Source organism: Panulirus ornatus, chromosome 2 (assembly GCF_036320965.1).
Source record: "Panulirus ornatus isolate Po-2019 chromosome 2, ASM3632096v1, whole genome shotgun sequence".
NCBI classification, from domain to species: domain Eukaryota; kingdom Metazoa; phylum Arthropoda; class Malacostraca; order Decapoda; family Palinuridae; genus Panulirus; species Panulirus ornatus.
Genome location: NC_092225.1, coordinates 22,921,500 through 23,135,186, shown reverse-complemented (window position 1 = coordinate 23,135,186; position 213,687 = coordinate 22,921,500). Strand labels below are relative to the sequence as shown.

General features: G+C 39.0%; 6 protein-coding genes and 2 non-coding genes across 14 annotated transcripts in view; 3 read left to right on the top strand and 5 right to left on the bottom strand.

Annotated features, from left to right (window-relative positions):
* Positions 1-12,717: 12,717 nt before the first annotated feature.
* Positions 12,718-30,850, bottom strand: Mer (ezrin/radixin/moesin family protein merlin). 2 transcript variants are annotated; one of them, XM_071671508.1, is made up of 11 exons: positions 30,767-30,850; positions 27,849-28,078; positions 27,022-27,144; positions 26,360-26,520; positions 24,687-24,865; positions 24,066-24,361; positions 23,727-23,854; positions 21,835-21,994; positions 19,615-19,880; positions 18,450-18,696; positions 12,718-15,778 (listed from the first exon to the last, which is right to left on the bottom strand). In XM_071671508.1, exons 2-11 carry the CDS (start codon positions 28,068-28,070, stop codon positions 15,635-15,637), a joined length of 1,926 nt encoding a protein of 641 aa, XP_071527609.1. In that variant the 5' UTR covers positions 28,071-28,078; positions 30,767-30,850; the 3' UTR covers positions 12,718-15,634. The 2 variants fall into 2 exon arrangements, with proteins under 2 accessions (XP_071527609.1, XP_071527619.1); XM_071671518.1 differs by having other exon boundaries at positions 30,681-30,803.
* Positions 30,851-32,073: 1,223 nt separating this feature from the next.
* On the top strand, positions 32,074-110,766 carry spel1 (DNA mismatch repair protein spel1). Of its 4 annotated transcripts, none has more exons than XM_071671494.1 (24): positions 32,074-32,223; positions 39,541-39,641; positions 72,039-72,201; positions 72,289-72,338; positions 72,990-73,113; positions 78,477-78,619; positions 78,948-79,061; positions 82,764-82,931; positions 83,149-83,337; positions 83,514-83,763; positions 84,425-84,572; positions 85,033-85,138; positions 85,762-85,876; positions 87,379-87,524; positions 90,709-90,880; positions 91,185-91,406; positions 94,038-94,187; positions 96,223-96,305; positions 97,446-97,537; positions 97,779-97,923; positions 100,205-100,282; positions 103,432-103,524; positions 103,680-103,868; positions 110,448-110,466. In XM_071671494.1, the coding sequence occupies exons 3-23, from the start codon at positions 72,165-72,167 to the stop codon at positions 103,839-103,841; spliced, it is 2,787 nt and encodes a 928-aa protein (XP_071527595.1). In that variant the 5' UTR covers positions 32,074-32,223; positions 39,541-39,641; positions 72,039-72,164; the 3' UTR covers positions 103,842-103,868; positions 110,448-110,466. The 4 variants fall into 4 exon arrangements, with proteins under 4 accessions (XP_071527595.1, XP_071527585.1, XP_071527574.1 ...); XM_071671484.1 differs by having other exon boundaries at positions 32,075-32,223; positions 110,462-110,766; XM_071671473.1 differs by lacking the exon at positions 110,448-110,466 and having other exon boundaries at positions 32,075-32,223; positions 72,043-72,201; positions 103,680-106,052.
* Positions 38,836-38,908, top strand: TRNAK-UUU (transfer RNA lysine (anticodon UUU)). The gene has a single exon. It is a non-coding gene; the product is annotated as a tRNA-Lys (tRNA).
* Positions 41,101-41,172, top strand: TRNAW-CCA (transfer RNA tryptophan (anticodon CCA)). The gene has a single exon. It is a non-coding gene; the product is annotated as a tRNA-Trp (tRNA).
* Positions 44,270-70,077, bottom strand: LOC139754199 (uncharacterized). 3 transcript variants are annotated; one of them, XM_071671415.1, is made up of 12 exons: positions 69,727-70,077; positions 53,733-53,923; positions 52,913-53,070; positions 52,065-52,166; positions 50,958-51,052; positions 50,612-50,750; positions 50,076-50,446; positions 49,648-49,762; positions 48,776-48,884; positions 47,535-47,652; positions 44,969-46,531; positions 44,270-44,425 (listed from the first exon to the last, which is right to left on the bottom strand). In XM_071671415.1, the coding sequence occupies exons 2-12, from the start codon at positions 53,887-53,889 to the stop codon at positions 44,413-44,415; spliced, it is 2,940 nt and encodes a 979-aa protein (XP_071527516.1). In that variant the 5' UTR covers positions 53,890-53,923; positions 69,727-70,077; the 3' UTR covers positions 44,270-44,412. The 3 variants fall into 3 exon arrangements, with proteins under 3 accessions (XP_071527516.1, XP_071527526.1, XP_071527536.1); XM_071671425.1 differs by having other exon boundaries at positions 53,733-53,920; XM_071671435.1 differs by having other exon boundaries at positions 44,283-44,425; positions 45,219-46,531.
* On the bottom strand, positions 107,436-144,366 carry LOC139754207 (uncharacterized). The gene is given in 15 exon segments (XM_071671449.1): positions 107,436-107,900; positions 110,484-110,667; positions 112,449-112,600; positions 113,381-113,465; positions 114,994-115,186; positions 116,711-116,847; positions 121,479-121,640; positions 127,526-127,695; positions 133,357-134,921; positions 136,535-136,748; positions 139,409-139,657; positions 139,660-140,199; positions 140,401-140,726; positions 141,238-141,450; positions 144,236-144,366. Coding segments are annotated over 13 exon segments (4,071 nt in total). The 5' UTR covers positions 140,654-140,726; positions 141,238-141,450; positions 144,236-144,366; the 3' UTR covers positions 107,436-107,733.
* Positions 144,367-149,668: 5,302 nt separating this feature from the next.
* LOC139754192 (arylsulfatase H-like) lies at positions 149,669-197,081 on the bottom strand. The gene is made up of 12 exons (XM_071671405.1): positions 197,059-197,081; positions 186,120-186,317; positions 185,104-185,207; positions 183,530-183,655; positions 181,818-181,981; positions 174,726-174,884; positions 163,426-163,658; positions 158,344-158,519; positions 157,005-157,189; positions 155,455-155,563; positions 151,880-152,057; positions 149,669-150,829 (listed from the first exon to the last, which is right to left on the bottom strand). The coding sequence occupies exons 2-12, from the start codon at positions 186,308-186,310 to the stop codon at positions 150,691-150,693; spliced, it is 1,764 nt and encodes a 587-aa protein (XP_071527506.1). The 5' UTR covers positions 186,311-186,317; positions 197,059-197,081; the 3' UTR covers positions 149,669-150,690.
* Positions 197,082-200,060: 2,979 nt separating this feature from the next.
* Positions 200,061-213,687, bottom strand: part of LOC139754184 (uncharacterized) — a 128,838-nt gene continuing 115,211 nt past the window's right edge. Inside the window, exons 3-4 of the mRNA XM_071671395.1 lie at positions 211,420-211,596; positions 200,061-210,012 (exon numbers count right to left, since the gene is read on the bottom strand). Of these exons, the coding sequence (XP_071527496.1) occupies positions 208,579-210,012; positions 211,420-211,587 (1,602 nt within the window). The 5' untranslated portion in view covers positions 211,588-211,596 and the 3' untranslated portion in view covers positions 200,061-208,578. The remainder of the gene's footprint in view (positions 210,013-211,419; positions 211,597-213,687) is intronic.

The following is a 213,687-nucleotide window of genomic DNA, read 5'->3' as shown; positions in this document are numbered from 1 at the left end:
CTTCTCTGTCCTTTCTTTTGGAAAAGTAAAGACTGGAGGGGAGGATTTCCAACCCCTTTTAGTCGCCTTTTACAACACGCAAGGAATACATGGAAAGTATTCTTTTTCTTGTAACCCCTGAGATAAATACACACACACACATATATATATATATTCATACTGTTTGCCATTTACCACGTTAGTTAAGAACAGAGGACTGAACCTTTGAGGGAAATCCTCACTTTGCCCCCTTCTCTGTTCCTTTTTTTTGGAAAATTAAAATTGAGAGGGGAGGATTTCCTGCCCCCCACTCCCACCCCTTTTCCCTTTTAGTAGCCTTCTACGATACGCAGGGAATACTTGGGAAGTATTCTTTCTCCCCTATACGGCAAATACAAAAATTTAAAACTTTTGTTTCTTAGTGTCCACTATCATCAGAATAACAGGCATAACCTGACTGTTTTTGGATAACATGAAAGCCAGTGAACATACTGAACAAGAAGATATATTCTGAAAATTTTGCATAAAAAGATAAATGTAAAATCAATAATGAAGCATATTTTGCGTGAACACTTTAGGAAAACACTGCCAAGAAAAATAATACATCTTTTTATACATTTTATTTACAAATGCCTGATAAAAATTCTATGCAATTAAACTTTACTTCACCTTATTTCTAAACATAACAAAATCACACATTCTTATAATCATATGTGATACAAATCTTTGGCAGCTAAAGCAGAATAAAAAGTAAAGGCACAGACTGATTCCTTAGCACTTTGAATTACTTTCATTTTCTCCTGTAAAAAACATCTTCCATATACATGTATGTGACAATAAATATTCACAGTAGTCTCACTATTCTGCACTGACTGGGACCCAGACTTCAATGATATTGTAAACTCAGCAAAATAGCAATCATTTTCCCCGTCTTCTCCAAACCTGCCTGCCACTGCAAACATATATATCATCGTTATTATCCTCTCAATAGCCACCATTGAGATTGTGATAGTGTTCTAAATTTGCTATAACTAATGCACATAAAGAGACAGCATATTACTGTAACATTTGAGACATTTCTTAGATTCATCAGTAACCTTGTCTTTGAAGCATCATATTCCATTGATAGAGCCTTCTCCTTTTTTTTTTCTGAGTAACCCTTTTTTTTCAGGCTATTGATGAAATGCTTCACCATATTATATATACATTTTATTATTTGTTATTCTTAATTGCCGTCTCCCGCATTAGCAAGGTAGCACAAGGAAACAGACAAGGAATGGCCCAACCCACGCACATATACATTTATATACATAAACGCCCACACTTACACATACATATACATTTCAACTTATACATACACAGACATATACATATATACACGTACATATTCATACTTGCTGTCTTCTTCCATTCCCGTCGCCACCCAACCACACATGAAATAGCATCCCCCCCTCCAGCGAGGTAGCACCAGGAACAGACAAAAAAGGCCACATCCGTTCACACTCAGTCTCTAGCTGTTATGTGTAATGCACTGAAACCACAACCCCCTTTCCACATCCAGGCCCAACAGACCTTTCCATGATTTACCCAGACACTTCATGTGCCCTGGTTCAATCCACTGACAGCACGTCGACCCTGGCATCGTTCCAATTCACTCCATTCCTTGCACGCCTTTCACCCTGCTGCATGTTCAGGCCCCAATCACTCAAAATCTTTTTCACTCCATCTTTTCACCTCCAATTTGGTCTCCCACTTCTCCTCGTTCCCTCCACCTCTGATACATATATCCTCTTGGCCAATCTTTCCTCACTCATTCTCTCCATGTGACCAAACCATTTCAAAACACCCTCTTTTGCTCTCTCAACCACATTCTTTTTATTACAACACATCTCTCTTACCCTATTATTACTTACTCGGTCAAACCACCTCACACCACATATTGTCCTCAAACATCTCATTTCCAGCACATCCACCCTCCTCCGCACAACTCTATCTGTAGCCCATGCCTCACAACCATATAACATTGTTGGAACCACTATTCCTATATATATATATATATATATATATATATATATATAGGAATACAGTCCTTTTCCTAGCACTACCTCGCACACATGAGGGGGGAGGGGGTTGTTATTCCATGTGTGGCGAAGTGGCGATGGGAACAAATAAAGGCAGACAGTATGAATTATGTACATGTGTATATATGTAAATGTCTGTGTGTGTATATATATATATGTGTACATTGAGATGTATAGGTATGTATATGTGCGTGTGTGGACGTGTATGTATATACATGTGTATGTGGGTGGGTTGGGCCATTCTTTCGTCTGTTTCCTTGCGCTACCTCGCTAACGCGGGAGACAGCGACAAAGCAAAATAAAAAAAAATAAAATAATATATATATTTATTTTATTTATTTATTTTGCTTTGTCGCTGTCTCCCGCGTTAGCGAGGTAGCACAGGGAAACAGATGAAAGAATGGCCCAACCCGCCCACATACACATGTATATACATACACGTCCACACACGCAAATATACATACCTATACATCTCAATGTACACACATATATATATATATATACACATACAGACATATACAGATATACACATGTACACAATTCATACTGTCTGCCTTTATTTGTTCCCTTCTATATATATATATATATATATATATATATATATATATATATATATATATATATATATATATAATGGAGAAAAACTGGAGGAAGTGAAGTGTTTTAGATATCTGGGAGTGGATCTGGCAGTGGATGGAACCATGGAAGCGGAAGTGGATCATAGGGTGGGGGAGGGGGCGAAAATTCTGGGAGCCTTGAAGAATGTGTGGAAGTCGAGAACATTATCTCGGAAAGCAAAAATGGGTATGTTTGAAGGAATTGTGGTTCCAACAATGTTGTATGGTTGCGAGACGTGGGCTATGGATAGAGTTGTGCGCAGGAGGATGGATGTGCTGGAAATGAGAAGTTTGAGGACAATATGTGGTGTGAGGTGGTTTGATCGAGTAAGTAACGTAAGGGTAAGAGAGATGTGTGGAAATAAAAAGAGCGTGGTTGAGAGAGCAGAAGAGGGTGTTTTGAAATGGTTCGGGCACATAGAGAGAATGAGTGAGGAAAGATTGACCAAGAGAATATATGTGTCGGAGGTGGAGGGAACGAGGAGAAGAGGGAGACCAAATTGGAGGTGGAAAGATGGAGTGAAAAAGATTTTGTGTGATCGGGGCCTGAACATGCAGGAGGGTGAAAGGAGGCAAGGAATAGAGTGAATTGGAGCGATGTGGTATACTGGGGTTGACGTGCTGTCAGTGGATTGAATCAAGGCATGTGAGGCATCTGGGGTAAACCATGGAAAGCTGTGTAGGTATGTATATTTGCGTGTGTGGACGTATGTATATACATGTGTATGGGGGTGGGTTGGGCCATTTCTTTCGTCTGTTTCCTTGCGCTACCTCGCAAACGCGGGAGACAGCGGCAAAAAAAAAAAAAAAAATATATATATATATATATATATATATATATATATATATATATATATATATATATATATATACTTAGAAAAGCAAATGGATTTGTATGTAGCATTTATGGATCTGGAGAAGGCATATGACAGAGTTGATAGAGATGCTCTGTGGAAGGTATTAAGAATATATGGTGTGGGAGGCAAGTTGTTAGAAGCAGTGAAAAGTTTTTATCGAGGATGTAAGGCATGTGTACGTGTAGGAAGAGAGGAAAGTGATTGGTTCTCAGTGAATGTAGGTTTGCGGCAGGGGTGTGTGATGTCTCCATGGTTGTTTAATTTATTTATGGATGGGGTTGTTAGGGAGGTGAATGCAAGAGTTTTGGAAAGAGGGGCAAGTATGAAGTCTGTTGGGGATGAGAGAGCTTGGGAAGTGAGTCAGTTGTTGTTCGCTGATGATACAGCGCTGGTGGCTGATTCATGTGAGAAACTGCAGAAGCTGGTGACTGAGTTTGGTAAAGTGTGTGAAAGAAGAAAGTTAAGAGTAAATGTGAATAAGAGCAAGGTAATTAGGTACAGTAGGGTTGAGGGTCACGTCAATTGGGAGGTAGGTTTGAATGGAGAAAAACTGGAGGAAGTAAAGTGTTTTAGATATCTGGGAGTGGATCTGGCAGCGGATGGAACCATGGAAGCGGAAGTGGATCATAGGGTGGGGGAGGGGGCGAAAATCCTGGGAGCCTTGAAGAATGTGTGGAAATCGAGAACATTATCTCGAAAAGCAAAAATGGGTATGTTTGAAGGAATAGTGGTTCCAACAATGTTGTATGGTTGCGAGGCGTGGGCTATGGATAGAGTTGTGCGCAGGAGGATGGATGTGCTGGAAATGAGATGTTTGAGGACAATGTGTGGTGTGAGGTGGTTTGATCGAGTAAGTAACGTAAGGGTAAGAGAGATGTGTGGAAATAAAAAGAGCGTGGTTGAGAGAGCAGAAGAGGGTGTTTTGAAATGGTTTGGGCACATGGAGAGAATGAGTGAGGAAAGATTGACCAAGAGGATATATGTGTCGGAGGTGGAGGGAACGAGGAGAAGTGGGAGACCAAATTGGAGGTGGAAAGATGGAGTGAAAAAGATTTTGTGTGATCGGGGCCTGAACATGCAGGAGGGTGAATGAAAGGAGGGCAAGGAATAGAGTGAATTGGATCGATGTGGTATACCGGGGTTGACGTGCTGTCAGTGGATTGAATCAGGGCATGTGAAGCGTCTGGGGTAAACCATGGAAAGCTGTGTAGGTATGTATATTTGCGTGTGTGGACGTATGTATATACATGTGTATGGGGGTGGGTTGGGCCATTTCTTTCGTTTGTTTCCTTGCGCTACCTCGCAAACACGGGAGACAGCGACAAAGCAAAAAAAAAATATATATATATATATATATATATATATATATAGAAGACCCAGCAGAGGTTAAGACTATATGCTTACATGGCATCTTGAAATTCACAAGAGCAATGCAAGTGTCGACCTTACTTTTTGCCCAATCTTAAAGGTGATGCGATGAGGCTGAGTTTAATTGATGGTAATTTTTGTAGATTTTCTATTACATTTTCTGTCTCCATCATTAAAAAAATATCCCAAGTTACTTTTACAATGAAGTGCAAAAGAGTGAGACCTCTGCGGTTTCTCTCCATCCATTCTATAATTTCACAGCCCACAAAAGCAAAAACAATCTTTTCAGTCAGAACAATATTTGTGACATCTTTCATAAAATATTTAGTTTCTTAATCCATATTCACTATGCTTTCACAATCTACATCCTGAAGCTACAACAGAAAAATGCATCTATTTGCATAATTTAAGCAATAATTACATTTTGTATGTCAGTTGATAACCATTACTTAATACATAACAACTTATATTGAGACTGTTTGTGTCTAACATATGATAGGAAAAATTCCATACATACAGTCCTAACAAACATATATATATTTTCAGTCTCAAATGGGACAAATGCAAGAGAAGCTTTTGAGTATAACATGCTTACTAATAGTAGAAAGCAAAAAGTTTCTACAATGCATTTAAATGAATTTCAGCCATTTACATAACTTGAAATTAAAATGCCTAAGATTCATAGCAAGTATAGTCAAATACATGCTAAGGACTCTTTCTATTGGATTTTCCAATGAAGCACACAAAATTAATAAGAGGAAACACTTTACGGGAACTAGGCTTGTAATATTTGAGGGGCATGTTTAGGGTAACTTACGTGCTGTAAGACACTGTGTGAAATGCGCAATGAAAAATATATTCAGGCATTATTTGTCAGTTTTCTGGAATTCTTATGTTTTCTTAAGAAAATATTAAATAATAATTCATTATTCTGAAAGCCATACAGCCTTTTCAGTAAACAGTAAATTTATAAACAAAGTAATTACATAACTTTTAGTACTTCATTAATCCCTTAATGCTTCCCAAAATTTTCCATTTCAATTTTCAAAATTCAAATTTTTAAAGTTGTTTACAAAATGTATTTAACTGATTCAAACCATTTTAAGAGTATATTTCATCTACTTCCAGAGTAATTATTTGTCTGAATTTGGTAAATGAGTCACCACATTGCACTAAAATGTGTTGGAGTAAGGCGTGAGTGTCAAGGGAGATGCCACTGCTCATGTTTTATCCTTTATTTTGCCTACACCAGAAAACTGATGACTGATTATCACTGTTTACTCTTGTATGATTGTTTTCGTACTATAAGAAATGCAATTCACTGATAGTTTTCTATAACAGCAAAACTATAAAAGTTTGATACATTACTTGCTGCACCAGTCAGATGCAGTATTTTCAAAGTAAGGCATTCACTGGCACCATTGCATCCACTTTTGTTGCTAGAAAACCCTCTCCTACCTCATCTTGGTAAACTTTCAAAGCTGACAGAATCAGATGTCTATAAAATCTCTCTACACAAGATCAAAAGACAGATCATCATTGTCAAGTATTTAGAATCTGCCTAGTCCTCTAAACCTAGCTTAAGGCTATTTATTTTCTTACTGGAAAATTTACAAAAATGCACTGTCATTTGCATGGCTGGAGGATGACTGACTGAGAAAATATACAGTCACCTCAGTCACCACTCAAAGTATGTGTGCAGCCTATAAAAAGAGGCGTGAAAGTTGATGCATAAACACCCATATAGAGGCATTGCTCAGCTTTATTAAATATCCCTCTAGAGATGTTAAGGGATTAACAAGCTGATATTTGGCAACTCAATTCACTATAGAAAATTAAGAATGAGAACTCAAAAACCAAAAATCAAGAGTGAAATTACAAATTTTAGGAAAAAATTATCACATTTCACAATATCATCATGCTAACAAAACATGTAAAATTAATACTTTTAAGAACAAAATACATATAATTAGGTTGTGGGCCATATTTAAATAATGAGGTGTACTGAGAAAAACTAATGCATGATATATGTTCATACTTTTTACTGTTATATATGCCCAAGCTTCAACTTGCTGAAGCAAGGAAAGACACAAAACAGTATCAGTTTCTGTAAAAATAACACCTTTGGGATATACAGGACTCTGCAAATAATAATCGATTTATTCAAGGTATGATCAACATAAGAATATTTTTAAGCATACCTTCTAGTAAAGCCTCTTCTTCCAATATCATTTAACGCATGAATGTAATACAGATGAATATATCAATGGAAAGGAAAGAATCTACATTAAGCCCTTTCATACTGTGAAAGTATATATGGATCCTACCCTGTAAATGCTGAAAGTGTATGTACAGAAAACCTCTCAATTCAGCATTCCAAAAGCCATTTTCACCAACAAACCACAACTAATGGTTGTAGCTCACAGCATGGCCACTACAAATAAGTGGCAAAATCAATCCTCAGTGCTTTCTGCCTCAGTTTACAACAGCTGATTTTGGGCCTTCTTGGTACAATTGGTGTGTTCATAACCCTGAATATAAAAACATTCTCTTATAATATCAGGAAAAAATTGACGAAATATGAAATTAGATAAACTGTATTATTTTAGAGTACGGGTACCTCTTGATTTACACCATTTTTAACATACTATGCATGATTCATATACAGCCTTTTTAATATATGCACGCTGAAGTTAAGAATAATGCAACCATCATTGGATTGGCAGAGCAGTAGTGTGGCAATGCCTGTACCATGCAAGAAGTGCAAGTATGCATGTCATGTATACACTCTGTAGTCACAGAGCACTACAGTATACTGTATTTTGCCCCTCACAACATGCACCAAAGTGTCTTTTAAGTTCTTCTGGTACCAGTGATGCTAAGAAGCATAAGGCCATCACCACTGAGGTTAAGATGGGCATGTTCAAAAATTATGAGAAAGGTGAATGAACAGCTCATATTAAGCTTGCCCTTGGACTTCATGAATCTACTTTACTGACTTCATGAGAGTGCAGAGAAGATCAAGGATAGTGCTAAGAGTGCAACATTAATCAGTGTATCTAAGACCTCATATCCGTGAAGTTCAATTATGGAGAGAATAGAACGAATGTTAAGCATGTGGATTGAATACCAACAGACAAAGGCCCAGAGTATATATGATGACTTGACAGTGGAAGCAGGGGAGCAGGGAAGACATTTCAAGCAAGTCTAGGTTGTTTCATGTGTTTTAGGAAAAACACTACAATTACCACAACATCAGGGGGTGGGGGTGGGGGGGCTGCTGATGTTGCGGCTCAAAATTTCCTGGAAACCCTCAAGACCATTATTGAGGAATGCAGTTACTCTCCAAAGCAGATTTATAATGCGGATGAGGCCGGATTGTTTTGGAAAAGAATACCTTTTGAGAACATACATTTCCTGTGTAGACAAGACTACACCAAGGTTCAAAGTTTGCTATTTTCTGCTTTGTACAGTATGTACATTATAGTATTTTATATTTTCTGGTACATGTATACCATAATTCTTCAGTGGTATAATATCTGGGACAGTCTTATTTATGAACACCCCTAAAGTCTGTTATTTCCATAAGTTGATTTATGCATTTTTGTTTTACAGGACCATTTTCAAGAACATAACTTGCATAAATTGAGAGGTAACTGTAGTCTTACTTGATGAATCAATGTAGTGTGTAATATGGAAAATGAGAAGCACATAAACAAAGTGCTTCTTAATTATTCACTTTATGCACAACTGGGTTCTAGTGAAAATGCTCGAAAATACAGCTGAGTTATTTCATATTTTTGTAAATTGTCTTCTCCCAAAATTTCTAATAAATGATTTTAGCTCAGGGCTATTAACACACCAAATGGTACTATCAACACCAAAATAATGTTTTCACAGCCATGTCTGACATGAGTAATCTTGAGCACAAAGAAAACAAACTTGGTAACATTTAGCTTATGTACAAAACCAAGTACCAAGTAGTCATCATGGTGGCCTCTCTGAAACATATAACGTTATGTATAAATATATACATAACATACACATAACAGCTAGAGACTGAGTGTGAACAAATGTGGCCTTTGTTGTCTTTTCCTAGCACTACCTCACATGAATGCAGGGGGAGAAGGGGTGCCATTTCATGTGTGGCAGGGTGGTGGCGGGAATGGATGAAGGCAGCATGTATGAATATGTACATGTATATATGTATATGTCTATGTATGTATATGTATGTATACCTTGAAATGTATAGGTATGTATATGTGCGTGTGTGGGTGTTAATGTGTAAGTACATGTGTATATGGGTGGGTTGGGCCATTCTTTTGTCCGTTTCCTTGTGCTACCATGCTAACGCAGGAGACAGTAACAAAGTGGAGACAGTAACAAAGTATAATAAAAATAAATAATAAATATATGTAGAGAGACTTTGTAGAAATACAGAGACCTTGACATAAAAAAATCTCTTCATATTATACCCATTAATCACTTTGTAGGCATCAGAAATCCTACTTTCACATTATTATACAACTTTCGGTTACTATTTGTAACTTTTGGTTCCGATGTGTCAGGCAAGTATAAAGATCCTCAAAGAATTCATGTATTCATTTTTCTGGCTTTGATTAAATTCTGTTGTTTTATCCATTTTCTTTCATTTCATTATTTCCATTCATCATTCCTGTAGAGTACAAAGGACACACTTCCATCTCCTTATCTTTCAAATTTGATAACTCTTTGAGGTATACATTATATCATTCCCTATGATTATCTCTTCTGTAAATGTTTCTCATTCATTATTTACAATTTTATTCACAACAATCTTTCTTCACTCAGCTTCTACAAGGGTTAAGTCCATAAATACTGTACATGCCTTTTCTTACATTTACATCAGGGTGGCATACTAACGGCCATCCAACAATACTTAAAAAGAGTTCCTGCAAACCTCTTCTTATTCTAGCAGTCAGAAAAACTAATAGAAACTCTAGAAAATCCTTTGAATTCTACAGACAGGTAAGGCTACCTCTGCTGAAATAGTCTCCTGGTATTATAAGAAATGGGGTCACATGTAAAAAGAAACAGAGCTATCCTGGCTTGAGATGCCCGAAAGAGGTAAGAAAAATGTGAATATATTACTGGGTAAGCCTGTAGAAGAGAACCATGGGATATAAGAGTAATTATGAGATAAACTGGCATATGAGAATATTTTCTGTACATTTGAGACAATGGTATGGTTGAGGAAAAAGGTAGGTCATTAAGAAAGGATGCTAGAAATAAAACTAACTCTTTAAGTATTCTATGATTTCCCCTCACAGTTTTGGTTCCAGTGGATGAAAAGACAAATGATTCACTTACTTTCTATGCCTGTCTATACCTTATATTCTTCGGGAAAACTTCCATCACATGCCATGGCCTCAGCAATCTGTGCACTGCAGCATGTTCCTCCAGTTACATCAGTCAAAGATTATTTGCCAAGGTCTGTAACTTTAAGTTTTCTTCCATTATTTTCTGATTTTAAGTGTCCATTATGATTCCACATGTGGCTCCTGTATGGTGTCAAGCTGAGCAATCATTGAATAATGATAACAAAGGAAGTAAACATAAACAAGTAATAAATTTCAGACACAACACATATATAGGTACATACATGTAAACACTACTTTGGCACCTGAGAAAAGACAATTTCCACACAACTAAAACCTTGTGCAACACTTCACCGTTGCATACATACAATAATCAATAAACATCATACAAAAGATAAATTTTTTTTTATGTAAGAGATTTATTTGTGCCTGAACAACTTATAAACCAGAGAGATTCCTAGGCATTCTGAACTATTTATTATCAGAATAGACTTTACATATTGCAAAGTTGGTCTAATCATCATAATTGCCTCCTCAACCACCATGAAATCATCAAACTTAAGCCAAGTTAAATAAGTTGAATTTGCTAACGTTACTACCACTAGCCTTCTGTTTTAGTTAGCAAGCCTTCTTTGGTAACAGCTCATCCAGCTGAAGGTAGGCAGTCAGACTTGTTCATCCGAGAGTAAATGAGCATGATGATAGGCACAATGTTCACCATGTCTTGTATGTTTCTGAAGCACAAAGAGGTCTTTTCATGAACAATTTTTTGTGCTTAGCAACAAGATAAACAGCCCAGGGTTAAAATGAAAAAAAAAAAAAAGATTTTTCCAAGGATGGGATTCAAAGGTGCTGTCAATGGATTTTACCAGGGCATGTGAAACATCTGAGGTAAACCATGGAAAAGTCTGTGAAGCCTGGATGTAGGTAGGGACCTGTGGTTTAAGTGCATTACACATGACAGCTAAAGACTGAGTGGGGAACGAATGTGACCTTTTTGTCTGTCTTCCTGGTGCTACCTCACTGAAGCAAGGGGTAGTGATGCTGTTTCCTGTGGGGCAGGATAGCGCCAGGAATGGATGAAAGCTAGCAAGTATGGGTATGTTCACGTGTATATATGTATATGTCTGTTTATGTGTATGTTGATTTGTTTATGTATGTATATGTGCGTACATGGGCATTTATACACATACGAGTGGATGGGCCATTCTTTGTCTGTTTCCTGGTGCTACCTTGCTGATGCTGGAAACAGTGATCAAGTATAATGAAATAGAGTCAATACTTATTATTTATTAAACTTGATTGCCGTGTGTATTCATGGGCCCTTCCCTTAGCAGCAGGAACTGGCTTAACATCACTTACTGCTACTAAGGTTACACCATAGACTAATGCTATGTGTGGGACAACAGAGTATTTGCATATTTGGGTATGGAAATTTTTGTTTTAAAATAATCAAAAAAATGTATGGGAAAGAGCCTCAAAATCAGTTCATATGAAAAATGATTGTATGAACTTTGGTTTACCACACAAGGGAAGAATCAGGAAGGGACCTGATCCAAGTCTATAAGCTATTGAATGGATTTAGAACTGTGGGTTACTCATAGTTCCTCCTCCTCTTATCATATGAAAATCAACTTGGAAAAATGAGAAGGGACTAGTTTCAACTCATGAAACTAAGGCAAAGACCGTGGAGAAGTTATAAATTCTATGATATTGTTAAATTGTTAAAAATGCTCTTCCTTCTCTTTTAAAGTTTGTTTGTCAGATCTGCAACAACAGGTTAAGGTATTTTCTGGTAATAAAGAGGATGAAGTCAAAATAATGGAGCATATTTTAGTGACTGAAAGAGAGCCCTCAACAGTCAGAGAAAGGCAAAATGATTCAGTCTTGTTCTTTAGGTTGGCTCCCGGCTTACCTTTATGAATGACTAAACGGTATAGGGATCTATGGACATGTATAGGTGTCTTCCTTTTGTTTTCATTATCAAGCACCTACCAAACTTGTTCATCAAGACAAGTAATGCTTGAACTGTTTACTATCCAATCCAAGTACTTACTTTTGAGTACTTACGACAGGATTTTACCAAAAGGCAGGGGTACAGCATAGTACTCACCACAGGCAAATCTAGAGTTGTGATTAACAAGTCATGTGAGTTATACTTTGTCAGTGATATGAGTGAGCTGGAGAGTGTCCGTTTGAAGACTGAATGCCAGTAAAAGAGATACCGGCCAAATGAAACTTAACAGCTGCAAGTGGTGGCTCATATGTCTAATGTGCTAGTTTTATAAATCTCAAAAGACAGCTGAAATTAAGAGCTGGCTTGTTTTGTATGGCTGAGAAAGCTATAAGCAGATAGGGTGGGAGTAATTAGCAATCAACCAATTCAATGAGTGACATGGTTGGTTTATGGAAGTCAACACATCATAAGACACTGGCTAGAAGTTGCAAAGATGATCACTGTTTAAAGTCTAAATTCCTGCTCCAAGGAATCTACACTGCCCTTTATTTAAATGTTTAAAATCATAATTTTCAGCACTTAATTGTAAGGCACTGATTTACACTAGTATGACTTTCAGTCTACATATTAGGATGGCATTACCAACAATACAACAAAAAAATTCTTAAATAGCTAACTAATCAACCTACCTGACAATAATATGCTTTTACTAGTGTTCATAAGTAAATTAACTTTCATTAATAAAAGTTCTTTGGCACAAATGTTTCCAAATTTTGCATGTAAAAATTGAATGACTGCATTAGATACATGTTAGTCACAAAATTGTGTTTCGCTTCACAATCCTTCAGCAACGTTAATAAACTGACAGACTGCTAATTCATGACAATTGCACTACAATAAGATATTATGCCGACAGTACATGCACCATGCACATTATTATTCCTTCTCAAGATTGAAGACATAAAACATCTTTATAAACACAGTCAATACCTGTTGTTGTTACAGACATGATAATTTTTACAATTAAATCACCCGCAAGAAACAATACCAATGCCATTCTTACTAAACATGGTTATCATCTGTCATGTCACTGTCATGAAACTTTCAGATCCTAAAATGCACAGAAACACATGGAAAAAATCATTAATCCGTAATATCATGGGACATTCTATGGCTCTAAGTACCTAGTCTCTAACCAACAAAATAACTGTTATAGTTTTGATGATCTCCATTAAAAATGGATCTTTTGTACAATTATAATGTATCAGGGTATTCTTTTATCTTGAAAAGAGCTTTCATCTTTACTGACCAAGGTTGTATCTGCTGGTTAATGCAATTTCTAAAACAAAGTCTTTTAGCTGCATTTTGAATAAGCACTCATCTATTTTTGAACAATTATACAAAATTCATTTACTTTTAGCAATTCTTGTACCAATAAAATCACAAGTTCTGATCTTCTTTAAATATACATAAATATCTACAAACCCCAGTACACTGTTCCAGCTAGCAAAGAGGACCTTACTCAACAATAACATACAAAACAAATTTCTGTTATTTTCCAGTACCTTACAGAGCCTATAATCAGATGATTCGCTAAAATATATGTCCCAACTATATATTTCAGAGATAATATTAAGTTTATAACTTCATCATCGCAAAGCCAAAATACATCTGAATAGATAAACAGGCACATTAGGCTCTAAACATGAATTTTTACCTACATTATCATCATATCATTACATCAAAGCATCAACAAAATAAGCTAATGCTTTTTTAAACCTGTTCTCTAGATAATTTTCATCCCTAAATACAAACATTTGTGAAAAACAACTTACCATCCAGCAAAAAAAAGAAAATGTGCAGTATTGACCTGAGGAAAAACTATAGATGCCTTATTTGCCTAAAGTTGCCAAGTGAGTACAGTGAGACCTTCCACAACAGAGCAAAGATAATCAGCCATTTCAATTTGATGTTCCCAGTCCAAAATTTTTCAAAGTTTCATACCATTTCACATTTCATCATTACTACATCAGTTCTTAACGATAAAAAAGGGACATTACCTCATTTCTGAGTAAGGATACCTATATATAACTTGCTTCTGTACAAGTATGAAATACTTTACAAAGACCTCGTCAAACATTGTCTGTGGGCAAGATATGCCAGTTGAGAATGTGCACCAACTCAAAATTGCTGTTAAAAATATGCACCAACTCGATATGGCAGTTACAAATAGGCACCAACACTAAAAAGTGTACTGAGAATACATCTTACACTATTATAAGTGGATCCAAGAGAACAGCTGAGGGCTGCAATGACATCCACAGCATATGGCATGAGTTGTACAAGGTATATTAAAAAAAACTGTTCACCAAACTTTCAAGCAGTGAATGTCGATAGAAATGAAATAAAGTAATCAAGTCTTGCACACGATGCAGTGTTCATAAATACAAAAAAGAAAACATGACACTGGAGGATCAGATTCTAAACTTTTACCATGACACAGCTAAATTCTTAACTTCAAGCACACTAGAGTTGTTAATACACTGCTGAATTGTGCAGCAATATTATTTCAAGTTCAGTGAATATCTTAATCACCACTGGCTCACTTTGGGAAGTTCTACAAGATTATTTGTGCTGCTTATCACACTTAAACAATCAAGTGCATTTAGTGAGCACAATATCCCAAAGAAAATTCTGCAACACTTCAAAAAACTGTTAAGGGACTGACTGACTGGCTGGCTGACATAATAAGCCAGCACTTCAGTAGTCATTACGCTGCACTCCAATGACCAAGGTAGTTGTGTTTTCTTTCTGCCTCACCCACATATGTCCTGCTGGCAGTCTGTCCATAAACATACAATCTCTTCTTGTCACACATAACACATGACAACATTTAACACATTTAACTCATTCTACATAACTAGATTTTCCAGTAGTGAGTGCTATTAGTAGGTAGGAACATTATATACGAGCATAGGTAGAAACATTAGGTACAAGTAGTAGGTAGGAGCATTAGACAGGAACATTAAGTAGTAAGTTGGAATTTCAGGCAGAAACATTAGGTAGTAGTCGGTAGGAACATTAGGTTGGAACCTCAGGAAACACTGCACTAGAGTTGCCCTTTGACATTGGCCTATTAAGGGTGAGGCACTAAAGATTAGGAAGCAGTTATGGAGACTTAAGCTGAGGCCACCCCCTTGAGGGAGTTCCTGAAGGGAACGGGCATCAGAGATATAGATGGATAGATATTACAAGAATCAATCACATATTTGCCATACTGACTACTGTACACATCATTTCATCATAAAAAAACATGAAATGTAGACTCTACAATTTTGTTCTAATTTTCTCCACAGTTTCCAGCACTGTGCCTTCATTAAAAACAGTAATATTCTATAATCCATATACAAACCAGATCTCACAATTCCTCAAAGAATGCAACTCTGGTCCTTGTGGTACCAGAGCGAGTGCGGCGAAGGGTGGAGTATTTTGTCTCTCCTGACCGTAGCTGCTCGTGATATACAGCATCCAGAACAGTCTGATTTTCTTCCACTTTCAACACCTGAAACAAAGAAAAAATCTATAAACATGCAAGTAAAAGAAAAACACTATATAAATCTCTGAGCAGCTGTGCTTGCATCTATTACCCTAATACCATTTTGTAACATAAATTACTGTAGACTGGTCATCATAACCAACACACACAATCAACCATTATTAGTTCATGATGAGCTATTAATACAAAGATCAGTCATGTTGTATAAGTGTATCACTAGATCACAGCACCTAACTTGAGGTCACTCCATATAACTGGTACTAGTTTGAACATTGGCAGATCATAGGAACTATGGTATTGGCAGAACAGTAGTAGATGCAGTTAACTTCCTCTTTCTAGGCTTAAGAGTAAACAGATTAAATTCAAATTTAATCCAACAGTCTCAAACTCTTGTAGTACATCCCTGTGCTGAATCTTGTCTCCTACAGTAGGGTTGAGGGTCAAGTCAATTGGGAGGTAAGTCTGAATGGAGAAAAACTGGAGGAAGTGAAGTGTTTTAGATATCTGGGAGTGGATTTGGCAGCAGATGGAACCATGGAAGCGGAAGTGAATCATAGGGTGGGGGAGGGGGCGAAAATTCTGGGAGCCTTGAAGAATGTGTGGAAGTCGAGAACATTATCTCGGAAAGCAAAAATGGGTATGTTTGAAGGAATCATGGTTCCAACAATGTTATATGGTTGAGGCATGGGCTATGGATAGAGTTGTGCGGAGGAGGGTGGATGTGCTGGAAATGAGATGTTTGAGGACAACATGTGGTGTGAGGTGGTTTGATCAAGTAAGTAATAATAGGGTAAGAGAGATGTGAGGTAATAAAAAGAGTGTGGTTGAGAGAGCAGAAGAGGGTGTTCTGAAATGGTTTGGTCACATGGAGAGAATGAGTGAGGAAAGATTGACCAAGAGGATATATGTGTCAGAGGTGGAGGGAACGAGGAGAAGTGGGAGACCAAATTGGAGGTGGAAAGATGGAGTGAAAAAGATTTTGAGTGATCGGGGCCTGAACATGCAGGAGGGTGAAAGGCGTGCATGGAATAGTGAACTGGAACGATGTGGTATACTGGGGTTGACGTGCTGTCAATGGATTGAACCAGGGTATGTGAAGCATCTGGGGTAAACCATGGAAAGTTGTGTGGGGCCTGGATGTGGAAAGGGAGCTGTGGTTTCAGTGCATTATTACACAACAGCTAGAGACTGAGTGTGAACGAATGTGGCCTTTGTTGTCTTTTCCTAGTGCTACCTTGCACACATGAGGGGGGAGGGGGTTGTTATTTCATGTGTGGCAAGGTGGTGATGGGAATGAATAAAGGCAGACAGTATGAATTATGTACACGTGTATATATGTATATGTCTGTGCGTGTATATATATGTATACGTTGAGATGTATAGGTATGTATATTTGCGTGTGTGGACGTGTATGTATATACATGTGTATGTGGGTGGGTTGGGCCATTCTTTCGTCTGTTTCCTTGCGCTACCTCGCTAATGCGGGAGACAGCGACAAAGCAAAATACTAATAAATAAATAACATAAAAGAGGGGGAGAGATGTGGTGAGAAATCATGCATGTATGCATATTTATGTAATTACATATTCGCAAGTGCGGGAGACAGCGAAAAGAAGAAAAAAAAAAAATGTATATTTTGAAATGTTTAGGTATGTATAAGTGCGTGTGTGGATGTTTACGTACATACATGTGTATGTGGATGGGTTTGGCCTTTCTTCGTCTGTTTCCTTGTGCTACCTCGCTAATGCGGGAGACTGCGACAAAGTATGATATAATATAATATATATATTTGTGCAGTATGGGCAGGGAGTACACATGTTGCTTGTCATCTCTAGAACATTCTTTACTCCCAAACAACCATGTCCTCAGTCGTCTTTCTTCATTCGTTCAGTACTTTTATAAAATAAAAGTACTTCTTTATATCTATCATAAAAGGTTAAAGTTCTACATTCATTGGGTTTAGTTAAATGTTTTAACATGTTTATCTGTCTCCATTTCTTTGATTTATATATTTATTAACCATTCTGTCGCTTCAAAGGAATTTCCTCATATCTTTCCCGCCTACTCATTGCTTAGTTTCTTATGGAGCCATTTGTAGTTAAATTTCCTTTATCTTTCTAGTTTTATACTTGCACACTTTTTCCTGCCTTAGAAAGGTAGTGTCAGGAATAGGTAACTAAATCTTAAGAGGAAATTTCCTCCTGCTTTTATGACAAGATGATACAGGAGGGAAGAACTTCCAACTCCGTACTCCCACCCATCTTAGTTGACTTCTATAAAGTGCATGAGATATGTAGACAACCTTCTTTCCCCCCTATCCCTAGAAATAAATATTAACATTTTACATTAAAAAGCTGATCAATATCCATCTTCTTAAATCAACTCAAAATCTTTAGAGTTGTAATTCTGTCAACCCCCTTTTCCAATGTTAGCATACGTGCACATGCATGTCAGTACAGGGTAACTTAGGAAGGGAAAAGTGAGGCAAAAAGTAATGGTAATGTAACACTATATACACCAAAACAGTTTACTCTTAAGTTTCCTTTCAAGAGTTATAAATCTAAGTGGTTATCATCCAGTGGGCCTCGATGATCACAGATATAATTAGCCACCATAAAAGTAAAATACTTTAATTCAAGCACAGTATTATAACTCCCTCAAATTACACAATTCTTACTTCAATTTCTGATTTCAGATGCCGTAGTTGTTGCTGCAAATGTCTTGATCTCTCCAGATATTCCCCTCTTTCTTTTTCAATTTCCAGGCTCAACTGCTCCACATCTGTGTCATTTAACAAATCCAAAGATGTCAACTCTGGTCCAACGTAGGCTGAGCTCAGTGCATCCGTGCTGCCACCTAATGTCAAGTCAGGCAAATCTCCAGTTGATCCTATGGCTACATCATTGCTACTGCCTACAGTCAAACTGTGAAAAAAGAATTACAATATCTATCAGAACAAACAGTCATCTGTGAAAAAATTTTCATCAAAGTTTCTGTTCTTTTAGGTACTTGAAAATTATGGGGAAAATTTTAACCCTTCATCGGGTAAGACCATTCACCATTTAAAACATTAAAACAATGTGAATTGAGTATCCCTTTTGGGATACCTGCCAGGTAAAGGCTTAAGTCTGCAAGTGTGGGATGACATGCAGGGAGAGATGGTCCTACCTATCTTCTCAGGTTCACTGATATGAATTATGTCATGTGAAATTTGCTGAGAGCAAGCAATGATGCCTCTGGAGGCTTTTAAGAAGCCTCTAGTCTTATTACATGAGAAACAGTGAAGTTATATGACCAGTCCTTTTAAGCATGCCTCATACAAACTTCTATACTGGTCACTCTGACATGAGAGTGCAGCTTTGTGTTTAGGAAGCACTAGGTACATTGATGATCCTAACACTACAATGTGTGAATTATAATGCGTTTATTCTCCCATCTCTCCAAGATAGGGTATATGATGTTATGTACCTAGGACTGCAATGAATCTGATGGAATGTGGCTACATAAACAAAGTGGATATAATAATGTCCTTCATTTGTTTGTAAATTTCTAATCTTTTTTATGTTAGCTCAGATGGCATGGGCAGCTAAGCCCTATAAACAACCTAGCCTGAGCCAAGTACCCATTTTATCAACCAACCCCTAGGGGTGGACGAACAGCAAGGTTGACTGTGGACCGACTGATGTAACCAGGATTCGAACCTGTGTGCTTGACCTTGGGTGGCCTGTGAATGCATCATGGTTAGGAATGCTAATTGCTACAACATGGTGAAGAATAATTATCTTCAAGGTCTTCCAATACTTTAGTGTAGAAAGATCTCATCTAATTATTTTATATACTACCTGTGGGAGAGTGATGAAGCTGGCAGGTGAGGAGTTGAAGAGTTTAAGAGAGATGTACTAAGAAGTGGTGCATTTAAGATTGTTGAGTTGGCAGCTGAGTGACTTATGGAAGAATTATAATTCTGTACAAAGCTGGTCAGCTTTTCCTTGGCTTGCTTCTCTGCAATTCGAGCTCGAATGAGTTCTTGCTGAAGTCGGTCAGCCTCTGTAGCTCGTCTTTCTCCCTCCTCAACCAATTTTGACACAAGTAATTCTGCTTCCCGTACCTGAGTTTTGTTAAAGTAAACAAAAATATGTATATGGACATGAATGATAGATATAACAAAGTGTAATCCAGTTAAAAATGATGCAAAACAGACTAGTAACATTGGATACAGTTAAAAAATCTCATCCAAATAACATGCACACAGGCATACAAAGACCAATGTATATATGTGTATATAAGTGCATTTGTGCAAAAATGCACATACAATTGCACTTAGCCTTGTTTCAGCTCCCAATTAAGGATTTCACACAATGAGAACCGTGGATGATATCCTTTCCAACATTACTAATGTCTAGCCATCCTCAGAGATTTTGAGGAATCCCATGTTGTTGCCTTTGATACTACAAATGTTTTTGAATAGGATCTGGCATAAGGATTCAATTACCAGGCTTGACTCTTTCAGCTTTCCTCCCTGATGATACTAGCTAGAGTAAGCAGAGGTTTGGGATCGGAGGATAAAAAAGATGTGAAAATACTAAGACAATCTACAAATGGGGTGAGTGAATCTGGCAGATTTTAAGACAAAATGATTTGAGCAAATAAATATTAGAACAGCACATTAATGACTGCATAAAGGCCAACTGGAAAAGTGTGAGAAAATGAAACAAAAATAAAAGTTCTAAGGGTCATAATCAGATACTAGAATTCAAACAGCAAATAATATGATAAGATAGCACTACTGAGCTAAGTATCAAAATAAGTGGCATGTAAATGAAAACTTTTATTAAAGAGACAAAAAACTTACTGTAAATTATTTGTGCATAGGTAAGAAGCAAAACTAAACACTACCTTGTCATATCAAAATTTTAAAGAAACAAGTTGCAGAGAATTCAGAAGCACTTCCCAAGCAAAATCAAGGAAATGGAACATCCGAACTACCATGAGAGGTTAAAACAATTGAAACCACCAAATATATATAGTTGAGAAACACATAAAGAAGAGAAATATACATGATAACCTGTGAAGGCGTCAAGCTAAAAAATAAAAGATAATATTTTCAACTTAAAAGGCTCTCACCAAGAAATAAGCAGTGGTAATAAGTCTGCAACAGAACCATGCAGTATAACAAAAACTATCACACAAAAATTTATGAAGCCCCTGAGAGAAGGCTTAAAAGACAATTCAATATACTGATAATAGAAATAAGAATTATACCTAGCATAACTACAGAAATTTTTAAAACAATATATGGATGAAGTAAATCCCAGACGAACCCAGATTCGTTGAGTAAAAAGTGAGTGCAGCAACAGAGAGAAATAGTGTTATTCATAAAGCAAGACATGAGTGCTATGCACTAGCCCTATCATTTGCAAAAATCTTGTCATAGATATTAATGGGTAAGTACGAACACTATGCTTTCTTTATCAAAGCTATCCTTCTGGCAAGTACATTTTCATAATTGCTGATGGATCAACCTCTCTTTTGCCAATATTTTCACATGATAAATGTGATATAGAAGGGGTGAATCAAATAATTCCTGAGGGTGTCGTTTATAGTCCTTCATTTCCAGCAAAGATGAATAAAGCTTGTAAAAGTGTTTCATGCTTCAATATGCACTTTTCATAAAAAAACAATATATAAATTAAGCTTAAATTAGTACCTTTTTTCTTAAGCATTTAATATCACAATTATCATCAAATTATTCTCCATACATACAAAATTTACTCTGTCAGAGTACTATTATTCTTTTCACATATCCTTATTTCTTAGTAAAGGCCAGCCATGATCATTTTTGTTAAAATCAATAATGCACAAATTTTTGATGAATATATTGTACATTAGTTTTGAATTACTAACAGCTAGAAGTGTCTTACTATCAGATTAAAATTTTCCACCTAGCTCTGATCCCTGTAAAAGATGAAATCATAAAAAACTTTCATCCAGTAATCTTTTAATCGCATTACAAATCCAATTAATAGCAAAGAGTATTATGAAAGAGAAAACACATTATCAACCTTGTGTTCCATGATCATTTTTTCCTCTTGAGTCTTGGCAGAAATGAGGTGTGCACGCTGGCACTCCTGCTCAGCCTCTGAAGCTTTCTGTGTCAACAACATCGTCTCCTCTTCAGCAATGCGGGATTTCTCTACAAGCAATTCTGCTGTTTCCTCAGATCTAGAACATAGTTATTTTGAAAATATGCAAAATGTGTAAGAAGTAAGTTCAACTGCAAACAAATAGATATTAGGTTATAGACTGGCTGCAATCTACTCTCTCTTTATTCAAGTAGGGTACCTAAACTGAACACATTACTCAAGGAGGGGATGCATCAATGAACTGTACACTGAAGATTAGTTTCTTACTCTTGATTCAACCATCTTGCCTATGAAACCCATAATTTTGTTCACCTTTTTCACTAAGTAAACACACTACTTACATGGCATTAGGTCGCCAAAGATTAATAATATACCTAGGTCCTTTTTCTCATTTACATTTCGTAATGTCAAAACTCATACTGTAGTTTGTCTCTCTTGCTTTTACTGCCAGAGTGAAACTTTGCACTGACAGATATCAAAATTCATTTGCCAACTAGTAGCCCAGTCTATCAGTCTATCTATGTCAGATTAAAGCTGTAGAGGTTCAATTTCTGTCAAAGTATATATTCACCCTGTGAATCCATTGGCATGGGATTGGCTCTGGAACATGAGATGTCTTAAATGGTAAATATGGATGAAGAAAATAATATCAGACCTTTCCCATGATTTTACTGATTTTACTTTTTAAAACTTAAGCTGCCATATTCTGCAAGTATAGGAACAACTGACTGGTAATGACTAAAATTTCTTTATGTTTCTTTTGCTGTTTTATGTACACTTAGGCGTTTTTTTTAATCAAAAGTACTTTTCATGTCTTAGCAAGGTACCATCACATCAGAACAACAGCCTCACTCACACACTTCAGTCTTCTAGATGTCATGTATAATGTACCAAAAACTGAACACTACCATCCACAGTTAAGCCCCACAAACTATTCCACAGCTTACAACCACCTCATGTGCCTTGGTTTACTTGATATTGATGTCTAATTTGATTTATAAGTTTTTCTCGTTTTTCCACACAAATTTAAGCTATTCACTTTCTCATGGTGGTTACTGATCTTTACGAGTTTCTTTTGTGTTACTTTCTTAGACAACGAATAGTTCCTTATTTAACTGTTTCACCAGTTCTTGAAAATGATCCGTTAAGACTCTGGCACATATGTCCTCCCTACCATTCTGAATGTCTTATCAAACCTTTTCCAAGCTATAGTCATGATGTTTTCATGTCATCTCAGATTATACTGTCAAAAGCACAAGAAAGTTCATTAGAATTTAAATTTCTAAAATCCATTCTTTTTCATGACTTGTGTGGACCAACATTACAAGCAATACTGAAAGCAGGGAGGACATTTTTGCATATGCATCATGCTGTTTTCCATCTTGGATTTTTTAACAGGTTGTCAGTGTTACTCCATTGCTCAACTCTATCTATCTGTCTATATCTCTGATGCCTGTTCCCTCTGGGTAATCACTTAAAAGGGTGGTCAGGGCAAAAGTCTCCATAACTGGTGAACTCTTCTGTTTCTCCACCTCCAGTGCCTCACTCTTAACAGGCTACTGGCAGAGGGCAACTATGCCATAAATCCCTATAGTCTAAAACCCTATCCAGAATAACAGAACCCTGTTCTGAGGAAGGAAGCATAGTTATCTACCAACCCACTAAGCTTAAACAATACAAATTCAAATTCTCCCTTAAACCTTTGAAAATATACATCTGACTCTCTATATACTTCTTTTGCTATCAAAGTACATAAGGCATTGCAAAACATAAACTTCATATTTCTAAATCAAAATACTTAAAATCCTCACCTTCGTAGAGCATCGTTGGCTGCTCTCATTTCCTCTTGATACTGAAGTAAACGTTGTTCTAGCTCTGCCTTCTGTCTTTCTACTTCTTCTCTCAACTGTTTCTCTCGAGCTAATTTGTCTTTTTCAACCTGAAAGGTAAAATCATGGCTGCAACACAAAAATTATGACTACATTTTTTCATTAGGTATGCCAGGCCTTACTGTTGAATTGCAGTTGTATATGATGGTACAGTATTATCTATATTACTACGATTACACAATCAAACTGAATATCGTATATCAGTCTTCTGTCTTAGAGTTCATTTAAAAAGAATTTTTTTTAAACTTTAAAAATATCAACCTGTCTACGGAGTTTCTCTTCCCTGGCAGCAGCTTTCATTTGTTGGACCTCTATCGTATCTGGCTTTCTTCTCCTTTTGAACAGATCATGGTTTCCTATACTAAGATCAAGAATGAGCTTGTTCATACGGCTATTTTTGGAGTAAAATACAAAATTGGGAGCAGTCTTGTCAGTAGGACGGATGGTGAATTTCTTGTCATCAACACTAATATTACGTATTTCAGACCATGGAAAGCTAATCTTTGGTTCCAACTTGTTTTCACTTTCATAAACATTGAGCCCAAGTGCAGTTACACCTGCAAATGCAAGTGCTGTTCTATGAATAATATCCTAAGAATTAGTGTCAGAAACAATGTGTCATATTTTCAGTATGAGCAAGATTCTTAATCCATCCTTATATTTGTACACTGCCTAGTATAGGAGTTTTCAGAAAATCAGACCAAACAGGAAAATTCAGTCATTATAGCATTTAGCAGCATAATGAATAACTTTGTAGATAGCTTTTTCATGAACACATATGTTCATTCAACTTCTAATACATTCATTTGCATTTGACAGAAAATAAACAATAACTTCAGTTCTGATGTTATGAACACTGAACAGTATTGCATGCTTACTTACCTAGCCACAGCTCCGTTTGCTTCTTATTAGTAATATTAAAATAGTTGACCCCATACATGCCCAAATCTTGTGCAATCTTCAGGTACTCCATTTCAGCTTCATCTCTCGTCATCCCTTGATGGTCAGCATACCAGATTCTGATGCGCTCCTCCCACATCTCAGGTGTCATCTGATATTGACTGAAATATTCTTAGTAAGTAATTTGCCCGGGAAAAAATCCTACTACATGCACTTAATCCATACAATGACAATAGGAGAAAGGACAAAAATGTGTGAGCAGGTATGCTTACCTGATGCAACAAAAGGGTTAAAATATTGCCAAATTCACCCCCCCCCCTCTCCTTCAATATACATGCATTACTATTGAACTACTGATTCAATTTGAGATCTGGCAAATATCTACTTCCTGAGTGATGTAAACTTCTGTTTACTCCAGAACCATGCAAACATTCAGTTTATGTTTACCATCCACCCACCCTGAGGAACACCTAACCTTCTCAATCTAGTCTGAACTAAATGTTGAACACAAACAAAAGACTTTGAATTAAAAATTTTTATCCACACAATCTTTAGTAGCGTGAATGATTTGTTTCATAAAGAATTATTCATAACTCTTAATTTTCCTTTTGTAAAATATGAGAACAACAAGCAAGATTGTCACACACTGTACAATATTGTAATGTTCACAAATCTTAAAGATGACCATTATATTATTTACAAATTGCTATCTTATCAACTTGTTTCTAAATTTTCTATTTCCATTGAGGAATACGAATCAACACTAGTCCCTCATGATCTGACCTGTGTCTAACACTAAGGGAGCCATCTGAATCATACAAATTTCAGCTTTCAATTATCAGTAACATCATCATTCACATCCTTACTGTGGTAACAAGAACGTCCATCACTTTATCTCACCCAAATAACTTGATATTGTTGATCACTGATGTCGGTATGGAATATCAATGAGAAGCCTAGAAAATTAACCATAACTATTCAAGCCCTTTAACCTCAGGATCATTTAGCATATTCTTCCATTTTGCATAAACATTCAACTTTAAGAAAAAAGATCAAAAACTCTTCATAACTGTGATTTTTCAGTGTTCCATACCATGTATAAACATGCCAAAATTTGCCAACCTTAGGTTTACTTTTATGAGATGGAAACTAGCACACTCTATAATCAGTGAAATTACATGCATTCACGTTAGGAACAGGCTGATGAAAACATTATGTATAAATATAAATAAAACCATAAGAGCTCTTTTTATTCAGCATAAAAGACAAAGCTACTCATGGAAAATAATGTCACAAGAATTCTGGCATTACTAAATATTTATGACAGGAATAAAACTTTCCTACTTGAGTCTCTCAGAAATTTTCAAAAATTTAAACATTTCCTCAGCTCCTCAAAATACTGTAAGTAATTATTACTATGAAACATGATGCTGCCTGGCTATGTGGCTTGAAAGAGTAAAAATCATGCTAAACTAACCAAATCACAAGAATAACAGTTTTGTTCACTTACCCATGTCCCCTGAATGATACAATGCAAGAAGAACAGCAAGCAGAAAATACACATGAATAATTACATGCAATAATCTACCATGGTGCACACACAAAAGGAAAATGGCCATCAGAATAAACTGCTAATAGGAAAGTCGTACGCTTACCTAATAACACGCTGAGGTAGAAGCTCCTCCATGGACAGTGTACCAGTTTGGTATGTGGCAGGATCGTAATCACCAAATTTCGCTTGGACTGCATATGATGCTAGTAATACTGACATCTCAGGTGGACAGTAAATATCCATATTCAAAATTGACTGTTTAACCTTTGGAAAACCATAAAAACAACTACCTTAGACATTGAATCCAGCAAAAAATTGTACAATTACATTCACAAATAAGACTTAACATATCTCCTGTAATTTACAATTATCTACACATTCTGTGACAATGTACCTTTAAGTAGTAAATTTACTGGCCTTGACTGCCAATGAAAGCTATGGAAGGAATGTTTGTTTTTCAAAAATAGTTCCTTCCTTCATCCATTGCAGTCCACTTTATGATTTAGAAAGGATTCATTAATCTCACATCCATTATTTGAACACTGGAATTTAGACTGGAGATCTTTTGAGTGTTCTAAGGTATACAGCTGATGAATATTATATGATCCAACTATTCAGATTAAAGATGTACTGGACTACTTAAGACATGACCTGAAAGCAAGCCAGACATACAAATACCCCATAAAAAATCTGTAATGATATTGTCAAAGCTTAAATGAAACTCTGTGAGCAGTTTAGAGTATCCAACAAAACTATAATTTTCACCTGTAAAAAGAAAAGGTGTTGTGTGACCTCTTGAACAAGTTCCTCACTAACATCCTCAGGATAAAACTTGGCCAAGAGTACAAATGGAACTGGAGAGCGACGAGGTATGTCTTGGTCTTGTACCTAATTACAAAATATATCTATTATAAAGGAAATACATTCAAGCAAATATAGCACAAAAGTATGAAATGTAACATTACAAAAAATATATAACTGTCTAACTAACCATGGTGTTTAACAACAATACCAATGCAAAGACTATCTGCAGAAAACTCATTTTCCATATTTCTGAACCTGATAATATTTTTTCATAAACTGATTTGCCTTAAGTGTGAGGGCAAGTACCCAGAAATACAATTCTTTTATAATAACAGGTTTCATTACAGGGGGTGCATAACCTTTTCCTACTGGACACCTCTCAATAACGAAAGTCAGCTTGGCAAACATTTTTCTAAGATTTTTTTTTTTCCTTGGAAGTGATCCTTTAGGAAAAAATCCCACTTCAGAAAATATATTGGTTTACATTCATCTTTTTCATGTAAATACATGTCAATGAGTTACATTCATGGAAAGAGGAAACATAAACTCTTTATGAACTATAAATATTTATTCTTTTAAAGAGAAAACCTCTCAAACCATAAAACCCAATTTTTCAAATGGCCCAGACAAAAAACATTTTGGGGGGGGGGGGATGATATTACTGGCAGTCCAAAAATAATACTTTTGACTTTCCAGGGTGCTACCTTAAAAAATACAAGAACATAAATGTGCTATGATATCTTTTACATGACAAAGTTTTTTTTTCATATTAGTGTCCTTTCACCAACCTTCTTTTCCATCTTGAGCCATGCAAAGTCACCTCTTGAGTCTTCATACTGAAGGCCAAAATACCATGTTTCTCTAAGGCCAATGGTGCGTCCAACCAAATCAAACAGATCCCGACCTGTTGCTCGCCATGGTAAATTAAACTCAAGTTCAGCATCAAGAGTAACTATCTTAACAGGGAAGGATTTGGCACTTTTCCCCCGGAATAGATTCCTCAGGGGCATTGTGAAACCTGCAGAGACAGAGCAAGAATGATCAGTGCATCAGCATTTCAGGTCTCTTATGCTTCAGAAATAAAGAGAAATTCTACAGTGTTTCTCTGCAATTTTAAGAACTGTAAAGAGAGTGAACATCAATGTGGCAGAGTAGTTCTCTAGTTCTCATATCTGTTTTGAAAACAATGAGTAATGAAGTCATCATGGGGCCACATAGGTTGTAAAAAATCTTATCATCAGGGATTCTTATTACTGTAAACTAAATGAGGATTAGTATGGTAGGATGGGCAAAAAGAGAACAATTAAGTGGAAAAGACCCTGGGGTTATCAGAGAAACTTTTCTTTGGTGTAGAAGATGTACAATGTAAATAGAAATGAAAGAAATAAGTGAAACTGAGTATGCATGACAAAAGAGTGGACAGAAGCTGTAACAATATCATGTAAAAAGCAAAATAAATGTATATGGCATTTGGCTATATGGCTGCAAAACAGTTTCTTCTCTGCCTTCCATAAATGTCAGTTTGCTATATAATGATCTAAGACTCTATGACCAAAACATATAATATGATCTAAATATGAGAACAGCCCTTTAAATACTTTCACATCATTCATGCATATGGTTCTACGGGTTTCATGAAGTGGTGTATTTTTACCAAGGTTCATTCTGTTTAAGACTGGACTGTGATGAAAATGAATACAGTGTTTTGGGGAGAAGGGCAGATCTGCTGTATGACACTGGTGGGAGTTTGGAAGGTGAGTCAGTTATTGTTTGCTGTTGGCATGGCACTGTTGGCAGATTCAGTTGAGAAACTTCAGAAGCTGCTGTGTGAGTTTGGGAGTGTGTGTGTGAAAAGAGGAACTTGAGTATAATTATATGTGAAAAAAGCAAGGTCATTAGGATTATCACTGGGGAGAGACAAGTGAGTTAGGGTGCAAATTTGAATGAAAAAACTTGCAGGAATCACAGTGATTGAGATACTTTGGAGTGGACATGGCAGCAAATGGAACCATTAATGCTAAAGCAAGAGATATGATAGGTGAGGTTGCAAAGGTCCAGGGAGAACTGAAGAATGTGTGGAAAGAATGGTCATAATTTGAGCATCTTTGATGGTATATTAATTCTGACTATGTTTTGGGTTAAAACAGTGAAATCAATCAACTTAGTAAAGTTCCAAATTAGGACACCCACATATTACTTATGAACTTGGAAGAACTGCATAGCATTGGACCCCTTACACTTAATAACAGAGGTGATTTAGATATGGGAAGCATGACTATGAACAGCATTTCCTTACCTTACAGTACAAAATGCTTTGGAGAAGAGGTTTTCAAACTTTTTAAAATTCACAGAACTCTGTCTCTCATGAAATACACAACTGCTAGAATCCACAGAAACCACTTTGAAAACCTGATTTTAAGCATTATCTGTTAATCCTATAATCATAAATGTGAAAGTGAGGATGGTTATGATGATCAGGAAAAATGTGAGTAAAACTGAGACATTTCTAAATGTCAAAGGAACTCATGAAAACCTTACCAAACTTCTAGCAATCAAAATATGCCCTCTTTTAATGTTATTTGAGAAACATGATGATGTTCTAGTGCCTGTCTTCACTCACTAGGATGTTTGTTCTATGCTGTGTCCAATGAGTGAGTTTATTTCCTCCCATTGCATGCAAATGAGGTAGTTGATGGAAGATAACCAGAGAGTTTCAGGAGTACACAATGAAAGTCGCAACTGGTCCCTAGGTCAGGTTTCTCGTTGGCTTTCACTTACTTTTACCCCACACTTTCATTAATCATCATTGCTGTTCCTATCTGTCCTTTGCTAGATAAAAACAATGCTCAAATTCACTTCTAATAAGTATACACTGTCCATCAACATGCATTTTTTCCAAATCCATAAGGTATTTTAGCGGTGTTCCTGAACTGGAGCTTTTCTTCAACCTTGGCTAACCTCCAACTAATGGGCTTTAGCTCCAGTCCCCTAACCCTAGCCTACCAAGATTGATTCTCTGTTAATGAGGCTCCTATCTCTTTAAAAAAAAAAATAGTCAAAGGGCCAACACTGAACAGTTGCTTGGAAAATAAATGTTTACAAATATGATACTATCAAACACACACAAAAACAAAGGTATATGAAAATAGGAATAATATATATATATATATATATATATATATATATATATATATATATATATATATATATATATATATATGCCTTTTTCATGTAAATGGCTTAATATGAGGCTGGAGAAAACATTAACTGGCTGCTGTTCCTTTTACACTAAAACATCATCACTATATACTGAGACATGAACAAATCGAATAAATGACTTTTGAAACTTTCCAACAATCAAACTTTACTCAACCGAACTTAGGAGACATAAAATATACTTTCAGAATCCAAAATAAGTTCCATTTATCCTATAGCCATATCTCTTAGAATTCTATATTACTTATATCGAACCACTGTCCGAATGACGTTCTCTCCCTTACTAAAGAGTGTTAATCTATTATTCCATCAACCTGAAAACGGTTTCAGTCTCTGCCTTGTCTGGTTGCCGCGGTCAAACACCCACACACCCCCAAAAAAACAAAACAAAAAAAGTATCTCACCCTTCAACAAATTATGTCTGGTAAACTTCAAACTAACGAATATATGTAATATATGTATTCTAACACGATATATAGTACATGCTGACCTGTAAATGACAGCTCAGCTCATTACGGACACCACCCGCTCGCCTTTAGTTTGTTTACTAAAAGTTCTGTAACAGGGCGCCGACATTCCCTGGAAATTGAGGTTGCTTTTTTACTAATAAGCAACAGGTTGAAAACTACTCAATTGAAGTTACTTACTTTCCACTGTTGGATGAATTAGAATTATGGTGTAATATCAATATATAGCGTTTATGTTGTTTCATCTTGTGATTCAAAATGATGATATAGTTATTCTTAACTGTGGTAAATTGAAATCCATTCAAATGTGATAATAAGGCATCCATTTTAGTTTGTCATATTGTAAATAATTCTGAATATAATATCGGGAATAGCATCATTTATGTTTACCGCCAGTATATCAAATTCTGACCCTTGGATAAAAAGTCTATATTGTACTACGAAAAATTTCAGATTGAAGTAACTAAAATTGTTTATCTATATACCATTGAGCTCAATTTTACTATTACTAATACATAAATTGTGAAGGGTTACATGAAATAAAGTCTACAAGAAGGAGTTCATGTAAATGTATTTTCACAGAAGTATTCCCCAAAAGTTTTCAACACATGTAGTACCATATCCATGAGAAAGAGGATGGCGGGAGGAGTTAAGTATTTCCCCTCTTATTGTCTTTCTGAACTTTTTCTCCCCTCCACTTGGTCACAGTCCGATTCTTCCACCGTTTCTTGTCAAGTTGGCATCATCGTGTCTACTGTTTGGGATGAGATAAACCATTGCGCCATCAATAATTTCAATACCTTGAAGATTTGTTACAGGATTCAACCTGTCTCGGCCAACATTCTATAAAATGGCCATAAATTGTCGGTTTCAGGAAGTAGAGTGAGAGCGAGCTGTGATGCCAAGTTTTAAACTTATGCTGGTAAATATCTCGGGGGCCTGGTAAATATACAAATAGATAAACTGAATAAGAGAAATTGAGAAATTGGTAATAAAAATTGACCAGAATTCTCGGTTGGAAAGGCTTTCCTAGGATTGTGTGTTTGTATGTTCTAATTATTTACGTGTTACGGTGGAGGTTTGTATTCGTGTTGTTCCGTCGCTTCACTTCTTTTCCCTCCTATGTGTATCATGGACACACACCCTAAACCATACAGGATTATTTTACTCTATTTTCATAGTGTGGGCGGCGACATGAGTCAAACTGCTGCTGTGTTTATCACCTCAAGGATCTGACCTGACACTTGACCTTCCGTGCCAGCTTGCCTGACCCCACACACACACAGTCCCGTAAACACAGGTTAAGAACGTGAACTCTCATTAAACGAACTGAGTGATATTCTGAAACTTTATTTCGTACCGGTCTCTATGCCGTTGGCCTGGGAGTCATATCTGGAACGCATCTGTTCACCTTGGTACGCCTTCCATTACGCTACTCTGGCGTAACACGGCCCAAGAAAAATGCCTCCCGGACGATAAGGTAAGAAGTAATGGCATTCCCAAACAATAGAGTTCACCAGGATGCGAGACCAAACAACGAGAGAATTGCTGTAGGGTGGGTGAAAGACACTTGTAAATACTGTAGAAAACCCAGTTAGGTTGGGTAGGTTTAGGATGTGATGCTTGTACACAGGAAGCCTGGCGTCGCATCATGTGACGGCGATCGCGGAACAAAATCATGAATATATACCGAGAGGCAGACATAATTGCATATTTCATTTGTCGATTGAATTTGCTACAGTGTTCTTTGGTGTATTGCATCAAGAAAACATGAATCTTAGATTTTGGTGAGTTTTGTTATTAAAGCAGGCTCGGTAATCAGTGAACTTACAATTGTATTGTAAACTGTTATATTAGTAATGTACTTGTTCATCAGTTTGTTGAAAATGTAAAAATATAGAATATCAATACTAGAACCTGATAATTGATAACAGCAAAGTTAGGTGTTCAATACTTTTCATATCCTTGGTTATCAAATAATCGTAATCAAACACTGTAACTGCCCCTGAATTACGGTGTTGTTCTTGGTTATCATATGTTCTGAGAGAAGGAAAATAATTACTATCTTTGAACAAGGCTTATAGTTTCGGTTATCAATTACAATTCTGAGAGGAAGAAATACGATGATTATCTTTTGGACTACGATGTTTATTTAGGTTATCAGGCACTCTTCCGAGACAAGGAAAAATGATAGTCATCTCTGAATTAGGATGTTAGGTTATCAGGTATTCTTACAAGGAGTCATACCTGAATGAGGCTGTTAGGTCTGGTTATCAGGTACTCCTCTTTAACGAGGAAACAGTATAACTATCTGTGAAGTAGGTCATTATGTTAGATCGTCATGTTGTACCCTGGGCTCCTGTTAGGTTATCAAGAACATTTCTAAAGGAACTTGATAAAATCTAGACTGTTATGTTAGGTTAAGTACTACTTTGACGTCAGGACTCATGGTTGTGAGTAGGACTTATTCCTTATGCAGTAAACATTATAAATGCAATTACCCTCTTTCAAGGCTAAGGAAGATTTATTGGATATTGTTAGGGTGCCAGTAAACCTGCTAGTGTAACTGTAAATTTCTTAGACCTAAGTCAGTTACTAGGCCAATGGAAATTGGCATGATGGGAATTTTCTTCCGTACATGTTTAGGTGTAAGCTAGGTTTATGGTTTTGGTTAAGTGAATAAAGGAAAGTTAAGTTAACCTCATGAATATGACGAATTTAACTCCTTGAGATCAACAGAAAGTTGGTTTTTTTATTAGCTGTTCGATAAGGAATTTATATAAGTGATGCAGTATTCTGTTCAGTGCACCCCATGAAAACTATGGAGTGCATGGGAAAGGCAGGCATATATATTTTCCAAGTTGAATCAGACATAATTGGTTAGACCTTGGAGTATAACGGTATGGCATGATCTTTAAGATTCACTTCAAAGGCTAGGCCATTATACCTGAGTTATATCACTGTACTTTGCTAGTTATTGAAATCAAATCGATAAACTGGAATCAATACAAATTCTTGCCCAGTAATCTGATAATGCATGAAAAATGTGTTCATTACGTTACAAATTCTTTCAAAATACTGACACATATAGTTGTCTGTTGGTAGGTTCGAAAAAACTTATTTTACTGTGTGTTATGATATTTTGTATTATGTGATTTTGTGTGGAAATTGTTGTAATCTTTGTCTGGCAACGTTTTGTGGAAGCTTGCAGGAGTCAGTTTATGTTGACTTTTTTGTGAAAGTTCTGTACATTAGACTTTGATTTGGCAACGAAATCCCAAGAGCTGGATGGTTTAATTTTCCCTTATTAACCAGTGTTGACATACATGAACGCGAAGTGTCCTCTACACGCTCAGGTTAATGTATCCTTGATTCAGTAAGAGAAAGTTTCACGATGCAAACCATGAGCACGTCATCAGTTAAAGTCACCTCATAATGTGATGAATGAAGCGACGAGAGAGGGATAGCTATATGAGCGGTACATTGAGCGAACACGAGTGTCTGATTTGTTATCTCCAAGCCGTAATCTTGGTTCTCAAATGGTATGACGAGTTCAAGCCACAGACCTTCCAATATCATCGTGGTCTCCATATTCCCCACTTCCCCCCCCCTTTCCAAAAGAAAAAAAAATATTGGTGTATAGATTTCAATTGCCTTCCTGTCTTTTAGTTAACCCTTGTTTGGTATTTGCTTTTTCTGTACATACCAGTAGTGTTGCACTATAATGGCATCACTAGTTAAAAGACAAAGTATGAAAATTAATCGAAATCACCAAAATAATTTTTTTCGTGCGCAACCCGCAGCTCAGGTGACCTTGGCACGCATGCGCGAAATTTCCATAACATTACCCAGCTTTTGTAGGCTTGTGTGTTTGTGTGTTTACGGATTCTCGTGTCATTCCGGAACTTCAGTGCGTTTTCAGCATCACCACCAAGTTAGTTTATTCACTCTTACGTAGGGGAAACAATACTAACAGTAAATAGTCTTCCTGGTTGTCGTGTTATGTGTTAAAATCATTGTCAGCCATGTTGATGGTAGGTGCTTGAGTGACCGAATTCGGGTTGGTTGGCCCAAGAATTATATGAGTAATTAGAAAGATATTTGTACTGGGTTTAGCCTTAAAATCCCACAACGACACAACGACACTTGCTTGGCATTGAGATCTGAGGAAGTATACGTGGATAAGCCCCCGTAAGCAGTACTGCCGGAGTCAATGATAAACTTTTTTGATTTAACGTTACCATGCTTACATGCGTCGGAGACTTGTTGCTGTTGCTGTTCTTCTTACGACATCGGAATTGAGGGTGGAAACGATTTACTCCTATGGCATTTCCTGTGGGTCATACGTGTAATGGGAAATGCCATAACGCGTCGTGGTACTGGTGTATGTCGTAACTTGAAATGTGGAATGCGACGTCGCATTTTTTTTTTTTTTTTTATTCATCTAATGTAGGTGACGGTAGGGTTATCTTTGGACACTTTTTCTCTGATGCGTGTTTCTTCATAATGCTTGGCTCCGACTGCATCCGCACATGGCGATTGATGTTACGTTATCCTTTTGTTATGCTCTGATTCTAAGAACTGACTCAAGACGATAGCTGTTTGGAAATGCCCGACAGGTTAGTTTCCTTAAAATGAAGTTAGTGCGTTATTAATTACGGATGTGTGAAAGTGACTCTATTTTCATGGAAGTTTACTGAGAGGAATTACGTATTATTACCAGCGTTGAGACGATTTGTTGAAGATTAATCTCGTGAACTAATAAAATATGCATACAATTTACTTGCTAGGATGCGTCATTTCCAAGTTGCAGGGAAGTGATGGGTCGTCTTTCGCCAGATGCTTCTGGTAGTGTTGTACAAGGATACCTAGTAGCAGTACTAGGATGCCGGTTCTCTATCAAGGAATAAAGTTTTGAAATTGAGTGCTCTTGTTGGAAGGAGGGGTTAACCTGGTTGGGTATGGTTAACAGCTGTCAAATTATATGGGTCGCCGGTTCGAGAGGCGCGGTACTTGAAATATACCTGAAATCACAATACATATATGCATAATACACATATATATATATGCATTGTAGATTTCTTGTCATTCAGGAAATGGAAATGAGTTTTCAGAGAAGATTAGTGTAAACTAAAATGTAAAGGTAACAACGTATGCGCTATGTCTGAAGTAGATTTTTTTTCTTTTACATTCCTGAAAGATTTACATGGCTTTCACGATTTATGCGAAGCATCCAGTACTGATTACATGAAACAAGATGTCACATTCGACATTTAACGTAATAGGCATTCGAAATACACATTTGTCTACGTTTTTCAAACTCATCTGGTATTCTTTACAGTACCTTAAGACCAAGAATTTCCTTATTCGTAAAAATCTCCCGGCAGAGTGTAACAGTTTATGTAACTGGTACCAATAAGGTTATACATGATTGTGAAGCAGTGGGTTATTGTTATTAAACCAAGGATGACTTGACAAGTTGCCACTGCCACAGTTTTTATTTACTTATGACACGCCTGTGTCCATGGGGATGCCACATGTCTTTTGCCATACCCAAAATGCTCTTGAACATTCCACAAGTTACAGGGCTTCCAGCTTTTCCCCAGTGACCTGATCATGGACAATTTTTCGAAGCTACGGTCAGCGGAACCCGAAGCTAAGCATCACGGAACTCCAAGGCAACCGCGGTATCGTGTATTGAGCCCATGACCTTTCTCGTGTGTCGATGCTTTTAGAAATGATTGTATGCTTGCTACTGCACGAGCCGAACAGAAACAGAAGTTTATAAACTGTAGTTGTGTTCCAAGATGTCAAGGTTGTGTTATGAGTTGCAGGTCTGGCTGATTTGAAAAAAAAAAAAATGTAGTAGCTGACTATATTCTTGTTATTTTGATTGTCATTATTCTCAGCCAAGAAATATGAACGATACTTTTCATTATATCAGGGTCTTCAAATAATAGCCAGGTACCGCCAGACACTTCATAGGAGAGGTTTGTGATGCCCACATTCATGGACATTACCATAAGCAGATTACTTTCCTAAACTTGCACATATAGATGATTCGGTCGGTCGATAATTGTATAGCAGACGTTGGTTGGTATCATTAAAGATGGCATAGGCAAACAGCAGTTTCTAAATGGTGTGTCATAGGATGATTGGTCAGCGCGAGCTTGAATTCTAGCGACATTTAGCATCACCACATCTCTTAGTGTAAGAGTTGTTTACATTTTCATATTATTAATTTAAGCCTTCCTTCAGGGTTTGTTAGTTGTGTGAATTAGTTTCTCATCGGTTGTAGACCAGTCACCGTTTTGATGGAGTTTAAAGTCCTCTTATTCCAGGACACCTTATTCCGTGCCCTTCCATATCAGGAGACTGTGTGCAGTTTCTGCAACATATTAGTTTCCTTATAGTTTACACTTATTACAAGGTGTTGTAGTTTTATGTCGATTTAAGAAAGCGCTTTGGTTGCAACGAATTTCTAAGCTATACTCTTTAATCTTGATTTTCGTATAATTAATCATTTTAACATCAAGTAGGACAGATTTTTCGTATTATAATGTACAATTGTAAGCTTAGGAGGATATCAGAGTTATTTCAATGAGGTATGTTGACATATGTACCAGTTACCTCTGGTATTACTTTCATTTATGTAGAGATGCTCAAAGAACAGAGCATGCATTGTTCTGTAACTACGTAACAGACAAAGTTATAAGAAAAAAACTCCCTGTAATCAATTAGACATGTAATGACCCAAGTTTCCTGTTGTAGTTTTAAGCTGTCGTTATCATGCGTTACTTATGTGATTTTTGGCCGCATGTTTTGATAGGGTTTAGATTACTAGAACGAGACATTTATTACCTCAAACCCCTTCGAGGGTTGATACCCGTTTATTTGTGTATAACTATCTATCTGTCAGTCTAGCTTCACTTTCTCCGTACATGACTTCCCATTATCTCTGGCAAGCCTCAACATGAAAGTATTGTAACAAAGATGGCCGGCTGCGACTGCGCTGGAGTTGCACTGTTTCACCTTAGTTGCCTCATTTTAATGTAGACACGACTTCCCGTATCTCTTGTAGTTACCCTTCCACAACTGTTTTGACTGACAGAACTACCGTGGGTATTTTTTCATCTCGTGGGGATTACTTCATCCTGGGGCGATGCTTTTTTCTTTTCCACCTGAGATGAGTTTAAATACCCCTGATTCACCGAGGTTAAGATGGGGGCCTGTGCTGTCTCTTGGCATTTCGAGGGGCATTCGCTTTTATCGAGCCCACGACCATCACGTAAATCAGTCCTGTGTGTCTACTGTTGTTTTCACCTTTCCCAGCCACACCACGGTGTAAATCTGATATTCAGTTGATGTGGCGCCGAAAACTCATAGTTTTCTTTTATTCTTTTTGGGCAGACTGAAGAGAACATCTTCGTAATCTATGGCGGAGATTTGTCCCTTAAATGAACGAAATAGGATACGAAATTGGGATTTTTTTGTTTCTCTAGATTTTCATGAGGCAGCCACTAAAGGGGTGCATGTCAGTTGAATTCATCAGTTCGCAGTGTTCAGTGTTCGAATCCGAGGTTTTGTGACGTTTGGAGTTAGTATAGGGTAACCGTCCCAATTTCTGGTAATATACCTCCATCTGTCAGCGTACATCGTATAAATTTTCCGCCTTAACAGAAATTCGGATAGATTCGCCTTCGCGATCCTTGTGCCACACGTGTGTACAACCTACCTGGGTATTATGGTCAGGGCCTTCGACTGAACCTTTAAAGGCTCTCAAGTAAGGCCATTAAAAGGCTATAGAGCTCGGTCATCATACCCATGGGCCGTACCGTCGTGCTCAAGGATTGTACCGTCGCAGCCAGAGAATTTGAACCGCGCGAGCGAGCTACATCGCTGACGCAGCCGCATAAGAGAGAACCGAGTATAATCAATAAGGCTAAATATACCTGTATATTAGCTGTGTAAAAATCTTCAATACATTTATTTCTTTTATGATTATAGCCTTGGCACGATGCGTTGTGCACTTCCACAACGGCAGGTTGTGTGTGGTTAGAATTAATACCTGGAATAAAGGTGCCTTAATGTAGCCCGGATAGCTCAGTCGGTAGAGCGTTAGGCTTTTAACCTAACGGTCCAGGGTTCGAGTCCCTGTTCGGGCGTTACGTTTTTTCCCCGTTGATTTTACCCTGCGTTGTTTACATTTACTTATTTCTGACTGCAGATTTGTACATTTGGAAGATTGGAAGATGCTAATTACATTGAATGCTTTTTTTTATTATTCCATTTCCAATTCAGGAGACGGCTCAGGATATATATATATATATATATATATATATATATATATATATATATATATATATATATAGAGAGAGAGAGAGAGAGAGAGAGAGAGAGAGAGAGATAGATAGATAGATAGATAGATAGATAGATAGACAGAGTGCAGGTAATTCTGGTCTGAAAAGGGAGTAAGAGATGATTAAAATGTTTCGAGTTTGCAAAGACGTAGACCAATTAGGCGTTTATATATTCCAGTACTACATAATGGTATCATATTTATCCCCATTATTGCTTTTATTTATTTCAGAACCATAGAACCCTGATTCGTGATATCACCTGAATCAAGATTAGATTTGATTAATAGTTCAGACATTGTCATGACCCACAATGTTATTTTGAAACAGATTTCCCCACCTTGTTCTAATAAGTGTTCCACATTTCGTACCTAAGTTATTTTGTTGGCTGTTAAAGATAGGCAGATTTGTCATGAACGAAAGAATCTTTCCATTTACAGTTGCCTCAAACGGCTTCCACTTCAGTCGGAAGAATCCTCTGCAGGGGGAGACGAGAAGGGCTTCTGAGCTTGTACGCTGCAACTCCACAGGGAACTGAATCGTACGTATTCATAGATGTAGAGTGACAGGGTAGACGTGATGTAGAGGATAGACTAACCTAGCTGGGTTATATTTCAATATTCAGTGGTAAATAGCTGGCTCTTTGCTGAACTTTGAGGAAAGTGATAACTGAAGAATTCTAGGCACACGCTAATGCTATGTGCTCCTCAGAAATCAGATGAACCCGATCAAATTCTTCAACAGAAATGATGACATTGGTGCGGGAAGTATCTGAGTTAGTCAAGCAGAGTAATTGCTAATTGTGCTCAAAGACTTTAGGGAAATTGATAGATTGGACAAAGGTAAGTTTGCATAGGAGTGAAAAATAAAAAATTCTATGCATTGGGCTTTTAGGTCGAAATTGGGCTTTTGAGTCGAATACCTTGTGAGAGAAGTGCATAAGAATAAATCCGAGGCATTGATAAAGCTTGAATTCCAGGATTTGAAGATTAAGCTTTAAAAGGTTTGGTTAATCAAGTTCGTTACCTGACAAAGCTGTGGGAAGACGGGAAGATAATAAAAGACTAGCTAAGGTGTGGGTTCAGCAGAAAGAAAAGGACACAAGAAGATGAGAGCAAAACTTTTGAGATAAAAGATGGCCAGAAATTACATTATGATGATGAGAGAAGGCAGGAAGAATAGAAAGTACGAAAATATGTTGATATCACCCCAGAATTGTTTTATTCATTCGTAAGGAGCAGACTAGTAGCAAAGGACCAAATTATGAAAGAAATCGGTGGTTAAATTTACCTAGAGGGGGACTAGGCTTCTATGAACATTGGATACAACGTATTAAGAGTAATATTTACTTGCAAGACTTGTATCTATAAAGTGCTACTCGAAGTTGGACGCTACTGTAATACGTCATTTTGCTTGCAAAAGAAGAGGCTGAACCCAGACAAAGTATTTTGTTGTGTGTGTTTATCTAGGTAGACTGATTTGGTTGTTAATATGTTGTGTATTGTTTATTTATGTAGGAACCAATCGCACCTATTAACTGCAGTTTGCATTTTGTACGTATATCGTGTCTTTAGATATAGAAATTGTAACTTAATCATATTTTGGATTTTGTTCATATCCATAAGAATAGTGATCAAGTAAGTTATTTATTTTCATGTAATCCACGGATATGTTGTGAAGTATCGGAAATGTCGTAGCTTATCAGTGATCCTTATCCTTGTGAGTACTATTGCAGTTGCATCTGCAATAGTTTATCATTTCTCTGCTTACCTTCAAGGTAAATGCTGTTTGAATGATACTGTAGTCTACTTGCGATTTCTATCGCAAACTATGTACATGCTGCTGTGAATCATGTATAATAAATTCAGTGTGTGCCATTTAGGTGAAATACTGTTTTAGATAGAGCAGCCTTAACGAATAGTTGCTTATGTCTTTTGGTAAAGCGGCTGACTTTGGTTTAAAGATTGAACCGCCAGGGGGCCGCACGACTCTCATCGCGGGGCCCTGTGGCGCAATGGTAGCGCGTCTGACTCCAGATCAGAAGGCTGGGTGTTCGAGTCACTCCGGGGTCATGTGTTTTTTCTTGTAGAGTGTTTTCATATGTTTGTTTGTTGATTCGTGTGTTCTCTTGTATACACTAGGTCTTGTGGTGGCAGTTGACCTGGTGCGAAACGATGTTTGTAATGTCAATTCATTTCTTTTTCGCGATTTTCTTTTTCCCTTCACAAATAGTTTCCTTTTAACATTTGAAATGTTTATGTTTCGTTTTGGCCTTTGCATGTGAACTAGTTTTCCTACCCTACCCAGTTGTCCTGATATTTAGATCAGAGTACTTAACCAGTGCAGATTATTCTGGGGATGTGGTTTAGAAATGTATCCCCTGATTATATCACAAGTGACTGGACCATTGGTTTAGATTATCGATTTTTCTTATTTTTTTAAGTTTTGTGATTGAATCATCGCAATATCTCTAGATATTCATTTGCTCCAGTATTATAATGTATTATACTGTTATGTTAGTTTAGATAAATACAGAGAAATGGAGAGAGAGAGAGAGAGAGAGAGAGAGAGAGAGAGAGAGAGAGAGAGAGAGAGAGAGAGAGAGAGAGAGAGAGAGAGAGAGAGAATGTTTATTTTGGGGACGTGTCTGCATGTGTTTATGTGAGCACACTTGCAGCTCATAATGGTGTACGTGTGTGTTTCTGTGTACACGCTCTTGGTACTTCACTTTTGTGTATATGTACACGTTCACGCTTGTGCATTTGTGTATATGTATACACGCTTATGACTGTACATTTGTGTATATGTATACACGCTTATGATTTATGTACATTTATATGTGTTGTATACATTTATTGATGTGTGTACACGATCATGATGGCGTATGTGTCTACACGCTCAAAATTATGTACATTTGTGTATATTTTACCCATGTTTTGAGGTGCATAAAAGATTTTCTTCTTTTCTGTGCTGTCTTATATGTACGTAGATGTATTTAATGATGCTTGTCCCCGTCTCCCCCCCCCTCCCTCCCCACCGTGTGATTACCTGTTGCCTCTTTATACGTTATGGGAAGTTATACTTCCTACCTGTTGACATGTGTCACTATATATTATATGTGTGTGTGTGTGTGTGTGTGTGTGTGTGTGTGTGTGTGTGTGTGTGTGTGTGTACTAATTTACATATGTAAAGCCGCTTTTCATTTAGGTGTATGTTGATGTAGGTATATAGTCTAAAGCCACTTATATGTGAATATGTTTGATATAAGTTTATAATTAAAAAGAGTGTGGATAGTCTGTTGAAGGAAGTAAATGGACAGGAGACAGAAGAACGGATAGGAGAACAAGGAGGAATGTTGAATGATGTTGAGTGGAAGGAGACAGAAGAACGGATAGGAGAACAAGGAGGAATGTTGAATGATGTTGAGTGGAAGAATGGAAAGGCTTGGAGGGGATTAATTGTTGGAGCACGACAGTACGACCTTTTGGGTATGACGGCCCGGTCGTCATATCTAAAGGTCATACTGTCGTTCTCAAGGGTCGTACTGTCGTGGTTAAGGGTCGTAGTGTCGTGGTTAAGGGTCGTACTGTCGTGGTTGAGGGTCGTACTGTCGTGGTTAAGGGTCGTTCTGTCGTGGTTAAGGGTCGTAGTGTGGTTTAGGGTCGTACTGTCGTGGTTAAGGGTCGTACTGTCGTGGTTAAGGGTCGTACTGTCATGGTTTAGGGTCGTACTGTCGTGGTTAAGGGTCGTACCTTCCATACAGTATTCTTGAGTGAGGTGTCAGAAATGATATGTGGGGTTTATATTCTCAGTGAAAACTGTTGAGAATTTAAAGTTTCATTTCTTGCATGACTTTACGAGAAATATTCATAGGAGTTGAAATAACCAGGCATTTGTGAAACACATTTATTAACTAGATGATAATATGGAAGTTTGAACTGTATCAAAAAGTTAAGACGTTCTTTTGTACAAGTGAAGGAGAAAAAAAAAAAAGGAATTAAGTTGAAGCTCTTGACAGCCTCTTTAGTACGATGACTTGTTCCTCTCTCTCTCCCCCCGATGGGGTTGATGACTTATTTCCCCCTCCCCTCCCCCCCTAAGATCGATGACTTAAACCCCCCCGCAAACACACACACACACACACACACACACACACACACACACACACAGACACACACACACACACCTCTCTAAGCACAACGACTTGGCGCCCCTGAGTACGATGACTTATCCTCTCGATCCCGGTCATTTTAGTGGAGGGGGTCGATATCGTACTGGAGGGCGCCCCTGAGTACGATGACTTATCCTCTCGATCCCGGTCATTTTAGTGGAGGGGGTCGATATCGTACTGGAGGGGTTGTCATCGCACTCGAGGGGTTGTCGTCATCGCATTGAAGGGGGCTAAATTCATCGTACTCATGGAGTTGTCATCGCATTGAAGGGGGCTAATCCATCGTACTCATGGGGTTGTCATTGCATTGAAGGGGGCTAATTCATCGTACTCATAGGGTTGTTAAGCGCGCTTAAGGGGGGGTTATATCGTTATAAGGGTCAGACCATCATACATAAGGAGTTGAAGTCTTCCTCATGAGGGGTAAAGACATCGTACTCAAGAGGTTTAAGTAATCGTACACTAAAGGTTAGTTGTCGGACTTAAGGCATAAAGCTGTATCCATTGGGATTAAGTCGTCCTGCTTGGGGGAACTCAACTGGAGTAAACGATAAAGCTTTTTATTCTTTTTTTTATATATATTTTTTAACAAAGGATGAACAGCTCCGCGCTGACACAGCGTACTGAGTGCTGTAGCCACGTTGGGCTGATGGTTCGATTACTGGCATCGTTTCGAGAGTCGTTGAAGAACTATTCGTATACTTATATGAATCCTTAACACTAAGATGTATGATCATTGAGAACAGCTACTGGTCGAAGTGGAAGAACACATTTAAAGTGAAGAAAACCGGTCAAGTCTCTTGGTACAAGTGTTGGAGTGTGATCCCTGGGGCGACCGTCACATTCTTGAAGACTTCGTCCGTGGCCAAGAGAGCCGCCGGGGTGGTGAGGCTTCGAACTGGGCCTTCGGAGTGCTTTGGTCCCTGCTCCGAATCTCCTCCAGGTACAGGAACGTTGTTGGAGGAGGAGGAGCGAGGTGGTGCTGCTGGTGGTGGTGGTGGTGGAGAGGACTTGTAATCTTCAGCGGGAATGGCAAGGTCGAGGGCAGACGTCGAAGTCGCTGCTGCTGCCACCTTCCGAAGGTAAGTGACTTCGCGACGAATGGTGTCGCGTTCTTGTGTCGCCGATCGAACTAGCTCTGCTAGCTCAGAACTCTGCCAACAGGAAGGAACAGAAGCTGTTATATTGGTAGTGGCATCTTTTCCTGGTGTTGCACTTTATGGTACATAGATATAAAGATAAGAAAGAGTTCATCTGTTGCAGTGAAACGTAAGAAATAATTGATATATTGCAGTGAAACGTAAGAAATAGTTGATATACTGCAGTGAAACGTAAGAAATAGTTGATATACTGCAGTGAAACGTAAGAAATAGTTGATATATTGCAGTGAAACGTAAGAAACAGTTGATATATTGCAGTGAAACGTTGTGAAGATAATTTCATATTCTACATTCAAGACTTTTGATGGTTTAAACGGGACACAGATTGAAGAACACAATACGCAAGAACAAACCTTCATGCTGGGACTGAACAGTATGCACGAGAACAAAGCACGGGGGGGGGGAGGAACTGAGCTACAAGCTAAGATACTGATGATCCACCAGAGAACATAAACAAGGACTAATGTGCATGCTAAAAAAGGGGGGGTTAAGCTATAGCCTAAGACCTTCTACTGGTAGTGGCCTCTAACAGCCCACCTGCGAGACAGTGCATCAATCCTGTGCCCCAGCAAGTGAGAATACTTGTCAACATTATCAAGTCGGCTGTAGGTGGCCCACAGCACAAACTGGTACTTGAGGCAGTTGTCACACTGGGTGCCGCAGCGACCCCCGAGCCTCTCCAGGCGCGTCCCCTGCTTGTCCACGTCCACTTGCAGCTCCTCCAGGGCGCCTCCCACAACCTCTAATATCATCATCAACGTCACACATTTCTCGCACTCCGCCTTACCCTCTTCCTTGGTCGAACTGTTGGCGTCTTTCTCTCCGTCTGTCCCGCGCACTTCGTCCACACCTTCGCCAGCGCCTCCTTGCTCTCCCCGGCTGGTGCCAGTCTCGTCCTGTTGGCTTCCTGAGTCTTCTTCTTTGGCTTCTGTCTCGCCTTCTTTGGCTTTGACGTCTTCCCCCTGTGGCTTGCTGTCTTCCCCATTTTCTTTCGTTTCTCCATTGGCTTTGACGTCTTTTCCTTGTGGCTCACTGTCTTCCCCATTTTCTCTCGTATCTCCATTGACTTTTGTTTCTCCTCTTCTGTCCTTCTCTTCACCATCTTTGTCTTCGATCTCGCCTTTCATGTTCGTATGTTCTGGGTCGCCGTCTTTACTGTCGCTGTGGCTCTCTTCTGGCATGTCCTTGGCAACAGTGTCGTCTGTACTGCCGTCCATTTGGCCCTCCACCTCCCCCTGTCTATCATCCGTAATTCCCTTATTTTTCTTCGTGTCCTCTTGGCCCTCCTTATTCCCTTGGTTGTCTGACGTATCTCCTTGTTTTTCTTTCGTGTCCCTTTCTTTCACATCTTGTTTTTCTTTCGTGTCCTTTTCTTTCACATCTTGTTTTTCTTTCGTGTCCTTTTCTTTCATGTCTCCTTGTTTTTCTTTCGTGTCCTTTTCTTTCACATCTTGTTTTTCTTTCGTGTCCTTTTCTTTCATATCTCCTTGTTTTTCTTTCGTGTCCTTTTCTTTCATATCTCCTTGTTTTTCTTTCGTGTCCTTTTCTTTCTCTTCTACGTCTTGTTTTTCTTTCGTGTCTTCTTTGTCTTCCATATCTACTTGCTTTTCTTTCGTGTCCTCTTCTTTCTTCTCTACCATATCCCCTTCTCTTTCTTTTGTGTCTTCTTCTTTCTCTTCTTTATCTCCTTGCTTTTCTTTAATGTCTTTTTTCTTTTCCTTATCCCCTGGTTTTTCTTTCGTGTCTTCTTGGCCACTTGTGTCTCTTAGTGTGTCCATTGTCTCATTCCGGTTTTCCTCTGTCTCTTCTGATGTCTCCCCTTGTCCTTCTTCGTCTTCCGTCTCGCCGGGAGTGTTGATCGTCCCTCCTCGTCCCCCTTGCGTCTCCTCGTCCCCTTGCTGGTCGTCTGGGTGGGTGTGTGGGAGTCTTCGGGTCGTGGCTGGTGTGGTCGTGCTGACGGAGGGCGTACTTGGCACCCCGCTGTCTGGAGGCCCAGACCTCGTCGTCTCCTCTTCCTCCTCCTCTTCCCCTGGAGTCTGGCCCGGGTCGTGACTGGAAGCCAGAGCGGCCAGACCCCGGCCCACCTCTTCCAGCCGAGTCCTGGAACATCCCCCAGGGGAAAGCGTTAGTCTGGTAAGGGTGTCGGGACAGTACATTACCTGCTCCTCTGCCTTCGACGCTTTGCCCTCAGCCCGCCTGAGCTTGTCCAGGGCCTGCTGGTAGAGGGCGCCTTGGAGTCGCGCTTGCTCCTGTCCGTGGAGGACCTCCTGCTGCGTCTCCTGCAGTTCCTCCCGCACTCTCGTGGTCTCTGCCTCCTGCTGCGCCACCGTCTTCCTGTCGCGGCCGCCGTTTGAAAAAGCTAACTTACCACTCGCCTCCTGTATTGTGTCTTTAACTACTAACACACACACACACACAACACACACATACACACACATACACACACATACACACACACATACACACACACACATATACACAAGTTATATGCAAATGAAGAAGACGCCCACTCAGAGGTTATACAGGGATTGAATTTTTGAATGCTATACTTGCAAAAAAATATTCGAATGTTCCCACAGCAGAAATGTATGTTTGAAGTGGACTGGGAGAAAAGTAAATTGCCGTAAATATGATGATAATGATGTGTCTTTAAAGTACAAGAGTTCATTACACTAGGAGTTGTTACTCGTGGAAATTTTTAAATACATGCCCTTAATACGCCTCTTTGATTTACATGTTTTTATTATATTTATCGAGTGGAACAAGAAGGAAGGAAGGATAAACATGGCTTTAAGAGGGAATGTTTGTGTTCTCATCTTAACCATGAGAGAGTTAAGGCAAGATAACAATAACATGAAGATTTTTCGTTTGTATAATGCGATTTTTACCATTACTGGTCTTGGGTACTTTCAGATGTGTGTGTGTGTGTGTGTGTGTGTGTGTGTGTGTGAGAGAGAGAGAGAGAGAGAGAGAGAGAGAGAGAGAGAGAGAGAGAGAGAGAGAGAGAGAGAGAGAGAGGTGATACAGAAAATGGCCTCCTAGTTAACGTTAGCAGGTGATCAACAAGGCGTCGTGGCCAGGGTAGGTGTGTGGTTGGCCTCACCTGTAGTTTTCGTTGTCGTGAGCCAGCTGCTGGCGCATCCTGGCCACCTCCTCCCTCAGGGCGTCCATGGCCTCGCTCTGCTGCCGCGTCGCCTCCCGGAGAGACGACACCTCTTCCTCTGTCAACAGAAAACGTACCGTCAGTTTCCCCTTTGTCACGAATGTAGATCATCGTCATTTGTCAGGAAAAAAGAGAAAAGAAAACGTACCGTCAGTTTCCCTCTTGTCACGAAATAAATCATCATTTGTCATAAAAAAAATAAGAAAAAGAAAACGTACCGTCAGTTCCCCCTTGTCACGAAATAAATCATCATTTGTCAGAAAAAATAAGAAAAAGAAAACGTACCGTCAGTTCCTACCTTGCCACGAAATGTAAATCATCGTCATTTGTCAGAACCCAAAAAAGAAAACGTACCGTCAGTTCCTTTGTCTCGGAAAACGCCTAATCAGGTAACGCGTGAGGACCTACAGAACGCTCCTTTTGGCATAAAGAAAATTAAAACCAACAACTAGAAAACGTATTGTCTGTTCTCCTCTCCGACAGAAAACTTCCCGCAACTTCATATCCAGGAACGTATAATTTGTCATAGAAAATGCACCGACCCTTCCTGTCACACACACTGTCACACACACACACACACACACACACACACACACACACACACACACGACAATATACACACACACACACACACACACCACATAAACACACACACACACACACACACACACACACACACACACGACAATATGTTCCTAAAATAGTGGCTGTATCTTGTGGTTGAAGGACAGCCAACCGGTCAATGATATCGGGAGCAGGTGTGGCCCGGGGGATGAGGCAGGGGAAACCATGAATATTACATGGAGTCTGGCTAGCTGGCTGGCTGACTCACTCACTCATCATGCTGGCGAGGGAGTGCTAGTGTTTATATATGAGTAAGAGAGAAAGGGAATATTGTAGTGACTCTTTTACCCATGGAATTGTGATCCGTGTGTGAGATGATGATGAGGAAAGAATGCGTAATACACAAAATAACATTATGGGTCATGAGTCATGGGTCATGAAGTGGAGTGGGTACTAACCATTGTGGGTCATGAGTCATGAAGTGGCGTGGGTACTGCATGAGTAAGTGTGTGTGTGTGTGTGGGGTTAGGGGGAGACTGGCGGTCGTGAGTCACCTACAAGGCTTCCTTAATATTACATGAAGTAAGTGATCCCGTGCGTGTGTGTAAGGTACTCACCATGGCGGGACTGTAGAGCGGTGAGCGCTAAGCTTAGCTGCTGTTCAGCCGCTAACCTCTCGCTCTTGACGTCGTCTGTCGTCACAGTTTCAGCCGATCTTCCCGAACCCTTAAAGAAGAAGAAGAAAAAAGATATCTCCTCTGCTAATTTCGCATCATTGTTTATCCCTTCCTTAAAAAGGACATAGGATACTTTTCCATATTTTAAGGAAAAGAAGACTGGAAGACATCTTTTAGTAGGAAGATTTTTACATTTTCTTTCTCTCCCTAAGACGTATATTGATTGAGCTACATTCTGATATTACTTTCCAACTGTCGAGATCACATGATTTATTTTTCGGGCTTCCGATCGACTTTGAGCTTGATGTACCGTGCTTCAGGACTCCCATATACCTTGTTTCCATTTTGGTCTTTCATTAGATGCACATTGTATAGACTTGTACAATAGCACTAGATAGATGGCTGCCGTACCTGCTTGACGTTGCGTCAAGCGGTGGATGAAAGTACAAGGAAATGCCTCGATAACAGAAGACCCTGTGTGGTCTGTGACGAGGTCTTCTTGTGGACGGTAATGCTATCCTTCACTCAGTGTATGGAAGCAAGATGGTAAAGCAGAAGGCTTCACTCTCCCCATCCTTTATATATGAAGACAGGACAGTAAAGCAGAAGGCTTCACTCTCCTCACCCACTGTATATGAAGACAGGACAGTAAAGCAGAATGCTTCACTCTCCCCATCCACTGTATATGAAGACAGGACAGTAAAGCAGAAGGCTTCATTCTCCCCACCCACTGTATATGAAGACAGGACAGTAAAGCAGAATGCTTCACTCTCCCTCCCTCCCTATCCACCACTTTAGAAGATGAGCATCACCTGGGCGAGGGTGGTGATGGCCTGAAGGAGGCGTGAGGTGTCTTGCCGCGCCGCCGTCAGCCGCTCCTCCAGCTCCCGGGCCCTGGCCGTGCCCGCTGCAGCCTCGCCACTCCGCCTGCCACACACAACACACATCCTCATTTGTTGACAGATTAGAGAAGACGGACGTGCAAGTCAAGCCTATGAAAAGTAATTCTCACCACCCCCTATTAGATAAGGCAGTTATGTCTACCACACCCATTATTATATGGCAGTTAAACCACCTTAGATAAGGCAGTTAGTTCTGCCACCTCATTAGATACGGCAGTTAATCATGACGTAGTGATCCTGTGCATGGCAGGTGCGACAGAGTTTTGACACCAGGTGATGACATTTGTCATGGTAAGTGTTTTTAAAGAGTTCGAGGGTCGTGTGACCTCAGTACTCACGCCATGATGATCTGATCCAGCCTGGCGTGGGCCTCTTTGGAATGTTGTCTCTGCTCCTCCAGCTGAGCCTCCAGTCGGTTCCTGGCCGCCCTCGCCGCCCGGAGGTCGTCCTCGAGGGCGGCCACCTTCCTGCTGCCGTCTCGCAGGTCCTGCCGCAGGCGACCCACCACCTCCTCCTGTTCCTCGCGCTCGTCCTGCAGCTTCTTGATCCTCTGCTGCTGATGGGCCACCTGCTCGTCCCTCTGCTCCTGCTGCCGCTTCATCTCGTTGTCCGCTTCGTCTAGCAGCCTCTTCAGCTCCTGTCTCTCCTGCTTGGTAGCCGTCAGGAGGGCTGACAACTCCTCCAGTGCGGATTCGCTGCTGGCGCGGACCTGAGGGTGTGGGTATTTTGTGATTATGTCCAGTTCGGTGAGATACTACACTCCTCGTAGCACTCTGTATACATACATGGTTATATGTTTGTTAGAACTTGTTTATTTATCAGTTCATATATTGGATATACGCTACATACAGCTGCTGGATGTATATCTCCACACCTGTGCCGTGTGTGAGTGCGTGTCCTCGGCGAGTGTGAGCGCTTGTTTGAGCTTGGTCAACGCATCGTGTTCTCTTTGTCGCATGGCGGCCAGAGCGTCCTCCAAGTGCTTCACTTGCTCTTGCAGCGCCGTCTTTTCCCTGGCGATGGTACACGGAACTAAAATGAGGCGCTTGTGACAGAGTCTACACCTTTCCAGGAGACCTTATGTTAAAACCTTTAAGTAATTGCAGCTCTACTTCGTTTAGTTCTCTGTTTCAAGACATGAAATTATTTAATTTCTTGGTGCGAGCGAGGGGCACAGTATCAACAACAAGGCAACACGAAAGATGGCGTCAAAGACCGACCTGGTAAGGCTGGCGACCCTGTGTCTGGAGGCAGATGCGTCTCCCCCACTTGGCCCGACGCTGCTTCCGCTGCTGCTGATCTCGGAACTCTCACCCTGCAGTATGTAACCCCTAGTGACAATAGTAATGCTTCGGGAAATACAGGTAGATGCGTGTACAGTCAGACCATAAAATCCTTTAACCTCCCCGAGCGGTGGATTTCAAAATGAAAACTCTACCCCCTCTCCCCTTTCCTCCTGTCCTTGTGGATAGGGTTGGTGAGAGTGGTTGCAACATCGTTTGCATCATGGCAAGTGACAGGAGCAGGGTCAACGAAGGCTCCACATATAACCAAATAAGGAATCCAGTGTTCCTTGTGTGAAGCTAAGTGCGAGGGGTTTGTTCGGAATGTTTCGCCGGTTTGTCATATTGTTCTACACCGAAGGGGTAAAAGTAACTTATGGTTTAACTCTACAGTGTATTGATAAATAGTAAAGATTAATTATGCGTAAGTTTACAAAGTCTACATTACAAATATGGTTGTCTTAATTCCATAATACTGATGTAGATTTTTTATTCCTCAGAAATAAAGTATAAATAATTTATGTAATGAAAATGGGTTAGAGCTGGGTTACACCCTTAACCCCTGAGGAAAGTGTTGAAAATGATACGGTTGGTGGATGTAGCTTGACGTTGATGGCCTTAATGACCCTGGTAATTGGTAGGCCTAAAGCTTAAAACAACCAACCAATCAAGATGGTTGACTCATGTTGAGTATGATGGAGACAAGGACGACTCACCCGGATGGTGGCAACAAACTCACCTGGACGATAGCTTGACTCAGGAGGACTCACCTGGGTGATGGCTTGACTGAGGAGGACTCACCTGGGTGATGGCTTGACTGAGGAGGACTCACCTGGGTGATGGCTTGACTGAGGAGGACTCACCTGGGTGATGGCTTGACTGAGGAGGACTCACCTGGGTGATGGCTTGACTGAGGAGGACTCACCTGGGTGATGGCTTGACTGAGGAGGGCACACCTGGGTGATGGCTTGACTGAGGAGGACTCACCTGGGTGATGGCTTGACTGAAGAGGACTCAACTGGGTGATGACTGAGGAGGACTCACCTGGGTGATGGCTTGACTGAGGGCGTCAGCCAGGCGACGATGCAGATCATGGTTTTCCTTGCCCATCCGTCGGACCCCTTCCCCTACAGTCACCACCTCCCGCTGTAACCATCACAAGAAGTAAGACTCCAGAACCCACAGTATTCCTCTGTAAAATGACTGGCCTTATGTTAAATCAAAGCTTTTCATCTACTACACATGCCATCCTCTCAAGTCTGTTTAAGCGTCGTAACAAATGTGTGAAATAAGCAATTCGTTCGCCAGCTCCTCGAAAATCTCAAAAAAGATTGATAGGGTTAGCGGTTGTGAATGTAGTTCATTTAACGCCTGCGTGGCTGTGGATACCCCTTCATGAGACTGGTTTTAAGAATAAATCTGCTAAGTATTATTGGAGACCGTTGAAGGCGAGGGAAAAATTTATGTATGCTTCAGTACCATCACAGAAGTACCGAGATGAAATTGCAATTTATGATAACTTAGAATCTGTACATGGAACGGTGATATATTAATTATTACTGTGTCAGTAAGGTCTAGACGCTGTAGCGTTAGGCTGGCCGAAAGTAATCATGGTACATAATTATAGTTCACTAATTTCAGCTGTCATTCAGAAATAAGGGAATAATTATTCAATGATTTTTAAAGATAGAAATAAAAGTTAGGGTGTTAGTGAACCATGCGTTAGTTTGGACAAGAAAAGACAATGAAGTACCCACCAATTACTTCAGTACTGCATTGTTCCAATTGTATTAATTTCATGATAAAAATCAGCGAAGGAGGAAGGAATGTCACGCTATAGAGCAAAAAACTTAAGGAAAGATAAGGAATGAGAGGCGGGACCAGGCACTCACCTTGAGGAAGTCGTTCTCCTTCTCGAGTTGGGCTATCAGTTCCTCTTGGTGACGCAGGAGTTCCATCAGCGAGCGCGACGCTCCCTCAACTCCTCCGCCGCCACCACCGCCACCTCCGCTGACAATGTTCCGCAGGCACACCACATCCTCGGAACTCACTGAGGGACCAGGGAGGGTTACTCTGCTGATTCTCGAGTAGTAGAGTTACAATGATGGATGTAAGGGTAAAGTGAGGTGGACTGGTTTGGGGGGAATGGATTTAGGAAGAGTTACAGCCCTAATGTTCGTAAATATGGTGCCTATATGAGTATCACTATAATCACTTACAAAATACTTCTTGCTTATTCTCACCGAAATATCATTTTTCAAATTGTCAGAGGTTAACGAAGGTTCTTAAATTGTTCAGGATAATTATAGGGAAGCACACACTGTAAATACGTTATCATACACAAATTCAACTGAAGTTATTAAGTTAAATATTTCACAGGAGTTATAGATATTTGTGTACACGTACGAAAAAAAAAATCAAGTTTACCGTTAAGGTTAGTGTTTTTTCTTCCAAAATGCTATTAGAATCAGAATTTTATTTATTTCATAGTATATAGTAATGAGGCTGTGAAACTAACATTATGTTTAATTCCTAAATCGGCAGTAATCATGTGGGTTAGTGCGTATGTTTAGCTCGTTGTGTTCGCTCTAAATACTTCACTATTATGTAATCAATCATTCCTGGAGAATGTATTTCGACCCCTTTTGTTAAGGTGGATTACAAATGTACAGACACCGACTGCAGGACATCAGAATCTCGTGATCCCTTTACCTGTTTTATGGGAAGATAAGTGATGGAAGGAGTTATTGATGTAGGGGTCTTGTTGTGGAGGCGTTGAGGGAGACTCCCAGCCGGGCGGCTCATACAGTAGCCTCTTGAGCCTAGCGACCGCCTCCCGATACCTGTCGCTGTCCGCTACCTGCATCATTTTGCCCCCTCACTGCCACCACCTCCTCCTCCTCCTGCAAACAGGTACACACTATGGCATAACTATGATCGTCCGAAGCGCCAGTCACCTAAAACATCACAAATCCTAACCTAGCTTAACTATGATAGTCCGAAGCATCACAAATCGTAACCTAGCATAACTATGATAGTCCGAAGCATCACAATCGTAACCTAGCATAACTATGATAGTCCGAAGCATCACAAATCCTAACCTAGCATAACTATGATAGTCCGAAGCATCACAAACCCTAACCTAGCGTAGCTGTGATATTCCGAATTATGAGTAATATGATGCATCACAAACCCTAACCTAACGTAACTATGATATTCCATGGGAAACTGCAGATCTTAACCAAGAACCCCTTCCAAATACCTCAGCCGTCAGTAAAAGAGTGTAGATTAACAAACCAAATATGTAGAACATCATGAGCCGTACTTTTTTTTTTCTTTAGTCGCTAGTGACACAGAATTAACATACTCTGGCAATGCATGGGGTGAATATGTTACAAGCGTCCCCTGGAATATTATATTTAGAAGGGCGTTGGAAAAATTCTGCGAGAAAAGGGATAAAATGCATGCATACTAACCTGTATGTTCTTTAGTATGATTATATACCCAGGCTATATAACATTTTAGATTTTAAACTCGAAATTTTCGTAAAGCAGACACTAAATGACTACAGTGGGTGTAAAATATATAGATGATGATATTCCCCAGTCCTTTACCTCCATTTTTGTTTTGGTGTACAAAATATAATACAAAAAATTTGAGGGTAGAAACAGAATTATGAAGGTGAGCACCCCCTAAAGTCTCTCTCTCTCTCTCTCTCTCTCTCTCTCTCTCTCTCTCTCTCTCTCTCTCTCTCTCTCTCTCTCTCCATCGTTATTTAAAACGTGTGCATTTATGTATGAATAAAATAAATCCATAAGAAAAAAAAAGGGGGGAAAAACATCAACGCCTGACACTGTAGATGGGATTGTATACGATGTGCCTCAGAGCATTTTAAACTGTGGGGGAGAATATTAGATTGCCGATACCCCTAACTTTAATAACTGGGGCTCGTCACACCTAGGTCAGTCCCGCTGATGAACCTAACCTGAAGCAGTGGTTCCTGATCTGGAGAGGTCGTTACCCTTTGTGGAATCGTTAGGGAATTTCAGGGGGTCATAAAAGGTTGGTCTTGTTGATCCTATGCTGTTTTCTGTGAACCCTTGTGGACGTAGACTTAAAAAGGTTTTCGTTATTGTCTACATTTTTTTTTTCAGGCGCAGGAAATTGTAGATGTTTACGTGTATGAACTATACACATTCATTACACGAGACGTGTGTGTGTGTGTGTGTGTGATCTAAAAGTTGTATTTCGGGTACTAACCATGCTATTAAACCCATTTATTACTAGTCAACAGATTTCTTAATTTCCTCATCCGCGTAACATTCGGACTTTATTATAGGTAATTGACAAAAACCTTGCTCTGCAGTCTCTACTTTCAGAATTAAGATTTTAGTCTCATGGAGGCATCCGCTATTAATTAGTATTATTATCCCTAGTGTAATTACACCATTGAATTTTCATTATTAGTCACCACCTGTCTTGTTTAGGTAGTTTATATATATATATATATATATATATATATATATATATATATATATATATATATATATTTTTTTTTTTTTTTTTTTTTTTTTATACTTTGTCGCTGTCTCCCGCGTTTGCGAGGTAGCGCGAGGAAACAGACGAAAGAAATGGCCCAACCCCCATACACACGTACATACACACGTCCACACACGCAAATATACATACCTACACAGCTTTCCATGGTTTACCCCAGACGCTTCACATGCCTTGATTCAATCCACTGACAGCACGTCAACCCCTGTATACCACATCGCTCCAATTCACTCTATTCCTTGCCCTCCTTTCACCCTCCTGCATGTTCAGGCCCCGATCACACAAAATCTTTTTCACTCCATCTTTCCACCTCCAATTTGGTCTCCCTCTTCTCCTCGTTCCCTCCACCTCCGACACATATATCCTCTTGGTCAATCTTTCCTCACTCATTCTCTCCATGTGCCCAAACCATTTCAAAACACCCTCTTCTGCTCTCTCAACCACGCTCTTTTTATTTCCACACATCTCTCTTACCCTTACGTTACTTACTCGATCAAACCACCTCACACCACACATTGTCCTCAAACATCTCATTTCCAGCACATCCATCCTCCTGCGCACAACTCTATCCATAGCCCACGCCTCGCAACCATACAACATTGTTGGAACCACTATTCCTTCAAACATACCCATTTTTGCTTTCCGAGATAATGTTCTCGACTTCCACACATTTTTCAAGGCTCCCAAAATTTTCGCCCCCTCCCCCACCCTATGATCCACTTCCGCTTCCATGGTTCCATCCGCTGACAGATCCACTCCCAGATATCTAAAACACTTCACTTCCTCCAGTTTTTCTCCATTCAAACTCACCTCCCAATTGACTTGACCCTCAACCCTACTGTACCTAATAACCTTGCTCTTATTCACATTTACTCTTAACTTTCTTCTTCCACACACTTTACCAAACTCAGTCACCAGCTTCTGCAGTTTCTCACATGAATCAGCCACCAGCGCTGTATCATCAGCGAACAACAACTGACTCACTTCCCAAGCTCTCTCATCCCCAACAGACTTCATACTTGCCCCTCTTTCCAGGACTCTTGCATTTACCTCCCTAACAACCCCATCCATAAACAAATTAAACAACCATGGAGACATCACACACCCCTGCCGCAAACCTACATTCACTGAGAACCAATCACTTTCCTCTCTTCCTACACGTACACATGCCTTACATCCTCGATAAAAACTTTTCACTGCTTCTAACAACTTGCCTCCCACACCATTTAATGTATGTATGACTCATGGTGAGGTGCCTGAGGATTGGCGGAATGCGTGCATAGTGCCATTGTACAAAGGCAAAGGGGATAAGAGTGAGTGCTCAAATTACAGAGGTATAAGTTTGTTGAGTATTCCTGGTAAACTATATGGGAGGGTATTGATTGAGAGGGTGAAGGCATGTACAGAGCATCAGATTGGGGAAGAGCAGTGCGGTTTCAGAAGTGGTAGAGGATGTGTGGATCAGGTGTTTGCTTTGAAGAATGTATGTGAGAAATACTTAGAAAAGCAAATGGATTTGTATGTAGCATTTATGGATCTGGAGAAGGCATATGATAGAGTTGATAGAGATGCTCTGTGGAAGGTATTAAGATATATATATATATATATATATATTAAAGCGATAGAAATTGTGCCTTAACTAATCAAGTACAAATTTTCCCATTGTGAAATTTTCTTTTTATGGTAAGTATGCTGCTCTTTTATAGTTGTTTTAGTGCCTCAGATTTTTTTTATACAAATGATAGCCCATTTTAAAGCAATAATGTTCTTCATATGTTTCACTTCAGGCTTAATTATATTTAGCTGTTGATAGCCATTTAGTCCAGCATAAAAACATACGTAGCTTCAGTCATTCATTCACCTACTGCAAATGTTTACGAAGTATCAAAGACAAAATAAAAACACACCTAGCACAATTGATATACACCAGTTTTGAAAGACTTCCTCATTTGTACATGAGACTGATTGCGGAAGAGCGATTCTCCAGCCGAAGGACGGCTGTGCTAGTGAAGTCCACGAAGAGACAACTCGAACTTTAGCAACTCTTCGGTAGGGAAGACGACTCGAGCGACGACGACTCCTGTCGCTCTTGTCCGCGTCAGACACAACGACGAACATGGCAGCGGTCGACATTACCAAGACTAGGCCTGGGAGTTCCAAGAGTAAAAATACCCACATCCAGGTCCTCCTTGCCGGTAAATTAGCCGGCAGGAAGATAATTAAAGATAATTTGCGTGTAGCTCGGCCTTGGCTAGCAAGCTACCGTGATTCTGCTTCAGTTAAATATAGTTCTGGTTTGGCGGCAAAATTATTCTCCGCAAACCCTAGAGCAAGAAATTGTTTTAACGGTCGTTTGCATGATGGTTTTGTCCGGATGTTCATGCCTTCTAATTTGCTGCTGTTTTTTTAGGAATGCTCATGACCACAAAATCCAGGACTGTCAAGCCACGTACTCAGATAAACTATAATTATCCAATGCCCGCTGAAATATGATGAATCCGATATGAGAGTACGAAGAGGCGTATCGCATTTTCACTTATAACATCTACTCTGGTCATTGAGAGATATATTATTGTGGATATGAATTCATAATTTCTTGTGAGGGTACCGTGATTTATGATGCAGATTGAGACATACAACCCGCACTGCATGTTTGAAATAGGTTTCATTGTCCCTGTCGAGCTAAACTGTACAACATAGCTCGTTTGGCGGAAGCTCGCACAATTCAGGACATATGATAATCTTTTGGGGGTCAAGTTGTATAACGGAGGATCCATAGTTTTGATGGGGCTAGTTTATTTAGTAGGTTGTGCAACGCGAGAATCATACACAACAAAGGACCCATAGTCTATTGGTGGTAGGTCATACAGCACAACCTATGATCAATGTTGGGAATATATTGTACAGCACAGCTTCCATGGTGTTTGTGGGGAGGCTAGGTTGCAGCAAACAACGCTGCCTCCATAATCTCGTTGAGGCTAGGTTGTACAACACAGCCCCCATGGTCTCTATTGGGGTTAGGTAATCGCAACACAGCCTACATGCTCACTTTTTAAGCTATATTTGAATGTGTTGCGTATTGCTGTTTGTCTTAGCTTTCCTTACGAAGATTTAACAGAGTGCCAGTACTGATGAAAATAGTGTTGCTCGTTATGTTGTAGTATATTGCATACATATTGTTGATGTTAAATCATCGGAGGTAGACCCAAAGCAGTTAGACGACATCCGCTCTTTGCATGATTTTTGTGTCTATCTTAAAAGTCACTTCCAGTCAGATAGTCTTGGATGTTTAATAAGGTCAACTAAGTTCATTATCAGATAGTCTTGAAGATTTGATAAGGTCAACTAGGCTCATTTATCCTCTGGTTAGGTAAGGTATGGTTTGGATTGATTTTATGGCATCTTCGGGAGGTGAGATTGGATTTGGGAAGGATATCGTGGGTAATGGTATAATAACTGTTTACTAGACTTCATGAAATTGATTTTCTACATTAACAAAACCCAGTCAAAAACACACACTCACAAAACACCTAACCTTACTAAGGACATGACTTAAGTGTTGAGATGATGTTTTTAGTTTTCCCAAGGTATGTATTACATCAAGAACCTCCTAAGGAAAAAGTGAAGACTACTTTTGTCATTTTTAGAGAAAAAGCGAAAGACAGGGTTTTGATTTTACTAAGAGTTTGTGAGCTCAGAGCTCTGAAATTGTAACGTTTGCCTTCACCTTGAATGTGAACCCCAGTGAAAAGCTGTGGGGAAAACTCTGCCGTGTGTATTGATTTTCGTCTATTTATACGCAGGACAATTTGCTGGATCGCGGGAAGGTCGCCACCAGATAAATCATCCATTTTCAAGAGGCTGCTGGCATTTTTGTGTCCGCAAAGACTTCGCCACCTTAGCAGTATCAAAAATACCTTTAACAGTACTCCAGAAATCTTTTCGTATATTATTATTATTATTATTATTATTATTATTATTATTATTATTATTATTATTATAAGAACATTTCCATTTGCCTTTCTGAGCATGTATTTTTTTTTTTTTTTTTTACAGTCTTCGACAGGTCTCGTGTGAAGTGCTTAATGAAAGAAAATAGAGTAATAAGTTTTGATTTTTTTTTTTTCATGATCTAGAGAGGGAGGTAAGGCCTAGATCCAGCATTGCTGGTGTGGAGGGCAAATGTGAAAAGTTATGATAAATGGAAAATTCACCCATCTTTTCGTTAACCAAGTAATTTTCTCTTTTCACGGAAGCAGTGAGCCGGCACTAATGGTGGCTGTTATTTCTTAAGTTTCCTTGCCCGCACATGGGTTGTTACTACTATTCAGTCTACGAACTCAAAATCTCTTACGTCTCACACATAACACCTGACAACATTTCACCTCACGTGACTCGTTCTACGTCACTAGATACTCCTGCGGTGTGTGTTAAGCCTTGCGGTAAGATCGCTTCGTAGTTACTCTTCCTGGAAACGTTTAAAAAAAAAAAAGATGACCATGAAGCCTAGCTGAATAGTATAAGGCTTCTGTTAATGAGTGTCTTTAAATACGTAAAAATTATTTATGAAAGATTACGTTTGTGATGTAATCTCTCTCCAAGATAAGGCATTTAGCAGAAGAGTCAGCCCGATGTACAGGGAGAGAGAGCGTGTAATGACCCGAGAATTATCCTTACCCCCAGGAGGTGTTCCAAGATTTTTCGATTGGTAGTTATCACGTGACGTTGACGGCCTTGGCTGTTGACGTCCTTAATGATCCTGGCAGTTGATGGGCCAATAGTCAAAATACCAACTTGGAAAGTATCATGGTTTTTATTTATGGTATCTGCAAGACCAATTTCTGTAAGAGAGTTCCGATGTTACCCAGGACCTCTTTCTAAAAAGCTACTGTAGCCCAAGACTGCGCTACATCAACAAGTAGCAGGGAAATGTAGGCTCCTTCGGAGCTCACGTTCTTTGACTAGACTGTATTTTCATTTGTACGGTAACGCAAAAGTGACTTTTGCCTCGCGGTGTAATCTTTGACAAGCGATGCCCGGTAACACTATATATATATATATATATATATATATATATATATATATATATATATATATATATATTATATATATATATAGCATTTTAGAGTCTCTGTCACGGGTGTGTTTCTGTAAATCGGCCCCTGTAAAAACAAGCCCATTGTAAATGTTAACCCATATCAAATCATGCCGGATAGCGCCACATGCGATGGCATGAGGAACATGAATACAAGTTGACAACAGAAGACTCAGGTCTCCCCACAGGGTATCGTGAGAGGCCAGAATCAATGGACACTATTTTTAGCGAGGAGTAAAGTCCTCTGTGTCATCTCCAGGTGTAGCGAGCTGACAGTGAAGGGATGGATCCTCTTCACCAGATGGTGGTTGTCATTTAGCGTTGCTGAATCGTAGTGGCCCCTTGAGCTGATTGAATGGCCGTGAAAACAAGTCCTCTTATGTAACAAGCACTTTAAGCGTGTTTTCTGTATGAGTCTTGGGTGCTTGGTTGGTATAAATTGGGCTTTTAGACCTATTAACTACCAGGGGTCTTGGTTAAGCCCATCGGCATTATAACCGCCAGTCGAAAAAAAAAAAAAAAAAGATCTTGGACATCAGGTGTTCCATATGTGTCTGAGATCATATATATTCTTATAATGTGTATGTCTAGTATATACATTACGGGGCAGCAAAAAGATCACGTGAAAAGGATTCGTAGGAACAGTAGCAGTAAGGAAGAGTGGCTTAAGGTGGTGATAAACAAAGGAGTTGGGAGAGAGCAGAGGGGAATATCAGGAAAAAAATAGAGGGAAATAGACAGATAATATGGACGCAGGACAGGCAGGCTTCCTTGTCTTGCTGGCTGTGGATCTAGCTGGCTTTTTTTTTTTTTTCGGTAGCTCCTTAGGTTCTTATTGTTGTCAAGGTAGTTCGATCTTTCTCTTGTTTAATACGTCCATTTATTACACACTCATATGTTTGCAAATACATACATTTACGGGTTCTTGTTGGGGTGGTTATTGGTCCTGGTGTTTCTAGTATATATATATCATCCCTTAGTGTAGGGGAGAAAGAATACTGCCCATGTATTCCCTGCATGTCGTAGAATGCGACTTAAAAAAAAGGGGTGGAAATCCTCTCCTGTTTTACCTTCCCAAAAGAAAGAGCAGAGAAGGGGGGCCTATTGAGGATTTTTCCCTCAAAGGCTTCAGTCGTCTTACGCTACGTCGCTATTGCTGGAAATGGCGAATATGTATGGACACACACACACACACACACACGGACATTTTTCATGTCACATTGATAAACAAAAGGTAATTTTCATTATTTGATAAATTATCAATATATGATTTGTTTTAATGAGAATACTTGTATATCTTTACATACATGATTTAATGTTTTCTCGTTTATTAGGGAAATGCTGTAAATTTACGTTTTCGATTGATAGTCTGGTTTCTGTTTACAAAAACGTTTTGTACAACCGTTGTGTAGATGAACGCTTCAAGTCTTATTAAATAACGCACATTTGATAATAATAACCAACATTAGACCCAAAGGCAGCGTTTAAACAAAGGTGAAGATCTAGTAAATGTACTAGGTGCATGATATCTTTCTAGAAGATTTCTAAATTCTTAGTAGACATTCACACAAACACACTACCTATGCATGCAGGGAATACGATTTTTATTCTTATCTCGCGTGGTGAAGTGCGTGCGAGACATAGGTACGTTATTTTTCGAATGCATGTACGAAAGCTGTATAGCTCGAGCAGAGGCGATAATTTCGAAGCTTTCGCGGCACAAACAACGCGCATATTGCCGGGGACGTTGGCTTGAATTCCCAAGGACCTCATCATTTCACGACAGAAGCCCACCTGAAGTATGAGACATGGAAGCCTTTTCTTCTTTTCTTTTACCTGTATTTTATAATTCTCTGAGACGACACTAGTCTGGTAAAGTGACAGGGGTGTTTGCTGTTGTGGCTACGATGAATACTGGAAATATTTGGTATTATCTCAAATATTTGTTAAAGAAAGTGGGATGATTCGCCGATTTTAGGGATAGCGTGTGAAAATTGTTGGAGGATATTCAAGAGTAGTTATGTGCAGGAGGGTGTGAGGCATGCAAGGCATAGAACGAATTAGAGTGATGTGGTATACAGGGGGCGACGTGCTGTCAATGGACTGAACTAGAGCATATCAAGCTGTCAGGGGTTGATTGTGGGTATAGAGCTCTTTATTTTGGTGGATTTATACATGAGAACTAGGGAGACAAATGTGAGCGAACGAGGCCGTTCTCCGTCTGATCCTGGCGCTACATCTATAACGAGGAAAATGGCGAACAATGATATATATATATATATATATATATATATATATATATATATATATATATATATATATATATATATATATATATATATATGTATGTATCATCCCCCCTCGGTAACATAGACTAATGAAAGCAATTAAGTAGAGAAGTTTGCTTACGTTGCCCCAATTAAACGTTCATTCCCATTAGGCTATTGTCTCGAGAATCTCTTGCCTTTGTCAGCGTGGCGTGCTGACCGCCACTGACACTAGTTGACGGCGTCCTTGCACCAGCTGGCTGACATCCACGCGCACCTGCTAAGACGTACGTCTTTTACCAACTGGCTGACAGCCGCTGACTCTCGTTACAGCTAGCTGACGAGTGACAGCCACTCACGTCAGCTGACGCCTCTTGTAAAACAGCTGACTGGCCCAAACCCCAGACCAGCAGCTGGACCTTCGTGTTGCCAGCGAGTAAATAATGCAAGTAAATGATAGTGTGGGAGAGGCGGGAGCGGGGTGGTGTGTATAGGGAGAGGGACAGCGAACACAGGGAGAGAGGGCAAGGCAACAGGGAGAGCGAGGCATCAGGGAGAGCAAGGTAGAAAGGGCAGGCATCAGGGAGAGCAAGGGAGAAAGGACAGGCAACAGGGAAAGCAAGGGAGAAAGGACAGGCAACAAGGAGAGCAAGGTAGAAAGGACAGGCATCAGGGCGAACAAGGTAGAAAGGGCAGGCAACAGGGAGAGCAAGGTGGAAAGGACAGGCAACAGGGAAAGCAAGGTAGAAAGGACAAGCATCAGGGAGAGCAAGGGAGAAAGGGCAGGCATCAGGGAGAGCAAGGGAGAAAGAGCAGGCATCAGGGAGAGCAAGGTAGAAAGGGCAGGCATCAGGGAGAGCAAGGTAGAAAGGGCAGGCAACAGCGAGAGAGGACAAAGCAACACAGGGAGAGGTGGTGAGAGCAGTATGGTATTTCACTGTTTACTCGTGGTATACGCCCTTTGAGTAGCAGTGCATGTTCCCTCCCTCCCTCCCCCCAGAAGACACACACACATATATATGTGGGGTGGGGTCGTACAGTAGGGTCGTTAGGAGGGGTGTTGGTCGTCGTGGTGGTCGTACGTAGCCAGGCAGCAGGTACGAGAGCAACGCTCACTACGGGGTAATTACAGGCCCGGTGTACATACAGTTGGTGAAGGGGGAGGGGAGGGAGGGGTGGTCTGGGAGGTGGGGAGGCTAACCTACTGCTGCACCACACACACACACACACACACACACACACACACACACACACACACAAGGGTCTCTGTGGTGAGAAAGGCGAGAATATTGCCATGCTTCTTAGAGCCAAACAAATGGCGAATAATTTGAAGTGAATCATTATGAAGGAATGCTTCCCACGTACACCTTGCGTGTCGTAGAAGCCTACTGAAAAAGTGAGTGGAAGCGGAGGGTTGGAAACCTTCTCTTCCATGTATTTTTTTGATTTCCAAATTATAGGAACAGAAGAAGGAGCCAAGCGAGGAGTGCTCATCTTCCTCAAAGGTTCAGGCTCAAGTGTCTGTATGTGTGTCGATTTAGTAAACACGGCAAGTAATGAGAGACAGGTGGTTTGTTTGAGGTATAGAGAATCTGAATCTTTTATCTCTCAACGAAACAAAAGGTAAAGGGGGAGAAGGAAGAATGGTTTGTGAATATCAGGGGTTAGTGTGAGGGCGAGAGCTAGGGATGGGGTAGCATTGCTGCTCACTGAGCTGGGGGGCTGTGGGCATAAGAGACGGGGCAAGACGAGTGTAAAAAAAACTCTCTCCCCGTTAACACACAAATTGTAGTAACACATAAAGTGGAAAATCACGTTCCCTAGTCACACTCTATGGTACATATATCACGTGTAAGAAGGCAATAACATCCCCACCTCCAGCTATTGTACCTTTACAGGACGTCTCTTCCTATGAAGTATGATGGCAACATTGTCGGAAAATCCTTGAATTATAGGCTGAGTCCGGCCCTTGAAGTCCACCATTTGTCAACATACATCATAACGCTGTATCTCCCCCCACACGATACTGCCAGATGCATTCACTACTCGAAATAATTAGTTTTTTTATGAAGTCCTTATTTCTTTACGTTTGCTTTTCCCTATTCCTGAATATTTCCGGGGTCATAATTATGTTATATTCGTGTGAAAGTAAACACATCGTTGTAAAGTGTATTGTTCAATATGAAGAATATTATTTTGTCTTACGTTATTTTTCTCCTGTACGGGCGGCTTTGGCAACGCAAGAGGAATGCGAAGAATTCAGAGCACAGTGATGGCGTGAACAGTGACGTATTGGATTACTGATCCGCCTCCTGCATTGCTTCCCGACTCCTGGCCTTATCCCCTGAACCCACTCACCTTGTGCTTTTAACCGTCGCCAACCCCCGCTCCTTTCCCTCAGGTTTTCACTCGTATCGGGTAGCGTCAGGAACAAACAAAGAATAGGACAGATTTCCTCACATCCAGTTTCTACTTGTCCTGTTGAACGTACCGAAATCACAGGCCCCTATCCACAACCAGGTCCCCTACAGACCTGTCCATGGTTTTCCCCCAGACCGCTTCATATGTCCTGGTTCTGTCCATCGACAGCTCATTACTTCCTTCAGTACCACATTGCTCCTCTCCTCACTCATCCCCTCCATTTCTCCAAACCACTTCAGCACACCCTCTCACCTCCCTCATACATACTTTTTTACTACCACACTTCTGTCCACACAACATATTGTCCTGATCCATTTCATTTCCAACACATCTACCCTCGCCACGCTGAACCCACATAGCACCTTCGGGACTACAAGTACCATCAAACATACCCATCTTTCCCCTCATAGAGAATGACCTCTCCACACACACACACACACACACACACACACCACAGGTTATCGACGGCGGTTGAACACGATGGTACAACCCTTTTCTTTAATGGCCGATCCTTTGACCTTACCCTCAAGGTCCAGGCCACCATATTCAAGATCCCCGAGGTTTTCCTAAGGGTAGTATTGATGAGTTTCTTAAAATAACCAGTCATTACAGGTCAAGATCTACCGCTTTTATGATTTCCATGTTCTTATTTCCTTCCACGCATACTAACCTAACTTACGTTAGCGTTCTATTGTGTTAATTCCTAAAAGTTTATTTTTGATGAATCCGCGAAGGCTTGGATTCGTTTGCATGCGAACACTGCTGCTGGCTGTTGCGTGTACACTGTTGACTTGACTACTCAGTACACGTCCTTCTAAACCAAGTATCTACGTTATAATACCTTAGATTATCTGCCGCACCACACATGTCATCACGGAAGGTTAGGTTAGACTGTTGGGAAGCAATAAGTTTGATTAGAAACATTAGGTTGGGAACCCGCAAGGTCAGGTTAGGAGGCGTTCGGGTGAGTTAGGAAGATCTGGGTTAGGGGTAGAAAGCACTGAGGAGTTACGTTAGGGAACATTGGGTTAGGATGTACCAGCTCAGGTTATATATATATAACTCAAATTTTGACTAGGATGCCCGTGGTTAGATTAGAAAGCACAAAGATTGAATTGGGGTTCGTCTGGCTGGAAAACGCTACTGGGTAAGGTTACATCAAGCTCATAATTTCGTTGAGATGGACAAAGCTAGGTTAGGAAGGGCAAGATTAGATTGAGATGCATTAAGTTAGGAGTCACCCCTGCTTCAGAACCTCAATTCTCATCCCTGTAGCCTCAGACTCCGCCCTTTCATCCCCTTAGCTCCACACCCTTCAGCTCCTCAACTTTCGTTTTAGCGCTGCATTAACCCCATCCCTGTCTGTACCCGTGTAACCCCAACTCTTCACCTCTTGATCCTTACATATCTAACTCTGCCTTCTCTGGGTCCCACCTGCCACCTAACCTAACTCCCCCGCCCTGCCACCTCATCTAACACCCAACCTCAACCCTTTACTCCCTGTAACTCTTCCCCTTCATCCTCTCCTAAACCTCACCTCTCCACCATTCGCCATACCCTCAGACTTACACACGCACACACCCCATCCCTGCAGTTGACCAAGATTACTTACCTCACCAGCAGTCCCGTGCAGCGGAACCAAGATAATAGCAGCATAATGTACTGTATTACTCCGTCAATCTTCGTAATACAGCCCCCGGTTTACCATATAGTTCATAAGGTTACAGTTTTCACCATTTCTACGTGACCTCATGAGGAGGACAGTTCCCCCCCTCCTCCATCGCCTATGGTTCCAGCAAAAGCCAGGCCTGACCTAGCTAGACTTAACCAATCAGTCAGTCAAAGCCAGCTTAGCATAACCTGGTCTAGATTAATCATCCAAGCAAAGCCAGTTTAGCCTAACCTAGCATAGTCTAATAAACTTAGTATAACCTAGTTTAGTCTAGCCTAACCTAGTTAGTGTAAGTAAGCATAGCCTAACCTAGTTAGTCTAAGTAAGCATAGCGTAACCTAGTTTAGTCTAAGTAAGCCTAGCCTAGTTAAGCAAGCCTAACCTAACCTAGGGTAGTCTAATTAAGCGTAGCCTTAACCTAATGTAGTCTAAGTAAACCTAGCTCGACTTTGCCGTTCATTCCGTTCACTTGATCGGGTTACTCGCAGATGACTCACAGAAGGTGGAGAGTGTCCGCTTGGCTATATCGAGGCTTTTTCTCCCAAGGCTTTCCTAACCTTTTGTTTATTGTACATTGTTCATAGGTTTTTTTCTTTTCTTTTTAGTTACGCATTCGTGTAAATCTAGTTACGCATTCGTGTGAATCTACTGGACACAGTGTGATTGAAGATATTTTTTTTCTTAAATACGCATTCGTGTGAACCTACTTGACACAGTGTTATTGATGAAGTTATTGTTCAGTAAGGTTACTTGCTGCTTGTGAAGAGTTAGTTGTCTGTTGGTGTAAATATATAGTTTTACAGATGAACCAGTGTTCAACATTGTCTTAAATAGTGACCGGTCTGTTCAACGGTATGTGTAATACCGGTGAACACATTAGTGATCAACAGCAAGTGGACCACATATGAGCATGGGGGCCAGAGAACTGATGCACAAGAAGGGGAGGAGAGGGATCAGGGAGGGGGGTCAGTAAGGGCTAGAATTAGAGGGCGGAGTCACGTCATGTGGACGTTAGTGGTGGAGAACCTCTCATGCAACCTGTATCCGAGTGGCAACACTGTTGAGGCTGTGTCCCTACCCGGACAGGATTGGCTACGTTGCTTCCTGGATTAGTGTTTTTTTTACTCTGTTCTTTCAGGATTTGCTTTTGTTTTGTTTTTTTGCATAATCGTCTCTACGGGAAAAATACATGGTCGCATCTCTTGAAATATGAAAAGAACTGACGAGAATTTTATCTATTTCTGATTGTCTGTCCACCTGTAGAAGGACTGGTGTTTCGTGTTACCCTAGGACCTATCTAAAAGCTCCAGCAGCTCAAATCTGCGCAACTTCTAGCATCAGGAGAATGCATGCTCCTTTGGAGCAAGAAGTTCTTTGGCGAGAGTTCAGTATTCTCGGGGAAATATCTTGAAAGGAGTCTGTAATGTCTATTCTTTTGAGGTTAACATTGCCTTGAAACTGCAGGAGCCCCTGGATAAGTGATTTGGGGGTTGTATAATGATAATGATAATTGTACTGTATGAGGGGACCTATACACTGGTTTTTCCCGCCTCTTGAACTGTCTCTGTCATCAGGTGGCCTCTTAAACCACTGTAAACGGCCGGCAGATACTTACCGTCGCCTTGGTTGGTTCATCCCCACCATCTACCAGAGCCTGACACTAAACCAGTACTGACTGCCTTGCATCCCTTCTGACTGTCGGTTGGCCCAGGTTCTTCTCATGGCTTCAAGTCACCATCTGGTAGCTGTAACCTCTTGAAGAACTCTTTCCACGTTCAGTATCATCCAGCTAAGTTAGAAATATGATTGCTGTTATCAGTCCTTCACACTCTCTCCCTCTCCTCCATGTTGGAAAGCCCTCAAGCCTCTCGTTGTGGCTCAGGCCAATTAACTCGGGCATCATCTTAGGTTTGCTCCTCTCTTGACCTCACTTTGTGCTTCTTGAGGTGCGGTGACCAGACCTAAGACGCGTAATGGAGTTTTCCCATATCCCCTAAGTAGCTTGGCAAACACATGCGATTCAAATATTTGCCTGGAGACAGTCTGCTGTATGCATGTATGTATATTAATCCGTCTTTTATATGTATTAAAGTACGAATTTGATTGGCGTCATGGAGTCAGTTGCCCTTTAAAAAGCCGGACGGTCTGACCCTGACCTTTAAGGGCTGTGTTACAAGCCAGATGTCATATACCCAAGGGTCGTTACCGTCGTTCACAGGGATTTAGTGAAAGACATCAACGTTAGCTAGGAGCAACACACACACACACTAACACACACACACACACACACACACACACACACACCTTCCCTCGTGGAAGAAAACGTGGAGCCAAATCCTCACAATCCTTTGACTTATGACGGGAGGAATGAGGCAGTGTCGGCCAGCATCAGGTGGGTCTTCCATCACACAAGAGTCCACTCCGTACCGTCCTCACCCCCACCACAACCTCGCCATGCCATAAACACCACCTCAGTAATGGCATTATCGTGGTAGGCTGTCCTCTTAACACTGACCATCTTGTCTGTCAGTTGTTTATAGTCCAATACACGAACACAGGTGTTCAGTAGATCTGTGGACTAATGGCATCAAGTCCTACCTCACCACTAGTTAGACATGTGTCAGTTAGATAGTGATCGAGAAAATTATAAAAAGAAAAAAAACGAAAAGGAAGTTTCGACAACTATGACCTTACCTTAGACGCTGACGAAGAGGTGGGCAGTGGTCCCTCTCCGCCCGGGCTGTGAGTAACGAATGCTGTCACTCTACCTGCTAGAGTGACATCACTTTCGCAGTTAATTCCACTTTGTGTGACATCACAAGCGCACCGGGGACATCACGGTGTCCGAGACACACACAACTCCTGCCTTAAGTCTTCGTCAGCCACACCATTGCGAGCAGCGGGATGACGCTTCTCGACCAACTACATGGAACTGGAATCAATATCTTGGAGATGAATAATCAATGGGTCAGGCGATGAGAGGGAGGGAGTAAGGCGGACGAGTAGTTTGTGCAGTGAGCGCACATGGCGGAGTGTAGTGGAAGGGGGCGGGCGCCCACAACCGAACCAGGAATGTCAGCTGATCGATCCCCCTCCCCAACCCGCTAAGCTCCTCCCCTTTCTGCATGCACCCTCCCCATATCCCATATTTTCTTTCTCGAAATCCTCTTACCCTTTCCTCATTCGCGTCGTGTCAAGCCGCGTGTGGCTAAAGAAAGAACTTGTCCACATCCCAGTTGACGATTTGTTTTGACGATTTGACGTGATTTGTTTTGGTTTTGGTTTCGGAATATGCTCAGTGCGGGGCCCCCAGACACCTGTCGCTGTACGAGATCCTTATCTCTTATCACCCCCGCAATCTCCGTTGGCGCTGGATCCATACCGGTCATGCGAGTGGTCTCTTGGCGCAGAGAGAGAGAGAGAGAGAGAGAGAGAGAGAGAGAGAGAGAGAGAGAGAGAGAGAGAGAGCTGCTGTGCGTGATGTGAACCAGATTACCCTGAAAGGGACTCGTCGCCCTTCTTTCTTATCCCAGAGCGGATGATCAGTTAGTGCCAATGATGGCGTGCGATATTGTCTGGCAGGGCGTCCAGGTGGTCGTTGGGTAATACAGGCACAAGACACGCTGTAATGGTGGTTCCAGTGATGATAATGATGATGTTTTGTGGTGGTCATGGTGATGATAATCGTGGGGGGGGGGTTACAAATGGTGATGAGGTGGTCCTCTTTGGTCGTGATGATGTTTGTGGAAGTGTTTTTCTTTGTAGATTTTGGTGATTTTGGTTGTAACTTTGGTTGTCGTCATAGTTGTGGCTTTAGTAGCATGGTTGGTTGTGGTTGGAAAAGAAAAATATGTTAAGTATAGTTTCTTGTCTTAACGTTTTCTTCTCTGCAGTTTCATCCGGTAACCGTTTTCTTTATGATTGGGTAACCTAAAACATTTTGAAGTATGACTAATTGAGCTCGACAGTACGACTCTTGGGCACGATAGTACTGCCCTTGAACACGAAATGACGACCCTTGAGTACAACCCTTGAGCATCACGGTTCGATCATTGAACACGATATTATTAACCTTGAACACGGAGGTACGACCCTTGAGCACTGTGACGCGACCTTCAGTACGACAATACAATCCATGAGCACGATAGTACGACCCCTGGCACAAAGGTACGATCGTTAAGCTCGTATTAATGTCTTCCAGTAAGATGCACATGATTTTGGCCCAAATGAGGTCCCAACAAAAGTAAGGAATGCTTTCAAACATAAAAGGGATACATCAGTCGAAGCTTATGTCTGTCATAATATAATTAACCCATTTACTGTACGGGTAGGGAGTTTTACTATGGTGGGAGCCCATCTCTTGAAAATTTTGTAATATGATACTCTTAGATTTATGTAGGCTGTTTGCATCAACTATGTTCTCATTCTGTTTCATGCATCCACCACTCTTATATCATGAAAACGTTTTTTTTTTTTTACACTTATCAATAAGTTGTTAAACTTTAAGATATATGTCATTTGGTAGCTCTTTCCCTACATCTCTCGAAGACCTGTTCAGTCTACATAACCGATCTCTTTTATAGACTTGTAGCTTGTGATTGGGTTATCACTCACTTATCTCTCTTTCAATGTTGTTAGACGTAAAGTCTCTAGTTTTCTTGATTGTAGTCCCCTCTTTGTTACCTTCCTCTAGACCTTCTCTGTGAGCTTATGTCCTTTAGATACGGCGACCAAACCTGAGAAGCATAATCAATGTTAACTCTTATGTAGGGTATAAATAGCTTGCTAAGTATTTCCTTATCCATATACTTGAAAGTTATTATGGTATATCCTAGCAGACACTTTGTCTCCCTAATTATTCTCCAAATAATTAGGTTAGGATGTCAATTGTCATTCTTACACACACACAAGCTTATTTTCACCTAGGTATTAATCATTTGTTCATGTCTATGTATGCATACATTTTTTGCGCCTATCTGTTCATCATATGCATTTGTTTTATGCAGACAGAAACAAATGGTTGGAAATTGACAATGATTTCAGTTCATGAAAAAGATATATCAAGAATATAGGGTGATCCACTGCGCATCTCGATCGTCTGACCTTCTTCCCGCGTTTCACAGTTTGTAAACATGGCTCAGCTTCAGCCCAAGGAACAGCTCACGCTCGGTAAGTTTTGTCGTTTTTACTGTACAGTGAGACAATGATACACCTCTACAGTGAACAGAAAGGAAAGATGATTTGTTTCATTTTCAGATGGTGCGAGTGAACAAGGGTTCCTGTCCTTCTATCGCGGGCTACCCGAGGTAAGACTTCCCAGGGTTTCAGCAATTTTAAAGCGGCTTATTCTAGGTCGTCCTGAAGAAGCAAGTTTAATCTGATTAATGTTATTGTACATAGTTAAATGAACGCTATGTGTGTAAACGTTGATAAGTAACCTCTCACGAGAATATCAGAGAGCGTTATTTGGAGAAAGGATTCCAAAATAGATGCTAAATTGTTAAAATACAGTAGTGATTAGCAAGCGTGGTTGATTTTTTTTTTCATTAAAGCATTAATTTTTTTTTTTTTTAGGCACGATTAAGGAGTTTATTTTGCTTGTTCGATTGTACAAGTAAACAGTTTGAGTATTATTGGAGTTGAAATTTTGATTGCACGGTTTCACACGTGGCACTTGATACGTTTCATTTAGGTGAGGGAAGATGTTATGAATCGTCATTCAGTAAGGTATGGCAATACCAAAAGAAGTGAGCGGGACATTAGAACACAGGGGAAATATTAGTTAAAATGAAGGTGAAAGAAAATTAGATCATATTTAGAACGCTAGCATAACTGTATGCAAGATCTTTTTATATTGATACACTTTGATAAGATTTAAAAAAGATTAGTAAACGTGTGTGTTTATGTTGCACCATTTATTTTCTTATTTAATGAATAGTTATTATTCTCTTGACCAGAAACCAAACACCACCGTAAGAGTATTTGACCGTGGAGACTACTATACTGTGCATGGCCAGGATGCCTTGCTCGCAGCAAGAGAACTTTTCCGCACTAATTCTGTTGTGAAATATTTAGGATCAGGTATGTACATTGTCATATTAGCTTAGATATTATGTTGATTGTATTATAGATGCAGATAACCATCGTACTTGTACTTACCTACATGTCTAATTTCATTTAAGAATGATACAAAAGCTTTTTTTGGAGAGAGAGAGAGAGAGAGAGAGAGAGAGAGAGAGAGAGAGAGAGCATTTTTGGTGAGTTCTTACATATAATCATGGATATAGCTTAGGTTTATGTCACAGTACTTAACACTAATGAAACAGTGACATGTTTTGAGCACATCATCTCCTTAATATAGAATATGCATTGTCCTCTGTCTTGCTAAATATTGGGTGCTCACATTGTCATCTGGGAAGTTTCCTTTTAGGTATTTATTTGGTATTCTTCTATGCTGTTTCTGTAATTAACGTTATTAGCCTCAGTGCACTGAAGATGGAGGAAAGTGATGAAACAGGTAAACACTTCTAAAAATATTGAAAGGAACATTCAGTGTTCTCTTTGTAATTTTTTTTATGTATTTTGTATATAACAATCATTTGTAGTCAAAAACATGTTAAGAAACATAACTTTTGACTTAAAGAGATGGAAGGATGGAGTAAACAGGGTTTTGAGAATATCAATGCTTAACAATCTGTTACAGGTTGAAGTAGTAGGTAGGATTATTAGGTAGAAGTATTCAGTAGTTGCATTAGGTAGGAGCCTCTGCAGACACTGCCCTCGAGTTGTGCTTGTGGCCTGTTAAGGGTGAGGCACTAAATGCTAAGAAGCAGCACTGGAGTTCACTAGTTATTGAGACTATATTGCTATGGCCATTCCCTTGAGGGAGTTCCATTTGGGAACAGGCATCAGAGATATAGATGTAGTACATTCTGTGAATAGAATGAATTGGAGTGATGTGGTATGTAGGAGGCATTGTGCTTTCATCAAGCATAATGAGGACTATTGAAGCATTCAAGAAAAATCATGAAACTGTGTGGGGTTAGACTGTCTGGTTTCATTACTACTGGAAAGTAAATGTGTGCTAATGAAACCATATTTCATTTATTCGTTCTGTTACCTTGCTGAGGCAGGAGAGGCAGGGATGTACATTAAAAAAGATATTTTCCACTATGTGGTATGGGGTAAGCTTTTTGAATTTTGTGATAATACCATTATTCTATTGCTTTTGATGGTCTAGTGTTTTGACTTGTGATGTCCACTGAAAATACATCTCTTAACCTCTGAATACATCACTCCTGTTCCATTCCCATTAATTGATGGTGTTCGTATGTGAACCAGTTAAAGTAGCATAAAATGTCTCTCTAGAATAGTTTTTATTATAGCTTGATTTATTCTGTTGATTGCTTTTAATCTTAATATGTTTGCTTTTACTCTTAATATGTTTGCTCCTCCTCGAAGGCTCAGATTGGGGTGTTTAAATGTGTGTGGATGTAACCAAGATGAGAAAAAAGGAGAGATAGGTAGTATGTTTGAGGAAAGGAACCTGGATGTTTTGGCTCTGAGTGAAACGAAGCTCAAGGGTAAGGGGAAGAGTGGTTTGGGAATGTCTTGGGAGTAAAGTCAGGGGTTAGTGAGAGGACAAGAGCAAGGGAAGGAGTAGCACTACTCCTGAAACAGGAGTTGTGGGAGTATGTGATAGAGTGTAAGAAAGTAAATTCTAGATTGATATGGGTAAAACTGAAAGTTGATGGAGAGAGATGGGTGATTATTGGTGCATATGCACCTGGGCATGAGAAGAAAGATCATGAGTGGCAAGTGATTTGGGAGCAGGCTGAATGAGTGTGTTAGTGGTTTTGATGCACAAGACCGGGTTATAATGATGGGTGATTTGAATGCAAAGGTGAGTACTGTGGGAGTTGAGGGAATAATTGGTATACATGGGGTGTGCAGTGTTGTAAATGGAAATGGTGAAGAGCTTGTAGATTTATGTGCTGAAAAAGGACTGGTGATTGGGAATACCTGGTTTAAAAAGTGAGATATACATAAGTATACGTATGTAAGTAGGAGAGATGGCCAGAGAGTGTTATTGGATTACGTGTTAATTGATAGGCGCGCGAAAGAGAGACTTTTGGATATTAATGTGCTGAGAGGTGCTGTCTGATCATTATCTTGTGGAGGCGAAGGTGAAGATTTGTATGGGTTTTCAGAAAAGAAGAGAGAATGTTGGGGTGAAGAGGGTGGTGAGAGTAAGTGAGCTTGGGAAGGAGACTTGTGTGAGGAAGTACCAGGAGAGACTGAGTTCAGAATGGAATAAGGTGAGAGCAAAGGATGTAAGGGGAGTGGGGGAGGAATGGGATGTATTTAGGGAAGCAGTGATGGCTTGCGCAAAAGATGCTTGTGGCATGAGAAGCATGGGAGGTGGGTTGATTAGAAAGGGTTGTGAGTGGTGGGATGAAGAAGTAAGATTATTAGTGAAAGAGAAGAGAGAGGCATTTGGACAATTTTTGCAGGGAAAAAATGCAAATGAGTCGGAGATGTATAAAAGAAAGAGACAGGAGGTCAAGAGAAAGATGCAAGAGGTGAAAAAGAGGGCAAATGAGAGTTGGGGTGAGAGAGTATCATTAAATTTTAGGGAGAATAAAAAGATGTTTTGGAAGGAGGTAAATAAAGTGCGTAAAACAAGGGAGCAAATGGGAACTTCAGTAAAGGGCGCTAATGGGGAGGTGATAACAAGTAGTGGTGATGTGAGGAGGAGATGGAGTGAGTATCTTGAAGGTTTGTTGAATGTGTTTGATGATAGAGTGGCAGATATAGGGTGTTTTGGTCGAGGTGGTGTGCAAAGTGAGAGGGTTAGGGAAAATGATTAGGTAAACAGAGAAGAGGTAGTAAAAGCTTTGCGGAAGATGAAAGCCGGCAAGGCAGCGGGTTTGGATGGCATTGCAGTGGAATTTACTAAAAAAGGGGGTGACTGTATTGTTGACTGGTTGGTAAGGTTATTTAATGTATGTATGATTCATGATGAGGTGCCTGAGGACTGGCGGAATGCTTGCATAGTGCCATTGTACAGAGGCAAAGGGGATAAGAGTGAGTGCTCAAATTACAGAGGTATAAGTTTGTTGAGTATTCCTGGTAAATTATATGGGAGGGTATTGATTGAGAGGGTGAAGGCATGTACAGAGCATCAGATTGGGGAAGAACAGTGTGGTTTCAGAAGTGGTAGAGGATGTGTGGATCAGGTGTTTGCTTTAAAGAATGTATGTGAGAAATACTTAGAAAAGCAAATGGATTTGTATGTAGCATTTATGGATCTGGAGAAGGCATATGATAGAGTTGATAGAGATGCTCTGTGGAAGGTATTAAGAATATATGGTGTGGGAGGCAAGTTGTTAGAAGCAGTGAAAAGTTTTTATCGAGGATGTAAGGCATGTGTACGTGTAGGAAGAGAGGAAAGTGATTGGTTCTCAGTGAATGTAGGTTTGCGGCAGGGGTGTGTGATGTCTCCATGGTTGTTTAATTTGTTTATGGATGGGGTTGTTAGGGAGGTGAATGCAAGAGTTTTGGAAAGGGGGGCAAGAATGCAGTCTTTTGTGGATGAGAGAGCTTGGGAAGTGAGTCAGTTGTTGTTTGCTGATGATACAGCGCTGGTGGCTGATTCATGTGAGAAACTGCAGAAGCTGGTGACTGAGTTTGGTAAAGTGTGTGAAAGAAGAAAGTTAAGAGTAAATGTGAATAAGAGCAAGGTTATTAGGTACAGTAGGGTTGAGGGTCAAGTCAATTGGGAGGTAAGTTTGAATGGAGAAAAACTGGATTAAGCAAAGTGTTTTAGATATTTGGGAGTGGATCTGACAGCGGATGGAACCATGGAAGTGGAAGTGAATCATAGGGTGGGGGAGGGGGCAAAAATTCTGGGAGCCTTGAAGAATGTTTGGAAGTCGAGAACATTATCTCGCAAAGCAAAAATGGGTATGTTTGAAGAAATAGTGGTTCCAACAATGTTGTATGGTTGCGAGGCGTGGGCTATGGATAGAGTTGTGCGGAGGAGGGTGGATGTGCTGGTAATGAGATGTTTGAGGACAATATGCGGTGTGAGGTGGTTTGATCGAGTAAGTAATGTAAGGGTAAGAGAGATGTGTGGAAATAAAAAGAGCGTGGTTGAGAGAGCAGGAAAGGGTGTTTTGAAATGGTTTGGTCACATGGAGAGAATGAGTGAGGAAAGATTGACCAAGAGGATATATGTGTCGGAGGTGGAGGGAATGAGGAGAAGTGAGAGACCAAATTGGAGGTGGAAAGATGGAATGAAAAAGATTTTGTGTGATCGGGGCCTGAACATGCGGGTGGGTGAAAGGCGGGCAAGGAATAGAGTGAATTGGAACGATGTGGTATACCGGGGTCGACGTTCTGTCAATGGATTGAACCAGGGCATGTGAAGCATCTGGGGTAAACCATGGAAAGTTGTGTGGGGCCTGGATGTGGAAAGGGAGCTGTGGTGTCGGTGCATTATATTACATGACAGCTAGAGACTGAGTGTGAACGAATGGGGTCTATGTTGTCTTTTCCTAGCGCTACCTCGCACACATGAGTGGGGAGGGGGTTGTTATTCCATGTGTGGCAAGGTGGCGATGGGAATAAATAAAGGCAGACAGTATGAATTATGTACATGTGTATATATGTATATGTCTGTGTGTGTATATATATGTGTACATTGAGATGTATAGGTATGTATATTTGCGTGTGTGGACGTGTATGTATATACATGTGTATGTGGGTGGGTTAGGCCATTCTTTCGTCTGTTTCCTTGTGCTACCTCGCTAACGCGGGAGACAGCGACAAAGCAAAATAAATAAATATATATGTTTGCTGAATATGGATAGTCCAGATTTTATTTTTAGAATCAAAAAATTTCAAATATATAGGATACGAGCCTTTTTGGTGTAGAAATTAGCATTACTGACCATGTTTCAGACAATCCCAACTGGCTTAGGCTGGTGTGTGTTTGTATGCACACACATTTAAGAGTAAAGACTTGGTACACATATACAGATTAAGAAACGGAGCAGCACGTGTTTAAAATTCACTTCATTGTCTACTTATATAGTTATCACAAATGCATTTGTACATTGCTCATAGTTACGATTTTATGCTTTACATAATCATTATGTAGAAAAAAGATGTCATGTTTTGTTTAGTATGTACACATTTTATTATGAAATTGTGGTATTTTTACTGAAAAGCATATTGAAAGCATTTTCACTACATTATTAATGTTTAGGGCATGTTAGTAACAACCTTCTGTTGCCTTTGGAGTTCTTTAATTGTTCATAAATTTCACTCATGGGTATTATTTCTGATTTTAAGCATGTGAGTGATTAAAGTCTTAGTGCATGCCATTCTGTTTAAAGGTGTTATTTATGAACCTATGAATAATTTAGCAACTTACTCAGGGAATAACAAACTGGAATCAGTGGTACTGAGCCGTCTGAACTTTGAGTCACTTGTGCGGGATCTCTTGCTGGTGAAACACTATAGAGTGGAAGTGTATAAAACAAAATCTTCTGGGAAAAATGACTGGGAGGCTGAGCACAAGGTAAGTTTTAATGCTTTTGATCACTTAAATAAGTTACTAGGCTGTCAGAGACTACCTTTTTTGCATGGAAGAAACATTAATGTGAATGTGATTGATTGTACTGTAGAATAATGTTGCGCCCAGAAGTAAAAAGTAAACATGTTGACAGTTGTAATGTTTCCAATGTGGTTAGATGAGAGTTTCATTCAACAAAGGATTATTGAAGAACTATGTTTATTATCAGGATATTGAACTAAGAGGGAAATTTATTTTAGGAGTGAACGTGAAATGAACCAGTATCTAGCATGATGTTTAACTAGTACTCATTAGAACAAATTCTGCTCTTCAGGCATCTCCAGGCAACTTGTCTCAGTTTGAAGAGGTTCTTTTTGGTGCTAACAACGAGCTTACGGTTACAACAGGTGTTATGGCAGTCAAGTTGGGCACAGAAAATGGGCAAAGGGTAAGAAGTTTGATTAAGTGCTTTTTTATATGTATTTTGAATATTTATTATGTTTTCTTTTAGGGAGGAAAACATGTTTTTCTGTTAAAAAAGATATTACTAATCTTTGTATTTTCTATTATGTATTATTATTATTATCTGTTTATGAAGGAGGGTGGTCTACAGACGCAAAGTCCTGCCCCTTATCTCTCTTTTCTTTTCATATAGATTTCTGAATATTCTACTAATATTACATTTACTTCTTCTAGGATTAGCTTATGTTTCAGGCATACAACTCTTATGCAGAAGTGCTATCCACATACTTCTGTACACTTATGTTGCCTGATTTTCATCCATGCTAACTTGTTCTGTATTTTTCTAGTGTCAGAGTACTCTTATGTTAAGTTGTCATGGCATTTTAGAATTTATGTATTTATTTGCTTTGTCGCTGTCTCCTGCGTTTGCGAGGTAGTGCAAGGAAACAGACGAAAGAAATGGCCCAACCCACCCCCATACACAATGTATGTACATACACGTCCACACACGCAAATATACATACCTATACATCTCAATGTACACATATATATACACACACAGACACATACATATATACCCATGCACACAATTCACACTGTCTGCCTTTATTCATTCCCATCGCCACCTCGCTACACATGGAATACCATCCCCCTCCCCCCTCATGTGTGCGAGGTAGCACTAGGAAAAGACAACAAAGGCCCCTCTCGTTCACACTCAGTCTCTAGCTGTCATGCAATAATGCCCGAAACCACAGCTCCCTTTCCACATCCAGGCCCCACACAACTTTCCATGGTTTACCCCAGACGCTTCACATGCCCTGATTTGATCCACTGACAGCACGTCAACCCCAGTATACCACATCGATCCAATTCACTCTATTCCTTGCCCGCCTTTCACCCTCCTGCATGTTCAGGCCCCGATCACACAAAATCTTTTTCACTCCATCTTTCCACCTCCAATTTGGTCTCCCACTTCTCCTCGTTCCCTCCACCTCCGACACATATATCCTCTTGGTCAATCTTTCCTCACTCATTCTCTCCATGTGCTCAAACCATTTCAAAACACCCTCTTATGCTCTCTCAACCACGCTCTTTTTATTTCCACACATCTATCTTACCCTTACATTACTTACTTGATCAAACCACCTCACACCACACATTGTCCTCAAACATCTCATTTCCAGCACATCCACCCTCCTGCACACAACTCTATCCATAGACCACGCCTCGCAACCATACAACATTTTTGGAACCACTATTCCTTCAAACATACCCATTTTTGCTTTCTGATATAATGATCTCGACTTCCACACATTCTTCAAGGCTCCCAGGATTTTCGCCCCCTCCCCCACCCTATGATTCACTTCCACTTCCATGGTTCCATCCACTGCCAGATCCACTCCCAGATATCTAAAACATTTTACTTCCTCCAGTTTTTCTCCATTCAAACTTACCTCCCAATTGACTTGACCCTCAACCCTACTGTACCTAATAACCTTGCTCTTGTTCACATTAACTCTTAACTTTCTTCTTTCACACACTTTACCAAACTCAGTCACCAGCTTCTGCAGTTTCTCACATGAATCAGCCACCAGCGCTGTGTCATCAGCGAACAACAACTGACTCACTTCCCAAGTTCTCTCATCCACAACAGACTTCATACTTGCCCCTCTTTCCAAAACTCTTGCATTCACCTCCCTAACAACCCCATCCATAAACAAATTAAAGAACCATGGAGACATCACACACCCCTGCCGCAAACCTACATTCACTGAGAACCAATCACTTTCCTCTCTTCCTACACGTACACATGCCTTACATCCTCGATAAAAACTTTTCACTGCTTCTAACAACTTGCCTCCCACACCATATATTCTTAATACCTTCCACAGAGCATCTCTATCAACTCTATCATATGCCTTCTCCAGATCCATAAATGCTACATACAAATCCATTTGCTTTTCTAAGTATTTCTCACATACATTCTTTAAAGCAAACACCTGATCCACACATCCTCTACCACTTCTGAAGCCACACTGCTCTTCCCCAATCTGATGCTCTGTACATGCCTTCACCCTCTCAATCAATACCCTCCCATATAATTTACCAGGAATACTCAACAAACTTATACCTGTGTAATTTGAGCACTCTCTTATCCCCTTTGCCTTTGTACAATGGCACTATGCACGCATTCCGCCAATCCTCAGGCACCTCACCATGAGTCATACATACATTAAGTAACCTTACCAACCAGCCAACAATACAGTCACCCCCTTTTTTAATAAATTCCACTGCAATACCATCCAAACCTGCTGCCTTGCCATCTTTCATCTTCCGCAAAGCTTTTACTACCTCTTCTCTGTTTACCAAATCATTTTCCCTAACCCTCTCACTTTGCACACCACCTCGACCAAAACACCCTATATCTGCCACTCTATCCTCAAACACATTCAACAAACCTTCAAAATACTCACTCCATCTCCTTCTCACATCACCACTACTTGTTATCACCTCCCCATTAGCGCCCTTCACTGAAGTTCCCATTTGCTCCCTTGTCTAACGCACTTTATTTACCTCCTTCCAGAACATCTTTTTATTCTCCCTAAAATTTAATGATACTCTCTCACCCCAACTTTCATTTGCCCTCTTTTTCACCTCTTGCATCTTTCTCTTGACCTCCTGTCTCTTTCTTTTATACATCCACTCAATTGCATTTTTTCCCTGCAAAAATCGTCCAAATGCCTCTCTCTTCTCTTTCACTAATAATCTTACTTCTTCATCCCACCACTCACTACCCTTTCTAATCAACCCACCTCCCACGCTTCTCATGCCGCAAGCATCTTTTGCACAATCCATCACTGATTCCCTAAATACATCCCATTCCTCCCCCACTCCCCTTACTTCCATTGTTCTCACCTTTTTCCACTCTCTACTCAGTCTCTCCTGGTACTTCCTCACACAAGTCTCCTTCCCAAGCTCACTTACTCTCACCACCCTCTTCACCCCAACATTCACTCTTCTTTTCTGAAAACCCATACAAATTTATATGTAGGTATCATTTTTTTTCTTGCTTCATTGCTGATTCCTGTGTTAGTGAGGTTATGCCAGGAACAGGAGAATAGAGGCCACATCCACTGGCATTCATTCTCTAGCTGTTGTGTCATGTGCCGAAATCATACTTTCTATTATTCTTTCCTCCAGTTTTGGCAGTTTGAGAGCTTTTGTCCTGTCTTCATAGCTTGTTTCATTGTGTGTGTGTAAGAAAGAAAGAGAAAAAGATTTTGTGAATATGCATACCCATTTGTGCATGCTAGGAGTAAATGCTATAATTGTAGGGTTCCACCTCTTTTTACCTTTACATTTGTACTGTATAGATGGACTTTTCTAGTCTTAACCACATTCACCTCATCATAACTTAGCCTATTCCACCAATCTGATATTCTGTTGTTAGAGAAAGAGTACATTACATTTTTGTTCATGTTTAACTTGGTGTTTATTTTTGTTGTTTGGTTGTGGCATCTCTCTGAAGTATAAAGAATTAGGTTGATGTTGTGTTCTTGAAATTTGAATATGGTTATGAGTATTAGCAGATTAAGGACATCTACATGTTCCTGCAAGTGTGAAGACCAAGATGACAGCTAGAGTTGATTATGCACCATATTAACATGAATATTATTGTTTTTGTCAGATGGTTGGAGTTGGGTATGTGGATGTGAATGGTCGCCTGATGTCTGTGTCAGAGTTCAGTGACAATGACACATTTAGTAACCTGGAAGCATTGATAGTACAATTGGGACCTCGGGAATGTCTTATCCCCTCTGGTGATATTGGCCCTGATGGTGCCAAGCTCAAGCAGGTGAGGGCAGCTTGACGTATTTTCATGATATTCCCATTAGCCTAAATGCATTGCCTGTGCTTATCATATTCATCAATTAGTGTAAGAGTTAGTAGTCAGTTTATTCATGATTGAAATGATGATGCGCTGTAGTTGAATAATATGTTTTTATGTTTATGTATTATTGGATGTGTTTAGAATAATGAATTTATATATGTAACTGATAATACTTTCAAAGGTGTTGTCTCGAAGTCCACTGCTTGTATCTGAAAGGAAGAGGACTGAATTTAACAATAAGGATGCCGGCCAAGACCTAGGCCGTTTGTTACGTAAAAAGGGTGGAGAAGCGGCCTCTGTTTCTGCACGACCAGAAATGGATCGTACATATGCCATTTCAGCCTTGGCAGCAGTAATAAAGTACTTGGAGGTTAGTACTGGAATTAGAAGTTGTTAAAGTGTCTATGTAGGTCTGACATGTCTTGTAAGAGCATGATAATGTTATAATGTTGTGTCAGCATTTGAATTTTTATTCAAAATACAGATCATTGTGTAAATGAAAACCCCCAAGATCATCATGTACATGAAAAACCTGTACCCTTCTAGCTCCTGGGTGATGAGTCTAACTTTGGACAGTTTTCATTGTCCATGTATGACCTGACCCAGTACATGCGACTTGATAGTGCAGCAATACGAGCATTGCATGTTGAGCCCACTGGAGGAACTGGGGAAACATCTGGTAATATAACCAAAACGCATACCCTTCTTGGTCTTCTAGACAAGTGTCGAACTCCTCCTGGTCATCGTTTACTATTACAGTGGCTCAGACAACCCTTAGTGGATATCAACAAGATTCGTAAGTATTTTGATCATGTTTAAAGTAAGCCTTTTGGTTTCTCTCAGTAAGAAATTAAACAAGTTAACTACCTTTTTTTAAAGTACTTTTACTTTTTACTCACACCTTTCTTCATATTCATTTTATTAAAAAATAAGTTTTCTTAATTTTTGATTGTTTTCCCTTTTAAATTTTGATTCTTTTTCTTTTTGGATACTTGTATGCTTGTTTTTGTTGATACACACCATGCTTTTAACTATTCTTTTTGAGCTCTGTTTATACACACTTTGCCCTCCATTCATATTTAGTTCATTACTAAAAATATTGTGAGGAACATGTTAAACAGTTACACTAAATCAAGTTAGTTACCATCTTACCGAATTGTTTCCTTGATATCTGTACTACTACATTTGCATTGTGGAGGATTATGTTAAGTGGGATTACATGTAAAAATGTATGATTAATGGGAAACAGTATGGTATACAAATGAGAATTGAGCAGTGATTGAAAGATAAAGTGGAATCAATAAAACTAGGCTAAACACTAAGTGGGTTTTATTGTGAATGTAATGTAAGTGGAAAAGAAATTGATAGAGCAACATGTGTTTCTGACAGTAGTGCTTGCATGAGCAGATGTTGCTGAGGATGTACAAAAATCATTCTTTATTTGGTATCTTTTGCAGAAGAACGACAAGACTTAGTAGAAGCTGTTGTATCATCAGTGGAGCTGCGGCATAGTCTTGGAGAAGAGCACCTTCGTCGTATTCCAGACTTGAATCGCTTGGCACGTAAACTGGCACGCAAGGCAGCGACACTTCAAGATTGTTACAGGTACATAGATAAGTTTGGATTGCGATGAGTTAATTGTGTTGTGTACGAATCACTGCTGAGAACATCCATTCTTTGCATTGCAAGCATGTCATTAAATATTATAGTAATTGCTAACTTTACCTTGTGCACCTTTCGTTTTGGGTTAATGATATCCATAGGGATATGGGAGAAAGACTTTTAGGTAGAAACCTCTGAAAATGCTGTGCTAGGGTTGCCTTCTGCCAATGGCCTGTTAAGGGTGAAGCACGAAAGGCCAAGAAATGGCACTGGAGTTCAACATTTATGGAGACTTTTGCTGGCCACTCCCGTGATGGTGGGATTTGGGCTTGAAAAGTAATTAATAATTGCTGGTTTAAACTTTGTTGCTGCACATCAAATGGCATTCATGGTAATTGAATAGCCATTATCATCAGAATATGAATATGGTTTAACATAATAAATTTTTGAAATTTCTTTACAGATTTTATCAGTGTGTTGAGCGTCTGCCAAATTTGTGTGAAGCAATTGCAAAATATGATGGCCCTCATGTAGCATCTCTTGCTGCTGTCTTCACAACTCCTCTCCAGGTAAACTTTATTGTTTCCAGTCATTTAGATGATGTTTATTTAGTGAAATTGAATTGGTCATGAAGATTTTTGAGAGTGTTGGTTAACTGAAGGTTATGGTATTGTATTTTGAAGTAATCTGTCCTTGTCTTCATGAAAACTGCTGCATCTGACTTGACCTTTGCATGTTCCTCTGAATAAAAGTGTGCATTTGTTTTGAGTATAGTTTACACTTTGCTGATGTTCCTGTCAGAGCAGCACATTTGGGGTGAACATTTATGTAGTTGATTTCAGTTAAAGCCGTTGATTCCCAAAACTTTTTTTCATTATCATTTAGATCAGCCTTATGTATATTTTTTTTAACAAGTCATACTTGTATGGTTGAAAATCCCTAGTCAAGCAAAATTGATTCCCTCAAAAGGTACATCTCTGTATGCACTTGATGCACACCATATAAATGGGAACTAAATAAATTCTAAGGGATTGGTGATTAGAAATTAGTCATATCTTGCTACTTCTTAGGAGTATTTTTCTTTATCGATTCTCAGTGTTCCTGTTAGTTTCAGTTCACTTATTTATATTCATTTGACTTACATTTGAGGATAGTGTTTGTATTTACTGAGAGTTTTTTCTGTTTCATAAAGGAGTTGATATCGGATCTGTCAAAGTTTCAAGAAATGATTGAAACCACTGTTGACATGGAACAGGCAAATCAAGGGGAGTATGTCATCAAGCCAGATTTTGATGATACCCTAGGAGGTAAGAAAACCCAACTAGTTATTTTGATTTTGTTTAGGTAGAATACTTTATTTTGGAGATGGAAGATAGTAAAAAGATGAGAAAGGTATTTCTTGTGAAGAAATTGAAGACATATGGATGAGTGCCTTTTAAGTTAGTATGGTCATACAGGAGATGATTGGTCTGTAAAAATCTCTTGTAGTTTAGTTGAAGATGCAAGAAGAGGTAGACCTCTGAAGTAATGTGTGGGTATGTTTAAGGAAAGATCTAGAGTGTAGAGGTTTTTCAGGTTAGGGTTTTGCCAGAATGATATGTTAAGTATAACAGATGCAGTTGATGTCAAAAAAGAGTTTGTCAGTTTAATATATTGTACATGAGGAGATGGGCGCATGAAATATAATCTGTTTACACTTGATCCATATCGTGTAAATTGGAATGAAGTTGAAGGTTGTGAACAGATAGAATGATTGCATGAGAAATCTTGGTGTAGGAGATCTTAGTTAATTAAACCAGCCATGACTAATCAGTTATTGGTGATCTTGGATTAAAATGTTTGACTAATAATGTTTTTCCCATTTAGGATTTGTAGAAAATTTGGTGACTTTCTTTTGAAAGCAATACTATCAGTGTAATTACTTGTAACTGGTAAGATGGCATAACCTGCAATGACTATTTTTTCACACTTAATTTACTTTCCTGCTTTAGCAAGATAGTGTTAGGTTCAAATGATTGATTGCCTCACATGCAAACATCCAGTCTTTAGCTGTAATATTCTGAAACCAAGCCTAGCATCCACATCCCACAGACTGTTGTGGATGAATTTATAACCAGTGGTTAAAAGTTATGATAATCCAAGTAATCTTTCATCATGGTAATTAACTGCAGTTAGCATGTTATACAGGGTACATTAGGTTTACTCCACATAAGTTTGGTTTAACCTTAGGGAATATGGCAGATGATAGGTTGGTGAAGGTCTGCTTTGGTAAGATTGTGGGTGCAGGGAGGAGAGATAGACAGCAAAAAAGATAGGCTTCCACAGTGAGTCCATTGCTTTCGATGAGAAGGTTTTGGATGGAAATACTGGGGAAATGATTTTTTATTGGGTGCAGTAAAGAGAGTAAAGGCTAAGAAGCTGTAGTGGAGCTCACTAGTTGTGGAGAGACTGTTGCCATGGGCACCCTCTTGAGGGAGTACCAGGCGGGATCAGGCATCAGAGATATAGATAGATAGATAGACAGTAAAGTCATTTTCTGTTGGGAACATGTGATTGGAGAATTTAAGTCTTGCTTTAAAGAATCATCATGATGTGCAGAGAGTAAAATATAGAATTCCTTTTATCAGCTCTCTGGACATGAATTTGAGGATGTGTGAGTGACTTAAGAGGTTTTATGAACTTGAAACACCTTATATGATTAGTGTTGGAGTTTGATGTTTTATACTTCTATGAGCTCATTTCTAATGCAGATGGTCAAGCATATTTAAAAACCATATCTAATTAATGAACTTTACATACTTTTTTCTAGAGCTACGAGAAACGATGAATAATTTGGAAGCAGACATTCAAAGTCAGCTGAGGAGGGCTGCAAATGATCTTGGTCTCGATGCTGGAAAGAGCATTAAATTGGAGTCCAATACACAGCTTGGTTACTTCTTTAGAGTCACACTCAAGGTAATGAGTTCAAGTTTACTTCTTGTTCATATTAAATCTGCAGACCAAGGATAAAAGCTTGTCATGCTTGTGCAATTTACACTTGTTTAGTTTCTCTCAGTCTTCCATCAGTCATATGTAGCTTCATTTATTATTATTGAATACAGAACTTTTTTGAAACATTAACCTATTAACTAATGTTCTTTCCCACCATCAAAGTTTCTGCTTTTCATGTTTTAAAGTGTATTTTTAACCTTACAAAGTTATTCATTTAAAAATATCACTTTAGAATTCTAAGTACGATTTGTTCACTTGTTTCACTCTAATGATTGCGTGTGTGTATTATTTCCTCGTCCTTCTCAGCACATACGCTCCTTACTGCCTCTTGTAGCTTTCCTGACACACCATATAATCATAATGCCTTCCACAAAGCACCTCAGACAACTCTGTCATATGTTTACTCCAAATCCATAAATGCCACTTTTTTTCTTTGTATTTATCGCACAAATTCCTCAAAGCAAAGCCATGGCCACACAATCTCTACCTCTCCTAATTGCTCTTCTTAGTTTTGCGAGTTAGCTTCATGAACCTTACTCAAAGTCCTCATTTGATGTATGGAAGTGAGGCTATTATGGTTTGCCCCTGGTGTGTGTGTGTGCGTGCATGTATTACTATGATTTTAATACATTCCCAGGACTCCATGCATATTAGGGCCCTAGGGCTATAAGCCTTGCAGCCCCTGTCCAGGGGTTTTGCAGAATGCTGTGCCACACTAATTAGCAGGGACATATAGACCTCCTTTAAAGTGAGAATTTGATGAAAATATAATCTGTGGTGTTATAGCTTTGCTGAAGGTGAGTCATCACTTGTGGTGAAACTTCAAGGGTCTGGCAATGCTTGTGTGCAAGTATCTCTGTCTCATGCCTGTTCCTTCTTGGAACTCTCTCAAAAGGGTGGCCACAGCAGTAGAGTCTCCATAACTAGTGAACTCCAGCACCACTTCTTAGCCCTTAGTGCCTCACCTTTTACAGGCCACTGGCAGAGGGCAACTTGAGCAGTGTTTGCAGAAGCCCTAGATTACTAAAAATGTGGAAGAGGGAGGATGTGTTGGTTATGAAAGGTTTGACCGTAGTATGTGGTGTGAGGAAGGTTGATCAAATAAGAATGAAAGGGTAAAAGAGAGTTATAGAAGAAAGAAGAGAGTATGAGAAAGCTGAAGAAGGTATGCTTAAATGGTTTGGACATGAGGAGAGGCTGAGGGTATACGTGTTGAAACTGGAGGAATGAAGGACGAGTTGGAAGGATGGATTTGCAATTATTTTAGTGCTTGGGGCCTGAAAATGTAGGAGGGTGTGAAGCATGCATGGTTTAAAGGAAATTGGAGCTGTATGGTATACAGGGGATGAGATTCTGTCTGTAGGCAGAACCAGGGCATATGAATTGTATGGGAAACCATGGAAAGGTCTGTGGGGCTTGCCTATGGATGGATGATGTAGATTTTGTTGCATTGTACATGACAGGTATATAGTGTGTCATTGAATAAGATCACTTTTTTGTTCATGGTGCAGTGTAGCTACATGAGAATTGGTGAACAGTTATGAATAAAAGATTCATATTTTCGTGCAGAAATATGAAAAAATAGATCCCCTATATATCTTTCTTTGGGCATGGTGGAGTGTTGAAGTTTGCACTCTCCATGCAATTTAAAACAGTGCTGTGGAAATCTTGTCCTGGGTGATGTATGTTGCAGTTATCGTGTACCAACCAGTGATGCAGTTGAAATTTAGTATTTGGTTATGAACTTACATGTAGATATCTATAACTTTATTTTTCATTGATTTTATTGGTAAACATATATGCTACCTAGGTAATGCTCTCAACAGGACCAGATTTCCGCTACTTTTCACTCAAGTTTTGCTCTTACGTTTTAGGTTTGTAACTCTTGATATGCCTTTTTATCGAGGATGTAAGACATGTGTACGTGTAGGAAGAGAGGAAAGTGATTGGTTCTCAGTGATTGTAGGTTTGCGGCAGGGGTGTGTGATGTCTCCATGGTTGTTTAATTTGTTTATGGATGGGGTTGTTAGGGAGGTGAATGCAAGAGTTTTGGAAAGAGGGGCAAGTATGAAGTCTGTTGGGATGAGAGAGCTTGGGAAGTGAGTCAGTTGTTGTTCGCTGATGATACAGCGCTGGTGGCTGATTTATGTGAGAAACTGCAGAAGCTGGTGACTGAGTTTGGTAAAGTGTGTGAAAGAAGAAAGTTAAGAGTAAATGTGAATAAGAGCAAGGTTATTAGGTACAGTAGGGTTGAGGGTCAAGTCAATTGGGAGGTAAGTTTGAATGGAGAAAAACTGGATTAAGTAAAGTGTTTTAGATATCTGGGAGTGGATCTGGCAGTGGATGGAACCATGGAAGTGGAAGTGGATCATAGGGTGGGGGAGGGGGCGAAAATTCTGGGAGCCTTGAAGAATGTGTGGAAGTCGAGAACATTATCTCAGAAAGCAAGAATGGGTATGTTTGAAGGAATGGTGGTTCCAACAATGTTGTATGGTTGCGAGGCGTGGGCTATGGATAGAGTTGTGCGCAGGAGGATGGATGTGCTGGAAATGAGATGTTTGAGGACAATGTGTGGTGTGAGGTGGTTTGATCGAGTAAGTAACGTAAGGGTAAGAGAGATGTGTGGAAATAAAAAGAGCGTGTTGAGAGAGCAGAAGAGGGTGTTTTGAAATGGTTTGGTCACATGGAGAGAATGAGTGAGGAAAGATTGACCAAGAGGATGTATGTGTCGGAGGTGGAGGGAACGAGGAGAAGTGGGAGACCAAATTGGAGGTAGAAAGATGGAGTGAAAAAGATTTTGTGTGATCGGGGCCTGAACATGCAGGAGGGTGAAAGGCGGGCAAGGAATAGAGTGAATTGGATCGATGTGGTATACCGGGGTTGACGTGCTGTCAGTGGATTGAATCAGGGCATGTGAAGCGTCTGGGGTAAACCATGGAAAGCTGTGTAGGTATGTATATTTGCGTGTGTGGACGTATGTATGTACATGTGTATGGGGGTGGGTTGGGCCATTTTTTTCGTCTGTTTCCTTGTGCTACCTCGCAAACGCAGGAGACAGCGACAAAGCAAAAAAAAAAAAAAAAAAAAAAAACTTGATATTCATGTAGATGTTTATTAGTCTTTCACATATGTTGTTTAATGCTTACAGGAGGAAAAGGTCCTTCGAAACAACAGGAACTACCGGATGATTGACACTAACAAAGCTGGTGTGCGGTTCAGAAATGGTGCCCTGCAAGACCTCAATGAGCAGCATATGGCATCACGGGAGGAGTATAATACACAGCAAAAAACGGTTGTAGATGAAATAATGAATATTGCAGGTATGTACTACATTAGTTTTAGGTAGTACTGTAATTTTCATAAAGTTCTGTTGAGATTAAGAAGTGAATTTTTATGAGGTTTGATATTAGGTTTTGGTGGTTGATGGTTGGTGAAGGGGAAGACGTCAATCCTTTATCCACTCATGGTAGCTTTCACACTACTGTCTTAATGAGTAGTTGTTATGGTATCAAGATTATAACAATCCTACTTTGTTCTTTTTACCACATCATGACCCAATTTGGGGATATTTATCATAATAGTAATGTTATTACAGTTTATTAATTTTTGGTACCATTTTTACAGCTGGTTATGTTGAAGTAATACAGAATCTAGGTCAAGTACTAGCTTCTTTAGATTGTATCTGTGCCTTGGCCTTTGCTGCTGTTTCTGCCCCTATTCCCTATGTTCGACCCAAGCTTCTGCCAAGGGGATCTGGTGTGTTAAAACTGGAGAATGCTCGTCATCCTTGTTTGGAACTCCAGGATGATGTTTCTTTTATACCAAATGACTGCAATTTTGGTAAAGGTTAGTTACATTATGAATTTGGTGTTTTTGGTTGTTTTTGATGTCACTGTAAAGAATATTGTTTTTGTAGTTGTTTTACTGTGTGCTTTCTAATGTGTCTTAGATCTCTTATATTATGATCATCTTTTTATTTTTTCCCACTAAGAGTATAGTGAAGTAGTTATAGGCAGTTATCAGTCTTACTTTTTTTCATGAGGGCTTTGATCAGGATTTCCTCCTAATTGTTTTTGTATTAAGTCAATTTTATAATAGATTAGTTATATTGAAACTTTTTTTAAATAATGCTTTTAAAGCCAGTCATTTTGTTCTAAAACTGAAGTCAGTGTATTGAAAAATTTTTGTTTCTCAGATAACGAGAATAAAGTTTGTGCAACAGGAATAAAGGTAGAGGTATGAAAAAAGAAATAGGTAAATAGCAGAGGAAAGTAGTACAAAGGAGGAAGTATGAAGTGCAGTAAAGCTCTGAAATGATCTGAAAGCTTGAGTGTAGATGGAGTAAATAAGTGAGACTGTGAAGTGTGGAGTGGATCTGGAAAGTGGGTTTGGAAACTTGGAAAAATGGTCAGGTACTTGATGACTGGACATAGTTAGTAATTGTTACACTTTATGAAGGAAAGGGTAGTGAAATTTATAGAGGAAAAAGTGTCATTCACATATTTGGATGATTGCTATTAAGATTTTTGATGTGGAATTGGTGTAATTGGTGGTATGAGTGAGGGGTTTGACATACATGGAAGTTCATCAAGGTTGTGTGATGTCAGCATAGTTAAGTAATGTTTTAATTTTGATGAGGCATTGTGAGTGAGGTAGGGTTATTGTTGTGATATTTGATCATGGAACAGAATAGAAGTTGCTGCAATTGTTTGCAGATGCTGCTGCATTGTCAGGTATCAGAGAAAGGTGGATAGAATGGTTGGCTGGTCTATTGATGTAGTTATTAGGAATAAAAGTAAGGTAGGTAGTTGGTAGTAGATGATAAGCAGCCAGCAGTCAGGGAGGTATGTTGCCAGTACTACCCGCCTGAGTATTGGGAGGGTTAGTGACAGCTACTTAGTGGTTGTCAAGTTGCACTCCTCTGGCCCGGGTAGTTGTCTTTTCTTTCTGCTTCACTCACACGTAAACTACTGGCATTCTGTCCACAAACATACAATTTCTCCTTGTCATATGTAACACTTGACAACACATAACTTGCACAGTTCATTCTTTGTAACTCTAGATTTTCCTGTGGTGAGCATTATGGGATAGCTCTGCCTTTTAGCAAAATGGTAGGAGCAGTAGATAGAAGTAGTAGGTAGGAACTTTTAGGCAGGAGCATGAGGTGGAAACATTAGAAGTAGTAGGTTGGAGCATGAGGTAGAAGTAGTCAGTAGGTACTTAGGTAGGAGCCTCTTCAAAGACAGCACTAGAGTTGCTCTCTGCCAGTGGCCCTTGAGGGAGTTCCAATTGGAACAGGCATTGGAGATATAAATAGATATAGTAAAAGTAAGGAGCTAATTTTTGAAAAGGATAAGATCTTAATGTAAGATCAGTTTGAACATTGAAGAACTGAAAATTGTGGATGAGTATAAATACTTAGGAGTAAAGTTGAGTTAGGATGGTGGTAGGAAAGCTGAAGGTGAAAGTAGTCCTGCATGAGAAAACTTGGAGGTGCCCTGAAAACTCTGGTGACTAGAAATATTTTAAGCATAGTGTTCAGGGAGCTTTCATGAATGAACACATGCCTTAGTGCTGATATTTGGATGTAAAATCCAAGTGTAGATAGGTTAGGATATGTAAAAACTTTGAGGAGTAGAGATAGATAACTTGTGTAGTATATTTGTATGTGGATTGTAAGGTGTCAAGAAGTCAGTAGAAAGGCACACGAATGAAAATCTTATAGATTGGTATGGTCATTTAGAAGGCATAGTAGATGATTTGGTCAAGGAGATATATAGCTGTAAGGATGAAGGTACAACTAGGAATGAGAGACTGCTGAACAGATGGATGGAAATAGTGAAAATTTATTTGAGTTAGGGATATTTCAAATGAAGTTGCTAGTGTTGGGATCAGGATTGGATGGAATGGAAGCTCTTTTAAGTATTGAGATGGTGTGAAGGGACATGCTGGCCTCAGTTGATAAATCTGCTTAAGTGGAAAATGCAAAAGCACTTTTAAGTGTGGAATTGTTTCGCTTTAGCATACTGATGCACATGTATAATTTTTGGAGGTTTTCCCTTCCTGACATACTCTGTTGAATTAAGAATGGAGTTTATAGTATATTTTTCTGATTTTATGATCCCAGGACTCTTTTTGTGGAGCTTCTGCAGCTCCAAGGTTGCAGAACAGTTTATAGCAGGGAATGATGGACTCCTTCGGAGTGAAAAGTTCTTTAATGCATTATTAGTCCCATTAACCCCTGACAGTGATAAACCTTGCCAGAGATGCCAGGAAAAGTTTGTTGACACCTTTGGAATGGATTAATGATAATAGATAGTTGATAAAAGGAAGGAGGTTAACAAGCTTTTTTGCAGAAGTGATATGATATAGCATTTCATAAAAGTTTTACACACAATGGCGAATAGTATGAAAAAAATTACAAAATGAGACATTATATTGTTTAACTGTAATCATCCTTTATTTTTTTTCCCCCAGATGATGGAATGTTCCATATCATAACTGGACCCAACATGGGAGGAAAAAGCACATATTTGAGATCTGTTGGTGCAGCAGTGTTGATGGCCCAGGTTGGGTCTTTTGTGGCTTGCGAACAGGCTGAAATATCTGTTGTGGACAGCATCTTAGGTAAGTTTTCAATGCTGTGTTTTCCCTTTCATTGTTAACTTGATCTTTACCTTCACCTTTTTGAACCTATTTCAGGCTCAGTTTTGATTATTATATTTGTCTGGAGTGGAATTGAGAATGAGGAGTGTGCAGGTGTAGGTCTTCTCAAATACCTAAACTTACTAAGCAAAGCAAATATATAGATATATTTCTCTAGGAGCTGTTAATTTTATCATAGCACGTAAAAGTTGTAAGCATAAATGAATACTCAATATGACCTCTGACCTGTACATGGACTACTGGCATACTGTTTACAAGCATACAGTCCTTGCCTTGTCATGCATAATACTTGACAACATTTAACTCACACAGTTCATTCCTTGTAACTCTAGATTTTCCTGTGGGGAGCACTATCTGCTAGCCCTGCCTTTTGGCAATATGATGGGAGCAATAGACAGAAGTAGTACGTAGGAGTATTAGGAAGAAACATCAGGTAGAAATAGTTAGTAGGAACATTAGGCATGAGCATTAGGTAGAAGATAATACAGTGAGAAAAATCAAAAAGGATTTCATCAGAACTAGTTTTAGTAGGTCAGTTTGCTCAGATATGTGTCCTGCAGTGGTCATTCTTCCTGCAATCTTGAATACTATCAGGGTTTGTAGTTACGTACATGTGTAGCATTTTATTAGCTTATTAGCCAGCTACTTAAGAACAGCCTGGAATGTATAACAGTTTTGTCCTCTTCATTAGAAGGTTCTGAAGAACTGTAGTAATTTTGCAGTCTTCAAAAAGGAAAAAACTATTGTTTCTACTCCATGTTCACTCATGCACTGTGATGACCTAATATTGAATTCAGTTGGAAGTTCTTCAATTCTGTGTATGGCTTAAGGAGGGTAGGAAGTTTACCCCAGGAAATTGAATGTCCCTGATCTTTGCCATCTTGTGGGGTTTGGGTTCACGACCCCAGTTTTGCAGAATCACTTTTCGTCACATGCATGCCTGTATGCAGTTGATCCATCCTATATAGTCAGGTGTGGAGGAGTTAATGATAACAGATATATAGAAAAATAGTTTTTAAGATATAGAAATTCATCACTGAAATGTTACGTTTGTGAAATAGAAATTCTTACTCATTGGTCTTGGTAATTTTTCCTTTATGTGGGTATTAGAGTATTATGACCAAGAGCAATTGTCTTCTTGACAACCTGAATTGATTGATGAGGGCATGGTAGAATTTTGTTTTGAAGTAAGGAGTATCAAGGATTAGATTGATTTTTCAAAGTCAGAACTACAGAGGTTATTGAAGGCCTCAGTATTCCAGATTTACTTTGGTTTGACCTGGTTATTTCCTCTTTTTCTCTACATGAAATTATTTTTTAATGTTAATTTAGGGTAGAAAGTAACATATATGTAAGTCTTTCAGGATAGTTTTGCCATGTAGAATATTTGGCTGGTTGAAGGTTACTAAAGAAGATTTAGGGTTGGAAATAGTACAGAGAATAGAGGGAGACTGGAAGAGATGGATAAATGCATTAGGATACAGGATTAGGGCAAGGGATATTTCATATGAATATTTTAGAGGAATGATTTGTGATTGGATGCATTGGAAACATTTTGTTTATGGAGGTGGTGTGCCGAGTGAAAAAGTAGCAAGTGCATATGGTTTACTGTAAGTTGCTCGATGTCAGCTAAGGAAGAACGATTAATTTTTAAGGCTGTATATGTTTGATCCACTCAATGAAAGTTAGAAATATACTTAAAATTGATAGATAGATAAATAATCTGTGATTTTGATTAAGGTCATTGCTGCCTCTATCATCATTTTTGCTTTTTTCATATTAGAAGCTGGATAGTATCTAAGAACTTGATATTGTGCAATAGTTGGAAAGTTATTTTGCCAGGTAGAAAATGCCAAATGGATATGTTATTTTTCAGAATTGTGCTTGAATGATACATATGTGAAATCCCTTGCATACCATCTTGTAGGATTGCTGTTCCTTGCCTGTTTTGATGTTTTTGGCCAGGAAGGTGTTATTATTTTCTGTTTATTTGTAGCTCGTGTGGGTGCTGGAGATTGTCAGCTAAAAGGAGTGTCAACTTTTATGGCAGAAATGTTGGAGACTGCTACCATTCTTCAGGTTAGTTTTTTTCCTCTTTTTTGCTGTTATATTTGATCATTACCACTCTTTAACTTGGATTGTCACATGCTCAATTGGTCATCGGTGGGAACAAATTTTAATTGTTTATTAATAAGGAGCAGACAATGAAAGCCAAAAAAGCCATTTGTTTATACCCGTTCTTTTATGAGTAGCTATTCCTTGTCCAAAGGGGCCTCATATGTTCCAGTATAGAGTACTGCTCTCAAACTGCGGTGGTTTTTCTTCCACCTTTTTGCTAGCCAGTGGGTAATTAAAAGCATTTTGTCTAATTAACTCTCCTGCTATCACTCCACTTCAGCCATTCATTTTCATCCAACATGATGTTGCTGCCATCTCTTTGTTCCACACATATCATTTTGGTCACTGCTTTCATGTGATATCTGTAAGTGTGTCAGTCTCGTTCACCTGCACTTGCGGAATGCATGTGGCTGTTGCTTCCCACAGCTTGAGGAGAGACCATCCACATAAAGATTGACTGTTGTGGTACCTCATGTCCTTTTGTAGTGAAGCTCTGGAATTCTTTGCTGTTTTTATCTTTCCCTTCTTTTCTGATTTTTCCACCTTTAAGAGCAAGGTCTACAAGCACCTCAGGAGCTCACATTAATTCTTACTTTCTTGTTTCTCTTGCTCATCATCCAAGTTGGCCAGTACTGGTGTATGTTTTGGCCATTACCATGGTAGATTCTGTCAAAAAGATGAAAGATGACTCTTTGGAGCAGATTAAAAGTTTTCGGGTTACTCATCAGTGAGTATTGTTTATTACATTATGTGCAAAAGTGACTGATGCTGTTTTCATCAATTTATTGCTGGAATTATGTTGAGACCATTAGTTTTCGCATTAATGTGTTAATGTGCATTCAACTTATATAGATTTTACATTTGACACTGAAAACTAATGTTTTCATTTTGTGAAGGAAAATGCATCAAGTTTGATGTCATTTAATGTTTTCTGAGAGATATTTGCAAGGTCATGAGACTAACTTATCATTTTGATAGATTGGTGGGAAGCATCCAGACGTTCTTGATGCTCTCTGATTATTGTCAGATTCCAGTTATCCACTTACACTTACGTACACTAGTTTGCATTAACTTACGTTGTGATTCTGTTTTTCTTCATAGTCTGCAAGCAGTGAATCGCTGATCATAATTGATGAGCTTGGTCGTGGAACTTCGACGTATGATGGTTTTGGATTGGCTTGGGCTATATCAGAGTGAGTATATATTTATAGTTTAAGTGAGTCTGCACTTTTTTGAATTAGCTCAAGTGAGTCTTTCCCATTGTAGCACTGCTTGTGTATGTATTTAATCAAGTACAACATAGAGGTGCCTTAAATTTTTGCCCAAAATTTTTATGTTAACTCTGCTCTTATACACATCATATACTTATGTGTCTGTATGCCTCACTTCTTTGGGAGATCATTGATTGCATTTTTATTTATTATTTGTTGACAGATATATAGCTAAGGAGATTGGATCATTTTGCCTATTTGCCACTCATTTTCATGAGCTGACAGCATTGGCAGATGAGGTAGACAGTGTGAAAAACTTCCATGTGATGGCTACTACTGCTCATGGTGCTCTTACTCTCTTATATCAGGTCAGTTAGCCTTTATTTACATTTGCTATATTCTTATGTGAATGCAGTGAACCTTGCCTAGAAAGATATTTGCAATAAGTCAACTAAGACCCAGAAGAGAAAATGTTAAACAGATACTGAATCATAAACGTTTCCATTTTTGTGAGTGGCAGTCTTTCAAGCAAGAGATGATGGGAGGGGATAGTCTGGAGGTGATTTACTTGAGAGCATTTGATCCTGTGCTTGAGTAATATGAATCACGACCATTTCTGCTTTGCTGCGCCAGAACATTCTTTACCCGCTACATCTGGATAATGTGTGTTGGCAGTTCATTGTGGCATGTTATGTACATGCTCCATTGTGTTAGCTCTTTGCTATTTCAGTGTATATTTTTACAGACCTTTAACCCCGTCTCTCATTATCCTAACTATACACAATCACCTTCATTGGTTCTGGTACATAGTAATTGATAGGCAGCTGATTCCCAGGGAGGTCTGTTATAAGTACCACCTGCCCAGGTATTGGGAGGGTTAGTGATTGCTGCGTATTGAGCCAGCACGTCAGTGGTTGTCATGTTGCACTCCTCTGACCCAGCTAGCTGTCTTTTCTTTCTGCCTCACCCACATGTGGACTACTAGAAATCTGTCCACAAACAAACACTCTCTCCTTGACATATATAACACTTGATGACACTTAACTCACACAGTTCATTCTTCGTAACTCAAGATTTTCCTATGGTGAGCACCTTGCGTTAGCTCCTTCTTAAGCATAATGATAGGAGCAATAGATGGAAGCAGTAGGTAGGAACATTTAGGCAGGAGCATTAGGTAGAAACATTAGGTAGAAGTAGTAGATACGAACATAGGTAGGAGCAATAGGTATAAGTAATCAGTCGGAACATCAGGTACGAGCCTTTGCAAACACTGTGTTAAGGATACCCTCGGCCAGTGGCCTTTTAAGGTTGAGGCACTAAAGGCTAAGAAGTGGCACTAGAGTTCACTAGTTGTGGAGACTGTTACCGTGGCCTCCCCCTTTAGGGAGTTCCATTTTGGAACAGATGTCAGAGATATAGACAGATAGAATAGGTTTATCAGCTCTTAACACTACCTCCTGTAAAGCAGGAAAGATGAGGTAGCATAAAGAAAAAAGTTGCTTGTTTCAGAAGATATCTGTAGGTTCTCTTTTTACCTATTTTCCAATGTTCTCTGGAGGTTGAAGGAGAGCCAGGAAGGAAGAAAAGGTTCAATAGAGTTTACACATACCTTTGGGGAAAAATTAGGAAAAAATGTGTGGATGAGTTGTAGAAAGAACAATAAACAGATGAAGAAAGCAAGTTATGCAGCTTTCCTGAATTTAGAAGTATATATATATTCTGAATAAGAAAAGTCTTTGTGAAGTTTTGTATCTCTGTGGTGCAAACAGAAGACAATTAAGCACTTGCATACAGAAAAAAATTTAATTGCTCCAAATCATAGGAAACGTTATTTGAAGGTGAATTTTGAATTATTAATGTTATTTGTGCAAGCAAATGTATTGATATTTTTTATTCCTGGGGTTATAAAGATAAGGTAGAACTGTCATGTTTCCATAAACTGTTGAATATTTTGTAATTGGAAGTGTTTTGTTTCTCTATACCGATTTTGTAATGAAGGACAGCATTTGACTGGTTATTTGGTTGGGGAGCCAGTAACTCACCCCAAAACCTCTGGCCACTTTGGGTTGGTACCTCCTTACAAGTCTTAGGGACATTGAAAGCCCTGTATAAAGTTAAAAATCATGTGTGACGACATTAGAAAGTAGGTGTATCATTACTATTGTTGGCTCATTGCTTTTGTTAGTGTGGTTGGTAAGGATATACTTTCTATGGTAATAATCCGATAATTGAATATTGTAGCAACATGTAAATGATTCAGAATTTGAAAGATTTTGTGATAAGTATGTCAGTGGCATTATTAACTCTGCTCATATGTACACAGTATTGACATATGTATTAGACATTTCAACATTCATATACCTTGAATTTCACCAAACTTATGCTCAGGCTTTTCATTTATCCCTTTTCAGGGACTGACAGCTGTCAAAGGACAAGAACCCATTTTCATGTTAGATAGTATGATGAGCTTGTTTTTGTTCACAGTCAGAGTTCTGTCTTGTATTATTATGACATTTATTTTCATTTACATATTCATTTTGTTCCCTGTTTGGTGTAATGCAAATTAAGGTTACAGTAATTAGTTTGGTTGTAGGAGGGTTTGTAGCATATTCTTTTTGATACGTGTGAATGACTTTATATTTTTTACAGGTGCGTCCAGGACCCTGTGACCGCAGCTTTGGTATCCATGTAGCAGAGCTGGCTAACTTTCCACCAAGTGTAATAGAGGTAAGACTTGCACTACGGTAAAGGCTGTCATGCACTCCCTTGTACCTGTTGCATTTAGTTCATAGAAGATATTCTCTTAAATTGCTTATTCATTGTAGTATAGTACAATGCTTTTCAAGTTTTTCCATTTTGCAGTACCCTAAAAAGTATGTTTCAGCTTAATGGCTCAGCTCTCATAATGGGAGTGGTTGTGGGCCATTGTAAAGAAGGAATGTGTTAATTTTCTATCATATAAAAAGAAAAAATGAAATGAAAGCAGTTTTGAGTGATAGTTCCTTTTATGAGATAGTAGTAAGATTTCTTGTGTTACTGGACTTTACATGTTCAGTGCAGCAGATAGCATAGTATTGCACGGGTGGTAGAAGGGTTTTATGGGAGTGAGTGGAAGGGGAGATGTTTCAGAATTAAGAGGGTTGAAGAATACAAAGTGGATGAGAATCTATAGTTTCACTAGAATTACAAGAAGACTTACTATCAAATGATTGAAGCAATCTTCCAAAAATATAGACAGTTAAACTACAGTAAAGAAAAAATGTATGGACAAAAGAGTAAAACTCAGATGCAACAATGTAAAATGATGTAAAGGAAGGTGATATGCAGTAAAGTGATATTCTCTGGTTAGACATAATGTATAGTTTTGTAAGGTTAGGTAATATGCTTTAGATAAGAGACAGAATCGATGGAATGGTGTATGCAAGGGAGGCATGTGAAGACAGGGAAAAGTGGAGACTTTTGCCATGGCTACCCCTTGATGGGAGTTCCCGGAGGGAACAGGCGTCAGAGATATAGTAGATAGATACTCATGTTAGACAGTGTAAAATTATGTGAGGTTGGGTAATGTGCTATGGTCCAGTAAGTTGCACTATGTCATGGGAGAACAATCACTTGTAGAAAGGAAATTTTTTTTTTTTCAAAAACCCACATTCTTTCCAAAATATTTTTCTGTAAGGTAACTTAGCGGGTGGACAAATTATTTCTGTATTTCATTATGCATCTTGCACCTAAAGTTTGGACACATTTTTAATGACAAACAAAATAAGGTTGATGGTAAATAGTGCATTGCATCATTCCTCGTTAGGCTGGAAAATTTTTGAGTACATCATGTCTTATGATAGTATATAGATACCATAGAAAGACACTCCTTTTCCTTTTATTTTTTATTATACTCTGTTGCTGTCTCCTGCGTTTGCGAGGTAGCGCAAGGAAACAGGCGAAAGAATGGCCCAGCGCACCCACATGCAAATGTATATACATACATGTCCACACATGTACATATACCGAATACCACATCGTTCCAATTCTCTCTATTCCTTGCACGCCTTTCACCCTCCTGCATTTTCAGGCCCGATTGCTCAAAATCTTTTTCACTCCATCCTTCCACCTCCAATTAGGTCTCCCACTTCTTGTTCCCTCCACCTCTGACACATATATCCTTCAAAATACTCACTCCATCTCCTTCTCACATCACCACAACTTGTTATTACCTCCCCATTAGCCCCGCTTCACTGATGTTCCCTGTTTGTTCTCTTGACTTACGCACTTTATTTACCTCCTTCCAAAACATCTTTTTATTCCTCCTAAAATTTAATGATACTCTCTCACCCCAACTCTCATTTCCCCTCTTTTTCACCTCTTGTACCTTTCTGTTGACCTCCTGCCTCTTTCTTTTATACATCTCCCAGTCATTTGCACTATTTCCCTGCAAAATTTGTCCAAATGCCTCTCCCTTCTCTTTTACTAATAATCTTACTTCTTCATCCCACCACTCTACCCTTTCTAATCTGCCCACCTCCCATGCTTCTCATACCACAAGCATCTTTTGTGCTAGTCATCACTGCTTCCCTAAATACATCCCATTCCTCCCCCACTCCCCTTACGTCCTTTGCTCTCACCTTATTCCATTCTGAACTCAGTCTCTCCTGGTACTTCCTCACACAAGTCTCCTTCCCAAGCTCACTTACTCTCACCACTCTCTTCACCCCAACATTCTCTCTTCTTTTTTGAAAACCTCTACAAATCTTCACCTTCGCCTCCACAAGATCAGACATCCTTCCAGTTGCACCTCTCACCTTTTTCCATTCTGCACTCAGTCTCTCCTGGTACTTCCTCACACAAGTCTCCTTCCCAAGCTCGCTTACTCTCACCACTCTCTTCACCCCAACATTCTCTCTTCTTTTTTGAAAACCTCTACGAATCTTCACCTTTGCCTCCACAAGATAATGATCAGACATCCTTCCAGTTGCCCCTCTCAGCATATTAACATCCAAAAGTCTCTCTTTCACACGCCTATCAATTAACATGTGATCCACGAACACTCTGGCCAACTCTCTTACTTACATACGTATACTTATGTATGCAAGTATACTTAGATTTTCAGCACAAAAATCTACAAGCTCTTCACCATTTCCTTTTACAACACTGAACACCCCATGTACACCAATTATTCCCTCAACTGCCATATTACTCACCTTTGCATTCAAATCACCCATCACTATAACCTGGTCTCGTGCATCAAAACTACTAATACACTCACTCAGCTGCTCCCAAAACTCTTGCCTCTCGTGATCTTTCTTCTCATGCCCAGGTGCATAGGCACCGATAATCACCCATTTCTCTTCATCCACTTTCAGTTTTACCCATATCAATCTAGAGTTTACTTTCTTACACTCTATCACATACTCCCACAATTCCTGTTTCAGGAGTAGTGCTACTCCTTCCCTTGCTCTTGTCTCACCATCCCCTGACTTTACTCCAAAACATTCCCAAACCACTCTTCCTTTTTACCGTTGAGCTTTGTTTTACTCAGCGCCAAAACATCCAGGTTCCTTTCCTCAAACATACTACCTATCTCTACTTTTTTCTCATCTTGGTTACATCCACACACATTTAGACACCCCAATATGAGCCTTCGAGGAGGATGAGCTCTCCCCGTGTAGCTCCTGCTTCTGTTTCCCCTTTTAGAAAGTTAACATTCAAGGAGGGGAGGGTTTATCCCCCCCCCCATCCCCTTTAGTCGCCTTCTCCGACACATGGGTAATGCGTGGGAAGTATTTTTTCTCCCCTATCCCCTATTCCTTTTTATGGTTTATATTCTGTGCATCATGTTATTTGGAAAAATTGTTTACTTCCTTTAACATACTTTTTTTTAGTATGCCAAGAGGAAGGCTGGAGAGCTGGAGGATGAATTTGGAGATGATGATGACTCTGAAGGAGCTGTTAAGAAAAGAAAGCTGGAGAAACAGGTAAGGTGTAAAGAGTTAAGATTCTTAAATGTTTGTAACATTGGAGTAATAATCAAATAATTTGACTCCCATCAGCCTTTTGTGTAAATAATCAGAGGAATATTTTGCATATTCCATTAGTCAAAATTAAAGAAAAAAAAAATCTGTGGTTTCAGGAAGGTGAAAAGTTAGTGGAGGAATTCCTTGCCAAGGCTGCAGCTCTTGATGTGGATAACTTGACAGATGCTGAGCTGCAGGCAGAGATAAAAAAGCTGCGAGATGAAGTGCAAGCTACCAATAATGCATACATTTCACATCTTTTATCCAGAGAGACTTAAAAAGATTGTGGAGACACCTGGATTATTGTGAGTTATTAATGTTCTGTATGTGAAAGAGCTCATGTGAGCATAGGCAAAATGTTTAAAATGTTGTTAATTAAACATTTTGTCCCTCAAGGTAGATTTGGTATTTGCTAAGCTGTTCCTCTGTTATGCATCGATTCCACATAGAAGGTGTGAAGTGTGGTGTGCATGAATAAAAAGTACAATTTGTAATTGAATATGTTAAGCTAAGATTTTTTGTTGTCTGCAGCCAAATTAAATTTTAAGATAAATGCAAGTTTGTTCCAAATGCTGTTAACTTTAATGTGTAGACATGCGAAACTTATATATTCTTAGTGTTGTAAGTTGGGTATTGCAAATTTAAGGCAATATCAAACCATGTTTAGGATAAAGAAAAGATTTCTATTTTTATAGCTAATATGTAAAAGGAAAATATTTGGTGGGTGCTGTCTGAAAACAAAGGGTTTACGGGATGCTGAGGCCTTGTGAATTTTTAACATGTAATATGATTAAGTATGTGACAGTATATATTTAAAAGTTACGAACTCCTTATCTCAAACATATTTTGTAACATTAACCTATTCTGTATAATTGTTCAGGAACACCCTTTCTTTCCAGTTTTCTGGCCTTCCCTAGAAAAATGCTCATGCAGCAAATTTGTGTGAAGCAGACCAAATAGGACAAAGGACAAATGGGGATATATTCCTAACACTTCTCAAATCCCCTGCCCCCCTTTTTCTTTTACCATTTTGGGGAAGGAAAAAGAGTAAATACCAGTTATGCAGATGATTTACCTGTGTAGTCATTGTGGGATTCACATTAAAGGATGAGATTTAGAATCATCTACAATAGAGTGAAAATAAGGCGCTGAAAAGTGGCTTTATCGTTTTGAAAGTTATCTTTAGACTTACTAGGTCAGAAAACAGAGGGAAAGATTGAATTAAAGCTGCTGTTGGAAATGTTTTTGGCTAGGTATATGAAAATACAGGTTTTCCCATGAACACTGCATGAGTTTGCTGAAACTGAATTCAAGATTAAAGAGTGTTATTAAAAATTTGTTGTAATAGGTGTAGTTCAGAGATAAACAGTTTGGTGAGAACAAAGCAGGCACCTTGTTCCAAAATATGTGTTGAACATCTCATATGCATCATTTGTGAGACACTGTAAATGTTACAGAATGTTGGCTTGCTGGACCATTCTCTGAAAGTTAAAAAATTTGGCCAGATTATTGTAAGGGTAGCAGGTATGCAGCCCATTTGTTGGTCTACTCTCCATTTTCCAACTCCAGTTTAATTACAGTTTTAATTCTAAAAAGAAAGGAGCTGAGAAGTAAGACTGACTGGCTGTCAGACTGCTGTTTACCACACGTAAGCACAGTAATACATCCAAGATTGAAGAATTCACTACCTATTTAACTTCACTGTTGGTAAATATAACAACCAAAGTAAGAAATTGGAGGTGACCAGCTGTTGCTTGCTGACCAAATAACCAGCTGCCACACATGCCCTAATGCCTCATTGTATTCAGTATGACAATCATCAGTTATCTAGTGAATGGGAAAACTAGCCTGATAGGGTATTCTTATTTACTGTATTTTTATTGAATTACATCACTTCTTATTGATATATCATTTGTATGTGTCAATTAGTGAGAAAACAGAATCTGGAGCATTTTCCTTTGTACTATGATAAAAGTATTTTGCTTTGACTCTCATTTTCCAGGAATGCAAATCTTACTTAAATTAGGGGAGACCAGTATACTTACTGAAGAAATGAATTGGTGCACTCTATTTTCTAAAAAAAAAATGACAAGACTGACTGAATGGACATGAAGGCTGACATAAGAATTAGAAGGGAAGAGCTCTTGCTCAGTACGCTCTTTGGTAAAATCTTACAAAGGCAATAGTCTGTAAAGAGAGTGATTGTTGATGAAAAGAAAGAAGTGGTCAAGGGATGATTATGATGACCAGAAACTCACATTGGAAGTTTACGAAGTTGCTGCAGGTTGTTACAATTTAAGGGTCAAAGAAGTGGACAAATTTATGAGGATTGTCCCATGTAGAGCTTAGCCAATCTCTTTGGTTTAGATTGAAATCAGATGCATTGAGAATTTCAGCTAGTGGATGTGAAGAGTGCAATGTCTCATGGCAGGAAATCAGTCAAAAGTTATACATTGGTGGGATTTAGGGGATGGTGTATTCCAAACAAATTAAGCTCGATAGGGTAAGGATATTTTGAGCCAGATGGCATCAAAGTTGAGACTTAAGGCCTGTCTACACGAGCGGGCCTGATCGGTGGGTTTGCCCGTTAATGGGCAAATTCTGGCGGGCCTGCCCGTGAATGTTGTCCACACAACCGAAGTGATGAACAGCCGGGCCTGCCCGACGATATTGCCAGTAGCGGGTGGAGTGCGGTACGAGAACCATGGTACCTAGCATTGTCAAGAAAAAGATTTTGTGCTCTTATAGCATTTCAGCTTCACATTCCATAAACATGGATTCTTACGATAAAGGTCAATCAAAGTACTAGTAAATGCTTTAGACCAAAAAATTGTTGGTGGCTCACTAGAGTTATCCTGGGCTGCCATTGTTAAATGTTCACTATGCCGTGGGATGTGGGATGAAGGCCCGCTGTGGGTTCACGATATTATCTTGCGTCTGGCAGGGTAGAAACTCCAGCTACCGGGCACCAGCTCAGTGATTTCGCTCGGTGGGCTTTCAGGCAATTTGATCATTTGCCCGTCAAATATGCCCGTTTCGTGTAGACATGCCTTTAATGGGCATATTTGACGGGCAAACGATCAAATTGCCTGAAAGCCCGCCGAGCGAAATCACTGAGCTGGTGCCCGGTAGCTGGAGTTTCTACCCTGCCAGACGCAAGATAATATCGTGAACCCACAGCGGGCCTTCATTCCACATCCCACGGCATAGTGAACATTTAACGATGGCAGCCCAGGATAACTCTAGTGAGCCACCAACAATTTTTTGGTCTAAAGCACTTACTAGTACTTTGATTGACCTTTATCTTTTTCTTGACAATGCTAGGCACCATGGTTCTCGTACCGCACTCCACCCGCTACTGGCAACATTGTCGGGCAGGCCCGGCTGTTCATCACTTCGGTCGTGTGGACAACATTCATGGGCAGGCCCGCCAGAATTTGCCCGTTAACGGGCAAACCCGCTGATCAGGACCGCTCGTGTAGACAGGCCTTTAAGATCCATAAGATGAACTGTAGTTTATGCACTACATAAGTAACTGTCTAAGAAATGGTAAAGATTATATTTTGAGATTTGTGTATCTTAAGCATTGTGACTGCCATTGTTTCTAAACAACTTGCTCTATAAACCTTTTGAATCCTTGTCAAATTTTAATCTCATTTATCATCTGGTGGTTTTTAAACTGCATTCAAAAAGGTGTAATAACTCTTGGAATAAAACAGTAATTTGCATTTCATTTGTATAGCTGATAGTTGGTAGTTTAATATTTGCACAAGCTGTAAACTTGAAAAATATAAAAAAAATAATACTGGTATGTACATACATGTTGAAAAATGGACATTTGTCGAAGTGCTTGGATTAAATACAATTACAGAAGTAAAGAAATTATACTTTATTTAAATACTGTACATTTTCTTTGGCATTATTTTGTGTATGCTGAAAGCATGTTTAGATATTTTACATAATGTAATTTTTAAATAATCATTTTTTTTTTTTGCAGTCATTTGTCAGTAAAAAATATATGTTATATTAATAAGACAATAAGACTCTGCTGCCATGGCCACTCCTTTGAGGGAGTTCCAGTTGGAACAGGTGTCAGACATGGATAAAAATTTCCAGAGATGACTAGAAAAATCATATAAGACAACTGTGTAACAATATTAAAAGGATATTTCATTGAAAGGTTTTAGATGCATTTGAAACTTCAGACTGGCCAACCAATATGACTCCATCAGTGGAAGAGGTCAGTGCTATTGTAGGTTCTGGTGGAGCAGTGATGGGTAACAAATATCCCAGCTGCAATGTTGGTGTAGTTCCACCAATAGCCACGCATCCAGAACCTGAAGCAAAAAGAAATATGTAAGTACCAAATTTGAAATAGTCATAGCAGTAATCTTTTTCAGTGTCATACTCATGTAATATGATAATTATGGACAATGCACTTATGCTTCAGAAACAATGACTCCACTTGTGCGCCTCTCGACATTCAAGGAGGTACTGTGGGTTTCTGTCAACTTGCATCACACATTGAATCAGCTATTACAGAGGCTGAGGGAGAAACACCCAAGTTCACACTTGCTTTTACTCTATTGTATGAGTAGAATAATATATGTTACAGGACTCTACCTGTGTGAGGTTACACCTATCTATTACCTCTGATGCTCATTCCCATTAGGAACTCCCTCAAGGGGGTGGCCATGACAAAAGAATCTCCATAACTGTTGAGCTCCATTGCCACTTCTTAGCTATGGGCAGACGGCAACTCTAATGCAATGTCTTCAGAGACTCCTCCCTAATTATCTATCTTAATCTCTGACACTTGTTCCCAACTGGAACTCCCTCAAGGGGGTGGCCATGGCAATTAGAATCTCCATAGCTAATAACCGCCAGTGCAGCTATTTGGCCTTACCCTTAACAGGCCACTGGTAGAGGACAACTCTAGTGCAGTGTTTAAAGAAGTTCCTACCTAATGTTCTATCTAATGTTCCTACTGACTACTTAATGTTCCTACCTACTACTTCTACCTGTTACTCCTAACATTTAAAAAAAAAAAAAAAAGCTGGACTAGCACACTGTGTGAGTGAAATGTTAAGTGTTGTGTATGACAAGGAGAGACTGTGTTTGTGGACAGAATGCCAGTAGTCCACATGTGGACTACTGGCTCGCCTAAGTGGATAGTGCTGGTAATATATCTCCCTGGTTTTTGGCTGCCCACCAACTAATATGTCTACCTAATATTCTTGCCCAATATTACAAGCAACTGCTTCTGCTTAATGCTCCTTCCTACTACTACCTAAAACTCCTGTCACATTTCTACTTGCCAAAAGACGGGGCTAGTGCAAAGTGTTCACCACAGGAAAATATTAGGGTTGTGAAGAATGACTTAAATGTTGTCAAGTGTTATTTGTGACAAGGAGAGGTTGTATGTTTGTGGAGAGAATACAACATGACTGAAAGGTTACCTTTTATGATGTGTTGTCATTGAGCAAAAAGAATGCAATCTCATCAAAGAACTTCTCACTCCAAAGATGTACATCATCATGCTACTGAGTGAAGCACATCCTTGGAGTTGCAAGGATCCTGTACAAGGGGTCATGGGGATAGGTAATTTGAGTTAAAAAGAGGGCAAGTGGTATTGCTGGACTCCACCTACATGTAATTAAACCACAAGTGAAAAGTCACTACCTTTAGCAAGGGTGTATCGCCATCAGTGCATGAAAAGGAATACAGCCTCATCGAGGAACTTACTCAAGAGTCCATGATTCCCTTACTCCTAATTGGAGCACAGCCTTGAAACTGCAAAAGTATCATAACAAGGGTCCTGGAGTAGTATCATTAACCAAAGAAAAATGCAGAATGTTTTTTATTAAGTTTGTGCAAAGGACATCAGAGATGGAAAAGAAAATGCTTAATAATGTAAGTTTTAAAGGTGGAAAAACAAACGGACTACTGTTGGTTAGATGAAGTTTTCCTCCTTCTACAGACTGTACATAAACTAATCAGGTAATACGCTCCAGAACTGCTCAATCACACATTTTTGTATGGTTGAAATTGATCCAAAAATCAAATCAAGGAAAGAAAAACATCTGAACGGCAGGCACAACTTGAGAAACAAAGCTAGGTGAAAGTGGGTATTGGTATTGAAGTCATTCTTTGTGTAGCATCAATGCCAGTCACATTGCACATAATAAATAGGGATGCCTTACTGCAGCTGTAATACTCTGCACACAAGTAATGATGTGTGGAGCCCTTTGCTGGGATGAAGGAGTGATATTCATTATGGTGTATGCAGTTTGTTTGTTCAATCAAGGCCTTTTATGTTACACTTTCTTGTTGCATAGATGCCACCCCATGAAAAGTAGATGGTGGAGAATTTTTGCTCCATACAGTAGTGACCGAGAAACTTCCCTGATAACGAGATTAATATGCATAACTTTTCAGCAGTTTGGTCACGGATCCCCATATTATCCAAAACACTAAATGTATGAATATAATGTGACTGAATTGTTTAGGGGTAGATTTTTACATGTACCAGTCTGTTACAGGAAAAGGGTTACGTTACATAGAAACAGTAAAAAACTAGATAGCTGAATTTATAGTGTAAGGTTCAGTACTATGACAGGTCTTGATTAATGAGAGATTTCCTGTGTAATTATCAATTCTTACTGTAAGGGAAGGGAGTTTTCTAATAAGGCCTAGTCTCCTGTACATTCTCTATTGACACACCCTTTTCACATTTATGTATGCTGTCTGCATTAACCATATCTTAATATGTGAGTGCAGGGCAGTTCACTATTATGTCTTAAGATCCCATGCTAAGTTAACCCTTCTCACCTAGGAGGCTACCACCTGACGTAAAGGAGGAAACATCATGCAACTTTTTTCAGTTTTCTACTTGCAGAGATAGACATCATGACACTCACTCTGAAGTGTTGGTGCAGCAAGTGTAGTGGTAAATGGTGTGTGGGATGCCATCAGTTCTCTGCTACTGTTTGTATCGACTTCACCACCACATCCTATAACTGGTGCAGTACTGCCAATCAACAGTGATTCTCCATCATTGCCCTGAGCCATGCTGCGAGTGTCATAGCTGTGTTCAGACCATACCTGAAATTTTCTTCAAAATGTTAGTACATTATTAATCAATCGCCATATAAAATTAATGTTTTCTTTCAATGAAATAGAGTTACATTTTATCAAAATGTGCACCTGATTTAACTGTTCCCCAGGTTTCTGACCAATCACCTGCTCTCTTTTTTATCTAAGTAAATTATCATTTTTCTTCTAATTCTAACCCCTTTTCATTATTTTTTTATCTAAGGTTCTGCAATATGCTTATACAGTAACCTTACATAATCACTGGACTGCCAACATACAAGATAAGGGTGCCTATCAGGAGACTAACTACATAAGCATTATTTGCCACCTGCATTTCATGGGACCAATGTTTACCTTACCCACTAAAGGGATGAAGAAATGCCAAATATCACCCACAACTCTAATTAGCCAATGGAAAAACTCCTAGTGGCTTCACCAGTGAAAAAGTACCTAGCCCCATTTAACAAGATCGCTGAAATACAAAATGATTAAGTGATCAGAAAATTTGAGAGCAGCACCACCAATTTGATTAAGAATAGCTTTTAACCATGAGATTATTATTATTTTTATGTGAACGAATGGGGCCTTTGTTGTCTTTTCCTAGCGCTACCTCGCACACATGAGGGGGGAGGGGGATGTTATTCCATGTGTGGCGAGGTGGTGATGGGAATAAATAAAGGCAGACAGTATGAATTATGTACATGTGTATATATGTATATGTCTGTGTGTGTGTATATATGTGTACATTGAGATGTATAGGTATGTATATTTGCGTGTGTGGACGTGTATGTATATACATGTGTATGGGGGTGGGTTGGGCCATTTCTTTCGTCTGTTTCCTTGCGCTACCTCACAAATGCGGGAGACAGCGACAAAGCAAAATATTATTAGTGATATTATGGCATTCAGTTGGACAATCCTGGAAACAACTATGAATGGGCTGTCTGCATGAGGTCTTAGGTATTACTAATGCACCAGAACAATGGACTCTTGCTTTTGCAATGTGGTTGGTAAGAACTGAAAGCATAATACAAAATTACTGATGTATTTCTCTTATTTTTGTATCATTTTGGATAAATGATAACACAGCATTCTGGACATCTTAGGTAACCTTACATACCGAGAAGCACAAAAAATACAACCAAAATGAATATAATGATTAAGGGGTTTAAAGATCATTGTGAGGTTTTCCATAACACTGAAAGAGACCTCCCACTGTCAAAAAAGATGGCACAATTCAGTTTTCCTCCAATATACAGAGCAATAGCTTTAGTCTTTTATCATTTTACAAGACTGAGGTATGGATTTTTATGTTTGCAGCTATAAGCCAAATATGCATGTATTCTGTCTGCAAATATACAATCTCCTAGTCACAAATAACACCACACTACTTACTGTTCGCAGCTCAAGATTTTCCTGCAGTCAGCACTTTGTGCTACCCCTTCCTTTTGGCAAAATGGTAATAGGTGGGAACATTAGACAGGAGCTTTAGGCAGAAACATTTGGTAGAAGTAATAGGTAGGAGCATAAGGTAAAAGTAGTCGGTTGTAACATTAGGTAGACGTAGTCGGTAGGAACATTAGGAAGGAGCCTCTGAAAACATACCAGAGTTGCCCTCTGCCAGTGGCCTGTCAATGGCAAGGCACTAAAGGCTAAGAAGTACTTCATAGGAGTTCAACAATTATGGAGACTATTTTGCCATGACCATCCCTTAAAGGGAGTTCCAAAGGGAATTGGTGTCAGATATACAGACAAACAGATCCACACAGTTAAAATTTTCCATGCCTTACCTGTAATTTGGATACTTGTGGTCCCATTTTAATTTTGACAGCATCCAAATAGTTAATATGGCGAGAGTCTTGATCATGTGTTACGACAGATTTACTCTTAAGAGAATCAGTGGTATGCTGGATCAATGACCCTTTCACTCTTTTTACCTTTCCTGTAAAAATTTGAAGGTAATCATATTCATGCTTGTAATGAATTGAAACAATGGCATTTCATAAGATGATTTATATCAAGGATAATAATATATTGATATCATTGAAAAAATGCATCACAGATTTACTAAAGTAACCATGTAATGAATAAAACGAGGATTTGAGGCATATCAAGAACGGTGCGCCAAAGGCACTTGTTATGATACTTTTAGCCCATATTAGATTGTATATTCATGAATGTATCATAATGCTGAAATTGAGTATTATTAACTTGTACATAATTTATTACCAACAAGTTGCTATACCACCACCACCACTCAGTGTTCCACTGCAGTTAGTCTTAAAATGTAGTCATCAAAACGACGTTCTTTTTACCAGACAGTGATATCACTCCCTATGTCTTGCAATGTGGAAGCTTAATTTAGGAAAACTGATTGAGTTTAGATATCTCTTTCTTTCCAGACACCTCAAAAATTTGAACTCTACCTCCTGTCTTTCCTAGCTCTTTTTAAAAGGCAGGTTTCCAATACCTTTTTTTTTCTATTATTTCTCTCTCCCTTTATCCCTCTTCACCTTTCAATTTAAGCCTGGCCTTAATCTCAGCTTTTAACTATGACTAGAGCCTAGTCATAAAATGACCATTTGCTAACAGACTGTTTAATCATCATGTAGGTTTGTATATGCAAAAAGGTTTTATCACTTTTAAGACTTCTTGCAGCTACTTCAACAAACTAAAGCACTGAATTAGCACAAACCAAAGTGGACCAAGTACATGAACCAACCTGACAGAGTCAATGAAGTTGGATGTGCTCTTTGTACACTAGCATCCTTCTGGTCCTCAATCTTGTGAATCTTGTGAAGGTGAGTCTGCAAAAACAAATTAATTTGTTCTATTAATTTCATGTGTTTTGAGGCGTGAATGGACTGAGGGAAAAATAAATCAAAGAAAGTGGTTGTTATTTTAAAAATGGAAGGTAGGACAGGACATGGGCTGATGAGCCGAGTTGGAAATGAAAAAAATTAACTGCTGTGAAAATGATGTAAAAGTGGGAGTACTGGTACAGTATGGGCAAGTGATCAGTGGATGTGAAAAAACAAGCCAAAGCTATGTCGGAGAAACAGGAAAACAGTAGTCACTGTTAGGTGATTTAGCTGGGGAATTTACGATAGCATGATGCTGCCTCACCAATGCTGGAAAAGCAAGTACATAAAAGAGATACTGACCTTTTATCACCATAATTTCAGTAATGAACAATTAAATAAAATAAGATATAGGCAGCCAAGAGTTAAGTGGAAAGACTACAAGTGAAAGTTACGAAGTGTATCCAAGAGAAATCAATGGGGATAGGTACAAGCCAAGACTATGTTAAAAGAAAAGGAGTATCTGTCCAAAAAGGATGATTCAATGAAGAAATCTGTAAAATTAGTAGAGATGATGAGATATGGAGGAATTTCTGGAAATTACTCTGCTCTATAAAGAGAAAAGGCATGAAGGACTTGCTTTCACTGATAGATATTTTGTTGTAATAAAGGCAATTATACATTGAGAAGAGGTACTGATGAATGTCAAAAATCAAAAAGAGAAAATGATATTCAGGGAGATGATCTAACTACATCTGAAATTACTTTATGAATCTAGTACACAAAAATCTATATAAAATGTTAATACATTATCAGCTAATGCAATGTTTTTATGACATTATCTCTGCAAATAAAATTTTCTTATACTTATGATCCATACTTCACTAGCTCATCATTATTGCTTTAAATTCAAAACCAATCTATCTATACCTCTCATGCCCATTCTCTCTGGGAACTCCCTCAAGGAGGTGGCCACAGCAAAAGAGTCTCCATAACTAGTGAACTCCAATGCTGCTTCTCAGCCTAAAATAAGTGCCTCGCCCTTAACAGGCAAGGGCAACTCTAACGCAGTGTTTCTAGAGGCTCCTACCTAACGTTCTTACCAACTGCTTCTCCCTTATGTGTCTAACAGTTAAATGTTTCTGCCTAATGTTCCAACCTACTACTTCTACCTTATGCTCCTGCATTAAGCAGATTTTTCACTCACAATGTAACCCCAAGTAGGTAGAATTCACCAACACCTAACATCTATTACAGGATATAGTTTTATTTGCAATTGTGAGTAAGCACTGGAGAATTAGCTGGAGTATGGTAGCAAATGGTAAGCACTATATGAATAATTCAGTCTGAATCTGAGTTTTATTGAGTCTATGCTGTCAATTGTCAACACTGATCAAGAGGCTATGGTCTAAAAGGTTTGTTAATTACAGAAAACACAAGTGAGACTGATTAAAAAATATTATCAGATTACTTCTGTATATTACAAGAAGAGTCAAAGATTTTTACATTAGTAACATCATGGGGAAAAACTAACCTGTAAGTTATCTTTGCGCCTGTATGTGTAACCACACATATGACACATGAATGGCTTTACATTGTTGTGTTTATACATATGGTCTCGTAAACGTTTGCTGTCTGCATACTGCTGACCACACTGTTCACACTCAAATGGCTTCTCACCAGTATGACTTCGACGATGACGCCACAAACTACTCAAGGTTGGTGCACTGAAATTAGGTACAGAAAAAATATACTACTATAAGCTACCAACAAGGTGAGGAGCTTCTAGGAATAGTACACATTACATGTGGATGTAGATGAAATGAGAATGGACACATGATCACAATACTGATAAATTATCACTATTAAAGGGCATGGCTAATAAGCTACATTCTCAGACTGATTCAGGTTGGGTGATAAGTACTAGAGACAACAGAACAACTTGTGTACTGTGGTGATTGACATTAGAAGCTCTCATATTTTTTCCTACCCACACCAATCCACTTTGTATCTCCATTTCAATTTAGTGAGCCAAAGAGTAAGATGAGAGAAAAGTAATAAGAAATTAATGATGGTGCAGCACAGAAATGTGCCTTATTCTTCATGATCAGGTATCTGTATTTTGCAGACATATTTTTTCCATTTTACATGAATTATTTTTTTTTTTTTTTTTTTTATTATACTTTGTCGCTGTCTCCCGCGTTTGCGAGGTAGCGCAAGGAAACAGACGAAAGAAATGGCCCAATTTTACATGAAATTGTTCATAAATAATTTCTCCATTATGCAATATATACATATACCACACAAAATATCATGTAACAGCATCACCTTTACAGTGAGTTTTTGAGATGCTGACTATGGATAATGGGCAAAGGTGTATGTAAATTAATGGCATATATTTGTGATGCTGTTTTTGGTCTAATATCTTCTGGTTTTGAATTAATTTGTTCATATGTAATTGCTCAATAACATATGCATCAAACAGTAAATCCTATAAGAACATTGCCATTACAGCAAATTTATCAAGAAGCATACTACTGCTAGCATGTAAAATGCTAATAATGTATACTTATGTACTGAAGATTGGGGAGGAATCATGAGAAAAATCTATAACCCAACATTGGATTTCTGGTGAATCTTTGAAGCTTTTGGACATACTGCATTTAAAGATCATTAGTTTTATCTTTCAGAAGGATGCATATTAAGGTATCAGTTCATGAGTGCTAATTTTTTTTTTTTTTTTTTTTTGCTTTGTCGCTGTCTCCCGCGTTTGCGAGGTAGCGCTAGGAAACAGACGAAAGAAATGGCCCAACCCACCCCCATACACATGTATATACATACGTCCACACACGCAAATATACATACCTACACAGCTTTCCATGGTTTACCCCAGTCGCTTCACATGCCCTGATTCAATCATTTCAGCTGAAATCCCATATCCAATTGGCCTTTCCTCTTGCAATATCTCTTACAAATTTCAAATCCAATTCAATTAGTTCTTTCCTGGATCTATTTTCTTGCAAATACTTTTTAGTGAAACTTATACAACTACTTAATTAATTCCATATCTATGACTTGAAATCTTAAGCTCATATAATGGCAATCAACCATCTTTGGAAACCAATCATCTTCCATTCAATTTCTCATGCATTTCATTGCATAACCATTTACATTGTTCAGCGTGCCAGATCTCGTACCTTTCATTCTCGTTTACTAAGGAAAACAGCAAAACTATATTTTTTAGTACTTACTGAAACCCACATGTTTCACACACATAGGGACGTTCCTTTGTATGTGTTCTGATGTGTTTTGATAGAGCTGTTTTCTCTGTTGTTGCGTATGTACATTGATTACACTTGAAGGGTTTATCCACAGTATGGCGGCGTACCTGTAAAATGTCACATACTTTTTAAGATAAAATATTGTCAAAATAATGAGGACAACTGCAACAACAGACATAGTAAATCAATTTAGTGAGCATTGGTCCTTTATTTAGATATTGAACTAGAATTTCTCTTTGTTCATATTTAGATATTGAACTAGAATTTCTCTTCTGTTCATATTTTCTCTTCTTTGTATTTTAGCATTTAACCATCACTCATAGCTCTATTTCTCATACACATACCACACATCATCCCCTACAGATCTACTCCTGTCTTAATAAATTGCCAATTGTTGAAAGAGAGGTCAAAAGAGACTTGAGGTAAGAAAGCACCAGTGAACTTCATGGATAAAAATGTTTTGGAGAAGGTAAACATTGTAAAGAAAACAAATGGGAGTGACATCGAGAAGAGTAGACAGAGAAGTGGTAACAGACAATGAAGAGCTGGAGAAGACACGGAGTGAGTATTTTGAATGACTGCTGAATATGGTAGATGATATGAAAGTAAATATGTATTTAAGATGAGGTAGCATCTGGACTGAGAGAGTCCTGACACTTGATTTGGTGAAAAGAGAGGCAGAAATCAGAGCCTTGTATAAGATAAAATGTAGCAATGCAAAAGAGCCAATGGGATTGCATCAGTTTCTAAAAAGAGGGGGTGATTGAGTTGTTGACTGGTTACTTAAGCTATTGAGCATTTGTATGTGCCTGAGAAGTAGCAGAATGCATAAAGCCCCTATATAAAGGCAAGGGGGATAACAGTGAATGTTTGAATTACTGAGGTCAGAGTCAGTTGAGTATAGGTGGTAAGCTGCATGGGGTAGCAGTAATTATATGGGTGGTGACATAAAGAACATCATATTGAGGAGAAGCAGTGTGGCTTTGGAAGAGGTAGAAGGCATGTGGAGCAAGTCTTTGCTTTCAAGTATATTTTTGGAAAATACTTGGAGAAGGACAGTGATTTGTATATGGCATCATGGATCTGAAGAAAGGATGTGAATAGGCCGAGAGAGAGGCCTTGTGGAAACTCGTGTGGATATGTGAGGTAAATGGAAATATAATGAATGCAATAAGGAGTTTTAACATGAAGGGAAGGCATGTATGTGAGTAGGAAGTGTGATTGGTTCAAAGTGAAAGGCAGTGTTTCAAGGACATACGATGTCACTGTTGTTGTTTAATTTGTTTAAGAATGTTGCAGAGTGAGAGGTAACTACAAGGGTCCTAGAGTGTGGGGTAAGTCTGAAGCAGTGGTTCTCAAACTTTATCCAATTTCATCACATTTACCACTTGATATTTTTGTTAACAGCTGCATACTACAAGCCCAGAGAATGTGTCGTACATATACCAGTGAACTGCTTAATGTCAACATTATCACCTGATATTTGCAGACTTTTCAAAAGCTAGGAAGCAAGTCAAATAAAGCTAACAGGTACTCAATTTATGTTTTATTTGTCCTCCTTCCATGATTAAATGTCAAATTAGTGCATGAGGAAAAACTAAGAATGTTAGTACAATAAATTAACCAGAGGGACAGCAGGGTGTTTCAAACATGATTCAAAGCAGAGTTTTCATTGGAAAAAGCCTTTTGCCGGTATCACTGCTCGAGAAGAGGATAACTGGTTTAACTCCGTTTACCAGATAAAAAGCCCAAATGTACACTAAATTAGCCACTTTTGGCAAATTTCAAATAAAAATCAGATAATCACCAATGGTATACATATCACACATTTGGGAACCCCTGGTTTTAGAGTATGCTGGAGGTGGGTTATGATGAGGTTCTGGTGGCAGATTCCAAAGAAAATCCCTACAAGCTGGTGGCAAAGTTTGGGACAATGACAGAAGAAAGGCAAGAGAAAATGTGAACAAAAGTACTGAGGTGCAACAAGAGATTGAAACAGGATGGTTGAGTGGAAGTTTGAATGGGGAGGATATGAAGTGAATTAGGTAACTGGGTGAGGGCACAGTAGATGAAACGATGGGGGTTGAAGCGAGTCATACGGGAGAAGAGAAGGTTAAGGTCCTGGATGCATCAAGGAGTGTGTGAAAGGAGAGGTCAGTATCTGTTACAGCAAAGAAAGGTATGTCTGAGAGTAGTGTAGTCCAACAGTATGACATGGATGTATCTTTGGTCTTCAATGCAAAAGAATAGAATGGACATGCCAGAAATTAAATGACTGAGGACAATATGTGGTATGAGTAGAAATGACAGTGTAAAAGAGTAGTTAATGCAGTTTGATTGAGAGGGGCTGAAATGGTTTTGACATACAAGAGTGGGTGAGTGAAAACGGATTAAGTAAGAGGATCTACATTCCAGAAGTGGAGGGGAGACCAAGAAGGAGATGAAAGGACCGAGAGAAGGAAACTTAGGGTATCAGGGCTTGAAAATTCAGGAGAATGAGAGGCATGCATAGGATAAACACAAATGAATCAATGGGCTGTGCTGGGGAAACTTGGTGTCAATGGGCTGAACTAGGGGGGGAATGAAGTGATCTAGGTAATCCACAGAACAGTTTGTCGGGCTTGGCAGTGAATGGTAAGCTGTGGTTCAATACATTATACATGAAAACTTGAGGGTGTATGCTTTGAATTGTGGCTGTTCTTTTGTTTCTGATGCTACCTTACTAAGGAGGGAGGAGTAATAGTGTTTGTATAAAAAAAAAAAGACTCATGGTGAGGTGCCTGAGGATTGGCGGAATGCGTGCATAGTGCCATTGTACAAAGGCAAAGGGGATAAGAGTGAGTGCTCAAATTACAGAGGTATAAGTTTGTTGAGTATTCCTGGTAAATTATATGGGAGGGTATTGATTGAGAGGGTGAAGGCATGTACAGAGCATCAGATTGGGGAAGAGCAGTGTGGTTTCAGAAGTGGTAGAGGATGTGTGGATCAGGTGTTTGCTTTGAAGAATGTATGTGAGAAATACTTAGAAAAGCAAATGGATTTGTATGTAGCATTTATGGATCTGGAGAAGGCATATGATAGAGTTGATAGAGATGCTCTGTGGAAGGTATTAAGAATATATGGTGTGGGAGGCAAGTTGTTAGAAGCAGTGAAAAGTTTTTATCGAGGATGTAAGGCATGTGTAAGTGTAGGAAGAGAGGAAAGTGATTGGTTCTCAGTGAATGTAGGTTTGCGGCAGGGGTGTGTGATGTCTCCATGGTTGTTTAATTTGTTTATGGATGGGGTTGTTAGGGAGGTAAATGCAAGAGTCTTGGAAAGAGGGGCAAGTATGAAGTCTGTTGGGGATGAGAGAGCTTGGGAAGTGAGTCAGTTGTTGTTCGCTGATGATACAGCGCTGGTGGCGGATTCATGTGAGAAACTGCAGAAGCTGGTGACGGAGTTTGGTAAAGTGTGTGGAAGAAGAAAGTTAAGAGTAAATGTGAATAAGAGCAAGGTTATTAGGTACAGTAGGGTTGAGGGTCAAGTCAATTGGGAGGTGAGTTTGAATGGTGAAAAACTGGAGGAAGTGAAGTGTTTTAGATATCTGGGAGTGGATCTGTCAGCGGATGGAACCATGGAAGCGGAAGTGGATCATAGGGTGGGGGAGGGGGCGAAAATTTTGGGAGCCTTGAAAAATGTGTGGAAGTCGAGAACATTATCCCGGAAAGCAAAAATGGGTATGTTTGAAGGAATAGTAGTTCCAACAATGTTGTATGGTTGCGAGGCGTGGGCTATGGATAGAGTTGTGCGCAGGAGGATGGATGTGCTGGAAATGAGATGTTTGAGGACAATGTGTGGTGTGAGGTGGTTTGATCGAGTAAGTAACGTAAGGGTAAGAGAGGTGTGTGGAAATAAAAAGAGCGTGGTTGAGAGAGCAGAAGAGGGTGTTTTAAAATGGTTTGGGCACATGGAGAGAATGAGTGAGGAAAGATTGACCAAGAGGATATATGTGTCGGAGGTGGAGGGAACGAGGAGAAGAGGGAGACCAAATTGGAGGTGGAAAGATGGAGTGATAAAGATTTTGTGTGATCGGGGCCTGAACATGCAGGAGGGTGAAAGGAGGGCAAGGAATAGAGTGAATTGGAGCGATGTGGTATACAGGGGTTGACGTGCTGTCAGTGGATTGAATCAAGGCATGTGAAGCGTCCGGGGCAAACCATGGAAAGCTGTGTAGGTATGTATATTTGTGTGTGTGGACGTGTGTATGTACATGTGTATAGGGGGGGTTGGGCCATTTCTTTCGTCTGTTTCCTTGCGCTACCTCGCAAACGCGGGAGTCAGCGACAAAGTATAGAAAAAAAAAAAAAAAATAAAAAATAAAAAAAAAAAACCTACAGATGCTATACTGTAATTATTGTGTGGACCAAACAGTTTTTTGAGAAAATGCAATAATGAACAAATAAGGCAATGAAACCACTGGAGTTCTTTAGTTATGGACATTCTGTTGCCATGCCTACCCTTTTGAGGAAGTTCAATTGGAACAGACTTCAGAGATGTAGATAGATAGATGAACTTAACACTACATATGCCATATATTCAGCTGACCTTCAAACTATGTAAACCAGAAAATTAGTGTACTGACAAACGATTTCAAATGTTTCATCTCAAAATCTGAATTTCTAATGACTGCTAGAGCAATGTGGGTTTGTGAGTGCCATCAGCTATAACATCTGATATAATAAAAACAGATTTAACTTACAATGTGGGCCTTAAGTTTGTAATCTGCAAGAGTAGTGAAGGCACAATATGAGCATGTGAGTAACTGTGTGAGAGGTCGACCTTCAGGATCACGCTGATGTTTTGATGCTAGGTGCTTAATCAGGTTAAACTTCTGGCTGTACATCACCGGGCAGGATTCACACTGTAAGGATTCCAAAACATTTTTAACAGAAATTTCTTGAATGATGCAGGAACATGAATGCCATTTCTGTATAACACAATAGGATATATTATTATGAGTTTAAGTATAATTTCATTTTTAGATATGCAGCTTTCAGAGAAATATAAACATGATACATATACTCTGGTGTTGAAATCATATGTGACAGAGACTTGATGTGTGCAACCGGTTCAGTTTGTATGCATGATCCTGATGCTTTGTTGTAAAGGCTTGAAAGACAATGATGTATAAAACAAAATCTATCTCGCATCCATCAAATCTAGTCCACGTAATATATCAGATACATACAACCCCTGAAATCACTTAAACACATCCTCAACCCATACCCAATATTTTGAATTGAAACATGGACTCTCATATATTGTTTCAGACAAATGCACATCTAATACTCACTAGCTGCAAGTTATTTTTTTTTTTCCAATTTTTCTCAAGTTTTGCTTCAACAGGTAAAGTGTGAATTAAATGTCCTATATTGATTGTCACGGTATTCTTGAAATACACGAGACATTTTGGGCACACGAACACTGCCCATCTTCAAACTGATTATAAATGATACAACACAACATAAAAAACAAAACAGGAATGAATCAAGTCTTGTAGTGTTACAAATGAGAGTAGAGACATAGATAATATGTTGATCAGTGGACTGTGTTACCTTGGAGTTCATGTATGGTAATGTGGTTGGTAGGGTCAAACACGGGTCATTGGAAGGGGGTCTGCCAGGGGTTTACACGCCTGGAAAAGTCTGACAGAGATACACAGTGGGGTCACTTTGGATGCAGCAGAGAATAACTGTAGAGAACTAGCTTGTCTTTTAGTTTGATGATTTATGAAGGAATTAATCCCTTCTATACATGGCTTCTGTAACCTATAGTCATGTAGGGCTGTTGCAATGTTTCAATAATAGTCATGTTTACATTCAAATGCTGACAAGTGAGATTCATCTCATGATGCTATTGCATTTGTAGTTTAAGGCTTCCGTTTTGAAGATGAAGTGAAGAGCCTTCACTGAGTGATGTAGTAGTCATACTGATGTAGTTCATGTTGAAGTTTTCAACCTTCAACTGGGCAGGAGTACTTGTAGACAACACTGGTAGACTGTAGCGAGTTACTGCAATGTGTGAGGTTGTTTCTCATCATGTAGTCACTAGTTTTCTTGAAGTAAAAGATGATACTGAGACAATCTTCAGGGATGTTGCTGATAATGTTCCTATCTATTATCTCCAGGGTACATTCATCTGTCATATCAGACTTCAGGATACGTTCAGCAATCCTATGAATACAGGATATTTATATCAAACCCTATTTGATGAAGCAAAATGGGTGGGTAAAAAAAGAAGCCGAGTTAAATATTCTTTGGTCTTTAACAAACATATTGAAGAAAATATTCTGTCTGCTTACACAAATACACTGTATACACTGAAGAGGGGTAGCGAAGCTGTTTCCTGTAGGGCAGGGTAGCGCCAGTAATGGATGGAGGCAAGCAAGTATGAATATGTACCTGTGTATATATGTATATGTCTATGTGTATGTATATGTACGTATATATGCATGTATGTACACATTTGTATATGAATGAATGGGTTGTTCTTTGTCTGTTTTCTGGGGCTATCTTGCTGATGCAGGAAAATGGTGATCAAGTATATTAATGATAATAATAATAATATATATATATATATATATATATATATATATATATATATATATATATATATATATATATATATATTTTTTTTTTTTTTTGCCGCTGTCTCCCGCGTTTGCGAGGTAGCGCAAGGAAACAGACGAAAGAAATGGCCCAACCCACCCCCATACACATGCCTTGATTCAATCCACTGACAGCACGTCAACCCCGGTATACCACATCGCTCCAATTCACTCTATTCCTTGCCCTCCTTTCACCCTCCTGCATGTTCAGGCCCCGATCACACAAAATCTTTTTCACTCCATCTTTCCACCTCCAATTTGGTCTCCCTCTTCTCCTCGTTCCCTCCACCTCCGACACATATATCCTCTTGGTCAATCTTTCCTCACTCATTCTCTCCATGTGACCAAACCATTTCAAAACACGCTCTTTTTACTTCCACACATCTCTCTTACCCTTACGTTACTTACTCGATCAAACCACCTCACACCACACATTGTCCTCAAACATCTCATTTCCAGCACATCCATCCTCCTGCGCACATCTCTATCCATAGTCCACGCCTCGCAACCATACAACATTGTTGGAACCACTATTCCTTCAAACATACCCATTTTTGCTTTCCGAGATAATGTTCTCGACTTCCACACATTCTTCAAGGCTCCCAGAATTTTCGCCCCCTCCCCCACCCTATGATCCACTTCCGCTTCCATGGTTCCATCCGCTGCCAGATCCACTCCCAGATATCTAAAACACTTCACTTCCTCCAGTTTTTCTCCATTCAAACTCACCTCCCAATTGAATTGACCCTCAACCCTACTGTACCTAATAACCTTGCTCTTATTCACATTTACTCTTAACTTTCTTCTTTCACACACTTTACCAAACTCAGTCACCAGCTTCTGTAGTTTCTCACATGAATCAGCCACCAGCGCTGTATCATCAGCGAACAACAACTGACTCACTTCCCAAGCTCTCTCATCCCCAACAGACTTCATACTTGCCCCTCTTTCCAAAACTCTTGCATTCACCTCCCTAACAACCCCATCCATAAACAAATTAAACAACCATGGAGACATCACACACCCCTGCCGCAAACCTACATTCACTGAGAACCAATCACTTTCCTCTCTTCCTACACGTACGCATGCCTTACATCCTCGATAAAAACTTTTCACTGCTTCTAACAACTTGCCTCCCACACCATATATTCTTAATACCTTCCACAGAGCATCTCTATCAACTCTATCATATGCCTTCTCCAGATCCATAAATGCTACATACAAATCCATTTGCTTTTCTAAGTATTTCTCACATACATTCTTCAAAGCAAACACCTGATCCACACATCCTCTACCACTTCTGAAACCACACTGTTCTTCCCCAATCTGATGCTCTGTACATGCCTTCACCCTCTCAATCAATACCCTCCCATATAATTTGCCAGGAATACTCAACAAACTTATACCTCTGTAATTTGAGCACTCACTCTTATCCCCTTTGCCTTTGTACAATGGCACTATGCACGCATTCCGCCAATTCTCAGGCACCTCACCATGAGACATACATACATTAAATAACCTTACCAACCAGTCAACAATACAGTCACCCCCTTTTTTAATAAATTCCACTGCAATACCATCCAAACCTGCTGCCTAGCCGGCTTTCATCTTCCGCAATATATATATATATATATATATATATATATATATATATCTGGGGTAAACCATGGAAAGCTGTGTAGGTATGTATATTTGCGTGTGTGGACGTGTATGTATATACATGTGTATGGGGGTGGGTTGGGCCATTTCTTTTGTCTGTTTCCTTGCGCTACCTCGCAAACGCGGGAGACCGGCAAAAAAAAAAATATATATATATATATATATATATATATATATATATTATCCCTGGGGATAGGGGATTAAGAATACTTCCCACGTATTCCCTGCGTGTCGTAGAAGGCGACTAAAAGGGGAGGGAGTGGGGGGCTGGAAATCCTCCCCTCTTGTTTTTTTTTTAATTTTCCAAAAGAAGGAACAGAGGGGGCCAGGTGAGGATATTCCGAAAAAGGCCCAGTCCTCTGTTCTTAACGCTACATCGCTAACGCGGGAAATGGCGAATAGTTTGAAAAAAAAAAAAGAAAAAGAAATATATATATATATATATTTCTTTCTTTCATACTATTCGCCATTTCCCGCATTAGCGAAGTAGCGTTAAGAACAGAGGACTGGGCCTTAGAGGGAATATCCTCACCTGGCCCCCTTCTCTGTTCCTTCTTTTGGGGGGAAAAAAAAAAAAAAAAAAAAATGAATGGAGAAAAACTGGAGGAAGTAAAGTGTTTTAGATATCTGGGAGTGGATCTGGCAGCGGATGGAACCATGGAAGCGGAAGTGGATCATAGGGTGGGGGAGGGGACGAAAATCCTGGGAGCCTTGAAGAATGTGTGGAAGTCGAGAACATTATCTCGGAAAGCAAAAATGGGTATGTTTGAAGGAATAGTGGTTCCAACAACGTTGTATGGTTGCGAGGCGTGGGCTATGGATAGAGTTGTGCGCAGGAGGATGGATGTGCTGGAAATGAGATGTTTGAGGACAATGTGTGGTGTGAGGTGGTTTGATCGAGTAAGTAACGTAAGGGTAAGAGAGATGTGTGGAAATAAAAAGAGCGTGGTTAAGAGAGCAGAAGAGGGTGTTTTGAAATGGTTTGGGCACAGGGAGAGAATGAGTGAGGAAAGATTGACTAAGAGGATATATGTGTCGGAGGTGGAGGAAACGAGAAGTGGGAGACCAAATTGGAGTGAAAAAGATTTTGTGTGATCGGGGCCTGAACATGCAGGAGGGTGAAAGGAGGGCAAGGAATAGAGTGAATTGGATCGATGTGGTATACCGGGGTTGACGTGCTGTCAGTGGATTGAATCAGGGCATGTGAAGCGTCTGGGGTAAACCATGGAAAGCTGTGTGGGTATGTATATTTGCGTGTGTGGACGTATTTATATACTTGTGTATGGGGGTGGGTTAGGCCATTTCTTTCGTCTGTTTCCTTGCGCTACCTCACAAACGCGGGAGACAGCGGCAAAAAAAAAGAAAGAAAAAAAAATATTTTATTTACTTATACTTTGTTGCTGTCTCCTGCGTTAGTGAGGTAGCGCAAGGAAACAGATGAAAGAATGGCCCAATCCACCCACGTACACATGTATATACATACACGTCCACTCATGCACATATACATACCTATACATTTCAACATATACATAAATATACATACACAGACATATACATATATACACATGTACATAATTCATACTTGCTGCCTTTATTCATTCCCTGTCGCCACCCCACCACACATGAAATGACAACCCCCTCCCCCTACACACGTGCGAGGTTGCACTAGGAAAAGACAGCAAAGGCCACATTCATTCACACTTAGTCTCTAGCTGTCATGTATAATGCACCGAAATCACAGCTCCCTTTCCACATCCAGGCCCCACAAAACTTTCCATGGTTTACCCCAGACGCTTCACATGCCCTGGTTCAATCCAATGACAGCACATTGACTCCGGTAGACCACATCGTTCCAATTCACTCTATTCCTTGCACGCCTTTCACCCTCCTGCATTGTTTGCATTTATCCATTCCTGGGGATAGAGGAGAAAGAATACTTCCCACACATTCCCTGCATGCTGTAAAAGGCAACTTAAAAGGGGTAGGAGTGGGGGTCAGGAAATCTTTCCCTCCTGTTTTACTTTTCCAAAAGAAGGAAAGGGGCACCGAGCCAAATGAGGATTTTTCCTTCTAAGAATAAGACAGAAAATGGTGAATATGTATGTGGTTTTGGTGCATTACACATGACAGTAAGAGACGATGTGAACAAATGTGTTCTTTCTTTGTATATAGCACTACTTCAAAAACTTGGGGAATACGCTGGAAAAGTGAGCAGTAAGTCTTTAGTGTCTTCATTTTGGTAGCTACCTCGTGGTCATGAATGGTCTCAAAATATGCCGAAATGATGTTTCTAGTGTTACTGGAATGGACGACGTCCAAAGCACCAATGAGAAAGTGTCACCAAGCATGTTTGGGAAGTGTATTTCAGATGTCTGGTGGGTGGCATTTAATTCCGAGTTGGGGGGGGTGACTTAATTAGGGTCAAATATGTCCTGAAGATGTTTACCTGGGCATTAATTTGTCCACTTAGCAGTTCTTACCTTGTGCATAAATTCCTCTCCCCGATGTACTCGCAGATGGGTTCTGACTGTGGCACGAGTCTTGAACTTTTTGTTACAGATAGCACAAGTATTGCATTCCTTGGAGATGTGAGAAGTTGCATGTTGTACTAAGGAACTGTGTAAAGGAGTGCTAAACTCACACAGTTGACCTGAAATTTGGGTACACTTAAAAACACGACACATATTTACTTTTCTCTTTCATTACATGTGGGAGGTGGGTAGGTTAAAATGAGTAGTCAGTGGTGTCATGAAGAAGTAAAGTTGCTGCTGAAAGAGAAAAGATAGGTGTTTGGGTGGTACATACAAAGAAAGTTGCAGGGGATGAAAAAGAGGGATAATAAGAGTGGAATGTGCAAGTAACGGTACACTTTATAGAGTATAAGATGTTTTGGAAGAAGGGTAATATTGTGCAAAATGCAAGAGAACAAATGGGAATATTGTTGAAAGCGGAACTGATTACAGGGAGTGATGAAGTGAAGATGATATGGAATTGATATTTCAAAGGTCTGGTGAAAGTTTTTGATAAGATGACATGCAGGGTGTTTGGGTCGGGTTAGTATGTGAAGTGAGATGTGGTTCTGGTGCATTACACATGACAGAGAATGGATGTCTGCGGATGCAACCTTTCTTCATCTGTTCCTGTTGCTACCATGCTAACATGGAAAATGGCAAGCAAGTATGAAATATATAAGAATATATACAGTATACATTTTTTTTCATTCATATTCACCACTTCCCACATTATTAAGATTGCATCAAGAACAAAGGACTAAGCCTTAGGAAAACATCCTCACTTGTCCCCCCTTCTCTGTTCCCTCTTTTGGAAAAGTAAAAAAAAAAAAAACTGGAGGGGAGGATTTCCCCCAAGGATAGGGGAGAAAGAATACTTTTCACATATTCCCTGCTTGTTGTAGATGGCAACTAAAAGGGGTGGGAGAAGGGGGCTGGAAATCCATCCCTCCAGTTTTTTTACTTTTCCAAAAGAATGAACAGAGAAGGGGGCCAAGTGAGGATTTTCCCTCTAAGGCTCAGTCATCTGTTCTTGACACTAGCTTGCTAATATGGGAAATGGTGATACATAAAGAAATGCTGTCAGTGGACTGAACTGGGGCATGTGAAGTGTCTGGGGTGGACCATGGAAGGTTTGGGGGGCCTGGATGTGGAAGGGAAGCTGTAGTTTTGGTGCATTATATGTTTCGGTGCGTTGAACATGACAGCTAGAGACAGTGTGAGAGAGTGTGGCCTTTGTTGTCTTTTCCTAGTGCTACCTTGCATGCGTGCGGGGGAGGGGGTTTTCATTCCATGTGTGGCAGGGTGGCGACGGGAATGAATAAAGGGAGCAAGTATGAATTAAGGACGTGTATATATGTATATGTCTGTGTATGTATATATATATGTATAAGTTGAAATGTATAGGTATGTATATGTGCATGTGTGAACGTGTATGTATATACATGTGAATGTGGGTGGGTTTGGGCCATTCTTTCGTCTGTTTCCTTGCGCTACCTCACTAAAGTGGGAGACAGTGACAAAGTATAATAAATAAATAAATTTAAAAAAGAATTATATATATATATATATATATATATATATATATATATATATATATATATATATATATATATATATATATATATATATATATTCCTATGAGTCTACAACAAGCAGGAATATGTTGAAAGTATTCTTTCTCCCCTATCCTTGGGGGACTCATAGGAATATCTTGATCACGCGTAAAATTGTGATCCTTTCCAATATATATATATATATATATATATATATATAATAATATATATGGTTGAGAGAGCAGAAGAGGGTGTTTTGAAATGCTTTGGTCACATGGAGAGAATGAGTGAGGAAAGATTGACCAAAAGGATATATGTGTTAGAGGTGGAGCGAACGAGGAGAAGTGGGAGACCAAATTGGAGGTGGAAAGATGGAGTGAAAAAGATTTTGAGTGATCGGGGCCTGAACATGCAGGAGGGTGAAAGGCGTGCAAGGAATAGAGTGAATTGGAATGATGTGGTATACCGGGGTCGGCGTGCTGTCAATGGATTGAACCAGGGCATGTGAAGCGTCTGGGGTAAACCATGGAAAGTTCTGTGGGGCTTGGATGTGGAAAAGGAGCTGTGGTTTCGGTGCATTATTACATGACAGCCAGAGACTGAGTGTGAACAAATGGGGCCTTTGTTTGTCTTTTTTCTAGCACTACCTTGCGCACATGAGGGGGGGAGGGGGTTATTATTTCATGTGTGGTGGGGTGGCGATGGGAATGAATAAAGGCAGACAGTATGAATTATGTACATGTGTATATATGTATATGTCTGTGTGTATATATACATGTGTATGTTGAGATGTATAGGTATGTATATTTGCGTGTGTGGACGAGTATGTATATACATGTGTATGTGGGTGGGCTGGGCCATTCTTGTGTCTGTTTCCTTGTGCTATCTCGCTAACGCGGGAGACAGCGACAAAGCAAAATAAATAAATAAATAAATATATATATATACTTGTATATCATCATTATTATTGTACTTGATGGCCATTTGCTGAGTTAGCGAGGTAGCACCAGGAAACAGATGAAGACACATCCTCTCATATACATGTACATACATATATACATACACATACAAATGTACATATTCATATTTGCTCACCTTCATCCATTCCTGGCATTACCTCAACCCACAGGAACAGCATTGCCACCCCCCCTGCATCAGCAAGGTAGCACCAGGAAACAGACACAGACGGAACATATGCTTTCACACTCATTCTGTTGCTGTCATGTGTAATGCACCAAAACCACAGGTCCCTATCAACATCCAGGCCCCACAGACCTTTCCATGGTTTACCCCGGACATTTCACATACCCTGGTTCAGTCCACTGACAGCACGTCAAACCCAGTATATCACATCATTCCAATTCACTCTATTCCGTGCATGCCTTTCACCCTCCTGCATGTTCAGGCCCTGATTGCTCAAAATCTTTTTCACTCCATCTTTCCACCTCCAGTTAGGTCTCCCACTCCTTGTTTCCTCCACCTCCGACACATATATCCTCTTTGTCAACCTCTCCTCACTCATTTTCTCCTTATGTACAAACCATTTCAACACAACCACTTCTTACCACGCATCTCTTACCCTTTTATTACTCACTCGAACAAACCATCTCACACCACATGTCCTCAAACATTTCACTTCCAACACATCCACCCTCCCTCCTCTGCACAACCCCATATATTGCCCATTCCTCAAAACCATAATGTATGATAAAAAACATATGCCTATATATGGACTCAAAAAAACTTTTTCCTCTCCATCCTTCTAACATCCAGTTTGGTTTTCCTCTTCTCCCCTCCACTTCTGACACATACATCCTCTTTGTCAACCCCTTACTACTCATCCTCTCCAGTAATCCAAACCAATTTTGTACTTTTTCTTCAGTTCTCCAAACCATACCTACCATATTATTTCTTGCTTGATCAACCCCACATACACCACATACTGTTCTCAAGCATTTAATTTCCAACACATTCACAATCTTCTGTACTTTCTCCACAGCCCACAACTTGCATCCATACACTACTGTTGGGACTACTATATATTTTGTTCATGTTTCATTTTTTTCTCATTAAAAATAGCATTACTATACTTTGGATGTTGATTTACCTGATATCATGCCATATCTGTAAAAAAAATTTTCAAAAAATGAAAAATTATATGTGCACTTATATGAGGCCAATTATGAAGAATTTTGATATGGAAAATTCATGGACTATGGGTTTGAATATCTTTTTTAGCCTTACTGAAATCAAGTGAGCCAGTTATTACATAATTCAATGCAGAAAGTATTTATGCATAATTTCCATGATTTTTTGATAAAACCCTATTTTCACCACAAAACAGGTAGAAACCATTGCTAAAAATGACTTTTTTTTTTTTTTGGAACTGGCTCTGGAAACAAAATATGCATGCAAAGGGATAGTTATGGGATATCTGAGGAACAAAGTTCAGCAGAGTTCATAAATTGAAAAATGTTGCATCACAAATGTCTCTTTCTATGGTTGTATTCCTTCAGGAATAAGTATGTTACAGTGATAATGAAAAGAATAATGCAGTACTGCAATGCGTGTTTACTATCTATCTATCTATCTATATTTCTGAAGCCTGTATCCTCCAGAAACTCCCACTAAGAGTCAAAGAGTCTCCACCTATCCTTTCCTTACATGCCTCCCCTGAATACACCATAGCATGCTTTCATCCCCCATTTCCCTCTCTCCAATATTCTTCAACTCTATTTCCCCATGTGACAGGTAGTCTTCATTTCACATCTAGTTCTTTAATCTTATTATCATCCACTCTCCTTATAAACTCCATCTCCACCTATCCTTTCCTTACATGCCTCCCTTAAATACATCATAGCATGCATTCATCCCCCATTTCCCTCTCTCCAATATTCTTCAACTCTATTTCCCCATGTGACAGGTAGTCTTCATCTCACATCTAGTCCTTTAATTTTATTATCATCTACTCTCCTTATAAACTCCCCACCTTACAATCATCAAGGAAAAATTTCTGATTGTAAAGAAAATAAACAAAATGAAACAACAGTATCAAACTTATGTATGACAAAAACCTAAAAAGCACAGCTAAGCAGATGACAAGGACTGAAAGTCAATGGAAAAGCAAATTAGTTGACAGGTCTTCTTATGTAAGCTGTGACTGGATGAAAGGTGTTATGGTGATACAGTTTGAGAATGGCTTAGGCACCCTCTATATTTTAGCCCACTCACTTTCCTAGAGATGTTTCATGTCTGAAAAGGAATTGAACAGCCATGTGATCAAGTGAAATTTGTGCAAACTAGATGCTTTTGTCCCTAAACTTTACTGTGCAGTAAGTTAAAAACATCACAAACTCAGTATTTGAGTATGCTATATAGCATAGGTTACATCTTAAAAACTATATTAAATGTACTAAATTTCTATGAATGATAATATAGAATATTCTATGAAAGCAATATCTTTCAAAGCAGTGATTTCTTAGCATTCTGAATTTACAATTCACTACTTATTTTTATAAATTTGATAAAATTAGATATTACATTGGAATAAATACTGAAGAGGCCAACTTGGAGTACAGATGCTCCTCGACTTACAATGGGGTTACGTTCTGATAAATCCATCATAAGTTGAAAATAATGTAAGTCAAAAATACATTTAATACTGTTCATCTAACCTACTGAACATCACAGCCTATCCTCCCCTAACTTAAATGTTCTTAAAACACTTACATTAGCCTACAGTTGGACAAAATGATTTAACACAAAGCCTATTTTATAATAAAGTGCTGAATATCTCATGTAATTACTGAATACTGTACTGAAAAAAAAAATATTGTCTGGGTACTCACCATCAACTTCACAGCTGAAAGTACACTGGGCCTGAAGAATGTATGAAGCATATAACACTAAAATTAATTGCTAGATGATGAGGATGCTACATCGAAAGGGCCATAAATTTCTCTTTCTTCTGAAGAGGCTTGAAATAGCTGATGGAAGGCACATGTGATCTTGAGGCTGACTGGAAGCTACAGCTTAATGCCACTGCACAGCATCACAAGAGTATCGTACTGCATATTGCTAGCCCAGAAAGATATCAAAATTCAAAGTTCGGATTCTACTGAATGCATATCACTCGCACCATCGTAAAGTCGAAAAACTGTATGCTGAACCATTGTAATTCGGAAGCATCCGCAGTTAAAAACTTAAAGTAACATTCTTGATGACTTGCAGTCAAGTAATACTTACATCTGGCAAGGGTACCAATTTCATGCTCATTCCAAAGATGAAGAGTGAGTTTGTCCAAGTTCTTGAATGATATAGGGCACTGAGAACATCTATGAGCATCCTCTTCCTCACTGCCACTGTGTCCTTCTGACATAGCACCTGGACTAGATGTTGCTGTGCTTGTGGGGTTTGTATATGATTTACCATCATTTGTGGAGAGAGTGATGGTACTGAGGGATGTTGATGTGTTGTTACTGCAAGCACTTACGGTTGAAGGATTGTTATTGGATGTAATTATGGTGCAAGCTGATGACACTGATGAGGCACTGCTTCGTGGTGAAGATGTAGATACTGTGGTGTAGCAACTAGATTTGGATGAAGTGGGGGAAACAGAGATATCTAATTGAGAAGAAGTTGTACGAGATAAACGAGATGAATTTGGCAAAGACACTGTCACGGGTGAAAGCCCTGTAAGGGATGAGGCAGGGGCTAGTGGGAAAACTGTATCTGATGAGGAGCAGCTAACATTTGATTCACTGGAAGAATGTACAGAGGATGAGGCACTAGATATAAACACTGGAGGAGTTGAGGGTACAGGAGACTGTAGTATCAATGGACTAGAAGAAGAGGATGGATGTAAGAGCAAGGATGTAGTGGAGATTGAGGATACTGACAATACAGGGGAAGATATGGGTGACTGATTAAGAGGACTGTTACTGGAACCTATAGACTGTAAAACTGGTCGATCTGAAATATTGGAAAGAGGAGCAGAAGAGCCAGATGACTGTGTAAGGATAGAGACAGAAGCTGGAGATGACTGTGAGAGAGGAGAGGAAAATGCCGATGCTGCTATTGTAGTAGGTGTATCTGAGTGTGTGACAGGGGTAAGAATTGAAACAGATGCCTCACTTAGTGGAGAAGATCTGGAGTCTGGAGAATGTAAATGGGGATGAACTGAAGAAGTCTGTGTCAAAATATGAGCTGGGGAAGGAGAAGACTGGGTGAAAATTGGGCTAGTAGACTGGGAATATGTAACATTTTGAGGATAAGAAATAGGGATTTCAGATGCTACTGACTGAACTGATACAGCCTGCAAGGGGACAGTAGGCAAAGTATGATGAACATGAGAAATATCAGACTGATTAACAATAGCTGTAGAAAGAACTGAGGGTTGAAGATATGGAGTAAAAGAGATGTTGGACTGAGTAAGCAATGTGGTTGGATTATGGAGTGATGACTGTGCTAACAATGAATTATTGTTGGAGACGGAGTTGTGTGTGAACATAGACATACTGCTTGGACATGAAGTTTGTGCTAAAAGAGAAGTGGCAATAGGCATGGGGGAGGCTATCAAAGGAACTGTGTTAGAACCATTGGCTCGATTTAAAAGAGACGAGCTGGCAAGAGAAGACTGTACATGCACTGGGGGTTCATTAATTTGTGGTAATGTGGCAATGTCAGCAATGGATGCTTCTGTATGAACGGTATTGGCACCTGAGATGTGAGGAATCACAGGGGTACGAGCTTCTGGCAAAACCACCATCCAACTCTCCTTGTTATCCCTGAAGTTTGTTTCATCTTCTGGGCTGCTGGGGAAAATTCAATTAGAGTGAGGCCATACAAATGCAATGTGCTACATTCAGTAATAATCTGAGTGGCTTTTTTAAGCCCAGACCATGAAAATTAATAGCACTAACTGTCATGTATAATGTAATGAAATGAATCACATATAATGTAATGAATTCCAAGCCTTACATCCATAGCCAAGCTGCACATAATATCCCGTGGTTTAATTGACTACCTCATATACTCTGGTTCAGCTCACTGACATTACATTGCTCCTGTGTATTACATCAATCCAGTTCATACTATCTCATGTATGTCTCTCACCCTCTTAAATGTTCAGATTTCAATAATCTAAAGCCTCCATCACTCCACCCTTCTAATTCTTAGTCATTATCTATCCATTGTTCCCTCCACTTCTGACACTTAGATATTCTTAGATAGACTTCACTCATCCTCTCCTTATGCTCACACCATCCAAATGTGTCTGGCCAGCTCTTTGTCAGACTAAGCTTACTGCATCTCTCTCTTACACAGTCACTGTCTACACAACCAACCTACTTCACGCTGTCCTCAGGCATTTTGTTTCCAAAAGATCCACCCTCTTCTTTTTTAGATTTTAAGCCAATCCTTGCATTCATACAACACCCCTCTTTGCCCTAACAAATAATGACTTCTACATGCACCTTAATGCACCCAGGACCTTAGTCCCTTTATCAACCCCAGGAACTAGCTTCAGCCCCCATGGTTCCATCCATTGCCATGTCCACCCATATACTTACATTCAAACCAAACCATCCTGCCTCATCTCCTTGCAGTACCCCTTTACTTTACTTCTCTTCATATCTGCTCTCAATTTTCTGAATTCAAACTCTCCTTAAATCTGTCACCAACTTCTGGATTCTTTCTCTACATTCTGCTATCAGAGTTGTCTACAAAATGCAAATGATTCACCTCGCATGTCTTCCCAACCCCACCTTACTGTAAACCTGCCCCTTGATCTATGACCCTCACCATCCAATCTACAGATAGACTGAATAAACATAGTGACATTATTCATCCTGAACGAAGACCCCACTTCATCAGGAACCAACCATCCTACTCCCTTCCTATCAGCATCCATGCCTACCTCTCCCAGCAAAAACGCCTCACTTCATTTAGTAACTTCCTATTTACACCATATATTCTTAGCATCTTCCACAAGGCATTTCTGTCAATCATATCATATGCTTTTTCTAGATCCATAAATGTCACATACAATTCACTCTTCTTCCAAGTATTTCTCAAATAAATTCTTCAGAGCAAATACTTTTTTTCACAAATCCTCTATCTCAACCATATCATATGTTTTTTCCAGATCCAAAATGTCCTATACAATTCACTCTTTCTCCAGTATTTCTCAAATAAATTTTTCACATGAAATACCATTTCCTCAAATCCTGTACCTCTAACTCTTGTGTTAAAGTCATTCATAAAAAATGTACAAAACCTTTGCTACCTAAACTGACTTGATAACTCCATCTTAACACTATTTCCACTTCCAAACAAAACCACCCTGAAGGCTAGAATGAAAACTAAATTTCATGATTTTAATGAAAAACAAAAGCTACTGAAAACTACAATAATAGTCAAGTACCTGACTGAAGGAAGTGATGAGGAAACTGCTGACTGTCGCTGAGAAGTATCTTGGAGAGAGACACCACCGATGCTATCTTTCACTTTCAGTCTAACTCGGGAGTCTGCTGTTGCCCTGAGTGATCTCCGAGATCGCAACCATCTGGGACTAACCGTCATTTTTGCCTCATCAGTCAGAAGAATGTTTTCCATATCCACCACTGATGGGCTGGGAGCTGGTGCACAGAATAAGTATCATTTTGATATGATGGCCATACTTTGCTGACTCATTATCAGCTTATAATCACAAAAGGGGACAAAAAAACCATGTACTGACAGAAAGATTAAAATAAATACAGTCTATCAGTGCATATTACTTCATTCTCATTACTACACACACTTCTGCATTGTAATTAGGAAGTTTTATCTGCTAAATGAAAACATGCTCCCACTCAGTGAATATTCTGTGGCAACAAACAGCTAGGTTTACTGATATCATTATGTCACAAGATGAAAGATACCATCAGTTCAACATGTGAAATGCTTCTATATTCTTTCTAAATTGATTATTTCCAGCTGTTTAACTGGTGACCACACAACACTGCAGTAATCAATTTTGCTCTAAATGTTTTTTTTTTTTTTTTTTTTTTTTTTTTACTTTGTCGCTGTCTCCCGCGTTTGCGAGGTAGCGCAAGGAAACAGACGAAAGAAATGGCCCAACCCCCCCATACACATGTACATACACACGTCCACACACGCAAATATACATACCTACACAGCTTTCCATGGTTTACCCCGGACGCTTCACATGCCTTGATTCAATCCACTGACAGCACGTCAACCCCTGTATACCACATCACTCCAATTCGCTCTATTTCTTGCCCTCCTTTCACCCTCCTGCATGTTCAGGCCCCGATCACACAAAATCCTTTTCACTCCATCTTTCCACTTCCAATTTGGTCTCCCTCTTCTCCTCGTTCCCTCCACCTCCGACACATATATCCTCTTGGTCAATCTTTCCTCACTCATTCTCTCCATGTGCCCAAACCATTTCAAAACACCCTCTTCTGCTCTCTCAACCACGCTCTTTTTATTTCCACACATCTCTCTTACCCTTACGTTACTTACTCGGTCAAACCACCTCACACCACACATTGTCCTCAAACATCTCATTTCCAGCACATCCATCCTCCTGCGCACAACTCTATCCATAGCCCACGCCTCGCAACCATACAACATTGTTGGAACCACTATTCCTTCAAACATACCCATTTTTGCTTTCCGGGATAATGTTCTCGACTTCCACACATTTTTCAAGGCTCCCAAAATTTTCGCCCCCTCCCCCACCCTATGATCCACTTCCGCTTCCATGGTTCCATCCACTGACAGATCCACTCCCAGATATCTAAAACACTTCACTTCCTCCAGTTTTTCTCCATTCAAACTCACCTCCCAATTGACTTGACCCTCAACCCTACTGTACCTAATAACCTTGCTCTTATTCACATTTACTCTTAACTTTCTTCTTCCACACACTTTACCAAACTCCGTCACCAGCTTCTGCAGTTTCTCACATGAATCCGCCACCAGCGCTGTATCATCAGCGAACAACAACTGACTCACTTCCCAAGCTCTCTCATCCCCAACAGACTTCATACTTGCCCCTCTTTCCAAAACTCTTGCATTTACCTCCCTAACAACCCCATCCATAAACAAATTAAACAACCATGGAGACATCACACACCCCTGCCGCAAAATGTAAACCATAAAAAATTCCTAAGCTAGGCAAAAATGTAAGTGGTTGTTTTAGAGGTGCTTGTAATTGTACTACCCTGAGTGGTGGGCACTTTGTGGTACACTGTACCAATCAAACTGCAGTGGCATGCAAGTGGATCATCAGTGACTGGCTCACTTAACTAAGGATTTCAATCTGAATGGGAAAGAGGGTGCCAAATTGTCTGAAAAAATCTTCTGTAGTTTTTCTTTTAGTAATGGCAATGACCAGTATAAGATTGAACACAAGTTAAATAATGTAAGATTAGAAAGTTCATTCACACCACACAGTCTTTACTATATATTCCTTGGGATATATATACTGCTAGGAAAAACACCTTCCTGACTACTTAGTTGAGTGTTTAATATTCCATGTAAGATGATGAAGTGTACAAGGTACAGTATTACACATAACTGCGATATATTTCAAAGATTAGTGTGGCACAATCAATACGACTTGTAAAATGTCATATACTTGTCTAAAATTAAAAATCTATAACCGTTCTGAAATAAAGAATGCAAAAGGCAAACAAAACACAGGTCATCAAACTTGCCTACACATCAAAGTCTAATGACTGATGCCTTTAAGTACACTTCTCAAGTTTTAAAAAAATGCATTGATAATTCAAGTCCTGAAAAAATCCATGCACAAAAGGCAGTGATATCCAGCTGACACCTCTGAAGGCCATATATTGAAGTGAAGTCAATGAAAGCTGATGTCAAGCAAATGGAGAGCAGGTCCGATCAGCATAAGTAAAGAAGTGTAAATCAATCTGAATTAGGGTTGCTTAGTGCCACTACACCTTTATGAGGATATCAAAGGCCTGGATGGGTTGCTATATGGCTGATGAGTTTTGTAAACGGTATTTGCCAAACTATGCATTATGATGGTTGAAGGGGGTGAATTATCTTTGATAAACCTCATTTTAGGGCTCTGTTTTTACATAAAATTTTTATCTAGAAAGGGGTAGTCACTGCTCAAGAAATATCTATATTGTGAAACTAATAGTATAATCGTTCCTAATGATTACAAATAAAATACATACTAGCATACATTCTCTTAAAGCTATTCTAGTAAAACAGGGAATATGATCTATAATGCTACTGTTTACACTGATCTTACCATCTGCTGCGAGAGCTTCTAACAACATGACAGTATTATATGCATCATCTGTGTCCCCTTCCAAGACAGAGGAACCAGCTTGTCTGGAGTCCAGTTGAGGGTTGCATTCCTCTTTGCCATGATCCTCTAATGCAGTGTTTATCATCTTGCCCCCTTCAATAACAGTATCAGGTTCCCCCCTGAAACTAAGCACGGTGCCTGTGTATACAACATCATTGTCAGGCTTGCTGTAAACCTCACTGCACTCTGTGGCCTACTCTTGAACACTGGTGTGGTTTCTTCCAAAACAGAACTTTCAAATACTGAGGGAATATTGTTTTTCACTTGACTACACTGAATGGCAAAGGCATCCCCATCTGTTCCTTGGGTAGTACACAGTTCACTAAAAGACATATTAGATGTAGAGTTTACTGTGCTTAAGTTTGTATCTATTTTCAATGGTTCAGAATATTTTGGAGGATCCTGAAGTATATGTTGCTCATGGGGTTTAACAGTTACAAGTGGAATGGAAGTACTGTCCCCTAGTCCACAAATGCCATCTCCTGTCCTCTCTAGCTGCATGTGGGAACTGTCTGAGGGTATTTCAAGTACACCTGAGGTATCTAATGAAGCATAGTTCATTTCAGTGTGTGTCAAATACTGAGCTTCTGGTCCTGCAATGTATCCACCTGCATCAGCTTGAAATCCAAAGACTTGGAGGGAGCGTACTAAAGCCAAGACATGTGGCAATCGATGGTGAGGTACCAAAAGTTCACCACAATACATGTACTCTACTACTGCTCTCAAATCATCTGCAAAATAAATGTGAAAAATTATTCACTTACATGCTATCAAAATTCTAATTCACTATGTACTAAGAATCATGTATACATTAAAGTTAAGATAATCAGCTTCCATACTTTGTTTTACAATTCATGTTTCATTGATGCATTAATGAATAATGAGCATGTACAACACGCAGATCTACGGCATTGGAACTGTGAAATACATACTTGGGGAAATGAGCATCCCAAGACTTGCAGTAGACATCTGGAGCTCAACCATCCCTGGTCCTAGTGACTGTAAGCGCTCTAGGAAGAACTGACTGCCAGCAGCCAACACAGCCTTGTGGGCATAAATGTGTGCCTCGTCACACACCAGTCGAACATCCAATAAGCAAGACTGTGCATAGAGGTGGTACAAACTATTTGCCAGCACAATGCTATGGCCTGGCCATGAAAGACGGTCACTGTCACATGTAGCCATCCTGATAATTTGTATTACTTGTGTGTTGTATCTTCACAGTGGTTCCAGTTCTTTGAAAACTTCCGAACTGTTCCTAAAAAAAAGAAATAACACAATAACATTATACAAAACAAACATGTTTCTTTGACAATCATCAGTATCATCATAAACAACCATAAGACCCCTTTTATGGGGTTCCTAAAGCTTTGAGGCTTTAATGAACGAACAATAATGGTATCAAGAAAATTTATCTTTTCTTCTGAGATTTTTCAAATATATAATCATATGATCATTCAGTGGGAACACTATGCGTGTAATACTAATATGAAAGATTTTCTGAATACCAGATACTAATACCAAGTCAACAATATACTGACTTGTGCTTCACACTCTGTTTGGCTCTTTTATCAGCTGATAAACATCATATAAGAAAAGAGACTCTGTTGGGTATTAAAGTACTAAAGTGGAGCTACCAAGACTTGTGGCATTAGTATCATATTCACCAGTTATTATCACTCTGGAGCTCAGAATACCTGCTGTCTTGGAAAACACATCCTCCAGGAAACTATAAAAACTGATCTTATCAGGAGGTCAGAAGCACATACCAACAAGAATGAGCTTGGTCTTGGGTAGTAAGATGTTGGCCCATACAGCTTCCTCCAAGTCCTCAAAGATGATATCAAATCTAAGGTCATATGTGACGTCACTGCACATGTACATACACACACCTCCACCAATATGGTTCCTGTCCTTCCTTAGCCATACGAAGTTCTCAACTTCCACATCTGGTTCATGAATGGTATTATCCAACCAAGGCTCTGCAAAGCACAATACACTGGCATAGGTTTTTTGTGCAATATCCTGCACCTCATCAATCTTTGGTACGAGATGGTAAGGGTTAAAAATCTACCAAGTCTCTGAGCCACTGCCTGGTCCATGAGCTGCTTTAGTGGTCTAAATCTCAGAAAGAAAAGGCTAATCTAACCTAACCAAACACAAGACTAAAAGTTACCATAACTTTACCAATCACAGGTCAACCTACCCTTATCAAATGTAGCTTAACTTAAACTAGCCTAATCAGCACAATCTAGCCTAGCCTAGCCCATCAATCCAATACCTAAACTAACCTAAAACTCTAAAGCAAAGCAGTTGTCTTTACAGTACACAAACACACCCACAACACCACACACCCACATCCCGGCACCCCCAACTTACCAATACCCCCCCACCCCCATCTCTACCCCCCCTCCTCCTACCCCAACCCCCTCCCCCAATACAATGTGGGATTGATTAATGAAGAAATTGGTGAAACACCTGCAAAAGAAATCAACAAAACCTTTAAAAGCCTCAATAGCCTTCCCAGCAACCAAGATTTACTTTCAGTAAATTCTAATCAAAATATACTATCCACACTCATGAAATAATGAAAAATGGAAAACAACAGATGACAGACTGAGATGCTGTTAGTGCTACTTCCCAGCCTTCTCACAAACAAATTTTCCTCACAATCCCAAAGAGCATACCATTTTAATGTTGGTACATTTTTATAAAAACTTCAGCTATCAGCTGAAGAGGGAGGTTAGAAGTTTTCATGAGATTCTGTTGATTTTTACAAATGATAATCTTATATTTAATCAACTTCACAGTTTTCCTGATGCTCTTAACCCTTGCCACTCCCAACATAATTAATATCATAAAATATCATTAGTAATATCATTAAATCAAATGATCACAGCTTTTAATTTTCAAAGCTCTGCCATTCAAGAAAATTTCAAATGACCAAATCTAGTTTTAATGCATAACTAAATCGATAATCTGCCTTTACTTAACTACATAATTTTCTTCTGCTTTAAAAAACAAGCAATAAAAAAAATCAGGTGACTAAAAAATACTGAAAGAAAGGAATCAAACTATAAATCAGGGTTCTAAAGGTGTTTGTAAACCTAACACTTAAAGGTAAAAAGATCACAGAAAGAGGGAAAGATAAAACGAGGAATCAAATTCCACTACTCAGCTGTCTGATGAAAGGAGGAGGTGTCAGCAGTCAAACCATGAATGGCCAGTCTCCACACAGAAACTGTGGGAAGCAGCAACCATACACATGCCTTGGGTTTAAGACCTTGTGACAGGGAAACACACAAACAACAATGCAAAAAATAACACCTGTAGAACAGACTGAAGAAGGGTAATGGCACAAGAATAAATGAGACAGAAAGCTTTAGATTCCACCCCAGATACTTAGACAAAAAAGAGCTGCTCAGATAATAATTATGGGACCCTCACAAGAATTAATGAGACGGAAAGCTTTAGATTCCACTCTTGCTAATAGGTGATGTGAAACAACCCCAGATACTAAGACAAATAAAAAGAAGAGCTGCTCAGAAGATAATAATTATGGGACCAATACAACACCTCAAGCTTTGGAAGGATTTCTTGGATAGAGTGGAGGATATCACTACGCCCAACAAATGAATGTTACTACAGCATTGAGAGGCAATTTTGAAGCTTATAGGAACGAAATGAGTGACTCAGAAAGATATATAAGGGCAAATTGAGTTTTAGCACTATTGCGTATGAAGACAGAGAGAGTAAGCAATAAGACAGAACCACGTGAGACACTTTGTTGATAGGATATACGGGATACATTGTACCATCACAGACTATTGCAATGGAATGGCTGGGAAACGTGTTATGCATATAGGAACAGAGAGAAACAGAAAAACCAATAGAAAGAAGTTTAGAAATAAAATACTTGTACTGCACCCTGTCAAATGCTTTAGAGATGTTGAGGGACATAAAAGATTCCCTAAAATCCCTGAGAAAGGAAGACCAACGGTAAGTCACTCAGATCACCAGTAAACCTTGCACAGCAAGATCAGTAATGGTGATGTGAAAAAAGGGAATGCTATTCTAAGTGTCGAGGAAGTAAGAAATAAGGCACATCAAACGCTTAGGAGATAGCATAAGTGAGATCCATGAGGCAATAGATGGAGGAATGCTTCCAAAAGAAAGGAAGTGTGTGGTATTTAAAGCAAAAACGAGCTGTCTAAGAGGCAAAGTCCTTTATGATTCCAAATGATAGACCATCTTGTCTACTTGCAGCTAAAAAAAATTCTCATACGATTCTATTCAAGAAAAATAGAAAAAGCATAGTTCAGCGGGAGGAGCTGGGGTGGCAGATGAGGTGCTGAACCATAAAAAATTTCAAAATCATATACATCATCTACCTTTCTCTAGATAATCCTAAATCCCTCTCAATAATGTATGTCAGTGCAAAGATGCAGCTCGAAAAGTGAAATACAGCTCTAAACTTAAGTTCGACCAAATTCAACGGAGCTGATAAACAAAACCTTCACAATAACATACGATAGTTATTCTACCGACAAGTCGGTACCATTGCATTAAATACTATCATGCCAACAGTTCACTTTTCTTTGATTTCTCTAGATATTTAGATAAATCTACTGTTCCCACAGGAGAAAAAAAAAGTTTTGCAAATATTGAGCCTGTTGGCACAGGCTGTACAGGACATCATTTCCAATCATGTTTCACTCATTCCCATTCTTAAACAAGTATGCCGAGGGAGATTAACTGGTCTCATACCTTTATTGTACCACGTTCCGGAGTGTAGGGACCCATAGATAGTAAAAATGAGAAAGGCTGGGGAGCGAAGATGTATGTTAAGCTTTTGTTTACAATCACAGCTGATCCACTCTTGCCAACTAGCTACCGCATTAGGTTCGCTAAGCGCTAATTGCTTCATTACTCATGCTTCCAAAGCTTTGCTTCACTATCTTCATATCATAATTCATTTACATAAAGATTCAAGAGTTTTTGAAGCATAAAAACAGTTTCAAGAAATTCCATTATACTCAACTGCTGTTCAGATGTCCTTAGCGTTACTGGCTATATACAGCAAAGCCCATTTTTCAACATTGACAGGTCATGGTTACCTGTATAGTACAATAAGATACAAATAAAAACTGTAATAGTTAAACGTACCACATATATGCATCATATAGAGGAGGAAAGACCGAGTAAAATAACTAGGGACTGTCGTAAAGCAACTACCGAGTTAATGCGCTAACTTCCAACTTTCAATCTAGCGCTAATACGACAGTAAATGCAATAGAAACATTAAACAGTATGATATGATTATATGACGAAGATGAGCTTCAGATTAGAATTCGAATAAAGTGGGAATCAGCCAAAATGAATACGTTGGGTTGTCTTTGTAATGAGATAATCTGAAAATTCCCAGTTAGGAAAAAAAAACTTGTTAGAAACATTCTTTATACTGCTTTTAAATAGTACTATGTCTACAGCAGAGTTCACAAAAATACTTCTTTATCAAATGAACTTTTAAGACTCTCGTGAGTTTCGTTCTTTACCAACTCAATATATCTAAATGTTGATTATAATTTGCTGTTAACTGCCGTACAAGTGTTGATATCTTACAATTTGCATTATGTATATGTTTGTAGTCTTTCCTTTTATTTTTTCTTAGTTTTATTTCTTAAATTCTTTCCCCCACCTCTCTTTTCACGACATGAATCACTGAATTCAAATATAGGAGAGTTCAATATGCTTAAGGCAGACATTCTGTTGTGCGAAGATTCAACGGATGTTTGTACTGCTAACTATAGGAAGGGCCGGCCCTTCCTGTAACCTTAAATAATTTTCCAGTTTTTTTTTTATCAACATTCACGGTATATCCACTGACTTAAAGAGCATCTAGGGAATTCTCGTAATATTTTATTTTCACACCCAGATGTGTATGGATGTCTAACAGTTAATGCCTTTCATATCAACTAAACCTTTGCTCCATTCTGCTTCAGAGTTGGACTCTGCTCTTATTCCCACACAAACAATCCTCTTGCATTATTGCCAACCATTATGTATGATGCAACCAAAACATACTTCTCACTCAACTTGCCAGCATAACAATTGCTGAATAAAACCATTCTGAAGTTACGGTTACAGCCATAATGGGAAATAGTTTTTTTTTCATACTTGTTCAGTCTTGCCTCCAGTAGCAAGGTAGGGCCCAGAACAACCTTATTTGCTTACATCCACTTTCTGGCTGTCTAGTATAATACATTAGAGCCAGAAACCCCTGTCTGGCTATCTATACCTGTGATGCCTCCTCCCTTCGGAAACTCCCTCAAGGGCTTCGCCAAAGCAAAGAACATTTCCATGGGTTTCACTGACCATTTCATATGCCCTAATTCAGCTCATCATCGGCATGTCACCCCCTGTATACCACAACACTAATATGCTCTATCCTATGTATGCCTCTTGCCCTAATGCATGTTCAGGCCCAGAGTAACTGAGCATTTTTCCAACTCGTCCTCTGTCTCACCCTCAGCTTTAATCCCTTCACTTCTGACTTGTTTTCCCCTCTTGGTCAGCCTTCTCTCTCTCATCTTTTCCACATATCCAAACCATTTCAGCATACCCTCTTCAGCTCTCTCAAATATATTCTTCTTATTATCACATCTCTTTCTTACCCTGTCTTCTCCTTACAACATATAGTCTTTAGCCGTTGAACTTCCCACACATCCATCCTCTTTCATATGATTTTCTTAGGGCCCTTGCCTTGCATCCATGCAGTACCACTAGAGCTACTGCATCATTAAAGATCCCCATCTTTGCCCTCACAGTTTTCTCTCTATACACTCCTCAATGCACCCAGTAAGAACTTTGCCCCTCACTCACCCAATAATTCACTTCAGCTCCTATTGTTCTATTCTATGCCATGTCTACTCCCAGGTATCTCCCCCCCCCCAAAAAAAAAAGGTCTTCCAGTTTCATTCTATTCAGACTTGTACTAACTTAGCTGTTTCCCTATTTTACCTTTATTCACATCAAATTTTAATTTCCCCTCATGTACTTGCCTTAATTAGCTTCTATGGTTTCTCATTGAATTTTGCCACCAGAGATGTGTCATCTGCGTACAGCAACTGACTTCCCTCTGAAATCCTCCCCATCCTAATTAACTGCAGACCTGCCACATCTCCACACCCTCACCACTCAAAAAAGAAAAAGAAAGAAAGAAAAAAAAGCCTTGGTGAATATCTCACACCCTTGATGCAAACCCACTTTCATCTAGAAACACTCATGATCCTCGCCTATTTGTACACGACTTACTCTTACAGATAACATACGTTGCATTTGAAAACACTTACTTAGAATAAATCCTTACTGAAATAAAATCAACCATGGTTAATGAATGAGGTGATGTTACTGGACTTCACCTGCATGATGTTACAATGTGATTGCAGTACGGGGAAATTCAATATAAAGGACCAATATTATAATTTATTTCACATTTTGACTTTGGATATTGGTACAGTACTTATCCCTAATTAAAAAAATATATGAATAAATAGCTTGTTCCAGTAGCTCTGACTTAATTGTAGAAAGTTTAAAGTTTGCTTGTGTAAGAAATTCTCCTTAGCACTGCCAGACATGCAAGTATTCTTCTGAGATTTCCCTTTCCATATTCTTTCTATCACTTTCACGGCAAATATATTTGGGTTCATGAGTGTTTGCATTAGCACAAACCAGTTTGTACAAATGTTTTTCTTTTGCATACACATTACCACTGATATGTGTTAGAATGATGAAGAGATCTTTCTAGGAAAATTATTTCAGAACACATTTTATCTTATTTACTAATGTAAGTCTCAGTTGCCTGTCTGGTATTTTTGTATTACATAGAAAGAGTGACTCCACAAAATAAAAAAATTATGTATTCGCTAAAATATTAAAGAAAATTTGTAAATTGTGTACAAAGTTTCCATCTGGAAATACTGCATGGACATATATTGTGAACCAATCTCCCAAATCCATTTTTGTCATCTATTGTGTGGTGTCAGAATTGTCAATTTCAGAGCTGACACTGTCTCCTGTTTCACTTTTCTCTTGTCTTTTCTTCAGCTTCTAGGACATTGAATTCAACAGACTCCATTGCATCCAGGATATCAACAAGCCCTGTATCCTACTCTCTCTCCTCTAACATCTGAAGGCTGCTAACCCATATACCTACAAACAATTGGTTTGTTTTTTGGCATCAGTGTCATATCTTGCTACTTCTTACTATATAATCTTATTTATAATCCCTAAGCAACAGAAATAAGTTTTATGACCTACCTTTTATGTGTTATTAAAATTACCACAGGTATTCTCATATAACTAGTATATATATATATCTTTCTTTCTTTCAAACTATTCCCCATTTCCCGCGTCAGCGAGGTAGCGCCAAGAACAGAGAACTGGGCCTCTGAGGGAACATCCCCACCTGGCCCCATTCTCTGTTCCTTCCTTTGGAAAATTAAAAAAAACGAGAGGGGAGGACTTCCAGTCCCCCGCTCCCTCCCCTTTTAGTCGCCTTGTACGACACGCAGGGAATACGTGGGAAGTATTCTTTCTCCCCTATCCCCAGGGATAATATATATATATATATATATATATATATATATATATATATATATATATATATATATATATATATATATATATATGATTCAAGTGAGAAACTGCAGAAGCTGGTGACTGAGTTTGGTAAAGTGTGTGAAAGAAGAAAGTTAGGAGTAAATGTGAATAAGAGCAAGGTTATTAGATACAGTAGGGTTGAGGGTCAAGTCAATTGGGAGGTAAGTTTGAATGGAGAAAAACTGGAGGAAGTAAAGTGTTTTAGATATCTGGCAGTGGATCTGGCAGCGGATGGAACCATGGAAGTGGAAGTGAATCATAGGGTGGGGGAGGGGGCGAAAATCCTGGGAGCCTTGAAGAATGTGTGGAAGTCGAGAACATTATCTCGGAAAGCAAAAATGGGTATGTTTGAAGGAATAGTGGTTCCAACAATGTTGTATGGTTGCGAGGCGTGGGCTATGGATAGAGTTGTGCGCAGGAGGATGGATGTGCTGGAAATGAGATGTTTGAGGACAATGTGTGGTGTGAGGTGGTTTGATCGAGTAAGTAATGTAAGGGTAAGAGAGATGTGTGGAAATAAAAAGAGCGTGGTTGAGAGAGCAGAAGAGGGTGTTTTGAAATGGTTTGGGCACATGGAGAGAATGAGTGAGGAAAGATTGACCGAGAGGATATATGTGTCGGAGGTGGAGGGAACGAGGAGAAGTGGGAGACCAAATTGGAGGTGGAAAGATGGAGTGAAAAAGATTTTGTGTGATCGGGGCCTGAACATGCAGGAGGGTGAAAGGAGGGCAAGGAATAGAGTGAATTGGATCGATGTGGTATACCGGGGTTGACGTGCTGTCAGTGGATTGAATCAGGGCATGTGAAGTGTCTGGGGTAAACCATGGAAAGTAGTGTGGGGCCTGGATGTGGAAAGGGAGCTGTGGTTTCGGGCATTATTGCGTGGTAGCTAGAGACTGAGTGTGTACGAATGGGGCCTTTGTTGTCTTTTCCTAGTGCTACCCCACATACGAGGGGGGAGGGGGAAGGTATTCCATGTGTGGCGAGGTGGCGATGGGAGTGAATGGGGGCAGACAATGTGAATTGTGTGCATGGGTATATATGTATGTGTTTGTGTGTGTATATATTTGTGTACATTGAGATGTATGGGTATGTATATTTGCGTGTGTGGACGTGTATGTATATACATGTGTATGGGGGTGGGTTGGGCCATTTCTTTTGTCTCTTTCCTTGAGCTACCTCGCAAATGCGGGAGACAGCGACAAAGGAAAATAATAATAATATATATTATCCCTGGGGATAGGGGAGAAAGAATACTTCCCACGTATTCCCTGCGTGTCGTAGAAGGCGACTCAAGGGGAAGGGAGCGGGGGGGCTGGAAATCCTCCCCTCTCGTTTTTTTTTTAATTTTCCAAAAGAAGGAACAGAGAAGGGGGCCAGGTGAGGATATTCCCTTAAAGGCCCAGTCCTCTGTTCTTAACGCTACCTCGCTATCGCGGGAAATGGTGAATAGTATAAAAAAATATATATATATATATATATATATACATATATATACATTTGGTAGATTGTGATTAATATAAAAGTAAACACACAATATGAGCTTTTTACTTTTATAAGGATCAAATATACTACTTTCACAAAATAAATCTATTTTCTATTCTCTTCAAAAGACAATGGCACAAGTCCCATCAGAAGACTCTCCACAATAAGGAGTGGCATATGAGGCTTGATACTAGTCAACTAATGGCCTTGGCTTCTTTCAACATTTTTCACTGAGGACATGGCTTTATCATTTTACTTACTTATAATCACCCAAGGAACGATATCTCTAGAGGAGTCCTGGTGTAACCTAGGACCTTTCTAAAAGCTCCTGCAACTCAAGGCTGTACTATTCTAGTGGCAAGGAAATGTACTTTCCTTTGTAGTGAGAAGTTCTTTGATGAGACAGTACTCGCAATGATACAGCTATACCAAATATGAAATCACTCATGAAGTAAACTCAAGCAAGCAGAGGCTGGTTAAACCACATGATATGGTAATATCCAATTAAATACTGTATAGCATTTTCGAATGTTAATGAATAAAATGGATGAATTTTCTAAACTACATTTTCACTTCTTGAAACTGTAACTACTGCAAAGGTATATGAAATATACTGGTTGGCTTCAACTATTCACTGAAAGACTTGCAGAAAGATTTTGGGGTTTGTTCTTTCTTTTATTTCACGTTCATAATAGATAATCTCTGTAGGATGTGTACATTCCAAAAAATTCTTGATAAGGCAATACCAAGATTATATCTTTTTGCCATTTCTTGTTTTACCTATTCTACTTGTCTATCTTCTTAGGTTTCCTTGCTTCTGTCTTCATTCTTTGATATACTTCTTTAAACAACCCTTATTCCTTTCACAAATTCTAATTCTTATTGGTAAAATGCTGCATCTGCTTTCTTCATGCAAAAACCAAACTGGCATGACACACTGTCTGTCCATCAAATGTTTTGGGTGCTGCTGCCATTTCTTTGATATTTGAAGGTAAAGATATGATTAGCTAGCAAAAAGTCTACGTAAGATTCTGCTGTGAGTGGTAAAGATGTACATATATCTGACATGTATATTGTTACCACAATGATTTGAAAGGTTGAAGCCAAGGGGAAAGGATAGTGTTAGCAACATCTTTAAACTGTGAAGGTGGGTATGGTGTTCGAGCTTTCCACTCAGCCACAAACTGCTTCAGCATTCCTGTCACTTGAGCATACCTGCAAAACATACAATCTGTTATCCAGTAATAAGCAGGGCATTTCTTAATCTTAAAAGAGACAGATTTCAACAAATAAGTAAATTTTGATGCCTCGAAAGATCATAAATTAAAACTGCTGACAGGATGAAATGTATTTATCTTAAATGTTTTTTATTCAAATTTGTTTTTCAATTTCCACACTAGCAAGTTGGTGCCAAGAAGAGATGTTCACATCCACTCTCTAGATGTCATGTTTAAAGCAACAAAACCAGATCCCCATATCCACGAACAGACCTTTAAGTGATCTCCCCATACTGCTTCATGTGCCCTGATTCAGTCCACTGATAGCATACTACCCCTGAATACCACACGACTCCAATCCATGCCTTGTACACCTGGCACATTTAGGCCCTGAGCACCTTTGTCACTCAATCCTTCCATTTTCAATTCAGTTTCCCCCTTCTCCTTGTCTCCTATACATATACCCTCTTTGTCAACCTCTCCTTACTCATTCTCTGCATGTCTACTCTCTTCAAATGTTTATATTTCCCAGAATATATTTCCAATACTTCACAGCAAGTAGATACTTGATATAAATGCTGCAAACAGCAAGCAAAATCTAGGTCAAATGTACAAATGGCATATCAAAATGTGATGTGATATAAAAAAATACTGTACTGCAAATATAATGAAAGTTTAAATGAAATAATGAAAGCATAAACTCATCCCCAACAATTTGGTTAGATTTTTTCATTATGATGGTTTCAAATCTTATGAAAATGATTTACACTTCACTCAAATGCTACCTCACTTATGCAGACTGCTTGTGCAAAACCTCCTTTGGTAAATTAAGCCAAATTGCATCAGCTTTCAGTTATTCTGTCCTACCTCATCTCTACTGCATTTCTCTTCAATCAGCACTTCAGAAATTCAGCATACTATTTCTCAACACAAGATCTTTACACAGTGGATGATTTTGTAACACCATCCTATATGTGGTATTATTGTAAAGGAAAGCAACATTTTTAGAGTAATTCACCAAAAAGATACAAAAAATACTATTGCTTACTGAGATGTGTTGGATGGAATTGGATGGTCTTCATACGGATCCTCTTTCAGATTAAAAAGCAGAGGCAGGTGACCATAATCATCTACATCATAACATGAGCACAGAGTTGTCCTGTGACACTGCGTACTGCCTGGAAGCCACTTGTACCCAACCATATGCATTTTGTATATCAGGCCCTCTAAAAAGAATACATATCTTAAAATTAGAAATATACCATCAACTTTATCAAAATTTATAAGCAATACTATAAAAAAACATGTTGTTTGCTACAAGCTAAAAAAATTTGAGTTGCCTGTTAAATTTAGAATCATTATACTTGTTGCCTTTCTGCACCTAAAATAATAATTTCATTATTAGTCTTAAGATAAGAAGATTACTAGGAATTATGAAAGAAGTCAATACAAAAATACTACACCTTGAAAGTCAAGGTAGCAGGCTTTCACGTCTACCCACATCAGTCTGGAACTCACTTCCTTACACACTTTCACACATTCCCTCAACTCCTAGCAGAAGTGCTACCCCATTCCTTAGTTCTTGCCCTTACACTAACCCCTAACTTTACCCCTTAGACATTCCAAAACCATTCTTCCCTCTTACCATTGACCTTTGTTTTACTCAGCCAGAACAACCAGGTTCCTTTCCTCAAATATAAAACCTATTTATCCTTTCTTCTTCTGAACTATCCTTTAGACACTGAAATACAAAAAGAGGAGTGTTTCCAGCCACATGCTATCGACCCTCTTGATCGTGCTCTACAACACACAAGGCATATGAGGGTTGTATTCTTTCTCCCCTATCCCAAAGGATAAAAGTGTTTTGCTTTTAATTTCAGTGATGGCTCTATCTCCTCTATTTGTGTCTTCTTTGACCTCTAACCCTATGACTTATGTTCACCAATTAATTCACCAAACTTTCTTCCCTTTGCTGGGTGAGATTTACTTGTTTAGAGGGTTTAAAATTCATTTTTGCCTCCTGCTTTACTTTTGAACTTTTGTACTTTCTTTTTGCTGGTATATGTCTGTTGCATGTTCGCTATTCTTTTGTGGTCATGCATTAGCACACTCTTCTGGCATTTTGATACTCAAGAGGGTTTCCCATTGTGTCACAGACATCTTGTTGAGTGTGTATTCCCATTTCATCTGTTTACTATAAAATTTGATGATGCTTAATACATCTCCATGGTTGCATGTGTTTTACCACGTAGGTTTAGCATCCACATTAATTTTCATTTAAATCAGGCTGTGATCACAGTACAGTGTATTAGAGTATTAGAGATGATGTCAGTTGTTCAGGGTATTTTTTACCCTCAAAAACTTTTCCTTTTAAAACTGTAATATAACATAATGAGACACTTCTATACTTAAAATACCCTTGGAAAATATCTCATTATGCTTTCCCTAGCAGACAGATACCTGATGAATACAAAATGAATAATAACAATCTTCTTAAAAGTCAATATTTAATCACAGGCCTTAATGATGCTCATATAATATTTCAACACCAGATTTATATTCGGCATGAAAAATAGTCTTTATCCCGAGGATTTTTTACAAATTCATTTTCACTCAAAAAAAAACAGTAATTGCAAGTAACAGTTCTGAGTATTTTCTAGATAACAAAACAATCTCTTTTAAAACTGTAATATAACATAAAATGCTTCTTGAATCTCAGGGTATTCTCTGATCACCATTATGGCTTTCATAAAGCGATATCCACTGGTGATATTCTTTCTTATCTTATTAATGTCTGGTCATCAGCCCTGAAGGATTTTGGAGAGTCTTGTGTAGTTGCCCTTGACATATCCAAAGCTTCTGACAGGGTATGGCACTGGGGTGTCATCTCTAAGCTCCCCTCTTCTGGCTGGCTTCCCTTCCTCACTTTGGTCCTTCATATCTAGCTTCCTCTCTGGCCAATCTATCTCTGTGGTTGATGATGGATCAGACTCCCCACCTTTCTACATCAAAAGTGGTGTCCCTCAAGGTTTTGTCCACTTATCTACACATTTTCTCCTTTTTATCATTGATTTCCACTCTTCCTCAAATAACCAAGTGCACTCATACGCTGATGACTCAATACTGCGTTCATCCACATTCTACAATTCTGCTTCTTCTTCTTTCACTAGATCTATATCTCGTCTTGACACATTTTCCTCAATAAAATCAGACTTGGACAGGATATCTCAGTGGGGTAAACAAGACCTAGTTAAGTTTGTTGCCTCCAAGACCCAGTTTTTACCCATCTCTCTATTGAAAACTCACAATTCTTGTCTCTCTTTTGACAGTTCTGTAATTCCACCTCTTGACTCAATGAACATACTTGGTATTACTGTAACATCCACTCTATCTTGGAAACCCCAAATTACAGAAATAGTGAAGGCTACCTCTAAAAAACTAGGAGCCCTGTTTAGATGTCAAAATTTCTTTTCTTCAGAACAGTTGCTCTATTTGTACAAAGGACTGAATCATCCTTGTATGGAGTACTGGTCATACATTTGGGGTGGTTTTGGCTCCGCAACCTTGCTTGACAGAGTTGAGTTGAAAGCAGTCTGGGTTAAGAACTCTCCCAAGCTAACTTCCAAACTTGACCCTCTTGCCTTATGCTGCAGTTTTGGTTCACTTTCCCTCTTCTATAAATATCAGTTTGGTTTTTACTCCCAAGAGCTGGCAGCTAGTGTACCCCCACCACTAGCTAGACCATACAATACTTGGCAAGCTGCTTTGTCACGTGATAACTGTATGACTACTGGCAACTCAAGGGTGGGCCCTTTTGATAGTTGTTTCTTTCCTAACACCTTGAAGCTTTGGAGCTCTCTACCTTCTCATGTCTTTCCTAATAACTATGGTATTGCACATTCTAAAAAACAAGTTTTTAATTTCTCTAAAATTTGTAAATACTTTCCCTTGTCTTTTTCCCTTTCATACTCCTCTCTATATTTCAATTAAGTCTCCAAAGAAAAAAAAAAGGTCTTATCATGAAAAAAAGATTGAATGGTCTTGGTCATGCATCATATTTGCTGAATGAAAATTGGACTTAGTCATTTCATAACCTGAGACAAGCCTGCTTGACATGTTAAATTCAAAATCTCATTAATGATTAATGTAAATGCACCTTCAGGAAGTACAGCCTTGGATATATGACTAAGGTTGTCTTACCATGGAAAATTTTTACCTTTGACAGATCTGAAGGCGATAAAAATATTAGGATGTATGTGGATTCAGATGGTGCTAAAACACAGGTGAGAACTTCGAGCTTTTCTCTCACAAACTCTAAAACTCTCACATGTGTTTGCTTACCATCCAAATTCACATATATCCTATGATTGTTGCACTGAAAATTCATATACTGAGATGTGTTGCCTCAAGCAAATTTCAATATACACTGCCTCTAGCATGTTTGTACATCAGACAAGTCTTTAAGAGTATCACCTGACTGAATTAACTTGGTAAAGTCTAAAGAAATGCCCCCCAAGGATGTACTTGAACAAGTCTGAAGATGTGTTACCTTAGATACATCTGAAGGTACATTACTTTAGTAAAGTTAGAGAGTTTATCACTGTATGTTTGAGAATAAGTTACCTTGAACAAGTCTAACAGCATGTATGGCTTGATCACAGTGGTGTAAGAGGGAACGTGAGGGTGGATGTACTCCGCTGATCAACAAGTCTGCAATGCTTACACCATCCAGCTCCAGAAAAAGAGCAAAAAATATGGATTATTTCAAGTGATGGACAGCTTTCCCTATGCATGTTTTATCAAAAAAGGTATTTGATAATAAAAAAATAACATGAGAACATATGGACATTAGTCTAAATTGTAACATATATGTTGGAAATACCATTAACATTTGGTCATAATGCATAAAACTAAATTTTCATACATAAAAAAGAGGTTGACAAAATAATCAAAAAAGTAGTACTGAGGTAGTAGAGACAAGTGAAACTGTTTAAGTGCTTGTTTCTGCTAACTAACAGTCACCATAGGCTTAGGTGTGTGTGTGTGTGTCCAAAGGAGTAGACATGTTACATACATATAATGTGAAGAGATGGGGCAACATAAGCATAAACTCTCACTGCATAACACACAAAATAGTAATGAAATGTAAATCTCAAAGCCAGAATAGAAATCAAATATAAATAAAAAGCCCAAATAAAGTCTCACAGTAATCATGATATTCTAAAACTGCTCTTTTTTAATCAAACTGCAATTTCTTGCTTCTCAAGATGCTATGTGATTATGTTTCTGGCTTGATGCACAAAGACATTCCAATATGGTGTTTATATGGTGTAATATGGTCCAATATGGTGTAACTTACAGGTGTAACATTTTTGAGGAGGGAATAACATTTCTGAGGAGGGAATGACATTTCTGAGGAGGGAATTATTGCTGTTGGGGACATACAGTATCTGTAAGTGGTTGCTTCATGAGATTGAAAATAGGGTAAGAAGCATCAGCACATGTCTAGCATGTGTGTAGGACTCTTGCTTTAAGTGTACAAGGTATGTGTATAGAAAAAACTTTGGACCTAAGTTATTGATAGTTTAAAACTAATTAAGAGGATATGAAGGAGAACATACCATCACAAGCGCTTTAGTTAATGTGCTATTATCATAATATGTATTGCCTCTAATCCTAAATTCTTGTCAGAGATATGGAAGTTATTACCTTTAGGCATATGCTAACCTTGAACTAAGAGGCAAGGAAGAGAACGTTTGCTTGGAACTTATCTTGTAAGATAGCAACATAACCTTTCATCCTAAACTTATCCTAATGGCAGATGAAAATATGTCTGATACTAGATTCAACCCAGAAGATGAAGTACACCTGCTCAGGAACTTAGCATCACTAGTTTCTGTGAGGTAAGCGAAGAGAGCAGCTTCAGACCCAGACATATCTTGTGAGGTCTGGGGTAGTTCCTTTGGTTCTAGATTTACATGGTGAAGTACATGACAATATACTTTTAGTTCTACATTTATTCTGAGAGGCAGGGAGTAAGTATCTCTCTCTGTTCTTGAACTTGACTTGTGGGATAAATGATAGTGCCTACAGTCCTGGATCTACCATGTAAGACCTATGATCTTAGACTTACCCTGATAGACAATGGGTGGTACATCTAGTCCTGGACTTACCTTCTGAGGGCAGTGAGGTAAGAGGTCATGGAAAGGTGGGAGGCCAGTCAACTGGAGAATGGTGGGCATCATATCTAAGAGGGATGTAGGGGTGTCCAAAGTGATGCCAGCAGGGAGATGACCTGACCAACGATAGATCCCTGGTACACGGATGCCTCCCTCAGCAGCACCCATTCCTTTACCTCCTAAAATGTGGTAAAGGAGGGAAATTCTTTTTTCATGAATAACACAATGATTGCTAACACATCTATATACCTGATGCCTGTTACCAACTGGAACTACCTCAAGGGGGTGGCCATGGCAATGTCTCTGTAACTAGTGAATTCCAGTGCCACTTCTTAGCCTTTAGTGCCTCAACCTTTACAAGCCACTAGCTGAAGGCAACTCTAGTGCAGTGTTTGCATAGGCTCCTACCTAATGTTCCCACCAACTACTTCAACCTAATGTTCTAACCTAAATGTGCCTACCTACAACTTCTATCTTTTGCTTCTAGCCTTTTGCCAAAAGGCAGGAAAATCTAGAGTTACAAAGAATTAGCAGAGTGAGTTGAGTGTTGTCAAGTGGTATGTATGACAGGGAGACAGTATTTTTGTGGACAAAATGCCAGTAGTCCACGTGTGGGTGAGACAGAAAGAAAGGACAGCTTCCTGGGTCAGAGGAATGCAACTTAACAACCACTGAAGTGATGGTTCCTTACGCAACTGTCACAAACCCTCCCAATACCCAGGCGGGTAGTATTGGTAATATAACTCCCTGATCACTGGCTAACTACCAAATGCTACCTACCAACAACTTAAGAAGAATGGTATTCTCATTATTCAAATACTAGATGATCATGCTGAGAATTCTGTCACACAAATAATAAAAACCTTTAATCATAAAACATATGAACTATTCATATTTCCATAGAATAATCATCTTTGTCAAAGCAAACTTTGAAACAAACTTTAAACTTTATTGAATGGATATGAAAAATTACTAAGATCTCAAAAATTACATTTTTAATTTCTAATGCTTCTTGCATGCAATAATTTTGAGATATGGTCCCTCTCGAAGTATTTCAGGATCGTCCACACAAGCACATGACAAAGAAGTTCCCAATTTGGCCAGAAGTTCTATATGAATATACCTGATGAGTGTCTCCGAAATACTCTAAAATCATTCTGAAAGGTAATAATCATAGTATTTCAGTAGTTTACTTTGGTTTTTCCACAAAAAATAATCCTTTTAAGTTGCATGCTTGAGATTCACTGTCATTCCAATGTGTTATTCCCAAACACTACTTATGACATCCCCATGTATTTATTCTCCCGTTATATCTAACAAAAACTAAGCTTACCTTTAAAGCCTCCATTGTAACCACCAACATGCAGGCCTTCTTCGTCTAAAGCTTCAAGTTCACCACCATGATCTGACAGGAAGTAAACAATAGTGTTTTCATCCAGACCATGTTCTGTGAGTGCAGCAAGAATGTTTCCTACCCCAGCATCCATTTCTTCGACATTGTCACCATATCTACAATCAAAAGTTTATACTTAATCTTAATTTTTATTATCATTACTGTTATTATACTTGACTGCTGTCTCCGATGTCAGCAAAGTAGTACCAGGAAACAGACAAAGAAAGAACCATCCACTCATATACACAAATATATACATACATGCACATACACTTACATATACACACACACACACACACACATATATATATATATATATATATATATATATATATATATATATATATATATATATATATATATATATATATATATATATATTTTTTTTTTTTTTGTCGCTGTCTCCTGCATTTGCGAGGTAGCGCAAGGAAACAGACGAAAGAAATGGCCCAACCCACCCCCATACACATATACATACGTCCACACACGCAAATATACATACCTACACAGCTTTCCATGGTTTACCCCAGACGCTTCACATGCCCTGATTCAATCCACTGACAGCACGTCAACCCCGGTATACCACATCGATCCAATTCACTCTATTCCTTGCCCTCCTTTCACCCTCCTGCATGTTCAGGCCCCGATCACACAAAATCTTTTTCACTCCATCTTTCCACCTCCAATTTGGTCTCCCACTTCTCCTCGTTCCCTCCACCTCCGACACATATATCCTCTTGGTCAATCTTTCCTCACTCATTCTCTCCATGTGCCCAAACCATTTCAAAACACCCTCTTCTGCTCTCTCAACCACGCTCTTTTTATTTCCACACATCTCTCTTACCCTTACGTTACTTACTCGATCAAACCACCTCACACCACACATTGTCCTCAAACATCTCATTTCCAGCACATCCATCCTCCTGCACACAACTCTATCCATAGCCCATGCCTTGCAACCATACAACATTGTTGGAACCACTATTCCTTCAAACACCCATTTTTGCTTTCCGAGATAATGTTCTCGACTTCCACACATTCTTTAACGCTCCCAAAGTTTTTGCCCCCTCCCCCACCCTATGATTCACTTCCGCTTCCATGGTCCCATCCACTGCCAAATCCACTCCCAGATATCTAAAACACTTCACTTCCTCCAGTTTTTCTCCATTCAAACTTACCTCCCAATTGACTTGACCCTCAACCCTACTGTACCTAATAACCTTGCTCTTATTCACATTTACTCTGAACTTTCTTCTTTCACACACTTTACCAAACTCAGTCACCAGCTTCTGCAGTTTCTCACACGAATCAGCCACCAGCGCTGTATCATCAGCAAACAACAACTGACTCACTTCCCAAGCTCTCTCATCCACAACAGACTGCATACTTGCTGCTCTTTCCAAAACCCTTGCATTCACCTCCCTAACAACCCCATCCATAAACAAATTAAACAACCATGGAGACATCACACACCCCTGCCGCAAACCTACATTCACTGAGAACCAATCACTTTCCTCTCTTCCTACACGTACACATGCCTTACATCCTCGGTAAAAACTTTTCACTGCTTCTAACAACTTGCCTCCCACACCATATATTCTTAATACCTTCCACAGAGCATCTCTATCAACTCTGTCATATGCCTTCTCCAGATCCATAAATGCTACATACAAATCCATTTGTTTTTCTAAGTATTTCTCACATACATTCTTCAAAGCAAACACCTGATCCATACATCCTCTACCACTTCTGAAACCACACTGCTCTTCCCTAATCTGATGCTCTGTACATGCCTTCACCCTCTCAATCAATACCCTCCCATATAATTTCCCAGGAATACTCAATAAACTTATACCTCTGTAATTTGAGCACTCACCTTTGTCCCCTTTGCCTCTGTACAATGGCACTATGCAAGCATTCCGCCAGTCCTCAGGCACCTCATCATGAATCATACATACATTAAATAACCTTACCAACCAGTCAACAATACAGTTACCCCCTTTTTTAGTAAATTCCACTGCAATGCCATCCAAACCCGCTGCCTTGCCGGCTTTCATCTTCCGCAAAGCTTTTACTACCTCTTCTCTGTTTACCAAATCATCCTCCCTAACCCTCTCACTTTGCAAACCACCTCGACCAAAACTCTCTATATCTGCCACTCTATCATCAAACGCATTCAACAAACCTTCAAAAACTCACTCCATCTCCTTCTCACATCACCACTACTTGTTATCACCTCCCCATTAGCCCCCTTCACTGAAGTTCCCATTTGTTCCCTTGTCTTACGCACTTTATTTATCTCCTTCGAAAACATCTTTTTATTCTCCCTAAAATTTAATGATGCTCTCTCACCCTAACTCTCATTTGCCCTCATTTTCACCTCTTGCACCTTTCTCTTGACCTCCTGCCTCTTTCTTTTATACATTTCCCACTCATTTGCATTATTTCCCTCCAAACATCGTCCAAATGCCTCTCTCTTCTCTTTCACTAATAATCTTACTTCTTCATCCCACCATTCACTACCCTTTCTAATCTGCCCACCTCCCACGCTTCTCATGCCACAAGCATCTTTTGCGCAAGCCATCACTGCTTCCCTAAATACATCCCATTCCTCCCCCACTCCCCTTACCTCCTTTGTTCTCACCCTTTTCCATTCTGTACTCAGTCTCTCCTGGTACTTCCTCACACAAGTCTCTTTCCCAAGATCACTTACTCTCACCACTCTCTTCACCCCAACATTCTCTCTTCTTTTCTGAAAACCTCTACAAATCTTCATCTTCGCCTCCACAAGATAATGATCAGACATCCCTCCAGTTGCACCTCTCAGCACATTAACATCCAAAAGTCTCTCTTTCGCATGCCTATCAATTAACACGTAATCCAATAACGCTCTCTGACCATCTCTCCTACTTACATACGTATTCTTTGTATATCTCTCTTTTTAAACCAGCTATTCCCAATCACCAGTCCTTTTTCAGCACATAAATCTACAAGCTCTTCACCATTACCATTTACAACACTGAACACCCCATGTATACCAATTATTCCCTCAACTGCCACATTACTCACCTTTGCATTCAAATCACCCATCACTATAACCCAGTCTTGTGCATCAAAACCACTAACACACTCATTCAGCTGCTCCCAAAACACTTGCCTCTCATGATCTTTCCTTTCATGCCCAGGTGCATATGCACCAATAATCACCCATCTCTCTCCATCAACTTTCAGTTTTACCGATATCACTCTAGAGTTTACTTTCTTACACTCTATCACATACTCCCACCATTCCTGTTTCAGGAGTAGTGCTATTCCTTCCCTTGCTCTTGTCCTCTCAATAACCCCTGACTTTACTCCCAAGACATTCCCAAACCACTCTTCCCCTTTACCCTTGAGCTTCGTTTCACTCAAGAGCCAAAACATCCAAAACATACTACTTATCTCTCCTTTTTTCTCATCTTGGTTACATCCACACACATTTAGACATGCCAATCTGAGCCTTCGAGGAGGATGAGCACTCCCCGCGTGACTCCTTCTTCTGTTTCCCCTTTTAGAAAGTTAAAATACAAGGAGGGGAGGGTTTCTAGCCCCCCGCTCCCGTCCCCTTTAGTTGCCTTCTATGACACGTGAGGAACGCTTGGGAAGTATTCTTTCTCCCCTATATATCTATATACATATATACACTATCCCTGGGGATAGGGGAGAAAGAATACTTCCCACGCATTCCCTGCGTGTCGTAGAAGGCGACTAAAAGGGGAGGGAGTGGGTGGCTGAAAATCATCCCCTCTCGTTTTTTTTAATTTTCCAAAAGAGGGAACAGAGAAGGGGGCCAGGTGAGGATATTCCCTCAAAGGCCCAGTCCTCTGTTCTTAACGCTACCTTGTTAATGCGGGAAATGGCAAATAGTATGAAAGAAAGAAAAAGAAAGATATATACATATCAACAGATACATATATACAGACATAAAATATATACACAAATACATATTCATACTTACTTGCCTTCATCTATTCCCAGCACCACCCTGCCCCACAGGAAACAGCATTGTAATCCCTGTGTCAGCAAGGTAGCACCAGGAAAACAGAGACTAAAATCAGTTGGAATAAAAGCTTATCAAATGGAAGCAACTAAACTTATCAGTATCTGATAAGTTTCACAGATAGTTTCTGAATAATGCAAAAACTGAAAACCTCTGAAAGAAGAAAAAAACAAATCAGAACCAGGGAACAAAGTAGAAGGTTGGGTAGGGATAGGAGGGTTAGAAAGTTCCAATATCCAATCAGACAAGGTGACAACTTAATCCTTATGCTACAGCAGTCCTAATATCCATAGGACATTCTAAAACACTCTAGAAAACATATCTCCATGAGTTTGTTACTGTAGTTTACAAGATCATAATTTTCTAAATTAAATGATACATAACTCAACTGGGTGAAACATTAATTACATCTCCCTTGCGCCATTTAACTTCTGCTGTTCTACTGCCACATGTATGAGGTACTCCACTAATATTGTCAGGTATAAGTAGCTAAGTGAATGCTGTTTTTTGGGATGTTTCTGTCATAGACAAATATGATTTCTAAGGGCTTTCATAAATAACATCAAATATCTTGAAAGAGTGTCAAAGCTTTCAAAACTGTCTTTAATGTATGTTCATAGATCAAGTGCAGGCCTCCTTAACATCTTTACATATACTGACCAGAGAATTAGAAAAAAAAAAAAAAATCAGGCTGTAGCAGCTGGTAGCAACATATAGGATGCCACTCCAAGAATTAGTGGCTGCACATTTCACCTTGAGGTAGAGGCAGGCAATAAAAAATTTTGAACATATAAGCACCAGCTGTAACAAACTGAAAAAAATGCCGGTTCATATATGAACTAAACACAACAATCTTAAATATGGGCCAAGCTAGTAAGCCACTATCACTGAACAGGTGGTCAATGAGCACTAGGCCTTTACCTTATCTTATATTTACATATATAAAGGTTATATTGTAAATACCAGTTTATGCATCATCTTACCTTCCATGTTTGCTGCGTCCAGCCATGTCTGGTGCTGTAAACATAGGTGTATGGACGTGAGCAAAGGAGTGGTAAAGGAAGAAAGGGTGCTGGTCTTGGGAATGGTTGGCGATGAACTTGATAGAGAAGTCAACTAGGCGCTGAGAAAGGCCCTCCAACACCAATGGCTGCTCCACTACTTTATCATCATGCATCAGTATACCATTCAAGTGTCTATTCATCCAACGTGACACCTGAATCAACCATAAAAAATTTCAGTGTATAATCTTTATAATGGAATGAACTTCATACCAAAGTCACTGGGACACAGTTTACTGAATAGTTTCTAAAATTCAATTTTCTTATATGTCAAGATTTAATGCAAACTTTGACACACTTTTAAAAAGGATGAAATCTATCAAATTTGGGTGTCTTCACTCATAAATCCCAGTTTATGTGACATAAAAACCGAATTCCTCTTCATTACAATGGTAATCTGTTACACTTGTGGATATGAAATATCACCTGCATGGATCATTTAGTCATTCACTGTTGATTGTTGACAGCAACACCAAAATGAATGCATGTTTACTGCAAGTTGTAGCTATTGCACATCCCTCTTAAATTTCATGACTAAGGTATTATCAATATGAAAAATGGTGAAAGTATTAAGAACCAGTAACATAAAACTGATGCCAGACAATGTGCCAATTGTTTTTGAGTATAAGGGTCAGCAGCCATACGAATATTGGAGGAGAGTGCAAGATATTCACTACCTGCTGGACCAACTTCAACCTCTAGTGGTCCATATTACCATCTGCTTCACATGCACTGGTTCACTCCACTGACTGTATACCACATCACTCTAATTCATTCTATCCGATGCATGCCTTATAGGCTCCTGCATGTTCAGGCCCTGAGCACTCAAATCCTGATTCACTTCATCTTTCCATCTCCAATTCAATTTCCCCCTTCTCCATGTCTCCTCCCCTTCTGACACACACACACACACACACACACACACACATATATATATATATATATATATATATATATATATATATATATATATATATATATATATATATATATATATATATATATATTTACCTTGCTGAGGCGGGAAATGGCCAACAGTATGAAAGAAAAAAATATATATATATATATATATATATATATATATATATATATATATATATATATATATATATATCTTTTCTTTCTTTCAAACTATTCGCCATTTCCCGCATTAGCGAGGTAGCGTTAAGAACAGAGGACTGGGCCTTTGAGGGAATACCCTCACCTGGCCCAATTCTCTGTTCCTTCTTTTGAAAAAAAAAAAAAAAAAAAAAAAAAAAAAAAAAAAAAAAAAAACGAGAGGGGAGGATTTCCAGCCCCCCGCTCCCTCCCCTTTTAGTCGCCTTCTACGACACGCAGGGAATACGTGGGAAGTATTCTTAATCCCCTATCCCCAGGGATAATATATATATATATATATATATATATATATATATATATATATATATATATATATATATATATATATTCTGGGAGCCTTGAAGAATGTGTGGAAGTCGAGAACATTATCTCGGAAAGCAAAAATGGGTATGTTTGAAGGAATAGTGGTTCCAACAATGTTGTATGGTTGCGAGGCGTGGACTATGGATAGAGTTGTGCACAGGAGGATGGATGTGCTGGAAATGAGATGTTTGAGGACAATGTGTGGTGTGAGGTGGTTTGATCGAGTAAGTAACGTAAGGGTAAGAGAGATATGTGGAAATAAAAAGAGCGTGGTTGAGAGAGCAGAAGAGGGTGTTTTGAAATGGTTTGGTCACATGGAGAGAATGAGTGAGGAAAGATTGACCAAGAGGATATATGTGTCGGAGGTGGAGGGAACGAGGAGAAGAGGGAGACCAAATTGGAGGTGGAAAGATGGAGTGAAAAAGATTTTGTGTGATCGGGGCCTGAACATGCAGGAGGGTGAAAGGAGGGCAAGGAATAGAGTGAATTGGAGCGATGTGGTATACCGGGGTTGACGTGCTGTCAGTGGATTGAATCAAGGCATGTGAAGCGTCTAGGGTAAACCATGGAAAGCTGTGTAGGTATGTATATTTGCGTGTGTGGACGTATGTATATACATGTGTATGGGGGTGGGTTGGGCCACTTCTTTCGTCTGTTTCCTTGCGCTACCTCGCAAACGCGGGAGACAGCGACAAAGCAAAAAAAAAAAAAAATATATATATATATATATATATATATATATATATATATATATATATATATATATATATATATATATATATATATTCTTTCTTTCTTTCATACTATTCGCCATTTCCCGCATTAGCGAGGTAGCGCTAAGAACAGAGGACTGGGCCTTTGAGGAATATCCTCACCTGGCCCCCTTCTCTGTTCCTTCTTTTGGAGAAATGAAAAAAAAACGAGAGGGGAGGATTTCCAGCCCCCCGCTCCCTGCCCTTTTAGTCGCCTTCTACGACACGCAGGGAATACAGGGGAAGTATTCTTTCTCCCCTATCCCCAGGGATATATATATATATATATATATATATATATATATATATATATATATATATATATATATATATATATATATCTGTTTCCCATTTTAGAAAGTTAAAAAAATAGGAGGGGAGGATTTCTGGCCCCCCGCTCCCGTCCCCTCTAGTCGCCTTCTACGACACACGAGGAATGCGTGGGAAGTATTCTTTCACCCCTATCCCCAGGGATAATATATATATATATATATATATATATATATATATATATATATATATATATATATATATATATATATATACATACATATATGTGTTATTATATGCTCCTCTTTATGCTTATATCAAATCTTTGACTTGACTCTGTTTGGACATTTAGGGGTCAAAAGGTTATTGAGATATATCATTTCAACCATAACTTGGTTAGGATAACGTTGTCGTCCTACATTCACAACATGATAGCAGTTACAATTATGTGACCTCATTTTTAGCCTCCTGCAGAGGTCAAAGGTTACCATGTTGTCTCAGCCACCGTAGATGACACTCTCATGGTAACGACCACAACATATACTTGATCGTGAGGAGTCACAAAGGTGATTTGATACGCATTACTGTACATGGAGGCAGATATGATTAATGCTCTCTGACTATTTGGAGGCAGATATAATGAATGTACTGTGAATAGTTGGAGGCAGATATAACTAGTGCACTGTGAATATTTGGAGGCAGATATAATGAATGCACTGTGGCTATTTGGAGGCAGATATAATGAATGTACTGTGCATATTTGGAGGCAGATATGATGAATGTACTGTGAATATTTGGAGGCAGATATAATGTATGTACTGTGAATATTTGGAAGCAGATATAAAGAATGTACTGTGAATATTTGGAGGCAGATATAAAGAATGTACTGTGAATATTTGGAGGCAGATATAATGTATGTACTGTGAATATTTGGAAGCAGATATAAAGAATGTACTGTGAATATTTGGAGGCAGATATAAAGAATGTACTGTGAATATTCGGCGGCAGATATAATGAACGCACCGTGTATATTTGGAGGCAGATATAATGAATGCACTGTGAATATTTGGAGGCAGATATAATGAAAGCACTGTGAATATTTGGAGGCAGATATAATGAATGCTCTGTGAATAGTTGGAGGCAGATATAGTGAATGCTCTGTGAATAGTTGGAGGCAGATATAGTGAATGCAGTGCGAATATTTGGAGGCAGATATAATGAATGCATTGTGAATATTTGGGATATAATGAAAGCACTGTAACTATTTGGAAGCAGATGTAATGAACGTACTGAATATTTGGAGGCAGATATAATGAATGCACTTTGAATATTTGAAGGCAGATATAATGAAATCATTGTGAATATCTGAAGGCAGATAATGAATTGTGAATATTTGGAGGCAGATAAAATGAATGCTCTGTGAATATTTGGAGGCAGATATAATGAACGCACTGAATATTTGGAGGCAGATATAATGAACGCACTGTGAATATTTGGAGGCAGATATAATGAATGCACTGCGAATATTTGGAGGCATATATAATGCACTGTGAATATTTGGAGGCAGATTTAATGAATGCACTGTGAATATTTGGAGGTAGATATAATGAACGCACTGTGAATATTTGGAGGCAGATACGTTGAAGGCATTGTGAATATTTTGAGGCAAATATAATGAATCTACTTTCAATATTTGGAGGCAGATATAATAAATGCTCTGTCAATATTTAGAGGCAGATATAATGAATGTAGTCAACATTTGGAGGCAGATATAATGAATGCACTGTCAATATTTGGAGGCAGATACAATGAATGCACTCAATATCTAGAGGCAGATATAATGAATGCACTGTCAATATTTGGAGGCATATATAATGAATGCACTGTCAATATTGGGAGGCAGATATAATGAATGCAATATTGGGAGGCAGATATAATGAATGCACTGTCAATATTGGGAGGCAGATATAATGAATGCACTGTCAATATTTGGAGGCAGATATAATGAACGCATTGTTTGTATTTAGAGGCAGGTATAATGAATGCAATGAATATTTGAAGGCAGATGTAATGCACTGTGAATATTTGAAGGCAGATATAATGAGTGCACTATGAATAATTGGAGGCAGATATATTGAATGCATTGTGAATATCTGGAGGCAGATACAATGAATGCATTGTGAATATTTGGAGGCAGTATAACGAATGCATTGTGAATATTTAGAGGCAGATATAGTAAGTGCATTGAGAATATTTGGAGGCAGATATAATGTATGTATTGTGAAATGGATGAAGGCAGCAGGTAAGGATGTGTACATGTGTATATATGTTTATGTCTGTGCATGTATATGTATGTATACGTTGAAATGTATAGGTATGAATATGAGCGTGTGTGGGCGTCTATGGATATCCATGTGTCTGGATGGGTTGGGCTATTCTTTCTTCTGTATCCTTGCGCTACCTCGCTAACGCGGGCGACAGCGACTAAGTATAAAAAATATATATATATATATATATATATATATATATATATATATATATATATATATATATATATACACACATACGCACATATACACACACACACATATACATATATATACATATGAAAAATGTAATAAATGATTTAGAAAACTGAAACTTCTAGCTTGAAATAAAATGAAAAAATGAATGTCACATAATGGTTCAACCTCTGGCTATGGAAAAGGAAAATGTATAATTTATTTACACAAACGTCAATAGTAGTTCTCATCAATTTAACCACTGTATCAATAAGCTTCAATGTCTAAGCTACATTTTTTCCAATTTCACTATTTTCTTGTCAAAGCACCATGTATGAAAACTATCACTCCAGTAACACAACTATAAACATTTACTTCCCCTTTAAAAAAGTTCTGGGGAAGTCTGTCTCGATACACTGCGGGACACTCTACCACCTGGGAGATGTATAAAAGAAAGAGACAGGAGGTGAAGAGAAAGGTGCAAGAGGTGAAAAAGAGGGCAAATGAGAGTTGGGGTGAGAGAGTATCATTAAATTTTAGGGAGAATAAAAAGATGTTCTGGAAGGAGGTAAATAAAGTGCGTAAGACAAGGGAGCAAATGGGAACTTCAGTGAAGGGCGCAAATGGGGAGGTGATAACAAGTAGTGGTGATGTGAGGAGATGGAGTGAGTATTTTGAAGGTTTGTTGAATGTGTTTGATGGTAGAGTGGCAGATATAGGGTGTTTTGGTCGAGGTGCTGTGCAAAGTAAGAGGGTTAGGGAAAATGATTTGGTAAACAGAGAAGAGGTAGTAAAAGCTTTGCGGAAGATGAAAGCCGGCAAGGCAGCAGGTTTGGATGGTATTGCAGTGGAATTTATTAAAAAAGGGGGTGACTGTATTATTGACTGGTTGGTAAGGTTATTTAATGTATGTATGATTCATGGTGAGGTGCCTGAGGACTGGCGGAATGCTTGCATAGTGCCATTGTACAAAGGCAAAGGGGATAAGAGTGAGTGCTCAAATTACAGAGGTATAAGTTTGTTGAGTATTCCTGGGAAATTATATGGGAGGGTATTGATTGAGAGGGTGAAGGCATGTACAGAGCATCAGATTGGGGAAGAGCACTGTGGTTTCAGAAGTGGTAGAGGATGTGTGGATCAGGTGTTTGCTTTGAAGAATGTATGTGAGAAATACTTAGAAAAGCAAATGGATTTGTATGTAGCATTTATGGATCTGGAGAAGGCATATGATAGAGCTGATAAAGATGCTCTGTGGAAGGTACTAAGAATATATGGTGTGGGAGGCAAGTTGTTAGAAGCAGTGAAAAGTTTTTATCGAGGATGTAAGGCATGTGTACGTGCAGGAAGAGAGGAAAGTGATTGGTTCTCAGTGAATGTAAGTTTGCGGCAGGGGTGTGTGATGTCTCCATGGTTGTTTAATTTGTTTATGGATGGGGTTGTTAGGGAGGTGAACGCAAGAGTTTTGGAAAGAGGGGCAAGTATGAAGTCTGTTGGGGATGAGAGAGCTCGGGAAGTGAGTCAGTTGTTGTTCGCTGATGATACAGCGCTGGTGGCTGATTCATGCGAGAAACTGCAGAAGCTGGTGACTGAGTTTGGTAAAGTGTGTGAAAGAAGAAAGTTAAGAGTAAATGTGAACAAGAGCAAGGTTATTAGGTACAGTAGGGTTGAGGGTCAAGTCAATTGGGAGGTAAGTTTGAATGGAGAAAAACAGGAGGAAGTAAAGTGTTTTAGATATCTGGGAGTGGATCTGGCAGCGGATGGAACCATGGAAGCGGAAGTGGATCATAGGGTGGGGGAGGGGGCGAAAATCCTGGGAGCCTTGAAGAATGTGTGGAAGTCGAGAACATTATCTCGGAAGGCAAAAATGGGTATATTTGAAGGAATAGTGGTTCCAACAATGTTGTATGGTTGCGAGGCGTGGGCTATGGATAGAGTTGTGCGCAGGAGGATGGATGTGCTGGAAATGAGATGTTTGAGGACAATGTGTGGTGTGAGGTGGTTTGATCGAGTAAGTAACGTAAGGGTAAGAGAGATGTGTGGAAATAAAGAGTTTTGGGAGCATCTGAGTGAGTGTATTAGCAGCTTTGATGCATGAGACCGGGTTATAACGATAGGTGATTTGAATGCAAAGGTGAGTAATGTGGCAGTTGAAGGTATAACTGGTGTACATAGGGTGTTCAGTGTTGTACATGGTAATGGTGAAGAGCTTGTAGATTTGTGTGCTGAAAAAGGACTGGTGATTGGAAATATCTGGCTTAAAAAGAGAGATATAAATAAGTGTACATATATAAGTAGGAGAGATGGCCAGAGAGCATTATCGAATTACATGTTAATTGATGGGCGCATGAAAGAGAGACTTTTGGATGTTAATGTGCTGTGAGGGGCAACTGGAGGGATGTCTGATCTTTATCTTGTGGAGGCGAAGGTGAAGATCTGTAGAGGTTTTCAGAAAAGAAGAGAGAATGTTGGGGTGAAGAGAGTGGTGAGAGTGAGCTTGGAAAGGAGTTTTGTGTGAGGAAGTACCAGGAGAGATTGAGTACAGAATGGGAAAGGTGAGAGCAAATGATGTAAGGTAAGTGGGGGAGGAATGGGATGTATTTAGGGAGGCAGATTTGGCTTGCGCAAAAGATGCCAGTGGCATGAGAAAGGTGGGAGGTGGGCAGATTACAAAGGATAGAGTGGTGGGATGAAAAAGTAAGATTGTTTGTGAAAGAGAAGTGAGAGGCATTTGGATGATTTTTGCAGGGAAATAGTGCAAATGACTGGGAGATGTATAGAAGAAAGAGGCAAGAGGTCAAGAGAAAGGTGCAAGGGGTGAAAAAGAGGGAAAATGAAAGTTGGGGTGAGAGAGTATCATTAAATTTTAGGGAGAATAAAAAAATGTTTTGGAAGGAGGCAAACAAAGTGCGTAAAACAAGAGAACAAATTGGAACATCAGTGAAGGGGGCTAATAGGGAGGTAATAACAAGTAGTGGTGAAGTGAAAAGGAGATGGAGAGAGTATTTTGAAAGTTTGTTGAATGTGTTTGATGATGTAGTGGCAGATATAGAGTGTTTTGGTCGAGGTGGTGTGCAAAGTGAGAGGGTCAGAGAGAATGGTTCGGTTAACAGAGAGGAGGTAGTGAAAGCTTTGCAGAAGATGAAAGCCAGCAAGGTGGCAGGTTTGCATGGTATTGCAGAGGAATTTATTAAAAAAAGGTGGTGACTGTGTTGTTGACTGATTGGTGAGGATATTCAATGTATGTATGGTTCATGGTGAAGTGCCTGAGGATTGGCAGAATGCATGCATAGTGCCAGTGTACAAAGGCAAAGGGGATAAAGGCAAGTGTTCAAATTACAGAGGAATAAGTTTGTTGAGTATTCCTGGGAAGTTATATGGGAGGGTATTGATTGAGGGGGTCAAGGCATGTACAGAGCATCAGAGTGGGGAAGAGCAGTGTGGTATCAGAAGTGGTAGAGGATGTGTGGATCAGGTGTTTGCTTTGAAGAATGTATGTGAGAAATACTTAGAAAAACAAATGAATTTGTATATAGCATTTATGGATCTGAAGAAGGCAAATGATAGAGTTGATAGAGATGCTCTGTGGAAGGTATTAAGAGTATATGGTGTGGGAGGAAAGTTGCTAGAAGCAGTGAAAAGTTTTTATTGAGGATGTAAGGCATGTGTACGAATAGGGAGAGAGGAAAGTGATTGGTTCCCAGTGAATGTTGGTCTGTGACAGGGGTGTGTGATGTCTCCTTGGTTGTTTAATTTGTTTAAGGATGGGGTTGTTTGGGAGGTGAATGCCAGAGTTTTGGAGAGAGGGGCAAGTGCACAGTCTGCCGTGGATGAGAGGGCTTGGGAAGTGAGTCAGTTGTTCGCTGATGATACAGCGCTGGTGGCTGATTCAGGTGAGAAACTGCAAAAGCTAGTAACTGAGTTTGGTAGTGTATGAAAGAAGAAAGCGGAGAGTGAATGTGAATAAGTAAGAGCAAGGTCATTAGGTTCAGTAGCGTTGAGGGACAAGTCAGTTGGGAGGTAAGTTTGAATGGAGAAAAACTGGAGGAAGTGAAGTGTTTTAGATATCTGGGAGTGGATTTAGCAGTGGATGGAACCATGGAAGCAGAAGTGAGTCACAGGGTGGGGGAGGGGGCAGTTCTGGGAGCATTGAAAAATGTGTGGAAGGTAAGAACGTTATCTCGGAGAGCAAAAATGGGTATGTTTGAAGGAATAGTGGTTCTAACAACGTTATATGGTTGCAAGACATAAGCTATAGATAGGGTTGTGCAGAGGAGGGTGGATGTGTTGGAAATGAGAAGTATGAAAACAATATGTGGTGTGAGGTGGTTTGATCGAGTAAGTAATGTAAGGGTAAGATAGATGTGTGGTAATAAAAAGAGTGTGGTTGAGAGAGTAGAAGAGGGTGTATTGAAATGGTCTGGTCACATGGAGAGAATAAGTGAGGAAAGATTGACAAAGAGGATATATGTGTCAGAGGTGGGGGGAACGAGAAGTGGGAGACCAAATTGGAGGTGGAAGGATGGAGTGAAAAAGGTTTTGAGTGATCAGGGCCTGGACATACAGGAGGGTGAAAGGCGCGCAAGGAATAGAGTGAATTGGAACAATGTGGTATACCAGGTCGATGTGCTGTCAATGGATTGAACCAGGGCTCTCTCAACCACACTCTTTTTATTACCACACATCTCTCTTACCCTTTCATTACTTAGTCGATCATACCACCTCTTTGTCAACCTCGTATTCATTCTTTCCATATGTCCATACCATGTCAACACACCCTTTTCAGCTCTCTCAACCATACTCTTCTCATTACCATAACTCTCAACCACATAGTGCCTAAAACATAATTTCTAACATTTCATTCTCCATCATACAATTCCATCTTTGGCCCACGCCTTGCATCTATACAACACCATAAGAACTACTATACCTTTATTCATGCTCATTTTTGCCCTCCCAGGTACAAATTCCTCAAGGTTCTGGATCTTCTCCCCCTTACCCACTCTGTGTCTCACTCAAATTCCCATGCCTCCAATTGTGGCCATGTCCAACCCCAGCTATACTTCACATCCTCAAGAGGGTAAGACTTGTGTGCATGAGGATAGAGAGTAGGGTGAGTGGTTCCAGGTGATGGTAAGTCTGTAGCAGGGGAGTGTTATGTCACCAAGGCTGTTCAATCTGTTTATAGATGGGGTAGTTTGGGAAAAGAATGTGAGGGTTTTGGGGAAACATTAGGTCTGCAGTCTAGCAAGGGTGAAGGTATGTGGGAAGTAAATCAGTTATTGTTTGCTGATGACAGTGCTGGCGGCAAATTTCAGTAAGAAATCCCATAAAGGGGTTTATGAATTTGGGAGTTTATGCAAGGAGAAAGTTTAGAGTAAATATGAATAAAAGCAGGATAATTAGGTTTAATACTGAAGAGAGACAGGTTAGTTAGGAGTGTGAATTTGAATGTACAAATCTCACTCATTTCCTACTTATAAATATCAAAGCACTACAATGCAACCCTGTAATATCATAAATATATCAGTTATAATCACATCTTTTACTTATCAAAGAATCCTAACATAACGAATGCCATGAAATTTGTACCCACTGCAATCATAATTCTCAGAAGCAGCTATTCCATTTCTATAGCAGTCTCATTCACCCCAAAGGGGAGCACAGCTCACATATCTGAGGTGGTTCATCTTCCTACTCTAAATTAGCCATAGTGGAATCAAAATACTCCTGACCTATTAACTCTCCCACAATTACCATCTTTAATCATCCCTTTCCATCCTCCATGATGTTGCTGCCCTCTCTTTTCTACAAGAAATGTTTAGCCACTGCTTTTTGTGTGCGTCCTTGCCACAGCAGCATGTAACTAGCTGCTGTTTCCCACAGGTTCTGTATGAGGAGCCACATGAGGGCTGACCATTATGATATCTCCCTCCTTTCTTTACTAGCAAAGCCATGAAACTCTTTCTTCTTTCATCTTCCCCCTTACCATATCCTTTCTACCTTTCACGAGTCAGATCAACAAATACCTGAGGAGACACGTAAATGAAAACAAATTTTCAGAGTTAAGAAAACTGAGTAATCCACAAAAATTTACAAGGTAGCTGTTGGAAAATAACCATGATGTATAAATTCTTTCTAGTAAGGAAAAAAATATTATGTCCTAGTTGGGTATATTAATGACAAAGTAGAATGAATAAGAAACAACTTAACTGTAGTATGCTTCTGCTTACACTGATTTTCATGTACTGAATAACAATCTTAATTTCTAAGAACATACCTGCCACCACTTTTGAGTATGAAAACGGTAGTGTGTATGCAGAAACCAGCTGGAGATTAGTGCTAGTGTTACTAGCATCATACAGACAGAGATGACACTTCGTCGACACTTGAGCCACCACAGTGTCAGTGCACTCACCAACCACAGTGAAACCAACACCTAATTACATATACCTCTGTTAAACTTTAATGATATGGCAGATTATGTAAGTAATGTTCAAAAAAAGACATTATTGCATGTCATCCACTAAACAGTTCCCAATAATCTTTCTGCTCTCATATGACAATAAATAGCTATGTAATACAAAAGCATTCAATTCTAAATTATTTAAAGAGCCTTTAAAAACAATGAACACTGTTTGCAGGATCTCAAGTAATAACTTTTGTGCTATATTGGGTTTCGGGTATGGCAATTATGAGTAAAAAAAAAGAAGAAATACATTAAATTAGAATTTGTATAGGATTCTATTAATCTATCTATCATTATCATTCCATTCCTGGTTCAAAGGGATGCATCAGCTACCTACATCCATCCCATATGACATACTTTTTTTCATCAATCTATGTCTAGAGGATTAAAGTGAAACAAGAACTTTCATGCTTGTAAGAGTGCTGATCACTTTTTCATTTTACACACTACAAACATTTGTCAGTTGAGACTAGGTTCTCCATTCATGCCACTTTCATACACAAAATACTTTCACAGTATTTAATATCAAATCATTCCCCTAATACAGGCTGAAATATCCATAGCCCTAACCCAGTTTCTCACTATATCTATTAATCTCTCCTGTGGACCACTTCTCATTCCTTCTTCTGTACTTCAATATACTGTACCTTCTAGTCCAGCCTATCAAATGCCATGTGATCTACAAGACCATACTATCCTAAAAGACTTTCACCTATGTACTTTCTTAACAATCTTTCTGTACCACATAACCTTCTCACATCTTCATTCTTCCTTTCATTTGCCCTTATAATTTCCGCAAAGATTTGTAAAGGTTTTCAGAAAAGAAGAATGTTGAGGTGAAGAGAGTGGCGAGAGTAAGTGAGCTTGGAAAGGAGACTTGTGTGAGGAAGTACCAGGAGAGATTGAGTGCAGAATGGAAAGAGGTGAGAGCATATGACATAAGGGGAGTAGGGGAGGAATGGGATGTATTTAGGGTAGCAGTGATGGCTTGCACAAAAGATGCCTGTGGTATGAGAAAGGTGGGAGGTGGGCAGATTAGAAAGGGTAGTGAGTGGTGGAATGAAGAAGTAAAACTGTTAGTGAAAGAGAAGAGAAGAGAGAGGCATTTGGACAATTTTTCCAGAGAAATAGTGCAAATGACTGGGAGATGTATGAAAGAAAGCGGTAGGAGGTCAAGAGGTGAAAAGAGGGCAAATGAGAGTTGGGGTGAAAGAGTATCATTAATTTTTAGGGAGAATAAAGAGATGATGATAAAGCACTGGTGGCTGATTTGGATGAGAAACTGCAGAAGTTGGTGACTGAGTTTGGTAAAGTGTGTGAGAGAAGAAAGCTGAGAGTAAATGTGAATAAAAGCAAGGTTATTAAGTTCAGTAGCATTGAGGGACAAGTTAATCGGGAGGTAAGTTTGAATGGAGAAAAACTGTAGGAAGTGAAGTGTTTTAGATATCTGGGAGTGAATTTAGCAGCAGATGGAACCATAGAAGCGGAAGTGAGTCACAGGGTGGGGGAGGGGGCGAAAGTTCTCGGAACATTGAAGAATGTGTGGAAGGCAAGAACGTTACCTCGGAGAGCAAAAATGGGTATATTTGAAGGAGGTGGTCCCAACAATGTTATATGGTTGTGAGGCATGGGCTATAGATAGGGATGTGTGGAGGAGGGTGGATGTGTATGTGGGTGGGTTGGGCCATTCTTTCATCTGTTTCCCTGCACTACCTCACTAACATGGGAGACAGTGACAAAGTATTATAAAATAATAAATAAAATAAATCTCTCTCTTGCCCTTTCCTTACTTGAGCAAACACCTAACACCACATACTGCCAAACATTTCATTTCCAACACAACTGCCCTTCTCTGCAGTCTTATCTACAGCCCATGCCTCACATCAATATAACATTATTGGGACTACTATACCCTCGAACATACCCACTTTTCCTCCCCCAGATAATGATCTCTTTCCAAATTACCCCTTTACCCATCATAAGACTCACTTCTGCTTCTATGGTTCCATTCGCTGCCATGTCCTCACACAAGTATCTAAAACACTTCATTTTCTCAAAAATTTTTCTCCATTCAAACTCACACCCCAACTAATGTCCCAAAAATCTCCTAAACCTTATAATATTACTTTTATTCATATTCATTTTTAATTCCTCCTTTCACAACCTTACAATATTATTTTTATTCAAATTCATTTTTAATTCCTCCTTTCACACACTCTTCCAAACTCATTCTACAACTTTCTGCAGTTTCACCTAGAATCTGCCATCATGCTGTATCAAAAGCAAACAAAAACTGACTAATTTCCCAGACCCTCTCATCCCACACAGACTGCATACTTGCCCCTCTCTCCAAAACTCTGGCATTTACCTCCCTCACAGGTATGATTTTGCATTTACTTTTACAGGCTTTCCTTCTACAATAGAATGATTACTGTCTTCCTCTAAACATCAGGCATCTGACCACATTTCCATGCTTCATTACACACTTCACAGATCTATTCAACAACAGAGTCACCCAAGGCAGAATTTACCCACTTGGTCATCCCAAGCCAAGTTTTTAAACTTCCCCACCCATGCTCAAGTTCAACCTATTTATATTCATGTTTTGAAAATAACACTGATGATTCAATTAACATCTGAAGATGTTACTGACTTTAAAGATTTATAAAAAACTTCCCACACAATTTTCCATTACAATGTACACTCGAAAAAAAATTTGCCACCCCATCCAGAGCTGCAGAAATTAGTCTATTCATAAATCAAACCCTGGTTATGCCTCCATTCTCAAACATCTTTCTCATCTTAAGAAGTAGCAAGATTTATAGAGATGAATGCATCGATGACTGTTACATTTACTTTCTTTATACCATAACTACTAAACCGTATACATGCTCTCAATAATGTAATGCTATATTCACAACTTTATTCGGCCAATAAATATTTCATTATACATATTTCTCCCCTATCCCTGGGATAGGGGAGAAAGAAAACTTCCCACGCACTCCTCACGTGTTGTAGAAGGCGACTAAAGGGGACAGGAGCGGGGGTCTAGAAACCCTCCCCTCCTTGTATTTTAACTTTTTTAAAGGGGAAACAGAAGAAGGAGTTACGCGGGGAGTGCACATCCTCCTCGAAGGCTCAGATTGGCATGTCTAAATGTGTGTGGATGTAACCAGGATGAGAAAAAAGGAGAGATAAGTAGTATGTTTGAGGAAAGGAACCTGGATGTTTTGGTTCTGAGTGAAACGAAGCTCAAGGGTAAAGGGGAAGAGTGGTTTGGGAATGTCTTGGGAGTAAAGTCAGGGGTTAGTGAGAGGACAAGAGCAAGGGAAGGAGTAGCACTACTCCTGAAACAGGAGTGGTGGGAGTAAGTGATAGAGTGTAAGAAAGTAAACTCTAGACTGATAAGGGTAAAACTGAAAGTTGATGGAGAGAGATGGGTGATTATTGGTGCATATGCACCTGGGCATGAGAAGAAAGACCATGAGAGGCAAGTGTTTTGGAAGCAGCTGAATGAGTGTTTTAGTGGTTTTGATGTACGAGACCGGGTTGTAGTGATGGGTGATTTGAATGCAAAGGTGAGTAATGTGGCAGTTGAGGGAATAATTGGTATACATGGGGTGTTCAGTGTTGTAAATGGAAATGGTGAAGAGCTTGTAGATTTATGTGCTGAAAAAGGACTGGTGATTGGGAATACCTGGTTTAAAAAGAGAGATATACATAAGTATACGTATGTAAGTAGGAGAGATGGCCAGAGAGCATTACTGGATTACGTGTTAACTGATAGGCGCATGAAAGAGAGACTTTTGGACGTTAATGTGCTGAGAGGTGCAACTGGAGGGATGTCTGATCATTATCTTGTGGAGGCGAAGGTGAAGATTTGTAGAGGTTTTCAGAAAAGAAGAGAGAATGTTGGGGTGAAGAGAGTGGTGAGAGTAAGTGAGCTTGGGAAAGAGACTTGTGTGAGGAAGTACCAGGAGAGACTGAGTACAGAATGGAAAACAGTGAGAACAAAGGAGGTAAGGGGAGTGGGGGAGGAATGGGATGTATTTAGGGAAGCAGTGATGGCTTGCGCAAAAAATGCTTGTGGCATGAGAAGCGTAGGAGGTGGATAGATTAGAAAGGGTACTGAGTGGTGGGATGAAGAAGTAAGATTATTAGTGAAAGAGAAGAGAGAGGCATCTGGACGATTTTTGCAGGGAAATAATGGAAATGAGTGGAAAATGTATAAAAAAAAAAGAGGCAGGAGGTCAAGAGAAAGGTGTAAGAGGTGAAAAAGAGGGCAAATGGGAGTTGGGGTGAGAGAGTATCATTAAATTTCAGGGAGAATAAAAAGATGTTTTGGAAGGAGGTAAATAAAGTGCTTAAGACAAGGGAGCAAATAGGAACTTCAGTGAAGGGGGCTAATGAGGAGGTAATAACAAGTACTGGTGACGTGAGAAGGAGATGGAGTGAGTATTTTGAAGGTTCGTTGAATGTGTTTGATGATAGAGTGGCAGATATAGGGTGTTTTGGTCGAGGTGGTGTGCAAAGTGAGAGGGTTAGGGAAAATGATTTGGTAAACAGAGAAGAGGTAGTAAAAGCTTTGCGGAAGATGAAAGCCAGTAAGGCAGCAGGTTTGGATGGTATTGCAGTGGAATTTATCAAAAAAGGGGGTGACTGTATTGTTGACTGGTTGGTGAAGTTATTTAATGTATGTATGATTCATGGTGAGGTGCCTGAGGATTGGCGGAATGCTTGCATAGAACCATTGTACAAAGGCAAAGGGGACAAAGGTGAGTGCTCAAATTACAGAGGTGTAAGTTTGTTTGAGTATTCCTGGGAAATTATATGTGAGGGTATTGATTGAGAGGGTGAAGGCATGTACAGATCATCAGATTGGGGAAGAGTAGTGTGGTTTCAGAAGTGGTAGAGGATGTGTGGATCAGGTGTTTGCTTTGAAGAATGTATGTGAGAAATATTTAGAAAAGCAAATGGATTTGTATGTACCATTTATGGATCTGGAGAAGGAATATGATAGAGTTGATAGAGATGCTGTGTGGAAGGTATTAAGAATATATGGTGTGGGAGGCAAGTTGTTAGAAGCAGTGAAAAGTTTTCATCGAGGATGTAAGGCATGTGTATGTGTAGGAAGAGAGGAAAGTGATTGGTTCTCTGTGAATGTTGGTTTGCAGCAGGGGTGTGTGATGTCTCCATGGTTGTTTACTTTGTTTATGGATGGGGTTGTTAGGGAGGTAAATGCAAGAGTTTTGGAAAGAGGGGCAAGTATGCAGTCTGTTGTGGATGAGAGAGCTTGGGAAGTGAGTCAGTTGTTGTCTGCTGATGATACAGCGCTGGTGGCTGATTCATGTGAGAAACTACAGAAGCTGGTGACTGAGTTTGGTAAAGTGTGTGAAAGAAGAAACCTGAGAGTAAACATGAATAAGAGCAAGTTTAGTAGGTACAGTGGGGTTGAGGGTCAAGTCAACTGGGAGGTAAGTTTGAATGGAGAAAAACTGGAGGAAGTGAAGTGTTTAAGACATCTGGGAGTGGATTTAGCAGCTGATGGAACCATGGAAGCGGAAGTGAATCATAGGGTGGGGGAGGGCCGAAAATTCTGGGAGCCTTGAAGAATGTGTGGAAGTCGAGAACATTATCTCAGAAAGCAAAAATGGGTATGTTTGAAGGAATAGTGGTTCCAACAATGTTGTATGGTTGCGAGGTGTGGGCCTTGGATAGAGTTGTGCGCAGGAGGGTGGATGTGCTGGAAATGAGATGTTTGAGGACAATATGTGGTGTGAGGTGGTTTGATCGAGTAAGTAATAATAGAGTAAGATAGATGTGTGGTAATAAAAAGAGTGTGGTTGAGAGAGCAGAAGAGGATGTTTTGAAATGGTTTGGTCACATGGAGAGAATGGGTGAGGAAAGATTGACCAAGCGGATATATGTGTCAGAAGTGGAGGGAACAAGGAGGAGTGGGAGACCAAATTGGAGGTGGAAAGATGGAGTGAAAAAGATTTTGAGTGATCGGGGCCTGAACATGCAGGAGGGTGAAAGGCGTGCAAGGAATAGAGTGAATTGGAACGATGTGGTATACCGGGGTCGACATGCTGTCAATGGATTGAACCAGGGCATGTGAAGCGTCTGAGGTAAACCATGGTAAGTTCTGTGGGGCGTGGATGTGGAAAGGGAGCTGTGGTTTCAGTGCATTATTACATGACAGCTAGAGACTGAGTGTGAAAGAATGGGGCCTTTGTTGTCTTTTCCTAGCACTACCTTGTGCAGATGAGGGGGGAGGGGTTTGTTATTTCATGTGTGGCGAGGTTGCGATGGGAATGAATAAAGGTAGACAGTATGAATTATGTACATGTGTATATATGTAAATGTCTGTGTGTGTATATATATGTATATGTTGAGATGTATAGGTATGTATATTTGCGTGTGTGGACGTGTATGTATATACATGCGTATGTGGTTGGGTTGGGCCATTCTTTCGTCTGTTTCCTTGCGTTACCTCGCTAATGCGGGAGACAGCGACAAAGCAAAATAAATAAATAATAAACAAGTGAAATGATCAAGGAGTTCATTATTAAACACAGTCTGACAAGATATGACTAAGGAGTTGGTTAGTCCACCTGTACTACTTCTATGGTCATACTTCCACAAGCGACTGACCACAAATAATTTGTGGCAAAGAATACATGACTTAATAAAAACAATGGTCATCTTAAATTTTCCAAGGATCATACCAACAATTTTTCAATTATGAAGTATTCACATACCGTTTTCTCAATAATGACTACCACTACATGATAAGATGTAAAAGAATATAAAGTCACCACTTCATACTGCCAACATTATAGGTGAAGAAAAAATGTGAAAAATTATATAGTTAATACAGTACATGACATGCCTGTGCTTTACCTGATAGAAAGGATCATCCATGGGAAAGATAAAGAAGGGATCAGAACTTGACACATCCTCGACAAGGGTAAAGGGGATCCCATAAAAAGACTGGAAGCCATGCTGCTGTGGGCCATGACATCCTTGTCCCAAAAAGCCACATCTATGACCCAGGTGCCACTTGCCTGAAGCAACAAGGTAAGTGACATTATCCAAAGAATTCATGGGAAATATGTAATTAAAAAGAATTATAGTTTTATGTTGCAAAATTCAGATGTATCCAAATAAAATTTCTTGTTCCCTTTGTCTGCTACATCTGAATTTACCCAATGCCTTTCCCAAACATTTCAAAAAGTGTTTTTCTTTGCTGTGATATTTTTTCTCAATATATAAGGACACATGGCAGACTTTTGGCAAATTTCTAAAGGTATATTGATTTCAATAAAAGAACTATTATAATAATATGTGGTGAATGAAGAAGCAACACACATTTCTCAGGATTCAGCACAAACTGGTGAGCAGAAACAAGTGAATGCAGATATGTGATGGCATGATACATTTGCTAACAGCCAGGGCATGAGGGATGCTGCTGTGAGAGCAGAGAGAATTGGGATGGTAGATGAATAAGGGGTACTGTGGATGAGGACTGTGGCCTACCCTTAGGAAATTTATGTGTAACTGGGAATTACACTTCAGGGAGGAAGGTAAAGAGGCCTATTTATTCTGATGGTTAACAAATGCCTCTCACAGCTCACAGAGCAACAACCTAGAATAATGAAAGAATTTCTGTAGTATAAATAAATATTTTCAATCATTATACACTTTCTATGTAGCCTTGCCATAAAGCCATAATTATCATAGTAACAATCAAGGATCAAAAATTCCTATATCACTCAATGCACCTTACAGCATTTTGATAAAATTCTGTACCATGCATTTTCTCCATAGACTGGCTAAGGATATGAGTTACATTTACTATAGCATATCTATTTGGCAAAGAATTAAAACTAATGTTAATCCAGCGAAACATAAAGTAAACTTAATGCTCTGCAATCTTTTAGGGAGATTTATGACTCATAAACTTAACAAATCTATTTTAAACTATTAATAAACTAACAAGTACCCCATCTGGTGTACTAAATCATACTATCTCTTAAAACTGAACTATACCCTTGAAAATAGTAAAATGAAAATATTCTAAGAAATGTAGAATAGACTATCTGTCTACATACATCTCAAAACATATACTAAAAAAAGTATAACAAATATATTGAAACCTAGAAAAATTAAAATCCTATCAACTGAAGCCTTGTTCTAATTATTTGTGTCATATGTATGATGATTAATATCAAATTTCTATGCAATAATTCCTAGTAATATGTTTTCAAAACAAAATATAATGCAGTAACCACTGTGGCAAAGCAGCAAAAAATCTAAACTATTTTGTTAAAACGTACAGAGAAGTACAAGCTACTTCAAGTAATTGGTTCAGGGCAATAAATTAGCATATTTTGATTATCTAAAACTAATTATGAAGCAACAATATGCAAAATGAGGTTTACAGCATTCTTTTCGATATTCAATACACTTAGCCAGCTTTTCAGCTGTCATACAAGGTGCATCTTTATGAATAATTACAGAGCTTCAAGAAGCAGAAGGCCTTCATATGGAATGAGTAAAAGATAAAGATATTAATTTGTAGCATGGCCAAGGTGTTTACGTCAGAAACGTACCAACAGCAGCAGTGGTGTAGTTGGCCACACTGAGGGCAGTAGCAAGGGTCACTTCATCAAGAGGAAGTCCAACTTTACTAGCAATATGTACAATAACAGAGGCAGTCCCCTCTTCACCTACCAAACCTGCAGTAAATTACAGACATTATGACTATGACAGAATCTACTTTTATGATCGTGAAAGCACATAATCTCTCATGCAAACCCCATTCCACACATTCTAAAATGGGGCTGATATGACAACATCTCAGTCCCAAGACCATCCATCTGCTGTGAGGATGCATCATTCTGCCATATCAAAAACAATGGAAAACGTTAAATTTTCTAAAGTGGGACACACCCACCCTACATCAGTTGCAGGAAAGAGAATAGTAAAGTCTATATGTGTTTCACCTATCTAAAAATATTTCTTTCACTGAGGGGTAGGTTACAGAGACTTTCAATATGTTATTTAGTTGAATAAAATCAGTAACATTAAAACTTTTAACTTAATGATGATATCAATGTTTAAATCAATTCATTCAATCAAAGACTGATTCATCTGAAAAAATGGGAAATTTATGCTGTGACAAATGCTAACAACTGAGTAAAAAAAAAAAAAGCTTATGAAAAATGTTCTCATCATTAAAGATGAAATGAACTTAAATAAACTTAAGGTCAATAAATCAGACATAAGCAAATATACATCAAATTTGCAAATTAGTAACACCAAATAATAGAAGCAATGTTTCAGTATGCTGTTTAAACAAATTCTATAAATTTCATAGTTAGGCATCAAGAGCCTCAAGAGTGTGGTGTTCTGTCCACTAAAGAATTTAGCAGAGAGGACTTTAACCTGTACATCAAAAAAATTTATTCTGGTTTAGATTTGATTTTCCAAATCGTGCTCAGCTATGCATATTTAGTTTGGGTCAATATATCCTCAAGTACACTAAATCTGGACCATGCAATAGATCGTCATGCAAGACGAAATGGTCATGAGAGGAGTGTGCTATGGTACAAAATATCTTGAAACCATAACATGATATACAACTAAATGTGGTGTCCACAATACATCTCTTGGATAAAGTCTCAGATGGACTAATGCATATACCCAGGACTGGTTCTGAGAGACAGGACTGTAAACAGTACCCTGGTGGTAATTCTTTTGGACTCCAAATCTACTAGCTCAAGTTCGATAACTTGTGTCATACAATGAAACATACAGTTCATTTAAACATTTAGACCTCGTAAATCAGATGAGCTCTGATTTCTGTAACACTGTGATCATAAAATAACTAAAAGATTTAGGTAGCCAGCCCCATGTAACCTCGTCCAAGTTTAACAACATATGTTACACGATTATGACTCCTTATGAAAGTTTTTTCTTCCTGTCACTTATTGCAAAATATAACAGTTAAACTATAATCTTTATGTGTATAATGGTTCTGTCAATGCCCCTTTTTTCCCATTTTGTATCAGTCACAGGATGACTTATACCTTGTTTATCTAAATTATGGACCATCTCTATTATGCACATGTGTAAAAGTGTTTTTGAGTTATATTCACACCCACTGGAAGATAGGATGACAAACCATAGCGTGCAGGGTAGCGAGCAGTCAACAGAGCAGCACGACTGGGCGTACATATTGGTGCTGCTGCCAAGTGGTGTGTCAATTTAATGCCTTCTCTTGCCAATCTGGAAAGGAATACTGCAAGATTAACCATATGATACAGAAACACATTGAAATTACATAAAAACAATAAAATTGCAGTGAAAATTGGTTAATAAAAACAAAATTTTATAAAAAAAAAAAAGAATAACCATCACACCAAATGGATTGAGCAGACATGACTACCAAAAAATTTTCATTACCATATTCTTGACCATTTATCAACCTTGTGTCAAGGATTATCCATCTATAAGATTTACATCCCTCTCCATTTCACATGCATTTCTGCATGTGTAGCAGTTTCTATAACCACTTATATGTTTCATAATTATGGCACTCAACTGAAAGATACTGGAGGTGATCTTTTTTTTTTCTCCCGTGATCATGTCTTCCTGCAATTTACAATAATGAAGGATTCCTTGTACCACATGTAAAACTTATCCTTAATGATTTCCATCCCATAAAGAAAGCAAGGTTAAGTGTGGAGCTGGAGCCACTGTGTTGAGCAGCTAACTCAGGCAGAACACTTGGGAAATGAACATGACAAAACTCAGTCATATGGTAAGAGCTTATCTATACTGTACAGTTGGGTGCCTTTGCAATGTTTCATGTCATCACAATAGACATTAACCAGGACAAAAGCTAATGAACAAAATGGCTCATGGGTTGTGGTAAAGTTAACAAGTTCAGGTAAAAGCACACCAGAAATACAAAATAAAACAAGTGCATTATAAAACTGTTTACTGACTAAGCTACATTCAGAAAAGTACCAGGAACAAATTCAAAGATAAAGATGATCATACAAGTTTCTCACACATCGAAAACCCTCACCAATTCTCTCTGATCTAACCTTAACACATGCACATGTGCTTTCTAAGGTTATGGTGTCAGGGTTTCAGGGGAGTCAACTTTTACATGACAGGAGGGAACCCACATACCTGTCAATGTTGGGCGTGTTAATGGTGGTGTTACCATAGCAGCCCAGGTCCCCAATGCCAAGGTCATCTGCCACCAACACTACAACATTTGGACGGCGTGGCTGGTGTGGCTGCTCTTCCTCACCCAACACCATTACTGCCAGAGCCCAGTGCAGTGCTATCGCCCATACCCACATCTGTACCTCTGCCATTATACCTCTGTGGAAATCATGAACATCATACATTCATCTTTACAGTTAATCTGAAATACATGATACAAAAGTAATCAAAGATGCTCACATTTTCCCTTTTCAGTGCTGCAATATTACTCAATTTATAAACTACAATCATACAGCACATTACTGGTTATAGAATATACATAAAGTTGCTGAAGCCAAAAAGACAGAACCAGATTAAGAGAAATTAGTTGAAGGGTAAGTATAGAAGCCTTATACTAGCCCACAATGGAAGAGAGAAGAGTGAGGGGTGACCAGATCACAACCTTTCAGTTGAAAAGTTCTTTGAAAGGTGCAAGGATAGGACAACTAGCGGCCATTGCATGAAATTAAGAAAATTGTTGGCACGAAAGCCATATTAGTGAATTGAAAGGAATGGAATTCTAGGTGTTTAAAGAAGAGTTAAGCAAGTCTCCAGAGACTTTGGAGAAACAGTAGTGAAAGTAAGAACAAAGGGATGAAAGACATTAGAAATGCTTCTAAAAAATGTGGGGTCTTCAGGTACAGACAGACATACGTTATCAAAATGTATTTGTATCTATCTTATTTTATCTATAGGTGTGCTCTCATAGTCAAAGTTTTAAGGAACTGCTTTTAATCAGCAAAAGAATGTTGTCTATTTTGGAAATAAAGCATTTATTGGATGCTCAATTTTATTTAATAACCTTCTTGAATAATGATGAATAGTGAATTCATTATTCCCAGTCTATTTTGTTAGAGGAAGACCATTGTCACTGTTATCTACCATTTTACTGACATTATCAAAGTTATTTTCCAGTACCAAAGCATTATATTTGTAATTCAAAATGAAAGCAAGGATGTATGCTTAAACTAACAAAGAACTGGTGCGATTCACCACTATCTTGAGATATACTATATTGCGGGCCGCCCAAGGTTGAGGCAAGAAATCGTTCGAATCTTTTGTTGTGGCAGTTGGTCCACTGTCAATTTACAAGTTCATCTCCTCTAAGTGGTCATCAGGCGAAGGCTAGAATATAATATATATATATATATATATATATATATATATATATATATATTTTTTGTGCTTTGTCGCTGTCTCCCGCGTTTGCGAGGTAGCGCAAGGAAACAGACGAAAGAAAGGGCCCAACCCACCCACATACACATGTATATACATACACGTCCACACACGCAAATATACATACCTACACAGCTTTCCATGGTTTACCCCAGACGCTTCACATGCCCTGATTCAATCCACTGACAGCACGTCAACCCCGGTATACCACATCGATCCAATTCACTCTATTCCTTGCCCTCCTTTCACCCTCCTGCATGTTCAGGCCCCGATCACACACACACACACACACACACACATATATATATATATATATATATATATATATATATATATTTTTTTTTCATACTATTCGCCATTTCCCGCGTTAGCAAGGTAGCGTTAAGAACAGAGGACTAAGCCTTTGAGGGAATATCCTCACTTGGCCCCCTCCTCTGTTCCTTCATTAGGAAAACTAAAAACGAGAGGGGAGGATTTCCAGCCCCCCGCTCCCTTCTCTTTTAGTCGCCTTCTACGACACGCAGGGAATACGTGGGAAGTATTCTTTCTCCCCTATCCCCTATATATATATATATATATATATATATATATATATATATATATATATATATATATATATATATATATATTTTTTTTTTTTTTTTTCTTTTTTTCTTTCGTACTATTCGCCATTTCCCGCATTAGCGAGGTAGCGTTATCAACAGAGGACTGGGCCTTAGAAGGAATATCCTCACCTGGCCCCCTTCTCTGTTCCTTCTTTTGGATAATAATAAAAAAAAAAAAAAAACGAGAGGGGAGGATTTCCAGCCACCCGCTCCCTTCCCTTTTAGTCGCCTTCTACGACACGCAGGGAATACGTGGGAAGTATTCTTTCTCCCCTATCCCCAGGGATAATATATATATATATATATATATATATATATATATATATATATATATATATATATATATATATATATATATATATGGAACCATGGAAGCTGAAGTAAGTCAACGGGTGGGGTAGGGGGCGAAGGTCCTGGGAGCGTTGAAGAATGTGTAGAAGGCGAGAACGTTATCTCGGAGAGTATAAATGGGTATGTTTGAAGGAATAGTGGTTCCAACAATGTTATATGGTTGCAAGGCGTTGGCTATAGATAGGGTCGTGAGGAGGAGGGTGGATATGTTGGAAATGAGATGTTTAATGACAATATGTGGTGTGAGGTGGTTTGACCAAGTGATGAAAGGGTAAGAGAGATGTGTGGTAATAAAAAGAGTGTATTCGAGTGAGCAGAAGAGGGTGTAGTGAAATGGTTTGGTCACATGGAGAGAATGAGAAGTGGGAGACCAAATTGGAGGTGGAAGGATGGAGTGAAAAAAGATTTTGAGCGATCAGGGCCTGAGCATACAGGAGGGTGAAAGGCGTGTAAGGAACAGAGTGAACAGGAACGATGTGGTATACCGGGGTCGACGTGCTGTCAATGGCTTGAACCAGGGCATGTCAAGCGTCTGGGGTAAACCATGGAAAGTTTTGTGGGGCCTGGATATGGAAAGGGAGCTGTGGTTTCGGTGCATTACGCATGGCAGCTAGAGACTGTGAATGAATGTGGCCTTCGTTGTATTTTCCTAGCGTTACGTTGCGCGGGGGGAGGGGGGGTGCCATTTCATGTGTGGCGGTGCGGCGACGAGAATGAATGAAGGCAGCAAGTATGAATATGTACATGTGTATATATGTATATGTCTGTGTACGTATACCTTGAAGTGTATAGGTATGTATATGTGCGTGTGTTGGCGTGTATGTATGTATATACATGTGTATGTGGGTGGGTTGGGCTATTCTTTCTGTTTCCCTGCGCTATCTCGCTAACGCGGGAGACAGCGACAAAGTATTATAATAATAATAATAATAATAATAATAATAATATATATATATATATATATATATATATATATATATATATATATATATATATATATATATATATGCTGCGTTACATCACAGTGATGCGCGTGATGTAGTATATGCTGATAACCACGAGGAAAAGTGAAACACGACAAGTCTAAAGTGCACTTAAATTTTCTTATCCACTGTGTGACTGTTTGCTGGGTTCTACCTGGTCATCATTATTGGCGGGTCTTGCAAGTGTTTTAAGTAATATCTCGATTCTATATGAAAGTGTTTAAGTAAGATCTCGATTCTATATGGAAGTGTTTAAGTAAGATCTCGATTCTATATGGAAGTGTTTAAGTAAGATCTCGATTCTATATGGAAGTGTTTAAGTAAGATCTCGATTCTATATGGAAGTGTTTAAGTAAGACCTCGATTCTATATGGAAGTGTTTAAGTAAGACCTCGATTCTATATGGAAGTGTTTAAGTAAGACCTCGATTCTATATGGAAGTGTTTAAGTAAGACCTCGATTCTATATGGAAGGGTTTAAGTAACTGAGACAATTACCAAATAAATGTACATTCAAACGGACCACATTTCATAGATTGGGCACTTAAATACATATAATCAACATGGCTACAACTCACAAATTTCCCAATTGGATTTGATTCCTTACTCTTACCAGCTTATGTCTTCATATATCTAGGTCCCTACCTAGAAAGACATGACACGGATCATATACACTTCTCACTAGTTTATATTTGTACTTCCTCAAATTAAATAGACTAGCATTGTGAACTGCTGATTGTACTAACACTACGGTACCATGGGTAAAATAACGTCAAAATAAGTAAAGCTTCTCTTTCATATGATAATAAATCTGAACCATGACATTCTCTTTTTAAAACAGCTTTCCTTTCAGAATATAATTAGTTAATAAACGGCGCGTCCAATTTAAGCGTCCTATATTGAAGGGATAATGTATTCATTATTTCACAGATTTTTCATCCCCTTTACCTCATTCGCTTTATTATCATAATCAGCAACTGTACAAACCTGGAAAATATCCAGCGACAATACCTTAAATAAAGTCCGTAATGCATTAGAATTAGCTTCAACTTTAATCTTACAAGACACATTTTGGAATACAAAGATCCTGGACAACTATCAAAAAAACTAAAAAAAATTCTATAACTACCCTAAACGGCAAAAACATTTCTTTACATCTCGTGCCTAAATCAAAGAATTTTAGATGACCACATTAACAACTAAACATGTGTAATCTTAAGTTAATCGTAAAGTCAACACGAAACCACTGGATACTTAACTGCCAAATGAACCTATTTCGCCGTTGTATATCAAAATACTGTGATATATTAAAAATGACAGTCTAAAGCGTTTATTAATCTTTACATATCAATTCGTCAACAATGTGGAAAAATATGTACACTTCTCACTTGCCGCACTCAAAAAAAAATAAGAGGCCAAATACATTGATGGGTCTAACCGCTTAATATATAATTGTATCCAAGATGACTTGTGACTTGCCTAAGCTATGATGGAGAAGAGCGGCGAATAATTTCACAACGCCTTGGCAACACATGCTCCTGTAAACTGCTCCAGGCAAGGTACCCAGACACGGGAACCCCCATACTAAGGTTGTGAAGGACACGACGTCTTATTCCTTCAACGAATTAGCCACAACGACCACAGATCTTGAGACGAATGATTTCGTTATCCATAATCACCAAAAAATTGAAGAGCATTATCTTTTTTATTCATTTATCTCTAATAGTCCCACAGTGTATCTCTATCAACTCGACCTTGGTTTACTGATATTAAGAGCTCAGCAACTGTCTTATCGTATACCAATCAGTACTTCAATTGATAGGAAAAGCTGCAAACGTCCCAGCGTTACATGTAAAAGGCATAGGGTCAGTTCTGCAGCTTCGATGCGGGAGCAGGGTAAGGCAGGCTCTTTAGAAACAGGAAAGTCCTGAGTGAGGCCATACTTCTTTCCGTTATCTGGTTACCATCTGTGATATCCTCTCGCCGTGTTACACATATGTAAGCTGACCTCAGACACGATATATATATATATATATATATATATATATATATATATATATATATATATATATATATATATATATATATATATATATATATCCAAACATCTACAAGGTAAAGAGAACGCTTGTCCCATTCATCCACAGACCAAGAACTGTGATTCTAGGAAAATCTTAACAGCCATCTCGGAGACTCCCTATGTTCCAGTCACGCACGTAACATTATATATATATATATATATATATATATATATATATATATATATATATATATATATATATATATATATATATATATATATATATATATTTCATACTATTCGCCATTTCCCGCGATAGCGAGGTAGCGTTAAGAACAGAGGACTGGGCCTTTTTTGGAATATCCTCACCTGGCCCCCTCTGTTCCTTCTTTTGGAAAATTAAAAAAAAAAAAGAGAGAGGGGAGGATTTCCAGCCCCCCGCTCCCTCCCTTTAGTCGCCTTCTACGACACGCAGGGAATACGTGGGATGTATTCTTAATCCCCTATCCCCAGGGATATATATATATATATATATATATATATATATATATATATATATATATATATATATATATATATATATATATATATATATATAAACACACACACACTACTATTGGAAATGTGAGGACAATAGTTATAGTCAATTCCACGAACTTATTATCACCAGGTACAACTGGCACAATCGCTGCATTCTCCACCTTAATTCCGGGTCTGAACTGGGATTTCCTACAACAAAATGCCTCCCAGATTTATGCGACACACACACACACACACACACACACACTGTTGCATGCTTTGGCCTACTGTCTATTGTGTTATTGATGATGTTATTATCATGTTTTCCAGCTACCCAGCAACGTGGACCCTCCATATCACTCTGCCACACGTAGGTTTTATGGACAGACGAAGGTGACATGTGTGCTTGGTCAAAACGCCATTAGTGATGGAAGGAAGGGAATCAAAGAGTGATGCTGGGATTCAAATAACTTTGTTAAGTACTGGCACCTGATGATGTGGAGTGTCTTCACGAAACATGTACCATATGTATAGAAAATTACTTGTTAGATATAATTGTAAGAACTAATGAAGTGCAGTTTCACCATACTATCATCACGAACTAGTGTGATCATTTAAACACACACACACAGCTGAATGAGTGTGTTAGGGGTTTTGATGCACGAGACAAGGTCATAGTGATGGGTGATTTGAATGCAAAGGTGAGTAATGTGGCAGTTGAGGGAATAATTGGTATACATGGGGTGTTCAGTGTTGTAAATGGAAATGGTGAAGAGCTTGTAGATTTATGTGCTGAAAAAGGACTGATGATTGGGAATACCTGGTTTAAAAAGCGAGATATACATAAGTATACTTATGTAAGTAGGAGAGATGGCCAGAGAGCGTTATTGGATTACGTGTTAATTGACAGGCGTGCGAAAGAGAGACTTTTGGATGTTAATGTGCTGAGAGGTGCAACTGGAGGGATGTCTGATCATTATCTTGTGGAGGCTAAGGTGAAGATTTGTATGGGTTTTCAGAAAAGAAGAGTGAATGTTGGGGTGAAGAGGGTGGTGAGAGTAAGTGAGCTTGAGAAGGAGACCTGTGTGAGGAAGTACCAGGAGAGACTGAGTACAGAATGGAAAAAGGTGAGAACAATGGAAGTAAGGGGAGTGGGGGAGGAATGGGATGTATTTAGGGAATCAGTGATGGATTGCGCAAAAGATGCTTGTGGCATGAGAAGAGTGGGAGGTGGGTTGATTAGAAAGGGTAGTGAGTGGTGGGATGAAGAAGTAAGAGTATTAGTGAAAGAGAAGAGAGAGGCATTTGGACGATTTTTGCAGGGAAAAAATGCAATTGAGTGGGAGATGCATAAAAGAAAGAGACAGGAGGTCAAGAGAAAGGTGCAAGAGGTGAAAAAAAGGGCAAATGAGAGTTGGGGTGAGAGAGTATCATTAAATTTTAGGGAGAATAAAAAGATGTTCTGGAAGGAGGTAAATAAAGTGCGTAAGACAAGGGAGCAAATGGGAACTTCGGTGAAGGGCGCAAGTGGGGAGGTGATAACAAGTAGTGGTGATGTGAGAAGGAGATGGAGTGAGTATTTTGAAGGTTTGTTGAATGTGTTTGATGATAGAGTGGCAGATATAGGGTGTTTTGGTCGAGGTGGTGTGCAAAGTGAGAGGGTTAGGGAAAATGATTTGGTAAACAGAGAAGAGGTAGTGAAGGCTTTGCGGAAGATGAAAGCCGGCAAGGCAGCGGGTTTGGATGGTATTGCAGTGGAATTTATTAAAAAAGGGGGTGACTGTATTTTTGACTGGTTGGTAAGGTTATTTAATGTATGTATGACTCATGGTGAGGTGCCTGAGGATTGGCGGAATGCGTGCATAGTGCCATTGTACAAAGGCAAAGGGGATAAGAGTGAGTGCTCAAATTACAGAGGTATAAGTTTGTTGAGTATTCCTGGTAAATTATATGGGAGGGTATTGATTGAGAGGGTGAAGGCATGTACAGAGCATCAGATTGGGGAAGAGCAGTGTGGTTTCAGAAGTGGTAGAGGATGTGTGGATCAGGTGTTTGCTTTGAAGAATGTATGTGAGAAATACTTAGAAAAGCAAATGGATTTGTATGTAGCATTTATGGATCTGGAGAAGGCATATGATAGAGTTGATAGGGATGCTCTGTGGAAGGTATTAAGAATATATGGTGTGGGAGGAAAGTTGTTAGAAGCAGTGAAAAGTTTTTATCGAGGATGTAAGGCATGTGTACGTGTAGGAAGAGAGGAAAGTGATTGGTTCTCAGTGAATGTAGGTTTGCGGCAGGGGTGTGTGATGTCTCCATGGTTGTTTAATTTGTTTATGGATGGGGTTGTTAGGGAGGTAAATGCAAGAGTTTTGGAAAGAGGAGCAAGTATGAAGTCTGTTGGGGATGAGAGAGCTTGGGAAGTGAGTCAGTTGTTGTTCGCTGATGATACAGCGCTGGTGGCTGATTCATGTGAGAAACTGCAGAAGCTGGTGACTGAGTTTGGAAAAGTGTGTGGAAGAAGAAAGTTAAGAGTAAATGTGAATAAGAGCAAGGTTATTAGGTACAGTAGGGTTGAGGGTCAAGTCAATTGGGAGGTGAGTTTGAATGGAGAAAAACTGGAGGAAGTGAAGTGTTTTAGATATCTGGGAGTGGATCTGGCAGCGGATGGAACCATGGAAGCGGAAGTGGATCATAGGGTGGGGGAGGGGGCGAAAATCCTGGGGGCCTTGAAGAATGTGTGGAAGTCGAGAACATTATCTCGGAAAGCAAAAATGGGTATGTTTGAAGGAATGGTGGTTCCAACAATGTTGTATGGTTGCGAGGCGTGGGCTATGGATAGAGTTGTGCGCAGGAGGATGGATGTGCTGGAAATGAGATGTTTGAGGACAGTGTGTGGTGTGAGGTGGTTTGATCGAGTGAGTAACGTAAGGGTAAGAGAGATGTGTGGAAATAAAAAGAGCGTGAGCAGAAGAGGGTGTTTTGAAGTGGTTTGGGCACATGGAGAGGATGAGTGAGGAAAGATTGACCAAGAGGATATATGTGTCGGAGGTGGAGGGAACAAGGAGAAGAGGGAGACCAAATTGGAGGTGGAAAGATGGAGTGAAAAAGATTTTGTGTGATCGGGGCCTGAACATGCAGGAGGGTGAAAGGAGGGCAAGGAATAGAGTGAATTGGATCGATGTGGTATACCGGGGTTGACGTGCTGTCAGTGGATTGAAGCAGGGCATGTGAAGCGTCTGGGGTAAACCATGGAAAGCTGTGTAGGTATGTATATTTGCGTGTGTGGACGTATGTATATACATGTGTATGGGAGGGGGGGTTGGGCCATTTCTTTCGTCTGTTTCCTTGCGCTACCTCGCAAACGCGGGAGACAGCGACAAAGTATAATAAAATATATATATATATATATATATATATATATATATATATATATATATATATATATATATATATATATATATGGGCTATGGATAGAGTTGTGCGCAGGAGGATGGATGTGCTGGAAATGAGATGTTTGAGGACAATGTGTGGTGTGAGGTGGTTTGATCGAGTAAGTAACGTAAGGGTAAGAGAGATGTGTGGAAATAAAAAGAGCGTGGTTGAGAGAGCAGAAGAGGGTGTTTTGAAATGGTTTGGGCACATGGAGAGAATGAGTGAGGAAAGATTGACCAAGAGGATATATGTGTCGGAGGTGGAGGGAACGAGGAGAAGAGGGAGACCAAATTGGAGGTGGAAAGATGGAGTGAAAAAGATTTTGTGTGATCGGGGCCTGAACATGCAGGAGGGTGAAAGGAGGGCAAGGAATAGAGTGAATTGGAGCGATGTGGTATACAGGGGTTGACGTGCTGTCAGTGGATTGAATCAAGGCATGTGAAGCGTCTGGGGTAAACCATGGAAAGCTGTGTAGGTATGTATATTTGCGTGTGTGGACGTGTGTATGTACATGTGTATGGGGGGGGGGGGGGGGTTTGGGCCATTTCTTTCGTCTGTTTCCTTGCGCTACCTCGCAAACGCGGGAGACAGCGACAAAGTATAAAAAAAAAAAAAAAAAAAATATATATATATATATATATATATGAACTTATAAGAACTTTATGTCAGCTGTAGTACTGTTTAGGGAGCTTTCTGATGCACTACTTTGAAAAATACTAAAGGAAAATTAACATTATCGATCATGATTAAGTTACTCAAGAACGGGTTTCGTGCAACGGGTAAAGTTCAAAGAAAAAAATACAACTGGCCACTTGTTTGAAGACTCACGATGAGAAAATGGTTGCAAGATCTTTATGAATACGAAAGTATTTGGGACTCTAGCTCTTCAGGGGTTGTCAAAATCCTCTGACCCAGGTGGCTGTCTTTTGTTTCTGCCTCACACTGTCACGTGGAGTACTGGTATTCTGTCCACAAACGTTCAAATCTGGCCATGTCATACATAACACCCGACATCACTTAACTCGCACAGGTATTCTTTGCGGTGAGCACTATGCGCTACCGTGTCTTGGCAAAATGACAGGAGCAAGAAATAACATTTAGGCAGAGCATTTTAGGCAGGAGCAGTAAATAGAAGCAGTAGGTATATGAACATTTAGGCAGGAGCAATAGGTAGAATATATAAGTAGAAGTAGTTGGAAACAGCATTAGATAGAAGTACTCAAGTGGGAAACACATGACTTGGGTAGCCTTAGCGAACACAGCTAGAGTAGCCTGTTAAGGGTGAGGCATGAAGGCTACGAAGCGGCACTGGAGTTCACTTAGTTATGGAGACTCTATTGCCGTGGCCACCCCCTTTGAGGGAGATGCAATTGGAACGGGCGTCAGAGACAAGGATAGATAGATAATGATGAATTCGTACGGCTGGCAGTGCGACACATGAGCTATCTTCATGTTCACTATTATACTTCAACAAAATTGTTACGAATCAATTTTGCGCACACATAACACAGTGTTTGACCTGAGGCATAAATGACATTCAAGCAACGTATGAATCACCTGAAAAAAAAGGAATAAGGAATCATACTAAAACTGGTTCAAACTACGGCGTTAGAGCAGGTCCTTACATCACGTAACATCCCTCTACACTTGATACAAAATCAGTGGCAGTAAACGTAAAGATGCGCACACTACCCTAAAGATCATAAGAGCCACACGATCGATCTAATTCACAGAACAACCTACTTCCCCATCATGCACTGCAGCTACACTTCTTACCTGTCTGATGTACAGTTGGTGACTGCGCGGTCATTGCAGGTCTCTCGGAGGGAGAGTTGCCAACTTAATATTTCATCTGGCGCTAGATTCACTCCCGAAAAGCGCTAAGAAAAAAGCGCTAAACTTACTAAAATGACAACGAAAATACTGTTTTTGTCGCATTATTTCTGCTCTTTGACGTGCCAAATTATTAAGAATGGGTACGAATGACTGACTGCCTTAGCACTTCCTAAGGCAGTTCATAATCATAACTTTAGTTTCCATTTCTTCTTCATCCATACTTGATACCTAGTATTGCATTTTAGCTTTTGATAGTCTGCTTCGAAGCTCTGACTTTACGATGTCTCTATAACTGAAGATTCGATCTACATCAGCGATGGAGAGAGGTAGTGTCTCCACAAAGCCAGGTCAGAGAGGTCACTGGAGGGATTTTCTCTTGTTGCATCCCTGTATGGGGCTATTTCAGCCCAAAATGCTAGAGTGCAGATGTTCTGTTACCACAATACATGATGAAGCTTCCTCCACTGAAACTCAATGCGTATGAGAATTTCTTCGTTGTCAGTAAACATCTTTGCTAATTCCAGTATTCCAGGCTTTATGGGTTGCAAGAACTCACTTGCACTCAAGTGATGACTTTGTAACACTTGAACATTGTCTGGCAAATGTTGACGAAGCTTTTTCACTAACTCCACTACAAAGTGTAAGTATCTTCTTCGAATATTCTTTTCATCAGGGAACTTACTTTGTGCCATCTCTTCAAACTCGTTCCCTCCAAGTACGGATGTGGGTCGAACCTGAACGGAACCTGGTCAAAAAAAAAAAAATCGAACGTTTATTTCGATAAATCAAATAACGTGCAATATTTGTATTGTATTCTTTGTTATTCTAATAGGTTGCAATCAAACTTCCTTAATTACATTAACATAATTAACGTTTGAATTTCCTCGTATATTGAAATAACACTAAATTTGGCGCTAAATACAAAAAAAGGCGGCGGAAAACAAGCTAAATACGAAATTTAGATGCTATACTCGCTACATAAAAGCTGGATCTAGCGACAAAAGTGCTAAGTTGGCAACTTTGCCTGAGCAGCAGCCTCGGTACCGGCTAGTTGATGTCTCTGTTGCTGCACGTCAAAGTTCTCAATTAGGGACTTTTGCGGTTTTATTTACCTACCAATTTCCCATGGTATGTGACATGGTCTGTTAAGATCTGGGTTATTTGCTGACCGTGCAAATTGGCTTTATTACACTGACATTACTTTTTCACTGTACACTCAAGGCATGTATCCAGGATTTGGTCGAGAGGGACGAATTGTGAACCTTCCAGGCGGAGAGGATAGTGGGGGAAGGGGTATATATATATATATATATATATATATATATATATATATATATATATATATATATATATATATATATATATATATAATATATATATATATATATATATATATATATATATATATATATATATATATATATATATATATATATATATATATAATCGCCGAGACAATGTTGAGAAGCTCATAACAAGAGTGGTAAGAGACCCTTGTTTTTGAGTACATTTACGTTATATTCAGTTACTAATATTAATCTAGATTCTCGCGAAGGAAAAGAATGCCACAGCTAACTGTTCAGGGGATGAAGGAGGCATCATAACAGGCAATCCCCGAGTAGCCAGCCTCCACACATAAGCTGTGGGAAGCAGCAGTTGAACGCGTGCCACGTGATAGAAGGAGAATTAATGAGATGGAAGGCTTTAGATTCCCTCTAGTTGATAAAGAGGTGGAGGATGAGACACCTTTGATGTGTGTGCAGTATTTCATGCTTATACGAAGAAGTAGCGTTTGTCACCAGTGTGAATCACTGACGCAGGTAAATATACATTTATATCTTTCCTTTCTTAGAATTAAAAGGGTCGGAATACCTGAAGAAATATCCCATACATACTTTGTATGATACATCATGACTATACTCATGTTTAAACACCCGCACATAAACCATGTAATCATTTATCGACCATCCCAAGTGAGAGGGATCAACACCTGGTTAAGGTTTCGGCCCACTGCCATTCTCAGGAATCGAACACAGGATCCTTGAGTTGGTCATGGTTAGCGATGCTAAGCATCACTATATATATATATATATATATATATATATATATATATATATATATATATATATATATATATATATATATATGTGTGTGTGTGTGTGTGTGTGTGTGTATTTGAATCTCGCATGGAAACTAGCTTTGGGAAATGGTTATCTAAGTCTTAAGTTATTTATATGTTTTGATGTGATTACAGACTTATCTGCGAAGGACCGATCTATCTTAAATTTTATTTTGATCAATAGTATATTATCATATGGTCATAAACAGGGAAACTGTGAGGTCAATCAATATAAAAGGTCATATATATCTGTAAAATATCATTGAAGCAGTAGAACCTTAACCTAACCTCACTATGTTGCCATTTAAACTGTTAGGTTATCTGGAAATGTCTTTTGCTAGATCTTTTTGTTCCAGAGAAAAATTCCTATATGAACAGCTATTCTACCATAGTCTGACTAGTTTGTCTGCAGAATTTTGATAGTTGGCTCAAACTTTCCGAGCAGACTTTCTTTTCTCTTCTATATCTATGAACTGATTACACTTCCCACATTGTCACACATTTAACACCCTTTCTCTTTCAGTATTATACCTAGTGCCTCTACCACAAATATTTCTTAATTTTTAAAATTCCTTAGACCGAGTCAACAGAAATCATACCCATACACTGAATTAATTTTGCAAGTTGTTAAGGATGATTTTTTGATGCACAAAAACTCATTTGTGTAGGAGAATATTAAGAAGTTAAAACTTGTTATAATTCAACCCATCAATCAGAACTGAGAAGCAAATATCAGTCTTATCCTTTAATGGACTGCAGAAAAAAAAATCATCTTATCAAAGTGAATAAATTTTAGAGGAAAATGGTGAAGAGAAAAAGTAAATATGAATATTTTTTTATTATTGCTGTACATGTTATCTACATTGCAACATCATGCTATTCAACAGCTACATTGGACTTGTAATTTACAACATTGCTCATAGCAGTCTAATGAGATACATTACAGTCCATCTGAAGTGTATCATGACCAGGTTACAGAAAAAAATTTATGCATCTTTTTTCAGAGTAAAGACAGGAAACAATAACTATTATTCAGAATTAGTCAACATGGCTCTAATATTGATGATGTGTTTATATTTCAAATGGCATATGTATACAAATGAAGTACGAATCTGAGATATATATTGGATTTTTACATCCAATCGGCTTAGAATCTGTGGCACATGGTCGTCTGTATCTTAAAGTGTAAAAGATGAATGTGTAACACTTGGGATAATGTTTTCCACATGTTTTCTGGGTTAAACAGGCAGAGGCAAGTCAAGGCATGGTCTAGTACTCTACAACTCTGCACCTAAGGCTTCTTGATGAAACCTTCATCAGTATCTAAGAAACTGCATCAACATAAAGATCATTGGACAGACAGGTTAAGTAAATAGATAAATAGGTCAAGGGATGGACACTCTGTCTATCTATATACAACACCCTCACATATCTCTCAGTCCTCCCTATGATATTTACAATAGCCAAGGACCCACAAACTCCTAATCCAGCCCAGGAACTAGACAGTGATCAACAACAAATGTGTACTAGTATATGAAGTGCCAATGTCATATTACCTCTGACCACTTGAGGTGTTTTGACCATTACTAATTATAAAAAGTCTACACCATGAGAACATGATTTTTTTTTTTTTTTTGATGAACATTGTGAGTGTGGGAGGAAAATGTTGCTTTCTAATGAGATATGAGGAGATTCTTTTTAAGGTATTCACCTTATGATGAAAAATGCATACTAAACATATCTTCTACAGATAATATCCATGATTATAAATCTTCTACTCTAAAGTTTTTGGAATAAGTTTTGTCTTGGCTTACATCAGTCCAGCATAGCTCCTGGCTACCATCAATCCAGCACAGCTGCAGGCTAACACCTGTCCAGCATAGCTGTTAGCTTAAGGCCACATTTCGTAAAACACTTGGATAAGCATTTATCAGCACAATGCATTATGATAAGAGTAATTCGTATCAATTCAGTACTTAAGTATTCATTTTACTGCTACTTACACAAGTAGCTGATAACAATAACAACAAATGTCATATTTTTCTAAATTGTTAAGGATGTCTTTACTCATTTTTCAGTAAACCTTCAGGGGATGCTGTTACTGACAGAGAAACTTAAGTTCATATAACCTGTTTTACAAGGGAAGAAAGTAGCTTCAGATGTATAGAGTTGAATGGAAAAAAAAGGGGCAATTAAAGACTTTAAAAGCTATTTGGTTATTTTTGTACAATTTTCCTGGTTAACAACCTGCAAACAATATGGAGAATCAGGCTTTTTCTCCCGTATCTTAACGTATCAAGAACGTAAATTTTTTTTATACACAGTTCCTTGAGACTCTTGTTTAAAAAACTGACAATTGCCAATAATTCAGGTGTGACATACTCAATTATCTTCCCTCAGAGTTACTGACAAATTTGTGAAACACACAAACTTCTTTCAATTGAATGGCCATGGGTATGACTTATACTTCCCCAAATATATTGCTAGATAATATCTTTGTGCATACAATCCATCATACCTTGGTAAATACAAATCTTATGGGCATACATATTATATGTTAACCATTGTATTTGAAGTTATGACAAGGTCCTCTTAAATTGTGCCTGTTCATTCACTTTTTTTTTAATCAGTACCTCTAATCCGTGATATCATGAATTAAAACAAAAGGCCACAGGTGCAATGATTCAGACAGATTATCTCAATAAATTACTGTGCACATTACAGTAGTATGTTTTCACTGTACACTGTTATTTTTCACTATATTTTCTGAGGGTGAAGAAAGCCCTCTCCATAAAAGATAATTTACATAATCCTGAACATTACAGAAGAGAATTATTACAAGTCTTTTATAATATATCAAGCAAATCTCATACAATATGAAGCATTCCTAGCGAGATGATACAAATTTGCTCATGCTCTTCACCCAAGGTCAAATATCCCAGACTAGTAAATTTGATTTAAGGCATTGTTACCTGTTTGGAGCAATGATTGTGCATTAAAGACTATAAACACAGCTTAAGATGAGCAAATTGACAACTTGAGCTTAATTTACTTTTGTGCACATGACAATAAAACTGAAGGAAAATAACATTAGGCCTCCATACAACTCCCCGACTGCCAAACCCAACCACTTTTAAAACCCCCGATACTGAGACTCCAATTTTCTCCTATCTCTTCCACTATTCAAATTTCCCTGGCCACTTTCAAAATGACATTACTTTTCCCTTATGTAAAGCAGAAAAATCCCTGACTTTTTTCTGACAAATGGGAGCCCTGAATATCATTACACTGGCATAATATTTTGTAAAACACGATTATGTTATGAAAACAATTACATAATAGTCATTCAAATTATTTATAATTCTGCACAGGCATATCATGAGACTACTCTACAAGGTGATTAAGGAGATGCTAGCATTCTCATTGGGTATTACTGAATATTGAATTATGAAACTAAAAGTAGAATCCAACATTATTTTGAAAATATGTTACTTCTTTCTCGTTTTTATTTAAATTCTTGTGACTGCAGGTTTGAATGATGGGTAGTAAGTTAAATCTAGATGAAAAGAGGAAATGATGGAAGTCTTCAATTCTCTGACAATTATTCAAAGGAACTTTGACAAATTCTTTCACAAAAGATCCACCGCAATAGGAAACTTCAACAAATTCATGAAAAATGTTTGCAATTGGCTCGTTGTAAGATAACTGCAATTGTCAAAGTACACAATATCAAATTTTAAGAAACAAAGATAACATAAACAAATTGCAAGAAACAATTGTACACAATTACAAAAGATTAACACACTGACAAAAGCAGCAGCATGAGAATTATGCACATATATTTAGGACTGTATCCCTATCACACTTTAAAAGTTAGTTTCATTCTCTTTAGACTTTTAGAAAATATGGTAAGACTTGTGTAAATGTACAATTCAAATAGTAAAATGAAATTTAATGCTTTTATAAACATCAATAATTTTTTGACATCCCCACCCCGTACTTAGTAAACATTCATCTCTCCACTGCAGGTGTTACCAGATTCAACCTGCTTGATGTTACACTATGATTGAAAAGTTAATCTTGACAAGGATGTATCATTGAGATTACAATCTCATTGGAGAACTTCTCATCCTAAAGGAATCTCTTTTTCCCAGTGACTGAAATCAACACAGCCTTGGGCTTCAGAAGCCTTTGGAAAGGTTCTGAGAAATACCAGGACTTACAGAATTTGGTCCTTCATTATATAAAGATAAATACCTCCTGTGTATCTAAATACATGCACTGCTTGCAAAGTACTACAACGAAAATATAGTATATTCTCTCAAATCCTTACTTAAAGTGGAAGGGTATTTATGAGATGGCAACATGTACAAATAAAATGTACTAGATGTATTGTTATTTTTCATTTAAAAGGAATCAGGCTACAGATATAATTAAGTAACAAACAATTTACATTTTCTCTTCGACAACCGGCATTTTCTTGGCAATGATAAATATACTGTCAAACATTTCCATAAAAAATTAAACATCATTCTCTCTTGTGTGTTATTTGCAGACAATTGGTATCAATACACTTTTGAATGACACAGCATATTAATGTTGACTGTGTGCATAATACTGTAAAAAAATATAGTAATTCTTCTGTGAAATACAATACTAGAGTAACAGTATATATCTTTTGCAGAAAATAAGGCAGCAGCCTCATAAGGCTAGATGTTTCCTATTTCAAATCTCTTCCTAAAAAATGTCAAAACCAGCACAGAAGGAACATCATCTTAAATCTAAGGGGAGCAGAAGTTCTTACCCCAAACAAGCTACACAATAGGAACCTTAATATCATCATTAACACATCACTACCAAAAAGCTTGGCATCAGAAACATAACAAACTTCCAAGGATGATAAGGGAGTCATATTCAAGGAAAACTACATAATTCAAGGTCTGTTAATTTCTTATTGCAGTCATATATTGGTATATTCTGTAAATTTTAGTACAGTATAGCCATAACACATTTGGTACCTAGACATACAAGATGAGGATATTCTCCCTTACTACAGAGTCAACCACTGCAGTATACAGCCCTATATTATACAGGCAACCAACATGTGTGTTTTGGCAGTTACAATGCATATATCTACCAAAACAAGTAACTTTCATTTTGTAACCTATTCCAGAGATATTCACTATTTTACCTAACTGCAGAGCAAAGACATCAATGTCGGTATCTCATATCACACTGTACATACCTTCAAAATATCCACTATTTTACCTAACTGCACAGCAAAGACATCAATGTCAGTATCTCATATCACACTGTACATACATTCAAAATATCATCAAAATATTCATTACACTACAGATGCAATCAACAGCTGCATATAGAACTACACTCCACAAACATTCAATACATCTCCTATTGCAATACAGTGACACTGACACTGTGTCCTTTCACAGAGCACAGGCACTAAACATAAGCACTTCCTGCTATGTTTTTACAATCCAGAACATCATCTAAATAGGTTGGTACTACAAATACAAAATAAATGCCGTGATATAACAGCACTGATCATAGTAAATACAGTATTGCAAGGAAGCAAAGGGAATAAACTGTGTTTGGATCTAATACATACATTGCAGAGATATCAAACACAAATCATCTGAATACTGTATGCTGTAAATAGACAACACAGTAGCTCTAATGTGCTGTGAAATTATCTAACACATCCTGATATGCTACATGACCAACAATGTACAGTATTTTCTATTTGGCTGTAGAAACATCGAACTCTACAATACTCCAGAAATATCCAACACTGCTGATCTATATATGTGATAAGGAAATCCAGATACAACATTGCTGTAATATCTGAACATCTAGTAGTTTAAAGGTTCCACAATCAGATTTATCAAAAATTGTGTACTAAGATTAGATAAAAGTTAGGTGAGGCATTAATGATCCCTAGACCACTGCACAAATATTTCTATGATTATCCAGAAGAGTTTAGGATAAAATACTCCATGTCTTAGAATTCTAAATGACAAAGAATTAACATTGTTAGTCTTTACAAACTGTTACCACTAGGGACAGGATTTGACATAAATTTTGCTCACCCATTAGTGAGCTAGTCTCTCAAATTCTCACTGATGTGGTAAACAATAAGATGCTAGTATAAATATTCCAAAAAGTTACTTATGGGTATTGCAATGAATCATGTAAGCATGGTCTATTGACACCACTATCAAATGGAGGTAATTCATGTCGTTCAATTACTTATAACTTTGAATCTTACTGTTCTCTAAAATGAAAGATTTTTAAACCTTATTCAATTACCAATAAACTAGAACGGTAACAATGAGACAATGATGAACAAAACAAAGAGAATTATGAATTCATTTTACACATGCCTAAAAGTGATAAAGAAACTGTAGAAGCATTACATTGCTTTTATGACAAAATGATAAATGAAACATGGTAAATAATGAGACACTGTATGAAAAAAAATTGCTTGTGGATATCACACTGAATCATGGGAAGCGTGGCCTATTCATGCCAGTTGCTTTACGGTGCTTAATGTGTGAAGCCATTCAGCATTTGCAGATCTGATTAATTTTCTTTGTCAGCAATATGGCTCCCAAGAATGTTCTAAAAAAGCTCCGACAAATGAACAAACCAAAATATATGTTAATCCTAAGCTAAAAGCAGCTGAAAGACTAGAAAATAATGAGGAAGCCTCAGTAATTATCAATTTGTTTTTTACCTCCCTGTAATGTATGGGAAGGGTGTTTTACATTCATAGGGCCCCATCTCTTGAACACTTTCTACTATCTGAAAACCTATTAAATTTATGTATGCTGTCTGCATTAACCATGTCTTCAGTCATTCTGTTCCATTCATCCATCATTCCTATACTATAAATACTTTACATCCTTTTAAACAAGATTCTTACTTGATTTCATGTTATATCCTCATGTTGCACTATCCCAGCATCTCTCAAAGAACTGCTCACTGTCCATGACAACGATATTTTTTAAAAACTTAAAGGTTGTGATCAGGTCATCCCTCATTCTTCTCTCTTCCAAGGTGAAGAAATCTAAAGTTTCTTGCCTTTCCTGTAAATTAGCTTTCTTAATTATGGTACCTTCTTTGTTGCCCTGCTCTAGACCTTTCTTCTTTAGATGACCAAACCTGAAAAGCATATTCTAGTTTTGGCCTTCTTTAGGGTAATAGTAGGCTGCTAAATATATCCTTATTCAAAGCCATGAAGGCTATTCTGCTATTTGCTTGCAGACAATTTACCTATCTCCTTAATTATCCTCCTTAAATGGGACTCTGGCTGCAGACAGGGGATGATGTCAACTCCCAAGTCCTTCTCAAACACAGAATCCTAAAGCTAATTTCCTGCTGGATAATACAGCAATCAGATTGAGGCTGTTATTTGATTTGTCCCATTCTCATTACTTTACATTTGCTCAGGTGGAATTTCATCAACCATGATCCAGACTATGGAGTTCATTTAGGTCCCTCTGTAAGTTTTTCACTGCCCTCATGACTTTTGTATCATCTGCAAACATATCCATAAAGGAATCCAAACCTTCAGGTAAAGCCATGCTATATTTCAATAAGATCAGCACCTACCTCACCCTCCTCTCAAGCAACCCTGTAGTCAGCCGGACATCAACCTCTCCTCATACAGAAAACAGATAAATGTATTGATGGGTACAGTATACTTATTCATAAAGTTCAATCAATAACCTTTGTATTATTTATCATCATACTGTAGTTAGTATATTGATGAAAACTTTATACATTATAGTAAAGAATCTTCATCAAAAAGGGAACTTTGGCACTGGCTGGGGACAGCACCCCCTTTTAATAAGGAAATCTGTCTTTGTTTATACTAAAGTTGCTTATATCAGCCTTTTCTAGGAGTGAAGCCTTTGATATAGATGAGGGACACCTGTATTAGGAATTGGCATAAATTTTTGCTCAGCTTCTGTCTTTGTACTTGATGGGTACAATTTATCCACAACCAGTGTCACTGGGTCTATATTTTCAAACTGAAATTTCAAGCACAGAGCCCTTCTTAAGACTTTACAAGATTTTAGTAAATTATGATGGCATACAAACAGGTGTTACTCTTTAATACACTGCAGACTTTAATATATTCTCCATCTATAATCTGAGAATATACTATAGCTTATCATGAGGACAGAGGACAGTACAAAAATCACCAAGTGGTGAGTGGCAAGGTTGGTGAAACAGCATGTAGATTAGTAAGTGTTGGGAGAAAATAGTGTTTTTCTGAGGAGGAATTATGTACAGATGCATACAAAAATATGATTTCTGGAGAAAGTTGAGGAACAGAAAGCATAAGAAAAATGTGACTTTTAACAAGTGTGGTTCTTTTGTAATAAATAACAAGGAATTCCCTTCAACATAATAGGGAAGGATATTAAAGCTAAAAGAAAGTGGGTGAGGCATTAATGATCCCTAGACCACTGCACAAATATTTCTATGATTATCAAACAAAAAACGGTCATACATAAATAACATTTATAAAACTGGATGCAAAAATTGCCACAAATCAGAGCATTATACTCAATTCAGAAGCAAAAATTTTTAATTACAATGCTAAAAAATATATGTTTTTCATTTTAACATCATGACAGAAAAGAACATTGAAGGTATATATAAAATATATATCCTTTGCAAATATACAAAAGGAAAAGTTCAACATTATGAGTCACCACTATCATATTCATAAAATATGAAAAAGCAAAAAGAATTCAAAAACATACATCATAATACATCGTAAATCAGTATAAAATGTAATAAATAAAACAAGAACCATCACTTTGATAGTTCATAAACACACATCATACAATTTACATAGGCTGCTTCATTGTGTATGTACATCTAAATTAAGCACTGTATTTTGTTTCTTCCTGCATTCTTGTGTAAGATATCCTCTTTAGTTTGCTTGCCAATCATTTTCTTTTCAAGTAACTTATACAAATCTGTTCTGCATTATGAGAAGAATACACCTACAATAAGTTGACATCTTGACAACACATTTTCAAGATATATAGATTCCTTATTTTCTTTTTTAAACAGATTATATATACTGATGAATAACCTATAATCTACCACTTCTGTTCATGGAAGTTTTTATATTCTAGGAAATGCATATATGCAGACTTAGGGTGAGTTCAAGGTTCTGTTAAAAAAAAATATAGTATGAAAATAAGGCATAACATACTGTACACACTCGGATGTGACTACAGTATGATTATAAATTCTTTATGTTTGTGGCATTCTCTCAGTAATTAGATGTGTGAGGATTAGACAACTGGATTATGGTTGTGATGATCATCAGTTTCATCATCATCCAACTGAACATTCACCTCACAAGGCTGACTGCTACAGCTGCTACTTCTGCTTACATTATTATTATTATTACAATTGTTGGAAATGTTGGCAATGCTTGCTTGTGGGCTAGTTGGATGAAGTTTGGAGTTCGATGTGTGCAGCTCAGTAAGAAGTGGCACCTCACACATGCAGCCTGAAGCAGACCTGCAGTGGCCCCGTTTAGGTTCACCGGGCTTCTGAGGGTCATGTCTCAAACTATCACTTCTGTCACTACTGCTGCTACTACCATCTGCACTACTGCTGCCATCCCTGCTGCTGTTGCTGCTGCTACCATCACTTGCATTGCTGTTTTGGCTGGTGTTGTCGTGGTCATCGTCAGGAGCTGTATGGTGGTTGTCATTGGTAGTATGGTGATGTAGGGAGGTCTGGCTAATGAGTGACATGCAAGAATTTGTCTTAGTAGGAAACATTGTGTGAGGAAGGTTGAGGCCAGCCAACGGGGAGGCAGGAGCACGACCAAGGAGTGGTGTGCCCTGATCTACACCTGCCAAAGGCACCTTGGCAATCTGTGGTGAGGCTTGGGGGTCATCCCTCTCTCCATCCAAAGCAGGGGGGGTTTTATCTTCCCTGTCCAAGTGTAAGAGGAAGAGTGCAACAATGTTGACAATGAAACCGAGTAAAGTCAGAATAATGTTCTTGATGCCTATTTCTCGCAGTTCAGTGTAGAGAATTGAGGAAGCAATGATGACAAGCGAAGTAAAAAGCACGTAGTTGACAGACATAAAAACCGAGCTGTTGAACAGGTCAAGTGCTCGCTGCATGTAAATAGTCTCAATTAAGAGGCAGGTCACTAGTGCCACCAAACATACCCAGGTGGCCCAATTAGTGAATTCATTGGTGCCACCAATGGTCTGCTTCAGTGCCAGTCCAATGCCCTTGCAGAACATAACAGATAGTGAACCAAATGAGGAACAAATAGTAATGTATAACAGCACATAGCGATGGCCATAGCGAGGCACTAAGGCCATGAACAAAGCTGAGATAAAGACCACAAGGCTAGCATACACCAGAAAGCCTGGGTGGAGCAGCTGGGATTGCAGTTCCTCCATACTGGCAATTTCACGATCTTTTGGACCACAGAGTGTAACGATGACACAGCCCACCAGTACCAGTGCACAGCCCAGCTTACCTAGCATTCCCAGGTGCTCCTTCAGGAAATATGGAGACAGAGCCGCAGTACACACAATGGAAAAGACACCCAGGGGTGTTACTAATATGGCAGGGGCAAATATATATGCCACAAAGTTGGTAAGTTCCCCAAGACCCATGAGGGAGATGCCAAGCCACCACTTGGGGAGACGCAGGTAGCCATAGCCTCCATCCACAGCACGTGTTCCACCCTGGTCCTGGAAATATATATGTTTATCATTTCTTTGCAGACAATGACATATATACATCAGAGAAGGTACTAAAAATAAAAGTCCTCATACAAGACAAACATAATGAAGCATCAGAAAAGCTACATATGTCTTCATACAAGACATACAAAATGAAGCACAAAAGAAGATAAATAAAGCATATGTCTTTGAACAAGATATACAAAATGAAAAATCAGAGATGCATAAAAACACATCTTCATACCATATATACAAAATGAAGAACAAAAGAAGTTACACGAAAATGTCTTTGTATAAGATATACATAAAAGATATACTAAATGAAACATTTCAGGAGGCTCACTCTCCATCTCTCTATTAACTAGAGTGGAATCAAAAGCATTCTCTTCTCATCAATTCTCCTGACATCAGCGGTCTTGAAACTTCCCTTTCTGTGTGCCACAATGTTGCTGCTCTCTCTATTATATGGGTATTATTTTGGTCACTGTTTTTGTGAACTGTTTGTGTGCAGATCTATGCTAATTGTGAGATTTGGGTATATCTGCTAATGTGATTTTCCTACATCCGAGTGTTTATGTTTGTAAATATGAAATCCAAAAGTACACAAATATCTCCTACTCCAGAATCAGCAGTTAAACAAAAATGGACCAGTCTGACCTTTGAAATGAAGCTAGAAATCTTACATCAAACTGATGCTGGTAATGGAAGCATTAGCACTTAGGTGCTCTTACAGCCTGGGTGAGTCTACAATCTGCAGTATACAGAAGAATGAAGAGAAAATTCGATTTACTGTAGTCCACTACTCCACTGACTTCAAAGGTAACACTTAGGGTTAGAAATCCACTTATGGAGAAGATGGAGAAAATGCTCTCATTATACACAGAGCTTGAGACAAAAAGGAAAAACAGCCTTAGTAACATTCAGTTAAGGCCTAAAACTCTTAGGATTTATGGATTTATGGGCGTTTATGTAAAGAAGAATGTAGCTTAGCCAGAGCCATTTCAAGCAGGAAAAGGATGGCTTTATTACAAGTTTATTCAATGTCAGAAACTACATAACATGAAGGTAATGCAAGCATCTGTCTGAGATATATGCGATCTCTTCTTGAGTAAGGTTTTTGCAGAACATAACCCCCCACACAAAGCCACAGAGCAAAGGATGAGCAATTTCTGAATTATTTATTAAATCAAGAATAAATCTTGAATAACCAACTGATTTCCCCAGGGTTTTCAGATAACAGAAGTTTGACTGTAAAATGTCGTCTTCACTTTTCCATAATGTTAGTGTGAGGTATAAAGGGAAAGAATAGCATGCTGTATCTTAGAGTGCTGTATGATATGAGACACATGAAGGGAGTCTTCGACATGTAGAGGAACTGAGAAGTTCTGACAGGGACACCAGTAAGGAAAAAATTACCTCCAAGTCCCTGAGAGCCAGCTTCTTGAAGATGACGGAGACGCCGATGAAGAGGCAGGAGGAGAAGGCCAAGATAAGACCAATGAACGTGTCTAAGGGGACCATCTGGGGTCCTAGATCCTCCTCTGTTATGTTCCTCGCCTCGCTGATGTTCTGCATCTCACTCATGGTCGCTACCTGCAAGAAGAACCTGGAGTTACTTACGCTCTCCACATATCATTGTTGCTCTTGGGGCAAACGTTATTTGGCAATCTATCTTATTTTTGACATTGTTCAATTTCCCTTGCACCACCTCTGCGTTACGCCGAGATAGGCTACGGTTTGGGGACTAGGAGGTCAAATTGGTTGTACTGTTTTAAATTGCCCAGATTTCAAAATGTCAATTTGTCTGAGTTCTCCCCCGACCCCTGTAAGCTCAAATGTAATCAAAATTGACTCTCATTCATCGCAATTAGACCAATCAAGACTGATGAAGACACTGATTAAAGCAAGTAACACTGATGTAGGAACTAATCAAACCTAGTTAGATTGACGTAGGGCTAAATCAAACTAAATGCAACTGAAGTAGGAACTAATTAAACCAAGTAACACTGACGTAGGAACTAATCAAACTAAATACTACAACCATCGAAACTTATCACATCTCATACCAATGACGTAAGAACCAATTACGCCACCTAACGCTCATGTAACGACCAATTACACCACCTAGTGCTAATTAATAACCAATTACACCACTAATACCTATGTTAGAACCATATACACCATCAGACACTAAGATAAGAACTAATAACACCACCCATCGGGCGTGTAAACCAATTACACAACCAAACAGTGATGTAAGAACCAATTTCAGATCATATATTCATGCAGGAACCAGTTATATTGTCTTCCACTGACACACGAACAAAATTTACGATCTAACATCGATACAGGAAACATACTGCACCGTCTACCACTGATACAGGAAATGCATTGCACCACCTACCACTGATACAGGAAACATATTGCACCACCTATACCAATGAGGCAGCCACCAGTTGCACCACCTATAACACTGAGGCAGGCTATCAATTGCACCACCTCCCATTGAGGTAGCCACCAGTTGCACCACCTCCCACTGTGAAAGCCATGAGGCACACACATACACACACGTAAGCATAAAAGTAGTGGTAATGACATCAAAAATTCTGCTATGTTCCTCCCCACTGAGAACAGCAATCAATGATTAACGCCAACACGTGACGTGAATGGTATGCTTTGTGCTCTGACACTCTATGCTGAGTGGTGTGTGTGTGTGTGTGTGTGTGATTACTATCTGTGTGTTATGAGGGGGGAGAGTTGCATTCGTGTTGCCTCGTTTATTGTGTGTATATATATATATATATATATATATATATATATATATATATATATATATATATATATATATATATATATATATATATATATATAACTAGTCTTTGCCAAGTTCAAAATTCATCCACCAGCACCGAGGGACAGCATGAACACCTGGGTTGGATGGGGGTCCACCCTCTCAGCCCAGGATTCGAACCCACCCAGGTCCGTGTTGACTCATGGTCAGGAACGCTAACCATTATACCACGGTGTGTGTGTGTGTGTGTGTGTGTGTGTGTGTGTGTGTGTGTGTGTGAGTGGCAATATACATGATAGATGTTTTTGTCCATCGGTAGGTTCTGTTGGCCTCAAGCTCAAAACGCTCATAATTTACCTTCCCAGAATCAATAACAATGACACACACACACACACACACACACACACACACACACACACACACACACACACAGCCTGACAATCATGCAATCCTCACATCCATCCAACTATCGGATACTTACTGTGGAAATTATCTGATCTAAATTACGCCTTAGAATCAACCCCGACACCGAGGCAACACGATCCACTGGTTGAAGTACCCGACATACGGAAGACTAGGAGGCTGGAGGAGGGTATCATCTTGAGAAGCCCTCCCATGACATAAAAGAAGGTAGATACATGTGCTTTTAAAATGACTATAACCACCATCTGTCCCATTGTCCTGCTTGAATAAAATGATTTCTGCTTGGGTTTTCATGACAGCGCGCCAAACACACCACTGAAATTTCTGTCACACGCAGTCCAAGGAGTTTCTGTTAAATAGGTACAATGCACCGTTAAATGACGCTTTCATAGTAATAATATACCTTCAAAAACACATTTAGCATAAGGAGCTAAAAAAAAAAAAAAAATGGGTACCATACGCTTAGAGTA

Bases quoted from the DNA above. Each gene is read 5' to 3' on its own strand.
- Mer (XM_071671508.1), bottom strand. From the start codon at position 28,070: ATGCCCCTGAGGAATCTATTCCGGGGGAAAAGTGCCAAATCCTTCCCT. The intron at 19,881-21,834 runs GTTGATAATGTG...AACAAAACTCAG, and splicing joins AAATGATCATGGAACACAAG to GTACGGGAAGCAGAATTACT. The intron at 18,697-19,614 runs GTAGTATATAAA...CTTTTTTCACAG, and splicing joins GCTTCATCACTCTCCCACAG to TTTGACTGTAGGCAGTAGCA.
- LOC139754199 (XM_071671415.1), bottom strand. From the start codon at position 53,889: ATGATGCAGGTAGCGGACAGCGACAGGTATCGGGAGGCGGTCGCTAGG. The intron at 53,071-53,732 runs GTAAAGGGATCA...CTGGTCCCTCAG, and splicing joins CTTATCTTCCCATAAAACAG to TGAGTTCCGAGGATGTGGTG. The intron at 52,167-52,912 runs GTGAGTGCCTGG...TGATGGTTACAG, and splicing joins AGGAGAACGACTTCCTCAAG to CGGGAGGTGGTGACTGTAGG.
- spel1 (XM_071671484.1), top strand. From the start codon at position 72,165: ATGGCTCAGCTTCAGCCCAAGGAACAGCTCACGCTCG. The intron at 82,932-83,148 runs GTGAGGGCAGCT...ATACTTTCAAAG, and splicing joins ATGGTGCCAAGCTCAAGCAG to GTGTTGTCTCGAAGTCCACT. The intron at 90,881-91,184 runs GTATGTACTACA...CCATTTTTACAG, and splicing joins TGAAATAATGAATATTGCAG to CTGGTTATGTTGAAGTAATA.
- LOC139754192 (XM_071671405.1), bottom strand. From the start codon at position 186,310: ATGGCAGAGGTACAGATGTGGGTATGGGCGATAGCACTGCACTGGGCT. The intron at 181,982-183,529 runs GTACGTTTCTGA...TTGTTGCTTCAG, and splicing joins CTACACCACTGCTGCTGTTG to GCAAGTGGCACCTGGGTCAT. The intron at 174,885-181,817 runs GTAAAGCACAGG...ATATGTAATTAG, and splicing joins TGGATGATCCTTTCTATCAG to GTGTTGGTTTCACTGTGGTT.